Below are 288,358 nucleotides of genomic sequence, written 5' to 3' on the forward strand. Positions count from 1 at the left end.
CAATGTACAACATTGTACCACATTAGTCTAATAAATAAATAACTTTGTACACAAAAATTAATACTTCCTCTTTCACATTGCCTCTCAGAAGCAGCAGATTCACATATTTAGTGGAAGTAACAACATTTAAACAATTAACTGTATCCAAAACTATTTTTCCCCCCAAAATGTTAATATGGCAAGTGTGCTTAGCAGTTCCAATGGTGATACCTTTTTCCTACGCCTTTCTCTATTTATCTTCATAACCAAACCTTTACTGGTTGGCCTTCCTTTAGAAAGCATATCACTTAGTCCCTCTCTTTATGATCAAGGGGGAAAATGCACCCTGAATGTTTTCCTATTAGCTGATCCATTTCCTTTTCAATCACTGAATAAGCTACAAGTTGGCACCTTACATCATTAGACACCTACTCCAAAGTGCACGTGTATTTATTGTCTGGAGACAGGGAGATGGTGAAATTATGCATTTCTTCAGAAAGTCCAGCTTCAGCTAAAAAGCAGATGGCAAAACTTGTCCTACAAAGCTATACATCTGCAAACTGAATGAAAAGGAAGAGTGATTTAAGGGAGCAGTAACCAGATATATCAGAAGCGCTCCCTGGCTTAAAGGGAGACAGTATGTTTTGCCAGAGCTCTTCCATTAGAGGAAAGCCCTCTGCTCACAAAATTATGAAGTAAACGGCTTGCTCATGGTACACCAAAACCGTCCGGTTGTTTCATATCCAGTTGCTATAGCACAATATCAAACCTCACAATGGAGGAATAACCTGTGCCAGCTGGCCTCATAATGCCTATTTAATAGTTACCAAGAGAAAACCTGGTGTCAGGATATATTCAATGTTTCCTTTAAAACCAAACAGTCTGGTTAATAGTGTTTCTCAACCTTGGCAGCTTTAAGGTGGGTGGACTTCAACTCCCAGAATTCCCTAGCCAGGGAATTCTGGGAGTTGAAGTCCTCCCACCTTGAAGCTGCCAAGGTTGGGAAACACTGGGATAATATAGGAACATACAAAAAAGCTTTCCCTGGTGTTTAGAGTAGCTTAAGCCCACTTTGCCCTTCCCACAAAGGAAGGGATTCCTAAATTATGACCCTAATATGAACTCCTAATATCCTGCCCGAAACTAAATCATGTTTTATGCCTTTATTTCTCTGAAACTGGCCTTTAAGTCATGGTGAAGAATATAAGGAGAACAGACAAAACCTGATGCTGCCCCTCAGACCGTTCCTAACCTATGTTCACCAACTCTGGGTCAGCCTGAGCTACAATCGATCAGGTGGGGTGGAGAATGACTTTTTGGAACTACATAGGCACAAGTATCAAAAGAGGCAGCACTTCTATTAATTTTTTAAAAAAATCCACACTTAGGTTATAGAAACAGCTTTCATGTACATGTTCACATTTTTGTTGGTGGCTTAACCGAGCTTAAAGCAGTGTATAAACACTAAAGCACAGTAGCCTAAGGTGGTTCGCTCTTTGAATAACTTTCCTTGCTAGATCTTAGGTCAAAAGTCTCCCACGACAGAGAGGACTTTCACAATCGGAGCAGCTAAACTATGAACCTGAATTCGAAGTCTGACTCAAAAGAGAAAAGAAAATTAGATCTGCGTGTGCAAATGGATTATTCAGTGTGTCAGAGGTTACTGCATAAGCAATATTAGCAATATATTTTGAAATCTCTATAAATGGTGCTAAGGTGCCAAAAGAAAACATCAACAGGTTTCTGTCAGAAAAATTCCAGAGCATGAGGATGTCTCCTCTATCATCCTCTTGCTCCTGCTGCTGCTTTTTGAGGAGAGCTTGGCAGTTTAATGTTGTTCCACAAGGATCACTGCTAGTGCAATGAATAGTTAATATTTAAATATAAATATAGGTTGTGATCTGACACAAGGCTGGGTGCCTCTAAATTTAGGTTGAAATTGGATAGATATGTCTGTATCCCAGAAGTCACAACATAAGCTAGGATGCTTCAATGTGCTGTCCTAAAAAACCCTGCTGACTGCCACTCTCTCCTCCAGTGCAAGCCCAATTTACACTGACTAGAAACTCTGCCAAAGGACACTGGTTCAGTTACATTTCAAGAAGTAGATATTTAAGATATTCTTGGGGCATCTGGCTCACCTCTGCACAGCAATGCTAAAATAGCAGAGTTCAGTTTGCTCTTTAAGCCCACACCACAATCCTATGGGAGCAAGTCTACCGAAGAAACATACATGCAATTGTGCTGTCAGTGCAGTATTTCTGAGAAGACATTTAGCCTAATGAACCAGTTAGATGGGGCTCTGCCAGCAATTTGAGAGAGGCGATTGGCAAAGAACACCAGAACAAGTGACGCACTCGGCCTAGTCTGCTTGGAGGTGCTTCACAGCTCTTTCGGTCTGTGTGCGTGCCCAGTATATAGCCGTTTCACTTGTTGGCACTCCCAACAGAAATGTTACCTGTGCATGCACGCACTTGGGGGGTTAAATGCTTAGCTCTTAGTGGTGTGCTGTGTAAAGCACTTCTCTCAAATTGCACACCCCTACAGTGGGGCACTACAGAAAGGGAAGCTTCATCAGTGTGATTTTCTCTGTTGAAAGCATGTGGTCCCATCCTCAAAGTTTTAACTAAGACACCAGAACGATTTATCTTGGAGATGGGTGAGAAGGATTTAAAGAGAAAAAACCCTTGCAATGAAAAAACAATGCGTATTGTCAACATTACATAATTTCACTCAGTCAAACATGCACCAAGGGATAAAACAGCCTCTGTGAAAAGATATATAATATATATATATATATTTATATATATATATATATATATATATATATGAAAACTCTTATGTACACATTTGTTATCAAATACTTCTTTCACTTTACATCCTAACTTTTTGCATTTCTGTGCTTTGTATGCAAGCCAACATGGAGCCACTGATCCTTCTCAGGGAAGTTTTAAAACTATTTACAAATGGGCACCGCATAAACAGGGCTCTGTTCCCTTACGCAAGCTTGCTTCTTATACCTCATTGTGTTGTCACTTCTCCTTTAATTTGCAGAGCTGTCTGTTCAGAATTTGAGGTAGAAGTAGCCTAGATAATTCTGTGCAAATAAATGGGATCGACAGAGGGAGTATGTTCTGTTAATTTGCACACAGCAATTCGCCTGGGTCCCTTGTCAGCGTTTCAGTGGCTTGACTCAGGAAGGGAGTCGGGTGACCTTGTTAAGTGCCCGTTGGAGAGAAGGCTTGGTTTCGCTTCTCCCCCAGGTAATGTCTGAGATAGTTCAGCACTTCCTTTTGGGTACAGCAGCGAGCCTTCAGCAGGCAATAAAAAGTCATAAGGCTCAGAGTTGGCTAAAGGCTGTGAAGAACCTGTAAGGCAATTAAAAGCAAGAACTTTAATGACAGAGTTTTTCAAACCAGGCTGTTCTCTCTCCTCCCCTCCCGCCCCATCTTTCTCTCTCTTGTATAGAGGCCTAACTAAAATCTAATTCTACTTAATCTTATTTGTATCTAGTTTTGACTTTTCCATTTGTGATTTAACTGAAGCTGCATTTGATGGCAGAGTTTTTTTGCTGTAGGGTATTTCTTGAGCCCATAAAGAGAGATGCAGCCTCACTAGTGGTTCTCACCCAATGCAGGATCTGGAAATTTAACAGAAATCCCTGAACTTCCTGCCATAATGGAAATATTCCTGGGAAGGGATATAGAATTATCTTTAATCTTATCAAGGCCCTCCTTAAATAACCATTTCTAGTTCATGAGAGTCAATTATCCACTTGTGCCTTTGTCTTTGATCAGGGAAAGCTAAACATTTCGATTTATTGTAATTAATAACCAATCTCAAAATGTCTCAGAGTCATTATTGGACATTGTTTTAAAACCAATAAAGGTTGTGTATAAAGTCAGATCAGAATGATTTGTATATTTATTGGCCAGATATTATAGCACTAAGCAGTGGTCTATGTGAGAATGTCATGGTTGGAACCCCGCTTGCTCATCCACTAGAGCAAGTTAAATGTTTCAAATATTTGAGCATAGTCTTTCAGGCTTCTAGGAGATCAACAGTTCAGGTTAATTCTGTCGCTTCTACTATCCAAAGGAGTACATTAGCTATAACCAAATTTTATAGGCACCAAGGGGCAAATTACATTCCAGCAGCAATTAAACTGTTTATGGCTAAAACAGCTGCTCAACTATTGTATGGTGTTCAGCCTGGCCTATTTACAAACCTCAGGGCATTGGAAACTATTCAGCTGAACTCCCTTTGGACTCTGTTCAGTTCTCCAAAATGTGTCCCTAATGCAGTTCTGAGGCTTGAAGCTAATGTACCGACCATTAAGGCACAGGCTTGGAGCAGGATTTTAACTTCATTGTTCAGAATCATGTTTGATCCTACAGGGTTGCTATGTCTGTGTTAATAGGCAGCTACCAATTTTGTTGGTATCAAACTTGTATGGAGGAATGACGTAGTCTCAGCCTTTCTCCTGCATATACAGGCCAATTAAACCTTATGGATAAAGCAATGAATTAGGGACACTAATCATCAGAATGATCTAACCACTGTTCCTGAATTTTATCACCAAATGTTAGGCTGCCACAAGCCCTCTATTGTGGGGCATTTACACCATCTGACCCTGTGTAAACACAGGTGGCCTTTTTCTACCACCAGTTCTAATGTTCTTCCTTCTGCTCTATTGCCCTTGTGGCTCTAGGGAGGTAGAAACTCCTGCTGTCATCTTCTTACAGTGTCCCTCGTATGATACCCCAAGATGTGCTTTGCTCTTCCCAATTATTTCCATGCTTGAGGGTCAACCACACAAATTTTATGTTCATTTTTTAAGGGATGTTAACTCTTCACTCACATTCCAGGTTGCCAGATGCCTTTATCGAGCCATACCACTGCGCAAAAGATCTTTCATTTAGATCTGTTGGTCTATTGTTTTATGATAATTTCTGGATAATAGGTTTACTGTAGCAATCTATTCTCTCTCTTTAATAAAGCACTCAATTCTCATACTCTCTGCCAGCAATATTTTGGCTTCTACAACAACAGTCCTCCTGGGCAACATTGCTGACTAAAAGAAAAAAGAAAAACAACAACTAGATCCAATCTTGGTTTTATATTTATTTTCCAGAGGGCCCCTATGTGTTTCTAGAATAAAAACTAAATATAAGATAGCAACTCCAAAGGGAGGAAATGTCAGGAGCAATCGGAAACAGACCTTAGCTAGGGCTACCATAGCTGGGCTAGAAAAATCCAAATGGCCACTAGATGGCAGTGAAGAAAGACGTCCTACCTAAGCTTCTGTCTGTCCTTCATCCAACTGCCATTTTATATGCTGAGATACGAGAGTGACTGACTTTCAAAGGTAACCTGAAAAGTGTGGGAGGTATTTTAAGAAACAAACAAAAAAAGGCACATACCTTTGCTATCCACTAGAGATGGCTTGCCTGGGCAAGCTACTGGCATCCTGTCATGATTGCTGGGGTAGATGGAGCCACTGACATCTGATTTTCTACTCCCCATATTCGTGCTGGAGTTCTCGGACTCCTTGCTACTGGGAGCATTTGCGGGCATGTCCTCTGCAGCCAGAGAGTAATAATCTGGATCCTTGGGATTAACAGTAACCCTTGTGGTATCCACACTTCCATTGCAGTCAGTATATGCTGCAGGCAAGCTATAGGCTTGAGACAGAAAGGAAAACAAATGTAACAAATTGGGATTATATTCAGACAGAGGAAGTACCAATGGTTTCATGGATCTACTTGTCACTGATAGGCATGCCAAGTATATTCTGGGTAAATGGCCCGAATTCCTAAATAGCATGGATGACTGGTTAGGAATTCTGGAGTTTTCATCCTGTGTAAGGAGAGATTGTGTTTCATGTTAGAGGGCCCCATTCGTTGTTCCACATAGCTGGGTAGGCATATGCCACAGTTCTTTAGGACTACAGAAAAGTCAGAGGACATGGATATAGCTTCCCAAGAAACTCCATTTTTATTATAAACAAATAACATGTTCCTGTTCTTCAAGTCTGCAAATGCCACACGTGACATGCTAGAGATGTTTAGAGGTAAGTTTTCAAGTGATCATAGCACTCAGAAAAACTGCTTGGGCTTCTTTATGACATATAATAAATAAATTATGCAAAACAAGCCTGTGATGCATTTAAAAAAAAGTCATGAAATCAGCTCATTGTCATTAAGGAATTAACCAGAAGAACAACTATTATTAAAAATTTCCTACAATGGGAAATTGCTACTCGGTAAGGAAAGCAGGTTTAGCAACTTGTACAGTTGAAAAATCAGAGAGTAGGATCTGAAGCAGAAATGTGGCTGGGAAGAATAAGTCCTTTGTAAAATTCTGGAAGTGTGTTTTTAAAAGCAAGCAAGCTCTGTCTGTGCACGTGTGTGTGTGTGTGTGTGTGCTGGCATTCCGTGAGAGAGAAGTGTGTCTCTTGTCTACCTCTGCGTTAAATAATGGCCTTCCTGTGCCACTTCACTATGGTTAGAAAATGAGCTCTCTCTCTACCCAACTGTCTTCTACCTTATTTGTAATATGCATCTACATTTTTGAGGCCATGGGCCAATATATTTAATTGGAATAACTTTGTGTTGCTATGAATATCAATAGAAAAGGCCACCTGACTCAATACAAAGTATTGCTGAAAGACTCCGAGATTATACTCGTCTCAAAGAGTATTTGAAATGACAGGATCCACACACAAATGTGCACATTTCTGCATGTCTACTCATCATTTTTGCTCTGGCAACTGGTATTTGTCAATAACAAGCATTAGGCTAGGATGGGGTGGAGACGGGGTCAACGGGTATGGGTGATTCTGGCGTCTTGGTAGAAAGGGTACAGTATGTTTCTACATTGTGGCTTTTCTGGTGGTTGTGAGCTGCCCAGAATCGCTGTGTGAGACAGGCAGCCATATAGGTCGGTTCATTCTCTACCTATCATCCATCCATCCATCCATCTCAAAAGAAAATGTAAATCATACAACTACATTTTTTTTACAGTATAATCATTACTGTATTTAGCAAAACAGATGGAGAGATCATATCATTGAAAAAAAGTGCCCCTTGTCAAGATGTACATTTCTGAAAGTCAGAACTCTTGCCTCGGGTTGCTTGTGTTTGTTTATGGAAGAAAACCGATGCAGCACGCTTCCCAGATTAATAGACTCTATACCTGTCTTGTCTGTAAGAAGCATCCTGTCAGGAATATCTTCTCCTTTCCAAGCCTCTTTATTATAGCCTAGGCATATCTTTGGCTGTCGATAAATGACAGAGTGAGCATCAACCTCTGGATCCCTTCCTCTACTGATCTGGCAAACACCTGTAACAGAAGGATAAAGACATTGTCAAATTGCAGGTATGACCAACTTTTGTAGGTAAAGAAGACACTTCATAAAAAGTTTATGGAAAACCACCACCAATGGCTTGGCTAGTCAGGTGTAACCCCTTCATCCTCTAGTTCTTTGGCACTTACAGAGTGCTTCAGGGAAGGAATTTTCTCTATATTATGGAATATGGAACAGGCAGAAGACTCCAAGGCTCCTTTGAGGGAGTTAACAGATTATATCTACATGCCTGCATGGACTATAGTGCTTTATTATTGAAGGCCATACAAAAGTATAATGTACAAACAAAAATGGCCTGGTGATCATGATACACTCTACTGATTCAAAGTTTTTTCCTCCAGGGAAGAAATGGCAAATAGAGGCTGCTAATTATTTTATTTGTTTTAACCTACCGGTTTTCTTGTTTTTTGTTCTAGGTCAGTTGTTTAAGCCCGCTTGAAGGACAAAAGAACCTACTGTTCTCTCTGAACACAAAAGCAGTTTATCTAATAAATAATACTAAATGAACTTCTGAGTTCTTGGCCTGCATCTCTTACGAAAAGAAAAATGGATGCAGTGCCATCTTCCCAAGACATACCATTGCTCTGGATCTGACCATTGGGCTGTTGGCCATTTTCCACTCTCACAACCATTTCTTGTTGATCTGAAAGCGTCCCCTGGGAGGACAGATAGCTTGGCACATCAGGTGGTACAACAGTCTCATCTTGAAAACAGGCAAAAGAAAGAAAAGTAAGGAGCCAATGCCACAGTACAAGAATAGTGCTGAAATGAGGAAACAGCAGAAACCAGGGCAGGGCCTGTATCTTCCCCACCATGCAGGTTAAGATCCACTTAGTAAGTGTTCAGAGATGAGCTGATCAACCACAGGTGGTTACATTAAATGCACAGCTCTTCTTGACTGTCCTATCACAGCTTGCTCATGGATCTCTGTCCACACAAGAACACTTATCCGGTCCAAGTTCTGTCTCCTTAATTGCATGATTGGTGCTCCACAAATCACCTTTACTGTATTCCTTTTCCTCCTGTCAAATCTGGAAGCATTCCAGGTGTAACTTTCTAGCTTACCATTCTTCAACCAGGTGCCCTCAGCAGGCGTGGGTGCCACAACTGCCAAAATTCCCAGCTTTCATCTAAGCAGACTGGGAATTGTGTAGAGATGCCAGGTTGACAAAGGCTGCTTCAGTTGAACAAGCTGTAGGCACCATTATATTCTCAAAAACAAGAATAAATTATGGCTGCGAATGTCTGGAAATTACATTAACCAGGAAAGACTCTACAAGTTCCAGAAGTAAGTGAAGAAGCAGTCTGGGGGCTGCCCTAAACATTTACCACTGTCAGTCAATGCAAATAAGGTCAGTATATACATAGCTCACTGAGCTGTTCCCACTGAAGGGGGCATGCCGCTGATTTGCTCTTAACTTGCTGGCCCAATCATGGGCCATAAAAAACAGCTGATGGGTGAATAATGGTTGTGTCAGGGAGCAAGGCGTGTGTCCCCTTTGGGGTCACATTTCAAGAGCAAGAATTCTAGTCTGAACCAAAGAACTACAGCTTTATCATATATCGCATAACCAGCAACTTAACCAAAAACATGCCTACTGTTTTGCTGATGGGGCCGTCTTCATTTTTAGGTAAAAACCCCTCTTGGTTGGCAAGTAGGCTATCTTTAACAAAAGTGAGAGCACAGGGATCAGCAAGCAGCAGATACTGACACTGCTTGTATTCAAATTACTGCAGTGGTTTTTGAATCTTATTTTTGCAGCTTACTCATTTTATGGAAAAGGAGCATCGTATCAGGGGACTTGCACAGCACTTGAATTTTTGAGCAAAGGGCCTTCTAAGAAGGTATACTTCAAAGCATATGTAGGATAATGATCAAAACTGCTGGTACGTAAGGCTATACTTTAGGTTATGTGAAATCTCTTGGAAGCATGGGTTGAGATGTGTGAAGACACCTACAAATTATGCAAATACTTAGCAATTCCACTACATTTGCAGGAGAACAAAGCCAATCTGTTTTTCAAGCTCTGGACGTCGTGCTCAGTGATGCCGATGAAGTTACTCCTTATGACTTAGTGTTCCAGCAACCAAAAACAAGATTTTGGACTAACCTGTGTTTGTGACGCTGTATTCTTCACTCTTCTTTCTGGTTTGATAGATGATACACACCCAAACCAGAGAAGTCAATACGATACTACACACTACAGCGATAGTAATGATCCCAAACGTGGTTCCATCCCTCCGGCAGCCAAATGAAGGCAATACGCTAACTTGGCTGTGTGCCCGTTCTGTTCCAACTGTATTTGAGATTTCACAGGTGTATTTCCCAGCATCTTCCAACACAACATTCCGGACAATAAGCAGCTGGTTGCCCGGCGTAAAGTGATGCCTTTCAGTAACTGTCAGAGAGTGGTCACCCTTCAGCCAGTTAATGCGTGGAGGTGGACTTCCTGTTGCTTTGCATTGCAGAACCACAGTTTCACCAACAGATACAACACGATCTTCCAATGGATGAACCAAACTTGGAGTCTCTACAAGATTCCAGAAAGAAATGGTATTGTACAAATGATGTCATTCTGTTTCTGATTTCATAGCAAGGAGCATTCTGAAAGTCAGGCTACGGAACAATGAAGTGTCTTTTACAAGATGCACACTCTTCAGTTCTGAACTATACCCTGCCTTGCTTTCTAACGAATAGTCAGCTGAAACTTCTGTCTCCTGAACCTCAACCGGACAAACAGCCAGATTTCATGGTTCCCAAGCCACGGTTCAGTTGCAGAGTGTTTGCGCTTATATATTTAAAACAGCACTAATGTAAAAAACTGTGATCACCGAAGATTCAAGCAGGGTGCCATTAATAAAGTCACTACCGTGGCAAGGAATTCTGTCATCGTATATAGCCCTTGTTCAATGAAGAGGCCTTCATTCTGCAGAGGACTGATTCAGACCAATAATAACAACAGTAATAATAATGCTTTTTAACACATTATACAATATGTATGCAATATTACAGCAGCCCAGAGTCCTACATGAATGGAAATAACATACATACATACATACATGCTTCCAAGATCCTATTTTCAAGGATATTCGTACTTGGGTTTTATGCAATACTTCCAAAAATATGCAGGCCCTAACTTACAAACACTGGTATCCTGGTAATAATAATCAGCTTGGAAAAATGAGCTTGCCCGTGTTCCACCCCTCTACTGTGGGCTGAATAAAGGATGACTAGCAGCGGTTCCATGTATGTATGTATCTGCGTGCATGCGTGTGCACGTACACACACATGTACACACACTACAGAATCCTAACCCTTTCAACAAAATCCAAATGGATTGCTTGGCTGCAGGGAAAACAACTTTATAATTTAATTCCTTCTTAAATGCAGCCCCACTGTTTCCTATTTACAACAGCATCCTAAGGGGCCCATTAGGCCAAGCTCATGTCCACAGGAATTCCCCAGGCGATGGTTATCCAGCCTCCCATGAAGGGGATCCCTCCACCTCCCTTGCCAATTGGTTCCAATGCTCTTACTATTAAGTCCTTTTCCCTAACATTCAACTGGAATTCCCCTTCCTGTGACCTAAGGCCCATATTCCACATCCTGCCCGCTAGGATAACAGAAGCTGGTCGTGGCCTTCTTCTCTGTGGCTCTATTTTTGAAAGCTGTGTTTTTCAAAGCCAGACACAGACAGTTCCTCAGTCTTTCCTTAGAAGGCTTCGTTACAAATTCCTCAACCTCACCTCCCAGAGTATATTCTCAGATTCCTTAACCATGCTCGCTCTCTTTTTCTGCACCTCTTCCAGTTTGTCTGAATCCTTCTTAAAGAGGGCAAAGCATTTCAGGGACTGACTGATACATGTCCGAGTACACCAATCACTTCCCACGATTTAGAAACTATGCATCTTTTGATGTAGCCTAAAATTGCCTTTTTTTTTTTTTGCAGCCACATCACCCTGCTGACTCCAGTTCAGACTGTGATCACCTCCAACTCCGGAACCCTTCTCAAATGTTCTATGACCAATCCAGGCATCTGTCCCATATCCTATACCTACACATTTGATTTCTTGTTCCTAAGTGAAAAGAGTTTTAAATTTGTCTCCTTCAATTTCACCCTGTTATTTTCAGTCCACTTCTCTATGGGGTCATTTTGAATTTATTGTCTGTCTTTTCAGTGACGTGGATCTATAAAGGTTTCTTACCCAGCACCGTCAGGGTAGCGTTTGCTGACACAGAACCTGCAGAATTCTGAGCGGTGCAGCTGTACATGCCCATATCGTCTATCTTCACATCTGTGATGAAAAAGACATCGTCGTCGGGCATGACGTGCATGCGACGCTCGCGAGCTGCAGGGAAGTCTGTTCCTCCGTCCTTCTGCCAAGCAATCTGCGGAGTGGGGTGCCCACCAGCAGCACATTCCAACCGAGCAGTTGTCCCTGTGCGTGCTGCAATATCATGGGGAGTTTTGAGGAAAGATGGCAACACTGTGGAAGACAAGGAGAATGATTGCACCCCAAACCAGTAAAGAATACTGGCTGTGCATCCCCAGTGCAAACAGGACCCAAACTCATTTTTTTGCTATAGCGTGTCAACTTCCTCCAGCATGCTGGAGGCACCTTCAAGAATTTGCATTTCGGTGTAGATAATATGGTTCTGCTTGTTTACTTTGATTCCCCAATCTACTTTCAGGTATCACAAACTGAAGACTGTACAGAAAAGACTAAGAAGGCAGCAGCTATAGAGATTATATGGCACAACATTTCTGAGTGGTTACTAGAGGAAGAATTGTTTCTACCCTGTATCAAACATCAAACTAGCTTGCTGCACTTTCCAACTGGCCAACTTTTCTAGGGATGTGCAGAGGACTGCTGCAGCACTGGTACAAGACAGGGACAACTGCATAATCCTTCCAATTGTGGACAGACTAGTGCTACCCCCCCCCCTCTACTGCAACATCCTTGCCCCAATACAGATTCACTTTGTTGCACTATTGCAATATCCTAGGTAAAATACACATGGATTGCCAATATATATGGATCCCACTGAGATCTGGTATTAGAGCAGTGTTTTTCAGACTTGGCAACTTTAAGACACGTGGACTTCGACTTCCAGAATTCCCCAGCTGGCACGGAAGTTGAAGTCCACACATCCTAAAGTTGCCAAGTTTGAAAAACACTGCATTAGGGGCTAGATTTCTGCATGTTAACTCAGAATAATTTACTTGTTCCAAAGCATCTTTACATTCTCCTACTTTGGGAACCGAAAAAGGCATCCTTTATTGAAGGAAAGGACTTGGAACAGATGCAGGGCAGTCCTCATGAAAATTCAAGCCTCACACCTTGAAGGCAGACAACCACCTTTTGGAATCAGCTGCCTGTCTTCTCATAGCCTCTATTCTGTTACTCCATTTGCAACATGACAGCTCTTGCATTCATGTCCAAACCACAGAAGTCTAAACTATGGAATTCATTGCCCGAGAAAGGCAGATTATTTTCTAATTATGTTCCACTGGTAATCAACTACAGTTTTCCTTTAAATAATTTATTGTTAGTCTTGAGCCTATGTTGTCCCTTGCCAGTGGTGGCTTTATCTGGTAACTGTGAAAAAAAAAGGTGAAAGGTCCCCTTTGCAAGCACCGAGTCATGTCTGACCCTTTTGGGGGGATGCCACTTTCATGACGTTTTCTTGGCAGACTAGAGTGGGGTGGTTTGCCATTGCCTTCCCCAGTCGTCACCTTCCCCAGCAAGCCGGGTGCCCATTTTACCGACCTCAGAAGGATGGAAGGCTGAGTTGACCTGAGCCGGCTACCCGAGAATCCAGCTTCCGCTGGGATCGAACTCAAGTTGTGGGGAGAGTTTCAGTTGCAGTACTGCCACCTACCACTCTGCGCCACACGAGGCTTTCACCAGAGAGTAACACTTAGATAAAGGCAATGGGAAAAATCCCAATGAGTCAAGCCAATTTTTATCAGCCTGATGCATTTCAAGTCTCAAGATGTGTCCAGGAGAATTTTTACACAATGGCAAACCAGTCCTTTGTGCACATAAACTAGAAAGGAATTATTATTGGTGTTTACATCACTTTGGAGTCAGTTCCCTTTTTGTTGCTATGCTTTAACACTTGCATCTAGGAAGAGGGATGTTTAGGTCACTTTCTCCAAGTTGGGTGCCTCCAGATGTGTGGGCTTTAATGCTCAGAAACTCAGCAAATCCTAGCTGGGGAATTCTGGAATTTGAAGTTCACATCTCTGGAAGGCTTGCGGGTTAGAGGAAGCTGCTTAACAATATTATAATAAAAATAGGAAAAACTAGTTTCTATAATGCAGATGATTTTCAAGCCACATTTCTTCCACACTCACCATTAACAGTAAGCTGAGCTTTGTGAGAATAGGTAGAGCCAAAATGATTGGTAATGATGCACTGATAGCGTCCCTCGTGGGAAAAAGTGACGTGGCGCAAGTGCAGAATGGTAGTATACTCTATTACCACGCCATCCCTGGCTCGGACATGTGCAAAGTTCTTCATCTCTGCGTGGTGCAGAATCTCACTGTCCTTCTTCCAGGCAAAGGTCATTGGAGAGCTGCTGCTGCTGGCAGCCGAGCAGGTAAAGCGAACGTTTTTGCCAAGGACGGCCATTGTCGTTTCTGGTTCCACAATTATTTTGGGTTTGGGAAAATCCTCTGGAAAAGAAATGAACCATTTCCCCTTTAGAAGGATGTGCAGGTATCTAAAATACGCCAGCAATCTTTGGTTCATTGTCATTAAGAAAAGCAGTGTGCTTCACCTGATCTCTGACAATGAAATTCAAATATAGCACAGCTGTACGCTTTATCCCACACTTTATCCCACTGGGAATCTCAATCCCAGTTCCCCATCTCCGCTGCACTTCTTACAGAATTCCACTTTACTGAAAAGATAAGATGCCACTGACACATCTACCCTGTGTTTTTGAGAAACAGCAGCAAAGCAGTTGTCACTGCCTTCTTCCAGGATGCTGTTTGTTTGCTTACTTCTCTGTCCTTCCCTACAGCTCTGAAAAATTCCTAATGGCTGCCCATCCAAGAATTAACCAGTCCTGACCCTCCCACCAATTTACTGTAGTTGACAATATCTGCATTAATGTGGTTACTATTGCCTGTTTCCCTCTGCATGAAATTAAGCTGAATGGCAATAGGCATTATGAAAAACACCAGGAGGAGTTCAAAACTTATGTTTGGGGTTGTAGGCCCTGTGGAGTATCTATGGGATGACCTATAATAAGATAGCCACAATCCTAAAAAAGAGACTTGTGATGAAAATCATGATCTTAAATCCTTTGGGTGAAGGGACAAAACTATGCTTTCCCTTGACTTACCACTAACCCACTAATTCCAAGGCAAGCAGAACAAAATGGTCAAATATATAAAAATATGATGTATATATATATGAGATACACACATGCATCCTACCCAGTTTCCACCTTTATGCAGCATGTTAATTTGTTAAGATTTACAACTATTACAATTAACATCATTAGTGAAAGGGCTGACAGGTGGGATAGCATCCAGGCACGTGGACCTTCAAGGCATGGCAGATAGATTTGTTTGTCCTCTATCCAAAGCAAAGGCTTGTGCTTGGAGCCCAGCAATGAAGGCTACTTGGTTTAGCTGAGTTCCAAGCAGCTTAATTTATCAGTCACACCAAAAACATACCTCATTTCAATATTAACCATTAGCTTCCCCCAACCCTCAAAGAAGCACAGAGGTACCAGTGACAAGAGACGGTCAAATGGTGAGATTGCCACTACGTAACATTCATGTTTTAAGAACAGTTTGGAATGCCAATGTCTCAAAGCCACACTAAGCACCAATTCAGTAGGTAGCAAGAGGAGAAAGTATAGCATTTCCCTTCCTTAATTACAGGCTTTCAGACTGCAAGAGGCTCCATGCAGGGGAAGGGATCCTGCACATGGAAAGTTCACATGTCAAAATGGAGGCTCTACTATAAGCTTCGAAGTAGGAGCCTTCAAACACAGCACCTGCCATGTGCTGCCTCATACCACCATCTGCGGAAGACAGGCATTAATGTTTAATTTTGTGCCTTAGAATTGGCCCAAGAAGGGACAACTAACATTCCTGATGCATTTCCAGATTCAGGTTTCCAATTCTATCTTACATTCTATAATGTCTGGGAGGAAAGACTGCAGTAGGCTGAACACTGAAAAGAAGGGTTGGTATAAGGTGGATACAGTGGATATGCTGGGCACAAGCAGCGTATCAGTGATGATTTTATAGTTTCCCAAAGCCAAAACATCTGTGACTCTAAACGGGGCTGGCAGGCAGACAAGCAATACTATACTATCTTGAGTCCTGGCTTCTAGCACATTCCAGGCATGACCAAAGAGAACAGACCGCATGACTCAGCTGCTGTGCCACAACTAGCAGCTCTGCCCTGAGTGACAGCAGCAGCAGTGCCCCCTTGCGCCCCCCCCCCAAGGAGTGGTAGTACATCGCTGGGGGATGTCACAACTCCATGGCCGGCAGTTGCTGCTAGACCAAGCGAGTTTCCAAGGCCTTGTCTATCTGCAGCTCAGCGCATAAGGCAAGAATGAACAACACATAAGGCCACAAAGCCACGTGCCAACCCTGGAAGTTTTCAGTGTAACCCTGAAGCTCTTCCAAAGGTTGTTACCAAACTGCAGTTTTTAATAGGGTAGAAGGTAAAATTTATTAAGTGAATGCTGCTATTTCAGCATGCTGGTTGGGGAATTCTACGAGTTGAAGTCCACATGCCTTGAAGTTGCTGAGGTTGAAAAACACTGTTCTAACTTAATGCAATAAACAAGGGTAGCTACAACCACTGTCAAATATGGTGGATTTATTATTTACCATTGTTTGTTATTTTAAAAAAAATTAAAATAAAATGCATCCCCCCTCCAAAAAAAAAAGTAGGTGATAGAATAACATTATTGCATCCATGCAAGACAGAGATGGTGGTTTTCCATGCGATTGGGATGCTTTAATATTCTGTCTAATTTCTTGCCTAGGCTTTGCCTCATTAATGTGCACAAGCAAAGTTAAGAGTCTATACCAGTGTTTCTCAACCTTGGCAACTTTAAGATGTATGGACTTCAACTCCCAGAATTGGCTGGGGAATTCTGGGAGTTGAAGTCCATATGTCTTAAAGTTGCCAAGGTTGAGAAACACTGGTCTATACTTTCAAATGAGAAGAGGGCTCTCTGATGCTGTTATACTCCATGCAAAACTAAGAAGTATCTAAAGTTTTGGTTCTGCACCAATCAACAAGCTGAAGAAAGGGCAAAGATTTTTAGAAATCTGGATCTATTTTGTTTAACAAGAAGATGAGCCAAGTGCAACTTTGGCTGTGGCTTTACCCTTTAAATAATTCTTTTTTTTCAAGCACTTTTTTCAAAAAGGCACATGGGTATTCAACAGCTTTATGGTTGCTGTGCTGCTTATAACTGTTCTCTGAACTAGCAGCTGAAAAACATCTCAAGCCAAGCCAATTCACAAACAGAAAAATATGTATCACACTGATAAACTCAACTCTTTCTCTCCTTTCTCCATGAAGCATACTGATGATACTGAACTCCAGTTTGCCAGATGACCATTATGGAGCTTCATAAACAGCAGAGGCTTCAGAGAACCTCAGCTGCCCTGTGGCCAAACTGAAATCTTTCACTGCCAATCTGGTCATGGTTCTGAAAACAGGAATAAGGTCCTAATGTCTCTCTTCTGAGGGACCGTCTCATCCCCATAACATCGACCTGTCCCACCCGATCATGCAGAGAGGGCATGCTACAGATCCCATCGGCAAGGAAATTTCACTTGGCGGGGTCCAGGAGGCGAGCCTTCTCTGCAGTGGTGCCCACCCTTGGAACATTCTGCCCCCCGAGGTAAGGCAGGCCCCTTCGCTCCCGACCTTCCAGAAGGGTTTAAAAACCTGGTTCTGCCACCTCACCTGGGATGGGAAGGGAAACAGCTCTTCCTGGGGGTGGCTGGTGGCGTAGAGTTCTCCCTACTGAATGTAAATTCTCCCACTTGGATTTTATATTTATTTATTATTTTAGTATTTTGGATTTTGACTTTATATGTTGAGGTTTTAAAGGGATAATTTTATTGTAACCTGCCCAGAGTCCCCCTCTTTGGGGGTAGATGGACGGTAATAGAAATTTGAATAATAAATAAATAAACAAGGGCAATCAAAGCTGTATCCAGGTTTGAAGCCAGGCTGAAATTATTCAAACAATCCAGTGTTTGCTAGACGGTGGCCATCTCCTCCACCTGAGTGATAATTACCCAAAATCTCAGAATTGTCTAGGGGGAATCTGCACCACTGCCTCCTTCAAGGCAGTAGACATCACTCCCTCATGTAAATAGGCACTGATCAATCCGTAGATCCACCCACTTAGACCTTCCCTGATGGTTCTTAACAAACATATTGATCCAAACCCTACAGATTTTTGTTTGTTTCCTCAGTCACACTAATTGAAACCAAACCCATACATTCTGATAAGATGAAGCCCCATCAACCCAAGAGGATCTGCATTAATTGTGGTGTCTAATTTGGAGCTGATGCAAAAAACTTTACCCTCAAAATTCAAGTAGGCTATTGAACGGGTATCAGATAAGTCTGTCTCAGGACTAGCTCTGCACTGCTCAGAAATTATAAAGTAGGACACAAATTATTCATCTGTGCTTGTAAGGATTTTATTTGCTCAGTACTGGCTCTCAAGCACTGGTTCCAAAGCACATTTATGAAGTCAGTTTCCTTTTCAGTTTCCTGTACTGATCTGATAACTCCTACTTATCTCTTGAGACGATGAGTTACCTATCTTTTGAGTACTCAAGGTAGCATAAAAAAATAAAGGAATATACAAATAATGGAATATACAGTAAGGACAACAAAAAGAGGTAAGAGGAGACTTCCTTTAGTAACAGCAAATAGAACCAGTGTGCTGAAACAAAAGTCAAGCCAAAGAGATCAAGAATGATCAGCTGCTGGAGTAGTCAAGGCCATCTCAACCAAGCTGGAAACCAGATTAAAATGAATCAAGGCAGGATAAGCCATTGAGAAAGGTGGTGACTGCTTTCTCATCACAAGCTCTAATACTCCCCATCATCAAATTTCCATGACCACCAAATGAGTCCCCAAGCTCCCATCTGGGATCACTACTCCTGATAGAGCCTGTCAATATGATTTACAGTTCTGCTCAATGGTGAAGGCAACCAGTGAAAGGAGATGCTGCACTCCATTGCATATGAAATAATAAGCTGACCACAAAATACATAGTCATTCCTGCGTCAGGGCTACCCTCCAAAGCAACCTCAAAATTACCATGCAGCAGCAAAGACTCACCACATACAAAACTTTCTGGTACCACTTCAAGAATATTTTTGCCCTTTAATGATTCTGGGTGGGCACAGGTGGCTTCCACAAACAGCTGTTGTTCTTGCTTGGTTAACCAAAGTGGCAACCACTTGAGCTGACAATCACAGAGGAAGCTCTCGCTGTTGATGCGGCTGGAAGGAAGCAAAGAACAACCCACAATAAAATGTTTTCAATAAAACTGGCAAAGAAATGTAAAAAAAACAAGTGTAAAAACAAGTGTGTGAAGATGCCTTCATTAGTTGTATGAATATCAACTTTGCTGCCCATGAAAGACATCAAGGGCAGCAAAGCTGATAGTCACACACATAATAAAGGGTATCTTTACACATTTATACACTGGTCCCAAAACCATTCAAGGCCATCCAAACACCATTGTCTCTAGCAGGATAATGTCTAACAAACAGGAGAATTTTGGAAAATAGAATACCAAATGATATGAATGAATTGAGCATCAAGACAACAACAATAATTATACAAGCCACATATCTGGCATTTTCTATCCACTAGTCAGGTTGCCCAAGGAAAGTAAAAAGGTAACAATAGAAGAGAGTATCTGTAGCTCAGGGCTGAACTGTGGAGTCCTTGGTGCTCTCTGAGCCTGGTTGTTTGCTTGCAGACATTTCATTACCCAACTAGGTAATACCATCAGTAGGTAACATCATCACTGATGATGTTACCTAGTCGGATAATGAAACATCTGCAAGCAAACAACCAAGCTCAGAGAGCACCAAGGACTCCACTGAAAGAAGGGTAAACAGGTAAACAGGGAACCTCCTATAACTTTTTGTTTATTTAAGGTCACCCATGTGCCATACAGGAGAGTTAATTAATTAATTAATTCATTCATTCATTCATTTTGTCCCTGCCCATTTCCTCCCATCAGGGGACTCTGGGTGGTTTACAATAATTGATTAAAACAACAGCCATACAATAAAATAAAATATATAAATATAAAATTATTCTAACAAATAAACATAAATAAGAGTAAAAAGTAAAAAAGTCCAAATGGCAGGAGAATCTAAAATGGTCCATATGTGGGAGGAGTGTAATTACTAGGGTTGTGAAGAGAGTTGATTCAAATCAACTTTCTGAACTGGAATTCTGGGAGACAAGCCTTCTTTGTGGCAGTGCCTGTTCTTTGGAATGGAAAACTTTCTTTGGAAAACTCTCCTGGAGTTTTGGATGGCTCTGATCCTGTTAACCTTCTGGAAAGCTTTAAAATCCTTGTTTTATTTCCAGACCTTGGGCCAGGATGACAGGTAAGCCCTCCTGGGAGGTGATGGTTGACCCCAGCCATCTGTTGTTTGATATGGTGACTACGGATCTTGTGTTTTTTTTCCTTTTAATCATTGTTTTTTGGTTTGATTTTTATTTCATGTCCAGAGTTGCAATTACACGAGTTGGACAGCTATATAAATCTTTTAAATAAAAATAAATTGGATTGATTCACTCAATCTGTTGCCTCCAAGTCAATCCAGCGCACCAACTGCATTTTGCACATGTACAGAAAAGGCTTTTCTCCAAACTCAACTGGTTTTCCAAACTGATTCATTTAACAGTCTGAATCTGACCAATTAGTACAATGCTATTGTCTGTAAATGGAGGGAAGGAATTTTTATTTTACTTGGAAGGTGTCCTGACAAGCAGGAATCACGCTGAGATGAGGAATAGGTCTCTAGTGTTTTATTACTGCTACATTAGACAGAAAATCCTACCAAACTGAAGAAGCATGAGAAAACCCAGACAGATAAGCCCCAAAAGTCAAGGCGGGTCTGTTCTGTGTCTCTTTGAATGACAGCTCAACTCCTCACTACTACGCATGCGTTTTCCCCCCTGGATAGGGGCCCCCTCCTGCTCACCATCAGTGCTCATGACAGAAGGGTGTGATAACAAAGACATGGGCCCCAATTTAAATGGACCATGGTCACACCCGCCTTAGGCATGAAAGCCAGCTGGGTGACTTTGGGCCAGTCACTCTCTCTCAGCACAAGAGCCAATCAGGCGTGGTAGGAGAGTTCTAGTCCCGCCTTAGGCATGAAAGCCGGCTGGGTGACTTTGGGCCAGTCACTCTCTCTCAGCGCAAGAGCCAATCAGGCGTGGTAGGAGAGTTCTAGTCCCGCCTTAGGCATGAAAGCCGGCTGGGTGACTTTGGGCCAGTCACTCTCTCTCAGCGCAAGAGCCAATCAGGCGTGGTAGGAGAGTTCTAGTCCCGCCTTAGGCATGAAAGCCGGCTGGGTGACTTTGGGCCAGTCACTCTCTCTCAGCGCAAGAGCCAATCAGGCGTGGTAGGAGAGTTCTAGTCCCGCCTTAGGCATGAAAGCCGGCTGGGTGACTTTGGGCCAGTCACTCTCTCTCAGCCCAACTCACCTCACAGGGTTGTTGTTGTGGGGGAAATAGGAGGAGCCTTGAGATAGATAGATAGATAGATAGATAGATAGATAGATAGATAGATAGGTAGATATAAAGGCAGGATAGAATAAATAAATATACAATAAATAAATATTCTACAGTAAGTAATCGCTGGATAACTCCAATCTAATAGGCGAGTATTAAAACTTCTTAAGGGGAGAGGTGCAATATTTAAAGATGCAGAGGCTACCAAAAATAGGTTTGAAATTCAGAATTTAAGAAAAATAGTTCTGCAGTAGCCACAAATACATTCAATCCAGCATCTTCTTTTCCACAATAGCTATCAGAATTCTTTGGGATGCTCTCAAGCAGGTCATAAAGTCAGTATTGGGACAATTAATTCTGACAACTGCTGCACAGTAGCTGCTATTTATTGGCACGATAAGTTGCTTTTAAGAAACTCCCTGATTCATCGCCATTCGTAAACCTATTCTCCATTAATCTTTTGATCTACTCTTGAAACCTAGCTTAGTGGTCGTCACCTCCCCTTGAGGCAGACCTTCCAAATTACTTTGCATACCTCTAAATGGTTGTGCCAATACCTCAAGTAGAAACGAACATACTCATTAAATCCACAAATACCATTTATCGGATGACCATTTATCGGATTTACCACATGAATAAAGGCACCCCACTATCCTATGTTTAAATAAAACAAAGTCTAAGTGATTCTTGGCTGGTTTTGGACAGAGCCATGTATAGGGCTTCCCTCCCTCCCCCTTACACAGTGAACTTGTAAATTTAGCTTCTGGACATCTTCTGTATAAGCCACACACTAGTTTAGAGAGAGGGAAAGGACAGAATATATATCACAAGACAGAATATTTATTAATGAATGTGCTAAACAAGGGTCTGCTCACATAGCTGAAGTGACAGACTCACTAACACACTTGTAATTCTCCCGTTCTAAATGGGTTCAAGGATCACATTCAAAGACAGCTTATTACTGAAATTTCATCACACAGGTACAAAAGCGGGGTGGAGGGCAGGTATCCCCCTATATGCCCTATTTAACCAGAGGACAGGTGTTTGGACGTCTTGAGCCAAAATGGGTAAAGGCAGAGATGCAGCCCACTGAAATCAACCACAGGGAAGATTTAATTTCACTTGTTATGGAACGTCACTCTCTGACATCTGCTGTCTTGCAAAAATAGCTTGTAAGAAGGAACCAGCAGAAAGCGGGGGACATTGGAATTACTGATAATAGGGAAAAGGAGCCATTGGAGGGAGGAGCCACTGGAGGAAACGTCACAAAAATGGACCAAAATATTCAGCACACACTTAACAGCATTCATTCCTTACAGTTCTTTCAGGTTCTTCAGCTTTGCAAAGGCATCCTCTTGAATAGACCGTATGGCATTATCCCCAAGGTTCCTATAGAAAGTAAGCAATTATTTTAATTTATACACATACAAAATGGACTGTGGTGGCACAAAGGTAACTCTGTGTAGGTTTAGTCTCTTTTAAATAGTTCGTGATTTTCCATTTACTCATAATATTTTTGATCCTAGTAAACAGAGGAAGTGCAGAATTAGGGCCTGAATGCATTTGCACATCACACTAACTTTATCAGGACATGTCACAGTAAGTCTCTCATCTGCCCACTTTCCCTTCACATCCAACTTCTATTATTTTCTATTTTAATGAATCCCAACGGTGATTAGTGAAAAAATACAATTTTATTTATCTTATATAGTCCTCGCTTAACAACTGCCCTGTTTAGTGACCATTTGAAGTTACAATGGAGCAGAAAAAGTAACTGTATGACCAGCCCTCACACTGACAACTGTTGCAGCGTCCCCATGGTGACATGATTGAGATTCAGGGCTTTTGCAACCAGCCAGTGTTCACGACCATCACAGGGTCCCGCAGTCACATGATCACCATTTACATGCTTCAACAGCTGGTTTCTGACAAGCAGAGTCAATGGAGAAGCTAGCAGTAAAATCGCAAGTCAGGGTCATGTGATGTCTCACTTAATGACAGGTGATTTGCTTAATGACTGTGGCGGAAGTGACATTGTAAGTCTGTCATGGTCATGTGATGTCTTGCTAATGACCACGTTACTTAGTGAAAGAGTTGCTGGTCCTAACTGTGGTTGTTACGCATGAGCTACCTGTATATGCATATTTTTTGCTAGCCAGTTAAAGTACAGATTAACTGCATATTACACCTTGGACATAATGCAAAACTGAAATGGAGTTTGGTGCAGCTCATCCTTGTGATTTAATGTTACATATGAACTGGCCCATGAGTAGTACTACTCTCAATCAATTTTATTTTAATAACTTAAGGTGGATTTTTTTTTAAATTGTACATCTGCATACACAAACCAGTTCCAATTGCTTGGTAAAATTGCCAGCATTTTAAATACCAAAGTCTTTAGCATTTCAGCTGGCCAATTGCTGAAAAATTGTACTTGAAGCAAAGAACATGTAGCATTTAAAACTTTAACCCCCCTCCGCCCACCCAACCCCTTTCCAAAGGAATCCCACTCCTTCTCTGCAATGAGATTTGGACAAAATAGAAAGAACAGAAAGAAAAGAAGTTTAGAACTTCAGCCAACTACGCCGGGGGAAAAACAGCAAAAGACACAACTCCGGGATCTACTTCATAGAAACACACATTATTTTAAATTAAAATTGAGTCGCTCTCTGAGTGAGATGGGTGGTAACTAAATTTGATATATATAAATGTCTTCAGTTGGCTGGTCCCCAAGCAAAGATATCTTAGTTGCAATTTGTAGTCATTTGCACATGAGTAAAAACAGGAAGGTTATACAAAAAGAGCACATTTTTTAAAGACAAGTTATAGTTCCTGCAAGGAAGGATTCATGCCCAGGGGAGCTTTTGCACAAAGTAAGGGAGCGATAGGATGGGGAGAAGGGGGCTCACTGCCAACCCCCCAACTCACTATCCAGCCTGCCCTCTCTGTTCAAAAGAGGTTAGGTAAAAAAGGAGTAGAAAATGCCTCTTCTAAAATGGTGTTCTTCCTCTTTGGGTTTTGAAAAGTGTGTGTTTAAAAAATTAGCAAATGCAAAAAACAAAGTAAAACAAAACAACCCTCAAGCAAAATGACCCCAGGGGGCTTTAGGACTCCTAATATGATTGACATATTTTCTACCAAGTACTGTCCTTAATGCCAGCAGAGGGCAACAAAGGGAGAATGACGGGAGTGAAGCCGATCTTAGATCCTCTGATACTTTACTAGCTTTCCTGCCACTCTGGCCTGCCTTCCTGTAAATAAATTCAGGCAATGACATAACTGTTAAAACAGCAGTTAAAGTTGCCTGGCCTGCTTTTTCCACCCTGCTAGCAAAGGTTAATGATGAGATACTTCTACCACAGCTGTTTTTGCACATCTGTTCAGTGGCAAGGAAGAACAGAGCAAAAAGATGCAACCTCAAGATATTTATTTATTTATTTATAATCCCTCCTTTATTATGTTTATAAATAACTCAGGGCGGCGAACATACCTAATACTCCTTCCTCCTCCTATTTTCCCCACAACAACCATCCTGTCAGGTGAGTTGGACTGAGAGAGAGGGACTGGCCCAAGGTGACCCAGCCGGCTTTTGTGGGGACTAGAACTCACAGACTCCTGGCTTCTAGCCCGCTGCCTTAACCACTAGACCAAACTGGCTTTCCCAAGATATTGGGAAAGGGAAAATATTTTCCCAGCTAGGTTAGGATTTTTGTGAATAAAAAAAGAGGCATTCCAATGTAGGTTAAAAAAGAAAAAAGAACATGCAACTGGCCATGTGTTCTACAACTCTCTTCGTAGCAGGAAAAAAAAACAGACCCAAAGTTGGAACTGACTTATAATGAGAAGGAAGCAGCTGGCTCTTAGGAACGGGGCTTCTCAGCTTACAGAGATGCTATTAAATTGCTTGCAGGCCACTGCAGCAGCCATTCCTGGAAGGCCTCCCCTCTCCCACCGGCCCCTCCTCTTCAAACCTGCAAAGCCTTGTGGGTTACTCACAGGTGTTCCAGGGCCTCCAAGCCAGAGAACGCCTCCTTGGCCACAGACTTGATCTTGTTTCCAAACAGAGTCCTGCAGTTGCCAAACACCCAGCGCCAGATAAGCAGCAGCCAGAGGAGGGAGGGGAGAAAGAGAAGCGAGAGAGGAAGAAAAGACCCCAATTAGCCAGCATCTATCTGATGAACCATCTCCATGTAAGGCGCTGGAAATACAATCTGTCAAGATTAAGGAAGCCGAAGCAGGCATAATACGCTCTCCCTTTCCGTGAAATTAAATACTTTTATCTTTATTAGAACTTAGTAGTGATGATAGCTTTACACAGGACATTCTGTGCTGGGTTAAGAAATGCAGGTTGGCTTTGGAAAGGGGGGAAGGTGGGTCAGGATGGGAGGTGACCTTCGCCCAGACACCGTTTAAACAAGAACTGGACTCACCACCATGCATTTAACCCCTGATCTTCGTAATAAATAGCTTACAAAACAGACCCCAAGGTTTCAGACTTTTTCAAAGTTTGGGGAGTTCCATGCTATGTTTGGGCGGAGAGTGGAGAGGATGGAGAATTTTTGGAATCAGTTACCTCCAACACAAAAAGTTTAACTGACGTTTTTCAAAGATCAGGGACAAAATATCTTTGCTTTGGGTAGAACTCTCTCTCCCCCCCCCAGAAATTAATTAGACACTAAAAGCACCAAAAGTTATTTTATAGTGCTACCTGGCCTCATAGATTCTCTTTATGCTTCCCTTCTGATTTGCTAGCAAAAATCCTGACAAAAACATTTCAAGGTCTTTTTTCCCAAGAATTTCATACAAAAGTTAGATATTTTATTCTAATTATAGAAAAATAACTTGGGGGGGGGCAGCTGATTGTGGACTTCTGTGCTCACACTACACCAAAAGTGGAAACATTTTTAGTTAAGAGATTTTTTCCAGTGAATACCTATGAACTTGCTTACTATCAGGGGATGTATGATTTACTTCCCAACAGAACCTAAAAGTGAGCTAAGATGGGGAATTAGTTCTCTTTTTTATAAGATTGTTTGCTTAACAGAAAGTATAGCAGTTCCCTTCTAATAGCCAAGCTGACCAAAAGTCTTGGTATTGCAAGCTTCTATAGATCAAAATCATGAAACTCCAAGGTCGTGGGATTTGGCACACTGTAGCATCTGGGTTTAGCTTCATTGTCTTCTTACACTTTGTGATTTCTGGGGAAGAAATGGCGGAGTGAAGATGGCCCCGCAAAAAGCGAAGCTGACGACCACGATGGAATGAAGAGCTGGCAAGCAGACCAGCTCTTCATAATTCCTCTCCAGACAAGGAGAGGACTTGAGATCGCCTACAAGTGTTCCAGACAGCTGCTCCTCGTGAGGAGACCACACAATAGTGGACTCTGGAGGTTTAGAGCTCTGGGAGATGAGGAAATAGCCATCTTGCTCAAACTGTGGTCGGCACCACTAAGTTTGCATACTTCTTTCTAACCAATTTCCTAAAGTGATTGTTAATGGCTTTTCATGTTAGGAACCTTTTGATCAACATGTCTGAAAACACCAGGTGAGTTTCCTTCAATCCTTATTGAAAGAAGTTTTAAATACAAGTTTAAGGACTAAAAATTTTTGGAGGGGGAATAAACAGCAAAAGGGTGATTAAAACTTGATTTTATGAAGTTACAAACGGGCTATGGGCCCAGATAAATTTGAAATAAGGTTTTGGAATTAATTATAAAGAATCCTTCCTGTGGGAAAATGCTTTTGTTTTGAATTTAAAAAAAAAACATGAGAAGACTTTAAAAATCGGACACTAGAGGGAACTAGAAGAAACTAAACATTGTAACTAAAGGAAAAGAACACTCAAACTCAACTTACAATTACAGAATAAAGCTAAATATTTTAACATACTGAAGGATATTTTTGAACAATGGATCCAGAAGTTAATTTTAATAATGTCTGCCTCTATAGATAGACTATCTTTAAAAGATGTTATGGAAGAGGAACATGCTTTACTGGACAAGACTGAGACTGATCTGAAAGTGGATTTAAAAATGATAGGCTACAACAATTACATAGAAAAAGATGTTACACTGTACATACAAAAGAAACTGGCTGATGTCTTCATAATTAAAAGGAACATACAAGTAAAAAAATCAAGAGAGTGACCTGAATAATTTTCCTATATTAGATTTACAAAAGAGGCTTGTTAAAGCTTTGAAGAATTTTGTGAGAGGGGACAAAGAAAAAATGAAAAGAAATCAAATTCTAGGACAGTATTTGAAGGGATTAAAGATCAAGATTGTTATAAGTAAAAGGAAGGAATATAAAGTTGGTTTATTTGATCAAGGCTGAAAGATATATTGTCATGTCTGGTAACCCTTAATGGACTTTTGCAGACCAGGACTAAAACAACGAGGCTTTAAGGATTTGTTTATAGATAAGAGATGGGGATCTGGGAAGAAGAGATCATCTGTGAATTTTAAGAGAAGGTGATAAGTTACTAAAATTGTTTATACTTGTTGTGATGAAGGGGGAAGTTAATTTTTAATATATTTTTCCCTATATTATTATTTTTTCTTTCTTTTCTATTTCTCTTTCTATTTTTTCTATTTTTTTCTTTCTTTTCTGCATCTTCTATTTTTTTTCCTTTTTATTCTTTTATTTTTTTAGTTTATATTCATTTTTACTGTTGTAATCTTTAACAAAATTACTAACTTACTCTTTGCAGTATGTATTAACTAAGAAACCTATTTTTTAAAAGGCAAATCAGGCATTCAATTCTAGCATGGAATGACTGCTGCTTGGCCCTGCCTTCCTCATAGAGAAATTGCTGCGGGGAGACATTCAAATATTCTGATCAAGAAATCAAATCTGGTAGATGCTTGATTCCTACAATCCAAGAAATGTTTGAAGACTTTCCTAGTTGTGCTGGCGTCCCATGGCTGGGGCTAAATTGGCCCTGTGGAGTTTGGCTCGGGATAATATTGAGAGTTTACTTATCTGATTTCTAGCATTTTCCTTTTTAAAAAATGCAATATAGCCCATCCTGAGCCCTGATGACAGAAGAGATTAAACTTCTGCAACAAATTAATTCAGGAAGATATGGTATGGTGACTTTTGGAATGCCTCTTTCATTTCAGTTTTTTGTTAACACAAATATTTAACTCTCTCCCCTGAATAAAGACATGAATCAAGCACAATTAGAACCTAGTAACGTCAGGGAGACCCTTCAGCTTGCAAATCTTACACACAATTCATGCAGTGAGATTCTCCATAGATACTAAGACAGGCCTTCATCCAAAACTGTAGTCTATGGTCTATTTTACTAGCCTTATCATAGAGAATTCTATGTTATTCATATTCTGAATCAGTACCTTTTTTTGGCAATTTCTAAAAAAAAGAAGTGAAAGCATGAAAAAATATTATAAAGGTATTTGTTCTGAAGTAAGTACATGCGCAGTGACCAAATCCTAAGAATAGGAGACCATGAGTCTAAATGTGAAACAGATATGAGGAGCAAGTTATGTTCAAGATCTTCCTACTGAGAGATTAAGATCACATCAATGTATGCATTTCTTATGAGTAGTTCTTTCTTGTGTGGACAAAGAGAGTATTAGGGAATGTTACTCAGTGCAATGTCCACGATTAATAGCTCTTAGCAGCACCTAAATAAGCCTGGCTGATCTCAAAAAAATTAAGCAGGGTTGAACCTGGTTAATATTTGCACCGGAAACCACCAAGAAGGCTGTAGGCTAGACTGAAGAAAGCAGTGGCAACAAAACTACATGGACAGATCCAGAGATCAAACTTAACTCAAGGTAGTCTTTACTTGAAATAAGGTAGGTTTACCTAGACATACATACATATATAAAAAAACAGGAATACTACTTAAACATTTGAGGACTTGACAAAGATGCTTTAGACCTCTGACAGAAGTCTTTATATATCAGGGTTGAACTATTCTTCATGTTCCACCACTGAGATATGATGAAGTTAGATCATGTCTGCATTTCGAATTTTAAAAATTGATTTAATTCTCATGGTTTCTTCAGTAAAATTCTGGGAACCATAGCTGTGTGAGAAAGCCAAATTTCTGACAACGCGATTCTCAGCACTTTGTTGAGCATTTCCAGGAGGCCTCTTGAGAGGTAGGCCTTCCATTATTGGTGGAAAAGAGGATCAACACCTCATCCCCACATAGTTTGGTTGCAAACAAGGAAACACAACTGGTAGTTAAAAGCTACCTCAAGCTTAGAGGTGGGGAAGGAATATGTGGAGTCACTAATTAATTAGTAAAAATACCTTTCATCCCTTTCAGAATAGAGATAATTATTTTCCATATGGTTGGTCTATTTTCCCAAACCTATACTTTGGTTTAGCTATTTATTAGAATCTTCTCTGCTGCATCTCCATCCAAAAGAAAGGATATTTTCCTTGTTATTCTTTTATTTTTATTTCTGTATTATTTGTAAGTTGCTTAGAGGTTTTTCTTTTTAAACTGAGCAGCATATAAAATGGCTGAAATAAATGTATAAACAAATAAAAGGTGCTTGTTATGCCTAGACCAGTGTTTCTCAACCTTGGCAACATTAAGATGTGTGGACTTCAACTCCCAGAATTCCCCAGCCAGCTATGATGGCTGGGGTATTCTGGGAGTTGAAGTCCACACATCTTAAAGTTGCCAAGGTTGAGAAACACTGGCCTAGAGCACAAAATACAGTGACATCTCTGTTCCCACTTTAACAAACTGCAGGTACAGTATGAGGAGCTGGTGGACAAGGCAATGTTTCTTGTTTACCTCCCCAACAAGAATGGAACTTAAATCACTCCCATGGACACTCTTTACCCTATCAAAAACTGTGCAAAGAAATGCAATGTCTAAATAATTAGGGCTGAGTTACAAAATAGTTTCTAGCTATTGGTTTTTGCAAATGTAGTATCTGGATTGCTCTTTTGAGGCAATGTTTTAATTTAGCCTTTCTCCCTCCTCAGTGGGAAACTTTAATCTATAATTCAAAGAAGGCTAAGGGCTTCATTTTGTTGAGGTTTTCCTACTAATAGATTAAGACTGCTATTGTATCAAATCATTTTGGCCAGGTGAAGGGGTTGTATTAGATTGTCTCCTCTCACGTGCTTCATGCAAATAGCCTGGGGGAGGGGAGGAGCTGCCCGGACTTGTTTTCTCACTTCCTTTTTTTCTCACTGCCGATATGTAGCGAGCAAGGCTTGCTCCAAAGGGAGCTACGTACTTTAAATGTTTTGCTTTTGCTTTCTGTAAATAAATTATTTTTATAGAAATGCTTGGTGTGTGACTTTTTTGACCTCTCCTGGGCTAAAGGCTTTCCCAGCATCTGCCAACAGGTTATGTGCCCAGTAAACAACGCAGTAAAACCCAGAGAGAAAAGAGAGGTCAGCTCCACACCTCGTGCACAATTTAAAGGCAGGTAGCAAAGACCTGTGAAGATTTTCTTTGGAGCCACCTGGAGATTTTCCAGCAACTGCCGGTCTGCAGGACAAAGAAGCTAGCTGAGGTGACTTGCAAAAGAAGGAAGAAGCCATGGCTACCTCCCAGCCCTCAGCGATGCCTCTGGAGCGCCTATCAGAGACCAACTATTTGAATTGGGCCCTGAAGATGGAAATGTATCTTCGCAGAGAGGATCTTTGGCTGCAAATTGGTGAGCAAAACCCCCAAAATCCCAATGCTGAATGGCTGAGACAGGATGAGCGGGCTAGAGCCACCATTATCCTGGGAGTTGAGGACAATCAGCTAGTCCACGTGCGAGGCATGCAGTCTGCAAAGCAACTTTGGGACGCTTTGAGAGACTTATATGTAAAGGCAACAGCAGGGAGTAAAGTTACTCTGACGAAAAAGGTGTACAGAGCCTACCTTGCAGAAGGAGATAGCCCTCCTGAGCACCTGCATTATATTCAGCAGCTGTTTGTTGAGTTGCAGGAGAGAGGAATAGAATTTACACCTCTCACAAAATCCTATATCCTCCTGTCCTCACTAAATGAAACATGGGACACGCTGATTTGTACCCTGGAGGCTATGCCTGAAGCAGACCTCACCCCATCGTATGTTACACAGTGCTTACTCGCTGAATGGGAGAAGAGAGAGGAAAGATCCCCCCCCATCTCTTCTGGAAAGCTGCAAGACCAGAAAATGAGGGAAAAGAAGGGAAAGGAACCTGAGGCCACAGCACTAGCCAGCCAGCGATGCTTCACTTGTGGTTCAGCTGGACATTTGCAAAGAGACTGTGCCATGAGACCCAAGAGTAGAAAGACAGAGCAGAAGAACACAAGGGCAACACAGAAGAAGGCTCTTCAGACAACCCAAATTGCACAGGTTGCTGAGAAGGGTAATTCTGATGTATGGGTGTTAGATTCTGGGGCCAGTTGTCATTTATGTAATTGTAAAAGCTCTTTTGTGTCACTGTCTAAAACTGAAAGACAAAGTGTATCTTTGGCTGATGGGTCTGTGACCAAAATTATGGGACAAGGTGACTTGTATTTATCCTGCTTAGGAGAAACTGTAAAAGGTGTGTTGTATGTGCCAAATTTACAATCAAACCTTTTATCTGTGGCAAAATTGGCTGCAACAGGGTATATCATAACATTTAAGAAAAATGGTTGTGAGATACGTAAAAATGGGAAATTGTGTGCTACTGGTATGTTAAAAGACTCCTTGTACATTGTGCAAAATGCAAGGAAGCCAAGCTGCAAGGCTGCAGTTGGCAACACACCATATCATGACCAATGTGTACACCTGATGCACAGGAGATTTGGTCATGCTAATTTCAAGTATATAGCACAAATGCCACAGCTGTGTGCTGACCTAAAGATAAAACCCTGTAATAAGTACTTAGACTGTGTAGTTTGCAAAGAATGCAAAACACTGAAAGCTCCTGTGAGTAAGCACAGTGACAGAGTTACAACTAGACCTTTGGAAATTGTACACTCTGACATTATTGGTCCTTTTGCTCCAAGTCTTGGACAAGCAAGGTATGCAATGACCATCATTGATGATTTCTCAAGATACACATTTATCTACATCTTAAAACATAAAGATGAGGCATTTGAGAAATTTAAAAGTTTTGTGACATGGGCAAATGGAAAATTCCCTAGGCCTGTATCTGCACTTCAATGTGATAGAGGAGGAGAATACCTTTCTCACAAATTCAGAAGGTTCCTAGTGGAAAAAGGGATAGAACAAATTCTTTCTAACCCATACACCCCTCAGCAAAATGGTGTTGCTGAAAGAAAGGGCAGAACCTTGCAAAATGCGATGGAATGCATGTTAAAAGATTCACGATTATGTTTTAAGTACTGGGGAGAAGCTTTATCGACTGCTTGTTATGTACAGAACAGGTTGTATAACTCTGATTCAGGACACTCCATTCCATTTGTTTTATGGTGTGAAACCAAAGGTAAGCCATCTTAGAGTGTTTGGTAGCACTGCTTGGGTTCACATTCCAAAACAGCAGAGAAGGAAAGGAGGCCCCACAACAAAGAAAGCCATCTTTGTTGGCTATGAACAAAGCCAGAGGAGCTACAGGTTCATAATGGGAGAGAAATTAATAATTAGCAAAAGCGCTTCTTTTGCTGAACAAAACTGGGGGAGATTAAATTCTAGCTCTCCAGTTGAACTGACCACCACAAGAGAACAGCAAGGACTTGCTGATGGTGATTTTTTGCCTGATGAGGACATTAAACCAGAAAAGCAAACTGAAGATCTGTCTGATGAGATAGATGCTCTCAGGAAAGTGATAGGAGTCAAAATTTAAGCCCTGTATTACCTCGCAGATCTCAGAGGAGTAATAAAGGCGTTCCTCCATCACGTTTTCAGGCTGAATCAGTAAAGGCTTTTCACATATTCACAGAACCTGAGTCTTTAGAACAAGTGAATGCTTTACCACCAGAGATTGCACAAAATTGGCATTCTGCCATGCAACAGGAATTAGCATCCTTGAAAGAAAATAAAACATGGAAACTGGTAAATCTACCTCCCAATGAACGCTGTCTGGGTTGTAGGTGGGTTTTCAAACTGAAAAGGGATGCTGATGGCAAAATCCAAAAATATAAAGCAAGGTTGGTTGCAAAAGGGTTCACTCAAAGGAAAGATTTAGACTTTGACAAGACTTTTGCACCAGTTACTAAAGGTGAATCAATTAGATTACTGTTAAAAGTTGCTGCACTCAAGGGAATGTCAGTTAACCACTATGACATTCAAACTGCATTTCTCTATGGTGATTTAGACCACAGATTATACATGCAGCAACCCCCTGGCTATGAAAAAGGGGAGAATCTAGTCTGTGAACTGCAGAAGTCAATCTATGGGTTAAAACAAGCTGCTAGATCCTGGAACCAAAAAGTAGATGAAAAACTGCAGAGTTTTGGTTTTGAAAAAGGAAAAGCAGATCCCTGTGTATATATGAAGGACAAACAAGGCTGTATGTATCTCTGCATTTATGTTGATGATTTGCTGCTATTCACATCAACAGAAAAACAAAGGCTTGATTTTGAAGCCTGCATGAAAAGCCATTTCACATTAAAAAAGCCTTGGAATTATAATAACCTAGGTTTGGAAAAACACAGGAAGAAGAATAGTAGCTTTCTGTTGAACCAAAGGGGAGATAATGGTAAAGTAATGTGAATGGAAAGACATATAAAGGTGTCAGAGAAGATCGGTTATGCATCTTAATCTGTAGTGTAAAAAGGGGAGTGTTGAGGTTTTCCTACTAATAGATTAAGACTGCTATTGTATCAAATCATTTTGGCCAGGTGAAGGGGTTGTATTAGATTGTCTCCTCTCACGTGCTTCATGCAAATAGCCTGGGGGAGGGGAGGAGCTGCCCGGACTTGTTTTCTCACTTCTTTTTTCTCACTGCTGATATGTAGCGAGCAAGGCTTGCTCCAAAGGGAGCTACGTACTTTAAATGTTTTGCTTTTGTTTTTGCTTTCTGTAAATAAATTATTTTTATAGAAATGCTTGGTGTGTGACTTTTTTGACCTCCTGGGCTAAAGGCTTTCCCAGCATCTGCCAACACATTTGCCCCTTTCTCCCCTGTTAACACCTTCAATGTGATGAACAAGGTGCTTGAGTGCTCACAGCCACCCCCTTTCAGAAGCTTGTCCATACAGATCAAAAGAGGAACTCTTAAAGCCATCTCTAAGACACTGAAGTAATTATTAATCCATATAGAGGTCTCCTCTTAAGTCTCTCTCTCTCCCCCGCCCCAGCTCTCTTTATGTTAATACAGTAAAATGCTTCAGTCTGACAGTTTAAATGCAGCCCGCAGCATATAAAACTTTATTTTGATTTCTCAAACAAAAGATGTTATTCATTTATATTAAATATACACATCACTCCAAAAACTGGGTGACATACAATTAAAAAAAATTAACCAAAAGGACACATCCCAGGAGAAACAGATTGGGTAAGGCAAGCCCTATCATATAGGACTTAAAGGCCAGTCCTCCGAATTGGCCTGGAAGCAAAGAGGCAACCAATGCAGCAACTGAAATATAGGCATTATTTTGCAATAGCAGATCTGATTTAGCAGCCTGACTGCTGCACTGGATACCACTTGTAGCTTCTGAGTTGTTTTCAATGGCAGTCTTACATACTGCAGTAGACTCAATGTGTGGTGATAAGGGTGTGGGTTACCAAAAGACTTCCTGGTTTAGATAGGGACTTCTGGCACACCAGCCAAAGCTAGGTAGGGGCCCCCAGCCACAGCTTCTGCTTGCTATTCAAGCAGCAGGCACAACTCCAAGGAACTTTCAAGTGATGGACCTGTTGCTTCAGGGGGAGCATGACTCCATCTAGAGCAACCATTGGAACTGAGGTTTCTGGAAAGCCTAGATGTTTAAGGAAAACCAAGTCCCTCTTTTGGGGGAGATGGGCGGTGGCTAAATTTGAGTAATAAATAAATAAAATAAATAAAAATAAATGGCCCTTCTGAGTTGCTAGGGCTTAAGTCTGAGCTCGTTTCTCCCTATCCAGTCCCCCACAGCCTGAAAACACAGTCTCAAGAATTCCATGGCATCTGTAGCCCAGCTTCGGGTGGTATTATAAAGTTGAGAATCATCAGCATCACAATGATACTTCTCCTAAACGGGTGGTTTAGCAGCTTCATATAGATGTCAGGTAGTCCTCGACTTATGACCACAATTGGGACTAGTACTTCCATCACTAAGTGATGCTGTGGTTAAGTGAGTCGCACCCAATTTTACAACCTTTTTTGCCACGGGTGTTAAATGAATCACACTGTTGTTAAGCAAATCCTGCTTCCCCCATTGACTTTGCTTGTCAGAAGCCCCCTGGGAAGGTCACAAATGGTGATCACGTGACCCTGGGATGCTGCAACCATTGTAAATACATGCCGGTTGCCAAGAGCCCAAACTTTGGTCACATGACCGTGGGGACACTGCAACAGTCAAAAGTGCGAGGAACAGTCATAAGTCACTTTTTCCAGCGCTGTCATAACTTCAAATGGTTGTAAGGTGAGGACTACCTGTAGTATGACAAGAGGACAGAGACCTACAATATTCCACACTGGAACAACCATGGACTTGACTGCTCCTTCCTGGGAATTCAGACTGGAACTGTTATATTAAGTAGAAGGGGAACCACCCTAAAACTGTGCCTCCAACTCCCAACTTTGCAAGTAGCCTAGAAGAAAACTGTGGCTAATGGAATCAAAGGGTGCCAAGGAATCTCATAGGACCAGGAAGAGCACCTCACCTCACCTCATCCACGTTCCAATATTCATTCACCACAGCAACCAATACTATTTCCATTCCATGTCCAGGCCTAGATAATCTAACCTCTAACAGAACCATCTGCCAGAATGGGGGTGGTGGTAGTTCTTTCCTTAAATAGTGTTGTACCATCACAATGCAAGGCCTACTCCCTGTGTAAACACTATGATGTCACATGCATGTGCAAAGTAGGTGGAGCTTGCATCACAACAGCACGGCTGTTTGTCATTTTGACAAAACATTGAATCCTGTGTACACTTCTGCCTCTAACTGATTCACCCCTCCCTTTTCAATAGCCTTCCCCAGAAAGGGAAGATTCCAGAACGGGTGAAAGTTGTCCACTATGGACAAGAGATGGTCTATTCAATATATGATTACAGCAGCAAGACTTTTATATGCACAAAGATGGAAAGACCCACAAATCTCTACACTGGAAGAATGGATGACTAAACTAATGGAACTGGCCCAAATGGCTAAGTTAACAGTGTTGATATGAGAACATCCATCCGTCCGTCTGTCCATCCATCCATCCATCCATCCATCCACCTATCTATCAAACTTCTATTATCACCCATCTCCCCCAAGAAAGGAGGACTCTGGGTGGTTTACAATAAAATACCGTGTCTGACTTTGTTTCTACTTGGCAACCACTTCTGGATTATATGCTTGTGTCTGAAAAAAATGAAATTTTGATTTTGGGTTTTGATGATTACATGGTTTGATTTTATAGAAATAATGTTACTAAGGTTTAACGCTAATTTTATCTGTATAAAACGTATTTATATCTGTACTGGAGAAGGTCAGAAGTCACTTTCTTTTTCTGCTTTCTATCTAATTCTGCACTTCTATAGTTTTTTTTTTAGTTCTGTACTCTGTCTTATCTATACTAGCTATACTGTGGAAATCAATAAAGTTATTTTAAAAAAAAGAAAGAGATGGTGTATTCAAGAGAGGGCAGACCACCAGCTTTTCCACCTTTCCTTAGAGAAGCATTAATCACTTCAAAGATCCAGCCACAGACATTCTTTCTGGCTGCCCACAGACTCAGGTATAGCATGGATCCAATGCACAGGTTCAGAGTCTTAGTACAGAGTATCCTATCTACTTCTTTCAGAAGTTTAGTAAGAGTCTCAGGTAAAAGTGAAAGACATTGAATCCTTCACCTTACATGGCTCTGCCCAAATGGTGCCTAGGCTTAAGTGAGTATGAATGACTTTCTCTACTCTGCTCTTATGAAGCACATCTGTGTGAGAGAGTGCACAAGCATAGTCACTGGCTCTTTCCTGCTGGTGTGTCTTTGGCCAACTCTACAGCCCACCCACCAACTTCACTCTGGAGGGCAAGTTCCAGAGAGGAATCTGCTCGCTCTCTCTCTCTCTGCAGAAGCTCCCTGCAGAATTAAGAAACCTGATCACACAGAGTTCTGATTTTTGTTTGGAGTGATCCCTTCCAAGCCAGCTGCCTAGTATGCGAATTATGGGGAATAGTGCCTTCAACAGACATAATGCTAAAGGTGGGGGCAACAAGTGAACGAGTGTGGAGCACTCTCTCCTTCACGCATCTGTAATCATGTGAGGCCTAATATCCGAACAAAGCTAAGCTTTTAGTCAATTTCACAGTATGGCATGTAATGGTCTCCTGAAGGCACATCAAAGGATTAGGGGGAGCAGGAACCCTCTACAGTTTTTCAATAATAGGAAATCCTTACTCATAAGTTTGGAGACATAGTTAACTTGAAAAGAGAAAATTTTCCTGTTTTCATCAATTTTCCAAGGTTAGATATTTATCTTAAATCACTTTTTAGTGGTTTTCTTGACAACTATGCCTCACAGTTTTGGGGCTTAAATCTGAATTAAATTCTCATGCTGTATCTTAAAGTCATGATCACTTTTACAGAACAAAATCTTTACTTCATCTTTTCCTGTATTAAAATCAGTGTAAAAGAACAGACTAGGCAGATTTGGGATTAGATTCTCTTGTGTGGTTTCACTGACTAGATTTGTAGAATGATTTCTCTCATCCACAACATTTTCCACCTGTCTTTCACATACATACATACATACATACATAGTATACATCTTTCTATTTTGGAGGAACTGGCATCTGACTCAGTATTTTATATAAGCATCCTGAGCCCTGGGACCAGACCTGCTGATACTGAAGCAAAAAATAAAAATAAGAAAATCGGTATTTTAATCTCTCAGGCTTTCTGGCTGACACTGTTAATTGGAGTATTTTAGCAAAGTATTATTCTGCCTTTTCAATAATATAAAAATAACTAAAGCAGGCCTGCGTGCCTAAAAAAACAATGATCTACTTTTATCCCCCTGAAATCAAAAAGTTATACTATCTTTACCTGTGAAATACAGGTAGGCCTTGATTTACGATGGCAGCTGGGACCAGAATTTCTGTAGCTAAGCGATGCGGTCGTAAAGCGCATTGCTTAGTGATGGCAATCCCTGCAGTCCCGGTTGCTGTCATTAACTGAATATCATGGTCGTTAAGTGAGGCAACTTCCTGCCAGCTTCCCACAACCAAAGTCAGTGGGGAAGCTAGCAGGAAGTTGCAAGTCCCAGGCCTGCAGGCAGGTACGTGGCTGCTGCTGGGTGGGGAGGGAATGAAGGGGTGGGTCGGGGAGGGTGCGAGACAGGGTGCATGAGAGGCATGGGATGGGTCGAGGAGGGGGTGTGGGGGGGTGTGAGAGGGGCCGTGCAGGTCGGGGAGGGGGTGAGGGGGTGCATGAGAGGCATGGTGCGGGTTGGAGAGGGTGTGCAAGAGGTGCCATGTGGGCTGGGGAGGATATGCAGGATTGAAGCACAAGTGCAGAGGGTCTGGGGAGGGTGAACAGGTGGGGGAGACTTACCCCAGTGACTTGCCACCTTCCCTGCCAGTTTCCCCATTGACTTGTAAGTGTGAACGGGTTGTCACGTAACCAGATCATGGTCAGGTGACCGTGGGGGTGCTGGGATGACCCAAACTCCAAGGACCAGTTGTAACCACCATTTGTTCAGTGCCATCATAACTTGGAATGGTCACTGACCAAACGGTCGTAGCTCGAGGACTACCTGTACCAGTGTTATAATCTCCACTAGAACAAAAGCTGAGTGCATTTCCTGGTTAAAAGATCCTCATCTGAACACAACGCAACAAAAATAAAATGTATGTCTCACTTGCACTGGAAGACACAAAGCATCAGGTAATAAGCAATGTGTCAAGAGTACGAAGTGAAACTGGCTTTGCAAACAAATTTATAATTGGAGGTTCATAAAATAAGGTGACTGTCTTTTATTCTTAACAACACAACTCTTGAGATCTACAAACTAAGAAAAAAAAGGATACTCAGAGCTTGAACTATTGCCGAGTGAGCTTCTAAGGCATGTGCTGTTAATAAAAATATTTGCCCTACGCATGTCACGAGCTCAACAGATGCCCTACCTTCTCCCATCCCAGTCCTAAAATACACACAGCTACACAACATTATTTGGAAAAACAACTTTTGTTTTCTAGAAGCAAAACTTATCCGATACTCACAGCATGCTTAGGTTTTCCAGGCCTGTAAATGCTCCACTGGTGTCTTCTATTGTCCCCGAAATCTCGTTATGATCCAGATTCCTAGGGAGAAGATGACAAAAGAAAGCTCGCAATCAATTTCCCAGTTTGTGAGCCCAGCATTTAAAGAGGCGAAGGCCAACCTTTAGGAAACCTTCCCCAAAGACACTGCCTTTTGTTCCTATAGCATAAAGCTTTCATCAGAAGTCTCCAGCACTCGTGGAAAAAACAGCAGTAATTTACTCTAGCTGACTAGACCTGGCCTCTTCCGTACTGTGTTCTTTCAAAGAAAACTTCCCCAAGTGATGCTTCAGCTACCTGACTTTCTTCAAGTGAGTTAGGGCTTTACTTCTTCTGGTGCACAGAAAGTGCAGCAAAGAAAAGCAACTTATTGTACACTGCCCAGAGTCTTCTTGGAGTTGGGCGGCCTTAACAACTCCAATAAAATCAATAAATACGAGTCAGGACAAGAACATTCAAATAATTACAAATACAGTTTTGCTGGGATTGAGCCATGGGGTGGGGGGGATCCCAGGCTTTATGGTGTGGCTGGGTTGGGTGGCATAAATGTGGCTGCACAGAGGCCCCCACCCCCACCGAAATCGAAAGAGTGGCCCTTGGGTATAATAGCAGTAAAACAGTCAGGGGAGAGAAATGGGATCCAGAGGTAGATGGCAAAGCATTTTGAAGTCCAGAGGTTGAGAGGCAAGAATTAACAACGGCATTTCTATGGCTGTTTTAAATGGAGTCATTTGGTCTTTATTCCAGAGTAGTCCCTTGTTTCCCTCCATTTCTCTTTTTGCAAACCTATCTGTGAAGGATTGGGAAATGGCACACTATAGTCCCACCATATGTGAGAATAACTGAAGGACATTTTGGGAATTTGGTGTGTGAGTAAGATTTCTGCAGCACACTTTTTTTTTTTAGTTAGTTGACCTTTCCGTCACATTTTCTATAAAAGGAGAAAGAGACAGAAAGACAGAGCTTGCTGCTCTTCTGATTCTTCCAAAAGAGCCTGAACTTCCTTTTGTGAGAAACATACTTTCTCACCAAAAAAAGAAAAAGAAAAAAAACCCCAACGTATAGGAATCCAGTATTCTAGTTCAGTTTTCTTTGCATTCACTTTGCTTTCTCACAGCCCCTGTTGCCAACTTCCTATTCTTTCTGGCTGGCTGGCCCTGAAAGCATACTGCCTTGTTAATCATTCTGCTGTGAGGTCTCTGGGACTGACCTCTATTTGAATAGCTTCTCATTTCAGCAGTTTCACACCCACCAAAGGCCTGTCAACAATAGACTGTAATTAAAGCATGCCCAGCTCTCTTTCACCAGGTGCAGGACCCAATGGGCCTTCCTCTTGATTCAATTAGAACTTGCTCTCCCACCCTCCCTTCCTCTCTGGGCACTGGACACAAAAGAAGACCAAGAATTAGCTGCAATCCAAACACTCTTTTCAGTTTGGGAAAGTCTTTCGTCCTTTTCTGTGCCAGCTGCCTAGGAGCAAGCCCTTTCTGAAAAGAGGCATGGGAGTGAAAAGTGGGTCTGGGAAAGGCAAAGAAACATAAAGCGCGTCCTCACTTCAATAAAAGGAATAAATAACTGCACAGTGCAGTAACCAAGGGGGAAAGTCTGTGTTTCCTTTCCATTAAGCTCCAACTTCAAAAGAGCTTAGAAGAAAAGAATTTCAAATAAGTAGTATGGAGCACTGTTCATTTGGTTTAAGTACATTATTTAAACACAAAAACAAAACAAGGGTCCTATAAAAATATTCTGGATTTCATCTAACAATTTCACAAAACTAGAGGTATCAACAATTGTGCACACATAATGGCAAGGTAGTAAAAGCCAAGACTCAACTCAGGAAGAAGAGTGCCATTAAGTACAGGGATAGAATGTTTCCTTGAATGTGCTAAGGGGTGGAGGCAGTCTTTACTAGACTGGAAGTTACCCAGAAGCCAAAAAATGGAGGGAAGGTCATGTCAGCTGATGTCCTCTCAGTACCAACAGCTACTGTAGTTCAGTTCATCAATACTGTGTAAGGTTGGGGTAGGTATCATTGTGTAATTAAGTGAGGGCAGAAGCAAATATCAAGAGCTGTCCCTTTCATTACTCTCAAGAGTTAACTTGACAAGTAAAAAGAAAAATGTAAAGTTCGTACAGAACACGTAAGCTTTTGAGTTCCTTGAACGCTCCCTCTGCAATGTGGTTGATGGAATTGTGACTCAGCTGCAGGATCTGTAGGCCTCCCAGATCTGCTAAACTCCCTTCATCCAGCCTGGTTAAGTTGTTAAATGACAAGGACCTGAGGAAACAAGAGCAAAATTTCAGTCTGAAGCATTTTTTCCCTCTTCTTTATTATGACTCTACTCTACTTGATAGTTCCTTTGTCCTGAAAATAATTATTTAGTTCATGAATATTATAAATGACTTTCCTGTCGAAAGAGGATCAACAGTATCCAAATCAGTTAAAGTATTTACTATATGGGCAAAATAAAGTCAGAAGCTAATTTACTTAACTGTTATATCTGCATTCATCTCCAACAGTCCCTCCAAGTTCTCAGAACTTGACCCATAGAGTTAAACCAAGCCATTCCGTCCAGTCTTTGGCAAGGTCAAAGCTTGTTTGCTTTCAGAGTTACAGTTATCGTCAAGCTAATTTCAGGAGCCTTGGTTGTACTACAGTAAATCCTCCCTAAATCATGGAAGGAATTATCCAAATTTCTTCAAACCAAGGAAACAGACATAAGTTAGGTTTCTGTGCAAAAGTAGACCCCAAAACCTAGATCCAGAGCCAACCAATACAGTGGGACCATGGAACTCAGGCAGTGGATAGAACTGGAAGAACTGCAAAACAGTGGCTGGCATTCTGCCATTTGATCTCAGTCACAATAAATGGTCAGCTCCAAAGTAACAGGGAACTATGGTTTCCCACTAGTTGAATTTGTTATGTCAGCTCTGTAGCCACATGCTGTCTCCTTTTCCTACTCTCTTGTTTCATGCAGTGGAATAGCATTTTTAAACAAACAATTCTCTGTCCTGTCCAGAACCCAAAGAACTCTGTTTCTTTAAACCAGTCTTCCTTAACCTGACATCTTCCAGATGTGTTGGGCTATACTCCCCGTCTTCATCAGCAGGCATGCCCAATGGCCATACTGACTGGAGATTACAGGGAAGTTGTAGAGAGGAAAGAGGACAACCTTGACAGAGAAAGGGGATATCCATTAACCAAAGAAACGAGGGGGAAAACATTCCTTAATCCCAAACAATGAAGAAGATATGTGTAAACAACTCAGACAGACATCCCCCTAATTCACATGAGTATAAGAAAGGGAAAAGATAAAAGTATACTCAGAGTTGTAAGGTTCTGTTACTATCGCCAATCTTAATAAAAGTAGTTTCAGTCTTAACATGGAGTTGATTTCTTGGGCTGATCTACATCTTGGGACTGACAGAGGTCTAGGTTGGGGAAGCCTCATTTCAAATACAACTAGTGAGAACAAGCCAGAATCAAAGTCATGTCTCAGATTTTGGCTTGCTTGCTAATTAAAAAAATAGTGTCCCTAATTTAGACACAACAGGAAACTGTGGTTTGTTCAAAATCGTAAGTAGATTGTTTTTAATTTTTTCTTGCAGCCATGAAACAGGAAAAGAGGGAAAATGTACAAGTTGATTTCTACCGCCAGAATCCAGCCCTCCCCATTATATCTGAACTGGTTTCAGAAAAAGAAAAAATGCCTGAAACTAGGGATTCAAGGGAAGGGGTCAACCTCCTTCCTTCCAGGGAAATGCACATCAAAAATGTTTATAGACTGGTGGGCAATGTTTATAGGCTTTGAGGACTGCATGTGATAGGGCCAATGATGCCATGGCTTCACCACAGTGGCCAGGATCTATTTTGGGGGAATCCAAAATAGAGTGCAAAATGTGCATTGCATCTTACAGAGGCTCAAAATTCCCTAACCCTAACCACAATAAAGACTGATTTGATTTGTTTCCCACTTCCCCCCTTAAAAGTCCTCCAACTCCCCCAGCCCCAGCAAATAAAGGCAGGATGAAAATTTGGACCCCGTATAATTCAGGGATGCTGTGAGGGCTGTGAATACAAATGTAGGAGGCTCTGTGAGGCTCATGGATTATGTACCTATGGCTTCAGCAGAGGGCTGAGTTGCATTTTGAGAGCCTGTGAGCAACTTCTCCTCAAATAACCTAAAATGGCAATGTTTTTACATGTACCCTGGTGGTAATATTACCACAGCTGAATAGAAGAAATTGTTGACACTTTTGCTCTGTTCTTCCGTATTTCTCTTGCAGATTTGTGTCTTAACAATACTGCCATGGTGACGTGTGGGATATGTATTAAAGTTAATGACATCTGCCAAAACCTAAGTCGGGACAGACACATTCCTAAGTAAAAAGGGTGTCATTTTCTTGGCAAACAAGTGGTATGCCTTTTGCAAACACGATAGTGTTTAGTAATGGTGTAGCTAAGAGCAATGGAAGGCCTTCAGAAGAGCTTTCAAGAAGGCAAGGGACAACATACATTAATTCCCAAGGAGACTGTGGTGTCAAATTATGAAGGGATGGCAACCAGTCAAAATTATTTCCTCACCTGTGATGAAAGAATTGTTCATAGGGGGAATGGAGGGGGTTGCGCAGAAGAAATCCAATGCTAGCAGATAGTGCTAAACACAACGGTTAAAAAAAGGGTTGGCAGAAGGTTTTCTGTCAGAACTGTAGAGGCACGTTTCTTTTCTGACGTCACCCATAGTTAGCCACGAGCAAATTTCAGAACCAAACTTCATCATATGCATCTGCAATCAGCTAGAAAGATGCATATTAAGTACCTCACCTCACATTTAGTGCCTATGCTGTCTTTCCTTTCTCCTCAGCCTGAGTATGGAAATGTGGAGACTGATCAAAAAGCACATTCTCCTCCCAGAATTGGAAGGAAAAATATTCTCCTTAGGGGATCTGTGAAGCCCCTCCTTTTCTGAATAAATCTACAACACCTGTGTCCCTAATGAAGGAATGAATGCGCATCCTTAAAAGACATGTTCAATAGCTTTCATAACATTCCTTATCTGCATATTTGAGTAGAACTAAGTAGGCATTAACAAGAGGAGCAAACAAGGGTCCTACCCTTAGGTTAAAGGAGAACCTCAAAGTCCTCTAGGGGCATCAGTTGATGCTCTCCAGCGCATACAGACATTTATGTAAAACACATATGCATGTACAAACATATAGACATGTGCATGCATGCACACACAGAGTCCAATGTTTTAAAGAGACTTGCAGAAGTTGAAATAAATGAAATAATACAAAAAATACAAAACAACCAGGCATAGTTAGATGCCAGAGAAGAGTTTTAAAAGCATCAGACAGGTTATTGTTTCACACCTATCTGGGTTAATAAAAGGCTTTTCCAAGAGAAGTTGGGGACAGACACACCTCACTAGAGAGGGGACTAATATATGGATGCCCACTGTTGAAAACACTTTATCTAGCTAAAACAGACCTCTTAGATAAGTGGTATTTGGGGAAAAGACACCGCCTATCACTTTAGCACTGTTAATTATTATGGGAGAAAGAGCTCCTTAATATACACTGGTCCCAAATTTTTGAATTAAAAACCAGCATTTTAAAAGAGGGGAAAGAGTTACACTCTGCAGCAAACGAATCTTCTGGAAACCTTTTCCCCTTAAAGCAGTACCTATACGTGCTGCATTGACATAGTATCTATTTTTATTGTCAACTGTGCCTCCCAAATTAGCTAACTCACAATTCGTTCAGCTTTTGGCAGAAGCTCCATCCAATAGGACTGATACTGGATATCAGGTTGTTACTCAAATGAAATTGCTGAAGGGAAGCCAGGCCATATAGGGAACCACTGTTCACTTCGGTGAGGACGTTGTGCTCCAGATGCCTACCAGAAAGACCAGGTTGAACATTTTTAATTACACACAAACTTGTATCTGATTTTTACTATAATATTTCTTAGTTAGAACTCCCCAAATCTGTAATTACTTTATCATATTTAAGAAAAAAGACACAACCAAAATGACATGCTTATTTGAGTTTTCCTTGATTCAGCAATGACTTCTTAGTGTTCATTTCAGAAGAACAGAAGTCTCATATTGTTAATCTCCTTTGCTGTTACAGGTTATACCTTCAGATTAGCTCAAGATACCATACTAAAAAATGTATGAATGTAACTACCAACAAAGAGTTTCAGTCCAATAATCACAATGCAGGAATCCAAAGCCACAAAGAGACGTTTGCCCTGTAGGGATTAGATCTTGCTCTGGTTTAACAGGGCAAGGTGCTTTGTTTTTGTTGTTTTGCTTTTATTTCAGTAGTTCTAGGGAGATGGGGGCCACTTCTTATTTTGCCCCATAGACCGGTCTACCAGGTGAGACCTTTCACTGCACTAGAGAAATTAATTTTCATGTATGTTTTTATTTTAAAAAATGCTCACATTTTGAAAACAAAACAAGAACCCTACAATAATGATGTGCATACTTTAGAATATCAGCAGAAAGTATTAAAAACTCAGTACCTTAAAAGACAAAAACTTTACAAAGTAAGTTTGTCTACCAAAAATGGTCTCTCTGTGTGTGTGTTAAAGAGTTACAGGTAGTCCTCACTTAACAACCACAATTGAGACCAGAAACTTTGCTGCTAAACGATGCAGTCATTAAGCGAGAGATCACGTGACTGTGATGGACTCATGCCCTCACTTCCTCCGCAGTCGTTCAGCAAATCATCTGCAGTGCTTAAGCAAGACATCACGTGACCGTGACTTGCAATTTTAATGTTGGCTTCTCCATTGACTCTGCTTGCTGGAAGCTGCCTGTGAGGCATGCAAATGGCCACAGAACACAGCGAATGCCCACCAGCTGCAAAGCAAGTGAACCTCAATCATGTGACCATGGGGACACTGTGATGGTTGTGTGAGGACCAGCCACAAAGTTACTTTTTCAGTGCTGTCGTAACTTTGAATGGTTACTAAACAGGGCAGTTGTTAAGCGAGGACTACCTGTATTGAGAATATGTGAAATGAATAAGAACTAATTTTCTAAGGCAAACACATATCTAGACATGTATTTGCTGTATCAATAATTTGTCCATCCAAGCCAATTTCTGGGGTTATGGCTGACAAAATTCCTTGCACAGTGTTGCAGTAGGACCACAATACCCCAACATTCTGTTACTGATAAAAGTAAAAACACCTCCAAGTCAAGCTTGACTCCTGGTGACTACATGGAAATGCTCATATAGTTCTTTTGGTGGGTATGCAGAAGTGCTTTGCTGGTGCCTGCTTCTTGACCAGGTCTAAACCAGGGCTATGTAATCTTTTTACAGTCTAGGTCTGCACTGGAAAAAGTATTCAGGGCCAGGAGACAACATAAGCTTGATTTAAATGAATTAAAATTAACTAAATGCAGTTAATACAATTATTGTCCAAGTATATAATAATTTCCTTCACATGAAGAACAACAATTCAGAAGCAGCTCTTGGAAAGACTTGACGGTTGCAACCATGCTTTGGGGAGAGTGCAAATATGGCCTTGGGCCATAAACTGTGCACCTTTGTTCTAAACTAACAGCAAAACCTACAAATGGTCAACACAAAAGCAATCCCTGCTTCATTCAAAAGTATTGGCAAAAAGTGGAAGTTTCAGGCACCAAAAATCACATACCTCCAGTCATGCTATGATGTGGGAGGGTGACTTTCCTGGCATCCACAGGACATGTCAAAAGAAATAAACAGAATACTCCTTCAAATCTATCAGCATAACCCATAGTTTAACTTACAGAACCTCCATTTTGGCCAGACCCCAGAAAGCTCCATCAGTCAACTTGCTTATGTTGTTGCGCTGCAGCTTCAAAACTTCTAAACTGTCCAATCCTTGAAACGTCAAGCCTTCTATCAAACGAATACGATTCCGGTTTAACTCTCTGAAAATGACCAACAACACAGAAGGATGTTAACTCAGTCTTTCTCAATGCACCCATCTTCAAAAGCCAACAGCCAGGCATAGATAAATGGGAAACAGAATGGCAACCCCTTGCATTAGACCCGTTTTCTGCCAAAATATATACATTTTGCCAAAGGTTTTGCTTAAATAAATTGATTTCTATACTGTTTTATCCTCTTCATAAAAATCACATGCTTTAGAATTCAGTGGGATTTCTTTAGTAACCTTGTAAAAATATAAACGTTTTCAACCATAAGTTTTTTTACCACAAACAGAAGGCAATATATATTATGAGTATTTGTTCTCAATATACACTTAATTGTACACTATTAACATTTATTTCTTTTAGAAAATGCTTTGGTTCAAAATCCTGCTATTTATTAAATTCTTTGAACACATGTAGAAGAAATTCAATCTAATTTAATTCAGGTTGACTAGAATAAAAATGGTTTGCCAGTGACATTGAATGGTCTATATAGTCCATAATTATTTGCCCAGGACTTGATCTTCCAGTAGTCTAAAACATATTTTGTTTTAGAATTCTTTGTATTTTGTCTTGAATTCTTTTCAGGTGAAAACTGCTAATTTCCTTTATGCACTTTGGAGCACTCCTCTGTGCAGGGATGGCACACAAGGCTGGACTTCTATGTCCCAAAACCTTAGCTGAGAAGTCCAGCAGCTAGAGATGACTGGGATTATAATCTAAAAACACCTGGAGGACCACAGGTTTTCCACCTCTGCTATGTAATTCAATATTAGCAATAACGTAAATTAGAATTTTTGATCACAGGAAAGATGAATATGCAAGTCATCTGAACAGGTGACTTCCTGATTAGAAAAAGCAGGAGAGGATAAAAGAAAGTTAGATTCACCAAAGGAGCCAAAAGGACCAAAACTCTATTGATTTGATTTTTTAAAAAAGGGGGAAGTCCAATATGCTTCCTTGTTTCATTTCACTTCAACAACTTCCCTGGGTTTTTTTTAGATTATCATTTGACATCTTACACTAACTGTGCTGAATCTAGCCTTTGAGTTAGGTTCCAAGCTTCAAGAAAGTAGCAAACAAACGTTGATGCCAAAGGTCAATTATATGCACATAAAGCACCTTCACAGATGCAGATCAAATACAGCCTACACTGTACCTTAGCCAAACAAACAATGTGTGTGCCAACCATCAAAAGCATCTTTTTGTCTATCTAAATGTCAACTGCACATTCTTCCCTCCTTGCGGTCTGAACACCACATATGTGGCTTTGAGAACAGGGTTCAAGGAAGTCCTCTGTCCTGCTTTTCTTTCATTGCCTTCCTGCAAAATAAAAGTAAAACCCAAAAAGAGAGTGCCAGCGTCTTTTTTTTTTAATATGCAAACGCACTGACTGGCATAAGGAATAAAGTCTATCACGTGTATTCTAGTTAATGAATACTCAGGTTCATTCTTCCTTTCTTTTTGTCCTGTTAAGAACATGAGCTGCAAAGTCAATCCTGTGTGGAGCCACATCCAATTTTTGATCTATTTCATTTAATGTCATAAGAGGCCACTAAAATATGCTTTATTCAACATTTCATATATGCAGACTGAAGGATTGTGTTTGATGAGCATGTCCTTAGGGAGCAAAAGCTTGGCTAGCCATAATTAATCTGCACATTTCTACTCACAGTTGGGTTAGATGGGGCAGTTTGAACGCTTTAACAGGAAGTTGGACAATTCTGTTTTTACTCAGGCGAAGCGTCAGCAGGGATCGTGACAAGCTGTTAAAAGCCTTGGTCTCCAGGATGCTGATTCTGTTGCTCCCCAAGTAGCTGCAATAATTTACAACAGAACATTCAAATGGTAGTGCTGGAGGTCTTGATTAGTCCCTCTTTATCTGAGCAGGTGGTGACATCAGACATGCTGTTTTCAGAAACCAAGTGTCTCCCCACTCAGACAACAATCAAGCCAATTTGCACAATTTAGACAGGTGATGATCAAAAGATTCCCCTGATACTGTAGCACCTTCAGTCTGTCAGAGCATCCTCCCCCACTTCAGTGCCTCTTGTTGAACTACAGCTTCCAAAATTGCCTATTGTTTTTCTTGCTTTGAATTCTGGAGCACTAGTCCAGAAGGGCATCCAGATGAGAAAGGTTGTCCATACAGGAATCAAAGCCAAGCCAAAAACAGAACGAACACACATTGTATGCCAGTAAGTATAATAAAACATACTGAAAGTAGGACAACTGTATTCCATATGGATTAAACATTGTCTTCTGAAGAAACTATTTTCAGTTACACTAGCCATCCTTAAAATGGGAATGACAGCTTCTTAATTCATAGGGATGTGGAAAAAAGAACAGTTTTGGTGAGATAGTGAATTCTTTGTCTTTCTAACTAGAATCCCAAAATCTGTCAAATGGATCTGAATGCCGAGTAATGGATGAAGTGTGATGAGCACCAATGATGTAAAATAATAGCTCAAGAGGAATACTGCCATCCACAAGCTATATATAGACAACATTCTTAAAATAAGAGAGTTGGGACAGAAATAAACCAGTTGTTTGGTTATGACTAATGTTAAATAATTGTTAATAACAGACTTCCCAATTTATTGCAATTAATCCAATGATCCATTGATCATCCACCCATCCATCCCTCCAGACCCTCAAAATCTTCATATGTTTTAATTTTCACAATTGCCTTATCTGCGGGTGGAACTTTTTTCATGGTATTTTGGTTAAAAATTCAAGGGCCACCTTATCCACAGATGAGCTTATCAGGGAGTATATATTGGTCCTTTGAAAAAGTATTACCATATATACTCATGAATAAAACCATCTGCAGATAAACCAAACCCAATTTTTTGGGTGTATTTTGGAACCTAAAATTCTCGGCTTATCTGAGAGTATATATAGTATCTATCTATCTATCTATCTATCTACCTAATCAACTTTCTGACAAGAAGCTTAACTAATGTACCCATATTTCATCCATCTCGCCACAATGATCTTCTGAGATTAGTTAGGCTGAAAAATGTGGGCCCTTCCCAGTATCCTCTGGAAAATTTCTCATGGGAAGGTCTTCCCAATCCAATTCCAACACTCTACCCTGCACTGAGGTAGAGTCCACCTCTGTGATACACAGTTTTTCCTTTTGATAAATAAATTGTACATTGTCCTTAATACTCATTTTCATTAAGTATCATTAAACTGCTGTAAATGTTGAGAATAATTGGTATGGGGATTTTTTTTTTTTAATTGCAATGCTATTCCTTTTTACTCATGTGGATTTTGGCCCCCAACTTTTGTCTCAAACAATTTTGAATGTATGATCTAATGAAAGACAGTACAGTAACGGTTCCACCGTACACTCTCCACTGGTTAATGAACTTCAATTCTGACATGTTGTTGCATCAGAAATCAGAGAATATGACTCTTCATTTAAAAAAACATATACAGCATTATGAAATGTTGCAACATGAGCATTTTAATTCTAATTCAAGGTAGTTGGGGGGAAATGAGAAAAACAATTTAATTTAAAAACCTGATGGAACAATTTTGTCTTTCTATTAGTTATTTGTAGTAGGTGCAAATAACAGAATGTTGAACTCTTTCTTCCTTACACTTTCATACCTTACGTCACTGAACCTCTGATATTAGTTCCTGTAAGAGGTCATGAGAAAAAGGAGGAGGACAGAAAAACTCAGTTTCCATATCTGCCCAATATGAAGAGGCAGAAGAGGATGAGAGAGTCCCATTCTTTCCATAGCATAACGTGACCATTCAAAGAACTGGACACCAGAGGTAATATACATAAAAGACACATATATGAGCAGCATTCATCTGATTTTTAATCCATGTTATAATCTGTAACACTTTTTTAAAAGATCAGGGTAACCTGAAAGTCAGTTCTTCTTGCATAAATGAATGCTTTTCCATAAAACATTTTAAAAGAAAGCAAGCTTACAGATCCTTTATGTGAAGCCCCACCGGGAAACAGCCACTTCGGACTTCTGTGATGTTATTTGAGCTGAGGTCTAACGTTTCCAGGGAAACATAGGGCTCCAGCTGGCTGGCTTCAATGCCATGGATTCTGTTGCGATTCCTACCACACAGAATGGAGAAAACTCAGACATAATTCACTTTTTGCCCTTTTGGGTTAGAATATAATAATACATCCATACAGCAAGACACAGGTCCTTGTAACTGATCTGACATTTTGCATCTGATGGAGTAAGGAAGTACAGCAGAATTTAAGAGAGGGAAGATAAAACCTGTTATTAGAAAGAAAGAAAGAAATTGATGTAGATAAGCAGTATACTGAGCGATTTATCCAGCGGAAACAAAGACCACTTTGAAGCTGTAAGTTTAAGACTATGATCCAGAGACTATGCTATCATTTGTTTAACCATCATTTGTTGAGTAAACAATGACTGGCTAAGTCCACATTTGGTGCTTATCCATAAACTGTGTATGGCCTACTGTGGCTAGATTCACACATCACATTCTGACAAAACCAAACCCCATTATGGCTTAGCACCATGTATGAATCTAGCCAAGAGACACATGTCAGCCTCCCCTGCGCCCAGTCAGCTACAAAAGGATGAAATGTGTACTATGTAAGAAAACTTGGATAGAAATAACTATGCACAGAATGTCTGGTTTTGCATAATGGGGTTATCTGTATTCCTGGGGAACATTAAAGCTGACTAAGGTTGCAGCACAGGTTGCCTTAGCTGAGATTATAGATCAAACAAAATTAATTATGCAGGTTTTCATTGTATTACTGAGTAAACATGTGAGACCTTGAGGCAGATTGGGCAACCTTTGGAAGTACGACTCAGTCTCCCAGTTTTCCAGAGAAGCCAATATTTTCTGCCTTTTCCTCTTTTTCAAGGGTGAAATGGGGAAGTATAGCTGGATGCATACTTTTTATCCCTATGTGCAACAGAACTAGGTCCTACACTCTCTTCTCTGGAGAAAACAAAAGGGAGAGCTGAAAATTACATAGCTAATGAGACATGGAGTTGCATCCTTTATCTCACTGAGAGGGCCTATGGCTGAAGCTTCTTCAGTCAGCCTTAAGCTGCCTCGATAGCTGAATTTGGGTGGTTTCCAGAACCAAAGAAACGTTCTATGAATTGCGTTAACGTTTGCAATTTAAACAGAGGCAAGACTTAAAACAGGAGATAAGATGTTGATGTTTGTGTGCAGCAGGGATGATGTGAGAAATGGCAGAGTAAAACAGGTGGTGCTACTTCAAACAATCCTGGCTTTCCTAGGAATATCAAAGTATGCTTTACAAGGTAAAATTACATCTTAATCCTGATGAGTAGGCTGTGCTAAGTATCTGTGTGAATATTTACTGGAAAATCTTTCAGAAAGTAACATCACCTGGGAGGAGGAAGACTAACCTTAGCATAGAGGTGATTGAGCTCCCCCAAAATGGAGGTTATTTCTGAAGAATGGGGAGACAAGATGAAACCATACAGTTGGCCTTCATCTAGGATCATCTTACAGTATTGGGCAGGATTTTTTTTTTAATTAAGCCTTAATAGAGCAAAACTCCACCTGCTACAAGCATCAAAACCAAGCTTCAAATAACCAGAGAAATCTGCAAAATGTTTTTAATTCTGATACATTAATTTTCAGATCTATATTCCTCATTGCGTCTTACAATCTAACAATTGAATTTTCAACCAACATGGTAACATCTGCATACACATACATTCATGCCCCAATAAACATATCTCTAACATCACCACAAATATTCTTACACATTTTCCATATGTTCACCAAACAATCAATAGGACATCACACGTCCTTGTCTAACTACCTGACCAATTTTGAATTATTTACTAACCATTCCATTGTATTCAGTAATTATCATGCTGCTTTATTTCTATCACATACTGCTCTTACAGTAATCCACAGTAAAACCTCAACTCCATAGTTACACAAAGCATCACAGTTTTCATACCTGTTCACTTTATCTCTTGAAACCCAAAACTTTACAACACTCTTACTTTTGCATGTTTACACATTTCTCAATGAACTGTTAAACAACACAAATCTGATCCACAGCCTTGTACCCAGCATAGAGCCACACTGTACTTCTCAAATTTTGTTCAGTTACCTCTCACACTCCTTCAATTAAAACTTTGCCACACACACACACACAAAGTAAACATATTCTTGCCCACATATCACAACTCAGTGATGCATGTTGTGTCGTGAACATATCCAGGCCTCAATGGTCAAAATGCTGAGAACTGTATTTCAATAATACCTGGAGGTCCAGAGGCTTTCCGCTTTTGTCCTATGAAGTAGGCAAGAACTCCCACAAATATAAATAATCTTGTTCTTGGTCAGAGATTCTGTAATTTGTAGTCTAAAACAACAGACTGCCTGTACCCAGACTGAAACATTTTATTCTGAAAGATTCTGATTGTTCTGGAGCAGGCAAATATTGACCAAAATTTTATGGGCAGGATATAATTGGTTTTACTCTGCTGATAGAATGATCTTTGATTAAACAAAGGACTGTGCCAGTGGAATGGGAAGAATAAAAGTTCTTCACAGGTTTTTTTGGAGGGGTGAAGAAAACTTGAGCCTCCTCCTAGTTCAGAAGGTCCTTCAGACAGTCATTCCTGCCCTATTCACCTCAAGGCTTGTCTACTGCAATGTGCTCTACCTGGGGCTACCCTGGCAAACTATTCAGAAACTTCAACTGAAGTTCCATAATGCAGTGATGCAAGAGTGACGGACATGCCTCAGTATGCTTACATGACACCTCTGCCCCTCAGGCTGCACTGGTTGCCAGTATGCTTCCGGATGTGATTCAAGGCTATTAACTGTAAAGCCTTACATGGCACAGGGCCAGTTCATTTGAGAGACGGCATGTCCCCATTGTTTCTGCCTGGCCAGTTAGGTGCCAACAAAAGGCACGCTCCAGCTCCCTTTGATTAAACAGTGTCACCTCTCAGGATCAAGAAAGCGTGCTTTCTCTTTTGCAGCGCCTGCCCTCTGGAATGAGATCCCCCCTGAAATCCGTGTAGCCTCACCCTGCTGATATTCTGTAAAGCACTGAAGACCTGGTTGCTCTCCCAGGCCTTGAGTTGAGATGGGTTGGGCCCCTTGTTGGACGTGTCTTGGTTTACTTTTGTTTATGGCTGTGCAGAGTGACTGGATCCCATCTTGTTATGTTTTGTATTGGGTTTTTTATGGTGTATTATATCGAGAACCAGTTGGAGTTGGTCAGTGCCTACATGAATTAAATAAATAAATGGATGTAATCTACAGCAGGAAACCTAGATTTCCTAACGTAATTTCCCGATTGCCACAGGGAGATGATACTAGCACAGTCCTTATGGAAGATTCATAGGAAGATGCACATATTTACCACCCAAATCATTTCAAATGCATACAAACATGGTACATGTGATAGGTTAGTGCATGCATTTCAGCAGAAGATCTCAAGGTTCATACCTGGCACTGCCAGACACAGAGCTAAAAGGCCAGGAAGGCTATCTATCTGCTTTCTTCAAAATCTAGTTGCATTCAAATAGCTGTATTGAATCGTAATGACCAACAGTATGGCTTGAGAGACTCAGATATTCCAAAGGAAGAACAAAATTGACCATAACAAGTCAAGGACAGAACAAGCATTTTAACTTCATGCTTCCTTTTGCCTTAATTTGTCTTAAAATGGAGAAAATTAATAGGGCAGCCTATCCTAGCCTAAGGATGAATACATGTTTCCTATGAATTGTAATAATGGGTCAGGGTAATGAATATGTATCATGTTGATTGCTCTGCGCATGACTTCCAGCCAAAAAAAACAAAAGGTGAAGTCCATCCTTTGAATTGTGCTTTTTATTTTAAGTTAATTATTCCTGCTATCCTTAGAATGGTATTGTATTTCCCAAGCAAATGGCAATGGCTGGCTGCAATGTGTTCTTCAGGCAGGAAATGACTATCCATAAAAGTAGACAATACTTTTACTAGAGGCCACTGAATCACAAGGTCCAAAGGGAACACCTGGTAGATTCTCAAAGCTATTGCTGAAACTGTTCAGGTAGAGCTGAACTACATAACAAGAGTAGAATAGGTACTTCTGATGTGCTTGGTTCAGCCACTATGAAATTCAACATAAACTGCATACCCCAACATCTTAATTAGTAACAGCACTGGCCCTGGAGCAAGATGGGTGATAGGCTTGCTTTGAAACACAAAGGCGAGAAGAGAGCCAATTCCCATCCTTGGATTTCCTATCTACAGGAATCTTTGGGGGTTTTATTCCCCTGGAATGAAGACTGGCTGCACAGAAGTACAACCACTAATCACTGGCAGGATAAAAGTTAAGCAGTGGGGTTTAAAGCAACCCAACTCTAAGGAAATAGTACCACTGGTCTACAGATAATTAAAGCAATCTGAAAGCATGGTGCCCTTTCAAGTTGGGCCATGTTGCTATCCTCAGTGAGTGGCACTGGGCAAGGAGCAAGGATATTCAGCAAGAAAAACTACGAAGTGGAAATGGCAGCATAAATTATAGAAATGATGACCAAAAGGGCAGTGGGAATGGCTTTTGAAAAAAACAGAGAAGATACTCTGAGATAAAACTTTAGTATCACTCCTATGTTCTTAAGCAAGAACCATGCATCTATCCAAATCTCGCATCAATTTAGGCTATCCTTGTAAGCCTCTGATACAGGAAGAAGCACCTAGCTGATCTTGGCTATCTCAAAAACAGATAAGTGGGGTTGGAAGTGATTAGTATTTGGATGGGAGATCACCAGGAAGCAAGGGACTGGAAGATAGACTGGGAACTGAGCACAATCTGGGGTTCCTCCTGGACTCACAGCTCCCACTCAAGGAACAGGTGGTAGCTGTGGCTAGCAGGAACTTTGCGCAGCTTCAGGTTGTGAGCCAGTTGTGTCTGTTTCTGGACTGGGAGCCCTACTCACAGTCACTCATGCCCTAGTGACCTCTAGATTGGATTACTTCAATGTGATCTACATGGGCTGCCACTGAAGAACATCTGGAAGCTGCAGCTGGTGCAGAACGCAGCAGCATGGGCAGTTAGCAGTGCCTATTTTTCGGTGCATGTGACATCACTGCCCCATGAGCCACACTGGCTATCAGTACGCTTCCAGGTGCAATTCAAGGTGCTAGTAGTCACCTTTAAAGCCCTAGACGGCTAGGGGGCATATTACTTACAGGTCTGTCTCTCCCTGGACTGTCTTTCCTATCCAGTCAGGCAGGAGGAGCGTGCTCTGAGTCCCATCTGCCAGGAAGAGAGCCTTTTCTGTCATGGCACCCACCCTCTGGATTATCATCCCTCTGGAGATCAGATTGGCCCTGGCCCTGCTGGCCTTTTGCAAAGCCCTGAAGACTTGGCTCTCTGCTCAAGCCTGGGGTCCTGGGTGCATGATGAAACCCATCTCGGGTTATGTTGAATGTTAATTGTTGTTTTATAATTTCCTGGCTACTATGGGTTTTACGTTTTTTATATGTTTTTATCATTTTAATATTGTAAGCTACTCAGAACCATATATTTGAGACTGGAGGTCATACAAATCTATCAAACAAACGAACAGTATCCTGGAAGAGGAAATGTGCAAACCAATTCCATATTGTTCCAAGAAAACTATACAGAGGTATCAACAACCAAGCTTGGCTCAATAAAGTCTTTGCCTCTTTAATTTAAGGACTGATTTGTTAAAAGAATTCATAAGCTCACCAAGATATTTCAGGGAGATCAAGAGCAGAGCTATGCAGCCATCATAATACATCTTTATCATTACATATACGGCTATGAATTATCAAACAGGTTGTCACGCTCCCCAATCAAATTTTCCCAGAACACCTTATCGGACTCGCATTCATCTTCCAGCAACCCGTGTCAACCCACAAGTCGCCAGCAGGGAGGTGAAGCCGGGTTGGAGTGTGAATCATTTTGTTTGGGCTAGATGCTCCTTGCCCCAAGGTCATCGGGAGAGAAACCACTCCAGCCATCTGCCGACATGGGACGGAGGGGCACACACCTAAGGGCGCAGTGGGGGGGGGGATTTGAAGCTTCTGTGATTTTAAATGTAGAAATGTGCGGGAAATGGCATTCGCAACTTTTTACCCCGTACTGGATGCTTCGCTTCATTAAATAGATTTCTAGGCAATTGCTTATGAGTCTTGATAGAGTGAAAGCTCGAGTGCTCCTGTCATCACACAGGTAAGGGAAACTACAACCTGGGGGTTAATACTTGGGAAACAGGAAGGTAGTTTAGGAGAATGAAAATATGGATGGCCCAGGTTAATCAACTAGCGTTCATCCACAATCAACTCTTAAGTAGGAAATCAAGGAGATGTTGTAACCAATGTTTAGGACTATTCACATATTTTACTCCAGCCTTCTTCAGACTGGTTGCCTTCAGATGTCTCATTCTTATCCCAAACCAACATAGCTAGGATTGGAGAGGCTGCATTAAGCGGATTTGTTCTTTAGACTTCCACTTACATTTCAAATAGTTCAAAACCACAAAAGCGTAGACCTTCGTTTGGAAAAGTAAAAAAAAAAAAAAAATCAGACACAACTACTTTTTCCAAACAGTGTTACATTTATTAGGAGGAAGTACCAATGGGAGACTACACCTGTTTAAATTTGCCCTGGTTCAAACTTCATAAAAACCCTACGCTTCGGTTGGGAATATTATCACACCTTTAACCCTTATACATACTTCTTTAAGTGTGAACAGTTCCTGAACAAAAAAGATTTTACCTAGAACTAAGAGAGTTAAGGGAACAACACTATCACATTTTCCAGCCAGAAAGCACCACTGATAGCGTAGCAGAATGGTCTCTAATCCAGAAAAACATATGCAGCAATGAAGATGTTACTCTTTCAATTTGCCACAACAGATTTTGTAATTTTTGGAATGAAAAAGCTACTCCTCTGAAAATAGATAATCTAGGGTCATGGTATGTATTTGCTTCTATTCATATAACCACAGCCTTCCCATGAGGCCTGACCAACCACCTTTCTTGCGCAAGAAAAACAATGGTTCAGCAAAATTGTGGCACTTGAGACTCCATGGAAAAGAAGGTGTAGAGTCAGCAGTAAGACCTGTGGTAAACACTAACAGGAACAAAATGCTTGAAAAATAGTGATAGCCAGGAATATTCTGTACTTCCACTTCCTAGACTTCATGTTAGTAAAAGGTAAAGGTTTCCCTTGACGTAAAGTCCAGTCGTGTCCGACTCTAGGGGGCGGTGCTCATCTCCGTTTCTAAGCCTTAGAGCCGGCGTTGTCATAGACACTTCCGGGTCATGTGGCCAGCATGACTACTCGGAACGCCATTACCTTCCCGCCGAAGCGGTACCTATTGATCTACTCACATTTGCATGTTTTCGAACTGCTAGGTGAGCAGGAGCTGGGACGAGCAACGGGAGCTCACCCCGCCGCGCGGTTTCGAACCACCGACCTTCCGATCGGCAGCTCAGCGGTTTAACCCGCAGCGCCACCGCGTCCCCTAGACTTCATGTTAAAACTTCACAAAGTTTACACAAAGTTTCACAAGGCTGAATGAGTCCAACTTTTCAGTTTTGAGGTATTTCACCAGACAATATTTCTTAAACTGTGAGTTGGGCTTCATCTCTGGGTCTCAGCATTGCACCAAGTGGGTCTCAGAACCTGCTCACCACCTCCACTGTTAACAAGAGAGCAACTGGAGGCAAATGGTCCCAAGGAATTTGGAAAAGATTAAATACTGGATGTTTCTTGATGGTGATAATTCCATTAATTATATATATTACTCTTGTTAAAATAAAATACCCCACTCATAAAACCAGATTCCTCTGTGGTTTTCAGCCCAAAGGCAGAAAATTTGAGGACCCCTGCCTTAAGAAACATGGACCAACAATGTTGGAAAGGAGTCTCAACTACTTTCTAAGCTAGAACTTTAAAATAGGAGCAAAGCATCTCCTCATCATGCCCTGTGTGTGTGTGTGTGTGTGTGTGTGTGTGTGTGCATGGGCACACCTACAACACTTCATTCTTTATCTCAAGTATAATTTTCTGCACAACTTCTCTTCCCATTGTATGGCTAATTTTTGCATTTGGGGGGATGCGTAATGGGTGCATATTCATGTTACCCATATATCTCCAACAGGATGTCTGGGTGAAATATCAACATAAACTGTGAATTTCTTATGAAAATTAAAGCAGACTGTGGATAAGTGAGCTAATACAAGTGAGTGGCATTTCTTGGATATATTTTGCTGTTTGGCTGTCCCCACTGTCAAATACTCAAATTACACAGTGTATGTAAAATAAACTGATACGATAACACTGTTTTTCTATTGATGAAAGTATGATGTTCCCTCAGTGTTTAAGTTTAGCATCCTGGAGTCTGAGGCTATCTTCACAGATGGCTCTTATATAGAAAAAGAAAAAAGAAAAATCATCCTGCTGAACATTGACAAGAGTCAACAGCACCTTATCAGTTAGCATCTTCCTCAAAGTGGACTTCTACGACTGTTACACTGTTTGCTCTTATAAGGTACACTTTTATCAACTGACACAAATCCAATTAAGGGTCACTTTAACTGAGTTCATCATGTTAAAAGCACAATTCAGCCAGACAAGTGACAATTATTTGGCTTGGCCTCTATAAGGCATACAGGACAAAATAGCATCCCTAAGGGTATTCAAACCCCAAATCTTATCATTTAGTTAAGAAGTTTACCTATCTACTAATTGATAACTGCACAATACTGATTTGGCACCCAATTACATTTGCACTATTTCCACTCCTGACTTTGACAAGAGTAAACATATATCCATTTCTATTTCTAGCTGGGTGAATCTCACTCAGGCCTATTACAGAGCTCCTGTTTATTTAATGTGTGGGCACAGATGCTCACTGATTACCTCACTCAGGGCCTACATCACCCTCTACTTCATCACAAGAAAAACAGATACACAGGAAGCCTCAGGTATCTTTCTCACTGGCTGGCAATCCCCATGTTTTTCCAGAGGTGAAGTTCCAACCCACTACACAGGCATCTACGCCGATCCTGTTCACTTTCCCAGCATCATCTGACCAATATGATGTTTTAACAGCTGCTTGGAACTCTTGACTTTATTTTCAAAAAAAATCACCACTCTACTTTGCTCTTATGCTGTGTATCACTAAAGACGTAATGCAGATATAATGGAAGGAGCAGAGTGCAGAATCCCTTTGTGCTTAAAAATTCCCTAAGTCCCTATCTAACTTTGTTCAGCCCTGTTTTAAGCCTGGTTAAATCATCATTAATGTTTAATTTACAGCCCTGACTAAATGACCTTCCCAGAGGAGGCACGACTAATTTTTGTTTGAAAAATAGGCCATTACAAATTAAATGCATCAACATGAATTATTCTGATTCAGCTGTATTGTGTTTTTGAAATGGTTAGTGTTTATTTCTTGGATTTATGTCCTGCCTTTCTGCAAAAGAATGGGGAACAAAGTGGTTAACAGTAAAAACAACTTTAATAAAAAAAAATCCAAGCACGAAACTAAAACCTAAGAAACATCCTTTTAAAGAAGTCCATTCTAAAAATCACACCTGAGCAGTTTAAAACGCCACATGGCAGCCAGCCCATCTAGCTTGCCAAACACTAAAGTCCAGCCTCAATAATTAGGTTTTACCTGTTTATAACAGGACAACAGAAAAGAAGAGCTAGAACTGCCAAAATGCCCACTCACTGAGGATCCTCTCTCTTCTCTTCCTGCTGGACACACCTCCTGCTGGAAAGTGAACGGCCCCTTCTGCAAATCTTAAAGTTGAAGCAGGCTTATGAGATAGCTGTCTCACTCTTGTTGTTACAAATCGTCATGAAAAGGTAGAACTTCACCGAAAGGAATCTCTAAAAATCTGTGGAGAGATAAGCAGCTGCAACCTGGGGGACCACCAAGGGGGAAACATGGAACCTGTTCTGAAAGAGAAGAACAATTCCTGCCTAGGGAAACTCTAGCTAAATGTTCCCTCCATTTCAAAGCTTCCAACAAACAAAAGGAAAAATGCAAAGCTCTGAGACCAACATGCAACAGTAACAGACTAAATTCAACTGAACTAAGTATCAGCTGAACTTTTCCAATTAATTCCACCTTAACCAAAGTAATTGCGATATCTTGTTTTAATGGCAGCATGAAACTTAAAAGTAACCTGGAGGCAGAAAAGGGCTACACACACACACACACTCTGCAGAATAACTGTTATTAACCACGCTGCTTTTGAAAATCACATGAAGCAACACTAGTCGTAAGGAAAAATTCCAGAAATCTGGAATAAGTTGCTTTTACTAGCCAGCTCAAGATCACAAATTAATATCCACGTTTCTGCATTCTTAAAAACTCTTTATCAGGCAATCTCATGAACAAAGCAGGGAGTAGGAACCATATCTACCTCTTTTACCACTTTTAGTGCCATGTCAAAATAAACTAAACTGTAGCTTTTTCCAATCCGAGATTGAAAAATGCTGACTTTGCTGACCTGTCCATGCAGTTTTCCAGGCTGCAATATGAAAGTAGTCTGCTGCTGCTTTCTTGAAGGATGCTTTTTCAACTTCCCATTCTAGTCTACAATCATGGATTTTCCTGGTGGTTTCCTATGAAAGTTCTCACTAAGTCAAGCTCTGTTTAGCTTCCAAGCTCAGATGACATCAGCCAGGTGCTGCCACCTATCTGAGCAAGAGAAGCCAACAGACACACATACTGAGGTCTATTTGGTGCTAAAGTAGAGTCAAGTTTTAGTAGGAATTTCCTAAGCATTACTGGGGATTGGGAGGAAACAAAATCCAACAAAGGTTTATCATCCATGGAGAGAATGAATATATAATTTAGTCATTAAGTTTCAACCTGTCTTCATCCTTTTATGAAGCCTACAGATTCAGTGAATGGTAGAAATACAAGAAGAAAGAAATGCAAAAAAGACTTTTGGTACAGAATGTTTTTCAGTTCTATTCAAGTCTTATTAAAACAAGAACTGGGCTGAGAATCCTTTGAAACCTGGTGCAGTCTACTCATCAAGTCATTCTCAACTCCTAGCAACCACATAGATAGATTTTTCTGCATGATGCTCTATCCCTAACCTGGCCTTTCTGGTCTCCCAATGGTGCACTCATTGCCACTATACTGGAGTCCATCCACTTTGCTGCTAGTCATCCTCTTCTTTTCCTCTTTCCTTTCACCTTTCCCAACATTACAGCCTTTTCCAGAAAGCCAGGTCTTTGCGTAATATGTCTGAACTAGGATAATTTAAGCCTGGTCATTTGTGCCTTGAGTGAGAACTCTGGATTGATTTGTTTGATGATCCATTTGTTTGTTTTCTCAGAAGTCTTCTCCAACACCAAAACTCAAAGGTGTTAATACTCTTCTTATCCTGTTTCTTTGAAGTCCAACTTCCCATTCCATAGAGTGTAACAGAGAGTATCATTGCTTGCACTATTCTGTCCTTTGTAGATATGGACACATAACAGCATCTGAATATCTTTTCCAAGACCTTCATGGCTGCTCTACCAAGTGCTAGTCTGTGGTATATTTCTATTTCTATTATTATTATTATTATTATTATATAATTTTTGTTGATAATTTTGATAATAATAGTAGAATCTAATACAAACTAAACTTAAAAGAAGAGAAGAGAAAGGAGTAAAAAGTGCAAGAAAAAAGAAAAAAGAAAAAAGAGAGAGAAGAGAAAAGGAAGAAAATAATGAAGAAAAAGAGAAGACGTATATAAAGAATTGACAGAATTGACTTCCAACCTTCATCACAACAAGTATACACAAATTTAGTGACATGTTCCGTTTAGTCATGACGGCCACATGACCACGGAAGTGTCTTCGGACAAATGCCGGCTCTTCGGCTTTGAAACGGAGATGAGCACCGCCCCCTAGAGTCGGATACGACTGGACTTAACGTCAAGGGAAACCTTTACCTTTTTACATCCCCTCTAAGGTTACAAACATTTATCTCTTCATCCCATATCCCATCTTTATCTATAAACAAATCCATAAAACATCATCTTTTCAGTCCTGGTGTCAGCAGAAAGTCCATAAGGGTTACCAGAAGTAACTACATATCTTGTTTTAACCTTGATCAAGTAAACCAACTTTATATTCCTTCCTTTTACTTCTAACAGCCTTAATCTTTAGTTCAAGTATTATTGTAGGATTTGATTTCTCTTCATTTCTTCTTTGTCCCATCACACAGAGTTCTTCAAGGCTTTAACAAGCCTCTTTCGTAAACCCAATAAGAAAAAATTGTCCAGGTCACTCTCCTGGATTGCCATTTGTATTTCCCTTTTAAATTTTAAAACCTCAGTGAGTTTCTTTTGTAGATCCAGTGAAACATTCTTTTCTAAGTCATTCTCTCAGGGTAGTTGTTCTACCTGTTTTCATTAGTTTGGTCTTTTTATATTTAATTTTAGTTCCATTTTTTCACTCTGCTTCTTGACTTTTATTAATATTAGGGCTTGCATATCCTTTGCATTTTCAGCTATCAGGGTAGTGTCATCAGCATAGTACAGGTTATTGATGTTTCTTCCTCCAATTTAAAAACCACGTTCATCTTCTTCCAATCCTGCTTCCCTTAATATATATTCAGCATATAGGTTGAATAACTTCAGCAAAGGATCATTACCTTGCCGTGGTGCCGGAGCTTGAGCACCTCAATGATGCCATAAGCTAAACCGTGAAGGGCCACCCAAGACGGGAAGGTCATGACAGAGAGGTCAGACTAAATGCGATCCCTGCAGAAGGTAATGGCAACCCACTCCAGTATTCTTGCCGTGAAAACTCAATGGATCAGTTCAACCAGAGATATGTCGGTATACCATCGGAAGATGAGACCCCCAGGTCGGAAGATGGTCAAAATGCTACTGGGGAGGAACAGAGGATGAGTTCAACTAGCCCCAGACGTGATGACGCAGCTAGCTCAAAACCGAAAGGACGGCTAGCAGCCGACGGTGCTGGTGGTGAACGGCGAATCCGATGTTCTAAGGATCAACACACCACTGGAACCTGGAATGTAAGATCTATGAGCCAGGGCAAATTGGATGTGGTTATTGGGGAGATGTCAAGATTAACGATAGACATTGTGGGTGTCAGTGAACTGAAATGGAGTGGAACGGGCCACTTCACATCAAATGACCACCAGATCTACTACTGTGGACAAGAGGACCACAGAAGAAATGGAGTAGCCTTCATAATTAATAGTCAAGTGGCTAAAGCAGTGCTTGGATACAATCCAAAAAACGATAGAATGATCTCAATTCGAATTCAGGGCAAGCCATCTAACATCACAGGGATCCAAATATACGCCCCAACCACAGATGCTGAAGAAGCTGAAGTAGAGCAGTTCTATGAGGATCTGCAGCACCTACTGGACAACACGCCTAAAAGAGACGTGATTTTCATCACGGGAGACTGGAATGCTAAGGTGGGCAGTCAAATGACACCTGGAATTACAGGTAAGCATAGCCTGGGAGAACAAAACGAAGCAGGACATAGGCTGATAGAATTTTGCCAAGACAACACAATGTGCATAACAAACACCCTCTTCCAGCAACCTAAGAGACGGCTTTATACATGGACTTCACCAGATGGACAACACCGAAATCAGATTGACTACATCCTTTGCAGCCAAAGTGGCGGACATCTATACAGTCAGTAAAAACAAGACCTGGAGCTGACTGTAGTTCAGATCACAAACTTCTTCTTGCACAATTTAGGATGCTGAGACACTAGAAGTAGCCCAAGAAAGAAGGAAAGCAAAAGGCAACAGTGATAGGGGGAGATATGCCCAATTAAATGCAAAATTCCAGAGGTTAGCCAGAAGAGATAAGGAATTATTTTTAAACAAGCAATGCACGGAAGTGGAAGACGAGAATAGAATAGGAAGGACAAGAGACCTCTTCCAGAAAATTAGAAACATTGGAGGTAAATTCCAGGCAAAAATGGGTATGATCAAAAACAAAGATGGCAAGGACCTAACAGAAGAAGAAGAGATCAAGAAAAGGTGGCAAGAATATACAGAAGACCTGTATAGGAAGGATAACAATATTGGGGATAGCTTTGACAGTGTGGTCAGTGAGCGAGAGCCAGACATCCTGAAGAGTGAGGTTGAATGGGCCTTAAGAAGCATTGCTAATAACAAGGCAGCAGGAGACGACGGCATCCCAGCTGAACTGTTCAAAATCTTGCAAGATGATGCTGTCAAGGTAATGCATGCTATATGCCAGCAAATTTGGAAAACACAGGAATGGCCATCAGATTGGAAAAAATCAACTTATATCCCCATACCAAAAAAGGGAAACACTAAAGAATGTTCAAACTATTGAACAGTGGGACTCATTTCACATGCCAGTAAGGTAATGCTCAAGATCCTGCAAGGTAGACATCAGCAATTCATGGAGCGAGAATTGCCAGATGCACAAGCTGGGTTTAGAAAAGGCAGAGGAACTAGGGACCAAATTGCCAATATCCACTAGATAATGGAAAAAGCATGGGAGTTTCAGAAAAACATCTATTTCGGTTTTATTGACTATTCTAAAGCCTTTGACTGTGTGGACCATAACAAATTGTGGCAAGTTCTTAGTGGTATGGGGATACCAAGTCATCTTGTCTGCCTCCTGAAGAATCTGTATAACGACCAAGTAGCAACAGTAAGAACAGACCACGGAACAACAGACTGGTTTAAGATTGGGAAAGGAGTATGGCAGGGCTGTATCCTCTCACCCTACCTATTCAACTTGTATGCAGAACACATCATGCGACATGCTGGGCTTGAGGAATCCAAGGCTGGGGTTAAAATCGCTGGAAGAAACATTAACAATCTCAGATATGCAGATGATACCACTTTGATGGCTGAAAGCGAAGAGGAACTGAGGAGCCTTATGATCAACGTGAAAGAAGAAAGTGCAAAAGCTGGCTTGCAGCTAAGCCTCAAAAAAAACAAGATTATGGCAACCAGCTTGATTGATAACTGGCAAATAGAGGGAGAAAATGTAGAAGCAGTGAAAGACTTTGTATTTCTAGGTGCAAAGATTACTGCAGATGCTGACTGCAGTCAGGAAATCAGAAGAGGCTTAATCCTTGGGAGAAGAGCAATGACAAATCTCGATAAAATAGTTAAGAGCAGAGACATCACACTGACAACAAAGGTCCGCATAGTTAAAGCAATGGTATTCCCTGTAGTAACATATGGCTGCGAGAGCTGGACCATAAGGAAGGCTGAGAGAAGGAAGATCGATGCTTTTGAACTGTGGTGTTGGAGGAAAATTCTGAGAGTGCCTTGGACTGCAAGAAGATCCAACCAGTCCATCCTCCAGGAAATAAAGCCAGACTGCTCACTTGAGGGAATGATATTAAAGGCAAAACTGAAATACTTTGGCCACATAATGAGAAGACAGGACACCCTGGAGAAGATGCTGATGCTAGGGAGAGTGGAAGGCAAAAGGAAGAGGGGCCGACCAAGGGCAAGGTGGATGGATGATATTCTAGAGGTGACGGACTTATCCCTGGGGGAGCTGGGGGTGTTGACGACCGACAGGAAGCTCTGGCGTGGGCTGGTCCATGAAGTCACGAAGAGTCGGAAGCGACTGAATGAATAAACAGCAACAAACGTATAGGTTGAATAAATGAGAGAATATGCAGCCTTGTTGCATGCAGTGGCACTGCGGGTTAAACCGCTGAGCTGCTGAGCTTGCCGATCGGAAGGTCAGCGGTTCAAATCCGCGTGACGGGGTGAGCTCCCATTGCTAGTCCCAGCTCCTGCCAACCTAGCAGTTCGAAAACATGCAAATGTGAGTAGATTAATAGGTACCGCTTTGGCGGGCAGGTAACGGCGTTCCGTGTAGTCATGCCGGCCACATGACCATGGAAGTGTCTACAGAAACACTGGCTCTTCGGCTTTGAAACAGAGATGAGCACCGCCCCCTAGAGTCGGACACGACTGGACTTAATGTCAAGGGAAACCTTTACCTTTACTATGCAGCCGTGTTGCACTCCTTTGCCAGCCTAGAGTCAGTCTGTTTCACCATGTTCTATCTGCTTCCTGACCTGTATATAAGTTTCTAATGAGGACAACAAAATAAATCCCACAAGCTTGGTATTTACCTTCCCCTGCTCCAATGCTCAGACTAATTATACTCATAATTATGGTTTTCCATACACATCAGAATTTCCCATTCAAACTGTAAACGCTTATGGCACAGTTGTGAACACTTACAGCACAATCCTTGGCATTTTTACTGAAGCATTAGTCACATGCATGCTATTGGACTCCCTAACAAGTGAGTTTAGGACTGCAGCCTTTTTGGGCAACAGCTGATTCATCTCCTTCCTCCACTAGGGTTTCTGAATCTTCTTGATCGTCTGTAGGTTTTTCTGCTGAAAGCAGATGGACAGGTGTGACTTCTAAAAGGCAGACTTTCACAGGCAAGCAATCTTTGCATAAGGAACTCTTAACCTCCAGGGGTTTAATCAAGTGTCTTAACTGCTCAATCACCATTCCTTTATACAAGCTAGATTTCATGTAAAAAGAACAAGGATGTATTGATCCCAAAGTAAAAGCTACACAAAAACAAGCTTTTGTCATTTCAAAGCTCCTCCCAACCATATTTAGCAAGAAGTGAGGTACCTGTACTATCACAATTCAGAATTCAAATATACACATGTACATGTGTGTGGGTACATGCATGGGTGTACACACACAAACACACTTTTTTGGAAGGTGTCTTCTTCTTGACTCTTATAAAGAGTACTCTTAATAAGACCACAAGAAAAGCCTATGACAACTTGCATGCACTTGTGCTGAGTTCTTCCTCATAATTTTTTTTAATCAATGGGCACTTGATTTTACAGGCAATTAATTTTAATCAGTAGTTATTACTTCAATTAATATATAAGGCTGACTGACTTCAGAATGACTCTGGCTGGTGCACAACAGTAAGAACAATACAAAAACAGTGGAATAAAGAAAAAACAATGACTTCCCAACAGAGCAATAAAACACACAATCTAACACGCATATTCTCGCAAAAGTCCTGACACCCACCCCAGCAAAAAGCCTGGGGAAAAAAGCCATGTTTTAATGGACCCTTGGAACGGGTGGGGGCAGGGGTAGAAATCTCTGGAGGGATACCTTTCCAGAGAGTAGGTGCTGCAACAGACCCAATTCCTGGGTCCCATCAGGTGACACTGATTATTGGGGATGGATCTCAGAGCATGACAACTCTATTTGATCATACAGGATGCGTAGAAACAACCAAAGACAGCCAAGCTATGTCTGTGAAACTTCTCTCGAATCCTATCTTAGGAAATCTAGAGAACTACTGAGTCTTAGATGGGGAAGCTGGACAGTATCACTACACAACATATTGCATATCTGAAAGCTACAGTTTAGATGCACCTGCCAGCAAGCTATGGGAAATCAATGGGTTATTTAAAAAAGCATAACCTTCAAGTGAATTGGCTATTTTTCTGATGTCTCATCATCCCAAAGGTGCTACTGCTATTAGGTATTAGGATAAGTGAAGCAAAGATATTTTATTTACATGAAAGAATGATATGCATGGTAGTCTTTCATGCAAAAAAAAATGTTAATATCCCACTTCTCATATTAATCAATCCATTGATTGCATTCATACAGAATTGTCATCCAAGAGACCCTGGTGGCTTTCAGAGGTGGTTCCCTGCAGAAACTGGGCACGGGGCCCTATGGATATGGTTGGGCTCTAGGGATTAGTTGGGATGGCTGCTACTGTCTCAGTCTCTTTGCTGTGTAGTGGCATCCCTGCCTGAGCTGTGTGATGCTGTGGCCAGACTAGCAGTGGAGTTATTTATTTTATTTATTTATGGCTCACATTTATAAGGCTGCCCATCTCACACAAGGCAACTTTGGGCGGCACAGAACAATTAAATAAAAACAGTGAACAAGTAAAAAACAATCATTATAAAAAGAGTTATGGTATTCAGACTTCTGGTATTCAGGAATTTCAGCTTACCTTCCCTAAGTAGAAGCTCATAGGTAGCTCAGGAGTTCACAGCCACCATGGCAACCATGGACCTGGCCTAGATTACTGAACGCCTGACAGCAGACCTGTTTTTTTGTCTCAAAGCAGTGGTAAGGTGATCTGGAATGTGTGTGTGTGTGTGTTTTGTATGCATGTGTGTGTTACTATCAGTCCCTTGCCATGGTCAGATAACTCTCTGTTGGCCTTGGAGTTCTACACGACTGCTACCTGCCATAGGGGGAAGAACTTATTCAACTGGGCTGTCCTAGGCCCCTGTTGGATTCCAGAGGAAACTTGGAGTTCTATTCTTGGGACTATGATATATTGGTATCTCCAACCTTCTCTTTTTAAGGAAGGCTGTTGAGAAAGTGGTTGGTTTAGAGCTCCAAAGCGCCCTGGGCAAAATGAATTATCTAGATACTTTTAGTTAGGGTTCAGACCAGGGTAAAGAACTGAGACAGCACTGACTGCACTTGTAGATGACCTGTGCTGGGACCGGGATGGGGTAGTGCATCCATTCTGGCCCCCTTTGATTTCTCAGTGGCTTTCAGTACCATTAACCATGGTACCCTTCTGTATCAGCTTTGGGAGCTTGGGAGATGGGCATCAGGCTGCAGTGGTTCTCCTCCTTCCTCTGAGGCCACTTCCAACCGGTGTTGGGGCAGGGGGAAGGTTTAGGCTTAGACCCCTGTTTTCTGAGGTTCCTTGGTGCTGTACTGTCTCTCCACTAACAACTACATAAAGCTGCCTGTACAGTTATCCATCTGCCTGGGGTAAACTATCATTAATATACTGGTGATATGCAGCTTTACATCTCTACATCTGGCCAACCAAGTGATGCCATAAAGATTCATTCCCAGTGTCTGGAGGCCATGGGGATCTGGATGGGAAAGAAGAGGCTTCAGTTCAGTGGTTGTGGGTTTTAGGGCTTCCCAGATCTAGATGTTCTATCTTTAGTTCTGGATGGTGGACAGTACAGAATTTGGGGGTCATCTTGGACTCATGACTGCTGCTTGAAGATCAGGTGGTAGCCATGGCCAACTCACCTCACAGGGTTGTTGTGGGGAAAACAGGAGGAGGAAAGAGCAATAGGTATGTTCCCTGCCTTGAATTAATTATAAAAATAATAAAGGCAGGATAGAAAATAAATAATAATAATAATAATTTAAATATGTTGTGTTTTTGGCCTCTGTTTATGCTATTTTACATTGCATAGTTGTGGTTCTTTTCTATTTACTGCTTATCGTGTTTTGTTTTTAATCCTGTTATAGCCACCGGGAATAGCATTTTACAAGTTGAGCAGTCTTACAAAAGTAAATTCTCTTATCTTGGATATGATGTAATCAAACAGAACAGTATTTTATTCATTATTTAAAGGAATGGGAATCCTTCATTACAAAGATTATTTTGTAGCCTCAATCAGTCACAACTTGTCCAGTTGTCTAAATGCAGAGGAACGTCAACACATGTCAGACTATCACCTAGGCAGAATGGAGTGACAGAGATTTACCTCTGTATTTAACGCTTTGTTAATACTTCCATGATCACTTTAGACTTCTGTTAACGCTTTCAAAACATACAAGATAAAAAGTGTAAAATGTAGCCTGCTTTTACGCTGTTGAAAGAGTTTGTCAGCGACTGTTGTCAGAGAAACCATGAAATATTATAGGAAGGGAGTTGTCCATCTTTTAAAATTAATATTTTATTTTTACACCTCTCAGATCATTAAGACTTGCAACAGGAAAAGTCTTCTGGATCTTTGAGCAAGATAATCCCATTAGCTAAGAAAACAGATACCTCTGAGTAACACAAGTTTATTTCTTTTCAACACTAACATCCTGCAAGCAATTGTGCAAATCAGCTTCTAAAATGTGTTCAAGAAGGTCAGAAATGTAACAGACTAATTTACAAACTAGCTCTATAATAAAAGATCTCCATTTGGGAGATATGCAAGACTTCAGAAGGAACTGCAGCCAAATCCAGCAGACATCTTTCTGAAATAGCTACATATAAGCAATCCTTGAGCTGCCTCCATTCCAAAGAGGAAATACATTAATTGCTCTAAAGCTATGTGTCTTGGGGAAAGACCATAGTTTATTCATCACGACCACATAAAATTCCTTCCACATATACTCAAGCAGTCATTTTTTTTCCACAGGATCGTTCTAACATATGTATTTGCATTGGACTGTTTCTAAAAAGCCCAGTTGCTTTTTATCCAAATCCATTCCCTGATTGTGCATTCTGTGCACCCCCTCAGACAAGAGGGTGCAAACAGCAGATTTGGGAAAAGCCAGGGTTTGCAAAAGTACAAAATGTCTTGAAGGGAAAAAAGCTCTAAGGGGGAACAGCCCCAAATCTGCCAAATAGGGGTGACTGTATCAATAGGCACAGAAAACTCTTGGATGGATGGAGAGGAATAAGGTAATCGAAAGAGCAAAAGTGGGACAATTGCTGGCTGGCTGATACATAGTAAGTTCTCCACACTGCTACATTTTGCTGCAAATACCATTTACAATGATTTATCTGTTGTTGCACAATTTAAACCCTTCAGAGATAAAACATACACTCTAAGCAGGTTTCATCCCCCTTAATGTAAAATCTAACATTCGTTAGCACTTGACAGGTAGAACATGTTTCCTTATGAATGTATTATTCCTCTCAGTATGTGTGTGTGTGGGCCAGCCTTTCTCAACCTTTTGATCCTAGAGGAACCCTTGAAATATTTTTCAGGCCTCGGCGGACCCCTGTACATTTGGGCTTAGATATAGGCCAAAAGTTACAAAATTAAATTCCTTTCATGGGTAGGGCTGTATATATGCGTTAACAACGTTCTTAAACTAAAAATAAATAATGAAACTTACCTCTTTAATTTGAAGTTGCCTGAATTTGAAATAATTTTTTAAATGAATCATGATCTCCCAGGGAACCTCTAGTGACCTCTTGCAGAAGCCCAGGGTTCCACAGAACCCTGGCTGAGAAACCCTGGCATATGCAGTGAATTTAAGTGAGCAGTTGGGGAAATAACATAGGACAGACACAAGATATCACTCTCCAATTTCAAGTTTTTCTCCCAATATGGATCTCCTCATTTCAGAGATTAGCAACATTATGTTTATGTTGACATTACTATTCGACAATTAAGCCTTCCTACAAGAACGCGCTGGTTGGACGTAATCAAAGCAGACACAGGCCAAAATATAAAGCAACTGAAAGAAGCTGTACAAGATCGGAAGTCATGGAGAGAGCTGGCTTATGGAATCGCCAAGGGTCGGATATGACTGAATGGATAATTTGATTCAAAAAGAACACACAATGGATTCAACCTAAAAGAATGTAAGAATTCCTGGGACGACTAGTGATTTTTTTTTTAAGTATACAACTGAAAAACATTTCACATTTCAAAAATGGATATTCACAAGACTTCCCTGCCCACCACCACCACTCCAAATCCTATAAAGATAATTGGTATCAAAAAGAGCTGAGGACAGCCTTATTAGGAGTGTTGAGAGATCCATCTCTCATAATCCAAATTCATAAAAATTGCTCTTCCTGTCAGTTGGTAAGGTAGGAGGAAACAAACCTGAACATTACAAGATCCTTTGTAATATATGGAGAGCATATATTCTCACCACTAAAATACTTAACTATTTTAACTATTCTCTCCCTATTAAAGTGAACAACAACCATCTATGCACTGCAAAAACAGTTATTTGAGTCTGTCCATAGAGTTTTGAAACTAGACAAAACCTCTTCTAAATTCATACCCTGCATTCCATTTTTAATCAAGCTGGAGTCTGCTAGAATAATGGGATAAATAGACAGAACACCTGTGTGTGTGTGTGTGTGTGTGTGTGTGTTAGAAAGGGGGGCAGGGGCAGGAGAAGGATTTAAAACTTAAACATTGGCGAGGGAAAGCAAAGCCTCTGCTGAGATATGAAACATTTTTTGCCCAAAGCAATCTGAAGGGACCATGGAAGTAAATTCTCATCTCAATATGTCAAGCAACAAAGAACACCTTTGTTGTAATTCAAATAGCTATTTCCCTTTGAAATTCACCCAGACTATGAGCAAGTTACAGAGGAATTCTCTGTGACACTTAGTCCAAAACTGATTTTAAAATAAGATTAGACTCCTTGGGTTATTACAAACCAAAGAGAAGGATCATTAATTAGAATCAGGTTTTTTGGGCTGCTCAAGACTCAGGGACCAAGACTTCCCTTGGTAGAGATCCTTATGTAAAGTCCCTCCCCCACTCCCAAATGTGGTATCAGAGAGCATCTTAGGCTGATAACTGGCATTACATTTCCATCCCCAAATACATTGGTGGACAGTGACGGAATTTCTGTGATCTTGAATTATTTTCCCTCAACCTGGTTCCACTTCAATATCTTGCAGTCCAACACTGCAAGTCCTTATAATACTGTACAGTGTCGGGACTGCAAGATATCCCAACCCTTCACAGCTTGGGACCGGGTTACCTATGGGACCATCTTCTCCCAGTTGTTTCTACCCATCCAATTCAGTCTGGTAGGTTGGGCATGGTATCGGTACCGTCAACCAAGGAATATTGGTTGGTAGGGACTAGGAGACATGCCTTCTCTGCTGTAGCCCCTGCCCTCTGGAACATCCTCCCTCCAGAGATCAGGATGAGCCCGACCCTGCTGGCCTTCCATAAGGCCGTGAAGACCTGGTTATGAGCCTGGGCCCGGAATGTGTTAAGGGCCCAGTTTCTTGGCTATATTAGCATCTATGGCATTTGTTTAATTGGTGACCATATATATTTATTTTGTCTTGTTTTAATCATTCTATGGTTTTTTTATGATTGTATGCTGCCCAGAGTCACTTGTTGAGATGGGCGGCTATAGAAATCAATCAATCAAACAAACAAATAACACATCAGGAGACACTAGACTGGAAAATTCACATTCTTTCATGTGAGGTTACTGATAATGTTAGGTTCTGAATCTGGGGCTAGAATTTTTGTAGCTTTCCACTATATTTTACCATTTATTTTTAAAATTTATTTATCACTTTCCACCCAAGGAAAGGCATGATTACAGCTAAATATGCATTCCATGTTAGGTTGCCAAAACTGCACAACTGTTATCATCTGGTTCTTAGCTCCTAACCAGATCATGTGGGCTCTGACCACAGGGAGCCAGCTTCTTTTTAGTGATGACACTCCACTTAATGAAAGTCCTTCCCAAGAAAACTGACTTGATGCCAATTGCAATAATATGGACAAATTCATTCAATCTACCCAGTCTTTTAATAAATATTAAGTGACCTGATATTCCACCAACTCTGTTTGCAACTTTTCACTATATATTAAGCCAGCTTATGCATTCTAGGAATCCAAAAATGAAACTATAATTAAATCAAATGAATTAAACTATAAATTTAATCAATTAATTAAACTATAGTTGAATAAATTAAACTATAAATGTAATCAATTAATTAAACTATAATTAAATCAAACCAATTTAACTAATTTTTGAGGCAAAGGTATAAAGGCAATCGAATAACCAGCAGTCAACAATTTACAAGGAATAATTCAAAGAATATTTGAAGCTAACATACAAAGCAATAAAAGAAGCAGCAGTAATAATCTATAAGAATTTAGCACGTTCTTCCATTCGGTGAAAGAAAGGCAAGGACTTCTGAGAGAAACGTATTTGTTACAATGAGAGGAAGGTATGGAATGGCTTTTGGAGTGATCAGCCTTGGCTACAGATAAAAAGGGGAGACCAGCAAAGCAGAGCTCGAGACCCCAAGCAAAGTCTCGGACTAGAGAGAGAATGTGTTTTCCTTTTCCTTTCGTAAAATATTTCTGCCCTGAAGCAAAAGTAATACTAGTCCTATCCTGGGGGGAAAAAAATGAGAGATAAACAAACCAAAAGGGTCACCAAAATTATTTCCAGGCTCCTTTTGGTTAACCAAAAAAAAAAGAAAAAGAAAAAAAATTCTGACATTATTCATCTGTTTATTTATCTGAACAATTTACCTGGCCATTTCATTCTTACAATTCTGGGTGGCTAACAATAAATTAAAAACCAAGATAGCAAGCCAACCACAAAAAAATTAAAAAGATGGAGATACCCTATGACAACACTATCAAGACCCAGCAACCATCAATTTAACTGGGATGTCTGTACAATCTTAGTTTGGCAGGGTTAGTCTTGGTTCCTTTTTAATGTCATTTTTACTCCCTGCTGCTACTAGAACTGCTATATACAGGGTGTCTCAAAAAGGACTACTGAAGGCACCTACTTTTCTTCCAACTGGGCCAGACTCCTTTTAATAGACAAGACCAACGACTTTACCGTAGAATGAAAATATTTCTGCAATTAGTGTTTTTGACCATAACATTAAATTTGCACAAGCCTTGAGCCAAACTGGGGGCACCATTCAGAGGGGGGAACAAATCATATAACAGCTAGAACATAAATAAGAAGCACCAGTGTTTGGACCTGGATATCTGAGGGGACACTGTCCATATAGTATGAAGATAGGCTCAAGGGAACATCTCATTCCACTATTGAGAACGATCCATTAAATGAAGATAAAAGGCTTTCCTCAATTGTAGTACTTAGGAAGGAGACTGGCTATTCACATAACTTTCAGGACTTTGGGACAACAATTTAGCCTCAATTCACCATCTTCAGTACTTCTACTGGATTATGATGTTTGCTGGTTTTGATGTTGTAATGTTTCTATTACATTGCTGGATTTATGGGTTGCTTTTACATTTGCACCATACATGAATTTTAAATGTTTAAACAAAGATCCAGGTAATATCAATGATACTTCATTTTTTTCAACTACTGTGCTGATTACTGGGCTGATCATTCTGCAGTTCCTCTGTTCTATTTTCCTGTGATTTAGATTAATTTTTTGGCATTATAATGGTACATGGCTTTAAATAAATAACAGTTTTTATGCTTTCCCTTAAAAAATGGGATTCCTTCTGGATATCTACTGAAGATTGAGACAGTTACAGAAAATATGACATTCTTAGGGTTTCATTCTTCTATTTTATGAATTCAGTGATATTAGCTACTTCATTCATTCATTCACTAAGTAGAAGCCACCCAACTCCAGAATGATTCTGGCCAGCTTACACTATTTAACACACAACAAGCATTACTTCTCTTGGTTAGTACTAAAGGGGTTATCTGGGAAGTTCAGGACTCTAAGTTAGACTGGGAAGTTGAAAAAAGATCCTGGAAGAAGGCAATGGCAAACACTTCCATATTATGCCAAGAAAACTGCATGGATGTGTCTATCTAAGTCACCAGGAGTCAATCTCGACTTGAAGACTTTTTTTTTTTAATGTAAGGGTCCGCCTTGCCCGAAGCTGCTGGAATTAGGCAGACTTAACATCTAAATACAGCATTGCCAACATATGATTGGTTGAAGAGTCATAATGATTCTTTATGATGTCACTACTGACTCATACACTTGTGCCCTCAAAAGGGAAACTGCTATCAAGTCAGTATTAAGAGCATGAACATCTGAGAGAGCAGACACAACCAAGTCCGGCTAAGTCATCCAAGCTGCTCAACTGAACAGAATTCTCACTAGTGCCGGGTAACGTCATTACGTGAAATTGCTGGCCAATATGCCTCATAGCTCCAATGATCCTGATCCCACTCCTGTTCCTGAGAATTCATCTCAGACTGACAAGGTCGTAACAGAACAGGAAGAAAGTCCTCCAGCTACTTGTGACAATATGAACGAAACAGCCAGCCAGCCAATGGATCAATTATCAGTATCAATAACAAAGCTGTCCTTACACCCACCTAAAGAGAATAGTTCTGATACAGCAACCGATGACTTAACAGACAAACAAAATGGTTCTGGTGACTCCTACTCTGAAGGGCAAACATCAGCTTTACCGGCTAATGGAGAGCAATTAACAGATTCAGAAGTAATAGTGGGTAACCAGAACGCTGATGACAGCCAAGTAAATAGAGAGCTCCAAGCTATTCTTCAGTGGATGGTTGCTTCCCATCTCAATGTCCCCAACCTGACGTTCATAAATGAAAATGACAGTGAACTGTCAAAGCTACCTGTGCTAGCTGAGAGAGCAGGCAAAAAAGCATACACGGTGGGTGACATTCTTCAAGAGGTGAAGAGATACTTTGTACAACAACAAACAGACCCAGCATTGGGAAATAGACCTTCGTGTGGACTTCTGGACTGGCTGCTTGCCAACCTGTAAGAACCAGCCTTTCCCTCTCCTTTTCTGTTTCCTCAACTGAGCCCCAGGTGCCCAAACCACGCTTTTACAGGAGCAGCAGATACCATCTCAAAGCACCATTGAAAGCCACAGTGCACTGAACTCAACTTGTCGCTACAATGGTAGCCGGGCAAGATCATCAATTAAAAAAAAAAAAAATTAAAAACCATGATGAAGAGTCAGCTTATTTTATTTACATTTTCTAACTTTCCCTTGGATATAACCAGCTACATTACCAGAACTAACAGCTGCATTTGGTTGTCGTAAACTACCAAGACTAATAGCTGATTGTTCTCTTCAACTTGACAACTTTTGATACCATTGCTTATGCTTTCCTTCAGGACCACCTGCAAAATTGGGCCAGGCGGGGCACTGCTGATTCCAGTTCTGGCCAAATCTAGATGATAGTGCCAAAGGACTACTATCTGATAGGTAGGCCAGGACTGTTTATATGAACGGATACTAAACAGCATATGTATAGTTCTTTGCCATCTATCCAAGGAATCAGCCAATTCCTTTGAGGGTGGACTAGAAGAGAGTGAACAAGCTGGAGCTAAATCAATATGGTGGTATTGCTGGTCCACAGGAAATCAGGTTCTGAGTCTGGGGTTCAGCTTATTCTAGTATGGGCTGCACTGCCCCTGAAAGAGCAGTGAGTGCTGGGAGTGCTCCTTGTTCCCCAATACCTGCCAATCGCCAGGTGACAGCAATGGCCAGCAATGTTTCCAGCTGCGTTTCCAGCAATGACCATCCTTAAACCAGTCAGATTAAGTAACGGTTGCCTATGCCTTAGATGCATAATGATTTGGTTACCTCAGTGCATTCTGTGTGGGGTTATTCTTAGAGAATGTCCTGAAGCTTCAAATAGTTGAACATGCTGCAGCTAGACTACCAATTGGTGTAGGATCCCACAAGCATCTTATAACTAAAACAAATGTATTGATTGCCAATGGTTTTCTGGGCATAGTTCAAGGTGTTAAGTTTTAAATGGCAAAAGGACTGAGTGCTTGAGGTATTATCTGGCTTTCAACCTTAAGGGACTGTCTCTCCTGGGTTGTTTCTACATGTCTGAACCAGTCCAGCAGGGTGGGCATGCTCCAGGTCCCATCAGCTATGGAATGTCAGCTGGTGGGGCCCAGAGGATGAGCCTTTTCTGCCATAGAGCCCACCTTCTGGAACATTCTCCCTCTGGAGATCAGGTTGCCCCAACCCTCCTGGCCTTTCGTAAGGCCCTAAAGACCTGGCTTTGTGCTTGTGCCTGGGGCCCCAAGTGTCCTGGTTGTATTAGTGGCTGCTGTATTTCTCTCATCTATGCATTTTAATGTGTGTACTTGTGATTATAATTGTTTTAACTTTTATTTTAAATATTGTTGCTGTCCAGAGCCATTTGCTGAGATAGACAACTATATAAATTGACTAAACCAACCAACCAACCTATCTAGGCATTAAGATCAGCAAAATCATCTTACAGATGCCCCCACTTTCACAGGCTTGTCACACACACAAAAGAGTGTCTTATCTGGGCTGCTCCCATGCCAAGGAATGCCTTTCTTCTGGTGTCAGATTTATTATTACTTTATTTTATTTAATACATGTGTATACTACTGCCCCTTAAAACAATCTGAAGTGGGTGACAGCAGATACCTCACTCTATTTCAGGAAAAGCATTAAGGCCTTCATTTACAAAACATCCTCTAGGAAGTTGTATTAGCAATGTGTAGGAAAATTCTGTGATTGCAAAATGTCTAATTGTTGTCGGGCTTATACTATATACTGTAGGAAATGGGAAATGTTTTTGTTTCAAGCATAAAACCACCCCCTTGGAATGTTATGAAACAGTTGAATTCCAGTGGACAAAGCTCAACATGTTCTGAGTTCCGATGGAACAAAGCTAGAAAATGGTTGAGTGGTTCCAGGCACAGGAAATAATGGGAACCCAGAGCATACTCCCTGCTTGGCACTCTATGGCCTCAAGAAAAGGTGGGCACCTGTCCATCCTTACTGCTGCTAGCTGGTCAACTTGAAGAAAATTATACAAATGATTGCTTTTAAAACATTTCTGAAAATACTAAAAACATTCTCCAGACCAAACAACTGAAACAGTATTGGAAAAGCCAGGTACTTAGACTCTATCATGAAGACACATATATTCCTAGGTACATTTCAGCTCTTTAAATTAAGAATTATATAAAGAACTAAGTCTCTCAGCTATATATTAACAGGACAAAATAGCTAGTTTCAACTATTTACACCTTCCAGCCTAAAGTTAAATAAGCCAGCCAAGCATGCACAAATTGTACCAATTTTGTCACTTACAAATGCCTAGTGAAAATGTGCTGGGCCAAACACACAAAGAGCTATAGCAATCACGAAACGTCTTTCTGCATTGTCACTTGATTAGAAGGAAAACAGCCTTTCCCAACACAGAGTCCTCCAGATATCTAAAGACAGTTTGCTACTAATTCTTGGAGGAAGCAATCCCAACAGCTGGAAGAGAGTTAGGTGAGGAAAACCGCCATGAAGTATATTCCAACCCAAAACTGGTGCGGAATGATATAAAATCTTGATGTTAGCACAAAACACTAAGCAATCTTGTAGTTAGGCCGAGCATAGCATTAGAACCTATGCTATGGATTAAATTAATGTTACAGAGGGATACTTAACTACAATTTAAATCATGGTTTTCCTTGGGCTTACTTATCTCGACCATATTTAGGTGTGCAAATCATATATTCAATATATTAAACTGATTGGGTTACCGCTCAAAGGCACCACATGTAAGCATCCATGCAACATGAAAAACGGACCATTACATCTTTAAGTTAAATTTATTCATATCTTCTTCTTTTTTTCCATTCTCACCCCATTCCAAAGATCCATCTAAATAAGTGGTTTTCAGTTTGGGTTCTCCCATTGTTGAAGTGTTATCCCCACGAACCCCTACCAGCAGATCCATGATGAGCAGTTGTACAAGCTGTAGGAATAGCATCTGGGGAACCACATTTGGGAAACTACTATTTTCAGTAAAAGGAAGTGTTTATTTTTCAAAGGTTGAGCATCCTAGACTCCTTTCCTTCTAGGATTTACCTCCAAACATTCTTCCACTCTGAATTCTTTGCCCCATGATCTATTGAAATGTTTTTCTTCTTTCTCTAGGTAACCCAAGAATCTCAACATGGAAGAGGACTTAATTTATATGTATTCTGAAACAGCAGTAGTAGAATAGATAATGTACAATGCATTGTCCATTATTACACTAATCTGTTTAATTATAGTTCAGTGTGAATTGTACACTAATGAGTCTGCAAAGATCACTAGTGTTTTTCAAGAGAGATTTATGCACTGTTTAGCAGATGAGCAGCTCTATTGATCTTACCCTGACATTAAGTATATTATAACATGATGCTGAGTCCTTTATTAATTAACCAATCCTATTTTCCACTCCTTTGGTAAAAGGAAAAAGAAACTAAACTTTTAAACTCTTCTTGTGACTTCTTCCTCTTCAGTGTTTTTGTCTTAACACAACTGCTAAGCTGAAAGGGCTCAAAAACATATTTCAATCATCAATCAGTTATGGGGTGTTTGGAGTTATAAATACCCTTGTATGGGACAACTGCTGTAGAGAGGATCACTATTATTACATCCAGCAATAATAATTTTGTATAGGGTTATACAAACTATTAGTGCCCACTACAAACTTAGCAATGTTCACCAAGAGGTAAGGGCAAGTGTGAAGGGGAGACTGTGTATGAGTGCCACGAAATCACAATTGACACTTGTGACACCCATTTACTGTGAAGCAAATTCTATTTTATAGGGTTTGCAAATACAAGCACATGTACATGCAGCAAACTTTTCTATCTTAAACAGAGCAGCAATTAGTCCAAAGAACAGAGAAATGATACAAGAAAATTGGATAAGAGTCTTTCCAGACAATTTTTTTCATTGTCCTTTGTTACATGATTCCTGCAGACTTCAAATAAACAAAAACCAATTGTGATTTGATAAACAGAGCACCTACTCATCTCCATTTTCCTCCTAAATGGGAATGTTCAAGCAGCCAGCCATTCACTACCTAGACATGTAACAAAATCTTTTAATTATTCTTTGGTCTGAAAACCAAAGCCTAATCAAGAAATTCTGCATCAGGAAAGGTATGTTTTAACATAACAAGGCAATATAACAAACCTCATGATTTTTCCTAATTAGTCATGGAACAATTGTTTTAAGAATCAGTAATGTACAAGAATAAGCAATATAATAAAATGATTGTGCAACAGAATAAAGAAAATACAGACAAACTTCAACAGCTTGCATATTTCTCCTAGGTTGCTGCAGAAACCGGACATTTTCCCTAACCATGATGATCACCTATAATATTAAAGCTACTGCCTTAATCAAGAAGTAAATGAGAGGAGATTAAAACATCTTCCTATTTTACCATACAATAACATCATTCCCCTCCAGTGATAGGGAACCTGTGGCCCTCCAGATGTTAATTAATCAGAAATCCCAATAGCTATAACATGGACAGTGTTGAAGAAAGATGGGAATAGCAATTGAGCAACATCTGGAGGGCCACAAGTTCTCTACACTCATTCTGTTCCTTGAATTGTTGCCTCTCTTTTCCATCTTGAAACCAACCAGTTGCTTAACATATGTAGTTACTTGACATGTGTCTTTATTGGGAAGGACATCTGTATTCAACTCATCATTTAGCAGACGCTGTTGTTCTTTTGCTAGTTCTGCAAAGTGCCAAATGTCAGGAAAATATTCTTTGAGTCGATTTGTCCTCAAAGGCCTCAAAAGTGGGGCAGGAGTACAGGATCAGATTTATCATTTTATTCCCATTTTTGTATCTGCAAAGTCCCAAAAGAGGCTATATAACCTTTCACCTGATTGTGTCATTCCTTGCTTTGCCAATTTCTGGGTTTTCTTCATCTCCCCTGAATCCCTGCTAGTAGTACACAGTCCTCAGGGGTCCTTATAAAAGGAACTGGAGAACTAGAACAATGAATACCATAGAGGGAATTGTGCTTCTCCTAATCTTTTCAGAAGGCTTGTAAAGAACTCCCAAAGGTTCTACATCATGAGCAATGATTAAATAAGTCACAGAGATCTTCTTCTGGTGTATCTTTAGCATTTGTAGAGATGTTTTTCAAAACATAGCCTCTACACTTTGAATTTCCTGGAGCAGAATCACCACCAGGTTGTCGATATTTATATGCCTTTACAGGTCTGTCTTTGGTTAACTCACATACAAATTGTTTTCTTCTGTTCCATTAAAATCCTTTCCAAATGTTTGCTAGTGTTGGAGATGAACTTCTTTGGCAATATTTTCAAAGCAGAAAGGAAGAAAAATAAAATCTGCTCCCCAGTGAACAGTTAAACTGAAATATATGTTAGGCTGGGCCTCAATTAACAATATACTGTGAGACTGCTGTGTCTAGAGCCATGCTGAGATTTTGCAGGGAAGAATCATTTGTATTTTATGTCTTTACTTACATGTTTTGTATCAACCCCAGGAAAATGCCCTCTACATAAATGCCTTCAATATAATCAAGTAGCAAGTGCAAAGGATAAGTATGGTCAGAAGAACTGCCAAAAACTGTAGAAATTTGCTAATTACCAGACACTGGTCTATGACCACAATAAACATTAGCTAACTAACAAAGAAACAACCAGTTGCATTCAGGAAGTGTCTAAATAGCAAACCTAAGCACAACATAGGCAGTAAGTAACTGCAGTTCCAGGACAAATTGTGATACAAGTTGGTCATACCACAATTGTAAAGATGTTATGAACCAGGATCTCCAGTTGCCTTTGAAGGACTTTATTGCAGGTGCCGATCTTGTAGGCGGGTTAGAATTAACTAGGCTAAGGCATTCTGAATGACCGTGCCAATTTGGTAGAACTCCCTGTCCTTTGAAATGCAGACCACCCCCTCACTGCATGGCTTCAGAAGCGGGTTAAAAACCTATTTTCCTTCCTATTATCTTAGGACTTCTGCTTTTATGAATGGTTTTTTTGGAATTGAAAGTTTCAGGCTAAGTATGCTGTGCTACTTTGATATTGCTATTTATAAGCTGTTGACTGAGCTTTATGGCTATTATTATTAGTAGTAGTAGTAGCAGTAATTTGTGTGATTTTACTGAATGCTTTGATTTATACTGTAAATGAATTCCTTCCACTAGGAGGAAGCATGTTGAAAATATGTTTGAGATGGGCAGCCATATCAACTAAATAATCAATAAGTAAATATACATATAAATAAAAAAAAAGAAACCAAGTTACAAAATCTGGGGATATAAAAGAGGAGTCCTCTTTTAGTTTCCCACCAGGCTGGAAAATGAGCTCTTTATGGATAAGATTCAAACACCATACCACAACACACAAACAGAAACCTCTGTACTCATAGCTTCTGAACTAGTAGGAAAAAAACAAATGTGAGGGAGATAGAAGAACGATTACTTTGCCCCACCTATAACAGAAGCAGGACAGGATCAAGAAATTGTCTCTTTGGCAGCGGAACAGGGAGGAACAGTGAAATGCTCCAAAGGAGGCACCCTTCAGTCCCTAGATTTGACTTTGTTTTCTTTGAAATATGACCGGGGGGGTGGGGGTGAGGTGGGGTGGCTGACACAGCTGTCAGTTTTGACCAGAAAAAGGAAGCTCTGCTCCTTTCCATATTTGAGAGCAGTCTTAATGGAAAAGCAGCCAATTTGTTTTGCTCTCATATATAGTCCACATGAATTGGGGTGCAAGGGGGGGGGTTAAATAAAAAATGTAGAAAACCCAAAGAGTGCCCCCTCACAGTGCAGTGATCAACTAAGAATAAAAGTTGACAGGATCAGATACAACAGAGACAAAATGTTGCAGTTTATATTCTATGGGTGAACCAAGATTTTCCGATTTATTTACAGTTTTGGGAGGGGGGAATTTGTGGACATTGGTTTTAAACCTATTTTTTAGGGTACACACTATATGGCAAGAAACAATGCTCCCCTTGATGGCTGTGGCTAGAGTGTTTTGAGGGACATCAGAACGAGGTCCAGGGCTACCTTTCGTCTTGGAATCTCTGACTGGCCAGCTCTGAGCTGGAACAGCGCAACAATGCTGAGAACCTGCCCCAGTGCAATCTTTTTATTGACAGCCTTTCTCTTTCAAAAATTATTCATTTTATATACTGATTTGGTTTTACAGATGCAACACTGATAACAACTATTAAAGAATCGTAGCATGGAAGAATAAAAACTAACTGTGCCTTGTCAATTATTCTAACCCTTGGAGTGGTGTCTGTGTGTCAAAAAAGAACAGGCCTATAAACTGATCACAAGATGTGCTTCCCCCCAAATTATGCATCTTTGCAACTGCCTACTCCAGTGTTTCTCAACCTCAGCAATTTTAAGCTGTGTGGACTTTAACTCCCAGAATTTCCCAGCCAGTGCATGCTGGCTGGGGAATTCTGGGAGTTGAACTCCAAACAGCTTAAAGTTGCTGAGGTTGAGAATACTGGCCTACTCCATGAACCAGCCCTGAGGTTCTATAGACATACAGGATATATAGAACAGATTCAGTCCTAGAATAGATTCAGTCCGAACAAGTCATTTTTTAGTTGATTTGGTTGGTCTCACCCTTTTAAGGACTAATTAGCCAAACATTTGTGAAAAGCTGGATGTTTTGACACTATAAATGGTTCGTGTATTTGTTTACTACTGAGAAGTCACTGATAGTCCAAGAGTGGATGTCACGATCAGGTGAGTTGGGAATGCCCAAGGAAGGATGGCAATATGAAAATGTGGGGGCAGCAGTGAGAACTGTTTCACAAAGGCCACTCAGCCTGCTTTTCTTGATAGGCCTGTTGAACCTTCTCAGCTCCATGTGTGCTACTATATTTCATGGAAAAGGTTAAATAAAATCCTCTATTGCTTTCTAGAAGTCAGCCCTCTTAATGAACATATTCCCAATTCTTCGTATTGATAAAACCCTTTTCTAATTAAAATTAATTAATAATTCTTTATTAATTAAATAAATTAAATTAAGTAAATCTGTATTAATAAAACCTGAGTATTAGAGGAAGGGCAAGTCAGAATTCTTCTTTTGCTGTATGCTCTTCTAAGGATTATTTTCATATCCAAATATTAACAGTTTAGGAAAAACGTAAGTGGGTGGCACTTTATATTTTCAAATATAAAAAAGAGGCATTTTATTTCAAGTAGAGACGTAACTGGCAGGTCAGTCTTTCCCTCAGATTTCTGGAAATTCTTGTTACTCTCAAACAGGGTTTCTCAACCACGGTTCCATGGAACCCTAGGGTTCTGCGAGAGGCCATTATTTAAAATTTGGGCAACTTCTCATTAAAGAGGTAAGTTTCATTCTTTATTTTTACTTTAAGAACACTGTTAATGCATATATACAGGCCCACATCTATATAACGTAACGCAATGCAGTCCAATGATTTTGTGACTTCTGGCCTATATTTGAGCCTGAATGTGCAGGGGTTCCCCAAGGCCTGAAAAATATTTCAAGGGTTCCTCCAGGGTCAAAAGGCTGAGAAAGGCTGCTCTAGAAGGCTTGGTGTCTCTGATATAATTTTGACTTTAAGAAATTCTGACTATATGGTAAGGAGCTGAATTTATTTTAAGTTCCAGATGAAAGGAGGAATACGTACCTATTCTTATCTATTCTTTGTCATCCTTAATTTTAACCTTTGGAGCTTAGCAGGGAATTCTTGTTAAAATGTAATTTTCAGTATTGCTGGAGCTCTTAAAGATAGAATTTAATCAAGCCAACCCAGAAACATATCCTTCAGGACCATGTGGATTGTACTTTTAACAACACCCTACTGAGTCCTATAGACCTATAACTGAGTCCTGAGACCTATAACTGGTCATCTTCACTGTCTCTCTCTTTCAACTACCACCATTAAGATTTTACTAATGTGATGACCACGTTTTGTATTCCAAGGCAGTTTTAGAGGAAAAGATCATGAAAGTCTTCACTTTTCCCTTTAAGTACCTTGCAGGTGAGAACAGCAGAGCTTTTTAACTGGAACTTGAATTTTTAGTAAGCTGCAGCCTGACAGATATAATTGTATGTATTAAAGCTAAAATAAGAAACACACAGTAAACCTTGCACAGATTCTTCAAAACAAAAATATACTCATAGGAATGCTAATGCTGAGACTTACAGGAACAAGGAAGTTATGTGGGATGAAGCGGCTCCCAGAGATGGAATAGCTGTCAGTTCATTGTTATTCAGTCGCCTGGAGGAAACAATGACCAAAAAAAAAAAGATTATTCAAAAATGAAGCTGCAAAGTCCCCCCCACTCCAAATCTCAGGTTGCTTTCCTGTTGCTCACTATTGGCCATGATTATTCACCTAGCAGCCCAAGTTGCATGCAGAAATGTGTCAGCACTTCCTGTAATTCTGTGACTTTCCAGCCAAGCCATTGCCAAGAACACTTGTAACAGAAACCCAGCTGCACATTCCATGCCTACTTTAGTTATTGCTAACACGTATTTATGGAACAGCAACAAGTGCCAGCTCTCTCCAAGGCTGGGCAAACTACAGATCACGAGACACATGCAGCTCCTGGAGAGTTCCAAGTACAGCTCCTGATCCAAATTCTTGTACACAATTTCTTTTTCGGTATATATATTTTAATGGCTGACTTGGGGACAAGGAGTTGCTCTATTAGCATCTCCTTGTTATACTTAATTACCGGACAAGGCTACATCCACAGCCAAGATCAGGTATAGCAATGATCATAACCACAGAAGCTCCTGAAAGAGAGTTGCACCACTAGCTATAACACAGATGCATCATGATCCATCCAGAGCCACAGAGGGCCAGCTTGGTTTAGTAGTTAAGGCATCATGCTGGAAACCAGGAAACCATGAGTTCTAGTGCCACCTTACGCATGAAGCCAGCTGGGTGACCTTGGGCCAGTCATTCTCTCTCTGCTGTGCAGAAGGATATAGTCTCCTGCTTTAGACAGCACCATGTGGTAGAAGGGTAATGAAAGAAGGACCTGGTACCTGAATGGGTTCTATGTTAAGTGGCAAGAGGTCTTGGTTCTCCCAAACCCCTCTCTCCTGGCTATAACATCTGATGCAGCTATGCTGTTCCCCATCAGCAATCCAGCTTGGCACTGTCCATTTTAGCAGAAGGCAGACAGAGGCAACAGCTTAAAGCATTTATTTGCACACAGGATTCAGGTTGCTGCAGGTATTAAATAGAATGCCTGTGCTCTGTACTTAGTATCCTGTTCCATCTGTCTCTCTTTCCTCCTCTCTCTCTCCTCTCCTCACAATCTATACTGACTCAGATATAGGACATTTTATGGCTGGCCACACCCCACAGCAACTATTGTGTTCTAAACGGATCCATTAGCCTCATGAATTTGGGAATCTTAGTGCATGTGGAGAGGGCCAGTCTGATGCAGTGGTTAAAGCATCAGGCTGGAAACCTGGAGACTGTCAGTTCTAGTCCCACCTTAGGCACGAACCCAGCTGGGTGGCCTTGGGCCAGTCACTCTCTCTCAGCCCTCGGAAGCAAGCAGTGGCAAACCACTTCTGAAAAACCTTGCCAAGAAAACTGCAGGGACTTGTCCAGGCAGTCACCAGGAGTCAACAGACTCGAAGGCTCACAAACACACACACGAAAAAGTGCATGTGGAAGCCACTAGTAAATCTTCAGGAACCCAGTAGGAAGAAGGAATTAAGCAAAGATAGGGATAATTTTTGCTTTGTCTTGTTAATCAAAGCATGTAAAATAGCTTAATACAGAACCAGACAAATAGCTCAGCTATCCCAGTATTACCTACTCAAACTACCTGCTCCAACAGATAGAAACTGAAAGGAACTGAATTTGTGATTTTTTTGCACAAGCATGTCCTCTACCTGTTTTTAAAGAAGAAACAGTATATATTGTGTAAAAGAAATACTTACATCAAAAGTATGCTTATTTCAGCACCATATCAAGTCTCAACATTTACCTGTTTCAATTCGGAAATATTAATGGTCTTTTAGGTACATGCTGGATATAAATGACATACAAATAAGTGTCGATACTTCAAAACTGAATCTTTTCCTAAGATACATAAAAGATGGACCATCACAGTTTCATTTTCCATTGCTGTGATTATCAGATTTGGGAGCTACACTCTTAGTAGCACAATGTCTGTATTGGGCTGCCGAACGAAAGCTATGGTAGGTCACATAATCTGCTTCCTTCAGGATTTAGAAACCTGTGGTTCCTATGTTGAATTAGTCAATCACCATTAAAACAGGTACTTGTCTGGTTGCTTGAAAACTGTCTAATTTCCAGGCCTCCTTGCCTAGCTTTAAACTTTTCCAAAGAAAAGTTAGAAAAAGGTTATCAGGGCAAAAAACTGTTAACTTCCTGCCTGACAAGGTGAGAGTTTAACAATAGAAGAGATACTTGACATATAACTGGATCTGGTTTGTTTATCCTTCGTCTTACCAAACAGCAAAGTTTAAAAGTTGCTTCTTCTTTATTTTAGATGTATGATTCACTATATTTGTAAAATGCAGAGACGGGAGAAGGCAAGTTGCAGAATAAAATTAAGGTCCAATTGTTACACTCCTTTACATCAAAATATTTTCTATATTGGTTAACATTATTTTTAAAAGGCAAGCGAGGCAAATGGCTATCATTGTTATAAATTATACCTGACAACCAACAAATTATAAACCATTGCTTGTATCAATCATTTTTCCCAGGCCAGTGTCCTTCAGATAAACCAGGACTACAAATTACAAAATGCCCAATCTTTGTGCTGGCTGGAATCTCTGGGTATAACGATCTAATGTATCTGTAAACCAGTTTGAGTGTTTATTTCCCCCATCATGGTAATTATTAAATAAATAACACTATTTAATAATAAATAAACCACAATGTAATAATAAACAACCATCAAATCTGAAGGCTGCTGTGTTGAATAAGTTCTATATAGCACATAGCACATATACTAAATTATCCAGTATAATTCATACCAAGAGCAATGAACTATCAGTATAAACAGTTTTCTACAAAAAATACATGTGAGCATTTTGGTTTCAGTGAAACCTTCCAGAAACCAAGAGGAAGATTACTGAACTGATGATGATGGTGATGATGATGATGCTCGGATGATGATATATCTTTGGAAAGCTGTGCTGTGAAGATACATGGCAAACACCCTGGTATTCTCCAGAAGTTAGGGCTCACAAATTCTGCTTGGAACTTGAAAGTGACATGGCCTTTATGGATACATACACAAAAGGATATGTATGTGGGCAACATAAATGGGGATCCTTTTTATGAAAGAGCTCCACATGAACATTGGAATATATATAGGGTTTCCAATGATGACAAATGGCTTCATTCATGATTTTTTTCCTAATGCCTGCTATGCAGACAGGAAGGACTTAAGGTACATTCAGTAACAGAAGTTCCAAGCTAGGGTGTTGAGTGGCAGGTATCATGGTATAAACTGGCAGGACCAGTTAGGACTAACTAGCAATCTGAACAGTGAATTCTTGGTTGTTAATTTATTTAGCTGTTATGTATTGGCATATTATTGGGTAAGGTGCTTTGGCATGTGGTCAGGAGCTTCTCTTAAAAAACAAGCAAAGGTAATACAGGCTGAACAACTCTCTGAAACAACTACAGCTGAAAGCTCTCTTTCGAACCCTTTGATCCTGATACTCCATGTGGTAAGAGGGGGAGGGGGAGTGCCACTCAGTATAAAATATTTACAACCTAGTTGCCAGGCTAATGTCATGTTGAAATGGATCCTGCTCAAAAATAGCACAGTTCTCTTGAGGATTCACTGAAAGGCACTTAGATCTTTCTCTTTTTTTAAGGCAAAACAGTAAAAAAAAAGTAGCTTGGGAAAGGAACTTTATGCAATTTTGCAGCGATTATGATTAAAACAAGCATACGTTTTCTGAACTATGAAATTAAACATTGTGCTCAAATGTAACATTGTACTCAAGCAGCACTATGCTGCCAGGAGGGTCTAGTTCAACAACTTCTAGACAGCCACAAATTCTCATTCCATGTGGTGTTCAAAGAGCCAAAGCAATGCCTTGACAGATAAAATAGCTAAGCTGAAAAGCTAAAAATGAATTTTTAGCTTTTCAGCTTAGAAAACAAATAGCTAGAAAGGAAAATGTCTTTAAAGTAAGCATGGTATGAAAAGTGGAGAGGGGAACATTCAGACAAGAAACAAGTTTCACCCAACACACAGTAGTCCAACTATCTATGATCCACAATGCCCAACTCACCTCACAGGGTGGCGGTTGTAGGGAAAATAGGAGGAGGAAGGAGTATTAGGTATGTTTGCTGCCTTGAGTTATTTATAAAAATAATCAACGTGGGATAGAAAATAAAATAATAAATAAATAAATAAAATAATTGCCAGGTAGAGTGGTCGGGGTTCTGTACTCATGACTTTCTTGTGGCCTTCCAGAAATTTTTATTTTATTTTAGTTATTAATCAGATGGGTTAATTTAATGTACATCCCACCCAATCATAAGTATACTCTTGGTGGCTAGAAAACAAGAACCATTTGGTTAGCCACTGCAGGAACAGCATGCTAGACCACTTAGGGACTTTGGTCTGATTCCAGATAGTTCTGCTACTTTTATATATCACATTATGAGCTGCCCTACCTCCCATGTGCCACATCACCAGTTCAGATATAAAGTATCAATTCCTCATTCAGGAGTATCCACAGAGTGTAGTCAAAAAAGTCCAGATGGCAGTGGCAATGGTGCAAGTGAAGCTCTGCCCAATGCACATAAAAACCACCGTGGCCACCATCTGGTTTTTTTTCTTCCCCTCATCATACCCTGCAGACACTCCTGTCCTCATTATACCCTACAGGAGACAGCAGTTGCTTGCACTCTTCATTGTGAAGCTGCAACAGCAAAGCCACTTCACAAGAAATAGAAGGTTTCATTGGTATGTGAAAGTAATGGTACAGTAGTTAAGCGTATGCAGTTGCAATAGGAGGTATCCAGTTCATCTCAGCCAATTAATGAACTGTCCAAATGGATTTCAGTAAGGAACCATTTCCTCATCTTCTGTACGTACCATCCTAAAATTGGATGGATACAGCCTCTATTGAAATTACGTATGTGTAAGAAGCACTATATATCATTGCATAAAATACATCATATAAATGACAAAATATGTGCTAACCAAGCTCGGCAGATGATCTCATTTGTTACATATAGCCCATGTTATACCCCCTCAATAATTGCAGGAGGACAATTTCTTACCAGTATTAAAAAATCTACAATGAACCTGGCCCAGAAACAACTGAAGACCAATTATTGTTAATGGTTTTCCTACTAACAGATTAAGGTGCTATTGTATCTAATCATTTTGGCCAGGTGCAGAGGTTGAATTCAACTGCCCCCTTTTTGAATGTTAATTTTTGCACCTGGGGGGAGGAACCTGCCCGGACTTGTTTCAGTTCCTCTTTTCTTTTTGTGCAGGCATGTAGTAAGCCAGGCTGCTCTCATTGAGAGCCAAGTCCTTTAAATATGTTTTTGCTTTCGTTTTGCTTTCTGTAAATAAAATTATTTTTATAGAAATGCCTGGTGTGTGTGACTTTTCTGATCTCTCCTGGGCTAAAGGCTTTCCCAGCAATCTGCCAACAATTATGTCCTTTAGATTTCACTTGTTTATAAACAAGATTCATAACGAGACATTTTCTTTCATCAAACTTAATCAATCCCTGGGACTGAACTGAAGTTGTTTTCTTCCCATGTCAAAGAAGGGAGAAATGGTACCAGGAATGGAGTAGATCGATGGGAATGAATTTAGTATAAAGTGCATGTACATCAGGAGAGAGCAACATGGTACCCACTGAGGACAGATCATTGCTGCACGCGAAATTAACACCTGTAGTGCTCCTGCCATATAATAAAAAATACATTTTTTTCAAAAGTGCCAAAGCATCATGAAATCCCAGGTCTTAGCAAATTCATGACATTTGGGAAGGAGATCAATGAAATCTCACAAAACGTTTTGACCATTATTTCCTTCTTTTCATACCAACAACAGGACAGAGGTTGATAAGTTCTGATTAAAAAGGTAAGGGCTTTGAGCTAATTGTTTATTTGCACGCTTTCTCAACAGGTTCATGGATTTTATTTGATTGCTTTTTAAAGAAAAAAGTAGTCAAACGTTTTATCAATGAAGTTTTCTCATTTCTTTTTTACTGTTAATTGTATAGTACAGTGTTTCTCAACCTTGGCAACTTTAAGATGTGTGGACTTCAACTCCCAGAATTCCCCAGTCAGGCTAGCTGGGGAATTCTGGGAGTTGAAGTCCACACATCTTAAAGTTGTCAAGGTCGAGAAACACTGTACTATACAATTAACACTGGTATAGTAACATACAGTATAATACATTATTCTGTACTATATTATACTGTATAGTATTATAGTGTATATGCCTGCTCAGTAAGACACATCTTTTCAGAACAAAACATCTAAACTGTTTTGGAGACTTACTTTAAAATAAAACATGTTTGAGGATTAATATTAGGGTAAAATAATTTATCTGTATTTGATCCTGTTATAACTGTCAATGGCTAAGCAAATAATACAGTAGACCCTTTTTCCTATACAGCACCTAAAAATACTGTAACAGAGCCTCACTGATGCTGTATCTCAAAATGAACAAGTATTTTGAAGCAGCTTTTTTAGAATTTACATTCACACTAAAAACTATACTACCTTGAGGATAGTGGCAAGTGCATGGAATAATTTGGAATGTGGACAGAGTTTATTTATTTTTATAGCCTACTGCTTACTTTAAAGATACTGTATCTGTGATTTGGTTGTGTTTCTGTTTTTTTGTTTTGTTTTAATTGGATATTAGCATGAGCTCAGAGATTTAATAAGGCCCATGTTTCTAAACCTTCCTCCTGTCCATTCTTCCTTTCTCAGCCTTCTGTCATCAATGCTGTGATATGTGCCAAGCACACATTCCTCTTGCAAGACAGTTGAAATAAACAGGATTCGGACAGTTTCTGAAAGAACCAAAGTGCAATCATGAAAGAAGTTTAAATACAGATTAGGTTCTTGTTGTTCTATGTAGAAATGGTGCTTTCTACTCATATTGTACTAGGAAAATGTCCAACCTTTTGACAGGCTTATAATGGGACACCTTTTGCATTCCAAAAACTTCAAATTCAACTGTGGGTACATACAGAACATCTTTACCACATTGCCTGGTAAACTGATGCTTTGTGATTTGGCATACTCACTAAGGTAGCCATTTAATTTATTCCTATGTGTTCTTCTAATTCAACACCGCTTTTCTAATTGAGTAATCCAGGTTCAGGACATTTTGTGAATGGGTGTGAACCCCAATGGCAGTTCTTATGAGAGCATCAATGACTGTTCCCAAAATGCGACCGTGCTCTCAAAGGAGGTGGGGAAACCACCAGCAGAAGAGAATGAGAAAAATTAATCCTTGGCAGACCAGCTCTTTCCTAAATCAAATTAAGTATTAAGAGAAATATACTAACTTCTCTTCAAATTAAACTATTTTTAAAAACACAGGGACACAAATCTTTTAAAAATCATAATTATCACAACTGTTCTGTCGACATTATTAAATTCAAAAGCTCCATGGGGCCCTTCCCCCACTTCCACCTAACCATGGCACAATTATGTTGTGGCAACATCTTTCTTCTGCCACATCCCCTGTACTTGTAATAAAGAGTCCCCCTTTGGGGGGAGATGGGCGGTGACAGAAATTTGAAATACAAATAAACTAATATCTTCTCCTTTATTTTGACATTATCCATGGATCACCTCAAAGTGTGTAAAGTCTGTTAGTCACCCATTACATCTTAGAGAGACGACTGGTGACTGCAGGGACTTCAAATGGGGGCAACAGAGGGGGAGATGTGGAACTGGGAAAGTAATGGGGCAGCCAATTTCGTGCCAGAATAGTTTTCTGCTGACTCAAGGATGGAAACTAGCATCGGAAAAGGGTCTTTGTCTCTTGAGAGAGGGAACAGAGGCTGGGAGGGGGAAAAGGTAATTATTCTGTAGTACTCAACACTACACCTTTTCTTCTTGAAAGAGCCAGAAAAGATTAGCATTAGATGTCACAGTAGAGTCTACTTCTTGTTGGAGGAAAGTAGATCCATGCAGCTTGGTGTGATTACCTATCCTTGGGATTATGAAATACAGAAGCAGAGAGAGCAAGAGAGGAACAGACAACACCAATGATTTCCAATAAACACATTGCAGTTTAATTGAGACACGGTGTTCTACTAATTGACTGTTAATTTTTAAAAAAGCACACAGGTACTCTATGAAAGAAAAACAATAGCTCGGATTTAATCTGCTGATGCAAGCTAGAAGAACAATGGAGTCACGTCCTAGGAAACTGTATACATTTCCCTATTGCTATCCTAGCCAGAATGGAAGTGAAGACAGAGAGAGGCCAAGATGAAAGTCCTTTAGAGAGAAAATACTTACACGTCCCGTAGGTTTGGCAGCTTTGTGAAGGCAGAAGGATCAATCTCGGTCAGTCTGTTGTGGCTCAGGTTTCTGTTTTAAAAAGAGACAGTAGTATCAGCAAAAGATGGTTTCTACATTCAGCAAAAACTGGCAATCCTAATTATTCTGGAGTTGCACTGGATGATGATAAAAATAAGAGCACAGGCGAAAGGAAAGGAAAAACATGTTTACCAGATTGATTCCCCCAAAAGATGCTCCAGCTGTGAACTTTATCAAGTGTCTCATAGAATGAAGGAATACTGAGTGCTTATGAAGCATTAACAACATGACAGCCTAAAGTGTTTCCTAAATTAGTTCAAAAGGTTAATAGAGGCTCAGAATTCTGTTTCTAGAAGTGACAACTAACCTATTTTCTGGGCAATTCACAAAACAGAATAAAAACAACAGCATTTCCCTGCCGACCTCCAGCAATTGGCATTCAGTCTCCTTCTGTAGATTAAGGTTCCATTTGGTAATCATGGCTTCCAATAACAGAAACATGAAGAAGACCTTCTACAAGGATGTTAGTTTGGTGGTTGGTCCAAATGAAACAAGACATCCCCTTCAGTACCTTTCTTTCTCCCTCCCTCCCTCCCTCCCTCCCTCCCTCCCTCCCTCCCTCCATGATATTCTCAGTAAGCCCCATGGTCATCTGTTCCAAGCAGTCTAACTCAGTTATCCCAGCATACACATTTGATCATAGATGCACTATTTTCAACTATAGCCTCACAACACCTTAATGTAATCTAGACTATCAGAATAGTATAATAATGGCCATATTATTTTTAAACCCTCTTCCTAGTAGCGCTGCAGCAGGGAATGTTCTTATGTCACTTATCTCAAGTGCTTTATCCTGAGATATCTACCACAATCCGAGATTACTTGCCTACCCGTAACAGCCACTGCTGGTTCAAGTACATCAATGCAAGCCAACTTTTTTGCCCTATGTGCCTTAGTTTATGCTTACTTCTACTGATCTTCTTCACTGCTATCTTCTCAAAAGAGGTCTAAAAAGATTGCTTGATTAGGGAAAATATCCTGCTACAGAAACCATGGTAATTCTCCTATGTGTTTAGCAATTCTGGATGAAATCCACTGTTCATGAGTTGATTTCCATTTGGACAACAGTACTCTTTCCTCCTTTCACCATTTTCAGGACCTTCTAGAGTAGATATTATAGGTGTGGGAGTGGTTGCAAAGGTGAGAGAATTCTTCCTCTGCCTCACCAGCAAAAAAATGCTAGATGAAGTTGCTTCCAACAGTGGATACATACCATCATATTTCACCTTCCAAATGCTTCCCACCATTTATGTAAAACAAACCTGGAGTTTCTATGCCCTATAAACTCTTCATTAAAATTGGCATTTGACTGGCTAGTATTTTCCAATCCTGCTTTTACCCAGATGAATTTCAGCAATGTTGTGTATTTTTGTTGGATTTGGATTTAAGATCTTTTAACAGATATAATACAAATGAATATCATCTTTGATTCTGTGACTTTTCTATTATGTCAATGAATTCTCTCTCGTCACATGTTTGACAATATCTTCCTCCATGTATAAATATCTGACATTTTCTGCAATTAAGGCCAATCAAAAGGATGACTCTTCCATCAGAGTATAAAGATACACAGACAGCTTTAAATTAGTGCCCTGATTAACCTTTATAATAGCAAGACCATCTCACTGGAATGCTGAAACTTTGCAAAAGCTTTAAAACAAAAATTATTAGATAAAACCCTGTTTAGGCATTCAGCTAAGCGTATGGTGGGTATGAGTGGAAGAATGCATGCCCAACCTTTTCTCTCCCAGACCCCCTTCAGCTGGATTTAAGGGAAACTTGAATATCAGTAGATACGGTCCGAGACTGTGCTTCACAATATCCCAGATGATATAAAAATGAGCCCTCATTAAATATATGGAAGAGGAGGAATTATCAACCCACTCTGAAATCGTCATATATTCAGCTAAATGCTGAACAAGGCTAGACATGTACTTCAACTATAATTTTTTTTACTGTGAACTGCCCAGGGTCCCCCGTGTTGGGGAGATGGGCGGTGATAAAGGTATGATTGACTGATTGTTTGATTGATAGATAGATAGATAGATAAATAAATAAATAGATAAATATATATATAATTTTAAAGAAGCAGGGGTAGACACAAGTACAAGATGCATGTTAGACCCTTGAAAGACCCCATCCCCTGCTTATAAAATTAGAAGCACAAGCTGTTGCTTATTTGAAAGTTGGCCCCCATGATCAGCCAATGTTGTATAGTGGTTGAGGTGCAGACTTGCACTGGGGAGACCCAAGTTCTATCCATCCTTGGTCCCAGTCACTCTCTCTCAGTACAACTAGCCTCACAGGTTATAGTGGGGAAAATTAGCAGGAGAAAATAATACATGGGCTAAATAAGCTCTTGAATAAAAGGTAGAATATAAATCTAACAAATGAATTAATAATAAAATCATTTCTAAGTAATGTAACTAGGACTGTTGTCCAATACCACAATTCTATATTGAGATATTGAATCAATGGGGCTTTATTCTTAGTAAATCTAGGTCCATAAGTGCAGCCTAAGCTATTGTTTTATTGTCATAGCAAGCAAAATGTCAGTCCCACTAGGTAGGACCAACCAAGAAATCAACTCCACAGGAAGGCTAAAACTATTTTTATTGAGATTGGCCTTTTTTTATTATTGGCTGTAGTAACAGAATCTTGTAAGTCCAATTGTGCTGTATGTCTTCCCCTTCTTATGCTCATTAGGGAGATTTCTGTTGGAGCTGTTTGTACATATTTTCTGCTTGTTTTGGACTCAATGTATGTTTTTCCCCTCATTGCTTTGGTAATGGATCTCGCCTATTTCTGTCAAGGTCATCTTCTACATCTTCTACTCTACACAAAATTAATATCTTAGGTTATTTTCCCCCTTCAGCTACCTTGGTCAGCTGTAAAAGAAGTGGTGATCAAAATCCCCCAAATAATGGTTTTGAATCCCACCGAAGAGATTTACTACACTCTTTACTCCGTTATGTTTACTTCCAACTTTTATCACTTCTGCAAAAGTCTTACTTTTCCTTTTCAGTCTTCTGTAGGGCCAAGAAAACAACAAGAACAAGGTTATGGGATAAGCAGCTAAGGTATCTGTCTTCTGAATCTTATCATGAAATTGTTAAAAATAGATTTGCTGGATCAGGTCAAACGCTCATCCAGCCTAGTATTCTGTTTCCCCATGTTGTCTCCTGGCAGGCCCTGAAAACATTGGGATCTTCTCATTCCCTTTCTCTGGCAAACTAGATTCAGAGACTTGGTGCCTCTAAAACCAGACGACATATATTTTGCCCCTAGGATGAAGAACAATTGATACCTTTATCATCCATGATATTATCAACAGGCTGATATTTTAGAATAAAGTGAAGATTATCAGGATTTTATATTTTCACTGAATCAGAAGAAGTTACTTAGACTGTTCAATTCAATCCTCTGCTTAATGCAACAATATCAAGTAAAGCACGATATACACTTACTGTCTTTATTATTAGGACCTTGTTAACTATTACAATCTCAACTTTATTCATTTTTATTTGCTGGATTTCTACTTCACCTTTTCTTCAGGAGCTCAAGGTGGTATACACAGCCCACCCTCCTCCATTTTTTCCCCACAATAATTATCCTGTAAGGTAAGTTGGACTGAGAGAGAATTAATTGGCCCAAGCACCCTTGTAAGTCCTGCATCTGAGAGTGGGTTTGAACATGGGTCTTCTTGGTTGAGGAAGGAAACAAGCACCTCTTATTTACACTCTCAAATCCCTTACTACTTGCCTTTAAAAAAAAAAAAAAGAACACACATCACATTAAACAACTTCTAAGTAGCCGTTTCTTTCTCACTGTGCAAATATATTACTTTGGTGATAACACTGCTGGCAGATGATTCTGAAAGTGTGCCAGTGCTTTTAAAGGACAAATAAGGCTAGAAAATGGAAGAAAGAACCACCTGTCAAATTTTCCCCATGCTGTTTTCAAAAGCCCAGTTTTTCTGTCTGGGATAGAAATCAACATGGATTCAAAGAGGTTTATACAGAATAAAAAACCAGCAAATTGCAGCTTAAAAATTCCAAGGCACTTCTAACCCTGAAACAGTATCTCCCAATCAAGAAGAGATTAAACAAAAACACAATTTGTCCAGAGAATCCCTTGCTCAAAAAAAAGGCAAACCAGAAAGACAGGTCTGAGCTGGTCTGCATCATAAAGAGAAAAAGAGCAAGTAACATAGATTTTATTTTCCAAAAAGGAATGTACACTGACTGCAAAATTAGATGCATTTGTGTAAGAACAGCAGATGTGTGCTAAACCTTACAATTTCATGTTGTCATTAAAATTTTCATCAGGTTCTTTAGTGCCTTTAGAAAACAAATAAGGAATATACATTATGTGCCTGTTCAGTTTAAAAGGGAGAGGCATATGGTTTAACGATTGATTTCTTTCTGTTTGTGATGTAGATTGATAGTGCAATTCGTATAGGGTCTAAGAATACATTTGACAGCACCAAGAACAGGAACGCTTAGTCTGACCCTGTTGCCGGAATTTCAAATATTGAAATTCTGAATTAGGCCAGAATTATGTTGTGCTCGTACATAGAAGGTCTCAAGTTGAATCTTTGGGTTAGAAATTGCTCTGCAAAAGACTTTGAGAACAACTGCCAATCAGTATTGAAAACAGTGAGACAGAACGGCTTATTGGTATAAAGTATTGATGTGTTTTGATTCAAAATATTCGGAATTCAAAACAGCCTGTTCCTACTGCAAAACTCTTGTCTCCAGGCCTGGGGCTCACAGTGTGTGAAAGATACGCAACAGTCCTGGCTGTATTAGCGTTATTGATTGTGATGCCTTCCTCAGCTGCTATGTATTTTAATGTTTGCGTTTATGGTGTAATTGTTTTTACTTGATATTGTTCACCGCCCAGAGTCACTTGTCGAGATGGGCGGCTATGCAAATCGATTAAATAAATAATAAAACCGTTGCTCCCTGCAAAGCATATGTTGTTTCAAGCACAGGAGGAGGTGTTGAAATCATTTCAGAAGCATATGCTCAATGCAGCCCATTTTGTCCTTAGAGCAGGCTGTTTCAAATTCAGTACAATTTGAATTGAAAGGTTTTGCACATGCCTCCTAGAATACAGTTTATGTTTGAAATCTGTATCATATGTACAGAGATACCTATATGCAATCTATACAAACCCACATACTGTATAGAGAACAGATATAGTCAATCTGATTTAGTCCTGTTGTATGAGAGGCAGAGAGAGCCAGTGTGGTGTAGTGGTTATGGCACCAGGCTAGAAACTGGGAGAGTGTGAATTCTAATCCCGCCTCAGGCACAAAGCCAGCTGGGTGACCTTGGGCCGGTCCCTCTCTCTCAGCCCTAGGAAGGAGGCAATGGCAAACCACTTCTGAAAAACCCTGCCAAGGAAACTGCAGGGACTTCTCCAAGCCGTCTCCAAGAACTGGACACGACTGAACAGATTTTAAAAAAAGAGAGAAATAGAGGCATCAATCAATCTACAGCATTCTCCACTTTTTACTCTATATTTTGAAGGTTTCCCATTAGCTTACCTGTCCCTGCATTTTCAGCACACAACCTGTGGCTCCCTCTGCTCACAAGGCAGGTGAGGGACAGCTAAAGGGAAGAGGAGCAGTCCATATCCGTAGGAGCAGTCCGGGAATATCCGTGGGCGCCAAATGCCTCTTTCATTAAACACTTTGTCAGCCTTTGTCCTAACCCAGCTTTTCACCATTTCCCACACAAAAGGAACCAGGGGCCTTGAGCAATCAAAGTTTCGTGAGAGGAATCTCTCTAGCTCATCTGCTGAAAGATAGCTGCCTTGCCAAGACATTTTTGCAGATGCTTTAATAGCGGGGACTATGGTGCACACATGGCTGGACTTCAATGGGGACCCGAAAGCCTCTGAACTGCTGCTGAAGGAACAACACAGAGCAAAAAATCAACAAGGACCCCTTCTTAGACAAACAAAACCAGCAGCTTTTTGACCGCCTGCCACTGCATTTCAACCCATTACATCAGTTCGCAGATGGAAAGAGGGCTTTTGTGATCCTCCTTTCCCCTCTGCCTCGCAGAAGAGATTCTGGAGCAGGAAGCTGCATGATCCTGGATTGATTTCCACACAGGCATTTTCAGAAACAAACACATCTTTATCAAAAACAGAGGGCAGAGTGGGATGTCTGCAGACCATTTCTTGCAGGCTTCGACACAGATCTAGAATCCTGCCAACCAGGAACACTGGGCCTAAAAAGATTACACGTTCAAACTTAATTCTGTATGAAATTTATACTTTGACGTCACTGGATGAAAAGAGAAAGGCCACATCAGATTAGATATTTAATATATTTCGGCCTTACCCCTGAGGAAATAAAGTCTTCAAACAGAAAAAAACAGCAAGACTGGTCAATATCCATCCTTTTTCCTCTCAGAATTTGTGGCTTACAGCATTTCTGCAAGCAAGCCCAGTGATTCTTAAATGCTAATCTCATAATAAAGGAGTAGGAAATTAGTCTGCCAAGCTAATTAATATATTTTAATTTGGTAGCTGAAACATGTATAGCATATGAAAATGTTAAATAATTTTGTGCTTGTAACATGGCCGTCCTAAATTGTAATTAGCATTGATAGAATATTTCTTCTTTCTCTACTGCATTCTCAATATTCTACCTCATTTTAAATAATAGAATGTTAATGAATTTTAAACATGTTATACAAACATCAGTGCATGGAAGCAACACAATGTACTAGGATTTATAACAACATAATAAAAAGGAAGAAAAAAAATGTATAGCGTACTCCTTCTCCATCTGCAGCTCAAAACGCCTGGGGCTTTTTAGTTTCAGCAAGAGCCCATGGGAGGATCCCAATATGCATTTATAGCCATGAGCAATATAGAGAAAATGAACAGATGATATTTTCTTCCTCTCTCAGCTAGAACTTGGGGTCACCCTATTTTACTATCTGACAGGAGAGAAAGGACAAACAGAAGTACTCTGCAGAGCATGACAGCTGGTTTAGATGGCTCTGAAAGGAGATTAGATAAATTCATAGAACTCCATCACCACCTTACTCATCATGACACCTAAATGCCATTTCTCTGTACAGAAGAGTATATTGCTGTGTACCAGCTGCTGATGTGGCCACAGTGAGGAAGAGCACTTGCTTCCTTGTCCACTGTTGGAAGTAGATGAACTTGGCAAGAAGCTTATATTGCTAGACCAGCTCCTGCAGTTTGGGTGCTGAATGATCAATTCTAAGGTTCAGGTAATTTGTTCAACTTGATGGTTTCCAGCTCAGCATGTACACATACTGTACAGATTAGGTTTCAGGTTCAGCAACTCCAGGCAGTGGCAAGCAGAGTCTGTGTGCAGTTGTGTATACATCACAGCAACGTTTCAAACAAATGTGATCCGCCTGCAAATGTGTCCAAAGCAGTGAGTGAAGGTATCACTGGGTCGCAGTCCAAGGGTCTAGACCAGTGTTATCTCAACCTTGGCAACTTTAAGATGTGTGGACTTCAACTCCCAGAATTCCCCAGCCAGCCAGCTGGCTGGGGAATTCTGGGAGTTGAAGTCCACATGTCTTAAACTTGCCAAGATTGAGAAACACTGGTCTAGGCGTTCATGGGTAGGTTGTCAGCAAGACCAGGTTCACAGTGAGTGAGTTTCAGGAGACAAGAGGATCAAGTCTTCAGGCACATGGAGACCAGATTAGAACAGCCGTTCCCAACAGATTCTTGCTGGGTAGTAGTGACTCTTATGTAGAGCTTCTGCCAGGTGGGAGCCAATCAAAGTTGGGAACACCCTTGCCAGGTGAGAAGGATCACAGAGTGCCTTTGCTCTGCTCAGCACAGAGCACAGCCTGATGGAGATGGCATATGGAATGGCCTTGAAGGACAGGAAGAAGAGCTGCTAGTAAGGCAATGGTCAGATAAGAGGGGCTTGAGCCCAGTCCAAGAAAATAACTTGAGAAAACATCTCAGACAATCCCCAACCTAGCTCACATGAAAATGAAGATGAAGAGGGAGGGGGAAGAGCATTCAGACTTGCAAGATTTTGTTACTATAGCGGTTACAATAAAAGTAATCCTGACTTTTATGGTGTTGGCTTCTTAGTCTGGCCTACATTGTTGGGCCGACACCCAGGGAGTGGGTAATACCTGGGATCAGATTCTTTGCCATCTGCTTCAGGCACAGCTGCTCTGGGTGACTGTGGGTGGAATCAGCCTCAGGTGGAATCAGCCTGACTGACTGCTACTTCCCAAGGCAGACACTCACCCAATGCATCCAGAGCAGGCTCTGCAGCATCAGGGTCCTCCATGTCCAAGCTGGCCATGACAGTCCTCTAACATCCCATTCATTTCCTCTCTCCTTTGTTGGAGAAACAAGACATTATTGAAGTGGAATCTCTTTAGTTAAGCGATGGAATTTGTTATCTCAAGTTATGGTGGGACCAACCATCTCAGATGGCTTTTCAAGGATTAGACAAACTAAAGCCATGACCCTGTCCAGCTAGGGTTATGACCATCAGGAAAGGCCCTTTTGTCAAAGTTCCCATTGTCAGAGGCCCATCTTTACCGCAGGCAGAAGAAGGCCTTCAATGGCTTCCAGGCTGTGGAATGTGCTCCCTTGGGAGCTGTGTTTGGACCCCATTTTCTTTGCCTTTAAAAATTCTGTAAAGACACTTCTCTTTCACCAGGCTTCTAACTGTTAAGTTTTAGGACCTATTTTATTGCTACCTTTCAGCTACATTTTTGAACTTTTTTACATCCTGTTTTTGTTTTCTAAATATTGCTAACAGCCTTAAATACTCACTAGAGAAGAAAGGCTGGGTATAAATCAAGTCAATCAGCAGATTAATTATTTGTGGCTATCAGTCATAAGAATAACTATACCCCATCCAGAAACAAAAGAAGCATTTCTCTCTGGACTGGATACCAGTTGCTAGGGAAAAGAAGAGTGACACTATTGCCCCTGATATTCATTTCCACAGTGAAAAACAGGCCTTGGTCTGATCCAAGAGGATTCTTAACATATTGCAGCCTCAAGTGATCCCATTTTTCCAAGATGGATACCAAACTGGCCTGTTCTTTGGTTCATTACAAAAAACAGATGAGACAGCTACAAAAGATCTAGAAGCAGCCCTGAAAAGGTACTTTTGGTTATCCATATTTTTTCTGGGGGGAGAGGGGCAGAGGTCCTGATAAATATTCAGACTACAAAGAGATACTTGATTTGGGTATGTTACAAGCCATCCTTCAAAAGCAATGGAAATCATACAGGGTGGCAGAACTCAACCAACTGCTTTTGTATTTGTCTTTAAATGGACTCTCGATAATTGGAGGCACAAACAATAAATGTAATCTCCATTCCCCAGGGTGTCCCAAACCCTAGGTTATTCATTTTCTCCCACAATTAATTAATTAATTAATTAATTAATTCAATTTATATTGCTGCCCATCTCAAACTAGTGACTCTGGGTGGCTAACAAGAATAAAAAACAGTCATAATATAAAACAATAACGAACAATAACAAAAATTAAAAATAAATATAAATATAAATACAGCCGAGCAATCTAAAAGCCATGGTGTTAACATAACCATGAAATGGGGCCCCAGGCCTGGGCACAAAGCCAGGTCTTCAAGGCCTTCCAGAAAGCCAACAGAGTCGGGCCATCCTAATATCAGGAGGGAGGATGTTCCAGAGGGCAGGCGCCACAGCAGAAAAGTCATGCTTCCTGGTCCCTGCCAGCCGACATTCCTTGGCTGACGGGACCTGGAGCATGCCCATCCTGCTGGACCGGATTGGATGAGTAGAACTAACTGGGAAAAGACAGTCCCTAAGGTATTCAATGTACTGGCCTACTAACTTGGGCTGATGCTAAAGTGGAGCAAAAATGTTAATAGTGTAATGGAAGGTAAAGGACCTAAAGCTTAAATATTGCATTTCTTGCTGGCTGCAGTATGCTCTAGGTACAAAGTCAACATATATGATTGTTTTCAAATCACTAAGTAGTCTGGCCCTGCGTAGCCTAGAAGAGCTGTGTTGAAGCCAGTGGGACTCCTTGTTGATAAACTTGAACAGATGTACCCTTACCGTAAACTCCATTACCATGGGGCATAAGAAAGATCTAAGGTGACAGATAATCAAGAAAAGGAAAAGGGGATACAAGTAGTCCTCGCTTAATTACCATTCATTCAACGACTATTCAAAGTTATGACAGTGCTGAATAAGTGGTACTTACGCCCAGTCCTCAACATTATGACCACTGGAGCACCCCTGCAGTCACCTCATCAAAATTCAGACATTTGGCAGCCTGCCCACATTTACGACTGCAGGTGCACTTCAACAACTCTCACTCACCTATCTCCCCCCATCTCTGCCTTTTTGGCCCCATGGCCCCAGCTGACCTTCGCCATCTTCTTCCTGCTGCTGACAAAGCACACGCAGGAGGCGCAGTGTGCAGGGCGGTGAGGGTGGCTGCAGCTTCACACTGCAGCAGCTGGGGCTCTGCACCATGCTGCCAGGCTTGGGGCAGCTGGGGCTTTCCAGGGCACTGCTGGGCTTGGGGCAGCTGGGGCCTCATGCCAGGCCGCAGTAGTCACTTGTGTGTCCTCCCGCCCCCAGCAGCAGCTGCCTCAGCCCTGGACCTCCTCACAACGTCCTCCCTGCTTCCCCATTAACTTGTTGGAAGCTGGCAGGAAGTCGCGAGGAGGTCCTCACTTAATGACCCACGATTCTCGCTTAACGATAGCAATGGGGACTGCCAGGATTGCCACTACTAAGCGATGCAATCACGTGACACCATACTTTATGACCGCATTGCTTAGCAACTGAAATTCCAGTCCCAATTATTGTTGTTAGCTGAAGACTACCTGTAATCATGCCACCAGAAAAATTATTTCTAGTTTTGCTAGCAATGTAATAGCCCCGAACACGGGCTATTATTAACTGCAGATTACAAAAAATATTTCACCACAATGACAGACTTTTGCTTCAGAATACAGAGCAGAGTCAAAATGCTACCTGTTACAGAACACTGACATACATTACCTACATTTTAACTGCGACAAATAAAATGCAAAAGAGATACTTCAATTAAGCTGTACTGCTTAAAGTAAACAATTTATTTACTCAGTTATGACATTTAAATTTTGGGGTATTATCAATGAAGTTGATAAAGGAATGCAGTTTCAAAAATGGTTGTTACATGACCGTTCACTTTGCTGTCATCATTCTAGAACCTATCTTGCCATCATGAGTATATAAATAAAAGGATTTTGTTGTGGAATGGAAGAAAGGATTTGCAATCCTCTTGTGCGATGAAACTATCATGCCCTATATTTTGAACAAAGCATCTACATGGAGCTATAAAGTGTTGGGTTAAGAATCAAAATGCAAACGTTCAGGATTAAATTAGATTGTGACCCACTTTAATATCTGTTATAATAGGAAATGGTATAAAATATACTAAATAGAGAAATAAATGATAAAACTCAGTCAAGAATTTTAATGTATTGTTCTTGAAGAAGCTCATATAGTCATTATGCATAATTCAATTTATGCGTAATAATTAATAATTCTTACTCTTTTTGGGAATACTATACCCTTCGAACCTTAACGTACTTATCTCTGAGATGCTGTGACACGTCTATCAATCTTCGAGAAGGAAAAAGAAACTCCCACTGAAGCTGAAGAAGTAAACCAGGAGTTAATAAAAAATGCCCACTAGTGCTAATATATGCAAAATATTCTACCAAATCAGAATCTACCATTTCAAGATAAGAAATGCAAGCTTATATTTTAACTGGCAAGTGAAAACTACAGAAAATGTAATTGCAAACATAACTACTTTAACAAAGAGATTTATTTATTCATGGTTGCATTCACATGTATGATGAGTATCAAAGTCAATTAGTGATGAAATGAAACGCATGAATATCATGAGTAACTTGATTTATGTTGCACCCAGAAGTGTCTTTCCTTAAATCCAAATAAAAGATGGAGGCTATGTCAACTAAACCAAAAGAAAATAATGTAGTATGTAACTCTAAGCATGCTCACATCATTTAGATTTTGCAGTCACCCATTTCCTCCACAGCCTCATGAACTGATATATTTGTTTTTAATAATTGGAATACATTTTGCTCAGAAATAAAATCCCACTGATTTCAGTAGGTCTGTCTCCCAAGTATGCATAACTAAGCATTCAACTGTAGTCGCTGAAAGCTATTATGAACTGGTTACGTTCTTAAAACATAATGTGTGTTTGTGCAGGTGGTGATGGGGGGGGTTGATGTTAACTTATGTTTATCCATCCCCAAAAAGAAACCCTGGTTTCTAAAACATACGGGATAGATCTGCACAAGCCCCTAAGCCAAAAACAAGCATTCTACGTTTGAGCTTCACTTATGTGCAAACCACTGTTAAATTCCACTGATTTTAATGGCAAAAAAATCTTACAAAATAGACTCAAAGGTATTTTTAAATCCATACTGAAATCAGTAGCAGTACTGTCTTTGACTTGAAACACCCATCAAGCAGGACTGTTTAATGAAAAAAAGTAAACCATTCACTGGAAATACACGGAGCTCCCACAATCAGAATTATTTTAAATCACCAGTGAGTTTTAAATGCTGAAGAGCAAAATGTTGATCAAGAAACAAACAAACAAGGTAGGTGTGAACTCCTTGTGGGTTATTTGCTTTGAGCTGATCTTTTAAAGGCAGGCAGTTGAGCCAGTTAAGAGTTCTCCTTTAATCCTATATGAACACCGTGTGAAAAAAATGCTGGTTGAAATTACTTTGCATCTTTGGCACTGATCAGCTACTTTTGGACACAGAATACCTTAGTTCGTGCAGTCAAAGACACTAAGATAAATTCCTGATGTTTATGTTCTGCGGACCCAATTACTGTGGGCCGATGGAGCAGATATCTAGAAGTCATCAATTATGGGAAGAACATTTGGTAAGGAATCAGCTGAAGAACTAAACAAGGTGGACAAGTGTCAGGAGACGTCATAAAATGCACTGTTTTTATTTTTGAAAAGTTCTTTGTTAAGCTTACACCAGTGAAAATGCCTGGATTGCCACAATATTACATAGGAGGTGGAGACAGGGAAGAGGGAAGCTGAAACATTTCAGAATTAACAGCACAGATGTTCCAATCTAACTATTCCCAAACCTCAGTGGGACGTCATCTTTGAGAAAGAGAGAGCAAAATGAAGCCATTTGCTTTGTAAACAAACTTCTGGGCAACATGCAGTTTAATTGTTACCAACATTTCTCGTGTAATTTCTCATTTTGGCAAATCAAGAGTAAAGACACTGTCTTCCGTTAGAGCTGGGGAACAGCGAGGGTTCGCTTTGGTCCCAGCCAAAGGCTTTTCCAGTCACTGAACACGGACGGGTCCTGCCTGCTTCTGTGAAAACGAAACCGCAAAACAAATCAAATCAACAGTGCTATTTTGGAGAATAGGCACAGTAGTTCCTAAAAATATTTACTCGTCTTCCTGAACAGATTTCTCCCTCTGTTTGTGTTTAGCAACCAAGGACTCATTTGCAAAATGTTTTCCTAAAGCAAGAACGTGGAAGGCTCTGCATAATGATCTGTATATAGGTTAAAAGTAGTGATGCTCCTCTCAGAGCAGCATCCTCAAAAGAAGCACACCCCACTTACAGCTCTTTTCTCAGCATTCCTGGCAATCAGTTTCACGTTCACAGGTTCTCCTCTAGATCTCCCCATCTTTGGTGGCAAAGTCAAAAGCTATGACAAAGAAGATTCTTTCTTGACTGTGGAACCCCTTTCCACTGAAAACCTGCCTAGGAACTACAGAGCCAGTTCTCCAAAATGTTGGTGGATGAATTAGGAGTTGGATATAATTTTGGACAGATCTTAATTTGTTTTAAAATTGGGTTTGGTTAGGGTTGTGCTCTATTAGCAGAGCTCTGACTTGATGGGCTTTTTTGTAAACTTTTGGTCAGCCTGCTAGAATGTCACGCTGAGAAAGGAAAGCGGTATAAAATATTTTAGAGGAATTGTGCTTCAGGGCCCTGACTTGGTGCCAAGGCAAGCAGTCTCCCATTTGTAGTTCCCCTCTTTGTTGTGGCACATGGAGCTAAAGTTTGAAGGTCTGTCTAGACAGCGTCTGTGCAGCAGCAGTGTAGTCTAGTGCTACATATGGGATAGAAAGGGAACAAATACCGTAAGATCTGGTGCAGGAATTACAGAATGCAAAATCTTGCCAAATTGTCTGTCTGTCTGTCTGTCTGTCTCCTACCTACCTACCTATGTTTGTTGTACTTTGCCAAAGTTCTCAATGCGTAGCCACAAGTAAAGCAGTAATTAAATAAAATCCAGGGTTCGCTGAAAGAAAACAATTCACAGAAGTAGGTATGATAGTAGAACAAACTGCAACTACAGCCATGCTAGGATTCCCACCCACCCCTTCTGGTGTCTTCAAGTTAGTCTTGACTCCTGACGACTGCGTGGACAAGCCCCTGCAGTTTTCTTGGCAAGATTTTGGAAGTGGCTTGCCATTGCCTGCTTCCTAGGGCTGAGAGAAAGTGACTGGCCCAAGGTCACCCAGCTGGCTTTGTGCCTAAGGCAGGACCAGAACTCCTGGTCTCCTGGTCTCCAGCCTGATGTCTGTAACCGCCACACCAATCTCTCTAGGATTAAGAGTCTGTTAAAAGTGAGAGATCCAGAAAGTGTGAAAAATAAAAAGGATGCCTGGTGCAGAAACAAACCAACAGGTTTCAGGATCTAGAGAGTGTTTTGCCTAAGTATTACTACTGAAAAGGCCCTCAGAAGCCACCACTCTTCTCCTTGCCAAAAGCTGTAATTGCAGTCACAAGAGAAGCATCTCATGGGATGTGAGGAGAGATTGTCTCAAGACTAAACAGGTGGTTATGAATGTAAAATAAATGAAGATTACAAACAACATCTAAATTATAAAACCAACATTGTAAACCATACCTGTATCAGTAAAAGCAACTATTTTTGCATGATCAACAATTATTTTTGCTCATGGTCACTCACACCTTTGTCACTTCCCAGCTGAACTACTGAAGTGTATGGAGCTGCTCATGAAAACCACCCAGAAATTACAACTGGTCCAGAATGCAACAGCACATGCAGAGTTGTGCACCCCTAGATTTGCCCATGTTGCACCTCTGTTGCGCGAGCTGCACTGGCTCCCAGTTTTCCTCTGAGTGCCATTCAAGGTGCTGGTTATCACTTTTAAAGCCCTACATGGCATGGGGCCAGGTTATCTGCAGGACCGCCTCTCCCTGAGGGTATCTGCCCATCCCACCAGATTGGATAGACTGGGTAACAGCCAGGTCCCTTCCCTTAAATGTTGCCATCTTGCAGGTCCTAGGAAGCTTGCCTTTACTGTGGCAGATCCTGTCCTTCCCCTTGAGATCTGGCAGGCCCCTACCGTTTCAATCTTCTGGAAAGCCATGAAGAGCTGGCTTTTTCCCCAAGTGCTGGGATAGGGTGAAGTCGGAGTTGGAAGAGAGTCCTGTGGTTTGCATCCAGGGAGTTTGGGTGTGGCATCAGGTGCTTCTGCTTCTGTTTCTATTGATTTGTTTTTATTCTTTGTATGATACTGTTTTATATTATGGTTGTGCACCATCCAGAGTTCTAGTTTTATGATGGGCGGCCATACATATATGGCCGCCCATCAATAAATGTGACAGAGTTCCAGCATATGAGAGAATGCCACCCTCATCCTCACATTTTGGGGAGTATTTCTGCTTGTCAACTAAGGCAGGGAAAAGGCAGTACTGCAGAATACCATGGTAGGTCACATTTGGTCTACACAGCTCCTCCACTTGTCCCAGAACACTACAGCACCAACTGCAATATCACTAATGATGCCAGTGATCCAGAAGGTCAGCTTGGGATTTATCTTCAAGCTGCAAAATTACTGTAACCCACAAAGCAGTGACATAAACAAAGCTTTAGTTTCTAACATCTTTAAAAAATGAAACAGATGACCTTGTTTTTCTGTCCCCTCTCTTTAAAAGCATGGTTTTGCCATTATGTTTGCAGTTAAAAAATTGAAAAATAAAAAGAACCCAAACCTAAAAGTAGCTATTTTAAAAGGAGGTGTCCAATTTCTATAGCCATGTGCCTTGTCTCCTTCTAAGAAATCAATGGCTAATAGTAAGTTTAGTCCCGGTCATGGTAGGATTTTATTACTAATAAAGCATCATAATAGATTCTACAAACTAAAATGAGATCCAGTTACATGCAGAAATATACATACCTCTCTTTCTCTGTGTTTGGGTGTGTGCATGTATATGTGTAAGTGACATTCCAGCCTTCCTCAACCTGATGCCCTCCAGGTATTTTCGATCACAGTTCTAATCCACCCCAACATTTATCTGGTAGTAGATAATGTTGCTTTTTAAAATAATATGTTCACCTTAAGGGGTTTCCAGTGGTACTAGAATATCCTTTCTTCCCAGCTGTTATATTTCCAAATGTTTGTATTATGCTATGTATCATGTCTGCCTTAACCATGATATTTCCAGCTCATGGGAATCTTTGGCCCACTCACTCAATCTCTTTCATCCTCTTTCATCCTCTTTCATCATCCTCTTTCATCATCCTCTTTCACAAAGTTGTTGTAGGAATGAAATGAAAGAGACATACACCTCTCCCCTAATATGTTGATTTGGGCTTCCAGATCACTGGCAATATAAATATAATGTAATAACAACACATTAGCTGTAATACAATAGTTCTTCAATCCCACACACAACATACATCTATAGCGTTTAAAGCAGTGTTTTTCAAACTTGGCAACTTTAAGATGAGTGGACTTCAACTCCCAGTTGAATAGACTTCAACTCTGGCTGGCTGGGGAATTCTGGGAGTTGAAGTCCACTCATCTTAAAAGTTGCCAAGTTCGAAAAACACTGCTTTAAAGAGTAACGGTATTCTATATATGATACATCAATCTAGTCGTGTAAAGTTGATCTTACATACTCCACAATAATTGTTTGTTCGATCTATCACACTAATTTGGTGGAGTGCTTCTCCCCACTCTTTTAGTTTTAAAAGTAGCATTGCCTTTGTATGATCAACCTTCTTGGCCTTCTGGAATGCAATCAAAACCTGGCTTTTCCTCCAGGCATTAGAGCCAGGATGTTAGGGGGGGGACCAATATATGTGTGTCTGTTTTTGTGCAATTGTTATATAGTGCCTTGGTTTTAATTCTTTATATTGCATTGTTTTTAATTTTGGTTCTGAAGTTTCTACATTGATTTTCTACTGGTTGTTCATCAGCCAGAGTTATATATTTAATATTGGTGGCCATATCTATTTTGAAATAAAAGCAGTAAATAAATACATAAGCCAATGAGAGCACAAGATGAGATTGAGCAGCAGAACTGGGCAGCCAGGTTTGAAATATATATTTTTTCAAATGACAATTCTCCCTTGATATCACCCTTAAGCACTTCATTTCAGCCCAAACTATTTTGTATGTTTTGCATCTTTCAGAACAATCAAAACATTGCAAACATTTTGGCATAAAATAGATCAAGTTAAAACAGGATCCAGTTTGTAGGGACAGGCGTTGACTACTTGAAAATTTAAATGGAATGCAAAGAGCTTCCCAATACTTTCTATACTGAGTCATTTATTTATTTTAAAAATGTCAAGCCTGATCAACAGCAATACAGATAGCTAGATATATACCTTGAGGGATTTTAACACCTGTGTGTAGGTGTGCATGTCGTAAGCGTAAAAGAGTTCACAGATCATTTGTCATTGCAGCTGTTACTCAATATCGGATTGGGATTTATATGATTTAAAATAAAAATCAGCAGCATAATAGATTTATATTTCACAGCATACTTTTATGCACAGAATTTTATTTCGTGTGGGAAGATAATTTGGGCATTCTAAGTCTGGCTTTGTTTTAGAAACAAATCTCAGTTTGGACATGGGCAAATGGTACTGGTTTAAGTATGGTACATATTACAACAGAAAGAGAGAATGTAGTAAGTATATACCAACAATCTAGGGTAGTGTTTCTCAAACTTGGCTACTTTAAGATGGGTGGACTTCAACTCCCAGAATTCCCTAGCCAACATGCTCACATATCTTAAAGTTGCCAAGCTGGCTGGGGAATTCTGTGAATTGAAGTCCACCCATCTTAAAATGGCCAAGGTTGAGAAACACTGGTCTAGGGTATTATTGGACACTGGAGTTTAAAACATCATGAAGCACCAAATTGGAAGGCTATTCTAGGCTGAATAAAATAGCAATTTATGACCTGCCAAGATTTCTTCTTCAATTTTTGAGATTCAAAAACATGGTATATTGCTAATACCTAATTCAGTCAAATTTTCAGCCAGGCTATAGCATACTTTGATTGCCTTGATGGATGACCTAAACCAGGGTGGTATGGAAATTAAGATATCAGGCTACTATACGGCACATCCAGGATCAAGTCCCTCTTCAGCCTTGGAGGTTCACTGGGTAATTTGAGGACAACTCATACCAAACCCAGTAGAGATTTAGAGGTATACTGCAACAGTCCCAATGCTTCATGTCCAGTTCTGTTTGCCAAGTAGGCCATGGTGTCTCTTAAGGTTCCACGTTGTACGGAACACTAATACAGACATAAAACCTTTAAGAGTGATCATCTCCAGCTTTGTCACTCTTTACCATTTAGCTCCAAGAAGATTTCCATATCTTTGAACAGTGCCTGAATTTGATAAAGGCCTGGATGGTGGTGAACAAACTAAGATTAAACTGAAGCAAGATAGAGATCTTGTTGTTCAAAAGGTAACTAGAATTAGGATTTGGGTTGTACTCCTCTTAAAAAATCAAGTTCATAACTTTGGAGCGCTCCCTGATCCTAACCTTCAGATAGTGGCAGTAGCAAGAAATGTTCTTGTAAAATTATGTTTAATATGCCAGCTACAAGTGAAGTCAGTCTCATCTGCCAAGAATTAGTCAGTCTTAGTCACATCACATGTGAACTGTAATGCCCTCAACGTAGTATTATTTTTGAAGAGCACCCCCAAAGCTTCAACTGGCATCAAACAGCAGCAAACTGGTATATGGTATTGTCCAGCATTTATGTATCACTACCCTTTCAAATATTTTCTTAGAACACACACACTGTCCAACCCTTCAGTTCATTTTAACGTTCTTTCAGAAATATTATTCTTGCACAAAGGGGAAGAGAACGTTTATCAAAGTTTTCTTGAATTTATAACCCAAGGAAAACAAAAATGCTTTGTTTACAAAGAGGATGTTACAAATTAACTAAGAAAACATACAGAATAATTACTTGATTTCTAAATGATACGTACGAAACGATTTCACACATTACTGCCAAAGCTTAATATGGAAAAAGCACTCTGGAAGGGAACTCTACTGAAGGGAACTCTACCCAAATGCTACTCTACTGAAGGGATCTAAAAGCTTTATGACTTCTTTTTCCAAAAGCTGAATATCCTTACATAGCCTTCAGCCTTACCCTCAAATTTTGAAAGATCCTAGCTGCTCAAGAAAAGTACCACCCACTTTCTAACAAGCATTTTTTTGTGCCTTAAGTGGAAAGAAAGCAGAATAGAAATTTAACATATAAAGAGAGCCAGTTTGGTCTAGTGGTGAAGGCAGCGGGCTAGAAGCCAGGAGTCTGTGAGTTCTAGTCCCCACGAAAGCTGGCTGGGTGACCTTGGGCCAGTCCCACTCTCTCAGCCCAACTCACCTCACAGGGTTGTTGTTGTGGGGAAAATAGGAAGAGGAAGGGGTATTAGGTACGTTCCCCACCTTGAGTTATTTATAAAAATAATAAAGGCGGGATAGAAAATAAATAAATAAATAAATAAATAAATAAATAAATAAATAAAAATGGGCCACATTATTCAAAAGATGCATAAGCTCTATTTATAACTCACTCTGCATGGAATGAGAATATTATGGACAGCCAAGAAAACACACAAATGGATTATAAAACAAACCAACCCAGGGTTATTGCTACAGGCACAAATGACCCAGCTCAAATTATCCTACTTTGGACGTGTTATGCAAAGACCCAGTTCTCTGGAAAAGGCTCTAATGCTGGGAAAGGTGGAAGGAAAGAGAAGAAGAGGACGACCAGCAGCAAGGTGGATGGACTCAGTTACAGTGGCAACGGGTGCACCGCTGGAAGAGCTGAAAGACCAGGTTAGGAACAGATCGTCATGAAGAAATTCTATCAATGTGGTCTCCAAGAGTCAACAACAACTCAATCAATCAATCTACATGAAACATCAAACATGTACAGTAAGTTTAGGAAAATGTTCATTTTGCATGGTACCTTGCTCATTTGAACATGATCAAGTGCACTACCAAAAATTGATGAATCAGAAGCAAAGGCTGAACTGTGTGTTAAAAATTCCATTTTGGAAATAGACTGTCAACTTGCTGCTTTTTTATTAGGCCCAGTTCATAATTCTACGTGGATATTTAATTTTTTTTTAATTATGCCGATTCTACTGATACAATGTTTTGATCCTGGGTTATGTTTTATATGCAATCGGTGTTGTTAACTGCTACTGGATTTTTTCAATAAAAGTCTCATCTGTATCTCTTTTCAAGTGTTCTACATTAGGGATGTACAAATCATTTGAAACATGGGCTGCCACAAGTTCCAAAGTGCCACTTTTCAAACTGTTAAAGTAGCTGCATCCTTTTCCAGGTTCACATAGCTGCAATGGAAACTGTTTCCAGCTATCTTCCATTAGGACTAGTAACATAAGACTGTGCAGGTTTTAAATATTTTAAAAAATATCAATATTTTAATAAATCAATGGACAAATATGCAATGCCCAGATTGCATTCCTACTTCCCTGGGGAAAATGCCAAGGCTAATGATCAAAATGCAGACCTCCCCCCCAAAAAAACCACCCCACCAAGGAAGTAGAGTTGGGTGCCTGAAAGACTGCCAAGAAATACCTCTGTTTGGAACCATCATTTATTCCAAACATCACTTTTAAAACAGGAAACAACAGTGACAGCCATCTATAGTAATGTTCACCGACACATGTGCTACCTTGGAGACAGGGAGGATCATGAAAGTGAGGGCATCTTAAGAAATAATAGGCCTGCCAAAATCCATAGTTCGGTATTTATCATCCAAACTTCTGCAATCAGCTAAGAAATTCTTAGGGAAAGCAAAGTGTCTAGACCAGGGCTCTGCCACTTTTTCTTGGCAGAGGGCTACATTGGTTATTTGAATGATTTGCTGTGGGTCACACTCCAGAAAGTAGTGGATCAGGCCAGGACAAAAACTAAATTTGATTTCATTTCATTGACATTTACATCCACATTTAAAATAAGTACAGATAATATGATTTACTCTCCAGACTTAGATTTAATTCTTCCCCTCTTTTGTCAAAAATTACAACTTGATGGCAACTTCTAGAAGTCAATGGGTGCTGCACCCAAGACTTTAGAGGACAGAATGAAACTCTGGGCCTGAAGACCTACACTTCTATAATTGAGATTCATCCCAGTCTAGTTCCAGGAAAGGATTTAGGATCAAAATAGGCACATCATGTTGGCAAATGATTTCTTCAGGAAGAATGCATTGCTGCTGATTCCCCTAGATGATATCATGAAAGATCTATCAGTGTATCTCCCAGACCAGAAATTCAGGGTGAGAACTAAAGACATAGTGTTACAGAACTTCTGCTTACACCTGACCAACTCCAGAGGCTCTGAAGGATTTTAGTGCAGCTTCATTGGTACAAAGCTTCAGATGGGTTCTTTGATGTATCATTTCAATGCAGACTAATTGAATCAAATGGTGAAGAAGCACTCTATAGTTTTTTAAAGCACTTCACAGATTCTATGGCTTTGGGGCTGTGCTTTGGGTTTAAACAATCATGGAATCATAGGGTTGTAAGGAACCTTGGAGGTCTTCTAGTCCAAGCCCCTGCCCAAGGCAGGAGTCCTCATATCATCTCAGACAAATACTTGTCCAATCTTTTCTTGAAAACCTCCAGGGATGGAGTACCCACAACTCCGGGAGGAAAACGGTTTCACTACTTAATAGTTCTGTCAGGAAATTCTTCCTTGTTTCCAGGTTGGATCTCCCTCTGATGAGCTTCCATCCATTGCTTCTTGTCCTGCCCTCAGGTGCTATGGAGAATAAATAGATGTCTTCTTCCCTGTGGCAGCCCTTCAAGTATTGGCAGACCACTATCATGTCTCCCCTCAGTCTTCTCTTTGTTAAGCTAAACATACCTAGTTCCTTTAGCCATTCTTCATAGGATATAGCCTCCAGATACCTTGTTGCTCTTCTCTGCACTCTTTTAGTGACCAGAACTGAATGCAGCATTCCAAGTGTCACCTCACCAGTGCGGAATAGAGGGGTACTATCACTTCCTGTGATCTTGATACTATCCCTCTGTTGATGCAGGCCAGAACTGCATTGGGTTTTTTTGGCAGTTGCAGCACACTGCTGACTCATACTTAAGCGGTGGTCCACCAGGACACCTAGAGTGGTGCAACTTCAATTCCCTACATGGAGAATGCTGAGGAACTGAATGGTGTGCTGGGCTGTCTGATGCTGACATGAGCAGCCAGTCAATGAAATGTAATTGTATGTAAATGTAACGCTTTGCCTATCAGAGCTCTTTTTGGGGTGGCAGGCATTTTGGTCTTCATTCACTTTCTTAGCTTGCAACTATTTTAACATGACCAGCCACAATCTTTAAGGTTGCTCTCTTGCATGAACAGAATAAGCCAATGCAATTGGGAGTTCAATTTCAGCTCTCATCACTCTGAATACAAGAACTGTAAGATATTATCTGTCTGTTCATCCATCCATCCTGCCTTACTCTAGGCATCTAGCAGATAAAGTTGCTTAGATCCACTCTGAGCTACAGTAGATACCAGTCACGCAGATCCCATGGAACTGATTGTGGCACGCTCTAGCTTGGTAATCTGGAAAGAGTTTGAGCCTGTTAGTTCTGAAGAAGTGGGTAGGGTCTTTGGGGCTCTAAGGGTGACCCCCCCCCCTGTGTTTCATATACATGCCCCCTCCTAATTGGTCAAGGACTTCTGGAAGGTGACATCCATGTGGGGGTCAATGCATCCATGAGAGCGGGGATCTGCTGGATCTGAAGGAGGTGGTGGTCTAGAAGCCACTGCTGGATCCAACAGAGCTAGACAATTTATTTATGAATGTATAAGGCCACTAGGGGTGGCCTTATACGTTCATAAATAAATAACCTTGGGAACTATTAAAAGAAGCCCTAGAAAAGGAATTCTAATACAACACTGGTAAGAAGTGGGATGGGCAAAAAGCTCCTTCATGCACTTTGCTGAAAGCTCTAGTCCAAGAAAAGATCAGAAGCAATCTAGCCATGAAAACTTTTCCTACCATCTTTTCATTCCTTCATTCATTACATAATCATGAAATTATACTGTACAGAAGAAGCAAGTTTAATTTGAACTAGAAGCAAGGCTGTATCTTTCTGCACCAACTCAGACTCTGACGCATTTGTTTTGCTTGTTAAATGTGCCCACATCCCAAAGGATGTTTAAATCCACACAATAATTACGAACATATAACAAACTTTAAAAGAGAAAGATAGCATTTGCTTTGTTTGAACTGTGAAACTTAAGCATTGTTTCTCATTAAAGTATGCATGAGCTGAATCCTCAGTTAGAAAATACCTGTGCCACAACAAAAGAAAGGAAGCTGACAAAGTCCATAATGCTGGCAATAAGATCCTGCCATTCAGCCCTATGAGCTACTATCTTGGGACCAGAGTCATGATCAGGCCCTTCTCTCTACCTAAAACATGACGTTATTACACAACCGCTGCATCAAGCCTTTGGAAGCAGGACAATAGAACTGTTCTGCTTTTGCTTAAACTTGAATTCCAGGGTCAAAGTTTCACCTGTGAAAAAGTCTTTAAAAAAAAATCAAGGATATATTTCAACAAGCTAACTACTATGATTATAGTATGAGCTTACTCAAGGCAGTCACTTTTGGCCCTGTATCTTTACAAAGAGGGGTACCAAGTAGATTAGTCTTCCCCAGATGTATTAATAACCACCAGAAAGACTAGGCTACAGCTGGCATCCTGACATTTCACTCTATATCCAGAGGGGCATCACTGATATGCACTGCTCAATTCCTAGCCAGCCCTCTGAGGAAAGGGCAAAAAAATTCAGAGCAAGCAGTAATGTTGGCTTCTCCAACTCATTACGTGTCACAGCAGGAATGAACTTGTCTCCAATTCCAATTAGTTATCTCAATCCAGCACCTGTATCTCAACAGTTGGACCATTACAAATCTGTCACTGTCTCTCACTTGGGTGCCCTCTCCCACTTGCCTCCACCAGCTCAGAGAGCAGGCCCTTCACACCTCCTTACTGTAAAGCTGTCCAGAGCAATTACCTTCCCTGGGCTAGATAGGTCTGAGAACACACAGCCTGTAATTTATAGCTCTTGCAGTCGCAACAGCAGGCTGATCCTGGGGGCAGAGGTAGCAGTAAGGGGGAACCTGAAACTACTGGAGAAGTGTAGCAGTGCAGACAACCACAGGGCTGCTCATAGGGCAGAAGGAGTGTTGGATACAAGGACCTCAGATTATTCCCTCCCCTCACCCTACAACGACACCATGGTAGACTTGTCTCTTTCAAAACATCTTGCAATGGCCTTAGGATATTACTGTGACTGCGATTATTTATTTCCTCTAGGTTTTGATTAGAGAGCGAATAAAAATATAAAGGGTGAGTTTAATAAACATGCACCTCACCAAGGCACACAAACTAGAAAGACATAAATGGGTAAGGTCTCTGACACTCAGCTACAGATACTGGTTTGCTTTGATAGAATGTGTGAATTGGACGAGTCATTACACCTCTCCTTCAACTAAACTATTAAAACTATTCTGTTTTTCTATGTATGGAATCCATCTCTGCATCTCCTGAAAAGTCACTAAACAAGTTTGCTACTTCTCAGGTTACATGATACAAAAAGAGACATTTTTTAAAATGGGAATACATAGTGCTATATAAGGGAGCAGTAGGTGGAATATATGAACAGAAAATGAGAAATGTCCTGAATGCAATGAAGTTCTCAACCCAACAAGATACCCGCAAAAATGTATGTATTTGAGCAGTGTTTCTCAACCTTAGCAACTTCAAGATGCGTGGACTTCAACTCCCAGAATTCTGGGAGTTAAAGTCCACGCATCTTGAAATTGCTAAGGTTGAGAAACACTGCATTAGATGAAACAGTACATATTCGCGTACCTTCATACGTATGCAATGGACTCATTTACTCAAAGTATGTACGCTAATTAAATTATAGACAAAATTAGGAAAACAAACCTGAAAATGCATAATCATTTCTGAAAGGAAAGGTTGGATTTGTAAACTGCTGTGATAATAAGGTGGAGAGGAAAAAAACTTATGAGCTGGGGGAAAAGTGGGACACTGGGAGAAACCATACATGGCAGATTTGCTCAACCCTGTTTGTGAGATATTGGTAGGCCCTGTGGAATCTGAATAGCCCAGAAAGATTTATTTATTTTAAACATTTATATTCTCCCTGTTTACTATATAGTTCTAGGCAGCTAGATTATTAGAGCATAATCAAAACATTCAAGTCGCTAGAAACTCTTCTCATGTCTCACTAAATTTAGAGAGACCAACTGCAAATCTTACACAAGAATTGGCTTTCAAGCCAGAAGCCAAACTCTGCAATTACTGTTTGATGGTGACCACATAGTAAATTAAGGTTTCAGGGATGCTGGCAAACTTGAGTTCCACAGACTCAGTATTTACCACAACATTAGGATAAAATCAGCTTTAAGATGAACAACCTGCCAGAAAAGTGATCACAGCTTGCTTGACTACTTTCTAATCATAATTTAGACAGCAGATATCACACTGTGGTTAATTTGAATACTAAACTACAGAACATAGATTCAGGCACTGTATTTTTGCAGACATGCATTGCAGATGCAAGGATCATTGATACTCCTCATACCCATTACAAATGTATATTCCAAGAAAGAGCATCAACTATACACAAATTTTAGCCCAAAAAAACTAACTGCAGACCCTACTTATATGTTATTACATATACCAGGGTTTCTCAACCAGGTTTCCGTGGAACCCTAGGGTTCCATGAGAGATCACAGGGGTTCCCTGGGAGAACACAATTTATTTAAAAAATTATTTCAAATTCAGGCAACTCCACATTAAAGAGGTAAGTTTCATTCTTTATTTTTAGTTTAAGAACACTGTTAATGCATAGATACAGGCCTACCCATGAAATGAGTATCAAAATTTTGTAACTTCTGGCCTATATTTGAGCCTGAATGTGCAGGGGTTCCCCAAGGCTTGAAAAATATTTCAAGGGTTCCTCCAGAGTCAAAAAGTTGAGAAAGGGTGACATATACTAAAACAGAAATTTTAAATGAAGAGCATCTAATGCAAGGTGAAAAATTAATCCATTTGAACCCAATGAAATCTGAAGAAAAGCATTTATAAAAAGGAAAAAAATGCTCTCTGAGATTTTCTTATAATGAAATACACTATAGCTACTAATTCTGATCTGAAAAACTGAATTTTGGTATGATGGTAAAACTATTGACGACCAACCAGAAGCCCTGGCGTGGGCTGGTCCATGAAGTCCCGAAGAGTCGGAAGCGACTAAACGAATAAACAACAACATTGTGCCCATGCTAGTAACAGAAACTGCAGTTATATTACATGAATGAACTTGTATTAAGCCATTCTGTAGATATTTCAAACAGATTTTGATCTACCTGGTATTTCTGCATAAGTCTCTAAAGACAAAAAAGAATCCTGCCTGTATATTATGGCTGGATAATAGAAAATATTTCAAGCTGATCTAAACCAGATGTATCAGATGTATCAATGATGTACCAAGTACAAGCATGAGCAATGAATTTGAAGAAGACTGTGCCACTGATTGGATTTGTGCACACATTTAATTCACAGGTATATAAAAATTTCCAATTATTTTATGACAGAATGTGGGACCAGGGAAAAAAAAAGAGCTGTACCTAGACCCAGTGGATTTGCTTCATTTTCCCTTACTAAAGGAAAAGCTGAACCATTAAAGAGGTCTGTTATTCCACTTGTGCAATAAACTCCTTTCACCAACATCACTTCACACTTTGCAGAGTGCAAAGTTCATAACACTGATATTGTTGGCTTTCCCACTTGCTAGTTCTTGGCAACCATCATTTCTGCTTGGCTGTTCATTAATACAAAATCAGTAACATTAAAGGCTTTGTTCTAGTGCTTCAGACAGGATTTTTTCCCCTAATAATAGATTATCTCTAGTAGAGTTCTTGTGCAAGACAAAAAGCACTTTTTCCAGCACTATTACTAGAAATAATGATAAAATTGCCGACACTTGCAAATGTTATTTAACCCACCATTGCAAACAGTGCCCCTATCCAATTGGCATTACAAGATCAATTCAAACCTGACCAAAGATTTTTTTAAGAAGCACTCAATATTTTGTGCTGTATGAATATGCTGTATCTAGCCCTAACCAATTCTACAGGAAATCCTACGGTTCTTAAAACGATTTGCATCCACATAATGATATAGCATCATTAGGTTGCCCAGTAGGGTTGTAAGTGCAAGAGGCCATAAAAACCACTTTAGATCTTTGGTTTAATTCAGTCACATGAAGGGATAAATTAAATACTTGCCCATAGGCCAAGAAAACTCAAACAAGCCGCAACATATTCTGGCAAGTTTCTGTTTCAAAATGATCAGTATCCGTGACATCTTGAGAACAATTGGTAGTATTTTCCAAGATTAATCCAATAACCAAGGAGTTGAAAACTTTTCAACATTGGAAAAATTCTTAAAACAGAATTTTAAGGAGATACTTTGCTGGCTACCAAAGCTGAATAAACTAAGTTACATTTTTAAAACCTCCACATAACTTCTATAAAAAGGAAAAACATCAGACATGCATGAAACCTCAACATACACAGAACTTTCCAAGTCTGCCTGGGAAACCCACTTATTCTGATACATAGCTCAAGCACGTAACTAACAGTTATCTTTATAAAATAGATCAAGAATAGTTACTGATCTACTTAATCTGGTTGGAAACAAACTCAGCATTGATCTGGTATTTTAACTTTTGCCAAATATTTTACAGTTCATGAAATGAAACATTTAAGGCTTTCCAGTGACATCATGGCAAAGACCTCTTTAACACAGTTCAAACTGCAACTGTTCTTAAATACCATGTTTTGAAAGGTTTCCTGTTTACAGTTTAATTAACTACAGTAACCTCTAGATTACAAACATAAAAATGACTCATTCTCACTTTGTTGAAAGTAGCCACCACTTTGCAGCTGAAGTGCTTCCTCTCGAATCCTTAAGAGGCCTCATAGCAAGAGACAGCATCCTAAATTTTATTTCAGCACAAGCACCTTGCATCTCAAGTGTTAAAAGGTTTTTTCCCCATCTGTGAATCAGCAAGGAATGCTTCAGATCATGAACACATTTTCCTTGTTTTCCAAGGATTAATTCCCCTATACTGTTAAAGAGGTCAGTTCAAGTGGGAGCCTTCCATTGTTGAAACCATGATGTTTCCAGAGATTCTCATGCCAGTACATAACTGCTGTGAGATGGACAGCTGTATAAACTGTATAAATAAACAGCTCCCATCCTTTCTCCCTGCAACCTGTTCCTTAAAGCTACAGTTTCTAATAATTACCTTTAGTGTAATATACACATTCCAAATGGCACTGAAGAAGTGGATGTGCACCAAAGAACCAATAAAATTTCCCACATCAACAGCTGGAGTCTTTCCTCTCACAGAAATCCTCCAGATACACTTTATTTTGATTTCATGAGAATCAATGGGACAAACTTCTTGTAGAGATCTGCCTAGACCAGTGATTCTCAACCTTGGTAACTTTAAGATACCAATTCTGAGGAATTCTGGAAGTTGAAGTCCACACATCTTAAAGTTGCTATGGTTGAGAAACACTGGCCTAGACAGACTTCACCATTTTGGCCCACACAGGCTATGAACCCTCAACCAATGGGTAGGATGCCAGCAGCAGCACCAAGGATCCATGCATTCCATTTGGGTGGCTTTCAGAACCATTAACCAGGGTTGAACTCTGAACTATACGGTGGAACTGGGCTTTGCAGATGCCATTTTGCAGTAGTTCTGGTTTTTCCTTACAAGCCATGTCCCAAAGTTGTTAGGAGACCTTTGTCTGACATTGAGGTCTTTGACCTCTGATACTTTCAACTAAATAATAATTTATATTTTAGCTGACTCTTCAGTAGGAGTCTTCCCTTCCATATTCCATATGAATAGAAAGGCAGAATATACATCAGATAAAATAAACAACAAAGCAAGCAAAGAGCAACGGAAAAGCAAATTGAATTTCCAAATGCTTCTTCGCTACTACCTCCTAGCATCCTATGAGGTGAACAAATCGATGAAAATGAATACAGGTATCCAAAAGTTACCATTACTTTAAGATAGCATGCAAGTTCTATTTCCATAAGTTCATTTGATTTCTTCATTTGCAATGGCTACTGTTTATTAGATGACTAGCAAACCGCCCAGCGTCACTCTTTTCGAGGGAGATGGGCAGTGATAAAATTCAATAAATAAATAAACAGACAGACAGACATATGAACTGGGTCCACTTAATATTTTTAACTCAGAAGCCCCATTCAGAAGCACAAAGGACAGCTGAAAGGGTATAATAAGGACTGGATATATGACTGGAGGTCTCTCTGCTACTCCTCTGTGTGTACCTATGCTGGAGTGAGCACCAAGGTCTGAAAGCAAGTTCAAGCATATGTGCAGAGAAGTCAAGCAGAATTCTCCTCATGGTCACAGACCAGTGTTTCTCAACCGGGACAACTTGAAGGTGTGTGGACTTCGACTCCCAGAATTCCCCAGCCAGCCATGATGGCTGGGGAATTCTGGGAGATGAAGTCCACACATCTTCAAGTTGTCACGGTTGAGAAACACTATTATAGACTCTACTAAAACAGAGCCAGGGATGGTGAGAAGATGGTTACTACATTAAGTGCACCTGGACAGAATTCCCTAAAAACCTTGCTGATTAACATGGCAAAATGTGGAATGAGAAAACGGGGCCAGACTCTAAGAACCACAGACCAATATCCACAGCCACAGCCGCATTTTAACCCTCATACATTCCCACATGGCTGAAAACAGCTGCAGCAGTAAAACCCTTCTATCCGCGGAATCATATCCAACAGCATTCTTCCACTTTCCAGAATTCATAAATATAACGACTCTGAAATAATATATTTAATATTAAATAATCTGGTATTAAGATGTTAGCCATACAGTTAGTTTTGCTCTAGAAAAACTGTATCTGCCAATTACAGTGTGGCAGAGGAGAGAGATTTGGATCAATTTAACCCACCCGGCTTCAACTTGCGACTTCTGCCTTGAGATTCTCAGGGTCTCAACCCCAATTATCCCCGCAGCTTCAGCTTTCTACCACACACACAACATGAGAATAAGAGCATAAAAGAAGACGGAGAGGCTGTGCGTGTCTTTTATAAGATTTTCTTTACAAAAAAAATGAGATTTCTAACTCTGCAAATGGTTACCAGATGGAAAGGAATGTGTAAATGATTCATCTCTCATGATCATGAGGGTATAGACAATGGAGGCAATTTCAGAAAGCATCTTCTTTTTGAGAAGGGAAAGGGTGGGAGAGAGGAAGGAAAGAAAAGTCTGGCTGATTGGTTCAGCTGAACAAACGTTTGTTTTCAATTATATTTCAAATTCCTCTAACAATAACTGTGTGGCGTCTGGCACCAGCTCATCACAGCTTTTGAAGTGGTTCTCAACTTTTAACAGAAAGAGAAGTGGAGAGGCAGAAGGGAGTCAATCAGCAATGTCAGCTTTTAAGTTCTCAACTTTTTCCACAAAGCAAACATTAGAGCAGTATTTGGACTTCCCAGCTAAAAATGTATACAGAAAAAGACAGAAGGAGAAAAAGTTTGTATGGGAGAGTTTTGCTGGGGGCTTTTTAGCATGTATAAAACCAAATCCACATCCCAAAACAAGGCTGCTCTGCTTAAGGTTTGGAAACAGCTGCAAGATCTAATGGCAAAAGCAAAGCACAACCCCCGCAGGTACCACATGGGGCACCAAAGATTTCTTTTCATAATCACTCCTTGGAATTACTCTGGAGACTGTCAGAAGGGAGACGATGCATAGCTCTGCCTCCTCCTCTCTATTTATCTGAACTGAGATTTGTTTCATCCACTTAAGCCCTCAAAAGGCAGCTTACAATATCAAAACGCTAAATAAAAGCACACATAATCGAGCATCAGTTTATTTAAATCATACGGGGGGGAGGGGGAGCGAGCTGGTGCCTTCCAGATGCTCTGGACCATTGCTGTCATAATTCCTGCCCATTGCTGACAGGCGTCAATGGGGGAGATAGTCCAAAACACCCGAAGGGCAACAGGTTGCCTGGAATGGGGTCCAGATGCAAAGCCTGGCTCCATCCTGCTGGCGCTGATAGAGCAGGGGCAAATCCTCCTATGGTGACCAGCAGGTTCTCTTCCCAAGGCAGGCTACAGGTGGGAAAAAGAAAGAAAGAAAGAGGGGGGGGGGACCCTTGAGTCAAGTTTGAAGCCTTGTGACTTTGTGGAAGCAACTATGCAATGTTCTTGGCAACAATACAGAAATGATTTGCCACTACCTTCTTCCAAGAAGTTTTTTACCTTCCCAGCCCAGGTTGCAGCCCTCTCATCAAAATATTAGCCAAGCATGCCCTACTTAGCTTCCCAGCCCAGACAAGACTAGGTAGACAAAGGAAAAAGCATTTATAATAGCTCAGTTGTAGCTCTGTAATGGGGAGAGGGAACGATCTTGAATGACAAAGAAGCAGAAATGGGGGGAAAGAGTGGCAGTTCACGTTACCTGTCTCCTTCCTGGTCTACATCTCTCTATTTCTCTGACTCAGGGCAGCAAGAGAGAAAGCAAAATTTCCTGCTTTGCCTTGAGCAAGGACACCCTTTTGGCACCAAGAAAGACCTTCATGGTGGAGGCCAGAGTAGAGTCTCTAAAGCTGGCTTTATGGAACAAGCCAGTCCACCTGAATAGAGGCTAATTTAGATTCAGATCCCCTTATTGCAAACTGTTCAAAGTTTTAAAAGTTGGCACCAGCAAGTAAAATCAGGAATAGAACATAATTGTGAAAGGGCAACATTGCCTCTCCCAACAATGAATAGGCTAGAGAGAAGCCTATCAGTGGCATGCGAAAGAGGAAGAAAATGAACTTTACAACCTTCTATTCATGACTCTTTTAGGTGTGGTACCTGGGGCTTGCGGCAATGATGAGTTATTTATACAAAAAGTCAGACAGACCCTGTTGTTACACAAGGCAAGAAACCCAGCCACGGCGATGCATGCTGGGAACATGTGAAAGGCTCCTCCTGAGTCCTCCTTTTCCTTTAGAGCAGTGCTTCTCAACCTTGGCAACTTGAAGATGTGTGGACTTCCACTCCCAGAGTTCCCCAGCCAGCATACTGGGTAATTCTGGGAGTAGAAGTCCACACATCTTCAAGTTTTAAGGTTGAGAAACACTGCTTTAGAGGACAGAGTGGTATCTGCCCCATGAACAGCTGTTTACCCCTTAAGCTAGCCTACAGCCTCAGGTACAGTGGTCCTTCTCTCACACAGAAGCTTCACCTGTCAATCTCTTGACTTCTGCACATGAAATGACACAAGGGTAATCCAGTCCTTCACTTAGCTTGGGCCAGGCCTGCCACCAATAGGCAAGAGAGTGAAACAGGGCCAGTAGAATTCTTAACTCTGATCATATTCCTGAAATTAGTCAAATCCCCAAGGAACTAACATGCAGTGAATCTGGAAGAGAAGTAAAATATGACCCTAGATGGACCCAAACCAAGCTTTCCAGGCTCTGGCTCTTGAATCGGCCAACTCAGCCTAATCAGTCCAGGACATTGTTTTAAAATGTTTTGTCTAGATAATAACACAAGAAAGCTACAATTCTGCCCAGCAAACACAACCTGGTTGTATAAGAAATAATATCCATAGTCTGTGCAAAGGAAGTCTGCATTACTTCTCTGAGATGGCTTCAAAACCCAACCTTTAACCTATAGGGGGAAATCAAAATATGAACAGTGTGATCCAATTTCACCTCAAAATCACATTTTTCCAGCTGTACTTTACAGCCACAGCCATAAAAACTTACGCAGTTAGCAACAATAGTGGCTGGGCATTAACTATTCTATGAAGAGGCAAGACTGATTTAGGTTACTTTCCACTTGTCTTCCAAATTCTCATTTTTATAGTTCAAGGTTTCCAATCACTTCCTAGCAAGGCTTTTTATTTGCCAGAACATTTATGGTTCGTCCAACAATTCTCAAAGCAATATAAAAATCAGCTTTACACTAATGATAGCCAAAATATTTCCTATTCAAGATGCCCAGAAGTCTGAAATTCTGTTCTGATCTCAGCTGAAGTTTTCCAACAATTCCAGAAATGTTCCAAGAGCTTGAAACATTTTTCTGCATTCCGAACAGTAACATTTCCGGCTCAGAAGACTTCCAGAGTGGTCAGAACAGCACCCAAGACTTCTGCTAAGGCTAAAACAAGCTGCTTTGAACACAAAACTATCTGAAACTTGAAATATTCTCAGTTTGAAATGTTCTGTGCACCTCTACTTTATTCTCAAGATCACAAACTTCGGCTGTGTCAACACAGAGAAACAACTGCCCTTTGCATTCACCAAGGGGTCTTCTGAAGAACTGAAAAGCGAAGGGATTTATCTCCATTCTTTTAGTACTAGGTCCAATTCTGCACAGAACAAAAACCAATAATCCATTCAGGAATTCATCTGACAACGTGAAAGGTTTTAAACTGGATAGAAAACAGACTACAGAGGCACACACAGCTTAATCACCCAAATTTCCACAAGTTCAGCAAGAGGCCTGACAGTTGGCCTTATTTGCGTTGGCTTGAACTAAAAGGACAGCCATTTGCGCTATCCGTAAGCCTAATAAAACAGGGTCCAAGACAACACAGAGGTACACTTACGTTTGATGAAATGCAAGCACACCTTTCCTGTAAACCTCTGGGTGGACACAGGAAGACAGGAGAAAGGCGTGGAGTGACATACATGGCCTTTTTTAATCCAATAAAGTCCTCCACACATGTTCCATTCTTCATCCAGTTTGAAGCTCTCTGCATATTGCTAAACATCTTCACAAAGCACACATTATGAGAAAGATGCTTAGGAAGGATCATCTGCTTTTAAAAGAGTTTGCTTGTTTCAAATAAAGAGAAATTATGTCCCAGTGGTGGAAACAAGGATCTAACCTTAGAATCACAAATACACAGACCACCAATAACAAAAGTAAGCAACGAATGCTGAAAATTTATAATCTGGGCAGGAGGATTGGTTGGTGAAGGTGATGGAACTTGCTGAGATGGCTAGTTTGAGACTTCTTTGACCAGAGAAAAGACAATATCTACATTTATTGCTGACTAGAAACCCCTTATGGACTTTTTGTGTAAAACAGAAAGAAAATGAACTTACAATTTATGGTTTTGATGATTAGACAGGATAGATTATAGAAAGAAGAGAGTTATGTTGTGACCACAGAGTAAGAGGCAAATTTATAATTGTACTTATAACTGCTGTAAAGAAGATCGGAAACTACTTCTTTGTATCTTTTTTCTCTCTTTTATTCTTCTTTTACTTTTTTCCTTTCTTGAACTTTTAGCTTTCTCTTTGATTTCTTTCTTTTGTTGTTTTTCTTTATATTAGTTTGTATCAGTTTTTATCTTCCTTTTTAAAAATCTTTAATAAAAATTATCTATGTGTAAAAAAAGAACAATTAAATGCTACAAAATGCAATTAGCGGATAAATTCACTAGCCAAGGAATCAACACGCTCGAAAATCACTGAATATCTACTGCATGTTTATTGCTCAATAAAGCAGTTATCTGGAAAGGCTGTAACACACACTGTATCCTCCAATTCACTGATACGGGTGTTCTCCTCACCTTTTCCATATAATAACTCTTTGCTAATTACAAAGACAACAGTCTAATTAAGGGAATCTTGAAAGCTCAGTGATTCGATCGGAAGCTTGGCACCTGCTTTCGTTTCCAGAACAACTGATACGAACCAGGAATTACAAAGGGAAGGATCTGCCCAAGCATAGATATTTCCAGCTTGAGATACCTATTGGCTTTAGAGGCACTCGTGAGCATGCGCTCTTGCATAAATTGAATTTTTATTCACCTTGCCTTGGAATGTCTAATTCAGCCTGCTGATCTGCAAAGATACTAGAAGAGCAGTTTGTACATGATGTGCCTTATGAAGAGGAGATAGAATTACTCAGTAGTTAACTTTAAAGGAGGAAACATGTCTATTCTTGGTTTGGGAGCTGTTCTCTATGGACTGAGATCTAACCAGTAACATGCTACGCTGCTCGTCCAAAATAAACATATTACATGATGGGGGCAGTAATGTTCCTGCTATACAGCTGACATGCTTCAGTAGCCACAAAGCTACCCAAACAAATGGAAGCAAAGGAATTCTGAACTGGATGTCTGGAAAAATAAACAAATCCCACACAAGACGAGGGAAGGAAATGTCCTTAAGGAATCTGGGATACAGCAGACCATGGCATGCACCAAACAGCATTTCAGAGCATATTGCAAGCCTGCTTGTATGGTTTTTCTTTTTAAAGAATCCCTCTATTCCACAAACAATTCTGGCTCGTGTCACACGGTTTTCCTTACCTAGTAAGAAAACTGCTGTTCAAGAGAACTCATAGCATGGAAGGATGTTTATATCACAATTATAAGAGGCATTTATTTATCTAAGAATATATTTAGCTGATTTCAGCTTATACTGAATAAACATTCCTACAATTGCATCTGATAGTTCTAGTTATTAAGTGTAATTGGGAAATATCATAATCATGCAAACAGAACTTTGGTGAAATTTGCATAGCTGAATAGAAGGACTGTGGCATATTTCCTTCTGAAACCTTGACGTTTGCTTGCTTATTTATTTATTTAATTTATATAGCCACTCAGCTCACAGATGTGACTCTGGGCAGCTCACAAGAGTTTAAAAAACAGCATTGAAAACAATGTACAACCTATACATGAAAACACATACAAAACCATGTTTAAAAACCATTGTCAAGAACCAAATTAAGACATAAAACATAATCAGGGGCAGAGTACAATCGAGAAGGCATGTTGTGAGTTCTGTCAGCTAGGGAGTTTCATCTGGTGGGTCCTAGGAGGAAAGCCTTTTCTGCCATAGCCCCCGCCCTGTGGAACATCATTCCCCCCAAGGTAAGGCTGGCCCCAATCTTGTTGGCTTCTGGAAGGCCCTCAAAACATGGTTTTGTCAACAAGCTTGGGGATCCCATGGTGGAGTGGAGCCTGTTGAATGGTGATGTGATTGTTAACGATGCACTCTCTGTATGCTGGCTGCCATTTTGTTTTTTACTTTGTTTTTATTGGTTTCTATGTATTTTACTTTTATGTATTTTGTTTTATTATGTACGCTGCCCAGAGTCACTATGTGAGATGGCTGGCTATAAAATATGATTGATTGATTGATTGACAGACAGACAGACAGACAGACAGATAAAAGAACAACCACTGAACATGTTGTACACGACAGCCAGATCCCCAGGAGCAATGGCAGAGCCACATCTTCAGAGCCTACTGAAAGGCCAGCAGTTTACCAGTTTTGGTTCTATTCCTAAAATTGGGGGTATCACAGGTTCCATATTGCCAGATTAAATTAAAAAATGACTAAAACCTCATGACATCCCCTAAACTTGCGAGATTTTAGCATTCTCAAGTGAAATCAAGCAAAATCAGGTATAAGATTTTGGTCATCTTGGAAATTACCTTTGGTGTCACGTTTACCAAACTGTAATCTAACCTCTCTTTATAATATACAGATCAAACCATTTGGAGAGAGATGTTCACTTTCATATTCCAAAGATTCCACAACCACTAACAAATTCTACATTACACTTTGCAGAGAACACTATATTGTGAGTTAATATAGGTAGGATTCAGCCTCACCCATCCTATCAGTTTCAATAGGCCTACTCTAAGCACGATTTGGTCTGGATTCAACATTACAGCAAGATTAAAAAAAAACAATCATAAAGAGGAATTAAGTCCTCACACAATAAAGACAGATGTTGCCAAAACAACAATGAGGTTAGAAGGATTCAGGAAGTCATAGAGGAAGTCATAGAGGAAGCTATTGAAAGAAGAAGCAGGATGGAAAGAGTATTGACTCTTCTGAACTCTGGTTTTAGAGAAGACTCCTGAGAATACCAAGGATACCCAAGAAAACAAACAAATTGATTACTGAACAAATCAACCCAGAGTTCTCAATGCACAATGACCAGGTTCAAATAATCATACTTTAGACACATTATGTTAAAACCTAGTTCTTCAAAGAAGGTAGGAATAGTGGCAGGAAAGAAAAGTAGAGGATGACCAGCAGCAAAGTGGATGGAGTCAATTACAGCGAAGATCTGAAGGACCAAGTTAGGGACAGATCTTCCTGAAGAAAATCTATGTAGTGGCTAAGAGTTGACATTGACTTAATAGTATATAATAATCAAAATCACCATGTACTGAATCTTTTTAAATCCCCTCCTTCCCCCAAGAGAAATATGTTTTTTACAATCAATCCAGGAATCAGCATGTCTTACTTGCTTTACATTTTAACCAGTTGAGAATTATCATGATTCCACTGAACAGCATATGTTTTGCACAGGGAAAGGTTTTCTTTCTATGGGGAGGAAAAGACTTACATCTTCTAAAGCACTATATCAAGTCAGAATCTTTGCCCACTTATTCCTTTGTACTATCAACACAAAGAAGCAACAAAGGGTCTTTAGGGTTTCAGCCAGGTGTCTTTTTCTGTAACAAGAAAGTCTGAATCTAGGGCTTACTCCTCGCCTATGAGCTTTTACATATTTTATGAGATCCAGAACCCAGTAGTGCTTTGTATGTTCTTATATTGGAAAAATTTGACAATAAAAACCAGATCCAGACCAGTCTCTATACAGATTAACATACCTTAAGGTCTGCAGGGAATACACAAACACACAAATTCTGATCACAGATTCAGAAGTTGGTCATCAGATTATTGGGACAGATCAAGTTGGTTGGTACATGCTGTTTGAATGCTCTCCACCCACTGCTCTAGCTGTTAGCACTGACAAAAAAACAAAGAGGAAATCTCCATCTATTACTTGCTTTCTAAACCCTATTTCCTGTTTCACTGCATTTCTGTTGGCTTTGAATTCTGGTCTGCTAAGACAACAATAAATCAGGGAACCCGCATTCAGATGCAACATTCAATGAATCATGTTTGGTTTGCACAGCAACTTCAACTAGCAAGAGGAACCAAGAGGGAATGACCAAGAAACACATGCCAATATACTTGGTTGTTCCCAATAAACCAAAAGATTGACTGATCTTAGAGAACTTCTAGAGCAGCCTTTCTCAACTTTTTGACCCTGGAGGAACCCTTGAAATATTTTTCAGGCCTCAGGGAACCCCTGCACATTCAGGCTCAAATATAGGCCAGAAGTTACAAAATTATTATATTCATGTGTAGGCCTGTATATATGCACTAACAGTGTTCTTAAACTGAAAATAAAGAATGAAGCTTACCTCTTTAATGTGAAGGTGCCTGAATTTGAAATTATTTTTCAAATAAATTGTATTCTCCCAGGGAGAACCCCTAGGGACCTCTCACAGAAGCCTAGTGTTCCACAGAACACTGGTTGAGAAACCCTGCTTGAGCATGAAATGGGGAACCTAAAGTCTGCATATGGTCCTCACACCCTAAAACTGGGCACCAAACACTGGAAAAAACACAAGTGTTTTTCACAGAAAACTAAATAGGCTTGTAGGTCATTAGAAAGAAAAACTCCAGCTTGATCATCTGTATGACATCACTGGGTCACTACTCCAAATTGTGGTAATCCACATAAAGGAAACAGCTGGGAATCTCTGGCATGAAGAAAGGCTTCCACTGGCCAACAAAAGTATGGGAAAACAAAGACATGGAAGTTCTGCAGCACAAACTGTGGTATAGAAGATTTCTGAACTATAGCCAGAAACTAAGAAATCTATGTTTCCATTTTACTGTTATATCTGTGTATGTTTAATCAATAAATATGGAACACTGGTAACTAAGAGGGTGGTTGTGGTTGTTTTTGCTCCTGCTTCCCCAAATATATTCAATTCCACATGCTTTAAAAAAGAAAATATTTTCTTTATCAGTAGAGATATGCTCCCATTGTTTTAAAATCGCCCAGATACAAACGCCACAAAGATACAACTGGAAAAAGTTTTAAGATTAATTACATGTTCTGTTTTTACCTTCTGGAATTCAACAGCCAGAACAAATGAAACCTAAGTATTCATTGAGACAAAACCAATGATTTTTTGTGAATTAAAAAGATACAGTGAGATATAACTGGAATCTACATCGCTTTGGACAGTATTACAACTGAGACCTGCTACCTAGCATAACGCCAAGGGAATAAGGGATAAACACAGTTCAAATTATTTGAGAAAGCACAGATCAAAGCAAAGTGCTCCAGAGCATAAGAGCAAAATGAAGACCACAAGAAAAGGCTGGGCCATAATAAAGTAGTGGGGTGGAATGACATCAGAGATTATGGCATTTCTATAACCACAAAATAAGCTATAAAACTGGACTTGGAATAAGCTATCTTACACCTCAATAAGCATGCATAAATTACTGAAGAAAGTAATTCACTGTTGGTCATTAGTTAAGTTCTTTTGAAACCTTGCATGCAGGAAAACTGAGATTTGGATACTTTATTAAATAACTCTATTTCTTACTTCCCAAAGCATGAGAATGGGGAAAAAAAAATATAAATGAGCCAGTTTGGTCTAGGGCACCCAGCTAGAAACCAGGAGTCTGTGAGTTCTAGTCCCACCTTAGGCATGAAAGCTGGCTGGGTGACCTTGGGCCAGTCTCTTTGTCTGAGCCCAACTCACCTCACAGGGTTGTTCTTCTGCGGAAAAGAGGAAGAGGAAGGAGTATTAGGTATGTTCACCGCCTTGAGTTATTTATAAAAATAATAAAGGCGGGATAGATAGATTCCGAACTATAAAAGATCAGCCTCAAGCATAAGAAAAGGAATAGGAACAACCTACTGAGCTAGCATACACACAACATGTGGTTGTTATGCCCTAAAACAGAACACCTACACTGAGCTCACAGAACCATCATTTCATCACAGACCCACACCTGACAAGCTGCAAAATCTTGCTCACCAGTTTTCATGATGTCCAAATCATTAGATGTGCCTAAGGGAAGTAGGAGTCTACTGTGTATCCAGACAAATGCATAGAAATCACTCCACTACTGCCCAAAAATAAGGATGATGAAAACAGCTGTCTGAGTGCTAAACTAGATGTAAAAATGTTCTTCAACAACAGAGTTCCAAATTGAACAGCGAGTCATGTTGTTTTTCTGAACTGTAGGAATTTTAGAAGCAGTAGCACTCCAGTATGCAGCAGATCATCAACGTAAATATAGTCAGTGGGCTCCACAGGCCAGAGACAGGCAATCTTTTTCAGACTGGGGGCCATACTTGTGGTCCCCCATTTTCACGAGGGGGGGCAGGGACCAGAAAATGTTGTATCTCCATTGTGGCTCCAATACTCTGGAACAGGCTGACTTAGCGATGGACTTCCAAAAGGGAGTGAAGTCTCTACTCATCTGGAGGACCTCTGGAGATGGACTGAGCACCAACTGCAACCAGATTTTGCTAATTTATTAAATTAATAGTTCTCTGTGGTATTTATTGTAGTTTATTTTGATCTATTCATATAGTCATAGTTTATTTTGCTGTATGCTGCCTATTACAATTCAATGGCATATAAATTCAACAAATAACTTGCGCCTGTACCTTCCCTTGCTTGTTCATCTGTTTGCTTTTGGAGAGCGGGGGAAGAGAGCTTGAAGGGACTTGCAGAGGACTGTGGCATCCATTTTTTCCTTAAAACCCCCAAACTGGAAAAATCAGCCCAATGGGTGAGATTATGAAAGGGCTCAATGGACACCTTAAGCCTGTGCTACGTCTCCCAAATCCCACAAAATATCACCATAGTCAAAAAGTTCAGTCCCACCCATCCTAAACAACTCTGATGTCCATATACAAGATGCTAAGAAGCTGTGGATTGCTTGACCCTGCTCGAGAGTGAGAGAATATAAGTAGCTCTTCCAATCCCAGTAACAATGTGCTGCTTATATATTTCCAAGCAAATAGGGAAAGAAGTTCTCCATCTTCAGAAAAAAACTATGGGAAAGTTGTCATTTTACTCGTTTTCATATTTCACTGATGACAGCCAGAAGGCAAATTCAGGTGTGTAGGATGAGAGCTCAATGGATAAGATCGTGGAGAAGGGGCAGGGATCAACTCTCAGCCCATCCTTTGGCAAAGTTCATACAGATTTTAAAACCGTCTTTGCAATGGAACACTTTTTAAAAATGCCCACCTGATTACAGTCTTCAAAGAAGTAATGCCCCTAATCATTAAGAATTTTTGACTGGCCTATAGAAGCCACATCTCCTATCCCTTAGTGACCCAAAAGCCAAGCTATTTCAATATGAACCTGTGCAATACGAACCAGCTTTCAGAGGTTTAGGCTGCCTGGGCAGAATGCTAAATTCCATCCATTGCCGGTTCTCTTCAATTTCCCTTTTTGTTGGCTAATGAGCCCAGACTCTCATACACGCACATGCACAAGGAGGGAGAAGCAGTCATGTTTGGACAACTGGAAGCCATTTGAAGGATTGTATTTCATAGGGCCTCCAACTAGGCTGCTCTCCTATGATATCCGTTTTATTACCTCTGATAGTATTTGCAGACCAGCAGTTCCCTAATCCACTACGCCTCCCACTGTTGGTTTTCAGAAAAAAAGACGGATGAATCTGACTGTCCATACAACTACCATCCTGGCAACCGAAACAAGCGACGGGGAAAATCAGTGATCTTCTTTATACTAGGGAGTGTTATACTTGCCTCCAGAGACCTGTGTGAGAGGTTTACATTTTTAAACAAAAATGCCCCAATTAAAGTTACAATAACCATCGCTTGAGCTCTATAATATGACAGAGTCACATTTATTTTATTTATATGCCGTTTGCATCAATGACCAACTCTGTGCGGCTTACAATCCTACAATGCTCTACATAAACAGGATTAAAACCATTTAACGAGCTCGTGCCTGACTTATTAAATAAGGATAATGGTTTTTTTTAGATCATTGCTATTTGTTTATTCTGACTTATCATACTAGCGACCTTTTTGATTATTGATTACTGAATATTGACTTGATTTTAATAAAGGCTTTAATCACTTTCACATGCCGTACTAATCAAGCATTACTTCAAACTTTTAATTCAGTTTTATATAGCAGGTACAATAAATCTCTTTTCTATGTTCTTTTTGTTTTGCTTACATCTTTTCTGCTTTTTTCTGGCTTTTAAATATCTATTAAATAATAATAATAATAATAATAATAATAATAATAATAATAATAATAATATTGTTAAAACTAAGAAATAATTACAACAAGCGTTGTACTGTAACTTTCTATCAAAACTTACCGTGACAATGAAAATCAAGGACAATTTCCTAGCTTCCATGTATTCTCACAGCCATGATGGATTAGATTATTAACAACTTTGCCTTATAAAAGGAGACTCAAAGTTAATATAGGTAGTCCCTGCTTAACAACTGCCCTCTTTAGCAACTGTTCAAAGTTATGACAGCGCTGGAAAAGCAACTTTATGACCAGTCCTTGCACTTATGAACACTGCAGCATCTCCACGGTCACGTGATGGAGATTCAGGTGCTTCGCAACTGGCAGATGCTTACAGCCAATGCAGCATCCCACGGTCACGTGATCGCCATTTGAGCACTTCACAGCCAGCTTCTGACAAGCGGTCGACGGAGAAGCCAGCAATAAAATCGCAACTCACGGTCATGTGGTGCCTCATTTAACAACCACAGGCGATTTGCTTAATGACCATGGTAGAAGTGAGGTCGTAAATCCGCCACAGTCATGTGATGTCTTGCTTAATGACTGCGTCACTTAGCAACAGAGTTGCTAGTTCCAATTGTGGTCATTAAGCAAGGACCACCTGTAGACTGTTATTTGTTTCAGTGTATTTATAGTTCACCTTTTCTTCATGGGGATTCTGTTTATATTTTATCTGAACAAGCCTATACGGTATTAGACAGTGACTGACCATGCAGACTTGAATATGCTTGTTTTTTCAGATTAAAAGACCTCATGGCTGGAACTGATTTGAACTGTGAACTGATTTTCCCCCAGCCAAGTGAAATATACAGTCACTGGATCCATTTATGCTTTTTATGTAATCCAACAGAACACTCACGTGTAATAGGTCAGGCACTCAAACTGTGCACCATCCTCAGTTATCAAAGCTATTCTCTTGCACTGAAGTGAACTGCTTGAAGCAGGAATTATTCTTGAATTTGCTTATACAGAATGATTACTAATGAAGCAGATGTCCGCATACCAGGATTTTCCTCACTTGCAGTGGAACAACTTAAAGACACAGTAGGGATTCGTAAGGGACTGGCTTCCACCAATCACTGAACAGTGTATTTTTTTGTGAAAAAATACTGAATCTTGCCCATTCACTTAAGTTGTTATTTGTTATTTTCACACCACAAGTAGATCTGTAAACATTGTCTACACTCTTCCAAAAGGGAATTTTTCTACATTTCATCCAGGATTTCAGATTGTAAATTTTGAACATAATGACTTGCCCTAATTTCCTAACCTGGGTGAGATGTAGCCAGATATTAATGTATGCGATAGAAGAGCCAGTTAATAAAACTAAGACCATCTACAAGTCTGGAAGTAAAGAAAAGCAATAGTCCTCTATTCCCTATGCGCCTACAACTCTTAAACCCTAATTGCAATTGCTGCTCAAATCCACTCCCTCAATTATGGTTACATCAGAGATGCCAAGCAGCCTAACCACATCAGCCCCAAGAAGACAAACGCTGTAGCAATCATCCCCATGAAGTCTCCACAGAGGCTATGGAAAGGTACAAGAGAGGTCCTTTTCCAAAAATAAACTTCTGGTCCACGAGGGCAAAATTTCCCACACAGTGATACCAGATGCAGTATGAGCTTCCACCATTTCACTCAGCAGCACTCTTTCATATCTGACAGTCACACCTTTTCATTTATTATTCTTCCTCTGATCCCTCCCTACCTACTAATCTGAATTTTAGACTCTAAATGCTTTAGGACAGAAGCTGGCACCTTTCTCAATGGTGTGCCAACAACAGATAAATTTATCGTCAAGTTCATCACTCTGCTCTACTATAAATTGCCTCAAGGAAGGTGAGAAGTTAGAAGCCTTTGGATATTTAGGTCATAGAGCAGATATTCTACAACTAATCTACGTTAAGTGCACTTTCTTCCACTGAAAAGTCATTTTACAACCACTACTGTGACCTCCCATGCACAATTACATTGTTCTTAGGTCTGCTTCCAGCGGGGTAGGCATGTTAAGAGTTCTGCAGCAAAAACAGCAGAGAAATTTGGGGCACCTTAAAAAGTTGGCCCATTTATTATTGCCTAAGCTTTTGTGTAGTAATAGAAAGTGTACTTCATCTTATACTGTAACTAGCACTTTTACCAGGAAGTGCTCTTGAACAATAGTTTCAGTTATTGCTGATAATCACCTGTCTCCAAACATCCCACATAAGTTGTCAATTGAGAGGACACCCATACTTTCATTAGCACAGGAGGAGCTCTGCTGAGGATTTCAGAAGGAGCACATCAGAAGTTAAAGAAAAGAAAAGCAGTGAATTCCTTTGTCTGGAGACCTTTTAGACAGTCTAAATAAATATTGGAAAAGAATAGAAATGCTTTTTACAGTGGGGTTCAAATGGCTCATTTATGTATGGCTGAGCCACATTCACAAGAACTATACGCAGTTTTGTTTAGAATTTCACAACTTGGCATATCCCCAAATGCCCACGGAGGGAAAAAAAATACTTATCAATTCTTTATGTCATTAATCCACTGGGGGAAAGTTGAATTCCTCTTCTTTTTCAAGTTTCAACTGGAACAGGGAAATTACCCAACCATCCATTGGGCACCAGAAGAAAAGAAGCAACACACAAAAAATAGCAGCCTTCAACTCTTCTACACTTAGGATCTATCTTTAATCTAGTTTTGCAGGCAGTACCTTATTTTATTTATTTATGCTCGCCCAGTTGCCTAGTAGTATCTATGACCCACTCACAGATTAGAAGTAAAAAGAGCTAAGGCAAATGATTACTTGCAAGGCTATTTTAACTCCAACTTAAAATATAAGCCTCTATTTTTATTTTCTTCTTTGCTTGCAAACTTCTTTGTTCTTCCTCTCCATTCCAAATAGCAGTTGTGGTGTATGTGATATGACAAATAATCACATTAGGCATCTACTACTTCAGCCCTTTTCAGCCTTGCATACCCTTGATGATTTGGACTCTAAATCTCTGAAGAATACCTAATAACAAGGTCTATGCTACTTGGAGACTATGGAATATACAAAAATAAGGCAATACAAGGGAACCAGTTTTTCTCTCCATTTTTCAAAGAAATCTGAGAATTCTAAATTGGTGCAGGAGCAGCTGATCTTAAAAGAGACCTCTCAGGCTGATCCAAAAGCGACAATTCCTACATTTCTTGGCATCTGTTCAGTTCTGCAGGATACGTTTGTTTTTGACATATTTTGCTCAAGTTTGAAGTTTGAGGAAAAGGACATTCAGATGGGAAAAATGTTGGTTTCTTTAAAAAAGTTCCATTCTAAACAACCCTGAGCATTTCCATATTCTGAAATGAACACATTTATAAGAGCAGAGATATCTGCTTGCATGTGTGAGAATAATTCATCTGCCTATGGAAAAGGTTGTTTCCCTGAAAATGGGTCCTTCACCCCTACTGCTCCTCCTCTAACACACTCTCACTCAAGCCCATTCATTCTTCACCTTTCAAACTTCCCCTTTGTAAGTGGTTCTGAATCTATTGAGTTGCAACTCCCTTTGTTTGTGGCCCTTGCGTTTCAAATTGCAGTCGCCATGGGGAGGGAAAAGCCAAGAGTGATTAAAAGCTACAAAAAGTTTCCCAAGAGAAGAAGATCCCAAAGATTTTGCTCTTAGACCCCAAAGTCCATCAGACTGAATGATGCTTCAGAAAGCGCTATTAAGAGCTGTCCAGAGAATACTATAACCAAGGCATAGATAACTATTCTTTCAGCATTCTTGAAAATCTATGGGCAAGGGCTTGGCCATTCTAACAGGCCCTTTTAGAACTCATTTGGAGGTCATCTGGCTGGTCCTGGGCCCCACAATCTGGGCTAAACATAACTACCATAGCACAGGTCTCATTCAGGCTTTGTCTCTGTGGAACAGCAAAGGCTAACATTAAAGCCTTTTGAAGAGAAAGGTCAAAGCACACATGGACTTAAATAACAAGCAAAACTGCTAATTAAAATAAAGCTTGCTATTATCAAATGAATGCTTTAGAAATATATTTGCATGGAATAAAGATGCATATGGAATTGCATTACTGTGCATATCCAATAGAATGGCAGTCCAGAAAACATTCTTTTGCACATTCTGAAAGAAATATTTGATTTTCAAATTAAAGAGAACTCCGCCTCTGATTTTCCTCAGTTGTGCACACTGGTTCCCTTCTACTCCTCCACTCTCCAGCCAGTGTCAACAAGTGTCACAAATTATCACTATAAAAATCAGAACAGATATGACATAACATTGGAGAATAAAAGGCATAAAAATAAACCATTCAAATGTATAGATTTTCAAACTATAAACTGGGACGCCATAAAAATGATTTAACGCATCTATTTGTCACCATACCCACTCAAATGATATGGCATGCACACCTATTATTATACATGTTACTGAGCAACAGCTACAGACTTAACCTGTAATCCAAACCAGACATCCTAGAAACAAGTACAATATAACTTACACAAGTTACTGGTGTATTCTTGTTTAATTAAACTCGGGGCCTGAACAGATCTCCAGACTGCGATCCTACACAGACTTCCCTGTTCTAAAGTATGTCTTTTCAACCCAAGAAGACATATTTTAGAAGAGGGTTCCCCAAACTCTTCAGCTCATTGAACCCTTCATGAAGTTTCAGATTGTTCATCGACCTCCAAACATTTATAATATTAAAATAATTTAATAAATACTACTTCAACTATTAGTACTATGAATAACAACAACATCGGCCCCTTGGATAGTCCCATCAACTCTTGGGATCAATATTGAACACTATGGAGAACCCTGCTTTAGAATAAACACATATAATTAGCAATGTGCCATTTTAGGTTTTACCACAATCTCTCAGAAAATTAAGTATCTGAAATTTCAGGACTCAATACCTCCATAACCTTTCATGCTTCTAAAGCTTTTGGCTATTTCTAATAGCATCAGGACACCTTCTGGGCATCTCTAAATGTGTTCCTAGAGGTAGATAGATGGCAATCTGCAGTACCTTCATCCAGTAGCATGATTCATAAATACACATGCCTGTCACAGTAAACCAAGCAGAAGATTTCATTCAAGTTTCCCTGAATATAACTAAGGAAGGGGTCTCATTCAAAGGCTCAAGGGAAAATTTACGGCCCCCAACTTCAATGAATGCCTGTGAAATATATACCCCATTGAACCAAAAGCAACATCAATCCATCTGTATGGGCGAGCCCATAACTCACTAAATAAACTTCCCATGAAAACCTTTGTGCATGTGCTATGCACATGCAGACAAGGGACCATTCACACAAACATCTCCCCGTGGTTTGTGTTTGAGGAAACCAGATAGTGAAGTCCAGTAGAAGCTGTACATGTACCTGTGCCTACAGCATAAGAGAGGACTGATTCTTTACCCAGAAAGGAAAGAGGGTAAAGTAGCCTCCTCTAATGATAATGTTAAGAGAATAATGAAGGAAGTCTCAGTGAGATTTCCCTCACAGTAAACATAAGGGAGGATACAATATTCAGTTCAGCTCACAAGGTTTTATGATTACTTCAGTCTGCCTACAATTCAGAAGGATACTTAGCTACAAATTCTAATGGGAACAAATCAGGAGGATTCAGGAAAAGGAATAGGACACCAACCTCCAAGAGCTTGCCATACAGAGAGAAACTTATCAGTGTTGAAATTACATAATTGGGAAAGGTTTTCATGGGAAGTTTGGATGAGAGCTGGGGAAGAGAGGGAGATCTGAAAGTTTTATGCTGGCTCTCTTGACCTGCTGACATACACATCAATTTGACCTCTGGAGATCACATCTGGATTTCCATTTCACTCGTTCAGTGACTCTGAAGAGGATTTAGGGATATGAAGTCATAACTGTCAAATGAGCAGCCTTCATCCCCACCTGCATGTACAACAGTTGCCAAGCACACCCATTCTTTTATTACTAGACCCAGATACGGGACTCTAGTTTTCCAAAAAAAAAAAAATATTAAGAGTTTGCAAACCCAATATCTCATTTAATAGTTCTTTTTAAAAGGTGTCTAAAATGTCAAACCATCCTGAGGGATATGACTGGGGACACACTAATGTGAAGCTGTATTAGTTGAATAAGCCACTATTGGCCAGATCACACTAAGCCATAAACCATGATTTATAAACCATAGTAGCCAAGTTCATATACAGAACAATGCCAAAATGTAACAAACCACAACAGCTGGATTTGATCTGTGAACCTAGCTATCGTTTTGTCATGCCAAGAAGAGGCAAAAATTAAGTTCAGGTGAGAATGCAAAAGGATTGCTGCCAAAGATCTATCTAGGTAGTCTTTGATCAGACCCATTTATAGAAATTTTCTCTCTAAGCAACATACAGTAGATGGCTAGTTACTGTATGTGCACTAGACCTCTACATGGAAGCTTTATTGGCATTTATTATGCATATACTTCAGTCATTCATGAATTTATCTAAGGAAGTCCAGCAGGCTGGTTTCAAAATATTGTCCTTACGTCCCTCTAACATTCCCCCCACGCTTCTTTCACATCTCAAGTTTTCAGAAGGAAGTCAATATTCTATCACCCTTGCATGTAAATGAGCCAGAAAAGGGAAGGGAACAGCTTTTGGGATTAAAAAAACTACAAGGAGAGGCGTCAGATCTGTAATTGCCATTTTGATATTCTCAACATTTGCACCTGAGATGTTTAAGCTGCAAGCATTTATTTCCAGTGTTCTGCTGTTAGGTTTCATGCCATATATAATGTACTAATGTAAATCACATTCAAATGTTTTATTTCTTTTGATGTCTATCTTTTCTTCAAAGTAAGGCAACCGAGAAATAAAGGTGAAGAGATAAAGGTCCGAAGTGTTGTTTGGAGTTAGAGCCTCTTCCTTTGATGTTTTTCTGGGGGGGAGGGGGCAATAATGAGAGATGCATCACAATGCTGCAATACAAACACTATCCCTTTTGTAAGGGGCGGAACTTGTGTGTGATATCACAACACACATTTCATCATTTTGACAAAATCTCAGCTTGTGGCAGACTCATATCCTCTTCTATTAGTGATGTACTTCCCCCAACCATAACCTCACGGGGTCTTGCCTTGTTCTACAGGCACCCACAATGATGCCCAGTTTCACAATTCTACTGAGTTTGGGTGCAAAGCAATGAATTTGAATATCTTTCTGTACATGCTAGGCAAACCGTGTTTTAGGCACCATTTTTCCCAAATCGACAACATCTAGAAAATAAGTTTTCTTTTTTTAAGTAATCCTTTCAAATATCTAGAAGATCTTGGCAACTGTGCAAGCAAGCACATTCTTAAGATCTAACACTAAACTCTGAGAGTGTCAGCTAGCATTTACAAAACATAAAAAGTCCAAGTAAATACTGTAGCCGACACGAGACCAATGGGAATATTTGTTCAAATGTTATTAGCCGTCCTTCAAGGATAAGGAAGTTTGACTGTATATATTAATCTGTGTTTATAAGAACTGCTGCATTGCTGATATGCTTTTCAAACTCTTCCTGCAAAAGACAGAGCAAGTCTGAAATTTAGTAAATAAATCAAACCCGGTCTTACATTTATAGTATGTGGACTTTAATGCAAATGTATTCATGCCTATCTCAGGGAGTTCAGTGGGGTTATTCTCTAATAGACTTACAACTGCACCCAAAGTATTATTTAAATTCTCAAAGAGAGAGAGGCAGGGCATTTCAAAGTAAATAAAGCACTTGCTCAAGAGATATTCCTCTCATGCAATCAAATTGTGCCAGGGAATTGAACAGAAATTTACAACCCTTGATTTCCCCCCAGGATTACTTAATGCCTAATAAAGTTTCAGAAATTGAATTAGAAACAGGGCAAATTATGGTATCTGGGTGGTAACTGGCTGGAAAGTTAGTGCCGTCCACAGTTCTTTTGCTAGTATTCAGGATAACAAGAAACAGGAGTGATTAATTTTTCTACTTTAGAATAAAAGTCCAGCCTAGAACCTGGAAGACTTATTTTATTGCACTGCATCTCTCAGTATAAAGTGCTGTACGTTATACCCTAAAATATTTTGGTGCAATGTATAATCTAGGCAGTGTGTTAGCAACAGTCTTCTGAACATGGAATCATAGTCACACGATCATCTCTGAACAGTGGTTGAAGCATTCTTAAGTACGTTTAGGAAAACAACGTTCAAATCACCTACTGAAAGACTAACTCACTGTTTGGATTTCAGAATATTTTTTATTTCTCAGTCGAACCTCAGAGTAAGTAGATTCTCTTTCAAGTCAAGGGCAGCTCCTGGGGACTTCATAGATACTTCCAATATGGAAGTGATTTGCTACTGTTTTCTTTGGGGACATTTTTTCAACTTTCTAGGCTAGCTCCAAGCCTGATTTCCCTGGTGGTCTCCCATCCAAGTACTAACTAGGTTTGAAGCAGCTTTACTTTTCAAGGTTACCTAAAGCCAGCTAGGTACTGCCAAATGGCTGAAAGGTCTAACTCAATGTTTCTCAACCTTGGCAACTTGAAGATGTGTGGACTTCAATTCCCAGAATTCCCCAGCCAGCTGGCTAGGGAATTCTGGGAACTGAAGTCCACACATCTTCAAGTTGCCAAGGTTGAGAAACATTGCTCTAACTAATATGAAAGGCACAGATAGCATAATTTGCAGTTGCAAGGAAATGGGAAAAAATAATTTTGCCAGAATGTTACATCTATGCATTAACAAACTGAAAAAAATTCAGAAATTCACAGCTTTTCACTGTGAAAATCAGGCACAAACAATATCTTATTTTGCACACACCTTTGTTCATCTTTTAATCTAGCTCAGAAGGTAGTGTATTTTAACTGTGTATGGACAACTCACAGATGAAACATCAAGGAAAGTATGAAAAGAGAAAAGAAAATCCAAGTATATTCATTATTTAGCAAAAAGCCAAAACAATGTAGGCACCTCTAATTATTGTACTAAAGTATTCCCCGTGTTTTCAAATGCAATTCAGTTTTAAATTTTGATGTTAAAATAAGCCACTTTATACTATGTGTACATAAATGAATTGGTGCTTATTATGAAAGATCAGGACCTCAAATAACTGAGGTCCTTAATCTTTAAGATTTCTAGGTACAAAATTAATTCAGATATTGCCACAAATCCAGAGTAAAACAATAAATCACACATAACTGCATCAAAGTGAAAATAAAGCAAAACCCCAAGACACCCCAAAGACTCACCATATTTCCCAAACAAGAGGCCTCTTTTCCAAATACATAAAGCAATTTCATGCAAGACACTAAGCTACAGTGTGATTTGTTGGTTTGTGTGAACTCTGCCACTGTGATTTATAAACCATGGTTTATGTCTTAGTGTCTTGTGTGTGAAGCCAACCAATTATAGTTTATTACCTAAGCCATTGTTAAGCAATCCACACCTTTGTGTGGTGCATGAGCCCAGCCACTGAAAGTCTGTAAGGGATTTCCGGTGACATCATACTTCTCTCCAACTGGATTCAAAGGGTTAGGATTTGCATGCATGCACAGTCCTGGTGAAAGTTTCACAGGAATAAACAAAGACCATTGCCACAATACTGTTGACACACAGTAGGGGACTACCATCATCGACAGAAGCTGGGCATCCAAGCATGTTTAATACAAACATGATGTGGCTTACAAAATGTAATAAAACCAAAGGAGCTCGTCCTCATAAATACACCCTCCATGCATTCTAAGTGTCTACTTACCTGATAATATAAACACTCACAGTTTAGCACCACTGGCAATCGATTACCAGTCCTAAAATTGCAATCAAAATCAAGTTGGCACACATGAAAAAGCCACCCATCTGTCCTCTTGTGGCAGCATTAGCTCTGAGCAATTAACGTTCTTAAATGGCAAACATGTACAGTGGGGAAAAAAACCAGTGACGACTTCTGGATGAAAGTTTGAAACAAAACTTTAGCAGATTACAAGGATCAACCATAGGAAGTAATCAGTGTTGTGGTTAGCACAATCAACAATCAACCACTTCCTGATCTCTGGTGGCAGAATATAAGACTTATACTCCACCCAGACTTTATATATGTGGAAAGTAGTTGCATATAATTCCTGAGATAGGGACTGCAAGTACTACACTCTAGAGGCTGTCAGCTCAATTATAATGCCATCAATCTTAGTTAAAAAATCACACTCCGAGGCATACTTGCAGTGGATATTAAGTCATTAATTCATTAACTCTCATGCAAGGAGAATGAGGTTTACCTGGCCAAGTGATTTATATAAAACCAATAAAAGTAAACATCGAACTGGCAAGTGTAGAATTTTATTCAAGAACGTGGGCTGCAAGCTATAATGCTGGTACTTTAATCGCTATCTTCTTTTCTCACGAAACAGGATCCTTTAAATCCTTTTCATGTCTGGGTAGGTATCGAACTCTCCAGGACAAATAAGGACAATTCTTCATCTCTTCATTTTAAAGCGATTTTGTCCTAATTCTTCCTCTCAGGTTGCCTGTAGGTTTCAATCTAGGCATAAATATATCCTATTCTGTTAAGGTGATGCTGACATTTCTCAGGTTACAATGCCTGTTAAAGTGCTCTAACTTCTTTAAGTAGAATGCCACATTCATGCATAGTATATTTTTTAAGTTGACCCTTTGCTCAAAAGCACCAGCTATCACAGGAAGCAGCAATGAAGAATTCATTTTCCAGGTATAATTTTAACCTTTAAAAAAAAATTAGTCTAACTTTTGATAGCCCTGAGACAGCTACTTATAAACTTACAAGTTCTACATTTACACATTTATAAGCAGTTTTCTCCCTAAAAAGTGTATGAAGACTGCAGTCTAAGCATGCTTACTTCCAAGTAAATGCAACTACAGCCAAAAAGGAAATTCTTGCACATAAGAAGCATGATGGGAATCTGAATGCACCAGTTCAAGGCGCAGATAAAAACCACATGTTTTATTGGCCCATATTCTAACACCTTAACTATAAGATACTCATACGGGTCCCAAATCTGAGAACATCATGAATTAAGTACTGTAAATAATTAGTAAGTTGAGAGCCTCACACAACTATTCAGCAGATAACAAGGGCCCAGTGTGCAACAACCAGAGGAAAGGCATTTGACCTACATCTGCAAGCCATTTATATATATTTTTTTCCTACTAAAAAAAAAATCATCCTAGTTTTCCTCACTTTGGAGTGCAACTAGTGATTCCTTAGGAAGCATACAGAAGCAGCACAGAGAAGAATAATATTCTTTGTCCTGTAGAAGTAAACAGCAACCATTTATTCAAGTGCCTTTAAATTTCACCACTGAATTAAAGGCAAAAGATGAGATCTCATACAGACAGAAGAAAAAGTTGAACAACTAAATATTGGCAGAAGAGCATAGGCCAGTTTTTAAAAAGCTGTATCTCGAATACACAGTGCTGTATCCATACATCATACAAATCACACATCCTACCAGAACAGTATGATACACAATCAGCAGCTGACAATCCAGAAGTCCTTCCATTTGGCAATCTTGAACTTCCTAATCTTGTGCAGTAGCTTTAAAGAGTCCTATCATTTACAGCATGAGGTTTCCCGGGGCCTAAACTTGGGTTTTACTCAGAGAGAAACACTATGTTTAATATTTCAGGATTATTGTACTATAAGTGAAACTAAGGACGACACTGATTTTTAAAAACATGCAATTTTTCAGCCTGTCAATCTTGCCTTTAACATAACAATTATAATAAAAGACTCCCATCTAACAAGCTTCCATGCTTATTTCAATCATTAATCTGAATATAAAATTCTTCTGGACTAATGACCTTCCCAAGTTATAGGCATGTCTAAATGTAAATGAAGTCAGGCTTCACAGGACTATAGGATGGGCTGGGGACACAGGATCTTTCAGAACAGCCACATGTTAGAAGAAGCACATTAAAGCACCTATGTCCTGTACTCTATATGCCCCTGTTGAGAGAGAGAAACTCAGTGGAGAACTTCAATGAGGACAGAGAACATTGTGAGTTTGCAGGCTGACGGGCCCGGTGAAGAAGGAACTCGGCAAGAGGAGGATGTGATGTGTCCCCTTTAAAAGGCTGAACATCTCGTTCTGCTGAAGATCTGTGCTATAACTACAAGGGGCATGAGCAGCTCCTATTCCTCTGGGTTCCCTCTTCAAGGCTATGAGAACTCTCTACCCCCAAAGGGATCTCACTGAGTTAGTTGCTCAGCAACTAGCTACAACTAGATATGTCAATGAAGAAGAAAGGCAGTGTTGCATTAATCACACTCTGCAAAGAAGAAAGGGCAAGAAACTGCCCTTCATGGAGGGGGGAAAAGAGACCTTGATACGAAAACAGGCATGTGCATGTGCACACGCACCAACACATATGCAGAATTTCAAGAGGGTCTGGTATGCCTATCCAGAAGAAGTTGGACTTTGCCAACAGGACACTTACAGATAAACTGTCCAGGTGGGCAGTTCTGGAGGAACTCTTTCTAGTCCCCGGTTGCTGCAGTCCAGAAGATCACCGATACACGTACAGCTGGAGCCACACTCCACGCAAGAGCCCAATCCCACGAACATTTGGCAAATCAAAAGCAGAGTCCAAAAGGCATCTCTAAAGAGTGAAGACCTCATCTCTCCCCATCCTGACAGCGCCATTTTGTATCCTTGTTAAAAAGTGGGGACCAAGAGCATGCACAGAGTTGAAGATACCCAAACCAACGTTCAGGTTCTTTATGGGGGAAGGAGGATTGAGTCAAGGAAAAGTCCCACGCGGCTGGTTGTTTCTCCCCCCCCTTTCTCTCTCCTAGACCCGATCTCTTTGCCCCGAGGTCAGCAGGCCTCCAGAGGCACTTCGCTAAACCATGGCAGCTCAGTTCAAGCACCGGCAGCTCCCTCAGTTTCTCAGGGGCCGACCTTGAGTTGGCGCAGCCCGGCGCTGGGTGTCGCGGGAAAGGAGCGCAGCGCCGGCTCTTCCACGCAGCACGATTTAAGAGCCTCCAACGCGAAGAGGGAGGAAGGAGCAGGCTCTGGGCGCCGGCACGAAGCAAAACGTCCCCTCCGGGATCAGCACTCGCGGGCCAAGCAAGGGTTTGGATCCTGCGCTCGGAGAACGGGAGCCCGCATCTTTTTTGCTGCTGCTGCTGCGGCGGCTGGGCCGAGCCCGGGAAAAGCTCCACGCACCCAGAAAGTTCCTCCTCTTTCTTCCCCGCTGCTTCTCTCGCCTCCTCCGTTGCAAGACCAGACCGAGCCCGAGAACACAGCAGAGCCAGGATCTGGCGTGCAGCGGGGAGGGCAGCGCCGCGGCTGTGCCAATTCCTGGCCCTTTTCTCCTCCAAGGCTCCGACACCTTCCAGGCACGGGCGAAGCGGTGCTCTATCTCCGCCTCCGCAACTTTCCCCTCTTGGCTTTCCTGCTGGCTCTCCGCCTCCGCCCGCCTCCCCGGGACTGATACGCGCCCCGCTCGAGAGCCGCCGGCGAAGCCGAGCCGCGCGGTCCTCCCGGGGCGCCCCTGCAACCGGCCAGTCACCTTCCCGTCCCCACCTCCCACCTTCGCGTCCGCAAAGCCACTTTCCCAGTCCCCCGAGCGTCGGTTTCCCAACTCAAACCCACGTTGGACACATTGCAACATGTTCCGTCCTCCTCCCCCTCCCTTCCGCTTCCCATTGGCTTCTCGGCGTTCCACGGCGCGCCCGCGCGCTTCCCGATTGGACGGGTGGCCCTTCCCCGTTTGGATATACAACGTTCCATTGAGGTTAGCAGGCCGTCAATCAGAGGCGAGAGGTCCCGCCTCCCTTTCCCACCCAAGGTGTGAAAGCGGGAGACTCCCTCTTCAGCCCGGGCGTCTTAAAGGGGAAGCGCGAATCAGCCGGGAAGCGAAACGCACCTTCCTTTCTCGCCCGTTTACTCGGGCTCTGAGATCCCGGCCCTCGAGTTGCCAGGAGGCCTGAGCAATAGAAAGCCCTTCCAGCTCCCAACCGGCGTATTGCCATTTTAAATGGAAGTTTCAGAAACTTGGGAATGAGAAATTTCCAATCGGAGAAAGACGAAGAAGAGGCTTTTTAACGCGTGGGCCGTATGCGCCTGACAAGGATGGGTAGACATAGTCCAACGAAGCCAGTAAGAGAGGAGGGCTTGGGGATTTTCACGACAGCAGACTCGAATTTTTCCTTGGGTTGTATACGATCACTTACTGTTTCCTATTCCTTAGGGCAGCATTTTGCAATCTTTTGACACTGGAGGACCCCTCGAAATATTTTTCAGGCCTTGGGAAACCCCTGCACGTTCAGGCTCAAATGTAGGCCAGAAGTTACAAAGTTATTATATACGTTTCATGTGTAGGTCTGTATATATTAACAGTGTGCTTGAACTAAAAATAAAGAATGAAACTTACCTCTTTAATGTGAAGTTGCCTGAATTTGAAATAATTTTTAAAATAAATTGTGATCTCCCAGGGAACCCCTAGTGGCCTCTCACAGAAGCCTAAGGTTCTACAGAACCCTGGTTGAGAACCCTGCCTTAGGGTTAGCAAATCTTGGCTACAAAAATCTGGTTGATCACTAGAGGGCAGCAGAGCTACACGGAAAACTAATACTTTGCTGCCCTCTAAAGATGGAGGAAAAGTAAAGCTGTCAGAACTGGCTGCAGATTTTATTTATTTACTATTTATTTATTTACTATCCCGCCTTTATTACTTTTTATAAATAACTCAAGGCAGTGAACATCCCTAATGCTCCCTTCTCCTCCTGTTTTCCCCACAACAGCAACCCTGTGAGGTGGGCTGAGCTGAGAGAGTGTGACCGGCCCAAGGTCACCCAGCCGGCTTTCATGCCTAAGGCAGGACCAGAACTCACTGCCTCCTGGTTTCTAGCCCGTTGCCTTAACCACTAGAACAAACTGGCTCTCTTGCAGTTCTGCTCAAAGCCTACTTGGTTCTGATAGCTCTGCTGTTCCTTCATCATCTCTGTAAAAAGCATGATGGTTTCTGGAAAGAGGGTAAGCCAATTTCTGGATTTTTCTGGGTCAGTTAAGAAATACTTGTGAAATTGGATCCTGCCCTTAAAATCCACTGTGTCATAGTATAATATAATATTAAGCTTTCTTTAAGAAAGCAGAATTTAAAAAATAGAAAAGAAGTCATCGTTTTGCGCAGCTAAAATGTTGAAGAGTGTTTGTATTTCAGGCTCAAGAGAGGAGAGGTTCAACACCCAAGTATACATTTGGGATGGGGGCTGTTTCCATTGCCTTTACCATAATCCTTTCCCATTGGTGCAATTTTGTGAGTGACCAAGTAATTGTTTTAGTATTGCAATGGCATTTTCTTCTTAAAAAAAAAACATGGAATTTCTTTGTTTGCAGGGCTAGGCTGTGAGCAGTCAAGGGAAGATTTGGCAATAGTCAGGTTCAAAGAGCCAACCAGGAGGCAGGCTCCAAAAGCAACCCCAAGAAGAAAGGTGGGCGGAGAGGATGGAGAAGACATGCAGTGTGAGGAACACAAATACAAGAGCAGATCCCCATTCAGGAAAACTCAATTTGAGGCCCCAAGTTCACCAAGAGTTCTCTTCTCCTGCTCTGCTGACTGGACTTAAAAGAGAACCTGCTGGGGTTGGCTGCAGAGAGGTTAAAAAAGTCAAAACAGCAGCCACAACCATAGTAACATGGACCTGACCAGCTTATTGCAAGTTTAATATATTATTATGGTTGGTCGCACAGTCAGCCAGATGTTTAGACTGGATTTGGCATTTTTGTTCACCTGTTGAATCCTTCTCAAGGACCCAGGATAGGCAGATGTTGTTTAATAATATTAAAGGTATTGTCACAGGATGTAAGCTTTCCAAGTAAAGCTGCCTTTTGCAACTGACTGATGGTGATTTTGTCAGTGCCGGTGGTGTTCAAGTGGTGCTCCAGATGTTCTGGAATTGCGCCCAAGGCACTATTACTGTTGGTACTATCTTTGCTTTCTTATGCCACAGTCATTTTACTTCTATTCGCAGGTCTTTATATTTTGTGATTTTCTCCAGTTCTTTCTCTTCTGTTCTGCTGTCTCCAGGTAGTGCAATGTCCATCATCATCATCATCATCATTCTTCCATCCCGTGGGGGTAGGGGTCACACATTAGACCTGTTTTGTGTGTGTGTGTGTGTCTCAGGGTGGTGACGACATGATCTGGAGTTGGGGCATATTACTCTCAGTCCCTTGTCATGGATGGATCACTCCCTGTTGATCCCAGAGTTTGCCAGTGTCTCCCTCCTCCACAGGGAGGTGGGGCTTATTTGATCAGCCTGCCCCGGGAGCCTAAAGGACCGTGTTGGGTTTCAGAGGGAGCTTGGGATTTTGCCTGAGGCTTTGACGCACTATTTGGTTGAGGCCTTGGTCACTGCTTAGAATGAGCTGGCAGTAGTGTTAGTCTAGATCATGCCCACTCAGACTCTTGCTACACACAGAGTCCAGGTTTGCAAAGGGCCTCAGGAAGTTGAAGTGGCAGAAGAGACACCCTGAGCACTGCTGGAGGAAAACTAGGAGCAAATCTGACCAGACACAAGCAGCAGCCTATATTAGGGCCTACCTTGTAGAGTAGTGAAATATGCTTATTTCTTTGCTATTATTGCATCCGCTGAGTGTCAACCAGTGTTCAGGGCCACCCAATCCCTCCTGAGTCAGAGGACTGGGGGAGGATGTGCAGGATCTCTGGGAAGACAGTTCTCAATGCCCAACAGATAAATACTTGGATTCACTCTGAGTCGCACTTTATCTGGGCAAGTCCTATGAGTTTGAATGAGGCACAGTCTTGTGATGTTATCTAGGAGAAGTTCAGTCCTCTTAGTCCTGAAGAAGTGAACAGGGTCCTTGGCTCTTTAGGTGTGGCCACCTGTACCTTAGATTTGTGTGCCTCTTGGCGGGTTAAAACCTCCAGGGAGGGGGCATGTGGGTGGATCCATGTGGGGGTGAATGCTTCCTTGAGAGAAAGGGTGGTTCTGCCCCTCCTCAAGAAACCATTGCTGGGTCCCTCAGGTCTGGACAATTTCATCTAGTCTCCTACTTCCCTTTTGGGGGAAGGTTGTTAAGGTGGTCAGCCTGCAGCTCTAGAAGGCCCTGGAGGACTTTTCAATCAGACTGCAGACCAGGATGATGTACTGAGACAGCTTTGGTTGCACTTGTTCATGACCTCTGAGGGCTTGAGATGGGAGTAGTGCATTCATAGTAGCCCTCCTTGATTTCCTTCAATATCATCAACCATGCTACCCTTCTGGACTGGCTTAGGGAAATGGGGGGGGGGCATTGTTTTACAGTGGTTCTCCTCCTTCCCCCAGAGCCAGTTCCAGTTGGTGGGCATGAGTAATCTAATCTGAGACCACTGCCTCAGCTCCCCTCTCCCTCCTCTCCTTTATAGCATCTACATGAAGCCACTGGGGGAGGTCATCCATCAGCACGGAGTACAGTATCAGCAGTATGCTGATGCTAGTTGTACATCTCTCCCCACAGCCATCCAAGTGAAGCTGTCAAGGTTCTATCCCTGTGTCTGGAGGATGTGGTAAGGACAGTGAATGGGGAAGAAAAGGCTCATCCTTTCTAAGTTGGAACTCATGGATCACAGAACTGAAGAGATTTCATTCTTGAATCTGGGCAGGGTTGCACTGCTTCACTCAGATTCTGTGCCCAATCAGGGGGTCCTTCTGGACTCACAGCTCCTGCTTGAGCAGCAGGTGGCAACCGTGGCTAGGGGGATCTCCACATCTTGTGTGCCAGTCGTATCCATTTCTGGTCAGGGGGCCCTGCTCATGGTCACTCATGCCTTAGTCATCTCCCAATTGGATGATTGCATCATGCTCTACATGGGGCTGTCCTTGAAGATAATTCAGAAGCTTCAGTTGTTCCAGAACGTGTTGTGGGTAGTTATGGGTGTCTCTTGCTATGCCCACATAACACGTCTACTCCATAAGCTGCATTGGCTCTCAAAAGCCTTCTGGGTGCAATTCAAGATGCTGGTTAGTACCCATAAAGTTCTACATGGCATAGAACCAGTTTATCTGCAGGATCACCTGCTCCCAAGGGTATCTGCTTGTTCCACATGTTCCCACAAGGATACACCTTCATTGTAACAATGTCATCTTATGGGACTCAGGAGGCCTTTGTCCTTTGGAAGCATCTTCTCCTGGGCATATGGTTGGCCCCAACCCTACATGCCTTTAGAAAGCAGTTAAGACTTTTCTCCCAGGTTTTGGACTCAAGTTGAGCTAAGTCCTCAATGAGTGAGTTATAGAAGTCTTCAGTACTGCTCACCATGTTATTGTTTAGCATGTTTTAATAAGCCATGTTATTTTGTATCAATTAATTATAGTTCTATTTTTTGTCTTTTTGGACACTGCCTAGAGTCTGAATTGGGCAGCCATATAAATATAAATAAATAAATAGATAAAACCATGTGATTGAAGCTTTGCATTTTTTTCTATGAGTTGTGACATACGTAGAAAAGGGCAGGGCTTCAATTTCATGGTTGTGGCTGCTGTCCTAACTTTTTTGACCACCTCCCTGTGGACACTCCTGAAAGAGAAGATGACAGGTGGGGAAGCAGAGGAACATCTGGGACAGGACGAGTGTACCCAACCCTTCACTCAATGTGTTTTGTAGGAGGTTTGTTGAAGAGGGTTAAAGTGACTGATATTACAGTCATCTGTGAGTTTCATGGTTGAGTAGGAAGCTGAACCCAAATTTAAGTTTGATTTTATAACTCTGAACAAAAGAAAACTAGCTGGATTCCAATACCAAGAGTCAAGCTTGACTCAAGGAGGAATACCTCTTCAACACTGTCTCTAAGTATTCCAAAAAAACAAAACTCAATAGCCAACTCAAACACTGGACTGAAAACTAAGGCTAGTGTACATAATTTGTAACAACCTAGGCCCTGTCTAAATTTAATTTCAGTGATGATCTCACAAGGTGGCCTTCAGCAAAGCCTCTTTCTTAACACCTATAATTATTGCCTGGATTCATGAATCCTGTTAAGTCTATTTAACCAAAGTTGTTTTTTTGTTTTTTTTGAGTAAACTGTGTATGGCTGGGTTCACACATAACTCCTGGAGAAAATCTATATATGTGGTTGCTAAGAGTTGTCATCAACTTGATGGCACATAATAATTTTTTTTAAAATCACACATAACACTAAAATATAGCCCATAGTTTACAAACAATATCTTGAATCGTGCAATGTGATAAGTAACAAGCTAGGCTTTGCACATCCTACTAAGTCATGATTTGCTAAATAAGCAACAACTGGCCAGATCCAAACTTGGAAAAAAAACTATAAACCATGGTTTAGAAACCACAGTATCTAATTTCCCATAATAAAAAGGCAAGCAAGCCTCACTGTGGCTTAGTGGATGGTGTGAATCCAGCCATTGTGGTTTATTGGACAAATATGGCTTAATAAGAAGTATAAATCAGATCTATGGGCTGGCATAATGTGTAAAGCCAGCCACTGAGATACACAAAGCACTAAGCATCACAAAATGCTATATAATACTATTTAAATAAAAACAAAAACTAGATATAAATCAATTGACAAAATATTTTACTTTATTTTAAAAGCAGAATAAGCACGATCAAGCCAAACAACCTCAAAGAGGTCTTTGAAAATGCATGATGCCATGTTCAAATTCTTAAACTGTCAGGTAGTAGCGCAGATCTTTGCTCTAAAAGAAAGAATCCAATTTTGATCTAAAGGAGACACTTGCCTTGTTAATGACAATCTAAACTTCTTAATTGGAGGCGTTGGGCTGAACAGATAGGAATGTTTGAGGGGAGAGAAACATGTTATTCTGGATTTTTTTTTTTTTGGCACAGAACCCAATGCACAACTACTGAAGTCAATAGAAAAATGAGTTGTATTCAGTGATTAACTTAAGTAATAATAAAAGGAGAAGAAAACATTCCTTGTGTTCTCCAATATATGTTGGGCTCTGTGCCGGAAAATATTCGGGCTCCGGATGCAAACAATAGGCATCAGATCAGCCTTAAGCACCATCTGGAGGGAAGAAAGCTTTCCTTTCTTTTCCCAGTACACAGCTGATCCCGACAAGCACTTACACATAGGCTGCAACCTTTTACCCACTAAAAGTCCCCATGAAATTAGAATTGCATTATTCAATATATTCATGTCTCAAATTAGGCTGCATGCTGTCCTAGCATTTGGGGTGGTCCTAATCTCACTATGTAATTCAACTATATTCTTGCAGCGTTTTAAAGTGTGTGTGTGTGTGTATGTGACAGGATGGATGGACAGACAGGTGCAGCTGCTGGACCTGTATCTGTTTTAGCTCAAATAATAAGAGCCAAGTTCCAGAGCATGCCGTTTTTCCCGTAATAGAATCTCTACCTATGGCCAGTATAGGAGTTTGACTAATACAGCTTCTCCTGAAACAAAGATGAATCGAAGGGTGCAAACCACTTTGTAGAAAAGAGGTAACAACCCGAAGACAGTCTTCACAAAGTACACTGAACCGTGGTACGTTCAGACAGCTGCAATTGGCTCTGTTCATACAACACATTAAGTCAAAGCCCACAGTTGGCTGGTTGGCTCGGACTGTACCGTACTCACATCATGGCTTAGCAGAAAGTCTAACCAAGCCTAGGGTTGACAGCTAATGAAATTGGTCATCAGTGGATCCTTTTTTCCCTGCAGCTCTCCATGAGCCGCCCAAATCTTTGACGATAGTGAAATCCTTTGGGGCTCATCTAGCGGGTACACAGACTGGAGAAAGAAAGGGCAGAAAGAAATATTCCATTGTCCAGACCCATTTGCATAACTGATAGTTAGCACTTCATAAATGGAATTCTGAAATGCTCCACGTTATTTTTTTTTCTATTTCCCTTCTATTTCTATTTTTTTTCTATTTCCAAGTGCACATCTTCAGCCTTCCCACAGGATGTTTTAATGAAAAGTTGATTTACCCATGTGAGATATGCAAGACAGTGTGGAAAAAAAATCAGCAGGCAAACCTCACCTAGGGTAAAAGCAAAGTCTCCATTGAGCCAAGCTCAGCTCCTGGTGTCTTCATGGTCACACATCAGAGTAATTTACTTGACTACAGTACAAAACCATTGCCTTCTTCTGACATGTTTTTGATATATTGGTTCTGTATCGTATGCAACTTTTGATTTGTTTTCAATCTTTATTTATGGACTCTGCCCAGAGTCACACATCAGAGCCACACATTGTGAGTGGAGCAGTTTTATAAATTCCTGAAACAAAGAAACAAACATTTAAATATGTTTCCATTTCCTAGTCTAGCTTAGGGCTGGAGGATTTCTTAATAGTCTCCCATCCAAATACTAACCAGATCAAATTTGCTGAAGATTTTTTGTTTTATTTTGTTAATTTATTTTGTTAATTTAACAAAATAAAACAAAGGGCAATAGACCCCTGGTGGGATTTTAAGCAGCTTAAGGAACATTAGCAGCCACTCTGGGGACGCAGTAAACACTACAAGAATTTTCTTAAACATCTGAGCAATAGATTTAAATTCTATCACATTATTTGCACTCTAGTAACTATTAAGGGATATGCATCCAACTGATGGTCCCATACATACTTCTAGCATTGCTGGTAGTAAACTCTCTTGGCCTCTTCTTACTTCATTTAACTTTATAAGGTGCTAATACTGTAGGTGTATCAAATTTGCTTTATTCAGTGAAATAATAACCCTCCTATAATTTTGGCTCTGAAACCATTGGCATTTTCGGAGATTAACTTGCTGGGACATGGGTGGAACCTAGAGTCAGGAAAGTCAAACTTGCACTGAAGAAATTGTGGGGAGGGGATTGCAGGTTTGGCAAACACCCAGCTGAACATGAAGTCATGTCTACTCTTTCTATATGCTTTGGGAACTTTACTTTATTTGACCACGTGGCATCACTTAATTTTTAGCATGGGATGGAAAAAGAATTGGGCAGGGGAGAGGTTTGCACAAGCTAAATGATGATAGTGAATAAGCAAGATATATAAAGGGAAATGCATGTCCTTCGATGCCTGGTACATCGATGTCCCATTAGCAAAAACCTGCTGCTGAGGAGCTGGATATGTGCAAAGTCACATGACACTTTTTCCATCCCATGTCCTTGGCAGCCCGTCAGCAGTCTGTCTTTGGCACTCGTGTTCCACCTATGGGCCACCCACAGTGGAGGATGCTGATGAGCCAAAACCAACAGCAAGTTTTCTGAGATTTTTGCTTTTGCACTATGTGAAGTACACCATGCCACCTGCATTACTAACCTGTCAGCATCAAGACCATTTAATTGCCTGACTGCTCTCTGGTCTCCATTACCTTGGATGGTCCCCCACTCTCCAGATTTCTCAGGAGGATTGGCTGGCAAGACTCGCTTGCGTACTCAGAATGTCACATCGATCTTATTACTTGGAATCAGGAAGGATTTTTTCCCCTCCGCAGAATATATTGGCTATCCCATGTGGCTTTTCCAAGAGAAACCAGGGAGGTTCACTGAAAAGAGGGTTAGATTTGGATTCAGTTGCACCATGCCACTCACTAGAATCTTGCTCTCACCTCCGCCCCCACCATCTGCTTCCTTAGTTAAAGAATAATATTGAACCACTCGCTTGGTTTTTGCAAAGAGGAGCAAACGTGAGCCAAATGAAATATGAAAATGCTTTGCTCATGTACAGCCAGAGACATAAACCACTTTGACAGGGAGTGGGTGATTAAAACTGAGGACATGGTTGAACCTCAGAAGATTTGCTTTCAAGCATCATTGTCCATCCTCAAGTGGCCATTGTTGCACTTAGGGTTCTGTGCAAGGCTTGATTTATATGTGCAACCAAACAAGGAAATCATATTATATGTCACTGCATACCAGCTCCAACTTCTGGGAAGAAGGGAGGCACCTTTTTGGCAAGTCCTCCTCTATTCCAGTAATTTCTTTGATCCTATCCATCCACCTTAGCTTCTGCCTTCCCCTTTTCCTTCTTCCCTCAACCTTGCCAAGCATAATCCATTTTTCTAGTCCATCATCTGTTCCCATCTTCTAACTGAAAAGCCCCCTGCAAATAGGAAACTAGCACAGCATACAAAGGGATAGCCCATAATATTTTTTCCTGGATATGTGTTGTATTTTCAAGGACCATTATGAGAGGCAATAATTTATTGGTGTTTTTTTCCATGCATGGCCTGAAGTGGCTGAAGTACACTCATTTCCCTGTATCGGAAACCTTCCTGCTCAAATAAGAGTTCTGTTTCTGTTTCATAATTTGGAAGGATCAGACCAGAAGAGCTGTAATTCCAAGGCACAACTTTATTCTAAGGTTAGATGTGTTCTGTGTCAACACACTGAGCATGATGAAATGGTTCATTTATAGAATTTCAACAGATTAATCCTTCTCCACCCAAAACCAACTGGAAGGTTGCATTGCCATTGAGCAGTGGATCTGCTATAGAGAAAGACGGTTATGCTTTAGGCACAAAGGTGCTGCTGACTAGGCTCACAAATGCCCTAAATCATTTAATAAGAACTTTATTAAAATTTCAGATTAAAGTTAAAATACAAAATATAGAATACAGAAAAGCTGGAATACAGAACTAAAGAAAAAAGAAAACCTAAGAAAGTGCAGAAATAGAATGAAATATAAGGAGAAGGTGGCTTCCGACCTTCTACAACACAGTTATAAATGGTTATTATACAAATTTAATCTCTTACCATTAGTTAAACTTTTGCTAACATTATTTCTATAAAAACAATCATCAAAGCCCAAAATCAAAACTTCATTTTTCCCATTACCAGCAAATAGTCCAAAAGTGGTTTCCAAGTAGAAACAAATCCAGTCACCATATAAATCACTTTTAACTATAGTTTGTTGGAGTCAAATGACAATTAACTACTTATTTCATGCTACACCACATTCACAATGAGGTACAATCAACAATGGTTGAGTTTATGCTACACGCTTAGCCATAATGTGGTTTGTTGTGTGAACAAAGCCATTGTGATTTCAGGCTTTATTTATTTATTTCTCAAATTTTGCCACCACTCATCTCCCCTGAGAAGAGGGACTCTGGGTGGCCTTAGTGTGATCATAGCTGAATTCTTTTTTAATGTTGGATTGATTCTGCTGTTTTATTCTTGCATTCCTGTAGTTATTTATTACTTTTATTATTTTATAGCATTTTTACCTTCCTTTTCAGCGAAAAAAGATCCATAGAACAGTAGAATAGGTTAAATAACAACAGAACAGTCTCTGGCTCCAGGTGTCAGTGGAGAGGAAAGAGGGAGAAAATAAATTCAGACATCAAAAATAAAAGTTAAATATAATGACCAACTAGAAACAGATCAAGGAAAGGAGGTGGTAGCTGGTCTCTGAGTAAAGTTAATTTCATTGAGCAACTCTGAATATATTCACTTTGAAGGGCAGGAGATAAGTGTTTTAAACAAACAATAATACAATTGAACTGTCCTTCAGTTTGAACTGGTTAAAGAGATATCTTCTCATAGGGCTGGGGGCATCTTCCCTAACCTGCTGCTTCCAGTTGAGATTGCCACTTCTAGAATTCCCAGCATTTAGGCCAACCATCATGCTGGCTGGGGAATCCAGGAAATTGAGCTTTTATCTTATCGAAAGGGAATTCAACTGGGGAAGGCTGATGTAAAGCACACCAGTGCAGTGGTAAGTCTACAGCAAAGGTGTAATGGTGTCTAGACAATCACGAGCTGCCTCCTCAGAGGTAAGCAGCTGTGGGATGGTTTATTTAAAAGACATCCAAGAAGTTGGTCTACCCATAGACCAACTGATCTACTGATAACTATGCATTCTAATCACAGGGTCCCTGAAGACCAACATGTGGGACAGCAATGTGTACAGTATTGGACATGGCACAACTAACATCTACAGATTTATGGTAGCTGTAATTCCAGCATGAGCCTTGATTATGCCACAAAGACTTATTTCTCTAGCCTAGGCTTTGAAGATGGTTAAGTGTATAGATCTTCCTTTCTCTATCCCCCAACGTTTTGATTCTGTTCCCACGGCACAGGACAAAAAGAGAAAGAGATGCTTTTTGGGACAGTGCATTGCATTGGCAGCTGTACCCACAAACCACTTAAGACAAATTACTTGGATTTTAGTTGCTTTAGTGCCACAGAAATCAATGGAATGAAGTTGGCTCTCATCCAAAGATGATGCTGTGCCAAATGTAATTCCTACAAGGATGTCTTAAAACTGAAAACTTCATTTCAACCCTGTCAACGCTCCACATCACACCCAAATGCTAACCCACAGGGAATGGGAAGGATGGTGCAGAAATTTTACATGTTTTCTAAAGGCATCCATTTCTATAAAAACTAAATTTACTGGCCAATAAAATAGATTTTTTCTTCTTTTCTGTTTCTGTTTTTTTTTAATTCTTTTATGTCCTTTTTCACTCAAACTTTTATTACATGTAAATAGGTTTGGCTGCAAACTGATGCACAGTTCAAGTACTTAAATCCCACTGAATTTAGGAGGAATTGAGATGTCTTATTCTGTATGCTGGACTGAGGCCTTGGTCATTCCTCCAAAAGGTTTAATAGTCTGAATGCTATTTCTGAACTTATGAAACAAGCTTTCACTTGCCTTCATGTTCCATCAACTTCAAAAGAAGTATAATGTATGAAGCAAATGGTGAATTCTCTTAATGCTGGGGGGCGTAGGTTCCTTTTGTTTTGTTCATAATGTGCCAGTCTGATCCAACCCTTACGTTACTACTTGTCTCATGCTGGTATCTATTAAAAGAACCCAGGCAATTATCAAATGTTCTTTTACAGCTCTGGCCACTTTGTGTTTCACATTAAGTCTCGCCCTTGGCAAGGGCTGTTGACCTGTTTCCTTGCGTTCAAACCCGTCCGTATCAGAGTACATATTTTCTTCCCCTACAACTTGCCACTCCTATTCCCCACTGTGTTGCTTCTATTCTGTGCAAACTAATTACTTTTCCGTTCCTCCAAGAGGTGTAAGAGGGGACAAAACCCTCTCCCACTAAACTCAGGACAATTTCCAAATTGGTTTTTCAGAGCTAGTGATACGTCTACTGCTAAGGAAGGCTCTGGTTAAAATCAGGAGGCAGACCAACAGTAGGCAGTGTCTTTTTCCATTGAGAGCTTTACTCTTGCAGGCATAATTTGTGTGTTGGGGTGGTGGACATCAGTGTCCAGACTCCCTCCAGGAATAAATCACAGAAATAAATAAATAGTGGACCGGGGATGCAACAGACAGCAGGTGAACTCAGGAAAAAAGTGGGGGGGACCTCCCATTCTCTCTCTTTCTGTTTCTGGCACCTTTTATTGTCCCTTAACTCCTTCTAAGATTCAGACTTGGCAGCTGCCAAATTAAAAGAGTCAAGGGTTGGCGTGTGGCCTTAATGTGGGTTGCCCACCCCTATATTAGACAAACCATTCTCCTTCAGCCCCCCATCTGTAATACGGAAATAATAATCCTGATTGTTAATTCTTGCTTCATGTGAGATGGGCAGTGATGAAATTTGGAATATCAATCAATAAAATTTTCAGAGTTCTGGTGATTACAGAGAGAGGAGGCATTATGGATGACAAAATTACTTCTAAAATAGTTACTTCTAGATACAGCACATAAATGAATCAAGCAAATAAAAGATACACTTCAGCCACTGCAGCTGATACACAGAATAACTACTGCAAAAATAATAGGGCTTTGCAAAGCCATCAGAAGGGGCAGTTTGTAAAAGAAATTAGTATGAGCAGAGCACTTCCTGAAACATGAAATCAAACACTTCCTTTGCATGGCCTGCATAGCTCTTTCAGAGATTGCTCCTGGTTGTCTGCTGTACATGTGTATATGCACACACCACTTCGATTAGGACTGCCAGCAAAATAAAGTGACTATGCATGCATGCACAGGCAGCCTTCAAAGCAGCAGTACAAGCCCTCCAAATGATGCAGCTGCTTTAGCACTTCAAGGAAGGGATGCCTCATTCACACTAATACATTTTGCAAAACAACCCTGTTCTTGCAGGGATGAGCCCATAAGATGAAAGTCTGAAAGCTTCAACCCTTTTCTCCCAGAAGCCCCCTCAGTCTACAGCAGTGTTTCTCAAGCTTGGCAACTTTAAGATGTGTGGACTTCAACTCCCAGAATTCCCCAACCAGCTTCTGGGAGTTGAAGTCCACATGACTTAAAGTTGCCAAGGTTGAAAAACACTGGTCTACACACTCTGGACTCACCTCCCAGCCTTGGTGTATCTGCTTGACAGTTACTGCAGTCGCCATGTATCTTCCAGAGGGATGCCTTTACTAGTTGTCCTTCTCCCTAAAGCCAGGTTGTGAGATAAATAGGAATCCTGCAGCCTGTGCACCTTACTGGAAAGTAAAAGGAACAAGTAGCTGATAAAAACGAAATAAATTCCAACGTGCCTGTAATGTTGAGGCGTGTGACTAGCGAAATTAGCCCCCTGCTCCTTGGGAGATAGATCAATCTCACAAAGTTTAAGTAGAATCAGACTTGATTTTTTTTTTTTTAAAAAAGGAAAACAAAAAGATATCAGATGACCCTCCAACCCTGTTATCTTTCTGTAAATCAATTAACACCTGGTTGTTTCTGTGGGCCTGAAGGATTGGAGCTTTTGCCCATCCTGGATCGTTATGGAGTATGAGAGTTATGGACATTTAAATAGAGTTGTATTGTTGTTGTTGTTGGTTTTTAACCTTATTGTTGGAGTCTGTAAGCTGCTTACAGAGAAAGAGAGAGAGAAAGACAGACAGAGAGAGACAGACAGACAGAAGAAAACCCTTCTGCCTGATTTTAAAAGGAGAAACCCTTTTTCTAGGCAGCAGAAAGGGGGGAGGTTGGGGAACCTGCTTGTGGCATTTGCACCAAGGTCCTCATGATTCTAAAAAGCTCAGTGTAGCACCCCTTTGCAAAACCCTAAACAACAGTATGACTGTTTATGTAGCTATAACAGGGAACAAAACAAGGAATAAAATAATAAATGCATTTTCTATATGAATCATTTCAAAAGGTTCTTCACTGGCCTTTTCCCATTTGCTGTCCTCCAAACTTCTAGAAACTCCCAGAACTGTTAGCCAACCCAGTTGGATATTCCTTGTGTATATAGTATAACCACTATACTCTTTGTCAGTATTCCTGACCTTATCCATATGAAAATGAATGAATGAATGAATGAATGAGTGAGTGAGTGAGTGAGTGAATGAATGAATGAATATTGCTGGTTGGTTCACATATTGTGCTAATCCATAATGTAGACATAGTGTGATGTTTGAGCCCAACCAATGTGATCATGGTTCATGGCGTAGTGTTATTTATTTGTCTGTTTGTTTGATTTATATTCCATATTTCTTCTTGGGATTTAAGTCATAGCATTCCTTCTTCCAATTTCCTCTTACAACCATAACCCTTTGAAATAGCTTGATCCAAAAGACAGTGCCTGTCATGGAGATACCCAGTGAGCTTCAATGGCTAAGAGTGAACTTGAACCTGGATTTTCTCAGTCCTAGTCCAGCACCCCCATGTGGTGATGTGATGACCTGTCCAGCATACCATGGTTACAATAAACCTTGCTGTGGGAAGATTGTGGAAATCCATCCATTGAAATAATGGAGTTTTGCAATTGGAACATGGTCTTTCATTAAATCATCTGGGGAGATGGCAGCTGCAACTGCAGTACGATAGGAATTGGCAGAGGGTGATGAGTGTCAGCTTGTACTAAAGGCCCTGGAAAGCATATGCAAGCTGCAGGTTGGCTTCCCCAGCCATAAAGTATTAAAAAGGAATCTGAGCAAGCCAGGGTAGAAGATGTTTCCAGCATCAAATGCATCTTTTGATGAGTTTCACACTTAATGCATGACCCATTAAGATTGTGCTCAGCTTGGTGGTTCACATCCAAGTCTCTTGATACACTTGGACTGATTTCAGAAAACACAGGGGTGAGAGATAATTGCCGACCACATGCAGGATCTGCCAAGCTATAATTAACATGCTTCGTTTATTCTAATTGCTTCACTCAGGCTACTGTGTGTTTTAATTGGAAAACAATTTACCAGTGCAGTCTTAAACGGTAATTCATATTTTATGTGTGTTAGCTAGACAATGCACCACCACATTAGGAATAAGTGAGACATCTCATTACTAAATATAGAAGGAGATATTCACATACTGTGAACTTTAGTAATTAAATCTCTATGTGGGACCTGCTCAAGTGTTCTTTCCTTTTCAGCCAAAGCTCTGAGCCTTAGGAATCTTGCATGTCTAAATTTGCATTCATTATATACTTTAGATGTCTGTAGGATTAACTTACTCAACAGAGACTCACCATGGCTCTTTCCTGGGTTTGGTTCACATCCTGAAATATGTCATACGCAATAAGAAAGGTTGTAATTCCGAGGCTCCATGTGATCCTGGATTCAGTCCCTAAGGTTTTCTGCAAGCAATAGGTCCAGACGTGTTCTTTCTCTGGAAGGCTGCTAGAGAGGGTAGAAGGAGGAGCATGGAGAAAGAGGGAGGGGCTGGAAAAAAGGAATGGGTAAAAAACAAAGAAATACGAAAGGCCAAGATGCAGCTTCAATCCTTGCTTAGCTTGAAACTCCCTCAGCTCAGTGATCCAGAGCAAGCTGCACAAAATCTAGTAAACCTATTCTTGCTGTGGAAATGTTCCTACAAAAAAGCAGAAGATCTTAAGCAAGGAAAAAGAACCATGCGCTGATAAGCTCTTGAAGAATCAGAAAGGTGGATTTGCCAGTCTTCTCAGGAGGATAAAGCCACAGATCATCTCTCACATTTTATCTAATATGAACGACAGAGACATTTTGAATAATCAAGGATCAAGGGCATGTGAAGGTGAAGCCTCCTTTGAAAAGGTTTTGACTTTTGCTAGTGTTCCGACCAACATGATGGAAAGGATTTGCCTTTGCTTTCTTTGGGAACTTTTGTTCTTCTTTTGTCTTCCCAGTCTAGCCAACAGCCATGGGATTTCCTAGCAATCTCCCATTCAAGTAGCAGCCAGGGTCGAACCTGCTTAGCACTGTGAGATCAGCAAAGGGCATCTAAATGCTGCCATCTACTTGGGGAATACAGCTCCGTATTTTTTATTTTTATTTTTTTGCTAAGCAGGAACAGTGACATCATCTGGTGCTTACTCTCTAACTTGTGGCAAATGATGAGCAGTAACAGCTTTCACATTTTACTATTGTTTGTGGTATGCAGGGAAGGAAAGAAAGGGAAAAGTAGATTTGCATGGGATATTCAGATGTCACTAGGTTTATATGTGCGGATTTTTCTTGTCATATCAGGGAAGGTCATGCCCAAGGAAGTTGTGTATGGATAAATAACTTTGAGGTTCCTGATGTCTCTTTTTAAACCTGTCTTCAAACTGGATTTGGATTGGAAGACATTTGTAAAAGACGACGACTCCACTCAGAAGACATTCAAGTAGGATACAGTGCACTTGCCAAGCTCGGATGCTTTGAAAATCCACAAGGGAACACTGGAATAGTTTTATAAAATAGACCTGCACTAAGAGATGGGCATTTAAAATATAATGGAGAAACAAGAAGTAAGTTATGAGGATGTCCAACTGTTAGACAGATTCTGCTGTAGCCAAAGCTCTAAAAGCAAAGAATTCTACGGCATTGAGCCCACACGAAAGCAAACTATTGTGAATGTTAATACATTGCTTCTACTATGCCTTAGTTTTGACAGAATGTATCAGCAACTGACTTGAAAGCTGTGATCAGCCATTGAGGTCATGAGGCCTGTTCTCATCTGCAAAAGGGCCAAAGAGTTTGTGGGCATGTTCTTAAAACCTTAGCCCTCTGTTGAGAAGTCGCTCTACAGCTTTCTGGTTGAAACATATACATGGCGTTATTGCACAAGTGTCGGCTTGTGAAATACCTTGTGACTACCATGTTTTGGTAGTCAGAATCCACTTGCTGTTTCTCACTCCCAAAAGCAAAAGTCTTTATTTATTTATTAGATTTATATCCCCTCTTTTGGATAGGAGCTCAAAGTGGCATGCATAGTACTGCCTCCTGCTATGTGTCCCCACAAGCACCCTTGTGACATAGGTTATGCTTGGAGAGCATGATTGGCCTGAAATCACCCAGTGGGCTTCTGTGGCTGAAAGTTGACTAGGCCCTGGATCCAACGTCTTAACCACAGCACCACACACACTCTGATTCTTTTCCAAGAAAGGACCACAGCTGGCCTTTGCATGGCACTTCAAAAAGCAGTAGGTAGGAGCAGGACAAATACTAAGTGTGCTCTGATTTTATTTCTATTTCAGTTCAATTAAGATTAAATATAGTTTAAACTGAAAGTTCTACTTGTATTAATAAGCATTCTCTTCTTAATTCTTGCACTTTATGACTCTGTATGATGGCTGATTTCATTTCTTTTGTGTATGCTTTATTGACATTATTTATTGTTTTACTATTGTATTGAAGCTGTTTTAATTGATGTCATTTGTTATAGTTTGCTGTTGTTTATTGCTGTATTATAAACCCTCATGGGATGGTTTGCCGGAGTAAGTGGGCCTGAATTGGACAATAACGTGAAGAAAGAACTATTGGCGGGCTTACTTACTTTGTCATGCTTCACATAATGCCTTGGTCATAGCCTACTCTGGTATCTCTCCTTCCCTGTGCCAGAATAGCACATTGAAAAGATGATTTATGAGCTGTGTTTAGAGGTGGCTTTGCCCTCACAGAAAAGAAATTCCATTTGTGCACCTGATTTTCCTTAGTATGTTGTACCTTCTACAGCTAAAATACTGATCCCTCATGACCACATGGACATGTCTGTGTCATTTTCTTGGCAACAATATGGAAGTGGTTTGCCACTGCTTCCTTCTGGGATATTTCTGCAATTTTCCAGTCTAGTTTACAGTCTTGGGGTTTCTTGTGGTCTCCCACTGAAGTACTAACCATGACTAATTGTTTAGCTTTCAGGGTCAGCATTGTACTCCATGTTGCTCAGGAAATCTCTCAACTGTCATGAGCAGTTTTGAGGAGATTATGGGAATTGCACTGGTAGGGGGATCTCCACTTTGCACTTTCATTGTTGGAAGCAGTCTAATGTGTGGAGAACCCAACATCCAGATGTGTGATTGATTCCCGGGGTAGAGTGAGGGAATCTAAAAACAAATTGTACAGTTTTAGCTTTCATGTGCCTTTTCAGGCATGGGCTACATTCACTCAATGTTCCCACATGAATAGTCACCAGCCATGGAGAAAGGATTCATCAGATCTTTCCTACAGTGAACGAAATTGGGTGTTAAGCATCATTCTGTTAAGTTTTGAATACAGGCTTTAGTAGTGTCAGCCAAAAACTGTCATGCATCCCTGCATTGAAACATTTTTTTTCCTGACTTTTATTTATCATTATGCTCAGGAAAGACCTTGAAATAATCTGTGGAGATTACAGTTCATGAACAGCAAGATATAGAAACTGGGGCACAAGGAGTTGTTTTATCAGTCCTTACCGTTGAGTATCATGATGCAAGAAGATAAAACAGGATCCTAGAAGGCAGCAGCTGGCTACATGGATGGTATTGCTACAAAGAGTTTAGGTTCCATGACAATGGCCGAGGCTACCTTCACAAAGGAGTCCTAAGAAGAGACAGGCTACATCTTAACAAAGACTGAGAAGAAAGTGTTTGGCAGGCATCTCTCCAATCTCATCAGCAGAGTGTTGAAGTCCAAAAGGGGACAATATGCAGCCAAGGACTAAGGCCAAGAAAGTGAAACACAAAAGGAAAAGCAGAAAGCTAAGGGTTTCACAGAAAACTGCCAGAGACACCAGTAGATGATGTCACTTAAACCCTCAGATGTTTCTACACCAATGCACAGAGTATGGGAAATAAACAGGGAGAATTGTATTTGTATAGCATAGCAGAATACGTCGGTGTTCATGTTGCTTTTTTTTTTTTGCTGGGAAATCCTTGTGAGGTCCAGCAGCCAGATGTGTAAACTATTTAGCCGTGACAAGTCACATTGCCCGGGGTGCACCACAAGGAGGCTAGTCTATGTTGCACCCCAACAGGGAGAATGAGAGGCGCTAGCTCAGGTAGGCAAATTGGATGTGATAGGTTATCACTGAAACTTGATGGGGTATATTCATGATTGGCATAGAGCATTGGAAGGCTACAACTTATGCCAAAGGAACAGGGCAAATAAAAAGGGTGGGGATGCTGTACTGCCTATTACCTGCACACATATACTGTGATGGAATGTGTCCCTGATGAGGGGGGTGATGTGATGGATCTCAGAGCTGAAGTAGGAGAGAGCACATTCCAGGGAGATAAATGTTCTCACAGCATTGAGAGCACTGGGAGGCTGACAAAGAAAGTTAGGCTGGCCCCGCCATAGAGTCCCAGGAATATTTTTCCATTCGATCAGTTAGGGTACCTTTAGTCTGGCAAGATTCTGTATATGGTAGGAACAAAAAGGAAACGAGAGTGCAACTCCGGCTCAGTGCGGTTCTTGCCAGTTTTCCTGAGATATACTTGCATAGAAATTCAGAAACTGGAGCATGGAAATTGTACTGAAAATGGGAAGAATAAAAGGAGAGAGGAACAAAAGTAACACTGGTGATGCCATCATATGAGTTTATTATAAACCATCTAGGCATGCAGAAGATTTGGGTGAGGCCTTTCTTCATCAGATGACCAGCCTTTTCAAGAGGCATGCAACAGTGGTAAGGAGAGGTTTCAGTTATCCTGACAACTACTGGAAGCCTAACTTTACCAAGAGTGAGAATCTAATAAATTCTCATCTCCTCTTGTTGACAACTTCTATAGTCAAACAATGGAAGAAAGAACAAGCCAGTTTGCTATCCTGGAGCTAATCCTCACCAGCAGGGAAGAATTGGTTGGATCAGTGAAGATTACCAATTTGTTAGGGGAATGTGATCATGCTCCCCTTGAATGTGTGATATCCAAGAGAGGAGCAACTGAGAAGAGTTACACCTGTATGCTGGACTTCAGAAGAACAGATGTTGATGAACTCTGAAGGAAAGTGGTTTGGATCTAATGCCTTGAAATCCTGCAACAGGAACATGTCCGGGAAGGATGGGAAATCCTATGAAATGAGTTACTGAAGCTGCAATCGCATAAATCTTGTAGGATTTAAGAAGGAAAATGGGAAAAACATTACAAAGCCAATATGGATACATACAAAGCTTTGTAAAACACTGAACAGAAAGAGACATGTCTAGAAAATATAAGGAAGTACACATAACCAATATTCTAGAGGTGACGGACTCGTCCCTGGGGGAGCTGGGGGTGTTGACGACCGACAGGAAGCTCTGGCGTGGGCTGGTCCATGAAGTCACGAAGAGTCGGAAGCGACTAAACGAATAAACAACAACACAAACACATAACCAAGAAGAATACAGGATAATTTCTAGAAACTGTAGTAACTGTAACAGAAGGCTAAAACTCAGAATTTGCTGAGGCTTGTGAGCAATGCCAAAAAGGCCAGCAATAAAAGGGTTTCTTGGGTATCTTTGAAATAAGAGGAATGCCAAAAGGGATATAAGTCCATTGCAGAGAAAAAGTAGTGAATTAGTAATGGGTGATGCATTGTCTTCCTTCAGACCAGAAATGGAGTCCTAGTTGGTCATGGTTATACCACAGGGAGAAGGAGGGAACTTCAGTTTAGAATAGACAAAGAGGGGGTAAGAGAGAACATAGCTAATTAAACCAGTGTTTCCCAACCAAATACATGCTGGCTGGGGAATTCTGGGAGTTGAAGTCCACCCATCTTAAAGTTGCTGAGGTTGAGAAACGTTGAATTAAACATCTTCACGTCTCCAGGGCCAGGTGGATTAGGAATTCACAGAGGCGATCATAGAACCACCCTTGGTAATCTTTGAGATCACTTGCTGGACTGATGTGGCCCAGAAGATGGAAGAAGAGTGAAGGAGGACCCAGGGAAATACAGATCTGTCAGTTTGATTAGAGTACTGAGAAAACAGATTATCAAGCAGTGTGTTTGTGAGCACACTTGGATAGGCATACTACAGTTAACAGAAGCAGGCATGACAAATCATGCCAGACTAACTTTGTTTCCTTCTTTGATACTAAGGTGGTAGATAGAGGAATGTCATAGACATAGTGTGTCTGGTTCTCAGCAGACGAGCTTTCCACGATTCTTCTCTTTATCACATGGTAAAATCCAGCTTTTGTTGGTTCCTTAAGGGTTCCACTTCAGTTTGAAGGGAAGTATTGAATGATACCCTACAGGGCTGTGACCTGCGCCTTGTGCCATTGAACTGTTTGATCAATGACTTGAATGAGGGAGTTGAGGGAAAGTTTGTCAAGTCCACAGATGGCAGAAGGTGGAGAGGGGAAATAATGTGGAGTCCTTGGTGCTCTCTGAGCCTTGTTGTTTTCTGGCAGACGTTTCATTGCCAGACTAGGCAACATCTTCAGTGCAAAGAGGGAGTGGGCCTTGCTCTCAGTTTATATACCGTGGCTTGCCCTGCTTGTGTTGGTGGGGGTGTTGTTCTCTCCTTGGGAGTTCTTTGATTGGGCTGTTGTTTGCTGCTTGGTTGATTGCCTGAGTTAATAGTTCCTTGATTAGGGTGTATTGTGCTGTGAAACATCTGCAAGAAAACAACAAGGCTCAGAGAGTACCAAGGACTCCACAGTTCAATCCTGAGCTACAAATATTTGCTTCAAGGGGAAATAATATTTTAGGAGGGAGGGAGGGAGAAGATTATAAAAACAACAACAACTAGACAGGCTTGAGTAGTGGGCTGAAATGAGCAGGATGGAATTTAACAGGGACACATAAAAAGTCCTGCATCTGGGTAGGAAAGAAGTATGAGATGGGAGACACCTGGCTTGGCAGTAGTACTCATAAAAAGGATCAGGCAACTCTAAATTAAACATGAGCCAGCAGTGTGATGCAACTGCTAAAAAACCAAATGCTATCTCAGAGTATATTAACAAGAGCACAGAGCCAAGAACTTAGGAAATAACTCTAATCTGCCCTGGTGAGACCCATTTGGAAGACTATGTCCAGTTCTGGGCATCACAGTACAAAAAGGACAGTGACAAATGGAACAAGTTGAGAGAAGGGCTACCAAGATGGTGAAGGATCTGGAAACCAAGCTGTAAAAGGAATGGTTAAAGGATCTGGGTAGGTTTAGCCTATAGAAGAGATAACTGAGGAGAAAAAAAATAGCGATATTCAAATACTGCCTTAATTGTTTTGATTAGTTAGCCTTATAAATCAAATTATTAAAATTATATTATTTTAACATAATTATTAAATTATTAAACAATTATATTATTTTAATATAATTATTAAAAAATTTATTGAGTATTAAAACATTGACAAATTCTTAAAAGTCATTAGATATTAATGTGTAGTATTATATGTGAAATTATAACAGTATCACAACATTACTAAGGTGTAAAGGACTATATATTTTAGAATAAAAATAACTTATATATAATAAACCAAATATTTAAAAAAAGAAAAAAGAAGCCTATAGTGAGGTACCTGAAATAAGTAGAAAAAACAGAAAAAACAGAAAAAAAAATAAAAATATTAAAAAGGGGGGAAAACAGTTTTTCAGATTTTTTTTGTGGGGGGAGGGACGTAGTTCTTAAATATCTGAAGAGACGTCACATAGGAAGAAGAAGTGGAGTTATTCTGTATTGCCTCAGAAGGCAGGACCAAAACCAAAACCAGTGCATTAAAACTTGACTAGACATTGGGAGCCATACAAGCTGTCCCCTTGTGGAGCTGGCTGCCATGTGAGGTAGTGAGCGTTCCTTTGCTGGACTTCAAAAAGAGGCTGGATGGTCATCTATCAGAGATGCTCCAATGGATTGTGCATGGAGCGAGGCGTTGGACTAGATCCCTTCTAAGGTCCCTCCCAACTCTATGGCTCTACTATTCCATAACTCTGTGATTCCGTGGTTCATAATTTAACACCACATTTCACATTATAGCAGAGATGAGCCTTTAGTGTTTACTGAAAGATCCACACAGTTCTTCAGTGAGTCTGGAATGCTCTGAAATACAAAAATTTAACCTAGATTGCTTACTTTAAAAAAAACAAACTAAAAATTCTGTTATCAGGAGTACAACTACAACCAAAGATCAAAATAATTCAGCTTGTCATTAGTCCGGGACCCAAAGCAAAAAAGGATGTTTAATCCTTATTGTTCCTTTCCAAGTATTTTTTTTCCTAAAATAATAAGAAGAAGAAATTCTAAGAGGACTGGTTAACTTCTTGATAGGAGTGTATGTATGTATAGTATTTTGTGTGTGTGTGTCTCTCTCTATATATATAAACAAGCAGTAATTGAATAAATGAGCAAGTCAGTCACATGTATGAAAAAGTTTGGATCCCTAAAGCTATTGACTTCCTATTGAGCAGAAGCAGCTGGACATATAACAATTCCTTCTGGATGGAATCCCAACCTTTCATTTTTCTTCAGCTTGACTTGCTGTTTCTCAGATATGGAGACTCAGTATTACCAAATCATCCAATCAACCTTGTGGTTTGCCGGCCAGCAGGAAAAGAAATGAAAGAATCTCTACTTGCCACGTGTCTTTTACTGATCTCCACGTTTGTGTACCTGGTTCAGGACCAGCCAAGGGCTTCGCATTGCCTCCAGGGCAATTAAATATTGGCTGGGTTTGCATGGAAATGAGTTACTGACTTCCTGTCAAATTTGGGGATTCCACTAGAACGGTGTTTCTCAACCTTGGCCATTTTAAGATGTCTGGAGTTCAACTCTCAGAATTCCCCAGCCAGCATGGCTGGCTGGGGAATTCTGGGAGTTGAAGTCCAGACATCTTAAAATGGCCAAGGTTGAGAAACACTGCACTAGAAGGATGAGCCTTCTAGATAATGGACAAAATATTGGACAGAACAGCTACAAGAGTATTAGAAAAGAGGCAAGGGAGAGTTTGGGTTCCAGTGCTGATCTTCTGTGATCTGTGAAAGCCTGGAGGCAGTGAACACTTAATCTACAAAACCAGTAAAAGCACCGGATGGTGGGTGGGTGGCACAGAGAACACCGTGCTATTCCTCCTTCATCATTGTGCAGGAGATAAATGAAAATCTTCAACCTCCACCGTAAAGGAGACAGAAAGTCTGTCTGCTCTTTAACTACCCACCACAACTTTTGCTTTCATCCTTCGTTATCTCTTGTCCAAGTTGCCTCATTTTCTTAGGATAAAATGAGGGATAAAACATATATTGTTGCATCACAGAAGAGAATTATTTTTTTCATATAATACCCATTATCCCCCAGGTCTAGATTTCTCACTCTGTACATGCATATGCATCCGTCTCTTCCTCCTAGGAATTTCTTGAAGGTACAGCTATGTTGATAAAATGGAATGTATACAATCTGAAGAAGGATTTTATATTTTGAAGGTTTGATCCTTTCTAGTAATGCTTCACAATTCAGCTGTATTTGTTGATATAAATACAGTACTTTTTTGTTGTTGTTCTGTGACAGGTTAATAACTGCAGAAGACAAATTGAGGACTAGTGATCTTTGTGTTTTCACAGCCAATCAGATGTAATTTTTTATTTTAAAATCTTCCCCATTACTTGAATTTGCAACATTTGTTTTATGGAAGAGTTTTGGAGAATTCAAAAGCCTGCTCACTCTTGTGCTTGAGTTGAATAAAAGTATTGCAATACTATGAAATTAGCCTTCCTTTTATCTTGTCCTGCATCAACATGCGTATTGTTATTCTGCCATTATTTTTATTAACATGGTTATTTCCTTGCAATTATTAATGATTGGTCATTCATATCTATTATATGCACATTCTCCATTTCTTATACTGTAAGGAACTCAAAGACACACATGGTTCTTTCTTTCTCCACCCCTCTCCCTCACTTTATGCTGGAAACAACTCTTTTGGGGGATTATGCTAAGAAATAGTGTGTGGCCTAAGGTGAACCAGGTGGGTTGATGGCTGAGTGGGGGTATGAACCCAGGTCTTCCTACTCTAGCCACTGCACACACTCTTATTAATAATATACTGTGTATTAGGCAGGATCATAGGAAGTTGGGAAGGTGCCAGCAACTCCAGTGAAGAGTTGGAAAAAGCATAAATGAATTGGCAACTGAAGAGACATCAAGACAGCCAATAGGGCCTCTCAAGTTTTCAGATTTTCAGCTGGGAAACAGGAAACAGATAGCTTGACTTCCATGATGTTAACAGATGTTTTTTCCTGAAAAGCTTTCCCATGCAATATGGGTCAAATGCTGACCCATCTTACAAACAGAGATGTCTGAAGGCACTCTTGAGGTCTGTTTTCTACATACCCTCTCTGTTTGTCTGTGTGTATGTGCACACGAATGATTACACATCTGGTTCATATTTGATCTGAACAGATGTTTCCATCTTCAAAGCTTGTCCTATGTGTTCTTTCTTTAAATCAACACTGACAAAGGCTACCCTTGAAGGTGCCTGGCCTTTCAAAATCAGGAAGAATGTAAAAAACAGTATTTATTTCACCTTCTGGCTTGTCCACTCTCCTGAACACTAACACCTTGTTAACCATGCAGCACCTGCCTTCTTGAAACCTCATTCCAATGATACCTTTATAGCATCCACTATTGCAGAGCATAGTGGTCTGCAAAAGACTTGTATGTACGAGCAGTTGTTTGTGTGTGAGGGTTATGCCCACCTGGGATACCTGCTTGAAGAATCATTCTGGTTGGGTGGGGCCTCTACCCACAGAGCCCTACCCACATATTATAGGATTCCTTTGCAGACAGCTATGAGCAACACAGCGTGGCAGAAAGATGATGGCATCAGGTAAGGCAAGTAAATTACTCTCTCCTCAGATTCACTTTCCCAGGGAAAAACAAATGGTCAGGTCAGCTATAAATATTTAGACATAAAGTTTGTTGATTAGGGCACTAGGAGATCATAGAATCAGAGAATCATAGGGTTGGAAGGGACCTTGGAGATCTTCTAGTCCAACCCCCTGCCCTAGGCAGGAATCCTCATACCATCTCAGACAAATTCTTTTCTTGAAACATGGGAACAGTGCTGGGAAGCAAGGCCCTGGGAAATAACATCTAGAAAAGTAACACATCAATAGCAACTTCAATCAATATCAAAATATGTTGCTACATCCAATCAATCCTTCTGCTATACTGACCATATCTATATTGTAAGCTTATATAACAGGGTTGAATCCCCACCCTTTTTAACATTTTCCGCTGCTGCCTCTGGTACCGTAATAAACAATCTGTACCTCAACAGAATGGCCTGCTAATCTCTGGTTTAAATGAACTCTTGGGGAAATTTGTAAGAGAGATTTCTCCCACAACAGAGATGCCGAAGAAACTAGATTGGGTCTGCAGCTGAAACTACAATCTCACTCTTGCTTCACTACGATAAAACCCTCTCTGTCTTTGGAGTGAAAGATCACAGGTGGCTTTGGGTGACACACTAAAGCCACACTCCAAAATTCAGGTGGAGCCAGGACAAATTAAACTTTAATTTCATTTATTTTTTAAAATTAAACTTACATAATCATTTAATCAAATGCAGTTGATGCAGTTGATTTCATGCCCTTGATTATTTTTCTCTTCTCTCACAGCAAAGGTCCCAGTGCGCTGGCAATTTCTGGAAGAGTGACAGAGGTCAGGCTAAAGCTTTTCACAAAGCCAGAAAGCTGGCTTTCTGAGAGTGTGGCAGAGCCCGTGCAGTGGCTCTGCTGATGGTTTTGACGAATGGGATTAGGGGCTGTGAGTTTTATGTATTTTATGATGGTCTTTCATATGCTTTTATATTGTTTTTTTTCCTTTGTTTTTAAACTGTGGTATTGTTATTTTTTGTTGTTCTTTTTATATTTGTTTTAATTGTTTAAATTAAATAATTTGCTTAAGCCACACAGAGTCATATATGAGAGATGGGTGGCTATATACATTTGAATAATTAATAAATAAATAAATACATTTTACTGCCCCATCCTTTGGAATTAGTTCGACCCTCCAGTGTTCATTTCCATCAGCAATCTATTGACCCAGCGGAAGTCGTGAGATCATATAGCCCCAGAATTGATTCTGAACTCACACAAATAATAAACAAACATCTGGCTGATGTGGTTGACTGGGAGTGCGCTGGGTCCAAATGAAACTGGAAATCACCCACAGAAGTTTCCAACACCATCTTGCTATTTGCCATTGGAGGGGGAACCAGTGGTGAGGGGCAGATTAGTTGACCATTAAAACTGCTTTTGCAAAATTATGAAAGAGTCTCTTTAATTGCAGTTTGTTGTTGTTTATTCGTTCAGTTGCTTCCGACTCTTCGTGACTTCATGGACCAGCCCACGCCAGAGCTTCCTGTTGGTCGTCACCACCCCCAGCTCCCCCAGGGACGAATCCGTCACCTCTAGAATATCACCCATCCACCTTGCCCTTGGTCGGCCCCTCTTCCTTTTGCCTTGCAGTAGCACTGTTAAAACCCAGTCATGTTTAGTCACCCATTTCTCACATGCTGTGTAGTGAAACTTCCTAATTTACACTCTCAAGTTCCAGTTGATTGATTGGTTCCTTCTTTTTTGTGACATTTTCACAGATAAATATGAAGTAACCTATAGGACCATCCCAAATATTTAGGACCTCTTCAAATGTATGAGGCATGCTTAGCTATCAAGTTGCAATATTTTCCCCTTGAGTAGTTGTTGGCTTTTTTCCCCAAAAAAGATCCACTGTAAAATCTTGCAAATGAAAGGAAAGAGACTTTGCCCTGTATTTTGCTGCTATGTGTGCCAAATAGCACAAAAATGCCACCCATTTTCCAACATAGTAGTTCATTTAATCTGTGGAAGATTCATAATGCCAGGGAGCTTGACAATCATTGCAAAAATACTGAGACCAAACCATGCACTGCCCTAAGCTGAGTTCTGAATCAGAATCATGTTTGTGATTCTTGGCAATATTTCCAGGATCTGCGTGAAATCAGGAGGAGGCTGGTAGCACCTTTTCCAACTAACTCCATCTGATTTTTTTTTGCTACCATAGACGAACACAACAGCATCTTCATGGTTTCCTTTGGGTATATCCAGGAAGAGATAATGCTGTTTAAACCTTGAGAATCTTGAAAAGTGGCAAGTACTGGATATCTTGCTGGAGCAGCTATCTATATCTAGTGTGGTTTTTATCTTTCTAATCCCCAGGATTTGTGATTATTGCTTTAACAGATATGAGGATTTGACAGGAAACATTCAGCTCCAGGGCCTCATTTAATTCTCAAGTTTCTTTTCTGCAACCTCTGCAAGTCCTGCTGATTAAACCACTGAATTTCAGTAACATGATTGCCAAAAATTGACATCATGGTGTCCTGCCATTTTAGGAATGGAAATGCACAAAAGCAGGTTTCCCATAACTAACTCCAAAGAAAATTCTATCCCATCCCATGAACATCACTGGACAGCTATGGCCCTTACTTAGGATAGCCCTATCTGAGTTGCAAAAATATATAGAAAAATCATACTGTAATTCTTGTTGCCACCTAGTGTTCACCTGGATATTTGCAGCCCAGAAAAGGCAACCTTACTCCTTTGTCATTACCACATTGACTGTGGCCCTTGGTCATCAAAAGATGACTGCTTTTGCTCTAAAGCAGTGCTTCTCAACCTCAGCAGCTTTAAGAATTCTGGCTGGGGAATTCTGGGAGTTGAAGTCCACACCTCTTAAAGGTACTGAGGTTGAGAAACACTGCTCTAAAGTATTCATTGACAATGTTTTTGCCTTTATTTATGAAAACAGAACAAAAATAAATTAAATAGAACAATAGCAAAAGAAGAAGAAGAAGAAAAAGCAGTATAACAGCAAAGATTAAACATTTTACATAACAGTTTCAGTAAAGGATCGCTGATTTTCAATATAATTGTCCATAGATAATTTACATCTATAAGCAGTTTGTTCATAAGTCACAAGTAACATCAGGTCTTATATCTATTAATTGGAGATGATGATGATGATGATGATGATAATTTTAACTCACCCAAGGCACCCAAGGATAATTTTAACTCATCGCTAATACTCCTGCCTCCTATGTTCCCCTCAACAACAACCCTGTGAGGTGGGTTGGGCTGAGAGAGAGTGACTGGCCCAAAGTCACTTAGTTGGATTTCCTGCCTAAGGGAGGCCTAGAACACATGGTCTCCTGGTTTCTAGGCCAGAATCTTCACCACTACACCAAACTGGTGTCTTTCAGTTGTCAAATATTTATTTCCAAAGTTGAAGGACTAGTTTTTATATGAAGGGCAAGGCAAATTGTCCGGCTGTATATTTCTATATAATAGGTATGTAATTCAAAACAATATAGATGCCTGGAAATATTAAACCTCATCTCAAAATCAAATTCATACATGTAATTACTTCTTGCCAGAACATAATACCTTTAGGACATTGCAAAATCGTACATTTTAATGAAGCATTATTCTCACTGCATCTTCAACAGCATGATGATAAAAGTATTCTTGCACCTTTATTAGGTGGAAGGGTTGGGCCTCTAACATTGCAAATAGCTTCCAAACAGTTGTAAAAGGCAGTTCTTTGCTAGGCTAGGTTTCCTATGCCTGAAACCGATGGCAAGAGGGCTGACAACTAAGGTTGAACTGGTTGCTTCCACAGCCCCACATTTCAGAATCCACAAGCGGCACAAAAATTGGCCAGCCTGAATTCAACATCTTGCCATCAACTAACAGGGTAAGTTTTTATAATTTACTTTCTGATGTAATTTGTTTAAACTGGAAATCAGAGAGGGATTTTGGAAAGGGGGAGTCTCTTTTCAATTTAAACATGAGGTCATGCAAGATAAAAGTTACAGACAATTGCCCATAGTAGAAGTTCAGTGATGGAAATAATAATGTGGCAGAGCAACGGACTCTTCCCCAAGAATCACGCAACTGACTGGTGAAGCAATCAATCAACTTTATTTCCTAACATGTCTTCAGCCCCTTATCAAAGATAGCTCCTTTCAGAGGCTGTAATAGTGGAATGCAAACAAAACTTCAAAGGCAATTGGCCCTGTAAGAAAAGGGGAACAAAGTTTTGCTGAAGGCAGTATTTCTCATCACTTAACAATGGAGGTGTTGGGAAGCAATGTTTACTGATAAACTTAGGAGTAATTGGGAAACTATATGTCAACACTGGAGATTTGCAGAGCATGTTTTAAGTCCCCTCCTTGTTATATTCTATTTTCAAGGACAGATTTCTGATCTGTCAAATCTAGTCTGTTTAAAACAAAAATGAAAATGAAAATATTTGTAAATTATTTGAGAGCAAATCTGGGACATATGAGGTTTGCACATGCTTTATACCCTTTAGGAGTTGGATGAGAAAATGCTTCTGTTAAAGAAAAATAAAATAATAAAAGTTCTGCATGCTTGCAACAGAGCAAGGCTCTTGAAGACCAGAGGCTTTTCCCCAGTGCTTTCTGGTAGCATGATTGGGTTCACATAGCATTGCTGACCACATGGCCATTCGATGAAGTTTCACATAGATGCAACTAATCTTCAGTGAGCCTGGTGCTGCTGTAAGCAGACCAAGCCTTACAGATGTTAAAAAAAGCCAAGAGACCTCTCAGTCACTGTGTCAAGCTTGTAGACAAAGTATAAATACCATCTATTCACATCTAACTTTTTCCCCTTTAAGCTTACAGAAGGATGGAACATCCTTCCCACAACTTGCCAGAAGCAAAATACTCAGATTTGCTCTCACCAGGATTGTGGATGGAATATTTTAATCTGTACTCTTGACCCAAAACAATGGAAAGTCTGCTGGCATCTTAAAGACTTGTGCTTAATTTCATCACATGCATAGAGAGCACTCTTATGAATTTATTGAATTTATACCATAGCTTTCTGTTTTTTCGGAAGTGGCTTACAACTTTAAAAAGTATAGAATAAAACAAAATTAATAAAATCAAAAGAAGGAGAAGGGGAAGGGGAAGGGGAAGGGGAGAGGGAAGGGGAGGGGGAGGAAGAAGTTGCTTTACCATGTACCCAACAATTGAGCTTCTAGCAGTACGACGTCTTCAGAAGAGATTCTCCACTGATTTAAGTAACTGAGCAAGTTCATAGAGGGAAAAGTAGTCCTACAGATAATAATTATATACATATCCACAGTTCTTGTTGAGAGGGAAATGATGGGGAAGGTGGAATGGGTTAAAGAACTGGTGGAGTGCAGTGAGGATTACTTATACTGCTCATAAACAAACTAACAGTTGGGTATGACACCTTTTTGTACTGAATAATTAGTTAATGTACTACGGTAAGAAACCTGGTCTTTGCTTTATCCCTGAGAAATGACATTAACTCTTCTAAAGACCTGTAAACTCATTTAGAGATGTAAGAATCCAGCCTCTAAGGTTACTGACAATAATCCTGGAGAAGTGAAATGCTCCTCCACTGGTACACTGCCATTCCTGATATCATCTTTGTGCCCATTGGCTATTTTGTGTAGAGACTGGGCAGTTTCTCCATTATAAAGTGTTGTGGGGCAAATGATGGCATAAACTACATTAGGGATGAGAGTGTGTCCCTGTAGTTATGAATGCCAGCATTAGGATATATATAATAAATTTGCTAAAATAGACATGGGACAACTTTGGCATCTCAGTACTGCAGATTTTGGTTTCTATGTCTGAAATGGGAATATAATTGTTGAGGTTGGGCTGTAGATCATTAATAGTTGATTATGGCTTCTCTTTTGTTTCTCGTGCAGGAGATGACGTCATAAAATCATTGTGGTCCTGTTGATCTTCATTGGGCAGGTTCTCTAGTTTAAGCAATGACCAGTCTAAATCCCTTGGTTATGTGCTTCTGCTTAATGGATATGAACAAATGCAATTGTATCACAAGGTCTGACTGTAAATTATGGCTTTTATGGTGTCTTCTAGGGAGAAGCTGGTAGCTGGGTCTGTCAGTTTATTTCTTAAGTAAGGTGGTGCTTATACATCCACCTTTTAATTTCACAGTCATTTCAGCAATTTAATTTATTTCATGGTCTGGTCTAGGCACAGGCTGATGATAGGAAGATAGGAATTGTATCAGGACCTCTTGTCCAAGAGTCCAGATAGGAAGATATCATCAACATATCTCCTCTAGAGAAGTGATTTGTGGTTGACCAGCTTCTCCAGTCTGATCTCCTTCAGATGTGCTGGGACTAAAACTAGACCCAGGATGGTGGCTAATGGTCATGTTGTTGTTGTTGTTTATTCATTTAGTCGCTTCCGACTCTTCGTGATTTCATGGACCAGCCCACGCCAGAGTTTCCTGTCGGTCGTCAACACCTCCAGCTCCCCCAGGGATGAGTCCATCACCACTAGAATATCATCTATCCATCTTGCCCTTGGTCAGCCCCTCTTCCTTTTGCCCTCCACTCTCCCTCGCATCAGCATCTTCTCCAGGGTGTCCTGACTTCTCATTATGTGGCCAAAGTATTTCAGTTTTGCCTTTAATATCATTCCCTCAAGTGAGCAGTCTGGCTTGATTTCCTGGAGGATGGACTGGTTTGATCTTCTTGCAATCCAAGGCACTCTCAGAATTTTCCTCCAACACCACAGTTCCAAAGCATCTATCTTCCTTCTCTCAGCCTTCCTTATGGTCCAGCTCTCTCAGTCATATGTTACTATGGGGAACACCATTGCTTTAACTATGCGGACCTTTGTTGTCAGTGTGATGTCTCTGCTCTTAACTATTTTATCGAGATTTGTCATTGCTCTTCTCCCAAGGAATAAGCGTCTTCTGATTTCCTGACTGCAGTCAGCATCTGCAGTAATCTTCGCACCTAGAAATACAAAGTCTTTCACTGCTTCTACATTTTCTCCCTCTATTTGCCAGTTATCAATCAAGCTGGTTGCCATAATCTTGTTTTTTTTTGAGGTTTAGCTGCAAGCCAGCTTTTGCACTTTCTTCTTTCAACTTCATCATAAGGCTCCTCAGTTCCTCTTCACTTTCAGCCATCAAAGTGGTATCATCTGCATATCTGAGATTGTTAATGTTTCTTCCAGCGATTTTAACTCCAGCCTTGGATTCCCGTTGCTAGTCCCAGCTCCTGCACACCAAGCAGTTCGAAAACATGCAAATGTGAGTAGATTAATTGGTACCGCTTCGGCGGGAAGGTAACGGCGTTCCGTGAGTCATGCTGGCCACATGACCCGGAAGTGTCTATGACAACGCCGGCTCTAAGGCTTAGAAACGGAGATGAGCACCGCCCCCTAGAGTCGGACACGACTGGACTTTACGTCAAGGGAAACCTTTACCTTTTTACCTTGGATTCCTCAAGTCCAGCATGTCGCATGATGTGTTCTGTGTACAAGTTGAATAGGTAGGGTGAGAGTATACAGCCCTGCCATACTCCTTTCCCAATCTTAAACCAGTCCATTGTTCCGTGGTCTGTTCTTACTGTTGCTACTTGGTCGCTATACAGATTCTTCAGGAGGCAGACAAGATGACTTGGTATCCCCATACCACTAAGAACTTGCCACAATTTGTTATGGTCCACACAGTCAAAGGCTTTAGAATAGTCAATAAAACAGAAATAGATGTTTTTCTGAAACTCCCTGGCTTTTTCCATTATCCAGCGGATATTGGCAATTTGGTCCCTAGTTCCTCTGCCTTTTCTAAACCCAGCTTGTACATCTGGCAATTCTCGCTCCATGAATTGCTGAAGTCTACCTTGCAGGATCTTGAGCATTACCTTACTGGCATGTGAAATGAGTGCCACTGTTCGATAGTTTGAACATTCTTTAGTGTTTCCCTTTTTTGGTATGGGGATATAAGTTGATTTTTACCAATCTGATGGCCATTCTTGTGTTTTCCAAATTTGCTGGCATATAGCATGCATTACCTTGACAGCATCATCTTGCAAGATTTTGAACAGTTCAGCTGGGATGCCGTCATCTCCTGCTGCCTTGTTATTAGCAATGCTTCTTAAGGCCCATTCAACCTCACTCTTCACGATGTCTGGCTCTAGCTCACTGACCACACTGTCAAAGCTATCCCCGATATTGTTATCCTTCCTATACAGGTCTTCTGTATATTCTTGCCACCTTTTCTTGATCTCTTCTTCTTCTGTTAGGTCCTTGCCATCTTTGTTTTTGATCATACCCATTTTGGCCTGGAATTTACCTCCAATGTTTCTAATTTTCTGGAAGAGGTCTCTTGTCCTTCCTATTCTATTGTCGTCTTCCACTTCCGCACATTGCTTGTTTAAAAATAATTCCTTATCTCTTCTGGCTAACCTCTGGAATTTTGCATTTAATTGGGCATATCTCCCTCTATCACTGTTGCCTTTTGCTTTCCTTCTTTCTTGGGCTACGTCTAGTGTCTCAGCAGACAGCCACTTTGCCTTCTTGGTTTTCTCTTTCTTTGGGATGTACTTTGTTGCCGCCTCCTGAACAATGTTGCGAACTTCTGTCCATAGTTCTTCCAGGACCCTATCTACTAAGTCCAGTCCATTAAATCTATTCTTCACCTCCACTGCATATTCCTTAGGAATATTAGTGAGCTCATATCTAGCTGATCTGTGGGTCTTCCCTAATCTCTTTAGTCTGATCCTAAATTGTGCAAGAAGTAGTTTGTGATCTGAACTACAGTCAGCTCCAGGTCTTGTTTTTACCGATTGTATAGATGTCTGCCGTTCACCACCAGCACCGTCAGCCGCTAGCCGACCTTTCGGCTTTGAGCTAGCTGCGTCATCACGTCTGGGGCTAGTTGAACTCATCCTCTGTTCCTCCCCAGTAGCGTTTTGACCATCTTCCAACCTGGGGGTCTCATCTTCCAATGGTATACTGACATATCTCTGGTTGTACTGATCCATTTAGTTTTCACAGCAAGAATACTGGGATGGGTTGCCATTACCTTCCCCAGGGATTGCATTTAGTCTGACCTCTCTATCATGACCTTCCCGTCTTGGGTGGCCCTTCACAGTTTAGCTCATGGCATCATTGAGGTGCTCAAGCTCCAGCACCACGACAAGGTAATGATCCTTTGCTGAAGGGCTAATGGTCATACTTACTGGAAATTCTGGAAATCATGTTTTATCAATTTGTGGGAAAGTTAGCTTTGTTTATTGTACTGTGAGAGTGTGCTCCAAATAATCCTTAAATAAATATAATTCAACCAACATTTGCATGAAGAGAAGAATAATGAAATGTAATTTATTAGTGGGATAAGAGGCAAGATTATGAGCTGTACTAATTAAAACCTGCCTCTGTGGAAAACAGTATATTGTCCAGTTAAAAAACTTCTAAAATATATTTGCTTTAGAATTATATATTACCTGCTAATAATTAATACATTTCCTGGATATTGTACTTCCTCCTACCAAAGGCTACTAGTTCAGGGCTAATATACAAGTTCAGCCTAGAGATTTCCAAATGCTATATTTGGTTCAGAAAATGTAAATTCAGAGAGAGACAGTCCCAAAAGTATTGCCAGTACTACTATGCCCCTCTGGCACAACTCAGAAACTGTAAGTATCATAGACCACTAATTTAGATGTGAGTAAACTTTAACCAGGTTAAACCACTGAGCTGCTGAGCTTGCTGATCGGAGGGTTGGTGGTTTGAATCTGCGTGATGGGGTTAGCTCCCGTTGCTAGTCCCAGCTCCTGCCAACCTAGCAGTTCGAAAACATGCAAATGTGAGTAGATTAATAGGTACCGCTTCAGCGGGCAGGTAACAGCGTTCTGTTTAGTCATGCCGGCCACATGACCACGGAAGTGTCTATGGACAAACGGCAGCTCTTCGGCTTTGAAACAGAGATGAGCACCGCCCCCTAGAGTCGGACACGACTGGACTTAATGTCAAGGGAAACCTTTACCTTTACCTTTTAAACTTTAACCAATTTTTTGAAGACCTACAAATGCCAGGTACAAATTCATTGCACTAGGACAAGGCCATGTTAGAATATAACCATCAGCAATGAACATACAATTATTATTATTGATTTGTTAAATTTATGTTGCACTTTACCTCCAGAAGTTCAAGGTATGGCATACATAATGACCTGTCTTCTAATTTTTCCCACAAGTACTCTGAGACCAACAGAATACTAAGAAATAGTGATTGTCCCAACACTGGACTCCTACTCAGTGAGCCTTTTAGCTGAGAGTGTACTTGAGCTTGAATCTCTTCAGTCTAACTCAACTCTTTGACCATTACACTACACTGGCTCTGGAAAGGCAAAGAAATGTTTGCCTGACATTGTAGGACCTGACAATAGAGAAGACCTTCTCCACAATTATGATCTGTCTCAGCTGGTAAGTACAAGGGACATTAAATACTTCTGAACATGATCTTACTGTGCAAGCAAGTTTACCTGGCCAAGGCACTTCTTCAGGTATCTGCAACTTACATCCATAAGACTTTAAAGATAAGCACCTACACTTTGAATTCTGCTCCGAAACAAAGTTGCCACCAATAAGTTTCTTTTGAGGTTAGAAGAAGATGTTCCCACCAGTTGCTTTAATTAGCAGTGGCAGTTGTTCTTGGGCCAACTAAAACTTCTGAAAAATGTTCAAAGGCCATATAGAATGCATCTCAGTAATCTAACTCTCATGCACATCAGTAGTTATGAGTTATAATATCTAAGACTCAGAAAATGTTATCATGGATGAAGGAATTTTCCATTACTGATCTTGTAGTTTCTTGTATTCATGAAACTTGTGCAAGCACCCATTCCATCTTGCAGCCCCAGTACAAATATAATTGCAGCTGGAAAGATCTGACAGCTTCAATGATTGATAGTGTGGGAGGAAACACTTTTTCTTTTTCCAAAACATCACTGCCAAAGAAGCACTTCCTTGAGACAAGCCATCTGGATCCCTCATGATATATACGATTAAACAGCAGTGCATACTTTGCATGAAAAATAGTATCTGAGAAGTTCTATTAACATACTCAGATATGATGTACCTCTCAGTTGGAAAGCAGAGATATGCAGTATGTGGACACATTTAATAAAACAAAATTTATTATATAATACTACATCAAGGACTGAGTGTATAGTTTCCTTTAATTTATGCTGCCATTTTGACCACCAAATGTGAAAGGCTCAGTTGGTTTTCTCATAATCCCTACTAGTGTCTCAAAATGTGAGGCCGATGCTTTCAAATCCTGTTTTTATATCACCCAAGTTGCAGAGTGTTTTTTATTACTTGAATTTCCTCAGCCCCTGAGCAGACAGTCAGGAACAAGATTCAGCCTACAGGCCACAGACTAAGGGACTTACATAAAAATCAAATAATTATATACCTGAATTTACATACGTATGTAGGATGTTCACTTCCATAATAAAGTAAGAAGTTATCAATATGCTTTCATACTTATGGCTTTCAAAGATAATGTTTTCAAGGAGTTATACATTTCTTCTAGTTTATTTCTACACTAAAAGTCAGCTACTACTTATTCTTTCTTGGCACTATTCAGCTGACCCAGCATAGCATAGAGATCTAGATTTGAAGTCTTCCCTCTGGTCAAAACTTTGTGGAAGGATACTGACTGAACTGAATATTTGAGATGTTTCTCCTTGGAAATTCTAGCTTGAGATGAATTATGCTTAATTGGCAGGACTTTAACTTCTGCTTGAGTCTTCCTTTGGGGAAAGGATTGCAGCAAAGAGGTCGCTCCATTGCTCCAGGAACAACAGGCCAACCATGAACATTAAAAGTCTGGATAATTCTTAGGTTTTGAAGCTCAAAGTGTCATTAAGCTGGTTGTCCGGTTCTTCCTGGCCCTGGAAAGCTCAAGTTCTACATCATGCCTTATCTTACAGCACTGCTAACATCTGAGGTGGAAGATGGTATTAGGTTCACCTACTTCTACAGATATTTGCATTGACCTTCCAGGAAATTAGAACAGTAGGATCACATTCTCCTCCTGAATTCTGGGCCAACACAGAAATTTTAGTCTGAATCTAATAAAGGAAGTACAAGGAAGCTGTGTATTTTTTGAGAGCTGGGAGAGGAAGAACAATTTTTCTCACAGCCTAAGCTTATTATTTACCTGTCTATCTACCTGTCTGCATGGCCTTTTATAGAATATAGGAGCAAAGGTCCCTGCTCTAATAAGCTTATAATCCAAAATAGGATGCACCAACTTGCTCCACACATTGTGATAAACCTTGGTATGTTTAACCATGATTTATTGAATAAACCTTGTTTACAAAATGCTAAGACATACTGAATCACAGACTACCCACCCCAACTTACTCTAGCTTAATATGTTTTGCAAAACTAATCACTGTAGCTTAGTGTGATGTGTGAACCCAGCCACTGAAAGCAACAGCAGAAAAATTCAATTTTTTCCATTCTGGAAAAAAACTCACATCTGGAATCTTCATCTTTTTCCTGTTTCTTATAACTGCTTTTTTGGGCAGGCAATTAGAATAAATTCAGCTAATTCCAGAGTTTTTAGCATCTTCCTTTTTCTACTTCTCTAGCTAGAATCCTCTAACTAATAACATTTTAATTACTGCTTGTTGCTAATTTAGATACCACAGTAGAGTGTCCAGTGTATAAACAACTGGATCAACTGGAAACTTACTAATGTCAAAACTTTCTTGGTAATGCAGCAATAACAGCTTTATTGGCAATTATAACAGGAAGCCTCCTGTACAAAGTGACTTTAAATTTTCAGAGGTTATATTTTCAACTCTCATAATTAACGTGATAATGTTAATTAAATGTTATCCATTTAATTATGAATAACACCCAGTGCATTCTATTTATTAACCCTAAATTTGGGTTTAACCTTTAAGTATATCCTGCAGGCCTTAGGCATTACCCAGAGCCATGGGAAATGGGGCAGGGGTGCCTAATTGTTCACTTTCTTCCTCCTTTCAGATTGTGTAAACCCATCAAGCCCACCAAGGCTGCAAATATGAGATGACCACCAGATGGCAACAAAGAGATACAGAAAACTCTAACCCTTGTGGTCATCTGGATTTTTGCTGCCCAGCTCTAGTAGGTCAGATTTTAAATCAGGGGTCCCCAAACTCTTCAGCTCATCAACTCCTTCATGAAGTTTCAGATTATTCACCGACCCGCACCAACATTTATTATATGAAAATAATGTAATAAATACTACTTTGACTAATAGTATTATGAATAATAAGAATAACAATAATGGATAATCCCATTGACCACTTTGGGGAACCCTGTTTTAAATTATCAATCTGGTGCTTGTTTGTTTTGAAAGCAGCCTAATGATTTGGGGAAGGGGAGTGACAGCTTGAAGTAGTTATTGGAGCTCAGCTGATGATATGGTCTCATTATTTCTAAAATCAGAGTCCTCCATTTCTGTGCAAAAGAGCTTTTGCTCCTCCAACATCTGTAAACTTAGAGCAGAAACTGGAATCAGTCACTGATAAAGTGGAGAAGTGAAGGGAAGGCAGACAGAATAGGGGCACATTAAATTGTGCAGTTCTGACATGTGAAAACAGGAGGAGACACCTGTACATACGCAATGCTCCCCAGACCTTCCCTGTGCTGTGCTGCATTTACTCCAGTCCATCACTGATGTAGCCTGATCATCTGCTTGGACCATCAGAGGCAGCCATGCATCTCCTTCAACCACTCAGTCAGGGGCAAATTAAAGGAAGGGATCCACCCAGGAGAAGGTTGGCTGTTTCACAACCCTGTAGCTGACGGAGGGCAACTGGGGAGAATAACACAAGCTTGCCTCAGAGGCACCAGAATAATGAGCCTTTGGAATTGGCCAAGTCAGAACTGGGGAACCTAGAAGGGAAGCATCATTGGGAAGAAATTTCTAATACATCAGAAACACAGAATCATAGAATTGTAGAGTCTACTCCAATCTACTGGTCCCTGTAGAATCCCAGTGGTAACCTCTTTCCAACTGCATTAATGGTGAATCAGGTTGAACCTTGCCATTGTGTTAGGCTGTGGCTTGTTTAACCAAACTTTATTGAATATTGTAAATTACATGCTTATGGGTTTCCCAACACCCCAAACTATAAACCATAGCTTATGTATCCCAGTGCCTGAATTCACAGAACACATTAGCCCAAGACTAAGCAAACTACATTATGGCTTAGCACAATATATGAATCTAACCCCTGTATTAACTCTCAAGAGGGTGACTAGTTGGAATGGGTGAGGAAAATGCTGTATTTCCTGATAAATTAAACAATGAAAAATTTCAGGGAACTGAACTTGTCTCCCTGGAACAGGGCCACCCAGGCTATGCCAAGATAACAAGGAGTTCTGGATGTTCAGCTGGTGGGCCTTCTTGTACATGCTTGCTAGATTTCAGAGTCATTCCAGATTGGCAGCTTTAAGGGAGACCCAATACCTGCTTTTTAATTGTAAATCAGGCACTGAATTGGAGCTGATGAAAGGTGAAGTTTTTTCTGGTAACACATCTGGTAACATCTCATCCATGTAAATGTCCATAATGCAGGCACGGAGGGGTGGACAAGTGCCAAAGGAGAATTCTACAGGGAAGATTTTTAAAATTAGTTTTGAAATTAGCTCCAGGCAAAGTGCATTTTTTGGTTTTTATTTTTAAGTTTTTTCTCTTTAAAAGCCTTAAGCCTTTCTAGACTTATGTAAAGGTCCTAAATGTTTTCAAAGTAAAATGTAATTAGGGAAGCAGTTTTATCAAATGTACTTTTAAAAGCTTTTCTTTGAAGGCTTGAATATTTCAATTTCTTTTTAAAGGTAAGCTAAAAGTGAGACCAGCACAAAGATAGATTGCAGAAAACATGTTTCCAATATAGTGCCAGCTGGAACAGTGATGGGTATGCATGTGTGTTTGTTTCACATATTTTAAAATATACAGTGTATTAACAAATATGGTCCTTTAAGGGGTGCACAAATAATAATTAATATATACCTGTAAGGGGATTTTAGTATAAAGTAATACATACTAAATAATAGTGTATATATTATATATTATTATAATATGTTTAATATAAAGTCTTCAAAAATAAACATACAGATAAAAATAGTGCAGGCCAGAACAGGAGCATCCATGGTAGAGGTCAAAAAAGTCAAGAGGGTAGCCACAGCCATTTTTAACCACCTCTGGGATCCCACAGTGTCTGAGAGCCAAGTCACTATATTTCTAACTCAGCTGCAGGGTGTCTGAAACTGTGACAAAACTAGTGTGGTGGGTTTATCTCTTTCTGGAAAACTTTCAGCTCTGCAGAGTTTGTGGACAGTCTGTCCACTTTTGCCACGTATCTCACTCCTCAGTTCAGGCCTTTCAAGGGGAAAGGTGGCTTGATGCTTGTTCCCGCTCTGCCTCATAGGAACCGTTGAGATTTTTTTTAAACACAAGTGACTGAACTGGTCCACATAGAACTGTATATAGAGCTTAAAGTGGGAGGAAGATAATTTATGCTTTTGCATGGAGAATGGGTGAGAGTATTTTTGTTAGTGCAGAACATGTGGCCACTCAGGACAGGACAATGATTTTTGTGCCTTGTTCTCAGCATTTCCAAGTTGGCAGTTTGCAGATCAGAAGTGCTTTTGAGGGACTAAGGGAGGAAGTAGGGAATAGAGGAAGTGGTGGAAGTGTCTATATGACTCATTTCCTCAGCAAACATGTTAATGCTTGATGAGTTCATTGGGGATGATTGCTTCCTAATAAGTTTCCAAATGATTTTTTTTAAAAAATAGTTTTAATTGTTTTGATAAATGGGAAAAAATGGAGTGGTATGTAGGAATGACCTTTGGAGACAGGAGGGAGAGATGCAGACTGGACAACCAGTGTGTAAAAGGTATCTCAGCCCACAGCAGGAGGGAAGGTGTGGGAAACATTTCAGAAGGGACCCTCCCTAGTTTTCTGGATAGTAAAAGGAAAGGAGTGCAGAAAACTTGAGTCTTGCAAGACTGATCCTAGCCCAGACAAGGAGCACACCCAGGGTTACTAGCTGTATCTTTATTGTAAGGTTACATTAACGGATCTTGCAAGACTCCCCATGTGGGGGAGATGGGCGGTGATAAAAATCTGATAAATAAATAAATAAAGACTGAAAGTAGTTCTCCCCTTCTTTCCTTTTACTCTACCACTACAAAAGGGAAACAAAAAGGATTACAAAAGGAAAAAATACAAGCACAACAAAAGCAAAACATAATTTTTACAATAACATCCACTCAGTTTGTAAACATAGAACTAAACTGGACCATATTGGTCAATCTTTCCATTGTGTCCATAGGGAGCTGGTTTGTAAGTGGAGAGCGAACACAGATCTGCAACGTAAGACTGCAAATCTGGGATGAGACTCTTACCACTGTTAAAAAAAAAAAGCCCCCCCCCCCGTGCACTTTGCTAGAAAAATCCATAATTATTCATACATAGATAAGTTTCAAATTTTGGAAATGTAATTCAAAAACACATTTGCATTTTTAAACCACATTATTCTTCCCCAACCGTATTAAAAAAATTGTGAACATCAAATCAAACCAAAACAGTAGTGGGACAAGCCCTTACTGTAGGTGTAAGTGTTCCTTCTATTGTTTTACACAACCAATCCTTCTGAAATACTTTCCGAGGTCTCTAATAAACATGAAAAACAATCTTTGCTGAATTAATCTCAGGATCATAGCAATATATTTAATTTTCTTTGAGACTCTTAACCATTAATTTTGTATTATTGGATGCTCCTATACTATTTTGCCTTCTTGTCTCTTAGCCTGCATGTGTCTTCAGAGCCTCTATTCTGCCTTCCATCAGTTCCCCCACGTATACCAATGGCTGAGTCCACTCACTTCACAGTAACAAATCCTGAATTCTTCGGTGATTAGCCAAGCCTAGGAATGGCCTGATCTTAGAAAGTCTCAGGATGATCTGCATATACCAGCTGTCCTGGGACCCCCCATTTGCAAGACCAGGATCATCAGGATCACAGCTGTTTGTGTCAGCTAAGCACAAATTTCTTTGTATCTCATCATTCTATGCATGTTTATGCAATTTACTCAACATTTCATCATCGTATCTCATGTCTGTTACAAATTGACAAGATCTTCATTTTCATCTGCATTTCCAATGTAAATTGAAAGACTTCAGCTTGAAATGATTATAAGCAATACATTTATTTTGGGCTGGAAAGAAAAGACTGGAATGATATGAGTTAATGCTGTCTAAGTAATGAGATTCCAGATTTTAGCTCTATATTCTCATGAAGTCGGAATAATTCCAGTACTTTGTTCCACGGTTCTTGCAGCTAATGACAATCCATGTTAACAATGGATGTAACACACTTTTAATCCTGATGGTAATTCCAGGGTTTCAGATGCTGCTAATGCATCTGGACCAAATTCTTAAATCAAACATACTTTAATAGAATATTCTGTCATTCTGCAAATTTAGAGAATCCACATTCCGTTTGCAACAACTCATATGATTTAAAACTTGATTAGCAGTAAGATGGTCTAAAGCTGTAATACCTCTATTAATATTAGCCCATGAATGACCCCCAAAAGGACGATTTATCTGAAAATTTCAAACATGGATTACTCCAAAATATATGTTTATTTTGTGAAAAGTTCTCAAATTCCATAAGATTCTATGTGCATATCAGGGGTGGCCAGAGGGGGAGCAAGAAAAATTTGAAACCCCATTCCTTTGGTATCAATGTTGCATGCAAATACAGTGGACTGAGGCTTTGATCACACAGTCATGACCACCATATTGACTTTTTTGATGCCCCTGATGCCTATCCAAGAGTAGGGGGTTACAGTGTCAAAAATGTAAAATTCCCATAATCAATTGACTGATTAGGGATACTTGCATCATTATGAGCGCAGTTTCCTTCTTAATATGGCACCATGGTATTACGCATTGGTTGCATAATCTGTTGAATGATTTCCGTTGTATCCAATCAAGTTGAATTGGCTATTTGTAGGACTAATTTGTAAACTAATGTTTTATTCTCATTTTTATACTGCTAAAGCTCTATTTCTGGTTTCTGACTGTGTGTGATTTGTAGCAGTTCTATAATGAGTTATCTAGGAATAAACTACATTTAACTCAGGGTGATTTATGTTTGAGCAATTATATATATCCACAGATGTACACATGTATATTTGTGTGTATGTGTTTTATTTATGTTTTATATACACATTACACATCTTAAATCTAGGGTTTAAAGTGTTTTAAATGTGAGCTGAAAAAATACAAAATCTAATTTGTCTGGAAAGCAAACTGAGTTATTTTCTCAAATCATTTATCCTTAAAATGATAAATAAAAAATACAGTAATAAAGTTAGATTATCTTTTCTGTCTAATCTTCCTGGAAGAAGGTGGTGGTGGAACTCATCTTAAATTCATGGTCATCTTCCTTGCATATATGGTGTTGATCCTCCTATCTGAGGAGGAACTATACCATGTGTAAGGCCCCACCTTCATTTCCTGGCATATCTGAGTGGGGCTTATATCTGAAACCTTGGAGTGATACTGCCAATGAGTACAATCAATACTAAAAAGGTAGATCAATAGATGGACATAGTACAAAGTTGGTTTTATGTGTCCATACATGTTAAAGTTATGATCTGTTCTTTCTACTTGAGCTGTCAGACATTCCAGATCTTGCTGCTATTTCTCTTCCTAACAATCCAAATGTTTCAGCTGAATGTATCAATATCTTAATGCTTATATTTCCATTTCACAAGGCTTTGTCTTATTTAAAATTTATAATATAATTTAAATGAAAATGAAATAAAAAGTAAGGTTATAAAGGCATCTCAGCCCTTTGAATGTGTTGTAAGTCCAGGTTTCCTAATCTGGTGTTCTCCAGATGTGTTGGGCCACAGTGCCAATTGTGCTGCCTAATCAATATGCTCACTGGGACACATTTGGGAAGGAATGATGGAAGCTGTAGTTGATGCAGATGGAGACTGGGGAAGGTTGCTTGACTGCTCCCTGTCAATCATCTTTCAGATACAGTATTTTATGTCAGATATATTGTGTTCATTCTCTTTCCCCCTTTTTATTAAGAGTTAGGACATCAAATGATATGTACATGACTTCCAACTGGGTATGTTAAGTTTATAATTTTGTTGGCTTTTGAAAAGTTGGAATTCTTTGCACTTTCCTGTAAGTTGCCTGTTCCTCATATGTTTGGCAAAGCATTTTTGTCTACTTCCTTGCATGGAATACAGATGAAAGCTGCAAAAAGATCTGCAAAAAGATCTGCAGAGATCATGATTCCTGCGGTACATGTTTATTCCCATGAAGAGAATCCTCAGATGGAACAGAATACAGCTGTTCACAACATGCTCTTTCAAAACCTAGCACAAAAAATAAGGTTGGGCCAGCAGATTGGATTGGTTTATTATTATTATTATTATTACTATTATTATTATTATTATTATTTCAATATATGGCCACCCATCTCATCTAAATGATATTCTCGGCAGCTCACAACAGGTAAAAACAATAAAAAACAAGTTTAAAACCAATATGCAAGCATATAAAACTGTTCATAATCAATTTAAAAGATATAACATCATGATCAGCAGCAGAATTCATTCTACATCAGTTCAATACAGGCATTCTAAGACTCCTCACCTAATACTCCAGTTATAAACTTCAGGGAGAATATTTCAGCCATATACAACTGTTAGAGGAAATCTTAATAGAGACTCAATATTCCCAAATTCTCTGTTTCAAATTATTCTCTGCTCCACTACTAATATTCTATGGAAAGGTCCTGTAAATAAGATTCCTTCTGTCTTGTCCTCTCTGAGTGCTAAGCAATGTAATGTGACTTCACACCTTTGAATCAATGGGCAAATTAAGAACTTCCCATTGTGAATGTCCTAATCTATTTAGGCAGAGAGCCAGTTTGGCATGGTAGCTAAAGGCACCAGGCTAGAAACTGGGAGACCATGAGTTCAAGTCCCACCTTAGGCACCAAGCCAGCTGGGTGACCTTGGGCTAGTCACTCTCTCTCAAACCTGGGAAGGAGACAATGGCAAACCACTTTCAAATACATTGCCAAGAAAACTGCAAGGACTTTCACAAGTTTGTTTACTATCAATGGCATAACATTTTTTAAGCCACTGCCCTAAAACAATTCAATTAAAACATAAAACCCAGCACAGATGTGGCAAACATGCTAAAACAATAAATCATGCTTAATTTTCAAATTAAGTCAAATGAATCTAAAATAAATATATTCAGTCTAGAATTCAACTTGGATTCACATCCATTTTGATACACAGATCAAAATGAATTGGAATGGGGCAAAAATTAACTCAATGTGTAGGCCAGTGTTTCTCAGCCTTGGCAGCTTGAAGATGTGTGGGCTTCAACTCCCAGAATTCCCCAGCCAGCCTTGTTGGCTGGCTTGCTGGCTGAGGAATTCTGGGAGTTGAAGTCCAAACATCTTCATGTTGCCAAGGTTGAGAAACACTGGTATGGACTCTGGTTAAATCTAAGCTAGGACTCTTATTTAGCAGACGTTCTTGTCAAAGCTCTGAGTTATATAACCAGTTCATGGTTTGTTTATTTTATATGCTTGCTATTTAATTTAATTGCAAGTTAAAGCACAATTTACCTTCGTAATTTTAACTTAGAAAGAAGAATAATGTTTGGCATCTTCTACAGTCTTAAAAATCCAGATCTTTGTCAACACACTCTACTTTCTAAATCAAAATTGTGGCATTATATCATTACAACATTCTCTCTAACAGTGGATGAATCATAGGCAAGCTTTCTAAAAGGAACTATCTTTATCGGTGGCTTTAAGAGGCTTTAAGAGGTAGCCTATACAGTTCCTAGTGCTTTGAGCCTGGGGGGCGCGTAGGGAATTCTATGTGGTGGGTACTCTTGAAAGAATGGCTCTGGCACAGAATCCATTTTATGAAATACCACTATGGGGAATGGATAGAGTTAGGGACAAAACACTCATTTACCAGAAAGCTTTTTGCCACCCTTTCTCCCACCTTTCCCCTGGATGCCCTGTACAGCTTCTCCTTACCTTTGTCATTTTTCCAGGCAGGTGGGCACAGTTCCAAGCCAAACACTCAGCCACAGCAACCCATCATTTTTTTTATTTTTAAAGAAAACATATGCAAAGGCATTCTTGGAAATAAAGATGCCCAGGAAGGCATTTGCAGACACATTGGCACCCCTGGGATGCCACACTGGGGGACCTCAGTTCAAGCCTTTCCCGTAGGTTGTGCTAAATGCTACTAGAATGGGTGCTTGCTCTGGAGTCTCTTTGCAGCTTCTTCTGTTCTGAATGGAAAAAAAACCCCACGGATTTCTGGAAAGGCGTGTGTCTGCCTTTGGGCAATATAAAGAGCCATTTCCTCTCTATCAGTTTCCTTTTCTTTTTTGCTGCTTTCAGAAGACCTCACCCTCATCTCAGTGCACGCACAGTTGCTGTACGAACATGTTTCTGAATCAAGTTGGTGTCTTCTTAATATCGATAAACAATTCTTAAGGCATAATTCTTGAGCAACCCTGTTTCAGGTTCAGGTCTGCCATGTCAAGATAATTTGGATAAGAGAATGAATAGGGCAGGGGAAAAAGATGTCTGCCTCTCTACCTTCCTGTCTGCTCTCTGTACCTTTTGAATGCAGGAAGAGAAGAAGATCGGCCTTCTCTACAACCTTTGACAACTCTCTGCAGAGCACTCTAGTAGCTCAGTGTGTGTTTGTGTGTGTACTGATGCATAAAGACACACAAGGAAAAACAAGACCTTCCTAACCACCTGCATAAGGCACAGGTAGATGTGGAGAGAGTGCTGCCCTATATTCATGAGCATCCTTGGTCACCGGGGCCAGTAAGAGATGCTGGGAGTTGTGCTTCAGCAACCTCCAGAAGACCTAGGTTTCTAACTACTCTCCTGGGACATGGACGCGTATGCTACTGCTGAGAATATCAGTGAAAATGGTGTCTCCCAGGGATAAAATTGATGTGCTGAAAAAAAAAAAAAAAGCAGGAAAATTTGGGAAGAACCACTATCATTTCTTGTTTCAGAGACAGGGGAAATTTGGAAAGACTTCACTTTGGGGCTGGTCATACAAAGATATACCACACATAGGTTTTAGATTATTCATCCTGTTCAGGCAATCATTTGCTGATAGCACTTACAACTTGAGCACAGCTGAGCAACTGCTCTGCTCTGCAAAGCCACACTGTGTGGTTGATCCTTTGGGAATACAGCACAATTGCCTGCACCAAGAAGCCTTCATGGGCTTCTGAAGATTTCCAGGCAATCTTGAATTTTGTACTATCAAAGTTCCATTCAGCTTCTAACTTCTATAACGACTGTCAGGTACAGTGCAGACCTGAGCTATCCAGAAAGGGACAGAAAAACGGCTTTCTTGGGCAATCAATCTTGACAGCAGTAATGAAAAAATCAAATGGAAGTTAAGCAATCAGGGGCTTCTTCAGGAGAATTTTAAAAAGTTAAGATGGCAGCTGCTACCCTGAGACTGAAGCTCTGCTTCTTTTTAAAGTGCATTGCTTGCCCCTGTTTGCAGTGGTCAAGATGGTCAAAGATGGTCAAAAACTATTCTCCATTGCCACAGAAGTTAGGACCAGAAATAATAAGTAGCAGTTGTGGGTACCTAGATTTTGCTTAAATATAAGGAAAAACTTCCTGACTGTAAGATCTGTACAACAGTGGAACAGTCTGTCTGTGGAGGCTGTGGGTTCTCAGTCTCTGCATGTTTTAATAAAAAGGCTCACAGCCACCTCTCATGGATGGTTTACCTGATTTTCCTGCACATTGCAGAGACTTGCACTAGGTGATCCTTGTGGTCCTTTCCAACTCTTCAATTCAATGATTCAATGATTCATGTTATAAATGTTGGAAGTCCTGGAAAATCCAGCATGCCTCATTAGCATGTGCATTAGCATGTAAATTGAGTTCATCCCACAATGCAACTCTGAGGAAGCTGTTTGTTGTCACTCCCACTTCCTCTCTCTCTCTCTCTTCCTCTCTCTTCCACCCAGGGAGAAGCAAGCATGCTGCTCTGCTCTCCATTCATCAGGGCCATATGCTCGGGCCTTGATGAAGGATTCTGCCCCCTTCTTCCAAGCAGCTCTTAGCAGCTGTAGGGCTAAGGGTGAATTATGTATAGGGACAAAAGAAGAACAAAGGTTTCATCTTTTTCACCAAACATGGATGTAACTGGACCAAGAATAAAAATGAGTAAGATATTCTTTCACTTACTTTTAAACCTACTATGTCTAAGTGTGTGATTCTTTATGCTTGGGAGGGCTGAGTGTGTAAGATCAATAACCTGTGTTTCTCTAACATGCTCATTAAAGTTATTTTAAGATAATTTTCTTTTTCTGTGCCAGCTTGTCAGCTGTGTTAAGCTCTGCTCCATTTCAGTGGTTCTAGCAGGCCACTAAATGGCTTCAATAAATCATAATTTATAAATCACAGTGGTTGGGTATTATGGCTTTGTAGGAAGTTTGAACTCAGTATGGATTCTTGATGGGGATACTTCCCATCAGAAAAATGTATTAAGGCTTCTGACAGCTAAAACCATGATATGAATAGGAACAGATTTGGATTAAGTGGAAGCTTTACTAGGAGATGAAGTGTCTTTTCTGGGTAGGTAAAGCTTCCTGCCAATAAACTGAAGAAATCATTTGAAAGATTTCTTACATGGCTTATAAAACCATTGTGTTAGGGAGCTTTAGGCATGGAAAAAAAAACAGGGAGAGACCAACAAATGAATGAAGAAGATGATTAGACAGGGTACAGTTGTGGATTTGGCACAAGATAAGCCTTATAGCGGTCAAATGACATTGTGACCCTGGTCTTGGAATAGTGCAAAATCTTGATCACGTCCCTGTTTTTAAGTGGATGGGGAATGTCTGTTTCAAGACAGTTGCTGTCTATCAAATGGATAATGATTGGGAAAGGCAATCAAACATGGAACTTTACATACAGTAACAGCTTGTTCTCGGCTGAAGAGAAGAGGACTTTAATTGCTTGGGAATTATCTCTGTGAGAAAAAAAAAAGACAAAGATCAGGCTACTGAAGTGAGGATGGAAGGCAGGGGAACAGCTCTGCATATCAGATTGTTCCCCATTGCTTGTTTTGCTAGGGCTAGGTATCCCCAGAAAAGTTGCAAGAATGGGAAGACACTCAATAGATCTTCAGACGTTCAAAACAGTCTGGATCCATCTCAGATGCTTTTATATTGGCCTCAGAAGAAATGAGACATAGAAAGGCAGGTCCTCTGGAAGTTTCCCAAGGCTTTGGTAACACTGAGGTTGCATTTGAAAATGGACCCTAAGAGGGATGATTTGCCCCTGCTACAGTACCTATCATAGCTGAAAGAACACCAGTGACTTTAGGTACTGAAACACAGTGCTATTCAGATGAACCTCAGGTCTTATAAAAAGGAATTGCAGTTGGAGCCTTGCTTGGAACCATCCTTTGGCTTTTAAACACTGAAATCTTGAATAAAGGGAGCCTGCACAATACAATCTTTGTTTGAAATTCAGTTGTAAGCTGATGGTGAATTGTGGCTTTAATAACAAACACCAACTGTTTTGACATTTTTACCTTTTCCAAGTATTTATGTAAGCACAAATATTTTGTTTAAAATCTACAGCATACAGTTAACATAGAACAGTTCACTTTTGAAAACTATGGCACTTTTTTCATTGGGATATATTGTTTAATGAAAAGGTTAATTGTGTTTTACAGCCTCCTATGGCTGAAATGGATAAATAACCTTTGCCGGTTAAGTTTCTGTCTTGGAATGAGGTGAGGCAAAATGTTCCATGCCCATGCCAGATTCTCCCTCTTGTAGGCATGAAGTTATTAGTAATGTTGCTGTCCTTTCTGCAGTGCCAAAACCAAGAACATTTTAAATATTAAATTGCTAGAAATAGTCACAGGTTGGTTAGTGGGTCTAGGGAAACGTTTTGAAAAGAGCTGAATTTTAGAAGAAATGCTCCTTTAGAAAGACATGCACATGTCTGAATAAATGGTGAGCAGTTCTGAGTGGCAACATCAACAGGAAATGGAGAAGATGGTAGTAGACACTTTGCTCAGGTAGAGTATAAGCATTTCTGCTACCTGTGGCCATCTCAGAGGAACTCCTAAGACACAACTAAGGATCACTGTAGGCTTCTTAAACTCACATTGCCACTTGAGGACTAGTTTACTAGCCTGAGGGCCAGTGAAGATTTTTAAAACATTGCTACAAAAGTTCTTCAGTCAGTCAAGAACAAAGGAAAGGAAGAGTCCTGTGGCATGCCATTAAACATACATTTGTTAAAGAAAAGACTACTGAGAAGCAGAACTAATTGTGACACAGAACTGTTGATACAATCTAGGAAACCCATCACACTAAGAATTGCCTAGTTCTCTTTCCTTTCTTATTTTTGGCCTTTTTAAAAACGCACTATCCCTTTTCCCTTCTCTCTTTGAGTCCTTTGCTTGCCTAGCAGTGAGATCTTGCTTGCTTTTCACTGTATTTGCCCAGCAAATGCCTCCTTAGTAGGGCAGCAGAGCTGATAATCTCCCTTGGCTGCCTCCTGCTGCCCTCCTTTGGACATCCCTAGCTTCCTGGCCTGTTTTTCCTGGCCAGACCTCAGCCCCCGACTACCCCTGTCCTATACCACCTCAGAAACAACCCTCTCCATGGACTGTGAGAATGGGAGTGGGGTTCCTAGTGGTTGCTTCAGCTTGATGGAAAAGGCCTCAGGGCATAGACCAGCCCCTCTGTGGCCAGGAGACCCACCAGGTGAGGCTACCACAGCCTGCTTGCTCTTCTTCCTACATCACTCTCTTGGCCTTTGCTGGGCAGCTTCCTTGGTGCCTACAAAGTATTATTGCAAGCTCCAGAAAGTGACCTGAGGCTTGCAAGCTTTGATTCAGCAGCTTCCAGCATAACTTTTAGCCAAAGGCCACCTTTTTGCATCTGTCCCTAAGAGTTAGAGCAGCCTTTCTCAACCTTTTGATCCTGGAGGAACCCTTCAAAAAATTTTAGGCCTGGAGGAACCCCTGCACATTCAGGCTCAAATATAGGCCAGAAGTTACAAAAATATTATATTTGTTTCATGTGTAGGCCTGTATACAGTATATGCATGAACAGTGTTCTTCAGCTAAACATAAAGAATGAAACTTACCTCTTTAATGTGAAGTTGCCCGAATTTGAAATAATTTTTAAAATAAATAGTGATCTCCTAGGAAACCCCTAGTGACCTCTTGTGGAACCCTAGGGTTCTATGGAACCCTGGTTGAGAAACCTTGAGTTAGAGACTAAAAGGATCTCACATGGACAATCCCGCTGCTAGCGTGATCACTAGCAAAGAAGATTTTCCACTTCTGCAGCCTCTTTACCAGTATTTAAGATGTTGGCTAGGCCTGCAAAAATCTGGATGACTACTAGATGGCAACAAATAATTTCTCTATCTGCTATCTACATATATGCTGCTATCTAGTGTCCATCCAAAATTTTGCAGTCTATATCTAGTAGTCATGTTGGCCAGCTGGCAGGATTAAAGTAAGAGTTAAGAGTTAGGTCAGCTTCTGTTTACCTAATGGGAAGAGGACTTCATTTTTCAGCTGAGACAGCAAAATGTCTTGTGATGACCCTTGAGATAGTTATGTCTATTATGTGTTGTGACCTGCTGACAGATTGAAGGACTCAGTAGAATATAAGGAAAGAGACAGATACACTTTTCTGTTTAATTCAGTTTATGTTCTGTTTAATTTCTTTTGAATGGACCAGGCTATTTGTAATCAAATTATCTCACTAATTCCAGTGCTTTGTTTTGATCATTTAAAAATAAGTGAATGGGTAAACTGATGGCTACCATTTAATTATCAGGAGAAAGAACTACAAGTCTGGCATGGAAATATGAAAACATCCATACATTAGAAAAAGAATGAAAGAGCAGAAATTCATTTTGCTGTTTTAATATTCCTAAAATAACTAATAAAATAAAATAAAATGCATGAAAATGTTGAGTAAAAGTTAGTTCTCAAAAATCAAATAAATACCACTTGGGAAAGGAAGTTGCACAGAATGGAGTCTACAAGGGGGTTAGATGGAAGAGCAAAAAAGTCAAGCAAGGCTTTTTCATGCCTGATTATTTACTGTTTTCCTCCAGCTCCAGCTGACCATAACCATCACCTTCTCTCTTACCAGCTCTCATTTTGCTAAAAGAACAGGCCTGTTGCCTTAATTTCCATCTGTATCTTTTTGGTTTCCATCTGTATGTCTTTATGTTAAGCATAAATAATATTCATAACATAATAATATGAACAGACTTCATATTTATTTACTTCTCTGACTTAGGGCATTTCCACATGTGCTGTTTGTATTACTTTAGGGCTTGCTTGGGAATCTCAGGACCCCACAGTATTATGAGAACAACACCCCCACCAACACAAGCAGGGCAAGCCACGGTATATAAACTGAGGGCAAGGTCCACTCCCTCTTGGCACTGAAGATGTAGCCTAGTCTGGCAATGAAACGTCTGCAAGAAAACAACCAGGCTCAGAGAGCACCAAGGACTCCACAGTATTATCCCTGTTTGGCCGCTGAGTCAAGTGTAATTCTAGTTCACTGTACTAGAATCAGTCCTGTGGACCTTCTGGGTGGTCCACTTCTTCTCTGCAGATACCCCCTCTCGGTTCCTGGATTGCGGCCACATTCACTGACCTTCCAAGGAGCAAGGTGGCTTAATGCCAGTTTCTCTCACTTCTTGCAACTCCTGGGATTTTCTTCATGTGAGCCAGACAAATGAACATAAAATGGAGTAAGACTCTGCGTGTGTGTGTGTGCGCACACACACGTATGTGCGGGCATGTGTGTAAGTGCAACCTAATTTATTTTACTTGCCTTTAACTTGGAGCAGCGGGGAAGAAATTTTAAAATTGCTGCAGAGTGGGGCAATAACTTACACTCTTTGTTTTCAGTGTTTGTGAGTCAGTAGACATGAAGACAATTGTAGATCATCTTCAAATAGTTTTGAGGGTTTGGGGAACAAAACTGGTAGTGATATGGTAGTGCCATTATTCATTACTGTTCATTAAAAAAACCCAGATGCGGCCTTCAGCTTTGAGGTGGATGAGAAGAGCTCACCAGATGTCTGACAGGGCGTCCAACCACTTGGCTGGACAGACAGCAAAAGCAGCCCTGTTGGCCAGAGCTGACAATGAGGGCAGTGGCCCCAAAGATCCATTTGAAAAATAAGACCATAATTAGGCTAATTGTGGTTCCAAGAATTCCTCTTCAAACAGGTTCATATTACTAAAGCAAAACTTTTTACACAATATGAGAAGAATTTTTGTAAAAGTTGCATGGAATATTTGCTATGATACCACTTTTTGCAACAGTTTTTTTTAAATGAACCCCCTTGGAAAAAACTAATTATAAACACTGTAGGATTATAGCAACAACTTCTTTGAACAATTACATTGCCCTCCCACTCTTTTCTATATAAATAATGGTAGACAGGAGGCCAATTTTCTGAATACTGGTCTCTATGTCTCCACTCTTTCTCTGTCTCTCTCTCTCTCTGTGTATGTGTGTTGGTTTTAAAATATGAGCAATTTTGAAAAAAAAAAAAAAAAAAAGGTAAAGGCTTGCAGAGTTGAATTTGCAAAGGGAGGTCTCTTACATGAAACAATTAAGATTCTGGGATATTTCATCTGTAATGTAGGGAAAAATATCTCCTGAAAATAATTTGCACCATTTAAACTAACTATGGGATATTTTGTTAATCTAAGTTCAAAGAAATCTAAAGATTAAAGTGCAGGAAGCAAGATAAAAATGCATCTCAGTATTTATTAGGTAGGAGAGTGATTAAGAAATCTGTTTGTTCTGAACTATTCATAATATTCTATTTGCTTCTGTAAAGTTACATACAGTGGAGCATTAGTAATACATTTGTTAAACTGGATCCAGATTTAGATATGCTTAGAACAGACCCAGTGAGATCAACTAACTTGGTAGCACACTTTGCATTGATTTCAATGGATTTACTCTAAACACGATTAAATTTAGATCTAGTTTGTTATTTCCTATTTTTGTTCATTTCTAAGCCTGTTATCCTTCCTTGGCCAATCGGAACAACCAGGAAATACAAGGATATATCTCCTAAATATATTTATGTCCCTTGCAATTCAGCAAAAGCCTTAAGCAGCAGTTATGTTCATATTAATGAAATTTCTCCTAAGGTCAAGAAAAATGGAAATGGTTCTAGCTGCCTGTGTCCTCTTGCTGTGACCTCAGTGTGAATGTTAGATCTTGGGAATGTCAGAAGAAGGGATTTCAGTAGCAACATCTCAAAACCAACATAGACCTCATTGTAGTACAAGCAACCACTCAGCTGAGTGATCTAAGCATCTTGTGATTTTGCTCATCAAAAAGGAAGACATGGTGTTATTTGTGTTCTTTCCCAGAAACCTAAATGGGCTTAAACAGACTATTTTTCCTGATACGAGACCTAAGCTCTGCATCTTGTTTTCTTCTTTAAAAATTACAGGCATGCAGGGAGACAGAAGTTCATCTCTTATTCCAGTGTGATTAGAACCAAAATTTGTCATCCCCATGTGATGTGCCCTTGCTGCTCAAATATTGTATGGAGATAGCATTGTTACAATGCTAAATGGCCTTTTTTGTTGCACAAGAATAAAGTGAAGGTTGTGACTGCTATCTATTATGTATGGTTCCTGGCAAAACAATTAATAAATGAGATAAACAGGAATACTGGGATTTAAGATAGCTTGGTACTACAGAAATCTAATCGATCTATATTCTATATTCTGACTGTTTGAGCTACAACTCTTATCATTTTCATATTTATCAATGAGGAGATACACAACCGGTGAATTAATTAACCCAGGAACAAGTAAAAATCAAATTAAATCTTTTAGCTAATTTACTAATGGCAAACAGGTGAGCAGGTTGGAGAATATCTTGGTAAGGCATTCCCTGCAGCAATGGAATTTAAGGAGAAACAGAAACTGTAAGGACTACGTATTTGAAGAATAAAGGTGTGAACTACATCCTGGATTCTCTACTTTGTATTGAAGTCTGGGCATGTTCTGAAAACTCCTCCATCCTTTATTTGAAGCTGGCTGATTGAATTTTTTTGGCACTGAAAAAGTTGGCACAGAGTTTAGACAGTTTTCTATGCCACTCCTAACAGACTGTGTAGCTATCAAATGGGAGGTTTGTATGATTTAAAGCCAATTTACATCTGTGTGCTACACATTCTCACCAGCAAATTCTGGCTTGGCACCCTCATATGGCTGGGTGCGAGAGTTCATAATGGAGCCAAAGTCATGTCGATATGGATAGTGAGCTTCCCCAAGAAGCATTACCCTGAGTGATTTCTTTGTGGGCCTCCTCCAAACACAAGCACTGCTGCCCTGTCCCCAATCTCCATCCATTTTGCTGTGTTTTTTCCCTCCCTCTTGAAAAGAAAAGAAAAAAGCTAATTCATAGATGCAAATTTATCCTACTGAAACCAGACAGTGCTATGGCAAGGTAGCAGTTACAGGAAGAGGTAAAGCCAAAGATCTGGGAGGGAGGGATTGATGGGAATTCTCAGCAATGTGAAATGGCCACCCCCAAGTATACCGAACTCCAGAACGAATACAGAAGTTTTGCAACTCATGTGGAGCTGGAACTGTGTCAGAAGTAAATTGGCTGAACTGTTCAAAGCTGCCAACAGCGTAATAACACATAGGTGCAAGCCAATCCATAAAGATCCAAAGCCCTACGTAGATACTCTATGGCCCAAATCTCAAAACCAGGAGCACAACTTTCATTTAAGGACAACCGGTTTAGAAATGAGAAGTAAGGGCGGATGACTAGTCACTCTCCATATACTGCTAAACATGGCAGTGCCCAAATGGATTACAATAGATGTTGTTGCCTGTGGACAACAGTAGTGTAGTAAAAACCGAAGGTATATAGTAGGAAATGCTTCTGAAAAGACAGTTAGGAACAAAGAAACGTAAGAAGCAGCCGTTTATGGAGAGATCTTGGATGCCTCTAATCCAGGACTATAGTAGAGCAGTTGCTCTTCAGGATTTTAAAAAGGACCTTTTTTAGCCTTCTCTGAACTTGCTGGGAGTTGAACCTGAGATCTTCTGCATGCAAAAACACCTGCTTTAACATGGAGCTACACATCTTTCTGCTTTCCATCTGAGCTGAATTCCCAGTTAAAATGAGAACATCACTATGATAGTTAATAATTTTACAGGGCTGCAAAAATCTGGGCTGCAAACATCTGACAATCACTACAGAAAAGCAAAGAAATGTATAGAACTCTGCTCCTTTGCTGCCATCCAGAGTCTTGCAGCCCAGATATGATATGCCTAAAAATATTGTATGTTCACTCTTTTTATACTGTGTATCATTGCTTCCCAAACTTTTTCCTTTAATCCCCAAAGCCGTTTATCAGAAAGTGTCTTTTTACCCAATGTAGGTAAAACACTTTAAGTCAATTTAATGGGTTCATGTCTTGTTACCCAAAGAAAAAACACTTTTATCCAATTTGGGGTAATTTAGCCAGATTTGGGAAGCACTGCTGTATATGAATGACAAATTCTGTTTTACCACTAAGTTGGCTGTGTGCATTTTAGATTATACATTTCTGGCTGGAGTTCTGTTGTCATTCAATCAGTGTATCATCATTATCATCATCATCATCACAGTACACAAAGGCATCAGGCTAGAAACTGGGAGACCAGGAGTTCTAGTCTCACCTTAGGCACAAAGCCAGCTGGGTGACCTTGGGCCAGTCACTCTTTCTCAGCTCCAGGAGGAAGGCGGCAAGAGCAAACCACTTCTGAAATCTTGCCAAGAAAACTGCAGGGACTTGTCCAGACAATCATCAGAAATCAACACTGACTCAAAGGAACCAGAACAAAAACAAAACAAAACACTCAACCCTATTAAAGCTAGGTTGCCATTTTGGTTATAATGACATCTAATGCAATCTCTATCTTTTGAGGAAGCAATGGTTCATTCCTTTTCTCGTAATTGAAATGTTTCATACAGATGCCTTTGGATGGTACACATATCTGAAGGTCAAGTAAACCAAGCCTGACATATACAATATTCAAAGCTGGAAATTGAAATGGGGAAATTGCGAAAACGTGGTTGGGTCCACCATTTTGGTTTGCAGGCAGTAAGTCAGATTAAGTGTACTTACAGTGCACCTATGATACAAATCAAAAAATTTTGCCCGTGTGATTTAAATGAAATCTTAGCAGATCAACAGTTGCTGGAAAAGCTGATCTGCATTTTTATCTGGCAAATTATATTTAAGCATTTGACCATCCAATGGCTCTGGGTATTACTATTACACCTTATTTGGGGTAACCTTTCCCAACTCATACCCTTTAGTTAGGACTATGATTCTCAGATTCGCAACCAAGAGGGCTACTTGTATGAAATATGGGAATTGCAATCCTTTCCACTTCTGGAAAATTCTGGATTGAATAAGACTAGTTAATAGAAGCCTTTAGAGAGCTAAAGCTAATCCAATAGAATTGTAAGAAAAGTTGCTAATACCAATCTCCCAAATGAGCAATCAAAGCACAAATATTATGTCAAATACATCTATGGGGCTTTGATAAACATGCTGCCATTTCCACTTGAGGACATCTACTTTCTGTAGTATTATTCTTGCAATAATATGTCCTCTACCCATGTTTTTCGAGAATATCAAATTTCAAACATTTCTGCTGTTACTGCAAGATGTCTTTGCATTTGAATAAAATCACTACAGTGGCTACCAATGCTGAATAATTAACTTCTGATGCATCTTATGATGCTTGTTCATAGAAATGCTCTCAGAGATGACACAACTGTGATCAGGATGAAATAAAAGAGGATTGCTCAACACTGTGCAGTAAGTAAGGCTTGCAATGATAGAATAAATCATCAGCTAAAAGGTGTCAACAGCCTCATTTTTGCACATTGACTCGTAGAAAGCAGTACACACTTCAGAGGAATGTTGCTGTTGCTGAGCCCTTCTATATATCAACAGATAGAATCAAAAGTCCAGATGCTGGCAGTAAGTCTCAAGGTCTCATTAGAATTTGAAGGGAGGGGGGAGCGCTGTTTTGTGAATACAAAACTAGTATGCAATAGAGAATACTATATAAGTTTTTAGAATAGAGATTACTATATAAGTTTTTTTTCTTATAAGTTACTATATAACTTACTATATAAGGCCATTGGATGGTCAAATGCTTAAATTCTTTAATATAAGATTTCTTAAATATAAGAAATCACAAAAAATGGAGTTAAGACAGTCAGTGTCGCTTCCCGTTGTGTCCTCTTCCTAAAGAAATCTGCTGGTGGCACAGAAAAGAAAGATTTTTTTATCAGTTCCCATTACCCCTCTCTCTCTCTTCAGTCACAGGGTTGATCAGCTCCAGCGTGGGAATGGTAGGGAATTTGGTAAAAATTATTTTCCACACTGTTAGGCTGATGAGTGCTCCTGTTGAACAAAAATGCTTTCCATGAGGAAAGGAACATGGTTGGATACAATTCTTAACTCAGGGGGAAGCTGGAAGGGATAATGGGGAAAATCTGGACGATCATTAGATGACACCAGAGATACATAAAGCCTCTCGGGGGCCATCTCATGGATGTCCTGGATATTGCTGCTCCAATCTGGGAGCCCTAGCTAATGGTAATTGTGGGCAAGCATGAGTTCATATGTCGGTTGGTGGTTCTGATCCATTTCAGCGTGAGCAAAATGAAACCTTCCTCTTTTGATCACGGTGACTATTGCACAGTTCAGTACTGGCTCAGCTCCAGTCGCAGCTGGTCACTTACAAGAGCCTTTCAAGGTCAGAGGCCTTTGTATAGCTGTATGATTTCATAGAAAGCAGTGATGAGTGTCAACATGCTCTTGCCAACTACGTTGCCAGAGTGAACTAATTTCTTGCAGATGACAACATGCTGTCCTAGATAAAATTCTGGTCAATACACAAATAGCAAGACCACATGGGAGATAACAGGAAACCTTGTTCTTTCCTAGTGCAAGGAACAAAATCCTTTCCAATAAGCAGCATGAAGAGAGAAGCAGTAACTCCACCAAAGAGCAGTGCAGATGGGAAGATCTGATATTGTTCCATCTCTTGTTTTTCCAGCTATACATCAGTTAAGCCCCTTTGTAATGGTTGCCTAATCCCAAATACTCAGTCTCACAAGCTCGGGCTTAAAGATAACTGATTTATTAAAGGAATAGTATGCAGATACAGAGAAAGCTGAGAATGAGCAAAAGCGCGCCAAATACAAACTTAAAAGCTTTGCCTGTGAGCCAGTCCCGCCCCAAGCACCCGTCAGTGCGCACCCCCTCCCAGGTGCTAGGAGCCGTTACATGCGCCTGGGAAAGTAACCTTGAACAGGAGCGCAAACCCAAACACACATTCCAAAGCTCCAAAACAACGGAGGGCGGAGGAATGGAAAAACCCTGAACGAGCGAATGAACACGGGAAAGAACTTGACATGTGAAACGTTACAATGTTAACAGAACATTGAAATGGGGAACATGACACTCTTCCTGCATAAATGCAAAATCACAGCACAGTATTTAGCAAAGTGAGATTAACAGAGTGTAATGGTCTTTGGGTTTGCATCTGAATGGTTACACTTAGATTGAAATGGGAGTCAATTAGATTTTTGCCCATCACTAATTCACACTACTATTCAGATAAATCACCAGACACTTTGTTTACCACAGTACATATTTAGAATAAATAATATTAGTAGCATGAGGCAAAACAGGTTGGGGTAATGGCATTTTTCTGACATATCCTGCAATTATTACTTGAGGAAGAAGAATGAAAAATAACTATTGTTGGAAGGAAAATAAAATAAAAGAATGGTAACTTTGTCCAGAACACATCTGCAGTCAATTGCACAACATGGATTAAAGCAAATGAAACCATAGTTAAAACCAGTTACACTGTGAAAACCACTATTCCTAAAAAGCTTCTCAAGTTAATGATACTTCCCTGTAAGAATGATAAAAGGATGAGGGCATTTGATTCAGGAATGGAAGTAATAAACTGGCTGATGACACAAACAGTAACTCCAACTAACTAATCTCCAGGCTTGATCAGGATGATTTGGAGCCCTCCAGATGTGTTGGAATACAGCTCCCATCATCCTTAGCCAGTATTACTTACGCAGTCTGGAAATCTTGGAATGTTCTAGAAGAAACACTCCTGTTATAAACACAACTGGAAGGGGCAAGGCTGAAGAAGACTGATCTAGATTTCATTTTACTGGAAGTTCAGCAGCCTGAACATTTCTTTTCAACCTCCTTCTCAATCTCGTAGTTGACTAAGAAAATAATAAACCATCAATTATATTAGCTTTACTTAACAATTTGTCAGTTCAAATTGTGGATGAGCATAACAGTGCTTCTGAAGCAAGGTATTTTTAAACAATAGACAAGTGTTGTAGCATGCAGAATGTTTAGTATTTAGTAGTGAGATGTTAAAAAGTAGCAGCCAGCTTAGTACAATTTAGCATTAATTTGCTCAGCAATTTAATTTAGAAAAGGTACTCAGTGCTTTACGTTCTATGAAAAGCTCAACATCTTCTGTTCTATGAAAGGCATGAAGAATAAAATACAGTATTCAAATATCACTTCAAATACAGACAGGTGCTGCATAGAAACTTAATTGTTGAGGAATTCAAATCAGCAGCTCTAGTTAGCAACACAGCTATTAACACCATGAAATACTGTTAGCTCACCTTTAACAACTTATTTCAAAGACCAAAATGATTAAAACAAAAACAAACAAACAAACAGACTTTGTGCCTAATACCGAAAGACTCTACTGAAAGTACCCAGCAAATTATCTGCAGAGGCTGTTCTATGGCTAGAAATACTGAGAAGATGTTCCATAGTTATTATAACGAGCTTTTCCTGAGAAAAGAGAACTCAGAAAATTTCCCTTTCAGATATATCTTGGAAAGGAAGGAAGGAAAGATTGATTCTGACACACCAACCTGGGCTAAAACTCCCAGGAGTCTTCGAGAATGCTGGCTGGGAACTCAGGAATGTATAGTTCCATCTGGAAGGTATCAGGTTGGAAAAGTGTAGATGATTTTCTACTCTTCCAGTTTTTGCGTACAAATTTAAGACAAGTCAAAAAGCTTCCAGCTATTTAGCACACTTGAGTGGTTTTGTACTGAAAGGGCCAACTGGATACAGAACAACTGTTTTCACTCCGGGCCTCTTTATTAGGTACCCTGAAACCACAATAAACTGATATTAAAATATATTTCATATGCCTAATTAGTTGCACTTGGCTTGACACATTCAGTAGCAGTTTTCTGGATGTTTTGGATTTCCTGATTGACCTTGGCACCAGCGTTCTCCAAGATGACAACTGATATGTAAGATCTGGTTCTCCATGAGATATCAAAACAATTGATAAAGAGACTGGCAGATAGGGAAGGTTTCAGACAAATCCAACACATGATTGTGTAATTATCAAGCAATAAGCATGTTTGTATGAATGCGCCGAGGATTAATGTCTTGCTCTTTTTGATATTACAAGAATGTGAAAACACCTTTTGTGTTACCGGTGGGCTAATAGAAACTCTGAAATACATGTAGAGTTTCTAGCATAGTTTGCTGTATAATAATGAAGAGACAGCTCACAACATTCACAACCCCCAACCTCACCCTGTAATCCTTGGCCCCAAAAAACAGCTTTCAACTCTTCAGTGCTTGAATTCTTCACTCCACCTCCTGAGTCCATCCCAGATGACATATGTGCTATTTGTAGCCTGTGTTTGTCCAAGCCAGGTGGTTAGAAGTAAAAATGCCAGAAGATCTGCCTTTTGTAACACTGTAAGCAGCTTGTTAAAATTAGTCACTGTGAGCTGCAGTACATCTGTGTTGTCAGATTGCCAGAGCATTATCACCCCTACACATGGAAATAACTTTCCATGTTCCATTTCCCACATGGGAAAAAGCTACAAGAGGTAAGCTTTGTTTTTGATGTTAAATAGATCAGACTTTTTTATTCCCTCCCTTTTGTCTTCTACTCTTTGAGCTCCTGCTTATCTTTTAATTTCATGGTAGCTCTGTGAACATTATGCTTGTGTAAAAATACACAAATACATTCCCAACTATGTAGATCTCTAAGCAGAGGATTTTAAAAGAATGAACAGAGGAGATTTCCCAATGCTACTATCTCAAGAGAATCCAAATCATTTCTACTAGTGAGGCCCAAGGCTCTGATTGAACAATAACATTCCCCCAAACACTTCCCTCCTGAAAAATGAAGATTAGACAGTCAATAAAATAAAGAAATAAATTCACAGAAAATTCCTGCACATGCTCAGTACAGACAAATTTATCTAGGTGATACACTTGCACATCCCTCTCTCTCTTTCTCTCTCTCTCTGTATTTTTTATTTTATTTATTTATCGAATTTGTCACTGCCCATCTCCTCCCACCAGCGGGACTCTGGGCAGTATGCACACAAACATGTTGTGGACATAGACTATATGGCAAATAGGGTAGGCCAAGGTGAAAAATTAAATGAAGAACAACAATAACAACAACCATAATAATAATAGCACTAGATGAATCTCTTTGCAGAGGACATGCCACAAAGGCCAGATATGAGACCAGAATGACTGGGGTTAGCATCAGCAGGAATAAGATGCTTTCAGTATGAAGGAAAACCTCAGGCTTCTTGATGAAATCTTCAAGTCCCAACTTTAGCCTCTTCATAAATGTTTGAAAACTATAGCAAAAAGTTATGAAAGGGGTCACTCTCATTCAAGCACTGAAATACTGTTGAATTGTATGAGATTGTATCAAATGTATCAGATTTGACATTCTATTAAATTACTACCTTCAAGAGTAGCAAGTCAACAGTTGTTGTCTTTTGTCTACTTTTTAAGTTGCATACTCTCTTGGGTCCCACACATTGGTATTCTTTAACTGAATCGTCCAAATAGGAAAAAAGGTAATAGGGATCTATTATAATCTAGCAGACAGCATCTTGAACGTATTTTATATGTGTAACTGTGGACCCACATGGACTCTGAGGATACAATGACTTTAGTCCTGGGCTTGTGCTGTAGGTCAAAGTATAATTAATATGTTGCAATCATATAATGAGAGGTGTGCATTCAAAATAACTCTTGAAAGCTATTTGGGGAGTCTGTGGAAGACATTTTTGGGTCTGAGGACATTTGGAATGTGGAGAATATATTGTGGGTACTCTCACAAAAAGGCTGCTAGGAAGGATTTCTCTGTCTATAAATTGTCTTTATGGAGTCACAAAATACCCATATGCCTACCTGTTCTTTAGCACCTCCCCAGAGGATAATCTCCTACTTTCTCCCTCTCTCTCTCTCTCCCTCTCTCTCTCTCTCTTTCTCTTTGTGTCTGAGCAAAACTTTTCAAACAAATGCCAGGTTGTCACTAAATGCCATTTTCAGTTTTTCAATATGTAGGGTGCAGAAGCATTCTTATAAATAAAGATGATAGTATGAGACTGGCACTTTGCTTCACAACATTTATCTCTTTTTTTTTAAAGTCTAGAACAATGAATGCTGGGGAGGCACCATTGTGGAAGGTTTCCACAGATGAATTGATTCCCCTGGGGACTATGTTGCCTAACCCTGATCTGCAGCTTAAAAGCTGACATGGCATGTTTGTCCCTGTACGCTGTTGTCTTCTGAAGCATCAAAGAACAGGTCTTTCAAACAAGACAAAAGCTACAATTATGGTTTAGTCAACAATCCAAGATTAAAACAGTTTAGCCTACTCTTTCTCTTTCCCCATACTTGAGATGTGGTCAAAAGTGGCCCAGAATCCACTTTTGTGTTCTTTAGAGCTCCCTCTGACCATTAATTTCTGAAAACTGGCAGCACCTTTCCCCACCATTTTGGGGTGGGAAGAATATAAGATCTGCCCTGAAATAGACATCTCACTGTTACAAAACAAGTACAATCAGAAAAACAGCCCCCACTCCCCACACATGCATATATAATGTGGCCCCACCATTTTGTGGCTCTCATCCCCTCCACAAAAGTCAAACGTGGCCCTTGGCCATTTAAAGGCTGCCCACCCAACCTTTTTAGGAGTACCATGAGATTGCTCCTCAAGTAACCTCTGCCTTGATAATTTGGTATAACCCCTGAAATTAATTATCCAAGAGTTTGGGGGAATCTAAGGCCAAATAAGCAAATGCATTCAGGCTCACCTTGCTATGTTGATGGTCAGTTAATATCCATTTGCATTTTGTGGTGATTTTATCCTGAATGGTGAAGGAATAGCACAAAAGAATGCTTTGGCTTTATGTGAGTCATTATGGTGAATGCTTGGAAATTAAACAAATCTGATGCATTGTACTTTTCAGAGGAAATGTGTATAAGAACTGCTGGGTTCGCTAGATCCCTCAAACATGAGAGGCTATGAACAGGGAATCCTTGTTCTTGGGAATACTCCCAGTCTCCTCACGTAAGCAGCCTGCCGGGCCCCTTGTCTAGCGAGGTCTCTTGAATGCCACACTTTGGTTAGGAATGTGGGACTTGAAAGCGGCATTCGTTTGCCCTTCAGCACATCAGTCTTCCCTTGTGAATAGCGCCTGGAGTTCTTTGGCTCTTTCCATATGGAACAATTGATCCCTTCACTAAATTTGCCAGGAGTAATCAATTATTTCTGCTAGCTATAAATTATCAGCCTCCTCCCTCACCCACTTAAAAAAAAAGAAAGAACGAACCAGCGAAAAGAAATAAAGCAGAGCAATGAGAAAGGGGTGTCTATAAAGTACACATCTGTCACAGCAATGATGACTGGGGTGGTTTAGCACTGCAGGAGGGAAAAAGCAGAAAAACGAGCTCCAAAGCTGTTTTCACCTGTCCATTTCTCAGGCCCTGGAGTTCAGCAGGGAGAATAAGCCATTTCTGTAGTAGACTCTTCTATTGCTCTCAAGGAGGTCACGGTCTGGGCTGCCCATCTTGACCTGAGAACCATTCAGCTACTTTGAGCAGTTAGTGCAATCCGTACACTGAAGGGTAGCTCATAAATTCCAGAAGTCTGTGGGTCTGGCTCTATTTCTGAGTAAGGGGGTGCATCACAAAAGCACATTATACCAGATCTTCTACCTTACTGCCAACAGCATAATACTGGCAGTTGCAAGGGGTCAAACAGGTTAAACTCACAGACTTGGCACCTTCTGAAATGCAGCTTTTATTTGAAACAGAAGACTGGCATAGAAAACCATTCAGGGCTTTGGAAGTGCATGGGCGACTTGCTCACATTTCATGCTTAAACCATAAGCTTCTAGCTTTTTTTTTTTTTGGTCAAATTCTCCCTTCTTATCCATCTTAGCTGCCACTCTTCCAAACAGAAATTGTCTGCTCTCTTTTATATCAGACTAGATAATTTATATCACATTGAATCGAATAAACTTCCTTCTTAGGCTGTCGTTATGTGACTGAAAGCCACAGGTGGAGGAAAAATGGAAGGTACAGAATTGAAAAGCAGTCACGTGAGGTGATTTAAGGCTGGGAATACTGCCAGGCAGAGGAATTTTCCTACATTTATTTTCTACAAGCACTCATTCAATCTGCTTTCTAAAGAGAATTTATTTAGCCAGAGGGAAGAATATTGGAGAATTCTTGTGGGTGTAGGTGTGAATAGCTTGCATAATTTTTCTGGTGGTCTGCAGTCTCCCTAACACTTCACACTTCAAATATATCCCACATCAAGTGTGTTCATGGGCTTTGTGTGTGTATTCAAAAAATCAATATGGCAATCACCATCACATAAAATCCTGCTACTTTTTTGAATGCATTGCTCTGCTATAACCACCATTTTGACTTTTTGAACTCACCCCCCCTGTAGATGTCCCTGGCCCATGGGAAGCCATCATGAAAGAACTCTTCTTATTGGGTTTTTCCAGGAATAAGGCTATTCTTCCTAAAACAAAAACAAAAACAAATGGAAAGCTGATGTGCTGCAAAGTCAGTCACAACTGCCCTACTTCATCATCCAATGGGCTCATAAGTCCCTTAAAAATAAAAATGGAGAGCAGGACCCTGTTTTATAGTTAAACCCCCCCCCCCACACACACACCCCAAAGATGCAGGTTGTAGGAAGCACCCTATGGGGAGAGCAGGAAATATTTGGGAAAATCAGTGGGTTGAGACTCTTGCCCCTCCAAAGTTGCCCTTTTGTGAATGGCCAGCCTCCCTATCAAGTAGGCATTTTCAGAGCATGCAGTGACTTCTCCACAAAATCCTATATATTCCAACAAGTTCAGGAATTTCTTCTCTATCTCTATACAGATATTCCAATAGCAGAGGAATATATTCTTTAGACCCCCATCTCTGACCTAAATTTAGTGAGACACTCCCATTGTTGATTGTCAAACTTAGGGCTTGGGCCATTTGAGCCTGACTCTTTCTTCTGGAAAAGTGATCTGATGGATCCTTTCATAGCAATGCCTCAACTTGGATTTCTAAAGTCCTAGCACTGGCCAGAGTCCCAGCCATCTAGAGTCAATAGCAAAGAGAAAAAACAACATGAGTAAATATTAGATGTTTGATTTCTACTGAAAAGCAAAGGTCTTTCTCTTTAACAAACAATGCCACAGAAAAACAAACTAATAATTCTGAACTGGAAGGTCTTGGTGATTCTATTGCTGTTTATTCAGGACCTTTGAACTTCTGTTTTGCTGCTATGCATGATTTGACTTTCCAGTCGTTCTGTAGGCTTGTCACATCCAGAAGGGGAGAGAGAGATTTCAGACATCTAACCACTGCTCCATCATTTTGATGGGCAAGGTGATGCTTTTCTGCCTATCAGAGTCGTGGTAGCCCATCAAAAGCCACACTCTGTTCCCTAGGTTTGCCAAGCCACTTCTGTTGTAGTTGCACTAACAGTAAAGCAGTTCAGACAGCAAGGCACAAATCCACTCACCAGAGTTGAGCACTAGACAAGGCAAAGAAACAAAGTCAGAATCCAGAAACAGTCTAGGGGATCAGCTAGATGTCCAAGGTAAAACTAAGACATTAAACACTGTTCTAGCACTGACTACTAGAAACTGAGGATTGTGAAGCCCACATTCCTGGACTTCAGCCAAGTTCCAGTGGCAGACATTTTGGTTGTGTGAAGTTACCTGTAAGATCATTTGGTACGTGTTGTAGTTCTGGAGAGACAGGGCAGCTACCATGTCCTCTTACTAATTTTGGGTAGGCAAAGGGGCCCCATCATGCCCCTCTGGGGACTCCAGGTTATTTACCTCATAAGGAAAACTCTACTTCTGAATAATTCTTTACTCACAAAAATGCAACTACTTTCACATGTATCCTTAATTTGTAATGTTGTTGGTTTGTTTTTGCCTTAGGGGGTAGCATAAACCATCCATTATGGTTTCTGAGCTATGGTTTGTGGCTTGCAAAGGGCATTGTGTAAAGGCAACCAATTGTTTATTCAAGAAACCATGATTAAAACACTTAGTTAAGTGTGCAAACTATGTGTCAGTGATCCCATTTCATGGACAGTCTGCTTCCTTATAATATCTAAATTGGTAGGGACTTTCCAATCTTATGGGTCCATTAAATTAATCTGCCCTCAATGGATTGGGAAAGAGAGAAAGACATTAAATGTTGGAATATTTACACTTCTCTTTTATTGCTATTCACTCTGACCTGCTATCTGTCAATTATTACTGTTACTGTTATCTCCCAAGCCTCCCCATTTCAATAAAAATATACACCTAGATTCATCTGGATTGCTTGACCATTTGCTGATCTTTGCTCTGATTTCCCTTCTTTTCAAGTTTTCCTCTGCAGGAAAAATGAGGATTGAAATAAATGAGAGTTAATTAGCAATAGACTACTCCAGGATAGGTTTTGTTGTTGTTTTGGAGAGAACAGCTATAAGAAATGAAGCTGGTAATGCAGGAACCAGTAGATCCCAGGCTAGAGAGAAGTGCTAGATCAGATACTGTCTTCCAGTGCCATCAAGAGAATGACCAAGTATCTGCTGACTCAGAAAAATAGGAGGAAAAAGACTGGAATTTAAACCCTGGAGCATAGAACTATATTCTGTTGGTTTTTATGGCTTATTGGTATAACATAAACCTCCTAAATATATATAACAGGCGGCATACAAATCGATGAAAAGAAAACAGGCTTTGGCTTTTATGTACTGCAATAGGTAAAATATCTGTGTATAAATGGCTTATTTTTGTCTGGAGTGAGAAATTAACCTTGGTGAGTTGGGACGGTGAGCCAAATCCTGAATAAGGAGTTAAGTCTAGAAAGCAAAAATTCCAGCTGGGCATGCTGTGAAGCCTATTTCAACTGCCTTGAAATAGAAGACCCCTATCCATGGGATATATACCATGGGAATATATTAAAAAGTTATGCAGTTGCAAGTTCCTGTCCATCTTCCACCAAAACCTGGGCTGCACCTCTGTCTTGGAGGATCGTGGGTCAACTAAAAGTCTAAAGTAGGGCTGCTAGATCTGGGCAGCAAAAAGGCAGATGAGCCCTCAAGGGCAGCAACGAGATACTGAACATTTGGTACCATTTAATGCAACCCAGATCAGCTAGCTTTAATCTAAAGCTTGGGTATAAATCTCTTTACTAAAATCTGCAAAATAATATAAGTAATTTAGCTCTTCACGATAGCTGGAACTCTTAAAGGCTTACTGAAAAATAGAATTGCTGAGCATGAAGGCCTGACCAATAGGTCCATGTTTGTCGGACCTGCAGAAATCAGAGCTGCCCAGAGTTGTTGTGTATGAGATGGGCAGCAGAGAAATTTGACAAATACATACATACATACATACATTTCAAAATGTAGAATGTGTGTGAGGGAGGAACCCAATCCTTTTGTTGTTATTTTTTTCTAACTTTTTGAAGTTAACCGCTTCAAACAGGGATTTCACTAATCTCAGGGAAGGGCTGTGAGAGGAAAAGGCTTGATAAAATTATTTTGGCTTACAAAGGAACTTTTATCAAGTTCTGTTTCCTCTGGTATTGCTGCTATCTAACAAGGTGGGAGGAGATCTGGAACATGAAAGACTTTATCAAAGGAAAGGACTGCTTAGGTTTGGGGTTGAATCCAAAGCACACTGTACTTTTTATAAAGACACTCATTCATTTTAAAATTGCTTGTTATTTGTTATGTAAAATGGCTTCCAGTTCTGAAGGGCAAATTGGAGAAGGGCAATTTTTTTTGCAATGATTTTTGAAATGGTAGGTTCAGTTGTATTATGTTGATCACCTAATTCAACCAGAAAATCTCAGAGGCATACTAGACTCAAATCTGGCAAATCTCAAAGAACATTCTGACCTGAGCCTAGAAGATATTAAAGGTGTTCCAGACTGGAACCTAACAGATCCCAGAGCTGTTCTAGAATCTAGCCTGGGAGGACTTTAAAGTATTCTGGACTTGAGTTCAACAAAACTTAAGCCCTTCTCAAACTTTATAAAGTGGAAAGGGAGGAGAAAGGAAGAAAAGCAAACAAGCAAATAAATAATAAATATGTTTTAGGTGTTACATTAAAGTTTCAATATGTTGTAGCATCTCACTTGTGTTGTCTAGGCTTGAAAGCTAAGTAGAGTCTGGCCTGATTAGTAGTTGTATAGGAAACCTCCAAGAAACACCAGAGCGGTAGAAGTGTGAGAAGTCAAAAACATCCTGGAAGGAGACAACAGGAAACTATACCCCTATTGTGGGTATATTCATGATCTTACCAGGAGTCAAACTTGACTCAAAGAGAATTGACAGTGTTAATAGCCAAAATTGAATGCGGCCCCCAAACCGATGGAAGCATCAGCATTGGTGGAGAAGAATCAAAGAAAGTAGAGCAATTCAAGTACCTTGGCTCCCTCATATGCAGCGATGGTGATAGCTTTCCGGATGCCCGCGCCCGTGTCAACGCCACCTGGATGAAGTGGCACCAGGTGACTGGAGTCCTGTGTGATCGCCGGATGCCCCTATGCCTCAAGTCAAAGGTCTACAGAATGGTAGTGCGCCCAGTCACCCTCTACGGATCGGAGTGCTGGCCAGCGACAGCAAAGCACGAGCAGGCCCTGCACGTGATGGAAATGTGAATGCTCCGATGGTGCCTTGAACTAATGCAATTCGACCATGCCGTGAACGATGACGTCCAACGACAACTGGGAGTCGTGCCAATTGTGGCAAAACTGCAGGAAGGAAGGCTTAGATGGTATGGACACGTTGTACGCGGCAAAGAAGACTCAGTGGCGAGAACAGCCATGCGCCTGGACCCTGGTGGCCGGCGACCCTGTGGTAGACCCAAGAAACGGTGGATGGACCGCATTAAGGAGGACATGGAATGTGTGAACGTCGCCCCTGAAGATCAGAACGTCAGACCCGAATGAAACCTGCATTAGGAATGTATTTTTATTCCCTCCTTTACTGATTTTGGACATCTAATTTCAGGGGAAAATCTGATGGCCAGTTTAGGCTTTTAACATATGCTACTTGCCTATCAGTATTCAATTCATTCATGTTGATCAACTCTTCTTTTTAAAGAGGAGGAAGAAAGAACCACAGTTCTGTGGCGGAATATATGCTGCACTTCAAGAGAAGCCCTGGCTCATTGGCAACCACAATCAGTTAACGGGGCTGGGAGAAGGTGGTGGGAAGAATCTTTCTCCATTTGGAGATTCACTGCTACTCAGAAGAGACAGTAAATGGACTGAACATCTTACCTGGTACGTCTAAGGTAGGTCTATACTGTAGGTTCTCTCATATCAGAGATACTGTACACAACTTCTTCTGAGCTGAGGACTGTATTGGAACTTTGAGTTGTAAAGTGTGAGGCCAGGACAACAGCTAAATCCAATTTATTCAATTTAATTTTCCTTGTAATTAAAATTAAAACGCATTTGATTAAATATAGTAACTATGCCAGCTCCCCAGTCATACTGTCTATTTAATAAGTTTTGTTTTCAAGGTGAGCAAGTGATGCAAGATGAGGATCTGGTTCAATAACAGATTAGATGGCTTGAGGCAGAGAGAATTTGCCCTTCATGGATACTAACAGTCTACTGGGATAACATCTTCTTTAGCTTGTTTTTACCACTTGCAGAAGCTTAATGTTAGTCAGTAAAGTTATGGGCTTGTTTCTCAATCTTTACTTGAGCCATTTTTCCAGTGAGTTGGGATACAGCAGTGTTTCTCAACCTCAGCAACTTTAAGCTGTGTGGACTTCGACTCCCAGAATTCCCCAGCCAGCTTGGCTGGCTGGGGAATTATGAGAGTTGAAGTCCACACAGCTTAAAGTTGCTGAGGTTGAGAAACACCGGGATAGGGAATGCTCTCTGAGCTGAAAGGCAGGATACAAATCAACTTGCTAGCTAACTAAATCTGCCTTCTGATTTCTTGAAAACAACCCAGTGAAAGAAGCTTTTGCTTTCATCTCATGCCCATGAGGTTTTAGAATGTTTTCCAAGCAATGTTTGTTGGTTCTTGATGCTTACTTTACTCTATGTGGCAACAAACCTTAAGCATCAGTCTTTCCTTTTTGGAAAAAGCCCCACAAGAGAAGGTCCCTGATAGTGATGTCTCTCACAATTCATCCATTCAATTCAATGGCAGCACTCTACCGAGAATTGCATGGCGACCCATATACTTGTATAAGAACCTCCTCACTTTACCCACAATAACATAACCATCCTTTTATTTTTTTAATTATTGCTAGTTTTGTACCCTGCTATAGTCAGTAAAGATTCCCGTCGTAGAAATTCCTTTGTAAAGATTTTCAAAGCAATTTCTTTTCCATCAAATTGACAGAGAATTTTTAAAAATCTGCACAAGAAATGTTGGACCAGGCATGACTTAGAATAGATTTTACCAATTGTCAAGGGTTCCAGAGATTGTTGTTGAATAGTACTTATTTTCCTACCAGAATAATAACTAGAGAAAGAGAAAAGGAGTGTCATGAGTGCCGTTGAGCTGAAGTCATCAGCGCAATGGCACACATGACAATAGCAAGGAAACAGGGGAAGGGGCTCAAGATAAGTAGCCATCAACTCACAATGACTGAAGGTCAAGAAACAATAGCTAAACGGATCGCGGAGCACACCCAAGCTGTTAGCGCTAATACAACGGAGATCGCCCAGCTGACAGCAATCACCGGAGGAATAGAGAAACCGATGATGGGCGATCCCGGAACGCCAGCGGGGCCTCGCAACCCCTCACCCACCGGCAGGTCAACGTGTTGGACAAAGGGGGGTGACGTGACCGCGAGTGAGGGGACGCTGACCGGCGCGGGGTATTTAAACCCCGCACCGGCGCGCTCCTGTCACTCTCAGCTTTTTTCCGATGCTGTACCTGCGCTGTGAATAAACCAGAGCCTGTTCCACCGAACCAGTGTCTGAGCATTATTCAGAGGTAGGCAGCGCATGACAAGGAGAGAGCGTGTTCTCACGGTCTTATGTGTAGAAATCTAGCCATGTGGAGATACTATGATCGAAGTAAATCTACTTAATAATGCTGTCATGAGATAGCAAATGAATACTGGTGTGTGTAGTAAGAGTGAGGCAAACATTTTGTCTACAGCTGTATGTGATGAGTAATGAAATCTATAATAAACTTACCCTGTGAAGACATACAGTGCATTGCTTGATGCAACAGGTAGCGTATATACACGGTACAGAATGTCTACCATGGGCACTCTTGGAAAAGCAAAAAAAAACACACACACACACAGACAGAACACCACATTCCACTTGCTAAATGATGCAACGTCCAGGTGAATATTTAATGGGCCACAGCAAAACTTGAGTGACACAGCACAGTCCATAAATAATTCTGTGAAACTGATAGAACAGACCCTCTTTTTATAAGAAGCTGTTGCCAGCTTTCTTCATGTGGTGTATGTGTGCAAATGTGCGTGTATGTTTATGAATAAAATTATTTTTAGTCTTTCTCAAAGACAGACACATGTGACTTACCAGGTTTGGTTAATAAAACAAAGAGGTTGAATCCAGATCACAACGATAGCTTGCTGTATTACACATTTTTGAATTTTTCAGAAGACTGAAGCTACTGTATGATTTTACAGTGGCCATGGACTGCTCAACTCTGCTTGGGTACAAATATATCACTTAAGCCAGGACTCTCACGTCTTTGTATGAAAGGCCAAACTCAAAATGACTTGTTCTTTTCTTTTATGGGATCAGCACTGAGAGAAGTCCTAGGCCAGCTCCGGAGGATGTGGCCGCACCTCACATAACACCAGCCATTGCACTTTACCGCTGCGCAATCAACGTTTGAAGGCAGGTCTGTTATGGTGGTGGTTTGAAGCAGGTTGCCTCCAGTAAACCAGTGCCAGGCTCACTGTCAAGGCAGGTGGACCAGGAAAGGAGAGTTGCCCTCCGTGCACTGGATACAGACAGAACTGCAAATCCATTCAGGGCACAGTATCGTTCTGGACCTGAAGTAAATGCACCTCCTCATCTGAAGGCCCAAGGCACTGTGCACGACCAGCCGATCACAACTGGAACAGAATCCTTTCACGGTTTTTAATCCCATTTTATAAACGTCTATTAATCCTGTTTGGTTTTTTTTCTAAGTTAAATTCTGGGGAAATAATTTGGAAAGCATATTGAGGCTGAACTCAGGCCATAGTTAAGAAACATAATCTTCCACTGTATCTGTCCACCTATTCTGTGGAGTTAGAAAATGATTTTGCTTGCATCTAGGGTAGTTTGTTGTTTATTCATTCAGTCGCCTCTGACTCTTCATGATTTCATGGACCAGCCCACGCCAGAGCTTCCTGTCGGTCGTCAACACCCCCAGCTCCCCCAGGGATGAGTCCGTCACCTCTAGAATATCATCCATCCACCTTGCCCTTGGTTGGCCCCTCTTCTTTTTGCCCTCCACTCTCCCTAGCATCAGCATCTTCTCCAGGGTGTCCTGTCTTCTCATTATGTGGCCAAAGTATTTCAGTTTTGCCTTTAATATCATTCCCTCAAGTGAGCAGTCGGGCTTGATTTCCTGGAGGATGGACTGGTTTGATCTTCTTGCAGTCCAAGGCACTCTCAGTTCCAAAGCATCTATCTTCCTTCTCTCAGCCTTCCTTATGGTCCAGCTCTCGCAGCCATATGTTACTATGGGGAACACCATTGCTTTAACTATGCGGACCTTCGTTGTCAGTGTGAGGTCTCTGCTCTTAACTATTTTATCGAGATTTGTCATTGCTCTTCTCCCAAGGATTAAGCGTCTTCTGATTTCCTGACTGCAGTCAGCATCTGCAGTAATCTTCACACCTAGGAATACAAAGGTTTTCACTGCTTCTACATTTTCTCCCCCTATTTGCCAGTTATCAATCAAGCTGGTTGCCATAATCTTGGTTTTTTTCAGGTTAAGCTGCAAGCCAGCTTTTGCACTTTCTTCTTTCACCTTCATCATAAGGCTCCTCAGTTCCTCTTTGCTTTCAGCCATCAAAGTGGTATCATCTGCATATCTGAGATTGTTAATGTTTCTTCCAGTGATTTTAACTCCAGCCTTGGATTCCTCAAGTCCAGCATGTCGCATGATGTGTTCTGCGTACAAGTTGAATAGGTAGGGTGAGAGTATACAGCCCTGCCATACTCCTTTCCCAATCTTAAACCTGTCCATTGTTCCGTGGTCTGTTCTTACTGTTGCTACTTGGTCGCTATACAGATTCTTCAGGAGGCATACAAGATGACTTGGTATCCCCATACCACTAAGAACTTGCCACAATTTGTTATGGTCCACACAGTCAAAGGCTTTAGAATAGTCAATAAAACAGAAATAGATGTTTTTCTGAAACTCCCTGGCTTTTTCCATTATCCGGCGGATATTGGCAATTTGGTCCCTAGTTCCTCTGCCTTTTCTAAACCCAGCTTGTACATCTGGCAATTCTCGCTCCATGAATTGCTGAAGTCTACCTTGCAGGATCTTGAGCATTACCTTACTGGCATGTGAAATGAGTGCCACTGTTCGATAGTTTGAACATTCTTTAGTGTCTCCCTTTTTTGGAATGGGGATATAAGTTGATTTTTACCAATCTGATGGCCATTCTTGTGTTTTCCAAATTTGCTGGCATATAGCATGCATTACCTTGACAGCATCATCTTGCAAGATTTTGAACAGTTCAGCTGGGATGCCGTCATCTCCTACTGCCTTGTTATTAGCAATGCTTCTTAAGGCCCATTCAACCTCACTCTTCAGGATGTCTGGCTCTAGCTCACTGACCACACTGTCAAAGCTATCCCCGATATTGTTATCCTTCCTATACAAGTCTTCTGTATATTCTTGCCACCTTTTCTTGATCTCTTCTTCTTCTGTTAGGTCCTTGCCATCTTTGTTTTTGATCATACCCATTTTGGCCTGGAATTTACCTCCAATGTTTCTAATTTTCTGGAAGAGGTCTCTTGTCCTTCCTATTCTATTGTCTTCTTCCACTTCTGCGCATTGCTTGTTTAAAAATAATTCCTTATCTCTTCTGGCTAACCTCTGGAATTTTGCATTTAATTGGGCATATCTCCCCCTATCACTGTTGCCTTTTGCTTTCCTTCTTTCTTGGGCTACTTCTAGTGTCTCAGCAGACAGCCATTTTGCCTTCTTGGTTTTCTTTTTCTTTGGGATGTATTTTGTTGCTGCCTCCTGAACAACGTTGCGAACTTCTGTCCATAGTTCTTCCGGGACTCTATCTACTAAGTCCAGTCCCTTAAATCGATTCTTCACCTGCACTGCATATTCCTTAGGAATATTAGTGAGCTCATATCTAGCTGATCTGTGGGTCTTCCCTAATCTCTTTAGTCTGATCCTAAATTGTGCAAGAAGAAGTTCGTGATCAGAACTACAGTCAGCTCCAGGTCTTGTTTTTACCGACTGTATAGATGTCTGCCACCTTTGGCTGAAAAGGATGTAGTCAATCTGATTCCGGTGTTGTCCATCTGGTGAAGTCCATGTATAAAGCCATCTCTTAGGTTGTTGGAAGAGAGTGTTTGTTATGCAGAGTGAGTTGTCTTGGCAAAATTCTATCAGCCTATGTCCTGCTTTGTTTTGTTCACCCAGGCCATGCTTACCTGTTATTCCAGGTGTCATTTGACTGCCCACCTTAGCATTCCAGTCTCCCATGATGAAAATAACGTCTCTTTTAGGCGTGTTGTCCAGTAGGTGCTGCAGATGCTCATAGAACTGCTCTACTTCAGCTTCTTCAGCATCTGTGGTTGGGGCGTATATTTGGATCACTGTGATGTTAGATGGCTTGCCCTGAATTCGAATTGAGATCATTCTGTCGTTTTTTGGATTGTATCCAAGCACTGCTTTAGCCACTTGACTATTAATTATGAAGGCTACTCCATTTCTTCTGTGGTCCTCTTGTCCACAGTAGTAGATCTGGTGTTCATCTGATGTGAAGTGGCCCATTCCAGTCCATTTCAGTTCACTGACGCCCAAAATGTCTATCTTTAATCTTGACATCTCCCCAATAACCACATCCAATTTGCCCTGGCTCATAGATCTTACATTCCAGGTTCCAATGGTGTGTTGATCCTTAGAACATCGGATTCGCTGTTCACCACCAGCACCGTCGGCCGCTAGCCATCCTTTCGGCTTTGAGCTAGCTGCGTCATCACGTCTGGGGCTAGTTGAACTCATCCTCTGTTCCTCCCCAGTAGCATTTTGACCATCTTCCGACCTGGGGGTCTCATCTTCCGATGGTATACCGACATATCTCTGGTTGTACTGATCCATTAATTTTCACGGCAAGAATACTGGGGTGGGTTGCCATTACCTTCCCCAGGGATCGCATTTAGTCTGACCTCTCTGTCATGACCTTCCCGTCTTGGGTGGTCCTTCACGGTTTAGCTCATGGCATCATTGAGGTGCTCAAGCTCCAGCACCACAACAAGGTAACGATCCTTTGCTGAAGATCTAGGGTAGTAGCAACATATAAATTAGGAAATTTATATCAAGGAAATTAGGTGGGGCAGCAGTTATTCTGAGAGCTGTTACATTCTGGAATTTGATACAAGGTGAAACTCTTTCTTCATGTTCACCACCTGAACCCACTTAGGCTGAGGCCTCCTACCTGGCCTGTTAAAGAGGTAAATCGCAACATTTTCATCCTGATAAATTTATTTATAAGAAATCATCCAAACACCAGAGCTGTTTGGAAATGCTCCATAAATCTTTTTGAGGTGAGTAGGGTTTATTTCCAAAGGATATGTTAAGGATTGATGAGTCATTTAACTTTCATGCAAAATAGAGCCTTGAGTGTTTATCCTGTTCCTTTGCTTTTCAAATTGGCTGATGCAAAAGAGGGTGGAGCTTCTGCACTTGTACTAACTAATAAGATATGTAGAAGGGTCAATTTCAGTAGATGTACCTTGTCATGAAAGCTACACTTGTTGAAGTCTCCTTTTCTGAACAATTATTTAAGGTAGAGAAGCCCTGTGCTTTTTTTTCCTTCTGCCCACCCAATGATTATGCCATTGCAGAACTATAAAACCAAAATCCACCACCTCAATCCACCATTCTTTTTCATAATGGCCTTTGTTGAAATAATTTTCTCCAAGGACTTCTGAGTGTGTAATATATTGACATGTTGGCTCTTATTCATATTGTTGTTGGCAGAGAAAGCTTTAGGAAGCACAACTTTCTTTCATAAAAGGACTGTTGACTTTCCCTTTCCAAATCATGTTTACCTATTGACTAATACTATAATCCAGTTCTTTCGTACAGTTCTTTTACCAAGTGAAGTTGCCAAGTGAATCTTTTCATGTAAAAACTTGATCAAAATGCAGTCATCCTGAAGAATATACAATACTCTCCACCAGTTGGCTGACTCAGTCTTAGAACAAGGATTCTTAGCATTCTGAGACCATATATGGGTAGCCCAAATATACACGAGCTTTGTTGCTATGGTTTTCCTTGCCACAAACCCTGGGAATTTGAATTTCCTATGTAGGCTGGTCATTTAAAAGTTGCCAAAGAAAAAGACAAAAGCAGGCTCAATTTTGCATATAGAAGGCCACCTTTAGAAGGTCTGATGTGTGAGTACATAGAGAAGTAAGATGGTGGTATCTAACACCAATCTAAAGTGGTCTCTAAAATAGGTGAGCCTAAATATGTAATGTTTTTGTGCTGTGAGTCTAATGCATTTTGGATGAATGCACTCAGATGTTGAGATGGTTGAATATATTGAGTGAAATTGATGCTGGAATCTTCATAAATAAGTGGTACCAGGGCTTTAAGAAGGTGTCTGGCAGTTCAGAAAGGAAGAAGCCTGAGCTATAAATGGAGTAAAAAATTTCCACTACATCCACATCCTGTAGGAATGGGAATGAGATCATGCTCTAGAGCTCCCCTAACATGGTTAATCCTCCAAAATGCTTAATCTGGGCTAATGATTACTCCCGCTGTTCCTCCTGATTTGATCTAAGCCAAATCTTGACTCATCCCACTGGTGACCTAGTTACTCCTCATTACAAACATGGAATGAAAGACATTCATAGGATCTAAAAAGCTGTACTTTCTAGAAATTCAAAGCTTTAGGAAGCACAACTTTGAGGCTAAATGCTAATAGTAACCCCCCCCTCCTGCAATTCTTTACTAGGAACAGCTGCTTGGCCTAATTTAGGACTGATGAGAACTTTTAGTGTCATCATAAATATGATCTCAGTGCTAACCTTCTAGGACTAGAGCTGGCATAGGTGGGTCATTGGTTACTTACACTAATCCATGTTTTCCTAACTTTTAGGTGGAATATGTAAATGTTAACTTTATTGCTTCTGTTGGATCTGATCAAGGATAATACATGTACAGTATTGCCTGAATGTAGGAGCAAATTATATGGAATGTTAAAGATGCAGCATGTACCTATTTTCATGTTTACTTAAGCACAAATAAAATCATGCATGTGAGGAAGGGAGATTTAAATCTATGCCTCTCTCTCTTTCTAATTACACACTGCACACACTCACTTTCATAAATCGTCAAACCAATCGGTTAAATGTAACTACCTAGTTTCCCATCCTGCCAAACTGAATGGAATGGGGAAACAGCAGAACTAGCCCAAGACATTTTGTTACCTGAGGGAAAATAGTAAAACTAAAACAAATTTTAAAAAACAAAACAAACACAGAGTTGGTGATACCTCCCAGACTTTGTGCAAATAGCAACTCAGTTACATAGCATTCATTACCAAACCTGAAAGCAGCAAATGAAACACAACTTTGAACAACTGCCTCACCCTGATCAATGTTAGGTCTGGTCCGGTGGAAACAGATCCTGGAATCTTTAGTTCTGTGGACTTCCATAAAACCCGTTCATTCTCCCTCTGCTCTGCTCTTTCAAAATGGAGATTTCTTCTTCCAAAGGCAACAGTATGGTTTATATTTGCATGATTCTGTGTCCAAACTCTGATTCCAAATTCTGTTAAGACAGGTTCCATCTCTATCCTTAAAATGCTTTTGCTTTACAACTCCTGCAAGGAAAATGGATTGCTTCACTTGCTGTCAGGGCTGCAACTTGGGGGGGGCAACCGGGGCATGTGCCCTGGGCGCCACACTGGTGGGGCACCAAAATGAGCACTGGGGGGGCACCAAAATGAGTGCTGGGGGGGCACCAAAATGGGTGTGGAATCCATGTTTGCCCTGGGTGACACAGACCCTAGTTGCAGCCCTGCTTGCTGTCCACATGTCTGCTGTTAACAGAGATGTGGGTCATAAGGTCCTCATCTTAATTTACACTTTGTACAGATTGGAGCACAATTATCTTTTGGACTTCTCATTTCTCTGAGTTTTGCAATACTGCCTTTACCTTTAAAAACTGCATATAAAATAGGATTGAGGGGGAAGGAGGACAGAATGATTTAGCTCAGCCAGACTGACATAGTCTTCAAATGACTGATCTGCTCATCCCTAATTTTTGATTTCTGTCTCATGCCGAATCTTATTATTCTTAAAGGAAATACATATATATATATATATACACACACACACACACATACATACACATATTTTAACAAAGGCAGCCTTCTCACCATATTGCTTTCTGTCCCTTATTTATGGCTCACTTGTATGGCAAGACAATGCAAGCCTGTTCTGTATGCCAGCGGTTCCCAACCTTTTTGGCACCAGGGACCAGTTCCATGGAAGACAATTTTTCCATGGACTGGGGGGGGGGGGATGGTTTTGGGATGATTCAAGTGCTTCCTCTTTTTCCGGACCCTTTATTCTTTTTTCTTCGTGCTGTTTGGAGATAGCAGCCAATGGGCTTGCTTTCTCTGGCAGGAGGCGGAGCTCAGGCAGTAATGCGAGTGATGGGGAGTGGCTGTAAATACTCAGGCTGTAAATTTGCTCGCTCGCCCACTGCTCCCCTCCTGCTGTGCAGCCTGGTTCCTAACAGGCCACAGACCAGTACTGGTCCGCGGCCTGGGTGGTTGGGGACCCCTGCTGTATGCCATTAACTTCAAGCTTTTAAGCAAAAGGAGAATAAAATAATTTCACTATTACTCATGAACAAAGAGGATGTGTTGACTTGATATGATTCCTGAGTTATTTTTATCATGGATATCAGAAAACTACATTCCCTTTGGTTTAAATCCAGCTACAGGACATCCGGTTTTGATGTATAGAAATTATTAATAGCTAAGACACAAGAACGATGTGGTCCCACACTAAGGAGCAAAACAGGCTTTTAGATAATCTTATGTCATTTGTAGCACCAAAGAGGGAGGGCATCCAAGATTTTAGTATCTGTATTTCATACCAGTTTCCTGCAGCAATTGCTGTAAGACAGAGATCAACAGCATCTCCAGTATCACTGTGCATTTTCACAGAGTAACTTTGGTGTCTCCTCCAAAAAGCAGTGGTAGATTACTGAAATTTCATGAGACCATCACAATCTTATGTAAAATCTTGTGAAATCAAGGTCTGAGCAATTTTTAGATGTTTTATTTTGCTTTCAGTGCTCATGGGTATCGTATCATCAACTGCTGTTGAAAGGGGGTATTCTCTTGCCTCAAAGGGATGGTGCTAATGCAAGTGTTGTAAAAAACAAGTAAACTGAATGCTTTCTCTCCACCTAGAATGATGCAAAGCCTAGGTCTGGGTGGGTGGTTTTTGTCCTCAACCTGATTTCAAAAGCTGTCTGGCAAGGCTCGTTCAGGATCTCTGACAAATCATATGTTCATGCTTTTGGCCCTTCTGGGTGGGGGAGAAGGAGAAAGGGATAGTAGAGGAGAAAGAAAGAGAGAGAAAAAAAGGAGAACAAAAGAGTGTTGTCTTTTTGACCAGGTTCACCATCTCCAGAGATCACTTCTTACTGGGGCCCTAACAAGAAAAACTTTCCTATTTGGGGGTAAAAGTCCTTCTTGATAGGGCAGAACACGCGCATGCCTTCTGCAACCCACTTCTTCAGAAAGAACAAGGGGGAAGAAGGAAGGTTCCAGGCTGAGGTCTTTTGTGACTTCTGATCTGCAGCCAAAAATAGAGAAAGAAAGGATGTTGTTGGTAGTTGGATCCCTAAGCTGTAATAACTTCATTGCCACCTACTTGGTATCTCATGCCCACTGGCTAGGGATAGTCAGTTGGGTTACATGAACTGGTCATCTATTGGTACATTTTTTTCAAAGCAGAAATACATGTATTTACTTTCAGGTGATCTAAATTTGGTCCTTATTTATAAATGTCATGGATATTGGCTGATTCATTTAATTCTTTTTTAAATCTGCCACGTATGTTCTAGTTCAGTTCAGCTAGCTATTTTGAAGTAGAAGACCACACAGAAAGTCTAACTGTCTGAGAAAGAAATTCTCTTGTGAAGATACAGTAGGTTTTGGCCCTTGTGTGGCATTGCAATGTCTAAGAGAAGTTATTTAAAATGTTCTCTCTCCATCAATTTGTCAATAACTACAGATAGCAAACAGCTTGCCTGCTACTTGGCACTCTCTAAATTGCTATATAAATAGAGAAGGTCAGCATCTCTTTATTCTTTCTTTTAAGAAAGATCCATGCAACTATACATAGAACACCAGCACCCAGAAAAAAAATGCTTTGTTGATATACAAACTCACTGTCTCTAGGTTCCAGATAATCTTTGCACAGAGATTATTTGGTTACATTAAGTTACTAGGCTACTATAAAACTCATCTGCACGTTTAATGAATAGTACTTTCCCCTTAAAGCTAAGTTATTGAGTTGGAATTCATAGGATTTCTTTTTTAAGAGAGGTAATTTAGCTCACTTACATTTCTAGAAAAATGTCCAGTGTTACAAGGTTTCCGTGACTGCTAAGACAAGATCACCCAGCATAAGAAAGGGTGGGCAGCCTTTATATCCACCATGTTTTCTCCAGTGAAGTCACCATCAGGAATACTTTTAGGTAGGCTTATGTCTTGTTGCTGCAGTGATCAGATAGTTTGTTAAAACTCACAGTTATATGTCACAGGATCAAAATCTAGTCTAAAAGTCAAATCTAAAAAACAGAGGAAACTAATTAAGTCAGAATTGGACGTAAAGCCTAGATGCAGTCCCAGGGTTGATCAAGCCTCTAAGATATAAAATTAGAAGCATCACGCTTTAGCTTGATGTCCAAACACATCCCAAAGGATGTGAGCAGCTGATTCCTTCACGTCACAGATCTCATTAAATCCTGGTGCCATTCTTCTGTTTTGAATACATTGTTCCAAAGGGCATTGGGAGTTGTTGGACATTCTACAGGCTGACCTCTTTGACCAAACTTGTTGGCTAAAGAGCTGAAGCTCTTTCAACTGATGACAAAAAGAGTAAACTTTCCTTCAGGTAATTCCTATTTCTTTTTTCAATTCCCAATGATATATCGCTATCTGACCTTTGACTTTCAGAGGAGATAAAGGACCCATGATATCATGGTGCCATCTTCTTTGGCTACTTGATCCACTTTTTCATTTCCTGCTATACCCACATAAACCGGGATCCAGTAAAACTGAATCTCCAAATTTGTAGATAATCATTCTATACGCAGGGTCCATGTTTCATCCACTCCAATAGCCCCAGTTGCAACACTAATCTGAAGACTTATATATTTCAGAACTTTATCCAGACACAGCTGCTAGTTTAGGGGAGTTAACTGTCCAAAAAGATAACTCATGGTCATAGATAAGGCTTTCCTCCAAAGTAGCTCAGTTCCTTTCAAGTCATTCTACTTGCAGCCAAGCTTCTTCATGTCTCAGACCAGGCATGCATATTTCTGGAGGCCCAGTGAGACTGAGTGTTGTCTCTACCTGTACTGCCATATAAGTATGAACCCAATGTTCCTTCCTGCGGTGAATCTAGGCTACTGGAATTCTGAGGCTTGCTTATTTATTTGTTTATTTGTTTATTTATTTGATTAGCAGCTTAAGTCACCGAAGCAACTTTAGGCAGTGTACAAAGATAAAAGGTCAATTTTAAATAGGCTAAATACAGCCAACAATAAGCAAGTATAAATCACCCATGTTGGGAAACAACAATACAAACAGCATATAGGACTTGTTGAAACGGCCAGATCTTTACAGTTTTCCTAACAACAACAGGATTGGGGCCATATGGATTTTGGGAAGTTATGCTTTTCCAGAAGGCAGGGGCAGCAACTGAGAAAGCTCATCTCCAGGATCCAACAACAACAACAACAACAACAACAACAACGAATTATAATTCTAAAGTCCCAGAGCACTTTAGCTTCTTCATTTTCTATTACTTTGATGGGACCACAAAATAGACAAAATAATAGAAAATGAAGAAGCCAAAGTGCTCTGGGACTTTAGAATTCAAACAGACAAGCCTCTGCCACACAACACCCTGGACTTAACAATTGTTGATAAGAAAGACAAAAAAGTCTGGATAGTGGACATTGCAATACCTGGAGACAGCAGAAGAGAAGAGAAAGAACTGGAAAAAATCACAAAATATAAAGACCTGCAAATAGAACTAGAACGACTGTGGCAAAAGAAAGCAAAGATAGTACCAACAGTAATAGGTGCCTTGGGTGCAATTCCAGAACATCTGGAGCACCACTTGAACACCACCGGCACTGACAAAATCACCATCAGTCAGTTGCAAAAGGCAGCTTTACTTGGAAAGCTTACATCCTGCCACAATGCCAGTAATATTAAACAACATCTGCCTATCCCAGGTCCTTGGGAAGGACTTGATTGGTGAACAAAGATGCCAAATCCAGTCTAAACATCGGGCTGACTGTATGACCAACCATAATAATAATTTAAACTTGTATGCTGCTTAACTCTTAATGGCTCTTGGTGGCTCACAACAATCAAACAAAGAAATTACAATACAATCAATAAAAGACAAAATATAAAGATAAAAGGTGGCAAGTGCAATGAAACAAGGGGTCTCAATTCTTCTTCACCAAGGGCTTGGGTGAAGACCCAGAGGACGATAGGACTTGGACCATGCTGACCCTGCCAGATCTTTACTGGATGGGCAGAAACAATCAGAGAGAGATGGTCCCATAAGTATCCAGTCCCCAAGCCATGAATTGATTTCACTGTCCTGGGAAATTCTTCCAGGGCCTCAGGCAGCTTACTACGTGTGCAGGAGGATGAGATGGTCAAATCCTGAAAGGTTCAAATTAATTGTACAATTTTCTGCAGGTGAGTGGTGGTGACATTTTTGAGAACAAAAGTCACAGCAACATGACATTTGTGCCAATAGATCAAGTTTATTGCCTTTGTAATGCCTTACTGTCATCTCCATAGGGAAACTTAGTGAATTTATTTCTGACTCAGTTGTAGCACAACAGTTTTATCATGAGTTGTTATCTGGTATGGTATATCAGATAAAGTAGCCCTAACTAGGTATGAAATTGTTGATGAGGGATTGGGGAGTGAAAACAGTGGTGTGGAAATGTCCATCATCTCAGTTAGAAACCTGGGGAGCCTGTGTCTTTGATGCACTATTTTGTTTTAATTTTCAGGAAAGTTTTTTAAAAAAGCACAGAAAATATAAGCAATCAAAACTAGAGGCCCCTTCTAGCTTAAAGTGGTTCAGTCCATATTCCCATCCTATTCTGGGGCAGGTACATGGGCAGATCTACCTACAGAAGTGGAGTAAAGGTTTGCTTACAGAAGATTAAAAAAATAATTTCTGGCATTTCTAATGAGGAGGTTCTTAGGGAGTAGGCTAAGAACCTCCTCATTAGAATTAAACAGTACCCACATCATATATTATCATACACATAACTAACATATTTCATTTGGCCACTTGGCTGTTGTTTATGTACATGTCCATCTCATGGTTTCTTTTTAATATGGGTTGAACAACCTTAAAATTGAGAATGAAGATATTTAAGTAGTAGACAGCTACTGCTTTTAGTGTACCTGTTGTCATTATTTGGTTTTTATATTTATTCTTAGTTCTATTTCTTTTTCACTGTATTTCTTGACTTTCTTTACTAGCACCTGCAGACCATTTGCATTTTAGCTATCAGAGTAGTGATATCAGCATAGCACAGATTATTGATGTTCTTCCTCCAGTTTTAAAACCATACTCATCTTCTTGCAAACTTGCAGCCTCAATATATATTCCAGGCTGTGGCTTCCTGTACAGGCTTTGCATAGGGACAATGAGATGTTTTGGGATTTCCATTTTAGGACATTCCACAGCTTGACATGGTAGATACAATCAAAGGCCTTTCTATAATCAACAAAGCACATATTACTGTTCTTTGGCCTTCTCATTTACCCAGTGTGCATAATGTCTTTTGTTCCACAGCCATCTTGAACATCTGGCATCTCTTTTTCCACGCAGGGCATTAATCCGTGTTGGATGATCCTGAGCAATATTTTGCTAGCATCTGAAATTAAGGATGTTGAAAGATAGTTTGCTCTGTTAAGTTTCCATTCTTTGGTATAGATATGTAGACTGACCTCTTCCAATCTGTTGGCCACTGTGTCATTCTCCAAATTTGCTGGCATAGTTTCATCAGAAACTTTACAGATTCTCCTTCCATTGCTTGCTGTGAATATTCCATCAGTTCTTGTAGCTGACTGGAGTGATGACCTAACATCATCTTCTAATATTAGAAGTTCTTGTAAATAGGGAATATTTTCTAAAGTATCTTGGATGTTGATACCTCGACTGTACAATATCTTGGTACACTCCTTCCATTTTTGTTTGGATTCATACAATCAGTTATTTTCTCTTCATTGGCTTTCCTTAGGATACCAAATTGAGGTTGGAACCTCCTTCTGAGCTCAGAGATCTTTTGGAGGACCTTTCTTGTTTTTCCATGTCTGTTTCCATCTTCACTGTCTTTACATTGTAAAGATGTCATTGTAAAGCTGCTTCTTATCTCTTAACAGCCATCTGAAATTCTTTGTTGAGTTCCTTCCTGAGATCTTTGTCTTTCTTGGCTTAATAATATCATCAATAATTTAGTCGATTTGATTTCTGTGTACCTCATACATGTTCCTCTGTAGAGAATCAGGGAGATATTGAGGGAAGAGGGCTGAAACTAGATATTATTCAGAAGACACTTAGGCAGGTTCCTCCCTGGTTCACTGGGATATAAGAGGGAGGGAAGGTAAAGCACCATCAGGCTTGCAAGATTCTGTTTTTATAGTCTATCTCAATAAAGTCTAGTTAGAATCTTCCTGTGGAGTCTGCTTCCTGATCTGGGCTACCTCAAAGCACTGACACCTCCTTAGTATTTCCAGTTTGGCATTCCAAGTTCCAACAACATCTTTTATCTCACTTGCACATTCTGCCAATTTCAGATTGAATTTCTCCATAAAACATGTTAACCTGCTGTTCTTCTGCATCAGTGATTGGAGCATAAACGTGGATAGCCATCATATTTAAGGGTTGCCTGTGAAGTTTAACTGATATTATTCAATCGTTTACTGCATTGTACCCAATTACTGTCTTTGCTATATCCTTCCTGATTTTGACTGAAAATTTCCAGTTCCAGTCCATTTCGATGTGTTGATGTCTAAGATGTCAATATGTGGTTGATTCATTTCATCTTTCACTGGGTCGAGCTTTCCCATGTTTATGCTTCTTATGTTTCATGGTCCCACTGTAGTTCTACCTTTGAAGCTTAGGATTGCGAAGTCTTTAATCTAGTCACATCATAAACACCATTAGTACTCTGAAAGCTCCTCAGCCCTTCTTTAGTAGTATGTTAAGTGCCATCTGATCTGAGGGGCCCATCATCTACCATTATATTGTTAGTCACTATACTGTACAGTTTCTATCCATGTGGTTTTCTTAGTAAAATAAAGGAGTGATTTACCATTGCTTCCTCCCACATGTTATGAAATTATATCTTTGTAGTTGTCATTAAAGTGAACACCTACGTCCAGCACCTTCCAATATTGTGGCTGCCTGATATAGGTGCTTGCTTTAGCTGGGCAGATGACCTTCATGCCTTGGGTGATTCTGCTGGGGGTATTGGTGCACACACCTGGTGTTCTTCACTCATCTCTCTCAGGAACCCCTATCACCCTCACAATGAGGCAGTCCAGCAGGCCTTAAGGGGGTAATGTAAGCATATTATACATTATGCTACTGAACATTCCATTTTCATCCCATTCTGCAGTTCCTCCTGTTCTTACCCTACAGTGTGTCATGCGCTGCCTACCTCCGAGCAACACACAGACACTGATTCCATTGAAGCAGGCTCTGGTTTATTCGTAGTGTAGATACAGTGGTAGAAAAAAGCTGAGAGTGACAGGAGCGCGCCGGTGCGGGGTTTAAATACCCCGCGCCGGTCAGCGCCCCCTCACTCGCGGTTACGTCACCCCCCTTTGTCCAACATGCTGTCTTGCCGGTAGGTGAGGGGTTGCGAGGCCCCGCTGGCGTTCCGGGATCGCCCATCATCGGTTTCTCTATTCCTCCGGTGATTGCTGTCAGCTGGGCGATCTCCGTTGCGTTAGCGCTAACAGCTTGGGTGTGCCTCGCGATCCGTTTAGCCATTGTTTCTTGTCCTTCTGTCTTTGTCAGTTGATGGCTGCTTATCTTGAGCCCCTTCCCCTGTTTCCTTGTTATTGTCATGTGTGCCATTGCGCTGATGTCTTCAGCTCAACGGCACTCATGACACAGTGTCACTATGTGCTGATCTAAGATTGCCACTGAACTTTTATATACAGTAAAACTATGCATGGGAGAAAGTGGAAAGGGAGGAAATTTCTCCCATTTTTCATAGTACTAGAAGCTAAGGTTGTCCAGTGAAACCAGAGATTCAGGACAGCTGAAATGATATGTTTCTTTGCATCATATATTGTTAAAATACGGTATATAGTGTTAAGAATGCCTGACTCATACATCATAAACATGGCCCTTATTTTGGACAACTTTAATTGGGGATTAGATGAGAGCATGGAGGATATGACTACCAATAATTGATTCTGGTAATATCTAGGTATAAACTCCAATATTTAATGCAGTGTGATTCTTAAGATCAGTTGCTGTGGGGTGGGGATGGTGGTATTTTACTCATATCTGGTTTATGGGTTATCCAAAGATGTATGATTGGCTGTTGTGAGAATGAAATATTGAATAAGTCTGATGAGCAGAGTTGTTCTTCTGTCCTTATACACTCTTAGCACAATCAGGATATATGTTGGAATAAATTTAATGTCCTTGCCTGCTTGTTTGACTCCCTCCCTTCCCCGTTTTCATCTGAGTTGGAGTTTGCCTGTTAATATGACGCTCCTTCGATCTCTTGTTTCTTAGATTGTCCCAAACTGCATGCTTGTTCTGCCTCCCAAAGCCCAGTGAAGTTTACTCCCATTCAACAACTCCAAACTTAACACTCTTTCTGGTTTTTTTCTTTTCGATGGGACCAGGATTGAGTGTGACCTATTGGTGTTTTTCTGAATTTCTGCTCTTTCCACAATTCTCTTTTTACCATTAACTGGTTATCAATCTGCAGTGGATGATCATGTTTGTTTTTGTTTACATTTAAAATTTAATACCAAAAGCCTATTATATCTATAGCTAGCTTTTGTAATGATGAGATTGCTAAATCTGACAAGGAGACGGAGTTCAAGCCCCATTCAGCCACAAAACCTACCAAATAACCTGTGGCCTGTCAAGATAATCAGTCAGCCAAGGTTAGTGTCTTGTGTGCTACTCTGAACTTTTGTGAGAAAAGGCTGACTCCAAAAGATGTGAGAAAGAAAATGTACTTCACACGTGTATTCGGTGTGCCCGATTAAACTTGAACTGGATTTGCTTGACAGAGCGCAGACATAGTCCTAGGGAGCTTACTTTTAAAATGCAAGAAAACAGGCCGTCCACTCAGATTGGATTCCTGGTGGATCCCTCTGGGAATACTCCAGTCTCCAGCACGGCTAGTCTGACTCTCAGCTCCCATTCAGGTGTGCAGTTCTGAAACTTTATAGCCTGATCCCTGAAGTGTAGGCCCTGCAGCCCCCGTAATGAATCATAGCCTTCGAGGCAAAAGTTGTGCACTTGCAAACGGACAACAGAATGAGCCTCTGCCTGATCACTGCACAAGGACCCCGATGGGCGTTGTTTGCTCTGCTCGCTGTCCTTGTTTTGACTTTGAGGCTTGGCTCCATATACTGAAATGCCTTGAGGCCAAATAAATATGAAAAGCAGTTTGATTCAGGCACGTGACATGGCTTTCGTAGGCAAGACCCTCAGCCCAGGTGTGACTCTGTTTTTCCCCCTGTTCTTTTTCCTTTCCCCTTGTTTGCTTACAATTTACGACATGGGTCAGGAAGTGCTCTCAGGGCGGACACGTCTTGCCAGTACAAACCATTTTTCTCTCAAGCCCATTTGCTGTGTTTGAGCAGATGCAGTATTTATTTATTTAAAATCATCATAGTAGGGGGAAAAAAAACCCTGTGCGGGGAAACCTGAAGGGGGCAGAGAAAAAAAGAAGTGGAAGGGAAAATGAAATGAGCAGTTGCTTACACGAAGGGCCCTGTACATTCCTGACATTCTGTCAAGTGCTCAGAGCTGCCAGGCGTGATGTATGCAGTTCACCTGTCATCGTTTGATGGAACAGCAAATCTGTCACGCTGAGGTTTTTCGGCTGCGCCAACGACCTTTCGCCCTTTCCTCCCCTCGAATTTCCCACTGAGTATCCTAAGCCTTTGAAATATTTCCAGTTAAAGATTCCTTCAAGTCCTGCTGGCAGTTCAGCATTTTAACACCTGTGCCTGACAATGCCATGAAGGAAAGCCCTAATGGGCTCTTTTCTCTGCTTCCCCTGCCAAAGCCTGCTGTTCCCACATTTTCTGTGATTCTGCATCACCAACTGTTGACCCATCCCTGGTAGAGTGGCCCCTTCACATAGTATGAAGCGTTTACATGGACGAGGCAGAGACACCTGATCCAAAATAGCATGCAAGCCACATGGGGAGCATCAATGCATGGGACAAAGAGCATATGGCAAATCCATCGTTCTGTGGATCCTGCGGTGCTTGTGCTACTATCTAAAATGAAGTGCCTTTGTGGTAATTTGTTGGTCATGAATCTTTAAATAAGCTCTAACTCACCTTTCTTTCTTCCGGTAGTGGAAACAATGAATAGATGGAAAAAAGCAAAGCTAAAACAATCCTGTCCAACTAGTTGTTCCATGGCTTATGAATCCTGCTGATTTAAATTATGTGCTCTCCTAAAAAGCCAGGCATATAGTTTGGGAATGCTTCTGGAGTCAGGGTTATATGTGAAAGTGAAGGTATCACTGATGGTCAGCAGTAGTTTTACCAGTTTAGATTGGATCATCTACTGTGGCTTTATTTAGATAAAACCGATCTTTGCTTTGGTGACATCTAAGACAGCTTACTCCAATGTGCTCTATGTGGGGCTGCTCCTCCAGTGTAATTACTTGCAGAATCTATGATTGACAATCACTGTAGTATCCAGGCATTTTGAACAAATTATACTTAATCTGTGCTTGCTACTCTGGCTGTCTATTCATTTCTGGACTCAATTAAATTTGTTGCTATTGACTTTCAGACTTGTTTGGGGTCAAGTTATCTAACTCCATCTCCATGTATCTGCCTGAGCTTTGAGATCAGATTCTGAATCCTATTCCAGCTGGGTCTCTAAATGTCCTTTCTCAAATTGCACGTATCCAGTGAAAGAAGGTCCTTTACAATGTCCTGCCTTGAGATGATGAGACTGGAGACTGGAGAGAGGCTTATAAAATAAAAAAAGAGAGATTTGTGTGCACCTTGGCCACCTCATAATACTCCCGTCAGAAATTCTCTGAAATTTTCTTTTCCTTAGAAAGAATTTCTAAAAGAAATTCCCTTTTAACCAAACTGAATGAAAACTGGTAAGAAAAAAAAAGCAATTTTCTCTATCACTAGTACCGTTCCATGCATGTGAAACTTTACAGTGCTGTGTTTTAATGATTATCTTACCTCCTGCTGCTAATTGCAATATTGTCCTCTTGTCCCTATTCGGCAATTTTAATAATCAGTATTGTAGAATATTATTATTTGTAATAACAAATTACTATTTATTACAAATTTGTAACTATTTTTTTAAAAACTTTATTAAATGTTCAAGATTAAATAAACCAAGAAATAAGTATAAAAGATGTTAAGGAGTAAAGGGGATTAAATTCACTTATAATTTGTATGTTACGGAGTGAAGGGGGCTAATTTTTATAATATGCACAATGGTGGAATTGAATGGATGGTATAATGAATGGAATTGGGAGAGAAGGCGAAACTGACTTTATTGATTAGAGATAATAATTAGTTTAATTTTTTTCGGTATGGAAATCACCTTTGGACTTTTTGTTTGTAATTTGGGGAAAAATGAAGTTTTGTTTTTGGGACTGGATTATTAGGTTGATATAGACTATAGAAATAATGTTTATGAGAGTTAAAATTAGAGTAAGAGGTTGATTTTTTAAAATTTATATCTTTCAATCTTTTTCAATCTTTTTATGTTTTATGTTTTAAATTTGTAACTAATTTGATGGTGTTTTCAGAGATGCTTTCTAAGGCAGGATAAAATCTATTAAATGAACAAACAAAGCTGTTGGCAAGTCATTTTGAAGTCGTTGAGTAACCCTGACCATGTTTAAAGAATAGCCCAAGATAAGAACAAAGAAGAACCTTGCTGGATTAGATTAAAGGACAATCTAATCAAGCATTCTGTTCCAACAATGGTCAACCAGATGCCTTTAGGAAAATCACCAATCAGGTTGTTTGATGTAGCATGAGTCAATAGTGCTCTCCCATTTTTGATCCTCAATATATTGCAATCAGAGGCATGCTTTCTCTGATACTGAAGGTACCCTACAGCCATCATGACACAACCTATTGATCAACTTATCCTCCATGAATTTCAGAGTCTCCTTTTTAGAAGTATTTAAGCTGGCATCCATCATAATGGATGAATTACCTGCAGCTCACTATAACAAAAATTTGCGTTTATCTGTTCTGAATTTCTAACCATTCATCTTTATGGCTAAATGTTATACATTAACTGTGGAAGGAATTCAGGGCTAGCCCTGGTTGATGCCTGAGATCTCATACAAGATTCTGGTCATATGAAATGTTGTTGTTAATTTGTACTGGGTTGCACCTTTTGCTCATGAGAGTTTAGAACTTATATAACCCAACAAAATCAGCTCCATAATTTGTAGTTCAGTTCATGATGTAATTATTATCCTGTGCCTGACATCTGGAAGGCATTAGTGGTTAGTTCCTTTTTCTTTCTGTGTGTTTTAATAAAGAATCATGCTTTTCCAGTAATTTATCCAGATCACGTTGTAATGCTGAGACAGGTAGCACAAGTGTATATTAGCAGATGGAATTCAAAGTCTTCTCAAACCTTAAAAGAGAGCACAATTCTCTATTAAATAGATAAGCTTAAAGAATAATTTTACCAGTAGCTGCATTCACTGTGTATGTTTTTCCTTTCTCCTCCTGAAAGAAATATTGGACTTCCTTATATTATTGTTGATGTTGGACCTATCTGGCAATGGACCTGAGGTCTTTCCAAGTTTGTACTGTTTTTCTTTCAAAGAGAAAATCAGACTATGATAAATAATAATTTTCATTGTAATCTTATTCTTGAGAAAGTCTGGAGCCTTTTATGATAGCTGCCATCTAAGAAGCCTGATAAATATTTAGAAGATTAAATACTTAAAAATATATCTGTGAAGGTAAAATGAAAACCAAGTTAAGGCCTGAAGTATGAATTGCTCAGCCACATTAATCAGATTGTGGATTTTTCAACAAACAGGCACATGTCATATGGAAATTTCTTCCTTTCTAAGGTGACCTAACCATTCTTGCCCCATAGTAGAATGTCTGCAGTTTTTCCTACGAATACTGGTTTTCTGCAAACATATTTCAGCTTCTGCCATAATCTCTGGCCATCTCCATAGAGCTGTATGCACTTCTCTGAAAAATAGTCTTGTATTTTATAAATTTTATTTAATAAGTGAGGGTAATTCATGCTCAAGGACTTAAAGTTTTCTTTGCAACATTTCACAAGGAAAATTCTCAGGAAGATCAGTGAGAACTTGTTTAGCAGACATTTAGGTGTTATATCTTACCAATGTGCCAACTGCTTAACTCACATAACATACATTTGCTCCATCCCATTGTTTTTTTATCTGTTTTTTGTTTAAAAAAATTTCCCCTGTAACTGTTCTTATCATGAGTATCATGACTTTTGTATGCTTCTGCTATTGAGTACAATCCATTTCAGTGTTGTGAAGCTGCTCAGAACCCAAATCTGCTTTTGTTGGCATTGTTAAAACTACTGGAAGGAACTGAGATTGGATTTTCTGATAAAATTGGGTGGTAATATTGACCATAGAGCAGGAAAATTACTACAGAGAGAATAGGAAGGATTGGTTGATTGATTATGGGGCATCAGGTTGGTGTTAACTTGTAGCAACTAGATAGGTAGATCTTCTCCACAACGATCTGTCCATAACCTGGTCTGACTACCCTGGCCACTCTATAAGCTCAGGTGAGCACATCTTCTGATTATAAAAGACACACTGATTTTGTCAACTCAACACTATCTCTTTAACTTGAGTGGTAGCAGTGGTGCTTTCCTAATTGTTGAGAGTGGTGGAGTGGTGGTAGAAGTAACATTTGGAGCAGCAATTGGACTGCAACTCTTCCAAAATCCAGGTTCCTCACACAGCTCAAGAGGGAGCCTGTTGCATGGGGGTGACCAGGTAGAAAGGCTATGTACAGCATCTTTACTTCTAGCCAACCTTTCATCTTTTCAGTTTTCTTGAGGTGGCCACAATTTTGCTACCTAAGGCAATTGTTTGGCTTTTTTAAAGCTATTTTACTAATTTTTAAGTCTGGGAATGATTTGCACCTCCTTCAACAAGCCCTGATTTCCTGTGATTTCCATTTATCTGCGCCTTTGCACCTGGAGAATCTCTCAGGGCATTTTGACTCTTCTAACTTTGCCTGCAATTTCTGAATCTCCAATTGCAGCTGCTTATTTTAGCTTACCTCTTTCTACTACATCCTATATAGCCTCCTTGTGCTTTCTTTCCAGAGTGTGTGTCAAGGTCTGGAGCAAATACACAAGTGTGACAAGCATCTTATGATTTGTGGGCTTCTTTGAGTCATAATACTCTTGGAAAAGCTGTAAGGTTTTAACTTAGTAACACGTGATTTTTCATCACCCCAAGGAAACTTGCTTCTTTGCTTTCAAAAGAGGTTCAATTATAAATATAGGTATAATTGGTTTGATTTTGGGATCTTTGCTCCACCACTAGATCATTTCTGAGTTTGGGTATTTTTGATCAGGCTGTGCCATCTAAGTAGCCCTCTTTTCAACAGAATCCCATCTTTCTGCCCAGTATTCCCTACTGAGGAAGCCTAACAAACTGAAGACTCATGTCTATCCCTTTTGCCCACAGCTCCTGAGACTAGTAACACATCATCGGCCTGCTTCCTTCAGTACCTTTCATGCCAGCTCCTGAAGTCTTGTGGTCAGAAATTAATGTGGTTGAAAGCCTTGTGAGAGCCTGAAAGAATTACACATCTCCCCAGGCATAGGAGATTCTTATTCTTGACTGAGAGCCTTCACAGAACATACTACTTGCAGCATAACAGCCTGGACATTCTTACTGGCACCCAGCTGTAAGACTTGGCTTGCAAATGACAAATACAACATCTCTCTAGAAAGTATTTGTGTATAAATGAGCACCTGCCTCCTTCCCCCCACAAGTTCTACCATGGCCCTCAAATAAACAAAACAAACAAACAAAAAATTCCAAGAATGGAATCCAGAAGGCCATTTTCTTTCCCCACCCAAGTGTGAAGTTTTTGGCATTAGTTCTCCCAAGAGCTTGTGTGTATTCACTGCAATTACCAATAGGTAGTCCTTGGCACCAATCAAGGTCAGCCACTGGAAAAAGTTCTATAGCTGTCCTTGACAGAAGCAGCTGCAGAGCAGATGGAAAGCCGTGAGGTTGGATCATTCTGCTTTTCACATTGGATTCAGTTCAAATCCTGCACAAACAGTGTTCTGTTTATTGTAGCTTGCTAGTCTGGAAACTAAATACATGGTCTATGACAGCCTTCTTCTTCTTGGTGCCCTCCAGATGTGTCCCAGAATCCCCAACTAGCATAGAAATTTAAAGGCCAGTGAAATCAAATTTAGTTTTTATCTTGTCTCCCCTCACTTGTTTGTCTGTCATGCTCTGGTTTTAGTCCACTTTCTGATACAACATTCAAGGTTTGTACCTCTCTGTCTGAAAGATGTTCCTCTACTCTACTGTGTGTGTGTGTACACAGACACACAAACATACATGCACATATGCTTTACATCTGGAAAATGTCTTGCTTAGCAATCTGTGAAACCTACATCAGAAGGGCAGAGCAATCCATAGCTCTCCAACCTTGGAGTGATCCAAGAAGACCAGATGATCACTCCATTCTCTTCCAGGGCATTTCTTTCCTGTTTTTCAAAGAAAAGTGGTGGGTGAGACTAGCCAAATGGCTAGTCTAAATTTCCATCTGGGACATGGTCAGGCAGGATGAGAGTGGTGGAGGTTAGGAACTTTTTAGGGTAAGATTTCCAGACATTGGTATGCCCCAACCATGGAGTCTGGGGATGGGAGTGGAAGAGGTTCCCATATCATATGGTCTCCTCCAAGTTTGGAGTCCACTCTGACCTTGGAGGAAGAAAAGCCACAGTCCTATGGCCCTCTTAGACATTTTCTCTGGGGTTGTACAACACTAAATATCTTGACATTAAGAATAGAACAATACTATTTCCCCCCTTGTTTGAATTCATATCCCCTTTTCCCCCTGAGAAGGTTCCTGCGCTTTCATAACAGAGGCATTCAATACCTGAAGGTGCAGTGGTGAGAGATATTTCAGTCACCTATTAGACAACTTCTATAATAGCTCAGAATTATATTATTACTGAATTATAATTGCATTAAACATCTCCACACTTTAAAACTTTTTAAAAAGTTAGTAAAAAGTTTGCTTTGAAATTGGTGCAGGAATAAAATAAAAAAATAAGTCCATTTATAGAAATACTTTCATGTCTGGAATGCAAAATACTGAAACTATTTTAAAACTGTTAATTTAGGTAACTTGATTTGTATTTGCATCAGAATGCTTGATAATCTTTTGTTTTTCCCCATATAGTTTGTAATTAGTAGCTGGTGTTTGTGTATACACACACACACACACAAAACTTAAAAAAATTATATTAACTGTTGCATATTTTATGTCATGTTACTTTACTTACTACCAAGAACAAAATCAAACTTAAGAATTAGCATCATTTTAGCAATTTTTAAGTTGGACAAACATAACATTTGCTTTGAATTATTCATTTGTATTCAGTTTCTGAAGGTCAAAAGGGACTACAGTGGGAATGTAGAAAGAACATTGATTTCATGAAACATTTAGCTACTATTTGTAGTCAAATTAACTCAGAGGGCCCAATCCTGAAGTTTGATTTGCCAACAAAATAAATGCTTAGGATGGGATACCCTAGGGACTGCAGTAGTTTATCAGCACAATTGATAATATTCTGCTAGCATTCCAGCAGATATAGTGGTGGAAATGTTTAAAGTCATGGTGATTTTGATTAAAACAAAAACAAATCAAGCCAACCAAGCCAAATTTTAAATAAATCTTGCAGCTGATAAACAACTAGGTTGTTGTCACCCAAGTGCAGCCATACAGCAGTAGATTTGTACTGTGTTGGTTTCCTGTCCTAGGGGAAAAAAATGCAGTTTGCAAAAGCTGTACTCCATTGAGTATCATTGAGTCAATGATATGATATATTATGTGACATCTTACTTAAAGTAGCTGGTACTTCTGCTTGGGATATCAATATCTCACTGAGTGTTTTCCAGTGTTCCCAGCTATATTCTTCATTTATTTCAAGTAATACAGAAGTTACTTTAGAGTCATCCTTTTTCCCCTGGGATATCTGCCAACTATGGATTGCCTCCCAGACCCCTAGGTTACAAAGTTTAACTGTTGGGGGAGTGTGGGTTTTTTTTTTTTTTTTGGTGAAATGATAATGATCATAGTACAGAATCCTTAAGTGTTTCCAAGGGTCTGATTTTGGGAACTTCTATGTTAGAGGAAGGGGATTTTAATATGTCCCTCTCAATGAAAAGCATATAAAAGCATTCTGAAGGAAAATAATATCCATCCCCTGAACTATTACATTGAAGGGGCTTATGATAAATAAGCATGTCAAATAAACACACATAAACACACAAAATGCCATAATACTACTTTTGAGAAATACACATATAGGTTTATTTAAACAAGTTCAGGACAATTACACTGGTAAGACAGTGTCCTTATATTAATTACAACACCAGAGAAAAAAGGGAGGAAACAATCAATTTAGATTTCCAATGATTTTATTTGCCTCATTTGTCTACTTGATCCTAAATAGTGAGTACCCAAATAAATGAGAAAAGCTCAATAGCACAGTACAGTACAGAGTCTGAAATATAATATTGCAATATTCTTGAGTTGATATTATTGATTTCTATACGGCTTGCACAAGAGAACTTCCTAGGAGATAATATCATTGATTTATTGCCCTTTCATTTCAGTTTGATTTACCTGGCAAATGTAAATATTTTATGGAAGCAGATTTTTCCTTTTCCATTCTACCATTTCCTCTCTGGCAGCCTTTGGATGGATTGGACTACATTTCCTATGATCTCCCAGCCAGCAGGGCCTTTGGCAATTGGTTTATGGGCAGTGAGGTCCAACAAATTTGAGGAACACTGGATTGGGGAAAGCAATCTTAGAGCGTTAGCCAAAATGAGGTATTTATCCTTGCTGGGGGGAAAAAAGCAAACAGGGAAAAAGCATGATTTTCTTATTCCACAAGTATTCCATTTAGGGACTATAATTCCAGATACAAAGGATTGGATTTCAGAGATGTGTGATTTAGCAATTTTTGAGAAAATTATATGTTCATTTAATCAGAAAATGTCACATTATCTGTCCCTTTGGAAGAAATTCTTGGACAGGCTTAGCCAACATTAAAAGCTCAGTTTTTCCTTTTAAAGACTTACAAAATTAAGTGAACTTGGGATATAGATGTAATTACAGTTCTCTTCTTCTTTTTATGTATTTACTTGTGTAGTTTTTTTTCCTTCTGTTTTTGTGCAGGATGAATTGTTCATTATTATTTTATATTATTTTATGTCTGCCTGCCTGAAAATGGATTAATAAAAACTATTTGGTTTTTGGAAAAAAAAAATGGAATGTTTAGCAACATGTATAACAAATGTATACATCTGCACAGGACAAAAGTGGAGATATGCCTATCAGCACTGATTTGCAAGGCAGGAACCAAAGTTTCCATCTGAAAAAAGAAGTCTTTATCTTACTACAATATTGACATTAGGGCTGTATTTTCCTTTGATTAGGGTGTAGCGTCAGAAGGAGGTGATACTGAGAGAAACAGATATGTTATTTCTTTTGTAAAGGAGCCACTAAGGGTTACCCTTTTCAAGAAATGCAGGGGTGGGGTGGGGGTTAAACACAAACACCTAACATTTGGATTTCAAAGCAGAACCTCAGATTCAAATTGGCCAGACTGCCAAACACACTATAGCCATGATCCTGTGCACTGATCTTGCTGTGGGACTTCTGTGTCTAGGAGGTAGTGGTGAAGGCGGGAGTTTAGAAGCAAGATTGCTGCTGAAAGGAAGATGGTCTGAACAGGGTTGAGGAAAAATAGACCAGGGCTTAGTGTGATAGTGACACCACATTCCCTTATGGCAATATAGCCTTTGTCTTTACAGCAGGGGTGGGGGACATTTTTCTACCAAGAGCTATTTGCCCTCTTGGTTAATTAGGAAATATGCTGAGAAGGGGTGAAGACCTTGCCTTTCTCTCCCGTTTCCTCCCTTTCTCCACTGGGGAGCCAGACAAAGAGGTATGAAGTGCTGAGAGGGTTTTTGAGACCAGACAGAGGGCCACATTCTGGTCCCCGCTCAGTCAAGAAGCTCGATATGGATCAGTTTACCAAAAAGGGGTTTTGAAGTTGGAATGATGGTATGAGAATATGAGTGAGTTGCATCTCTGCTGTCCCTTGCAGGAAAAAGCAGTGCAGATTGGGAAGTATTGAAATATGAATAACATTTTTGATAGATTGATTGATTATGTGCCATCAAGTTGTTTTCCACTCCTAGCAACCACATAGATAGATTTTCTCCTTGATGATCTATCCCTAATCTGTTTTTTCAAGTCTCCCAATGGTGCACTCAGCCACTGTAACTGAGTCCATCCACCTTGCTGCTGGTCATCTTCTTCTTCTCTTTCCTTCCACATTTCCCAGCCTTTTCCAGAGAGCTGGGTCTTCGCATAATGTGTCTGAAGTAGGATAATTTGAGCCTAGTCATTTCTGCCTCAAGTGAGAACTCTGGGTTGATTTCTTTGATAATCCATTGGTTTGTTTTCTTGGCTGCCCATGGTATTCTCAGGAGTCTTCTCTAACACCAAAGTTCAAAAGCATCAATACTCTTTCTATCTTGTTTCTTCAAAGTCCAACTTTCATTTCCATAGAGTGTTACAGGGAATACCATGGCTTGCACAATTCTGATCTTTGTAGGTATAGGCACATCACAACATTTGAATATCTTTCAAGGCCTTCATGGCTGCTCTACCACGTGTTGGTCTGTAGCTATTTCTTGACTGCTTGCTCCTTTGCTGTCGATACCTTTATTGTCAATTCTAAGGTTGGTTGCTCTAACTGTTGTCATTAGTTTGGTCTTCTTTATTTTCCTGTAATGCCTGGAAAGTCCCATTTTTTTCACTGTGCTCTTTGACTTTTTAGCACTAGGGCTTGCAGATCCCTTGCATTTTCAGCTCTCAGGGTAGTGTCATGAGCACAGCACAGTTTATTGGTGTTTCTTCCTCAAATTTTAAAACCACGCTCATCTTCTTCCAATCCAGCTTCCCCTAGTATATATTCAGCATATACTGTAGGTTGAATAAATAAGGGGAGAGTATGCAGCCTTGTTGCACTCCTTTGCTGACCAGGAGCCAGTCTGTTTCACCAAGTTCTGCCCCCACTGTGGCTTCCTGACCTATATATAAGTTTCTCATGAGGACAATGATGTCAGGGCAGCCTTGCTCCAAAAAAGACATGGACTCACTTAGAGGGTCTAAGGATTTCCGACTTTATTGGAACAGAATGCATGCAATGAAAAAGACGGGAATCCTTATGTGTTGGCAGGGTGTCCCGTTTATACTCCAGTGGCGGACCTTGTCCTTCTCCACCCCCCATTGACCCTTGAGCCAGGACCGGATGGGTGCTTGGGACTGTGATGCGTCTGCTGATGGGCGATTCCGGCGATCTCCGGCATTCTCCTTTGTTTCCTCGCCTTCGTCCGGTGCAGGTGCGTCCCCCGGGGTAATGGGAAGGCGTTCCCCCGATCTTTCAATGGGTGCCAAGTCCGGTCTGAGGGGCGTTTCTATTATGTTGGTGATTCCTTTATGGATATGGGTGCTTGAGGGATATGTGAGTGATTAAGGGATTATGATTATCCCTTCCTCTTTCCTAATGTGCATGTTCCCCGTTGTGATGCACTTATGCCTTGCAATGGGGAACATGACAAATGAGATGTTCTGGAATCCCCATTTTTTCTGAGCATTTACAGAGCTTGGTATGATTGGCACAATCAAAGGCTTCTTTATAATCAATGGAGGACACAGTGACTTCTTTTGGGTATTCTTTGGCTTTCTCAATTATCCAGTTTGCACCAGGAATACTGTCTCGTGTACCTCGGCCTTTTCTAAAGCCACCTTGAACATCTGGCATCTCTTTTTCCATGTAGGGCTCTAATCTGCATTGGATGATCCTAAGCATTATTTTGCTAGCATGTGAAATTAAGGATATTGTGCAATAGTTTGCACATTCTGTTGTTGTTGTTTATTCGTTTAGTCGCTTCCGACTCTTCGTGACTTCATGGACCAGCCCACGCCAGAGCTTCCTGTCGGTCGTCAACACCCCCAGCTCCCTCAGGGACGATTCCGTCACCTCTAGAATATCATCCATCCACCTTGCCCTTGGTCGGCCCCTCTTCCTTTTGCCTTCCACTCTCCCTAGCATCAGCATCTTCTCCAGGGTCTCCTGTCTTCTCATTATGTGGCCAAAGTATTTCAGTTTGGCCTTTAATATCATTCCCTCAAGTGAGCAGTCTGGCTTTATTTCCTGGAGGATGGACTGGTTTGATCTTCTTGCAGTCCAAGGCACTCTCAGAATTTTCCTCCAACACCACAGTTCAAAAGCATCTATCTTCCTTCGCTCAGCCTTCCTTATGGTCCAGCTCTCGCAGCCATATGTTACTACGGGGAACACCATTGCTTTAACTATGCGGACCTTTGTTGTCAGTGTGATGTCTCTGCTCTTAACTATTTTATCGAGATTTGTCATTGCTCTTCTTCCAAGGATTAAGCGTCTTCTGATTTCCTGACTGCAGTCAGCATCTGCAGTAATCTTCGCACCTAGGAATACAAAGTCTTTCACTGCTTCTACATTTTCTCCCTCTATTTGCCAGTTATCGATCAAGCTGGTTGCCATAATCTTGGTTTTTTTGAGGTTTAGCTGCAAACCAGCTTTTGCACTTTCTTCTTTCCCCTCATCATAAGGCTCCTCAGTTCCTCTTCGCTTTCAGCCATCAAAGTGGTATCATCTGCATATCTGAGATTGTTAATGTTTCTTCCAGAGATTTTAACTCCAGCCTTGGATTCCTCAAGGCCAGCTTGTCGCATGATGTGTTCTGCGTACAAGTTGAATAGGTAGGGTGAGAGGATACAGCCCTGCCGTACTCCTTTCCCAATCTTAAACCAGTCTGTTATTCCGTGGTCTGTTCTTACTGTTGCTACTTGGTCGTTATACAGATTCTTCAGGAGGCATACAAGATGACTTGGTATCCCCATACCACTAAGAACGTGCCACAATTTGTTATGGTCCACACAGTCAAAGGCTTTAGAATAGTCAATAAAACAGAAATAGATGTTTTTCTGAAACTCCCTGGCTTTTTCCATTATCCAGCGGATATTGGCAATTTGGTCTCTAGTTCCTCTGCCTTTTCTAAACCCAGCTTGTACATCTGGCAATTCTCGCTCCATGAACTGCTGAAGTCTACCTTGCAGGATCTTGAGCATTACCTTACTGGCATGTGAAATGAGTGCCACTGTTCGATAGTTTGAACATTCTTTAGTGTTTCCCTTTTTTGGTATGGGGATATAAGTTGATTTTTTCCAGTCTGATGGCCATTCTTGTGTTTTCCAAATTTGCTGGCATATAGCATGCATTACCTTGACAGCAGCATCTTGCAAGATTTTGAACAGTTCAGCTGGGATGCCGTCGTCTCCTGTTGCCTTGTTATTAGCAATGCTTCTTAAGGCCCATTCAACCTCACTCTTCAGGATGTCTGGCTCTAGCTCACTGACCACACCGTCAAAGCTATCCCCGATATTGTTATTCTTCCTATACAGGTCTTCCGTATATTCTTGCCACCTCTTCTTGATCTCTTCTTCTTCTGTTAGGTCCTTGCCATCTTTGTTTTTGATCATAACCATTTTTGCCTGGAATTTACCTCCGATGTTTCTAATTTTCTGGAAGAGGTCTCTTGTCCTTCCTATTCTATTGTCTTCTTCCACTTCCGCGCATTGCTTGTTTAAAAATAATTCCTTATCTCTTCTGGCTAACCTCTGGAATTTTGCATTTAATTGGGCATACCTCCCTCTATCACTGTTGCCTTTTGCTTTCCTTCTTTCTTGGGCTACTTCTAGTGTCTCAGCAGACAGCCATTTTGCCTTCTTGGTTTTCTCTTTCTTTGGGATGTATTTTGTTGCTGCCTCCTGAACAATGCTGCCAACTTCTGTCCAGAGTTCTTCCGGGACCCTATCTACTAAGTCCAGTCCCTTAAATCTATTCTTCACCTCCACTGCATATTCCTTAGGAATATTAGTGAGCTCATATCTAGCTGATCTGTGGGTCTTCCCTAATCTCTTTAGTCTGATCCTAAATTGTGCAAGAAGAAGTTCGTGATCTGAACTACAGTCAGCTCCAGGCCTTGTTTTTACCGACTGTACAGATGTCCGCCACCTTTGGCTGCAAAGGATGTAATCAATCTGATTTCGGTGTTGTCCATCTGGTGAAGTCCATGTATAAAGCCGTCTCTTAGGTTGTTGGAAGAGAGTGTTTGTTATGCAGAGTGAATTGTCTTGGCAAAATTCTATCAGCCTATGTCCTGCTTCATTTTGTTCTCCCAGGCCATACTTACCTGTAATTCAAGGTGTCATTTGACTGCCCACCTTAGCATTCCAGTCTCCTGTGATGAAAATAACATCTCTTTTAGGCGTGTTGTCCAGTAGGTGCTGCAGATCCTCATAGAACTGCTCTACTTCAGCTTCTTCAGCATTTGTGGTTGGGGCGTATATTTGGATCACTGTGATGTTAGATGGCTTGCCCTGAATTCGAATTGAGATCATTCTGTCATTTTTTGGGTTGTATCCAAGCACTGCTTTAGCCACTTTACTATTAATTATGAAGGCTACTCCATTTCTTCTGTGGTCCTCTTGTCCACAGTAGTAGATCTGGTGGTCATTTGATGTGAAGTGGCCCATTCCAGTCCATTTCAGTTCACTGACGCCCAGAATGTCTATCTTTAATCTTGACATCTCACCAATAACCACATCCAATTTGCCCTGGCTCATAGATCTGACATTCCAGGTTCCAATGGTGTGTTGATCCTTAGAACATCGGATTCGCCGTTCACCACCAGCACCGTCGGCCGCTAGCCGTCCTTTCGGCTTTGAGCTAGCTGCGTCATCACATCTGGGGCTAGTTGAGCTCATCCTCTGTTCCTCCCCAGTAGCATTTTGACCATCTTCCGACCTGGGGGTCTCACCTTCCGATGGTATACCGACATATCTCTGGTTGTACTGATCCATTTAGTTTTCACGGCAAGAATACTGGGGTGGGTTGCCATTACCTTCCCCAGGGATCGCATTTAGTCTGACCTCTCTGTCATGACCTTCCCATCTTGGGTGGCCCTTCACGGTTTAGCTCATGGCATCATTGAGGTGCTCAAGCTCCAGCACCACGACAAGGTAACGATCCTTTGCTGAAGGCACATTCTGTTAAGTCTCCTTTTTTTGGTATTGGAATGTAGATTAACCTCTTCCAATTGGCTGGCCACTGTATCGTTCTCCAGATTTGCTGGCATAGCTTGGTTAGAACCTTGACTGATTCGTATTAGTAATAGAACTTTAATTTCTATTATTCTTACTACAGCTTATAATGGAGAGCTACTTTGGTGTAGTGGTTACAGGCACCAAGCTAGAAACCTGGAGACCATGATTCTAGTCTCGTCTTAGACACGAAACCAGCTGGGTGACTTGGGGTCAGTCTCTCTCTCAGCCCTAGGAAAACTGCAGGGATTTATCCAGGAGTCAAGCTAGGAGTCAAGAGTGACTTGAACACACACACACACACACACACACAAATCAGTTTATAATGACCATGATATATAGTATGAAGTACTAATAATTATTTTCCTGTAATGCCTGGAAAGAAATGTGTTTAGGTACATCTATTGCCTGATCAAAAGTAGAATCAAACGTATGATCGCACTAAATCAAAAGGTGATTTAATATGATATAAAGGAAGTATCTGTTCCTCAGGATTAATCCTATCATTGGAATAAACACTTCCCTATGCCTCCTGAGCTACTCTTTGGCCATGAGGTACTGTCGAAAGGAAGCTCCTGTCCTGTTGATGTCCACATTCAGAGGGAAAGGGGGTATCCCCACCTGTGCCATGGGCAGAAAATAGCTTGGGCCAGCTTGGCGGTGCTTCCCAAATAAAACCCACTGGGAGCATGTAATCCTGCTTCATAGAATTAAGCAAGCAAATTAATCTTGGCCTGCAATGTCAGCAGTTTGCCCCCTTGTTTCCCAGAGCAAGATATTTGCTGTGTCTTGCTTTTTTACTGCTATCAATCCCAGAAACGTATACTGGCACCTTATCCCAAGGGAAACATCAAGCTATTTGTTATTACTCAAATAACAAAGTAGATTAAGAACTGAAAGTTATAGTGGTGGTAATAATAAAATAGTGTTGCACAAATAGATCAGCTCTCTCTTCTTCTTGCTGCAGCCCCACATGCAGATTCGGGAGGCCACAAGGGCCTGCGGAGAAAAGAATGAATCCTTTCCACCAATCATGGCCATTACATTGGTGATTAGATTCCATTAAATTTCATGTTCTGATGATACTCACTATGCAGCATTTGGAAGGAGAATAATCAAGAGATGTGACTGAGATTAATCAAGTAATGTGGAAATCATGAAAATAATTCTCATACCAGAGAGAGAGAGAGAGAGAGAGAGAGAGAGAGAGAGAGAGAGAGAGAAATTCCCTTGAGCCATCAACTGCATTGTTCTAAAGAGAGAAAACCATTATTTTGAAAAAAGCACAAAATTCAAGTTTTGTAAAGATTTTGTTTCAACAGGAAGACCTTTAATCAGGTCATGATAGCAACAAAAAAAAGTCAGTAATTTCTCAAAAAAGAAAGTGTAAGGACAGATTAGGGTGGTTTTTATCCTCTCTTTGGGACAAAAGACTGATAATGCACATGTGGGATATCTCACCAAGATTTGCTTCCAAGAATCTTATGCCTATCTTATTATTGAAGTTCATATTTACCCACACTAGTTATCACTACTTTCCCAGCCCATGGGTAATAGGTATTGTCTAAAACACTTTAAAGTTATCCAGATCCTTCTTGACAACAAGAAAGAAAGAAAAAGAAAGAAAAGAAAAGAAAAGAAAAGAAAAGAAAGGGAGAGGGAACCCCTCACTCATTTATCTAAAAAAATGTTGGAGAAGATCTTGAGTTTTAAAAATCAGGTATTTTTAAAATATGCATTCCATCATGATTTATGTAAATGATTACTTCAAAAGTAAAGAAATGATCGTAAGTTAGTAATGGAAATCAACTTTTAAAGGAGTGTGTGCATGGGCATTCTAGATGGGCGCAATTTTTAGAAGACTACTTCTGGAAAATGAAAGTTCAGCAACTAAAGTAAATTTATTCACATTATCCCATATGGTTATTTACTTTATATTTACCAGACATTTATTTCATCATATAAGCCCTTTTCAGTTGTCAACTAATGTAAAATGGACCCATGGCACTGTATAGGGAGCACATGCCATGTGGCATGTGACTACACTTCCTAGCATGCATATTTTTGTTTTCTCTCTACAAAATACAAGTAAAAATAAAACCCTCTGCTATTCAATGTCACATCTTTGTTTTTCAGCCCCTAAAAGAGATGTAGGATCCATATCTCTAAAACATAGAACAGCTTTCCCCACCTTGATGCTTTTCATTGATTTTTAGCCCATAAAGCAAAATGATGGAAGTTTCATGACAACTTATTTGGAGGGAACCAAGATGAGGAACCAGAGCATTAGCTAGCCTATTTATTTATTTATTTTATTTATAAAATTTGTCATCGCCCATCTCCTCCTCTGGGCAGTTTACAATACAAAACAATAAATATACAATAAAATTCCAATAAAATCCCTCTAAAACAATTTCTCAGCTACCCCATCTAATAAAATCCAGATGGCTGTAGGAGCCATTATGTCATTATATAGGAGGGGCACTTCAAGGCACTAGCCAATTCAGCCTGGTTTGTACAAACCAGTTGGTTAAAAAAATGAAACAAAACAAAACGGATAGAGTGTAACAGCCAGGGTGGGGGAAATGAACTGAGAAAGGTTTGAAGGTGCACCAACTCCAGGAAAGGAGAACAACATTTCTAATTCCTCATTGACTATGACAGTTTGACAAGCACTTGAAGCTAAGCCTCCCTAGGGATACAGTGAGATGGTAGTTTATTTCTTTGTTTTACTTTGTTTTTCTCCTTTTAAATTTTGCTGGTCATTGACTGAACAAAGATTACTGTACTGATACAGTGAGAAAATGGCTTCCCTTCCCATTCAGGGATGGGGCTCTGACTGGCATTCAAATGGGAACTGGAAATGGAAGTTGCCCCTGTTCCCTTGTCTTGCCTCCATGGAACATGTTGATATTGATCTGCCATTGAGCTGTTTGGGCAGGGAGATGTTGAGAATTGTAGGTAAGTTTGGGGAGGGAAACTGGAAAGTTCAGGACTGAAGGGATCATGCAAAATAGAAAATTGGGGGTGGGAGATCTAGATGCCAAAATATCTGGTGGGAGAGGAACTGGGCACTTTCCATCAGCAAGAATGAGGAAGAGCTACTTTTAGCTCGTAATCCTACCTATATTTTCCCAGGAGTAAATCCCATGGCAACCCAAGGGGCCTTTCTCCTAAGGAGTCCTGCACAAGTCAAAATTATCATTAGAGATTATTGCTGCCTAACCAGTTCCTGGATCAGGAACCCTCTGTACCTAAAAGGGCTGACATTCTGAGTTCAGAAGGCTGGGATCTCCATGCTCATAGTGAGGAGATTCACTGAAACTAGGTTTCTGCCTATATAATCTTGTCTCAAAGTTTTCGTTACTGAAATTAATAGTCCCAAACATCTGATTGGTAGATGTGCTCTACAATCAATATTTACAAATAATATGACTAGTCTTTTGTTGTTTATTCGTTTAGTCGCTTCTGACTCTTCGTGACTTCATGGACCAGCCCACGCCAGAGCTTCCTGTCGGTCGTCAACACCCCCAGCTCCCCCAGGGACAAGTCCGTCACCTCTAGAATATCATCCATCCACCTTGCCCTTGGTCGGCCCCTCTTCCTTTTGCCTTCCACTCTCCCTAGCATCAACATCTTCTCCAGGCTGTCCTGTCTTCTCATTATGTGGCCAAAGTATTTCAGTTTGGCCTTTAATATCGTTCCCTCAAGTGAGCAGTCTGGCTTAATTTCCTGGAGGATGGACTGGTTTGATCTTCTTGCAGTCCAAGGCACTCTCAGAATTTTCCTCCAACACCACAGTTCAAAAGCATTGATCTTCCTCCTCTCAGCCTTCCTTATGGTCCAGCTCTCACAGCCATATGTTACTACGGGGAACACCATTGCTTTAACTATGCGGGCCTTTGTTGTCAGTGTGATGTCTCTGCTCTTAACTATTTTATCGAGATTTGTCATTGCTCTTCTCCCAAGGATTAAGCATCTTCTGATTTCCTGACTGCAGTCAGCATCTGCAGTAATCTTCACACCTAGGAATACAAAGGTTTTCACTGCTTCTACATTTTCTCCCTCTATTTGCCAGTTATCAATCAAGCTGGTTGCCATAATCTTGGTTTTTTTGAGGTTTAGCTGCAAGCCAGCTTTTGCACTTTCTTCTTTCACCTTCATCATAAGGTTCCTCAGTTCCATTTCACTTTCAGCCATCAAAGTGGTATCATCTGCATATCTGAGATTGTTAATGTTTCTTCCAGAGATTTTAACTCCAGCCTTGGATTCCTCAAGCCCAGCATGTTGCATGATGTGTTCTGCATACAAGTTGAATAGGTAGGGTGAGAGTATACAGGCCTGCCGTAGTCCTTTCCCAATCTTAAACCAGTCCGTTGTTCCGTGGTCTGTTCTTACTGTCGCTACCTGGTCGTTATACAGATTCTTCAGGAGGCATACAAGATGACTTGGTATCCCCATACCACTAAGAACTTGCCACAATTTGTTATGGTCCACACAGTCAAAGGCTTTAGAATAGTCAATAAAACAGAAATAGATGTTTTTCTGAAACTCCCTGGCTTTTTCCATTATCCAGCAGATATTGGCAATTTGGTCTCTAGTTCCTCTGCCTTTTCTAAACCCAGCTTGTACATCTGGCAATTCTTGCTCCATGAACTGCTGAAGTCTACCTTGCAGGATCTTGAGCATTACCTTACTGGCATGTGAAATGAGTGCCACTGTTCGATAGTTTGAACATTCTTTAGTGTTCCCCTTTTTTGGTATGGGGATATAAGTTGATTTTTTCCAATCTGATGGCCAATCTTGTGTTTTCCAAATTTGCTGGCATATAGCATGCATTACCTTGACAGCATCATCTTGCAAGATTTTGAACAGTTCAGCTGGGATGCCATCGTCTCCTGCTGCCTTGTTATTAGCAATGCTTCTTAAGGCCCACTCAACCTCACTCTTCAGGATGTCTGGCTCTAGCTCACTGACCACACCATCAAAGCTATCACCGATATTGTTATCCTTCCTATACAGGTCTTCTGTATATTCTTGCCACCTTTTCTTGATCTCTTCTTCTTCTGTTAGGCCCTTGCCATCTTTGTTTTTGATCATACCCATTTTTGCCTGGAATTTACCTCCAATGTTTCTAATTTTCTGGAAGAGGTCTCTTGTCCTTCCTATTCTATTGTCTTCTTCCACTTCCGCGCATTGCTTGTTTAAAAATAATTCCTTATCTCTTCTGGCTAACCTCTGGAATTTTGCATTTAATTGGGCATATCTCCCCCTATCACTGTTGCCTTTTGCTTTCCTTCTTTCTTGGGCTACTTCTAGTGTCTCAGCAGACAGCCATTTTGCCTTCTTGGTTTTCTTTTTCTTTGGGATGTATTTTGTTGCCGCCTCCTGAACAATGCTGCCAACTTCTGTCCAGAGTTCTTCCGGGACCCTATCTACTAAGTCCAGTCCCTTAAATCTATTCTTCACCTCCACTGCATATTCCTTAGGAATATTAGTGAGCTCATATCTAGCTGATCTGTGGGTCTTCCCTAATCTCTTTAGTCTGATCCTAAATTGTGCAAGAAGAAGTTCATGATCGGAACTACAGTCAGCTCCAGGTCTTGTTTTTACCGACTGTACAGATGTCCGCCACCTTTGGCTGCAAAGGATGTAGTCAATCTGGTTTCGGTGTTGTCCATCTGGTGAAGTCCACGTATAAAGCCGTCTCTTAGGTTGTTGGAAGAGAGTGTTTGTTATGCAGGGTGAGTTGTCTTGGCAAAATTCTATCAGCCTATGTCCTGCTTCGTTTTGTTCTCCCAGGCCATGCTTACCTGTAATTCCAGGTGTCATTTGACTGCCCACCTTAGCATTCCAGTCTCCTGTGATGAAAATAACATCTCTTTTAGGCCTGTTGTCCAGTAGGTGCTGCAGATCCTCATAGAACTGCTCTACTTCAGCTTCTTCAGCATCTGTGGTAGGGGCGTATATTTGGATCACTGTGATGTTAGATGGCTTGCCCTGAATTCGAATTGAGATCATTCTATCGTTTTTTGGATTGTATCCAAGCACTGCTTTAGCCACTTGACTATTAATTATGAAGGTTACTCCATTTCTTCTGTGGTCCTCTTCTCCACAGTAGTAGATCTGGTGGTCATTTGATGTGAAGTGGCCCATTCCAGTCCATTTCAGTTCACTGATGCCCAAAATGTCTATCTTTAATCTTGACATCTCACCATATAAGAGCCAATTTGCCCTGGCTCATAGATCTTACATTCCAGGTTCCAATGGTGTGTTGATCCTTAGAACATCGGATTCGCCGTTCACCACCAGCACCGTCGGCCGCTAGCCGTCCTTTCGGCTTTGAGCTAGCTGCGTCATCACGTCTGGGGCTAGTTGAACTCATCCTCTCTTCCTCCCCAGTAGCATTTTGACCATCTTCTGACCTGGGGGTCTCATCTTCCGATGGTATACCGACCTATCTCTGGTTGTACTGATCCATTTAGTTTTCACGGCAAGAATACTGGGGTGGGTTGCCATTACCTTCCCCAGGGATCGCATTTAGTCTGACCTCTCTGTCATGACCTTCCCGTCTTGGGTGGCCCTTCACGGTTTAGCTCATGGCATCATTGAGATGCTCAAGCTCCAGCACCACGACAAGGTAATGACCCTTTGCTGAAGATGACTAGTCTTAATGCCTTTCAAAATACCTTTCTCCAAGGAATCTGTTCTGTTCTATCTATTAAGTATTCTTGATCACAGAAGGGCATTTGGATGTTATTAATGTATTGAATTTGTTTGTTAAAACTGTACTGATTTTTTTGGTCTCTCATCCAACCCAGTAATTAATTTTGGCACATAGGATCGGGCCTCTGGCTTCTAGATCATGTTTTTAACTGCTGTTGATGTTTATGACGTGCTTGTCCCCTCCAGATAACATTCAAAGTGCACATCTGAGCAGTAATTTAAATGCACAGAGTATTTTTTTAAAATGTTGTCTTATCCATAAAACTCCTGCCAAACCATATTTTTGGTTAACACTTGATAGACCTGTCGTGATCTCTGAACTTGACTTCTTAATGTTGAGGTCAGGGAGTTCCTACTTAGGACCACTTCTGCCACTTCGGACATTATCCTTAGAGTCTGAAAAAGCTGAGATGCTGCAAACCTCTCCTACAACTAAGTTGCCTTGTCATAGTTCATACTTGAAACTAAAGATGAAGATGAACATCAGCATGGTGTGATGGTTAAGGGGTTGGACAGGACCATCTTAGGCTGTGGAAACTCACAGTGACTTTGGGCCGGTCCTTCTGAGCCCAACTCATTTCACAGGATTGCTGTTGTAGGGGTAAAATGAAGGGAGATCCCATGTAAGCCACTGTGATATCTAGGATGAAATGTGGGATATCTATCTCTATCCATCCATCATCTATCTATCTAATCAGGGAGAGAGAGGATCAGAGAGACAGAGAGAGCCCTTGAAGGTCCAGTAGCTTCCAAACTGTGTGGCAGCCTTTCTCAGCTGCAAATCAGTGGGGAAGCAGAAATGTTGTAGAAACCCTAATATTTCTGCTCCTATTCCCCCAAGCCCCAGACCTTGTTCTGCAATACAGACCACTTCAATTCTTACATCTTGTTAAGAATGCTGGATAATGGATAGGCTTATCATATATCCTCTCTTAATCAGGATTGTCCTGCTTCTGTGCTCCAGTTTGGGTATCCTGGTTGCTTTCCAAACAGTCCCAGAAAGCAGGACTGCAGGGATCCACAAAGGTGGGGGTGCAGGTTGAGTGAAGCTCTCCCCACTTGCTTCTCCTTTGCCTATGCAAATTTAAATGGCTAAATTCATGCTCCCCCTTTGGCTGGGAGGGTGTCGATTCGATGATCTGACAAAACCCATTTTCCCTTCGAGGTGAGTTTTGAAATAGAGCTAAAGCCTGTTTTCCCATGCTAGCCAGATGATCATCACCTTTGTCCCTGTTTAATTGCTTGAAAATCTGGAAAACCCAATTATGGACAGTTTGTTATTTTATTGCTGACCTTTGTTACCAACCCTGACTATGTTTGCTTGATGCTTTCTGACAGTGAAATAAATTCTAAGCTCTCTTTGCGCAGCAAACTGCTTGTTTGGCAACTCTGACCAACCTCACACTGCACTTTTATTTTTAAAACTTCAGGCCCTTTACTTTTTGCATTAAGGAAGAAAGGCCGCCATCTTGCAGTTCGGGATTGTTGCACCAGCTGCTGAGGGCCCATTCCTAATACAGAAAAATAGACAGAGCAAAACTCTACCAAGAGTGATGCCTGGGCTTTGTACTGTTGTCATAATAAGGCAATCTCTGAAATGGTCTCTGTTTAATGTCTCTGAGAGACCACTTAAAACAGTCTCCCAATATATTTAGATACTTCCCATCTTTAGCTTTATCCATGATTTACTAAGCCCAACTGGTTCTCTTTGGTGTTGGTATGCAATGCCTCCCTTCCATATGATGGTGGAGATCTAGCATCCAAAAGCTGTTTCAAGAGAAGGTCCTTTGCCAGATAACCAGGCTCAAAGTCTTCCATAGCATGTGTAATAACCTCTCCTGGTGCTGTGAATCTGGAGCCATTGGATACCAGCAGATGTAATTCCCCATCTCCTCCTCTCCCCCTGTATTTGCAGACAAACATTTGAACAGCCCTGTTAAGAAGGAGGTGAAATTAATTAAAAATACACTTCCAGCAATGACTGTGGGAATGGATGATTGGTCTCAGCCCTGTCATGTGTGATGGTTAACTATATACTTTGTATGGAGCTCAAACAACAAGATTGACTCAGGATAGGAATAGGAAAATACATTTGTTTGATCTTCATTTTTAGGGGCATTTACCCCATTCTAAACCTATATATTAACTAGAAAAAGTTGTGTAGGTATAATGCGGGAAAGTATTCACAAAAATGTAGGAAATGTGCCCCTCAAAATGTGTACAGTAGAAGAAATGTGCATGGACTTTCATTCAAATTTTCATGCAAATTTTGTTTACTTATTTGCAAAACTGAGAATTAAGTAAACCAAACTAGAAAGCTTTCCCACTGAAGTTCAACATTTTAAGCATAATGTAATGGAAGGATGCTATGCTCACTCACTATGTTTTGGTTTATATTATTTTGCCTTTTTCATATCCCACACTGAGAAAATGTAATATGTCCAAGTAAATCTCAGCTTTCAATCGTGCTTTGCAGAAATTCTTAGAAATGTTCCTATCCACACTTTTACAAATGAAACATCTGCTCTTAACAGTAGGAATCTAGGAACTGAGAGGACAACAAAGTTTCATACTCCCAGCTGGCAGTAAATTATTTATTGAAACAAGGCTGAGTTTTTATCTCATTTTAGGGACTCTTTCTTTAGGTACAAATATGACAGCCACCATAAAGGTATTTTTATTTCAATCTTTTTTTAATCTAATCTTTTTTTTAAATCTCTCTGTCATGCCAGAGAACAGGCTAGTTCACTCTGAGGAAGATTTGATCTATTTAAGCATTTCTTAAGCTTTATTTTAAACTTAGGCTTTTTTCGAAGGAGTAGAGAAGCTGTTTATTAGTCCTAAATATTACTCTGGGTTTTATAAAGAAAACATGTGACACACTCCACATTGAATGCTATGGAATGGTAACATCCTCTTATTTCAAAATTCTCTTCAATGTCTTTCTCAATATCTGGGGTTTATAAATTAGTTTTGGAATGTGGTGTTATGGAACTGGCTATCCTGCTATTCAAAGCCATTTTGTAGTTTTGGTTTGGTTTGGCCTCTTAACAAAGAATGTCTGCTAATGGGCATTGATGTTGCTCAAACTTGGAAGAGAGTTACTTGACCACCAGTGTAGGGACTAAAATTAGTATGTCAAGAAAGCAAAAGGAATAAGATTTTTTGGCCCCTTAGAAAACATTGATGGGATTCCATAAATACCAGGAGCAAATAGTTTTGTGGAAGGAGAGGTGGAAGAAGGGTATCCCTGGCTCTTTGGCTATGAGTGAGTTCACATGTGATGCAAAATCAAAATTACAAAATTGTTCTTTTGTAAACCATGGATGATGACTAGTTAATGCAAACATTAAGCCAGTTGTGATTTAGTCAATAAACAGTGATGAAACAAATTACGGTATGAACACAGCCTATGCTTGTATTTAAAAATAAATTAGCATTCCTTAGCCAGGTTTATTGTAATTGAGTAGTTGTTTATTCTAATTTATTGTAATTAAGTAGCAGGCTGGTCATGCAGTTTGCTTCCTCCTGTGTTTGTTCACCTTGCAGAGATGGATGGGGTGGACAAACCAAATTGGAAATTGGCATGACAGCCAAATCCAGCCTTCTGGTTTTTCCTCTCAAACAAGGCACGATCAATACATAACAACAGTTTGGTATAGTGGACTAGGAGTGGGAAGATCCAGGGTTAAACCCACCTTTAGCCATGAAAACTAATTTGGTGACTTTGGGTCAGTCATTGTGCTTAACCCCAACTACTGTACAAGTTTATTGTTGCAGAAATAAAATGTGGAAGCAGATCCCCATGTAAACTGTCTTGAACTCTTGGAGAAAAGGAGGCATATAAATCTGACAAACCAATGCATTAATAGCCTCTTTTATTCCTGGCTTATGAGACTAAATGTTGCAGTTCCCACAATGCACCTTTGCTAGGCACCACATTCAGGCTCAAATATAGGCCAGAAGTTACAAAATTATATTTGTTTCATGTGCAGGCCTGTATATATGCATTAACAGTGTTCTTAAACTAAAAATAAAGAATGAAACTTACCTCTTTAATGTGAAGTTGCCCAAATTTGAAATAATTTTTGTTTAAAATAAACCGTGATCTCCCAAGGAACCCTTCGTGACCTCTCACGGAACCCTAGCATTCCACAGAACCCTGGTTGAGAAACCTTCCACTAACTATTTAAAAAGAGGAGGGAAAAAGAGTGGCTACAGAATCCAGATATAGAGAGTAAGATAATCTCTTGATGGAAATATGCAAGAACTGTTACCTAGGCAAAAGGGGATGAAATATGTTTCAAGTCCAGAATGATGAGATAACATTTGGAAGTGGTTCAAGCAGATGCCTCCCTAATTTGCTGAAGTATAAAAAGGAGGAAGAGGTACAGCACAATCAACTTGCAAGATTCTATTATTATAGACCATCTCAATAAAAGTAGTTTTAGCCTTCCTGTGAAGTTGATTTCCTGGTCTGGTCTACCTAATGGGGTTGACATCAGGATTCTGATCTCCCAAACTGGATGGAAGGGAATGGTCCCAGAGGAAACCTTCAGAATCAAGTTTGCTGATACAGAACATGTTATTCTAGGTTGCTTCCCCAATGTGCCCTTTATTGCCAACATTCAGCACCCAGAGATGGGATAGGTGGGAAAGCACCACTTTCAAAGAGGAACACCTAAAGTTGTCCTTAGATTGCTTTAACTTTGGGTGAACAATGAGATGCAGGCTGTAGCTTGTGGACATGTCCTCTGGAAGCAGCTAGTGGGCTGTCCTCATACTTGGAAAAGGAGGCTGTTTGGATTGCCCTAAAACTCCTCTAAGTACAGTGGGGTTATAGCCTTAGTTACACTTGGTAGACTCCAATTATCTACATCATGATGTGGAAAGGCATGCTTTGAAAAGAAATGAAATACCCTTTTCTTAGAGGATTGAACTCTTTTGATTGCTAAGAATTCAGAGAGCAATCCTGTAGAGATTTATAGAGGGCTGCTAGTCTCCTCAGGAGAAGCCATGTTCATTTTGAAAGTACCGATTTTTCTTTTGTCTGGCAGAGCACAGATGTTTTGCTTTGGATTGTTAGCTCACTGCTGATTGACAAGACCAGGATGGAAAAACAGGAGGTGAGCAGCTGGAAAAATGAAAGTTGGTGTGGTATGATGTAATATCTTCTTCCTTCACAGTGTCCTGTTTTCTTTTTCCCAAGGAAATTCTTGGGGTTTGTGCATATATATGGCTTGTGAATGGCCTTGCCTGTGCTTTCAATGACTTCCACAAAATAAAAAAACAAAAACAAAAATCCTGCTTATTGTTGATTTTAAGTAATGTTTGTTCTAAGATTTCAAAATAAATTAATCAAGGATTTATAACTTCAGCCTCTTCAGAACAAATGTAAACAGTCTACTTCGTGTGTGTGTGTGTGTGTGTGTGTGTATTTATTTATTTATTTATTTATTTGTTATTTAAATTTATTAATCTTTGTCTTTCAGTTCTCTTTCAATTCAGTTGTGAGGGATGCTTGGTGGATGTATGTATTTTTACATGATTTAAAATATACACAATGTTTATAGTGTTCTTTAGGGATAAATCCATTATCTCTTCACTGAGTGCTCTAAAGTTGGAATTTATGAACAATCCCTTACAAGCCTACTGGCTGTAACCTAAGGCAGAAGAAAAGGGCTATACTAGAGGTAGGGAAGGAGAAATTTAGGCCAGTTCTTTGACTGATGTAAACAGTGCAGATGTTTGTGAGTGTGGCAAAGAATTGAGGTCCAAAAAATCCTTAATTCCATCCTGATCCTGACACACTCCTTTTAGGGCTTTCTGAAGTGGAGATGTCCTGACTTCAGAAAGAAGCTATTCCAAAAGGCCAGTAGGGAAAAAAATGGGGGAATTCAGAATAGGATTACTTTTTCAGAAATAGAAACTCTTTCTATAACTTTGGAGAATCCCATCCATTCTTTGACCTCTATGGCACTTGTCTAGTAACTATGGGATTGCTTGTATCCAAAGTTCACTCCATCATCATCATAATCGTCATTTTTTTTTTCTAACTCTGAGGGCAATATACATGTGAAAGGACTAATGATAATTATAATTATGGTATCACTTTCCTTGGACCAAGATGTCTTTGGAAGACATGTCCTTCTGCATTCAGAGAATCTAAATGTACTGGGAATCCCTTTCTTTTGGGTTCTTTCTGGAAGGTCCCAAGGATGTCTCTGCCTAGGGGCTTACCCTTGGAAGAGAATCTGCACAAGTAACAACCAGCTAGAACCCTACACAGGACTGCAACATTTTGTTGCATTTCCCACTTGAAGCATGAATAACCTAGAAGTCATAGCTTTGGTTGCCCTCATCAAACGAATAGAAACAATAATCCTTTTCTGCATGTCTGAGTCACTGCAGTACTTCAGGACTTCAAGTGTAATGAAATGTTTGCCTTCTTTTTAAAATGGAAATAGAGCGCCCCTCTCCAAACTATTTTTCAAGTACCTTATTTATACAAGTGTGAGAGGGAGATAAATGACAAAACAGAGATGTGTGGTAAATGTCATTGGGTTGAAGAGACAGGCACATCCAAGCAAATCTACTATGGAATTGCTCTCCTCTGGATACAGAGCAGCATTTAAGGCATAGAAGTTGTGATGCATTTTCAAACGAAATACAACCCAGACACTTGCAGTGGGGATTTCATCCAAGGGACACTGGAGTGGATGTGGTCAGACTGTAAAACCAAATGCAGAAGCAACAATCAGGCGCAGAAGTGTCCTGACCACCATGCAAGTGACAGCATTATGGAAATGGATAGGATACAAGGAGAGCCATAACATCATCTGAAGAAAAATCTCCCTTCTATTGTTTTACGAGCAGTAATTTTTACTGTGCCTCAACCGGAGAGTTTCCATAGGCTGCAGTGCCAAGGTTAGACCCAGCTGTGCATGGCAGATCTTGATTAACAGTATTATTTTTTGTGATGGAAGAAGGTCTTCCCTGTTAACTTTGGACTTTGAACCCATCCTTGCCACAGAAAGAGTAACACAACACCTAAAGAGTAACAACGTAATTAAAGAGTATTTAATCTGGGAACCCTAAAACATAAAACTTCTGAATTTATGTGTCAAAAAAAATCTCCTTTTGCATAGAGACCAGCCTTCCCCTAGAGTGAACTTGGGGCCCACCAATTGCATTGAAGTATCATTCCTATCATCTGCAGCTAGCCAAGTGTTGGTCCAGCTGTCCATGCATGATGAAAATTGTAGTCCTGTGCATTTAGAAGTAGTCATGCTGGCATAGAAAGATTGCTTCATTTCACAATAATCTTAATTTAATGTAATTAATTGATTTCCCCCCTCAGGTCCTGCTATGCTGCCTAAGCACGGCAAGGGGGATGAGCAAAGAATACTGGGAGTGTATGCCAAGAGTATATACCCCCAGCAGGATCTCGCATGGTGTAAAGGCCATTCCAGCAGCCCAGCTAAAGCAAGCAGGGACCTATATTGGGCAGCAGCGATATAGGAAGATGCTGGAGGTGGATGATCCCCTTAGTGACAACAGCAAAGGCATCATTTCATACTGTGCAGGAGAAGGAGATGGTAAACCACTCTGTATTTTTCCAAGAAAAACAATGGATAGACAAGACAAAGTGTCTGATAATATAGTGCTGAATGGTGGGCTCCCGAGGTCAGATAGCATTCAACATGATACCAAGGAAGAGCTGAGGTCTTCTGAAGTATTAATGGTATTTATGATGTGGCTAGATTAAAACTTTCAGGTCTTCTAGTTGCTGATATTGCCATGCAGGAAAAGAAGATCTAACCAAACTATGGCAGCAAATCTGGAGAATGAAACAGTAGAGTCTGGAAGAATCTACATAAATATCTATACCAAGGAAAGGGGACTTAACAGAACGTGCAAACTATTGCACAATATCCTTAATTTCCTATGCTAGCAAATTATTGTTTAGGATCATCCAATGCAGATTAGAGCCATACATGGAAAGGGAGATGCCAGATGTTCAAACTGGCTTTAGAAAAGGCCAAGGAATAAGAGACATAATTGCTGATGCATGCTGGATAATTCAGAAACCAAAAAGTACGGAAAAGAAATCAACATGTGCTTCACTGATTATAGAAAGATCTTTTATTGTACCAACCATGACAAGCTGTGGAATGTGCTTAGAAAAATGAGAAACTCAGAAAATCTCATTGTCCTCATAAGAAACCTATACACAGAACAGGAAGCCACAGTCTGGACAGAACATGATGAAACAGATGGGCTCCAGGTTGTCAAGGGAATGAAACAAGGCTGTATATTTTCTCCTTATTTATTCAGCTATATGCCAAATATATTTATTGAGGTAACTGGATTGGAAGATGAGTGGAATTTTAAAACTGAAGGAAGAAACATCAATAACTTGTATAATGTGTTTATATTTACAAAGATGAGAATCATGCAGACAGTAATTTTCCCTGTGACATTCTATGGAAGTGAAAGTTGGACTTTGAAGGAGGAGGATAGAAAGATATTGATGTTTTTGAAGTCTGAAACATCAATATCCGGAATTCCTCAGAATACCATGAATAGTCAAGAAAACAAACCAATGAATCATAGAACACATCAATCCAGAGTTCTCACCTGAGGCACAAATGACCAGACTCAAATTATCATATTTTGAATATCTATGCAAAGACCTGGCTCTCCGGATAAGTCATAATGCTGGGGAAAGAGAATGAAAGAGAAGATGACAATCAGCCGCAAGGTGGATAGACTAGATTAAAGTGGCTACAGGTGCATTATTGGAAGACTTGAAGGACCAGGTTGGAGATAGATCGTCCTTGAGAATATCTATGCTGGAGGAGGGAAGAAAAGACCTCTAGCAACAGACTGATGATGAAAACACAAGTCTTATTGCAATTAATGGGAGTTAAACATGTATACATGTGATTTTGTTCACACATTGTAGTAAGACAGGGGTAGGTAACCTGCAGTTCATGACATCCTACTTCTGTCTATCCAGAATCCTGAGACTGTGCCACTGAAACTTGTTGGTAATAAAACCAAATTTCCGTGCTAAAGTTTGGTTGTGTGTTTGTGTGTGTACAAATTAAGGAGGCAATTGGAGCAATTTTTCTCCTGGAGATCTCCCATTCCTATAGCTGCTCTAAACTGGAAAAAGTAGGCTGAAAAATGTCAGCCCCACCCCACTTGCAGCCCTGTGAAGCACTGGGCACTTGAATTGTAGCTCTGAACTTCTCAGATATTGCCTACTCCTCATGAAGCTGTGGTTTGTTTAACCACAGTTTTTAAGCAAACTACAATCAGTTGAGGTCACAGAATACACTACGTCCAGGTTTATAAAAATTACAAGAGTTAGGTTCACAGAATACATGAAGCTGAAGCTAAACAAACCATATTATTGCTACGATGATCTACATCTGGTCTGCAAGACTATGGCTTAGGAAACTCATGACAAGGCCTGGAAGGATTGTCTGAAATGTGCACAGTTCCCAGTGAAGAGGGCGGCAAAGCAGTCACCCTGACTTTGCTCATTGTTTGCAAAGGACTATGGATAAAGGATTCCTTTCTTCCCGGCTCCATTACATCTGAAATCCCAATCTGGTCTTGGGTAACAGGATATTAGAAGCTCCCTTGCCTCTGAAATAGAGGAATGCCCTGCAAGAGTAGCTGTGACTGCTAATCCCATGTATGGCGATCAGTTGCAGTGCAGGTGTCTGATTTTCATTAAAATTGCAAATGGGGCTGAATGCTTGATCTAGTAACAAAGACATCATTGAAGCCATGTGTCATCCTTCAGAAAGGGGGGGGGGGACAAGACAAAGAATCCTCCAGTATACATCCACTTGTGCCTGTACATGGCTTAATATTTTGGTCATGGGTGAATAAATAGCTTCTAAGGAATGCAAGGCCCCTGCAAGTCTCGGAAACAGGGCGGGAGAGGAAAAAGAGGTTTGCTGTCTTTCCAGGCTCAGGGGCCAAGAAGGCAAAACTGGAAAGAAGAGGAGAACGTTCTTGAGGGCAATCCCACTGCACAGCCAAATGCTTAACTATCTATCGCAGCGTTTCTCAATCGTGGCAATTTTAAGATAGGTGGACTTCAGCTCCCAGAATTCCCCAGCCAGCTTGGCTGGCTGGGGAATTCTGGGAGCTGAAGTCCACCCATCTTAAAGTTGCCAGGGTTGAGAAAGACTGATCTGTTGGGATAGCCCTAGGCCTCAGACCACGCAATGGAAAGTAGCCCTGTGCTTGAAAAGACAAGGGCCATATTCCCTCCATGCTGTATTTCTAATGGAAATTGACACCTTTGGAAAATGGTTACTTGGCCAGTAAGGCAAAATGTTCAGCTATGTTATGGCAGCCTTCCTTTGCCTGGTGCTCTTCAGATGTGCTGGGACTATATGTGTTAATTCATGTTGGCTGCATGGGGGCCAGGGACATCATCAACCTGCCTTTGACCGATGCCTAGGATTGCCTGGGAATTCTAGGAGTTGCATGTAGGGAAGCTGCATAAGGTCTCTGGGCTGGGGTTCATTTTTGCCCTATATGAAGAATATGGAAAGATGAATGGAAAGTGAGTTGTGACCAGCAGGACTCCGTCCAATGACAGTCTGGGCAATCAAGGTGATCAAGGTGATGAAGAATATACTGTCATGCAAATATGATACAGGTAGTCCTTGCTTAACAACCACAGTTGGGACCAGAATTTTGGTTGCTAAGTGAAGCAGTCATTAAGCAAATCTGACCCAATTTTACAACCTTTTTGCAGTGGTTGTTAAACAAATCACCACACGTATTAAGTGAACCACGTAGTTGTTAAGTGAATCATGAGATTCCCCATTGATTTTGCTTGCCAGAAGCTGGCCAGGAAGGTCAAAAATGGCGATCATGTGACCATGGGAAGCTGCAACAATCATAAATGCGAACCAGTTGCCAAGTGCCTAAATTGTGATCATGTGACTGTGGGGACACTGCAATGGCCATAGGTGGCCATTTTCCAGCCCCACTGTAAGTCTGAATCATCACTAAATGAATGGTTGTTAAGTGAGGACTACCTGTATGCAGAGCATAGTAAGAACAGAGGATAAAAACCAATTGTTCTTCCCCACAATGCTGTACTCCCAGCCCAATTGCTGTTGCTGATTTTAAAGTCCAGTTTTTTAAAAACTACAGCGTATTGTGCCTTATTCATTCAGATTTCACTGTTCAGCATGAGAAGGTATTTCCTGCTTAGCTTCATTTCATATTGCCCCCATTGGATAAGCATCTCCTGGAATTGCACAAGCATTGGCAAGAGAATTTGATTATTTTCCCCCAAATATTACCAAACTTGGGGGAAAGACGATCACTTTAAAACTGAAAGATGAATGATTCAGCAGGTAATAATAGTTAAGGGGTAAGGAGTTTTTGTTTCATTTGAATCATAATCCTTTCCCAAAATGCTGGAGCCTGCAGTCATCTATCAGTGCTAAATTAGGGAAGATTGAGGTCAGGCAAAAGAAAATACTTCTTCATCAAGAGGTAGTGGTAGGCACCAACTTAAACAGTACTAAAGGAGAATTAATTATCAGTGAATCATAGTGCCATTAGATATCCATTGCTGCCACTAATGGAAAGAGTAGCCTTCTTGCTACACATTGCTGGGAAACATTAGTGGTGCTCATGCACACTCATGCGCTGTTTATGGGTTTTCCTTTGGTACTCAATTGGCCACTGTGAGAACAGAATGTTGGACTGGGTGGCCCTTGAATCTGACTTGAATGACAGTTTATACTTCATGGGTTTCTGGACACAGCAGAATCTTATTCAAACTTAGTGATGGAGCTTTTGGATGTTACGTTTGGGCACTGATCCCAAAAGGAGTACATTCTTGGACATAAAGTTTAATCCATATGTTTACATTTCCTTTTTTTCATATTGTGTAATTTAAGGATTCTACTAATACTGAGAGGGATGCGGTGGCTCTGCAGGTTAAACGTCTGAGCTGCTGAGCTTGCTGATCATGTAAATCTTTTTGTGGTATGCAACTCTGGATTTAATTTTGCTGTGTTTATATTTTAATTAGTATTAATTTATTATGCTGTGGATATTTTATGGTTCTGTCCTGTGGATGTTTTATGTGTACTTCTTCATGTCCTGCTGAGATTCTTATGACCACGGTGGTACAGAAATATAATAAATAAATAAATAAGAGAATCCCTGAATCATAGAGTTGAAAACTTGGCCTCAGTTTTCCTGTCTTCATGGAAGTGAGGAACCATGTGCAATGTTTACTGGGATTTGTGCATCTTATGGTTTGATTCCAGTTGAAGAAGATGATCCTGAAGATATCTCAGTGCCAAGTATATAGGGCTATTTGGGGCATGGAGCTCCACCCCTTTCTCAGTGCAGGAATCCAGATTAAAGCATCCTGGACAAATACCTTCAAATGCCTGAAGATATCCAGGGAATGCAGCACCAAATCTCTGGGTAGTTAATTCCACGAATGGCTTCTACTGTTAGGAAGTTTTATCTAATGTTCAGTTGTAACTCCTTGTAACTTAAATCCATTATTCTTTGTCCTTCATTCTGGAAAGATGGAGAATGAGTCTTGACTTCCTTCTGTATAACATCCTTTTATATATTTAAGGAGTGTTCTTCTACAATGGATACCAACAGAACCGCTTTCCCCCAGCAGTTTCTGCCCATCCAATGAGCTCTACTTGTCTCAGCCCTTCAAGGTAGATGAGACTAGGAATCCAATGTCATGCAGGTCAGTACTACTTTTATTATAAAGCTATAGTAACAGAATCTTGCAAGTCTGAATGTGCTTCCCCCCCTCCCTTTATCCTCATAAAGGGAAGGGCTTGTCTGAGACATTTGTACACATTACATTCCTGACCCGGACTCAGGCCCCTTTTATCTGACTGTGCCTTCCTAGCAGCTCTTTCTCCTGTCCCTCAAGGCCATTTCCTCTTTCCCCTACAAGTAGGGAGGACATCCTTCAGGTCTCGTCCTGTAGGGACTGTCGTCATCAAAATGTATGCCTTTCTGTGGCTATTCCTCCCCTTCGGAATAGTGCTCCGCCTGAGGTCAGCTTAGTACCGACTCTGGTATTCAGAAAAGCTGCCAGGACCTTGCTGTTCTGGAAAACCTTTTGGGTTTGATAGATCCTCCTCTTGCAGTAGGTAATTAATGCTGCAATGACTATTTTTCCTTGGTGTGAAAATGGACAGAAAGGTTTGTTTTTATTACTGAGTTTGGGACGTTGTAATGGTTTCCCTGTATTTTACTTTATTTTATTATTTATTGTTATTTTACTTATTACTTTACTCTTTACTCTTTACTGTTTTATTTTTGTGCTATCTGGAAGCTGCTAGAGCCTGTTTAGAACTGAGTGGCATATAAACTGCAGAAATGACTGAAAGAATGAATAAATGTTACCTTCAGTATTGATACGCAGATTGCCTGCACTAAATCACAAGCCACTTTATAAAATCAACCAGCTACAAAAAGTAATTTGGCAGCCAAGAGCTCCTGTAGCAAAAAGCAGAGTGAAACTTGAACCCTGCCTGAGGCTGGCAGACATTCTCAGTGGAGACGAGGGCCATCTTGTGGAAAGAAGGAAGAAAGATTTCAACTACAATCATTTTGAAGTAAGGGTAGCCTAGGCTAGACTGAGAAGGGAAATGAAAGCACAGGCACTTCTCTATTGTTGTCAAGAAAACTTTGTGGAAATGTAAAGTTACCAGGATTCTGGCTTGATTTGAAGGAAACATTGCTCTGGTACAATTGGAAAAATAATAATAATTGCTTACTGAAACAGGAGGGAGAAGAAGTCATCTGATCTGCATCTTAAATTGCACTTCATATTTTCCTTGTCAACAGAATGAAATAAGTTAAATGTGTTATAATGTTATTTTACAGAATCACAATTTATCTGGAAAACCAACACCCCTCCTCCTCACCACCCCATGTTCTGGTAAGCCATATTTGTTTTAACCATGGTTTGAACATGTTAGTGTCTTGATCTGCACATAATTCTAAACTGTAGATCATAGTTCACAAATTACAAAGGTAACAGGTTAGGATCTGAGTAGATAGAGGTTGGTTCATACATTATGCTAAACCATAATACAATTTAGTTGGTTTTGGCTTAGTAAGTTGTACGAATCCAGTTCATTGTGGTTCTTCAGGGAAACATGGTTAAACAAGCTATGTGTAAATTCAGTCAAAATATTTGTACATTGTAACATCCATAAGACTGTCATAATAAAATGCCACAAATGGTGCTCTTCTCTGCAAAAATCAGTCAAATCAACTTTAATCATACATAATTTTGCTTTGTTTTGTTGCAGATTTTATAGGGCCAATGCTGAATTAGTGGAGGCTGAGTTTCTATTTTTTAACATTGTGTTTGATTTACAGGCTTCTACTTTGGTCACAAAACTGCAGTGGTTATCCCCGAAGGTCAGTTTCCATGTGTTCCACTGAGCCCCAGGGTCTGTGAGAACATGATGCAGTTCCATGAGAGACTAAGTCTAAACAAAACAAAACAGAACAAAACAAAACAAACAATCAAATAGGTTCATCTGACCACAGTGAATTTTCTATCATTACAGCTTTGCCTCTTGGTCAGGGATTCCAGGAATTATTGTTTTTAAACTAACAGGTTCCATGGCCTGAAAAGGTTTGAAAACTTCTGTTTTAAATGATATATTTTGGCTGCATTTGCACATAGCTTTTCAACATTCTGATTCAACTTCCAGGTAAACTTCAGTACTGAGACACTTTGCCTCTGCAGATGTTTGCATGTATAACTCCTTCATGGAAAAATTGCCAAGGAAGCATCCAATTTTGAATACTTTTTCAATTTAATATGAAGGAAATGGAAGTACATCCCCTCCCTCACTCCCCCCCCTCTCTCCCTCTCAAAAACTTACTCTAGGCAATCTAAGCTACAGACCTATTTTGCTAATGTTCATCTCATAAGCAGACCTTCATTAGGATCGGAGGTCTTCAATGCATCATTTCCCCTGCCCCCTTTTTAATGGGGTACACTATATGATTGTAATCACCTTTTGCTTTTGCCCATCTCAGCCTGAAAGTGATCCTCACATATGGAGTTGGGGTGCAGGCAGCGAAAGAAACAGCTGTGCTTGGCCATGGTGAGTAAAATTTCACACCTGACTGCTCTAAGAAACTAAAACAAAGCAAACAGGATCAGGGAAGAATTTAAGCATGACACCGGCTGTACTATTTGGGAACACAACAATTGCATAGTGCTAAGAAGGGGCAGGGGAAATCCTGCAGAGCTTGATACCATTAATGGACATGTTAACAGCAACATCTTGCTTTTACTTCTTACAGAAAGGTACTTTAAACCCTCTTATTTTCTGTGAACACTCTGGCTTTTGATGTGTCCTTTCTCTGAGTCAAATTCACTAGTTATCTAACCTGCCCTCTCTCGCAAGCGCCCTACAAAGCACACTTAACCCTTTTTCTAGGTCATGCTCCTTGATTTATGGGCAGTACTTATGAAATCTAATCTAAAAATTAACCTGCCAGGATCACTCTATCTGCATTGCACATCTCTCTCCCTCCCCCTTGCGATAACCGTGTGCAGCATGAAAATCTGATTTAGAACGTGATTACAGCAACACAGTCTCATTAACAATGACAAGCACGACTGGCCCTTTCTCCTTCTCTAGAGCCATCACTTTTCTGGCTCCATGGGAGCTGCCTCAAAATCATGGTGGTGATAACCGCAGCTGTTCTCGTCTGTAATAAGCACCTGCAGCCTTGGGACAGGTTTGGGGACTCTTCCACAAGTGTCCGAGCAGGTGGAAAATGTCAGGAGATTGATGCAAGTGAATTGCTGAAAGAGACTCTGCAGCTTCTTCCCCCAAAAAAGAGGAGAAAAGAATGCAAGAAATGGTGAAAGCTGCCTGTCTTTGTAATATCCCAGAATGGCTAGGTGTAAATACTGGCTTGCTCTTTCCAGATCCTGGATCCTTTCTGAAACTCGGGTCTCATATTTATCTAGGTTCCAGCATCCAAACTCAGGTAGAGGACACTGGATATGATCCTAATGTCATTGTACAAATTGTGTTCAGGTTGCCAGATTGGGTTGATCATCTCTGAACCAACTGCACAGATGATGAAGGCCACTGAGTCCTTTTCATAGTTATGTGCTCATCCCCATCTAAATGAGGCCAATAATGTTTCTGAGTTAATTTATGTAGCCAAACCTCTCCTAGCAACAGAAATGAAATCCAAGGTTGACTTCTGACTTAACCCAAGTTAATCTCTATAGTTCATCAGAGCATCAGGCAAAACACATCAAAGCAGGAGTCAATAATGCCAGCTCTGTTCCCAGTTTCAAGTTAGCAGAATGCCAGTCAATATTAACATAGAGATAAATGTAATACTGCGGACAAATTTCTCCCCCCTTTTTTAGTCTAAAAAGAAACTATCTTTATTATTTATCTATCCATCTATTCATCCATCCATCCATCCGTCTATCTGTCTATCCATCTATCCATCTGTCCACCTATCCATCTACCATCTATCATCTACCATTGATCTCCCACTTTAAAATTTGGGGGAATTATTTAAGGATAGAATTCCTAATGAAATATAAAGTGCAGCTCCCTCCTCTAGATTATAAAATATTTAATTTAAAAACTACAAATTCACAGATAAGTCCTAATTTTTTGTTCTACTTTAATTTTGTTTCAGGTCCATCAGTTTAATCGGGTTACAGCCACTCTTCAAAGGCATCCTTGCAGACTGTAAGGGGAAGGGACCCATTAGTGGAATGAGACAGGAGATCCTAGCTAGGCACTTTGATTGGCTTACCATGCCTACATTGTTTAAATCATGCAGTGTCAGAGAACTATGCAGTGCATCAGGTTCAAAAGCAAAAAGATGCTCCAAACCATGCATGGACATGAATGTAGTACCTGCCTGCAACTCCTTAAAGCAGCTGTGTCTTTTCCCTAGATCGCATGATTACCCTCCACAGCTGTAAGATGATCCCAAGAGAAGACATGTTTGGTTTAGAGGTTGCAGATAGGTCTGAGGGGTATCTTCCACATATACTTAAAAGTACCTTTTTGCTTTCAAATCTTAATTATTGCCCACCCCTACAACACACAAAACAGCAGTATCATACTGTGGCCGTAATGGATCTTGTACTGTTTCCTCTATCAGTGGGATCCAGGGATCTTATCTTGTCCACTCCAGGGGTAGCTTGCTAGAGGTCTGTTCTTACACTTCCACCTCACTCCTTAGATCACTATCAACTCAGGAGAGATCAGATGACCTTTTACAATTATCACTGTTCTGATAGAGATGGTTTTGATCTAGTTTCTTTGAACAAGTTGTTATTAGGCATTATTTGCATGTTCTTAAGCTATTGCTTCCCCCAGGTTTACTGACACTTGCCCTGACATCCTGTGTGTATTTAAAGCTGCAACATTGACATTTCTAGGGGCAAATTAAAAAATGGAGACCTGTCTAACTGCTTGATTTATATATAGAACATTTCTGCCTCTCTGGAACCAGCTGTCATTGTGTGAAAATGGCTTATCCATGTGGTCTGCTCCCTATAACACACACACACACACACACACACAGTGTTTGTGCTCCCTATAACACATACACACACAGTGGCAGAATGAATATATGCATATGCATGTCCTGTATGTGTATCCCCTCTTCAGACATACACAGAGACGCATATATGCAGAAGCCAGATCCTAGTTAATACCACCTTGACCATAGTAGGTCCTCCACCAAGATTTATTGCCTGATCATCTCCACTCACCTAGTATAGATCTGTTTTTGGAGCCCATTCCTAGATGACTTGTTCAGTCCAGTTCAGTTCCTGTTTTGTATAGCATGATAGGCAGGGCAATCCTTCAGATCTCCCACTGATTGGAATCCATGGGGAAAAGGCAAGTTAAGTAGCAATCTGGGCCTCTGGTGGCTTGGTGAGGATTTCAGTCCTAGAGATTTTCCAATACATCTATTCAGTGGGAGGCCCTGGCTGTGAGTTGCATCCTGGAGTACAAGAAGCCCATCACAGCAGATCTGAGAGCTATGCTCAGCTTTGTGGACGCAGCTCCCTTTTGAATGTCTCCATGTGGTGTGTTGGTCAGATGTATTTGGGTACCTGGATAGAAGGAAGATCCAAATCCTCACAGGAAAATGTCCAGCATGAAGTCCCATTCACATCTAGTTCCCTAAAGTGTTACTGAAACTGAATAATTGGTTTTTCAGTTCCTGTCTGAGAAACATGCCCATTTTACATTGCACACCAGCATGCAGCAATAATACTTGGGGGGAAGCTGTCTAAAATCTTGCTCAACATGCTGGTGCCACCTCCTGGAAAGAAAACACTTCGCCAGAATACGACACCGCACCTTTCCCAGTTATTAAATAAGTTATTTGAGAGACGTGGAGAAATGCTGAAAAATACATAGAGTGCCTTCTTGGAATGTATTTTGCAGGAAATAACAAGTATGTGCATTGCAATTAAAGAATGGGGCCAAAGCATGTATTTGCTGCAGAGGAGCTGTGGAATGGTTGTATGCCTTTTCCAGGGTTTTATGTGAATTTGGCAGTGGAGCGATGTTTACAATGGGACACATTTTAGTGATTAATTTATGAGAAGCATTTATTAACTCTTTTTCAGCCATGACTACCTAAAAAATGCAAAAGACATAATAATAATAATAATAATAATAATAATAATAATAATAATAATAATAATTACAAATGCTTGGAGTATGCAGATTTTAAATCCAGGATGAGATCAAATCTATTAAGTGTGCTTCATTAATTTTATTTGTTTATATTTTAAAGTACACCAAATTTGGTTTGGGGAGTAGAACCCCTAGGACGTCATTTAAAAATCATGTAGTTCTCATACCCCAATTTATGGAGCCCTGGTGTAAGCCCTAAAATAGACTACATACACTGGGGAAAAAAAGAGAAAGAGAAAAGACAAATGCCGGTTTCCCCCACAAAAAAGCCTGAACACTCACACCTCACTATTCATGTCATCCCTTTGGGATAGACCAGGTCAAAAAGCCATAGGAAATACAAAAACATTATTTCACTGATATAGGCTATAATAGCAGCATCTTGAAAGCCTGACAGCATTTCCCCTTCCCTCTCTCTGATACCAGAGACAGTCAAGGTGGGACAATCTTGAGTTTCTTTCTCATGCTTTCCTGTTTTCCCAGGGTAAGCTTATGTTTTGTTAATGGTTGCTGCATATTTCCTCCAAGGCCATCTCCATGTTCCTCTACATATGCCCCAGAATCCTTTATAAGGCTGATGAGTTGATCTGGGAAAGGATACATTTTAGATAATATATTCTTCATATACTCTAGTGTGTGAGTTCTGATTACATGGTCATGGCAAGGCTATTTTCTTGGCAACAATATGGGAGTGGTTGAGGTTGGGGTTTTTTGGGGGGGAGGGGGATGTCTCAATCTAGCTAAAGTCCTGAGATTTTCTGGTGGTCTTCCATCCAAGTACTAGTAAATCTGACCTGCCCTATTTAGCTTTTCTGACATCATCCAAATTCAGATAGGTGCTACCACTTGCTGTAAATACTGGCATGGATTATTTTAAGAAATAGGTTGTTATAAGAAATGTGCATGCAAATAACCAAGGGAGCTAGGTGAAGATATATTATTTCCTAAAAAGTTGGGGAAAAAAAACTCAGAAGAAAGCAATGCAAACTACTTTCTTGTGGAGTCCTTGGTGCTCTCTGAGCCTTGTTGTTTTCTGGCAGATGTTTCATTGCCAGACTAGGGGACATCTTCAGTGCCAAGAAGGAGTGGGCCTTGCTCTCAGTTTATATACTGTGGCTTGCCCTGCTTGTGTTGGTGGGGGTGTTGTTCTCTCCTTGGTAGTTCCTTGATTGGGCTGGTGTTTGCTGCTTGGTTGATTGCCTGAGTTAATAGTTCCTTGATTAGGGTGTATTGTGCTGTTTGATGGTTCAATCTGGTGTTAATCCTAGTATTGATTTTGCATATCTGGGTGTTGATTGCTGGCAAGGAGGTGTTCTGGTCTTTTGGCTTTTCTATTGGCTCTTTTGAATGGTATGTAAATGTTGTTTACCTCTGTGTGTCTGTTGATGGATTTTTGGATCAAATCCAAAAATGCCAGAGACTTCCTGGAAGCCTGGCACTCAGACAAAGCAGCCATCAGCAGACACATAGAAGTAAACAACATTTACATACCATTCAAAAGAGACAATAGAGAAGCCAAAAGACCAGTACACTCCCTTGCCAGCAATCAACACCCAGATATGCAAAAATCAACACTAGGATTAACACCAGATGAACCATCAAACAGCACAATACACCCTAATCAAGGAACTATTAACTCAGTCAATCAATCAAGCAGCAAACACCAGCCCAATCAAAGGACTCCCAAGGAGAGAACAACACCCCCACCAACACAAGCAGGGCAAGCCACAGTATATAAACTGAGAGCAAGGCCCACTCCCTCTTGGCACTGAAGATGTCCCCTAGTCTGGCAATGAAACGTCTGCAAGAAAACAACCAGGCTCAGAGAGCACCAAGGACTCCACAGTTCAACCCTGAGCTAGAAATATTCGCTTTGATTGAAACTACTTTCTTGTTATTGCCAAGAAACCGGTATGGTTGCATCCATAAAGTCACTGGAGCTGAATGTGACATGAAGAAAAATTTACCTTTTTTTAAGGCAGAGAAGCAATTTGCTCTCCTTCCCCTGCTTTCTAGGAGCAAAGCATCCATGAGTTTAGTGCCCTAGATTAAACTCTCACAACTCCCTTTCCTTCCCTTAGGTAATAAAACTAAAATAAGAATACATTAAAGAACCATGTGCTACTCATGACATCCCAAATAATTCTCCCTTGAGCATTTTTTAAAAACTTCAAAGCAAACAATTCTGATATTCTCGCTTTTTAAAAATCAGCTGCTCTAATTGTACAGACCATTGTACAGGATGCATTTTTGTAATTGTGCAATGGCACGTTAAACAGACACAAACAGGGCAACCCACCAGCAGCACAGCCACTCAGATTGGCCAGATAGTCATCGTTGTCATCATCATCGTCACCATCATTGTAACAAAAGATCAGCAAGTCTGCTCATCTAGCCAGGGGGGAAAAAAAGATAAATATTCTGGCTGTCTAGAGAAATGATGAGGAGCAATTTGCTTAGCTTGCCTACTAGTGAATGATTGTTTGAGAGTGCTATGACACGTTTCCAAATTCCAGATCTGCCTTCTTGCTAGAAAAGGTTTGGAACCCCAATATATTTAAGTTATCCTTTCACCTCAATATAATAATCTCCTTATCTGAATTATATTCTTTCACATCTTAGGACAACGCACTGACCTAAAAAACATCCGTCTCCCAATTAACCAAAAAGAAAAGTCCATTCCTCTTGAATGCCAGGAAGAGGCACAAGGTGAGGGATGCTGGTTAAGGAAAGAGCATGCTCACAGTCTCTCTCTCTCTCTCCCCCCTTGCTTCCTGCTGCTCTACAGCTGTAAGTATTCTCAGAGCCAAATGACAACCAAGTCCCAGGGGCTACAATTCTGAGGCCTCCAGAAAGAGGATAGTTTTAAACAATTTGTTCCTAATTGAAAAAGGTCACATAAGGCAGGCTTTACATAAGTTTACATAACAAAGCACAATTCTGTTCAATAAAATGATTAATTCCCGTCATTACACATCAAACAAAACCTCTTACAAAACATTATTGTCTCTGTTCACATTGCATGGCTAGAATGCTTCCCCGGTTTCATTTTTAATCAGTGACTCCTTTGACAGAGACTTAATTCTCTGGCATTAATTCAGGCCCAAGGAATTTGTGAACAGGAACCAAGTAAGTTGGCTTCTAAAGAGTGAGCTGTGTTGCACTAGAGTTGTGGCAGGAAAAAGATAACAGCTCTTTCGATGGCATTGGGGCTTTATGAGGACTGTTGCTTGATGGAGAAAAATGGGTGGGGTAGACAAAAAGCTTGTTTGTCCTTTCAAGAAGCGCCAGGGCATTGAGAATAATCACCATGTGAAAATAATAGATGGTTGCGTCAACATAGTTAAAGCCCCTCTGAGCCCTGCTGTCGTGTACCTACACACAGAACTTCCTGTGTGATCAGTGGATAAATCATTCCAACCTTTGTCTAGGTTTGAGACGCAAAGTGGAATGACCAAATGGTGGTTTTCCATGCTCCAAGCTGCAACACTCCAGACAGCATGAAATATGAATTAGGAAAGGCAGAAAACCATCCCCCACCCTCTTTAAAATAACAAGCTGCCCCTGCCATCTATGCAGATGTGCATATCTTCAGCCACATGTACTAAAGAATTTGGACATATATATCCAGTCTTCTAAATCAGAACTGCCATGGCTGCCCATATATATATATATATATATATATATATATTCATTCATTCATTCATTCATTCATTCATTCATTGACATTATCATTGGTGAGCAACTTTTTCTCCCTACAAACCTGAATCAGTGCATTTGGCCATGAATGAATGACATTATTGAAAGTTATTGTCACAGCATCAGCTGAAGAAAAAGTTCACACACACACACACACACAGAAACACAGACTGTCTTTCTCTTTCAGCCTTTCCTGGTGAACAAAATTTTGTTCTTCCCTTCAAACCTAGAAAGTCTGCTTCTTCTATTTTTTTGATAGTAATTTTATTGAAAATTATAATTACGACAGTAAAAACTAATACAAACTGAAAAAAACTAAAAGAATAAAAAGAATGTGCAGAAAAGAAAGAAAAGGAAAAAAGAGAAAGAAAAAGAAAAAAATAAGAATATAGTAAGGAAAAAGAAAAGAAATATATAAATGACTCCACACCTTCATCGCAAGTATAAATAATTTTAGTAACTTGTCACCTTCTCTTAAAATACAACAAATGTATAAACAAACCCATAAAACCTCAACATTTCAGTCCTGATGTCAGCAAAAGCCCATTAAGGGTTGCCAGAGATAACAACATACCTATTTTAATCTTGATAAAAAACAACAACAACTTTATACTCCTTCCTTTTACTTTTAACAATCTTAATGTTCAGTCCCTTCAAATAATGTCGTAGAACTTGATTTCTTTTCATTTTATTTGTCTCTTCTCACAAAATTCTTCAAAACTTGTAAAACTTCTTTAGTACATGACTCTTTTGTAAATCAAATATAGGAAAAATATCCAGGTCACTCCCTTGGTTTGTTGTTTGTATATCCCTTTTAATTATTAAGACATCAGCCAGTTTCTTTTGTATGTCCCGTGTAACATCTTTTTCCATATCATTCTTATAGCCTGTCATTTTTAAATCCACTTTCAACTCAGTCTTGATCTCGTCAGGTAGAACTTGTTCCTCTTCCATAACGTCTTTTAGACACAGTCTATCTACAGAGGCAGACACTTTTAAAATTAACTTCTGGGTCCATTGTTCAGAAATATCCTTCAATATGTCAATGTTAAAATATTTTGCTTCATTCTGTAAGTGAAAGTTTCGGTGTTCTTCTCCTTCAATTGTAATCTTTAGTTCCTTCTAGCTCCCTCTAGTGTCCAATTTTTAAAGTCTTATTATGTTTTTTTTTTTAAATCAAAACAAAAGCATTTTCCCACAGGAAGGATTTTTTATGATTAATTCCAAAATCTTATTTCAAATTTATCTGGACCCTTAGTCCATTTGTAAATCTCTAAAATCAAAGTTTTACTGTTTATTCCAAAAACATTTTTTTTTAAGTTCTTAAGCTTGTAGTTTAAACTTATCTCACTAAGAATTGAAGGAAACTTACCTGGTGCTGTAAAACTTGTCAATCCGAAGGTTCCTAATAGTTGAAAATCAGTAAACAAGCAATTTCTGAAAGCGATTTGAAAGGAAGTATCCAAACTTAGTGTCCTCTCAAAGGGGCTGACCGCGGTTTGAGGAAGATGGCTATTCCCTCATCTTCCAGAGTTCTA

At 40.3% G+C, this 288,358-nt stretch overlaps 1 protein-coding gene across 1 annotated transcript; it reads right to left on the reverse strand.

Annotated features, from left to right (window-relative positions):
- Positions 1 to 1,001: 1,001 nt before the first annotated feature.
- On the reverse strand, positions 1,002 to 151,486 carry LRIG1 (leucine rich repeats and immunoglobulin like domains 1). The gene is made up of 19 exons (XM_063291544.1): positions 150,404 to 151,486; positions 95,195 to 95,266; positions 86,861 to 86,935; positions 51,343 to 51,480; positions 49,061 to 49,204; positions 47,241 to 47,384; positions 45,206 to 45,349; positions 41,585 to 41,728; positions 39,412 to 39,492; positions 25,133 to 25,204; positions 22,454 to 22,525; positions 18,710 to 18,873; positions 13,711 to 14,031; positions 11,555 to 11,836; positions 9,460 to 9,879; positions 7,926 to 8,051; positions 7,177 to 7,323; positions 5,403 to 5,663; positions 1,002 to 3,347 (listed from the first exon to the last, which is right to left on the reverse strand). The coding sequence occupies exons 1-19, from the start codon at positions 150,607 to 150,609 to the stop codon at positions 3,160 to 3,162; spliced, it is 3,201 nt and encodes a 1,066-aa protein (XP_063147614.1). The 5' UTR covers positions 150,610 to 151,486; the 3' UTR covers positions 1,002 to 3,159.
- Positions 151,487 to 288,358: the final 136,872 nt, after the last annotated feature.

Source organism: Candoia aspera, chromosome 2, assembly GCF_035149785.1.
Source record: "Candoia aspera isolate rCanAsp1 chromosome 2, rCanAsp1.hap2, whole genome shotgun sequence".
Lineage (NCBI taxonomy): Eukaryota > Metazoa > Chordata > Lepidosauria > Squamata > Boidae > Candoia > Candoia aspera.

Excerpts from the sequence above, each read along its gene's own strand:
- LRIG1 (XM_063291544.1), bottom strand. The coding sequence starts at position 150,609 with ATGGCGCTGTCAGGATGGGGAGAGATGAGGTCTTCACTCTTTAGAGAT. Across the intron at positions 95,267-150,403 it reads CCCACCTGGACAGTTTATCT|AAACCTGAGCCACAACAGAC; the intron begins GTAAGTGTCCTG and ends TTTTTAAAACAG. Across the intron at positions 9,880-11,554 it reads CGCTACCCTGACGGTGCTGG|AGACTCCAAGTTTGGTTCAT; the intron begins GTAAGAAACCTT and ends GGAATCTTGTAG.